At 36.6% G+C, this 234,094-nt stretch overlaps 4 protein-coding genes across 8 annotated transcripts; 2 read left to right on the top strand and 2 right to left on the bottom strand.

The window, feature by feature from the left end:
• Window positions 1-6,990: 6,990 nt before the first annotated feature.
• TXNDC16 (thioredoxin domain containing 16) lies at window positions 6,991-119,159 on the bottom strand. 3 transcript variants are annotated; one of them, XM_061182558.1, is made up of 21 exons: window positions 119,092-119,159; window positions 112,254-112,372; window positions 111,348-111,646; window positions 110,269-110,351; window positions 105,241-105,314; window positions 104,341-104,415; window positions 88,007-88,128; window positions 82,640-82,730; window positions 78,700-78,850; window positions 61,836-62,002; window positions 61,387-61,447; window positions 56,602-56,725; window positions 52,323-52,466; window positions 51,389-51,448; window positions 41,308-41,476; window positions 40,833-40,969; window positions 21,647-21,731; window positions 19,887-20,025; window positions 14,830-14,990; window positions 11,636-11,826; window positions 6,991-7,259 (listed from the first exon to the last, which is right to left on the bottom strand). In XM_061182558.1, exons 3-21 carry the CDS (start codon window positions 111,523-111,525, stop codon window positions 6,991-6,993), a joined length of 2,481 nt encoding a protein of 826 aa, XP_061038541.1. In that variant the 5' UTR covers window positions 111,526-111,646; window positions 112,254-112,372; window positions 119,092-119,159. The 3 variants fall into 3 exon arrangements, with proteins under 3 accessions (XP_061038541.1, XP_061038542.1, XP_061038543.1); XM_061182559.1 differs by having other exon boundaries at window positions 118,957-119,128; XM_061182560.1 differs by lacking the exons at window positions 104,341-104,415; window positions 105,241-105,314; window positions 110,269-110,351; ... (1 more) ...; window positions 112,254-112,372; window positions 119,092-119,159 and adding an exon at window positions 96,781-96,828.
• On the top strand, window positions 59,307-60,425 carry LOC133085477 (adiponectin receptor protein 1-like). The gene is given in 1 exon segment (XM_061182557.1): window positions 59,307-60,425. A coding segment is annotated over 1 exon segment (1,119 nt).
• A 632-nt stretch (window positions 119,160-119,791) lies between the features above and the next one.
• Window positions 119,792-172,033, top strand: GPR137C (G protein-coupled receptor 137C). 2 transcript variants are annotated; one of them, XM_061182562.1, is made up of 10 exons: window positions 119,792-120,190; window positions 150,344-150,387; window positions 151,928-152,160; window positions 165,523-165,541; window positions 167,417-167,437; window positions 168,326-168,329; window positions 169,038-169,187; window positions 170,425-170,550; window positions 170,720-170,838; window positions 171,856-172,033. In XM_061182562.1, the coding sequence occupies exons 1-10, from the start codon at window positions 119,792-119,794 to the stop codon at window positions 172,031-172,033; spliced, it is 1,293 nt and encodes a 430-aa protein (XP_061038545.1). The 2 variants fall into 2 exon arrangements, with proteins under 2 accessions (XP_061038545.1, XP_061038546.1); XM_061182563.1 differs by lacking the exons at window positions 165,523-165,541; window positions 167,417-167,437; window positions 168,326-168,329 and having other exon boundaries at window positions 151,928-152,156.
• Window positions 172,034-184,789: 12,756 nt separating this feature from the next.
• On the bottom strand, window positions 184,790-226,366 carry ERO1A (endoplasmic reticulum oxidoreductase 1 alpha). 2 transcript variants are annotated; one of them, XM_061180845.1, is made up of 16 exons: window positions 225,810-226,366; window positions 217,151-217,270; window positions 216,247-216,330; window positions 214,613-214,651; window positions 205,442-205,518; window positions 205,274-205,347; window positions 201,386-201,506; window positions 199,336-199,382; window positions 197,083-197,094; window positions 193,818-193,844; window positions 193,602-193,694; window positions 192,501-192,747; window positions 191,922-191,991; window positions 187,941-188,027; window positions 187,724-187,857; window positions 184,790-186,262 (listed from the first exon to the last, which is right to left on the bottom strand). In XM_061180845.1, exons 1-16 carry the CDS (start codon window positions 225,921-225,923, stop codon window positions 186,202-186,204), a joined length of 1,407 nt encoding a protein of 468 aa, XP_061036828.1. In that variant the 5' UTR covers window positions 225,924-226,366; the 3' UTR covers window positions 184,790-186,201. The 2 variants fall into 2 exon arrangements, with proteins under 2 accessions (XP_061036828.1, XP_061036827.1); XM_061180844.1 differs by lacking the exons at window positions 193,602-193,694; window positions 193,818-193,844; window positions 197,083-197,094 and having other exon boundaries at window positions 192,501-192,624.
• Window positions 226,367-234,094: the final 7,728 nt, after the last annotated feature.

Raw genomic sequence — 234,094 nt, forward strand, 5'->3', positions numbered from 1 at the left:
AGGTCCTGGATCATCTTCACTATCATTATTCTGAGTTCTTTTTCTGGAAGGTTGCCTATCTCCACTTCATTTAGTTGTTTTTCTGGGGTTTTATCTTGTTCCTTCATCTGGGACATAGTCCTCTGCCTTTTCATTTTGTCTATCTTTCTGTGATTGTGGTTTTTGTTCTGCAAGCTGCAGGATTGTAGTTCTTCTTGCTTCCGCTGTTTGCCCTTTGGTGGATTGGGCCAAAGGTTTTTGCATTTACCTCTCCCTCAGAGGCAGTGTATCTTTGCCTGGGACCTGAAGGCAGGAAGGTATGCTCTCTCTCCAGCAGTGGTTAATGTTTTTTTTACTCATACAAGAGAAAGGTCTGAGGAAGTGGGCAGTGTTTCATGTCTGTCACCCAAGATTATTAGATCAACCACTACCTGCATGCCTGTGTCACTGAGGGATGTCTTCTCACCAGGCTCCTGTCCCAATCGTTCTCATTAGCACCTAGTGGAGGCTGGTGGAAAGGAGCTCCCAGGTGAATGTGAACTACTGTCATGTCAAGGCTCCTACTTCCTCTAAGCTAATACTTTAGTCCATACTTGGCCCTTAAAGAATTCTTTAAAATTTTAGCTGATTTCTGTTGGGAAACACTTCTTCATGGGTCTCTCATGTTTGTGCATGATCTGTGAAGAGGCACTGACTGCCTTTGTTCTGTCTGGACTACCTTCTCAGCCTGGGAAAACAGAGATAGCATTTCCCTCTGGAAGAGAGACACTTTTGATTACTGTCTACTGTAATGAAGATGTCTCCCTCCAGAGCCAAGGGGAGGCAATGCTTAATACCCATTATAAAATATTTAGGTTCCTTGAGCTCAGGGTACCTTCCTGAAATGTAACCCACTGCATGTATAGGTGTTACCTGGCCTCTACTCAGTGCCCTGTAGGATTGGGGATCAGGGAACTAGCACAGATACTGAAACTCTGATTGATACTGTTTGGGCAAGTAATAAAGTCCCTTGTCTCTGATATAAGAAACTGTGGCAAGCTAACTTATAACTTGCAGATAGCGTGAAATCTTAGAACTTTCCAAGTTTCTTCTTTACTGGCAGCCTCCTATTCTCTGCCAAAGGTGAAACAGTCCATGTATTCTGTCTCAGGGGCTTGTCACTCTGAAATTCAGTTCCTTTGGCTGCCCTCTCTGATGTGTAATAGAAAAGTTATGATTTTTTTTTTCTTCTTAGGATGGGAGGAACATTCTCTTGCAGCTTTCTGTATCTTAAATGGAAGCACAACTCCCAAGGTGTACCTATTTGATTACTTTCTATTACCAAAGATAGACACTTATTGATCTTTGAATTTAATGTTCTGCTTATACATGCTTAGTTTTTAAAAGAAGCATAAGCTTGGGTAATGAACTCTAGGAATTCTGAAAAATGGCTCATGGAATGTTTCATCACAAGGGCTGGAAACAATGGACCACGGATGTTTACGTTCCAGCATAGGTGAGTCAGGAGGGGGTAAAAGAATCTGATTCATGATGAATGAGACGTTATACAGAATGTACATATGCACTGGCCACCAACTCTTATAGAGAATCATGGAGATATATAGGAAAATTACAACCACTTAGGGGTAGAGAGAGGGCTTTTGAAGCTCTTAAAAATGGACAGGAGGATGTGGTAGAAACACCTGAAAAGGATACAAAGGCTAGGTAGAAGAACAGAAAGTGGAGTCTTGAGGATTCATAGATTTTCTATTTCTTTGTTGTTTTTTTCCCTCTCTACATTCACTCTCCCTTTTCCTAATAAACAGAATCTAGATTTCTCTTGTGAGGTTCGCCTCTTCTGTATTGTGGAAGTCTGGTTAGGGCTGCCATTTAAAGTGCCTCGTGTTCACCTAGCCAACATTCCCAGGACTCCCTGAGTCATGAAAGACAGAAAAACAGCTGGAACTGATCCATTACTGAGCTGTTAGTTCCTGCTACATAGATCCCAAAACAGCTTTGGTTCCTAGCTTTTCAAAGCATAGCTTAACTCTGTGAATTACCCAATATTCTCATTTTGCTTAAGTTAACCAAAGTTGAATTTCTGTTGCTTGCAACCAAAGAACTTCAACTGATACAGGGAAAGTGGTCCAATAGAGGGCATGACAGAGGCCAAAAGAAGCTTTTAAAGGTAGCCTGAAATCCAGATACTTTATTTAAAATTATTAAAAGAACACGTATTAACTGTCAAAATTGCTGGCTATGGTACAATGACTAATTGATTTCATGTTTCTACATGCTTGTAGTTAATGGTTAGGCTGATGATGTTTTATTACTAAAAACTATATTTAGAGTTCACTCTCATATCTCCCAAGTAAGAAATAAAAACAAATGAGAATGAACTGAAATAATACACATTACATGCTCTAAGAAAAACATCTAGGAAGGGGTGCTGGGAGGAGCAATGATCTATGTTACAATGAAATATACAGTCGACCCTTGAACAATGCGGGGTTTAGGGGAGCCAACCCCTGAACAAACAACTTTACAATTAGCCCTCCATAACCACAGTTCCACATCTACAGATTCAACCAACCACAGATCCTGCAGTACTGTAGAACGTAGTGAAAGAAATCTACATATAAGTAGAACCACACAGTTCAACCCTGTGTTTTCAAGGGGCAACTATACATATATATAATTATATATATAATTATATATAAGGGAATCATTATATAACATATATAACAGAATATATATTTTATATATATATATATCTTACTCTGCATCCTTTTTAGGGTTATTTCATTACTTTTTGAAAATATTATAAAAGTAAATTTACCATTTTGCCACGGACTAGTTTAACACAGGGTTATTCAACCTTGGCACTATTGATATTTGGGCAGGATAATTCTTTGTTGGGGGGGCAGGGGAGCTGTCCAATGCATTGTAGGGAGTTTAGTAGCACCCCTGGCCTCTACTAGCCCCACTATATGCCAGTAACACCCCTATAATGCCAATCAAAAATGTCTCTTGAGAATGGACTTGAGGACCCGGGGAGGGGGAAGGGTAAGCTGGGACGAAGTGAGGGAGTGGAATGGACATATACACACTACCAAATGTAAAATAGATAGCTAGTGGGAAGCAATCGCATAGCACAGGGAGATCAGCTTAGTGCTTTGTGTCACCTAGAGGGGTGGGATAGGGAGGGTGGGAGGGAGATGCAAGAGGGAGGAGATATGGGGATATATGTATATGTATAGCTGATTCACTTTGTTATACAGCAGAAACTAACACACCATTGTACAGCAGTTATACTCCAATAAAGATGTTAAAATAAATAAAATAAATAAAAAATGTCTCTTGACATTGCCAAATGTCCTCTGGGGGGGAGAGGAGGGGGCAAAATTTTTCCCTGATTAAGAAACACTGGTTTTAACATCATGACCACAATAAGACAAATACAACTGCCAGCTCTATGATTCCATTGTGGAATCAACTGTGATTAAACTAGAGTTACATTCAGCTTTTAGTTTAAAATGTATTGTGGCTAGAACTAAGTTAATTATGCCAGTTATTGTTTAGAGCTGAGCTGTCTAATACCGTAGTCACCAGCCACATGTGGCTAACAAGCACTTGAAATGTAGCTACTCCGAAGTGAGATGTGTAGTAAGTGTAAAATATGCACTGGATTTTGAAGACTTGATATGAAAAAAAGAATGTAAAATAACTTATTTTTATGTTAACTGAACAAGTTTGGATATACTTACTGGGTGAAATATATTAAAATTAATTTCACCTGCTCAGTTCTACTTTTTTAATGGGGCTACAGAAAATTCTAAATTACATGAAATGGCGCATTATATTTCTATTGGACCTCACTGGTCTAGAAACTTGAAATGATTTAGTATTACTTGTTTTTTTAAAAAAATTATTTAATTATTAACAAACTTTATTTTTTAGAGCAGGTTTAGATTTCCAGCAAAACTGAGCAGAAAGTACAGAGTTCCCATATAATCCTTGCCTTCCACATGTCCAGTCTCTGACACTGAGTTTTTAATCATGAATTGGTGCTGAATTTTGTGAAATATTTTTCCTGCATCTATTCACGTTCATATGATTTTTTCTCTTTTAGATGGTTGATGTGATGTGTTACATTAATTGATTTTCAAATGTTGATGCATCCTTGCCTACCAAGGATAAATCCCACTTGGTCATGGTACATAATTTTTTTTGTACACTGTCAGATTCAATTTGTTGACTATTTTTGCATCTATGTTCATGGTCCATTGTTGGTCTATAGTTTTCTTGTACTATCTTTGACTGGTTTTGATATTAGAGTAATGCTGGCCTCATAGAATGAGTTTAGAAGTATTTTATTGGCTTCTATCTTTTGGAATAAATTGCAAAGAATTGGTATAATTTGTTCTTTAAATGTTGGAAAAAATCCCCCAGTGAACACATCTGGGCATGGTGCTTTCTGTTTTAAAAGGTTATTAATGATTGATTCAACTTCTTCAATAGCTGTAGGCCTATTCAGATGGTCTACTTCTTCTTGGGTGAGTTTTGGCAGATTGTCTTTAAAGGAATTCATCCATTTCATCTAGGTTATCAAATTTGTGGACATAGAGCTGTTCATATTGTTCCTTTAATATACTATTATAATCCATGGGATCTGTAGTGATGTTTCCTCTTTCATTTTTGATATTAGTAATTTGTATCTTCTTTCTTTTTTTTTTAAACTTCTTTATTGGAGTATAATTGCTTTACAATGGTGTGTTAGTTTCTGCTTAATAACAAAGTGAATCAGTTATACATATACATATACCCCCGTATCTCTTCCCTCTTGTGTCTCCCTCCCTCCCACCCTCCCCATCCCACCCATCTAGGTGGTCACAAAGCACCGAGCTGATCTCCCTGTGCTATGCGGCTGCTTCCCACTAGCTACCTATTTTACATTTGGTAGTATATATATGTCCATGCCACTCTCTCACTTTGGCCCAGCTTACCCTTCCCCCTTCCCGTATCCTCAAGTCCATTCTCTAGTAGGTCTGTGTCTTTATTCCCATCTTGCCACTAGGTTCTTCATGACCTTTTTTTTTTCTTTTTAGATTCCATATATATGTGTTAGCATACGGTATTTGTTTTTCTCTTTCTGACTTACTTCACTCTGTATAACAGACTCTAGGTCCATCCACCTCACTACAAATAACTCAATTTCGTTTCTTTTTATGGCTGAGTAATATTCCATTGTATATGTGTCACATCTTCTTTATCCATTCATCTGTCGATGGACACTTAGGTTGCTTCCATGTCCTGGCTATTGTAAATAGAGCTGCAATGAACATTTTGGTACATGACTCTTTTTGAATTATGGTTTTCTCAGGGTATATGCCCAGTAGTGGGATTCCTGGGTCGTATGGTAGTTCTATTTTTAGTTTTCTAAGGAACCTCCATACTGTTCTCCATTGTGGCTGTTATCAATTTACATTCCCACCAACAGTGCAAGAGTGTTCCCTTTTCTCCACACCCTCTCCAGCATTTATTGTTTGTAGATTTTTTGATGATGGCCATTCTGACCGGTGTGAGATGATATCTCATTGTAGTTTTGATTTGCATTTCTCTAATGATTAATGATGTTGAGCATTCTTTCATGTGTTTGCTGGCAATCTGTATATCTTCTTTGGAGAAATGTCTATTTAGGTCTTCTGCCCACTTTGGGATTGGGTTGGTTTTTTGATATTGAGCTGCTTGTAAATTTTGGAGATTAATCCTTTGTCAGTTGCTTCATTTGCAACTATTTTCTCCCATTCTGAAGGCTGTCTTTTCGTCTTGTTTATGGTTTCCTTTGCTGTGCAAAAGCTTTTAAGTTTCATTAGGTCCCATTTGTTTATTTTTGCTTTTATTTCCATTTCTCTAGGAAGTGGGTCAAAAGGGATCGTGCTGTGATTTATGTCATAGAGTGTTCTGCCTATGTTTTCCTCTAAGAGTTTGATAGTGTCTGGCCTTACATTTAGGTCTTTAATCCATTTTGAGTTTATTTTTGTGTATGGTGTTAGGGAGTGTTCTAATGTCATTCTTTTACATGTAGCTGTCCAGTTTTCCCAGCACCACTTATTGAAGAGGCTGTCTTTTCTCCATTGTATATTCATGCCTTCTTTATCAAAAATAAGGTAACCATATGTGTGTGGGTTTATCTCTGGGCTTTCTATCAGTTCCATTAATCTATATTTCTGTTTTTGTGCCAGTACCATACTGTCTTGATCACTGTAGCTTTGTAGTATAGTCTGCAGTCAGGGAGCCTGATTCCTCCAGCTCCGTTTTTCTTTCTCAAGATTGCTTTGGTTATTCGGGGTCTTTTGTGTTTCCATACAAATTGTGAAATTTTTTGTTCTAGTTCTGTGAAAAATGCCAGTGGTAGTTTGATAGGGATTGCATTGAATCTGTAGATTGCTTTGGGTAGTATAGTCATTTTCACAATGTTGATTCTTCCAATCCAAGAACATGGTATATCTCTCCATCTATTTGTATCATCTTTAATTTCTTTCATCAGTGTCTTATAATTTTCTGCATACAAGTCTTTTACCTCCTTAGGTAGGTTTATTCCTAGGTATTTTATTCTTTTTGTTGCAATGGTAAATGGGAGTGTTTTCTTAATTTCACTTTCAGATTTTTCATCATTAGTGTATAGGAATGCAAGAGATTTCTGTGCATTAATTTTGTATCCTGCTACTTTACTTTACCAAATTCGTTGATTAGCTCTAGTAGTTTTCTGGTAGCATCTTTAGGATTCTCTATGTATAGTATCATGTCATCTGCAAACAGTGACAGCTTTATTTCTTCTTTTCTGATTTGGATCCCTTTTATTTCTTTTTCTTCTCTGATTGCTGTGGCTAAAAATTCCAAAACTATGTTGAATAATAGTGGTGAGATAGTATTACTTCTTAATGAAATAAATTCTTAAGTCTATCAAATAAGCCAAAAAGACTTCAGAAAGCTTTCCACAGCCCTATGAAATTAGCTCACTTTTGAGCATCATAATTCTTTATTATCATGCCTGAATTGTTTTTTGGCTTCTTCAAACCAATTACTTCTATTCCAATGCTTTGTTCTCAGTGTTCCAGTAGGTTCATTTCTGATTGCTGATTTATCTTCAGGCTGTTCTTTATCATTTTCCTGCACATCAGTTTCTTTTATACACTCAGGAACTTTCCTAGTAGGATGCTGAGATGTTGCAGCATCCATCATACTTAGAAAATCATAAGCAGGCAGAGGAGGTTTCCATTCCTGAGCAGGTAAAATTTCTGGAAGAAAGACAGAATCAAGCATTAAAGATGAACAGATATAAAATCTCATCACATGAATATACTAGAAAATGTTTTATTTTGCAAAATATATTTGTAGGAGTGAAGGCCTTATCAGTTTTCCTTATCTGAGCAAAGCTATATTTTATTATCATCATTGTCTAAGAAGCTTGATACATTTGTCATTATTAGACATTTTTCATATATTACATTTACAAGCTATTCTATTTTAAATGCTAGTCTATTTTAAATAAAGATAAGTATTAATAGGCAAAACACAAAAGGTCCATAATCTCACTGCCTGTTAACCCTTGTTGAGGTTTTAAAAAATAGCAATATGTGTAATGAGATTACATATAGCCAGGGACAAGTTAAAATGAAGAAGTCTCTTGCTTCCCTCCCTATCCCTGTCTTTATCCCAAAGAACTATAACTATGAAATATTCCAGAAAGAAATTTTGGAACTTACATAGAGATTTATTATTTAGACAAGTATTTCCTTACATTTTAAAGCATTTTCTGTTTTGGAAGATTTGATTAACATCCTTTGCACATACTTGATGAAAAAAAAGTACATTTTATAAAAATAATTATAGGCAAGAAATCATTAAAAATTGCTATGGAATCAACTGTACTGTAAACAGACAGTGATTGGAATCATGGCAGTGAATCTTAACATTATTTTAAAACATTGGTCATTAAAAAAAGAAAATGAATTTACGCTGATAACATATATATATGAGATAAACTAGCTTTTCTCCATTTAGTAAACAGATTTCACACAATTTCAGAGTTTAATTGCCTATTTAAGATACTATTTGAGAAATAAACTATATATAAGGAAATGTGCAAAGTAAACATTTAAAAAATGAATTCCAGTGAAAGGATCTATACACTGGTACATGAAAAGAAAGTAATGCTCAAAAATAAAAACTTTAGCATCTCTCATAAATCAAATAAAAGCTTAGGACATTCTAGGAAACTTTAATTTTCTAGAGTAGATTAAAGCACAAATGAAAATCTGCATCAATATATATGTATATCTATACTCTACTTATTGATATATGATTTCTTCACTCAGACTCAATTATATGAAATCCATGGTACATCAGCAGGGTATTACATTTAGGCTACCCTTGTAATTGATGTTTCAAATTACAGTGTTGCCAGGTTAGCAGACTCAAAAGTGACAAACGGATAAAATAGTTTCTTGAGTATAATGACTAGGTAAGAAGTAAGAATAACTATACTTTGCAATATGCAGATAAAGTATCTTTAAGAAAAGTCCAATTTAAAGCACAGCAAAGATTTAGCAGTATTTATTTTTTAAGGTAAACACTGCAGCCTAGTGGTCTGAGATGATGACAAAATGCCTGAAACTGGACATCCTAATTCTGCTAATTATTTCCTGAAGGAACTCTATAAAGATCTTAATGGTTTTCAGTTACAAATAAAACTGTACTCTCATCACATATGGGCAATAAAGACATTATTATCAAATTAGTAATGATAATAATAATTGCCAACATTGATTGAGGCTTTACTATATATCAGGCATTATGTACTTAATCCTTACAACCCTATGAGGAAAGCACAATTATTATCCCAATTTTATAGGTGAGAAAACCAAGGCCTAGAAAGGTCAGAGAACTTGACCAAAATTAAGTGTAAATCTCAAGTAAGAATAGCCAGTGGTGACAATTTCACAGAAATTAAGATGTGCAGCAAGCAAAGTGAGGCAGGGACTGGTGGCACCATGTTACAGATTCAGGCTATTCTAAGAGTAGCTGCAACATCCCTGTCTCAGATCTGTCTCCCAAGGTGTGGTGAGAGCAGGTCCTGGCAGCACAGAAGACAAGCCCCAATACAGAAAAGTCCTGCTTGGACCTTTGCTTCTTCTCTATTCCCAGAGGCTGCAGGAATAACTTAAGATCAGGAGCCGTGATACAAAGAAGTAATGGAAACCAGAGGTATTAACATAATTGCAATGGAAGAAATACCAGTCTCTCAGGAAACTCAGAAGAATAATTCTGATTCTTTCCTCTAGTAATGGCTTGAGTTGAGGAATCAAAGCCCCCAAGGATGCTCCTTGTAGGAAAGGATCTTTACATGAAGAAGAATAACACTTTAGGTTTTACACTTTAAAATGTATGCCTTTGTATACTTAATTTTGATTTTTAAAATAACTGTGACGTAGTCAGAGTAGGAACTATTAATCTCCTTTTATAGCTGTAAAGGAGGGAACAAAGAAAAAACTTGCCTAAAACCACAGTTAGTAATCAAGGAGGCTGGGTCAGAAGCTCAGGTTTCTGTGTCTTTGAACATCACACGACCTTTTTTAAAGCAATTCAGTTGGAGAGGTACTCTGGCCCGACTTACATATAATCCTATCTGACTTAGAGTCCCCGAGGCCTCTGTGTCACAGCAATTGCAAAATGACAACACTCAACTGCTTCTATAAAATAGCAATGCAGATAGAGAAAAGAACGCAGACTATCTGAAGAGTTCAAGAGCTACGACCGAAAGGACCCCTATGTTGTGTGGCTAGAATGAAGAAGCCAGCATTGAGTGATAACAACCATAGAAAGGCTTCTTTCAGATTATGGAAGACAAAATAGTCAATTTAATTACTTTTTTACATATCCTAGGAAAATGTTAAAACTAATAAATTATCTCAGAAAATTAAGACTTAAAAATATATACATCTAAAAGGACCCAGAAAAGCCAAAATAATCCTGCACATGAAGAACAGAGTTGGAGGATGTAAATTTCCCAATTTAAAACCTGTTACAAAGATGCTGTATTCAAGAGAGTGGGTCAACTGCCATAATGCTATCTGTGTACGTGATAGAAAAACATGTACATGAATGTTCATAGCAGCATTATTCATAGTAGCAAAAAGTGGAGACAATGCAAATATCCATCAACTGCTGAATGGAGAAACAAAATGGGGTATATCCATCCAATAGAATATTATTCATCCACAGAAAGGAATGAACTACTGATTCATGCTATAACATGGATGATCCTTGAAAGCCTATGCTAAGGGTAAGAAGCCAGACCCAAAAGGCCTCATGTTGTATGATTCCATTTATACGAAATGTCCAGATTAGGCAAATCCATAAAGACGGAAGGTACATGAGTGGTTGTCAGGGAATGAAGGGAGGGGAGAATGGGGTGTGAGTGCTAATGGGTATAGGGTTTCTTTTTGCGGTGATGAAAATGTTTTAAAATTCAGTAGTGTTAATGGTTGCACAGCCTCGTGAATATACCAAAAAAACATCAAATTGTATACTTTAAAAGGGTGCATTTTACGGTATGTCAATTACATTTCAATATACAAATACCTTTTATAGACTACTTAAACACAATAATTTAGTTAAAACTGTGTAACTTAACAGAAATGAAGTAGATAGACCTCCTGGGAAGAACAGGTGTGCTGCAATGATTGGCACTTAAAACAAATAAATTCAAGAATCTGATTAAATATACATAATGACAGACTCACACAATGCATGCTGGCTGAGAGACAGTGTAACACTGAATTGGAGTTTATATACCAGAACTGTGTGTGTATATACATACATATTCACAGTGTGTATACATATATATTCACACACACACCCTTATTTCAGAACTCGGTCATGAAGTGTCAAAATGTTATTATAATATAGTTCATTTGGTTTCCAATAACAAAATCCTCAGAAGTACCTTAGGAAACTTTTCATTACATCAAATTTCACACTATTTCCTCAACAGACTAATGATCTAGATTATTACATGTTAACTAATTTAAATTATATCAACAGGCTTGTTGTTGTCACAATTGTATATAAACTAACATACACATCTATACCACAGGTATAAATCCACATAGGTTTTAGAAAAATAGGGACTATGGCATGTCATAAGCCAGCATTATAAATTCTGGGTCAAGATCTATTTTCTTGTGGTTCAAAATTCCGGCTCTGGAGTACAACAGAGCCATGTTGAAATCCAAGCTTCCTCATTTACTGGTTAATTATATGACTTTGAACTAGTTACTTAACTCTTCTACAGGTAATGATAATTCCTATGACTCTTAAGAGAATAAATGAGATAATGCATGTGAATCACGTAGCTTTGAGCCAGACACCTACTGAGCATTCAAAAAATGTTAGCTATTATTATTAAATTTCATACGACACATTTTCTGTGGGTAATAATACCTACCATATAGGAGACTGTCCCATGGACAATGCTATCAGCGTATTAATATTTAGAATACTTACAAACATTACAATTCAACTCATTCTAGCATCCATGAACGATAATTCAAGTTTAAAAAAATCCATGTAACAAAATATAGAATTGTGCACATTAAAACAGGAAACTTACTGATATGACTTTCTAGTCCTGCTTCTAATTTTTTCAGCCAGAATAAAAGGTTCTGTTCAGTGATAGCCTGGTCTGAAGGAAATGCAAATACTTGGCCGCCTGAATGCAGATTTACCACAGCAAGAAGAGGAAGGGGAGGCAGGGTATCAAAATATGCCTGCAAGATTCCTCTCCCCACAGGAGTATTCTTCCTATAAAAGGGAGCAACTGAACACGTTAATTAATATTTCTTTCTATAACAAAATAACAAGAACAACAGTTCGTAAAACATACTAACCTTTAAATATAGTATCATGCCAGGAAGTTTATTTTACGAAAATATGTCTTAAAAATCAAGAGGTCGGGCTTCCCTCATGGCGCAGTGGTTGGGAGTCTGCCTGCTAATGCAGGGGACACGGGTTCGCGCCCTGGTCTGGGAAGATCCCACATGCCGCGGAGCAACTAGGCCCGTGAGCCACAACTACTGAGCCTGCGCGTCTGGAGCCTGTGCTCCGCAACAAGAGAGGCCACGATAGTGAGAGGCCCGCGCACCGCGATGAAGAGTGGCCCCCGCTTGCCGCAACCACAGAAAGCCCTAGCACAGAAACGAAGACCCAACATAGCAATCAATCAATCAATCAATCAATAAATAGATCTAAAAAAAAAAAAAAAAAAGTTCATGGCTAAGTGCTCTTTGTGTATAAAAAAAAAAAAAAAAAAAAAATCAAGAGGTCTGTAACTATGTTATTAGTAATCAGAGTCATAAAAAGTTTCTTTTAACATAGGGTACTTACTGTATTTCTCTTAGGAGAAAAAAGGCAACCAATGAGTTTTAATGAAAAACATAGTCCAAAGGCTTGTCAATTTTGTCTCAATACAATCAATAGGTTCCTTCCAAAGTTTAGTCAAGTATCTGATCACGTCAGCTCAAAAATTAAATGGCTACAAAACTATAAAGTAACAAGATACTCATAATAAATACCTCTTTTCCAAATAAAATTGTCTCTTTTCTCAGGATTAATTTCAAATTAAAAAGATTTTTTAAAGTATTCATACAAGGAAACCACAAGTTTAAGACACCTATTTTTCCTAATACAGCACATTCCACATTATGGAAAGGACTATTTCACTCTGAGATAGCTACAAGGATAATTACCTGGGAAAATTTTGTTTCAAGTAGTAGGCTGTACTGTTAGTGAACTCTTCACAACAAAAGTGTACACTGCCCCATTTTTGTAATTTTTCCAATGAGTTAAAAATGAAATGTCTTTCATCTGATGACTTTGAACAATGGATAGTGTATCTATATATGTGAACTGTGTTCAGAGACATTAAATGTAATAACACAAACCACACATCTAGAAAATATACCAGGAAATATTGTTGTTAAATGCACCGATAATTTTCTGTAAAGTTTTAGGCTGAATTTTTAAAATACAGAAATACAGAAAAAGGAATTAAAGAAAAATGCCAAAATAACAAAATGTTTATTTTTCTGTATTTGCCAAATTTCCCTCAATGAACATCCATTACTTTTAAAATCAGAAAAATTATTATCTTTAAAAATTTATTGTATGACACCAAAAACAAAGGCAACAAAAGCAAAAATAAGCAAGTGGGACTACATCAAACTAAAAAACTTCTGCACAGCAAAGGAAACCAACAAAATGAAAAGGCAACCTTCAGAAGGGGAGAAAATATTTGCAAATCATATATTTGATAGGGGATTAATATCTAAAATACCTAAAGAACTCACACAACTCAATCACAAAACAACAATTCAATTAAATAATGGACATAACTGAATAAACATTTTTGCAAAGAAAACATACAAATGACCAAAAGGTACATAAAAAGATGCTTAACATCACTAATCATCAGGGAAATGCAAATCAAAACCACAATGAGATATCACCTTACACCTGTCAGAATGGCTATCAACAAAAGACCACAAATAACAAGCACTAGGGAGGATGTGGAAAAACTGGAACCCTTGTGCACTGTTGGTGCGAATGTAAATTGGTACAGCCAGTATGGAGAAAAGTATGGAGGTTCCTTAAGAAACTAAAAATAGAGCTACTATATGATCCAGCAATCCCACTCCTGGGCATATTATATCTGGAGAAAAACATGGTTCAAAAAGATACATGCACTCCCAATGTTCACTGCAGCACAGTTTACAATAGCCAAGACATTGAAGCAACCTAAATGTCCATCAACAGAGGAGTGGATAAAGAAGATGTGGCATATATATACAATGGAATATTACTCAGCCATTAAAAAAATGAAATAATGCCATTTGCAGCAACTTGTATGGACCTGGAGATTATCAAAGTAAGGGAAGAAGTCAGAGAAAGACAAATATCATATCCTATGATGTCACTTACATGTGGAATCTAAAAAAAATGATACAAATGAACTTATTTATAAAACAGAAACAGACTTAGAGAATGGAATATTATTCAGCCATGAGAAAGAAGGAAATCCTGCTGTTTGCTACAACATGGATGGAATTTGAGGGCATTATACTAAGTGAAATAAGCCAGACAGAGAAAGACAAATACTACATAGTAGTATCACTTATATGTGGAATCTTAAAAAAAAGTCAAATTCATAAAAACAGAGTAGACAAGTTGTCAGGGACTGCAGGGTGGGGGAAATAAGGAGAGATTGGTAAAAGAATACAGACTTTTCAGTTGCAAGATGAGTAAGGTCTGAGGATTTAATGTATAACATGATGACTATAGTTGATAATACTGTACTGTATCATTGAAATTTGCTAAGAGAGTAGAACTTAAATGTTCTCACCGCCCCCCAAAGTTTATAAATATAAAACAAATATGTGAGGTGATGGATGTGTTAATTAACTAGATGGAAGAATCTTTTCACAATGTATACATATATCAAATTATTACAATGTATATTTTAAATATCTTACAATTTTATTTGTCATTTATACCTCAATAAAGCTGGAAAAAAAAAATCACACAGCAAAAAAAAAAAAAAAGAATTTACTGTAAAACAGAATTCAATCTAAAACAATGTCATCTTAGACAATCTGAGGGAGTTTAGTTACTAAAATATCATGATAACATACACATTGGTTCCATAATATATAACTCCACAGGTAGAGTTTCATTCCCTAATGAAAATTTAATAATAATTATACTTTCTTTACCTTTTATGTATTAAAAAATAAAAAAATATATACTTACAGATTTAACCAGCAAGGGGTAAGTGAATCCAAGTGTTTCTCTTTTACCAGCGTCAATATTGCTTTTTTATGCTGAGGATTTATGCTGCCATCACTGAATAAAATGAGTAATGGTTTCTGAAGTCTTAAATAAGTGGGAAGATTTTCCACAGTGATTTCTGGCTGTTTAAAACAAAAAACAAGCCAAGAAAAACGGGGAATTATAGTGTATAAAGTAGAAAATAATGTTCAAATCACTCTTGCAATTTTAGTTTGTAACATGGATTTCAAACATTTTCATTTAAATGGAGATTTTGCTATACTGATTAATAACTATGAATCGCAAGAGTTTTTTTAATTTAAACCCATTTTGTCTTAAGAATGAGTTATTTTCAAAATAAAACTACTAATAGAATTTGAAAATAAATTAAAGGAGCTCCCTGTTTTACAAGGATGTAGCACTTCTAATAATTTCTTATGCTAAAATCTGGATCAGACTAGCCAACATACACATGACAAATAAAATTCTTGTTATATCTTTATAAAATTTTTGAAAAAAAACATAAGCTGAGCTTTAAAGATATAATCTTTTAACATCTATGATTACTTAAGAATTAATAAAATCTTACTTTGTTTCAAAATTATGAGTTTTTAGCATAACTAAAGTAATCCAATAATATGCTAAAACAAATTTTAAAAGTCTCTTATTTCTTTGGGGTTTAAAATAACAATGAAAAAATTTAGTAAGAAATAAGAAATTTTACCCTTTTATTCTTTTTATTAATTAAAAAAGAACGTTTTTTATATATTTGTAGAAGACAACTTGTCTAGGCTGTTATTAACAAGAATTGAAAAGAGTAACAAACAAAGTTAACATATTCAGGATTAAAAATAGCAGTGACACTATATATAAAATAGATAACTAATAAGGACCTACTGTATAGCACAGGGAACTCTACTCAATACTCTGTAATGGCCTATATGGGAAAAGAATCTAAAAAAGTGTGGATATATGTATATGTATAACTGATTCACTTTGCTGTATACCTGAAACTAACACAACATTGTAAATTAACTATACTCCAATAAAAATTTAAAAAAGAAAATAGCAGTGACTTAGAATATTAAAGGCTTCTACTATTTTCCATTTTTAGTACTACATCTATTAATTCATCTTCTGGATGTACTTATGAGCTGGATTAAATCTTCCTATATCATAAAACTAATCCCCTGCTGACAGACAAGGAAACCAAAGACGAGAAGCTGACTTGCTGAAGTCACACAGCTAAGTAGGAGGATGAGTTAAATGAAACTAGCACTCAGGCATCCTGTTCACCAGCTTCCCATTTCATTGGATCACACTAGAAATACAAATGAACAATTTTTTTCATGGTGCCAACCACCTCCGATTCATCCCCAAACACCAAACTCTGGCACATACTTTTCCGTACTTAGTTCTCAAAACCACTTTCCTCTGCCAATTCTCATTTTTCTTTAACTTCTTTCTCTTTCACACTCAAAATCCTCTTTTCACACCTTCCTCTTTCATGATTTAAATCTTAGATCCCTTCTTCTCCAAACTCCTCTGTGTTGTATTCTTGTATTAACTATCACCTTTTCTCTTCTACATGAGTTATGTCCCCTTCCTAAAATTGACAGATCTCATCAAGCCAGCAGAACGGATTTGACGAATCTGGTGCAATGGAGCCATCACTGCTCAATTCAAAAATTTATTGAGAACTTCAAGATCTTATGCTGGGTATTGAATCAAAAAGAAGTAAGATGGGGCTTCCCTGGTGGCGCAGTGGTTGAGAGTCTGCCTGCCAGTGCAGGGGACACGGGTTCGATCCCTGGTCTGGGAGGACCCCGCATGCCGCAGAGCGGCTGGGCCCGTGAGCCACGGTTGCTGAGCCTGCGCGTCTGGAGCCTGTGCTCCGCAACGGGAGAGGCCGTGATGGTGAGAGGCCCGTGCACCGCGATGAGGAGTGGCCCCCAATTGCCACAACTAGAGAGAAGGCCCTCGCAGGGAGGCGAAGACCCAACACAGCCATAAATAAATAAATAAATAAATAATTAAAAAAAAAAAAAAGAAGATGCTTACCCTGCCCTCAAAGAGTTCATAGTTTAGAGAAGGAAAGAAGTATACAAACTGCTGTGATCCAAGAAAAAACTTAATGTGTGACACTAAAGAAACCTATTGGCTCTAAATTAAAACTAAAAAACAAGTTAGGGGAGCTCATGGGTGATTTTAGGAAGTGGTATTTGATCTGGGCCTTGCATAAGGAATAAGACCTTGATAGATAGAGGTGTGTGCTAGAGTGGGGATTCCAGATACAGGGAGCATCATGAGGGTGCAGACAGGTGTTAAGGCATGCAGAGTATCTGGGGAACAGTGAGAGTGAAGCGTACCAGACTCAGGCAGGCAAGAGGCAAATGTGGCTGTCAAACCAGATGGGAAAATGACTCCATAGGCTTTCTAGCTCTCAGGAATACTGAGATTTTGTATCAAATGAATGACATGGTTAGGCCTGTTTTAGATGACTAACTGGAATATGAATTTGTGGAAAGACAGGCTAGTGACAGGCACTGCTCTTTCCTATGTCAGGAAAGAAAGAGTAAGAGTTGTGTGAGTTTAGAAGTTAAGATTAGAAACAGTTAGGAATCATCAGCTGGTATGACAGTAGAAGTTATGGGTATAGATAAAGTCTCCCAAAGAAAAACATAGCAAAAAAAGAAAAAAGGGTTGAAGATGTAATTCTAGAGTGGCCAGAGGGTTGAAAGTGTACCTAGAGAGGATTGAATTGCAAAAGCCAAAGGAAGAGAGAATTTTAAGAAGGAAAAGCACAATCAAGAGTTTTGATTGTTATTCAGAGGTTAAGGAGAAACAGAAAAGGTCATCAAATGTGGTTGCTGGAAGGTGACCTTTGGCTATTTGCGTATGTAAGAGACTATAATTGTGTGGGTTCTGATATTCTTAACTTATTCATAATAAGAACATAAAAAGGAACTCCATGTATCTGAGAAAAGTGCTAAACATATTACCTAACAAATAGTTCTAAGTGTGACAGCCTTGGATATATCATTGCTTACTTATGATATTTACATAGTAAATTATCATGTATTTCAGATTTGGGCACTATTTACCTGGACTAATTTGTCATCAGGTTCATTAAAATACAAGTTCGATGTTATATAAAAAATGTTTACCATCCGGCCATCCACTCCTCTTTCCTATCCAGAGGAAGGATCCAAAGTCCTTCTGGTAACTAGGTGTAGGCCAGGAGACAGATTACTGCTAGCTGGCTACTGTACACAGTCACTGATTATCTAGACTTAAAGCTCCAACACAAAGCAGCATTGAGAAATTTAATAACCACTTGAAGGTTTTAGAATTTATGAAAAGATCGTAACTAAAAGCAAAATAAATTTTATTACAGCTGTTCATTATTTAGTTGAACACTGCAAACCAAAACGTTGTAAATTTGCCTTAACTATAAACATTGATAGTTGTTAAGCTTGCCCACAGTTTCTCAGCCTTAAAGAATATAATCTTAAAGAAAAAAATTAGATACCTATTTTTATCTAGCAGTTAGGCAAAGATTAAAGAGTAAAATGATACAAATCTTCTGTTGGGCGAAACAGGAATAAATGTCAGAAGCCTTCAAAATGTGCCTACCCTTTGGACTAGCAATTCAAATTCTATGAACTTACCATACGTATATAGTCGTAGCAACACCGAAAGATTATCTATAAGGATGGTCCCGGAATAAAACAAAACAAAACAAACTAAAGACATCTTAAATATTAACCAACAGGAAATTAGATAAATTGTGGTTTATTAGTACAACAGAATATTATGCCAATATTTAAAAACTAATATGCAAATCTTTATTTCTTGGTGGAAATATCCCTTAATATAAAAAGATAAACGCATATATACACATGGAATTTTTTTTTTAAGTTCGGGAAAATATATCCCCAAATTTAAACTTGGTTAAAGAAGTTATGGTTTATTCTGATTTTCTTCTTTATAGTTTCCTGTATTATCTTGGAAAAAAAAGCTAAAGTCTTATAATAATTCCAAAAATATTACACTATGTATATGCTAAAGAGAGTCATTTAATAATGTCATTAAAGACAAAAATGTTACTTTATAAATAATTTAGAAAACCACATCCTGAAAATAGTAATGATTTGATTAATTATAAACTGTAACTTTAATTGGGGGAGGGGAGGCAATAGAACTGAGGTCACAAAAAACTTAAAGAATACATTCATTTCTTTGAGCCTAAAATGTAATATCATTTAGATCAGCATGACAAAAAAACAGTAACAGGAGGATATTCATTCAGTATTTATAGTTGATAATAGTGCCCCTATGGCACTTTAGAAAGGTAGAAAAGGATAAATTTATAATATTCTAGCTACAATTAATATTAATGCAAAACAACCAAAATCAAGAAATGCAGGTTACATCTGCTGGGCCCCTGAATCCATTATTACACAAAGTAAGCATCAGAAAAGGACTTTCGTAAGACAGTATTTTGCTCTAAAATGGTATAAGTAATAATACCAGGTAACATTTGTTGAGTGTTTACCAGGGGCCAAACACTGTACACAGAGCACTGAACACCTATCTCATTTAGTCCTTACAATAACGCTCTGCAGCAGGGGCTACTATCACCTACATTTTACACATGTGGGAACTGAGGCACAGAGATGCTTACATACAGCCAGTAGGAAGACAAGCAAGGATCTGAAGCCCAGAAGTCTGCTCTCTGGAATCTATGTGCTTTATGCCAAGTTTCAGCCTAGATTGAGTACTTCAACTGGCCATCAGCCACAAGCATCTCAGCAATAAAAATAATCCAAAGACACGTAAACTTTTGGCAGTGGACTAAAGAAGCTGTATGTATAACAGGTGAATAATCAAACAGAGCAACCCAATGAATCTTGACATCACAACACATCATGCCCTGTGCCAACAAAAGCTGGAAAATCACATATTAAAACACACTGTCTTTAACTGGTCTAGATTTTCTTATTTCAAATAATATCCTTATTATAAAATATACTCACAAATGTTTCCAGTGATGCATTTGTTATTATTTGAACTATTTCTTGAGCATGGACATTAGCTAATGAAATGCTCTCGATTTTGCCTTCTTTGTGTCTGGCAAGCAGCAGGGCTGGAAGAGTTACAGCATATTTATTTGACCTATGGAGAAATGTAGTATTAAAATTTCCAACCAAAATATAGCAAATCATCAAAAATATGAACAGTTAGGCCAAGAAGTCACAATGGAGGCAGCAAATGGGAAGCCCTACTAAGGAAAAAAGAACTCGATTTCCAGACAAACTTATCTTCTATGTGAGGCTATCTGAGCAAGTTCAAGAACCTTGATAATCTAGATTAGAAGAAAGCAACAGATAGTAATCTAGCCAGATTTGTTTTTCTAGACAACTTATTCATCAAGAAAATGTCCAAATAGGATTAGGAACACACTGAATGGTTCTCCACTTTTTGGGCTGCTCACCAAACTGCTGAGCCAAGGAGACAGGCATTTACGAGAATGGGCCTGTTATTTGCCAGGCACTATACCAGGTGCTTCTAGTTAAGTCTTTATTTAACCGTCAGAACAGCCCTATAACCCTCTGTTTACTGATGATGAAAGAGCGGTAAACAGCAGAGACAGAATTCACACTGAGGTATTCCAGATACAGAGTCTGTGCTCTCTCCACTGAAACAGAGCCCAAATCTGCTCCCTCCTACCACTACTTTTGCTAACTAAACTTAAAAGAAAATCACTAAATAGGAAAAAAATGCCTTGTATGAAACTACCAGTGATGTAGTCACATTTATATCATGTAAAAACTTAATTCATGCTAAAACAAAAGTATAGACATTATAATATTATAAGCATTAGTAGAAAGCCCAGCCTTCAGATTACCTGTTGGTAATATAACCAGTTGGTTATAAACGAAACATACTCTGAAAACTACTGGTCTAGAAGAGAGTGGGTGACTGTCCATGTGTCAGGTGAACATGTCTCATATTCCCTAAAGATCTGGAGTTCTGTATTCACTTTTAAAAAATCACTGATTTCATGGAGCTCGATCATCAAAAGCATGTGTCACCAGTATTCAGGATGAAAGATTTAAGCTCAGAAATGACAATGAGGAATAATATAGTCAGAGGGTAATAAACACAAACTGGGGCTTATTAACTCCACGTGCATCTGAAGATGAGTCATAAGTGTAGAACGTAATATGTATTCATAATTTCCAAATTTTCAGTTCAGTCCTTCATTCCGCAGCAACTGAAATATTTGATAGTTCACAGGAGCCCCGAATTCTACAAATAAAGCAACTTAAGTGGCTAAAAAAAGCACTGCTTAAGTGTATGTCTGCAATAACAAAATTAAGTAGAACTATCAGTTCGTCACCTAAAACTCTGCGAGAAATATAGAAAAACTGATTTTTATGTAGACCTTGGTGGCAAATCAAAACCCAGACACTCAAGAAATAAAATTCTTCAAAAAACTCTGACAACTGAAAAGAATTTATCGCAGGTAATAGAATCCAAAGAGGAAAACTTTTATAGGAAGATGAAGTAGTATGAATCCAATGTTGCCCCATGAGGGCCTCTAGCCTAAAGAAGAATTTTGAATATCTAAAAATTCTAAATAGCCAGGTAGTACTTCCCAGATCTGCCCAGAAGGAAACTAAAAATTTAGTTATGCTGCTGCCCTATTTTCCTTCATCAACTGTGTAAAGACAAACAATATATTATTTTGCAAACTTCTTCCTCCCTAAAATTAGAAGACCAACAGACTTACAGTGTCAAAACATCTTCTTCAGAATAAATTCCTGTGATAACACATCCTTTTAGGTAGTTTCCTGCTTCCGTGAACTCTTCTTTTGCTATAAATACACAAGTTAAAAATCTGAAACCTTTCAAGTTATGTATGCCATCCAACTGACGAACATGTTTACAGATGATAGTGCTTAATTATTAATTAATTATAAAGATGTTTAAGTTCAGACCTTACATACCTTATTGGTTCTAAAATATATCTGTGTTCTTTTTATAACATTTGATTACTACAGAAATGTACATTGATGTAATACAATTCTGGTCCTGTAAATAAACGTACTCCAAATGTACAGTTGACCCTTGAACAACACGCGTTTGACCTGCATGGGTCCACTTTATACATGAATTTTTTTCAATAAATATAGTACCTGTATTTTCATTTAACAGACCTTTAAACTAAGTGTGGGGAAAAGTATGTGTTCAACTGTGTTCAAGAGATCACAATATGCGGAATCAAAAGACGTAGAGTTTGAGTCCTAATTCTATCCAAACTGAGCTTCCTGCCCTTGGGTGGGTCATTTATCAATTCCTTTATTTTTGAGGCAGAGACAGCAGTCTGGGGATTTTCAACTGTGCAGGGGGTCAGCACCCCTAACCCCCTCATTTTCAAGGGTCAACTGTAATTTATAAGATTTATAGGATTCTAATCATACAGATTTAGTAAATAAATATTGGTTGCTTTTTAATCTACTCCTAAGGCAAGGTAAATGGAGACAGCTGTCCTATATGTAGCCTGGAAAGAAAAGCAGGTATGTGAAATGATATACACATTATAACCACAAAATCTAAAAGTGCTCATATGCATAGAAAAAATAGAAGACTGGAAATTCTAGTCCTCTAACAGTGTCTGTGTTAGGGTTCTATAATTATGAGGGATTTGTTATCTTCTTCTTTTATTTCCTGTATTTTCTGTAATGTGTTTTTGTTACTTTTAAACTTTGATTAATTTGTGTATCAGTCTTTTCCCATTTGTTATGATATACATATTCAAAATAAGAACTATTATCTCTGTAGGTTTCTGAATACATTTTCATAAATAATAGCATATTCTGGACCTTATAACCAAGAAGCAAGTCTGAATTAAACAGTTGTAGACTAATGAGAAAAGAGGAAAGGTAGACTGATATAAATGATGTATTCTTGACAACTGAAGGCCAGATGATAGCTCAGCTCGCTGCACAAAAGGTTCATAGCAGTTGAAATAGAAAAATTATGATGGAAGAATTGAATCATAAAGCACCTAGAGGTCTGGGTATGCTGAACCCAAAAGATCTTTACCTTAGTAGTCGGCACTATATTCGTGATGTGAGCGTCAACAGTGTTAACACTGGGTAACCACAAGATTGTTTTCTTTAAAAACGATGCATACTTTCCACAAGACTGAGAAACACTGTAGGAAAGCCAGCTTACTAGAGTGGCAAAATCCACCAGCAGACAGCACTGAGAGCTCATTTCTAATCATAAATTTCATGAGAAATGAGTAACCCATGAAAATATTTTCTTTAGCCTGTGCTATACCAAAGTAGAAAAGATTCATAAGAAAACTAGGCAACTAGAAAGAACTGAGTGCTGTACTTTCATTTCTAAGACAAATTTCTCTAAATTCTGATCAATAATTGATGATTGTTATCTATAGCAATGACATAATGGAATCTGTTTTAGCTTCTTCTTTTTTGATAACAAAATTACACAAATATTCCCATATAATTTCCTCATGAAGAAGACTCTAAACTCATGAATATGTTTCTTGCAAGGCTCTGCATGAAACCACTTGTACATAAATCCTAAGTTCCTTGGGGAATGGGAGCATTTAAGACTGTAGACGTCAATTGCATATCCATTCCCACTAAATCAAAGTGTAAATTCTCCTTTGAATATCTGAAACCAGGCACATTCTCCTCCTTGGTGAAAACTGCATATATGTCAGAATATATGGCAAACCAAATATAAGGAAATAATCAGTTATCTAAATAAAGTTTTTTTAACCACTGTAAATACACTTGAGGTGTAATATTAACGATGACTTACAATATTTAGTTGTTTTAACTTTAAACATATTTTAATTGCATAAAATAAATACATTAGGAGCTTCAAGATGGCGCAAGAGCAAGACGCGGAGATCACCTTCCTCCCCACAAATACATCAGAAATACATCTACATATAGAACAACCCCTACAGAACACGTACTGAATGCTGGCAGAAGACCTCAGACGTCCCAAAAGGCAAGAAACTCCCCACGTACCTGGGTAGGGCAAAAGAAAAAAGAAAAAACAGAGACAAAAGAATAGGGACAGAACCTGCACCTCTGGGAGGGAGCTGTGAAGGAGGAAAGGTTTCCACACACTAGGAAGTCCCTTCGCAAGCTGAGACTGCGGGTGGCGGAGGGGGGAAGCTTCGGAGCCACGGAGGAGAGAGCAGCCACAGGGGTGCGGAGGGCAAAGCGGAGAGATTCTCGCACAGAGGATCGGCGCCGAGCAGCACTCACCAGCCCGAGAGGCTTCTCTGCTCACCCGCCGGGGCGGGCGGGGGCTGGGAGCTGAGGCTCGGGCTTCGGTTGGATCCCAGGGAAAGGACTGGGGTTGGCGGCGTGAACACAGCCTGAAGGGGGCTGGTGTGCCACAGCTAGCCGGGAGGGAGTCCGGGAAAAAGTCTGGTGCTGCCGAAGAGGCAAGAGACTTTTTCTTGCCTCTTTGTTTCATGGTGCGCGAGGAGAGGGGATTCAGAGCGCCGCCTAAACGAGCACCAGAGACGGGCGCGAGCCGCGGCGATCAGCGCGGACCCCAGAGACGGGCATGAGACGCTAAGGCTGCCGCTGCAGCCACCAAGAAGCCTGTGTGCCAGCCCAGGTCACTCTCCACACCTCCCCTCCCGGGAGCCTGTGCAGCCCGCCACTGCCAGGGTCCCGTGATCTAGGGACAACTTCCCCAGGAGAACACACGGCGCGCCTCAGGCTGGTGCAACATCACGCCGGCCTCTGCCGCCGCAGGCTCGCCCCACATCCGTACCCCTCCCTCTCCCAGGCCTGAGTGAGCCAGAGCCCCCTAATCAGCTGCTCCTTTAACCCCGGCCTGTCTGAGCGAAGAACAGATGCCCTCAGGCGACCTACACGCAGTGGCGGGGCCAAATCCAAAGCTGAACCCCGGGAGCTGTGAGAACAAAGAAGAGAAAGAGAAATATTCCCAGCAGCCTCAGAAGCAGCGGATTAAAGCTCCACAAACAACTTGATGTACCCTGCATCTGTGGAATACCTGAATAGACAACGAATCATCCCAAACTGAGGAGATGGACTTTGGGAGCAACGATATATATATATTTTTTTTCCCTTTTTCTCTTTTTCGGGTGGATGACAGGGTCTTGGTGCTCCAACCGGACGTCAGGCCTGTGCCTCCGAGGTGGGGAAGCCGAGTTGAGGACACTGGTCCACCAGAGACCTTCCAGCTCCACATAATATCAAACAGTGAAAATCTCCCAGAGATCTCCATATCAACGCCAAGACCCAGCTCCACTCAATGACCAGCAAGCTCCAGTGCGGAACACCCTATGCCAAACAACTAGCAAGACAGAAACACAACCCCACCCATTAGCAGAGAGGCTGCCTAAAATCAGAATAAGGTCACGGACACCCCAAAACACACCACCAGACACGGACCTGCCCACCAGAAAGACAAGATCCAGCCTCATCCACCAGAACAAAGGCACTAGTCCCCTCCACCAGGAAGCCTACACAACCCACTGAACCAACCTTAGTCACTGGGGGCAGACACCAAAAACAACAGGATCTACGAAGCTGCAGTCTGCAAAAAGTAGACCCCAAACACAGTAAGTTAAGCAAAATGAGAAGACAGAGAAACACACAGCAGATGAAGGAGCAAGGTAAAAACCCACCAGACCAAACAAATGAAGAGGAAATAGGCACTCTACCTGAAAAAGAATGCAGAATAATGATAGTAAAGATGATCCAAAATCTTGGAAACAGAATGGAGAAAATACAAGAAACGTTTAACAAGGACCTAGAAGAACTAAAGAGCAAACAAGCAATGATGAACAATACAATAAATGAAATTAAAAATTCTCTAGACGGAATCAATAGCAGAATAACTGAGGCAGAAGAACGCATAAGTGACCTGGAAGATAAAATAGTGGAAATAACTACTGCAGAGCACAATAAAGAATGAAAAGAATTGAGGACAGTCTCAGAGACTTCTGGGACAACATTAAATGCACCAAGAGTCGAATTATAGGGGTGCCAGAAGGAGAAGAGAAAAAGAAAGGGACTGAGAAAATATTTGAAGAGATTATAGTTGAAAACTTCCCTAATATGGGAAAGGAAATAGTTAATCAAGTCCAGGAAGCGCAGAGAGTCCCATACAAGATAAATCCAAGGAGAAACACGCCAAGACACATATCAATCAAATTGTCAAAAACTAAATACAAAGAAAAAATATTAAAAGCAGCAAGGGAAAAACAACAATTAACATACAAGGGAATCCCCACAAGGCTAATAGCTAATCCTTCAGCAGAAACTCTGCAAGCCAGAAGGGAATGGCAGGACATATTCAAAGTGAAGAAAGGGAAAAACCTACAACCAAGATTACTCTACCCAGAAAGGATCTCATTCACATTCGATGGAGAAATTAAAACCTTTACAGACGAGCAAAAGCTAAGAGAATTCAGCACCACCAAACCAGCTTTACAACAAATGCTAAAGGAACTTCTCTAGGCAGGAAACACAAGAGAAGGAAAAGACCTACAATAACAAACCCAAAACAATGAAGAAAATGGTAATAGGAACATACATATCAATAATTACCTTAAGTGTAAATGGATTAAATGCTCCAACCAAAAGACATAGACTGGCTGAATGGATACGAAAACAAGATCCGTATATATGCTGTCTACAAGAGACCCACTTCAGACCTAGGGACACATACAGACTGAAACTGAGGGGATGGAAAAAGATATTCCATGCAAATGGAAATCAAAGAAAGCTGGAGTAGCAATTCTCATATCAGACAAAATAGACTTTAAAACAAAGACTATTACAAGAGACAAAGAAGGACACTACATAATGATCAAGGGATCAATCCAAGAAGAAGATATAACAATTGTAAATATTTATGCACCCAACATAGGAGCACCTCAATACATAAGGCAAATGTTAACAGCCGTAAAAGGGGAAAGCGACATTAACACAATCATCGTAGGGGACTTTAACACCCCACTTTCACCAATGGACAGATCATCCATAATGAAAATAAATAAGGAAACACAAGCTTTAAATGATACATTAAACAAGATGGACTTAATTGATATTTATAGGACATTCCAACCAAAAACAACATAATACACTTTCTTCTCAAGCGCTCATGGAACATTCTCCAAGATAGATCATATCTTGGGTCACAGATGAAGCCTTGGTAAATTTAAGAAAATTGAAATTGTATCAAGTATCTTTTCCGACCACAACGCTATGAGACTAGATATCAATTACAGGAAAAATATGTAAAAAATACAAACACATGGAGGCTAAACAATACACTACTAAATAACCAAGAGATCACTGAAGAAATCAAAGAGGAAATCAAAAAAATACCTAGAAACAAATGACAATGAAAACACGATGACCCAAAACCTATGGGTTGCAGCAAAAGCAGTTCTAAGAGGGAAGTTTATAGCTATACAAGCCTACCTCAAGAAACAAGAAAAATCTCAAAGAAACACTCTAACCTTACACCTAAAGGAACTAGAGAAAAAGAACAAACAAAACCCAAAGTTAGCAGAAGGAAAGAAATCATAAAGATTAGAGCAGAAATAAATGAAACAAAAACAAAGAAAACAATAGCAAAGATCAATAAAATTAAAAGCTGGTTCTTTGAGAAGATAAACAAAATTGATAAACCATTAGCCAGACTCATCAAGAAAAAGAGAGAGAAGACTCAAATCAATACAATTAGAAATGAAAAAGGAGAAGTAACAACTGACACTGCAGAAATACAAAGAATCATGAGAGGTTAGTACAAGCAACTATATGCCAATAAAACAGACAACCTGGAAGAAATGGACAAATATTTAGAAAAGCACAACCTTCCAAGAATGAACCAGTAAGAAACAGAAAATATAAACAGACCAATCACAAGCACTGAACTTGAAACTGTGATTAAAAATCTTCCAACAAACAAAAGCCCAGGACCAGATGGCTTCACAGGCGAATTCTATCAAACATTTAGAGAAGAGCTAACACCTATCCTTCTCAAACTCTTCCAAAATATAGCAGAAGGAGGAACACTCCCAAACTCATTCTACGAGGCCACCATCACCCTGATACCAAAACCAGACAAGGATGTCACAATGAAAGAAAACTACAGGCCAATATCACTGATGAACATAGATGCAAAAATCCTCAGCAAAATACTAGGAAACAGAATCCAGCAGCACATTAAAAGGATCATACACCATGATCACATGGGGTTTATCCCAGGAATGAAAGGATTCTTCAATATACGCAAATCAATCAATGTGATACACCATATTAACAAATTGAAAAATAAAAACCATATGATCATCTCAATAGATGCAGAAAAAGCTTTCAACAAAATTCAACACCCATTTATGATAAAAACCCTCCAGAAAGTAGGCATAGAGGGAACTTTCCTCAACATAATAAAGGCCATATATGACAAACCCACAGCCAACATCATCCTCAATGGTGAAAAACTGAAACCATTTCCTCTAAGATCAGGAACAACACAAGGTTACCCACTCTCACCACTATTATTCAACATTGTTTTGGAAGTTTTAGCCACAGCAATCAGAGAAGAAAAAGAAATAAAATGAATCCAAATCAGAAAAGAAGAAGTAACGCTGTCACTGTTTGCAGATGACATGATACCACACATAGAGAATCCTGAAGATGCTACCAGAAAACGACTAGAGCTAATCAATGAATTTGCTAAAGTAGCAGGATACAAAATTAATGCACAGAAATCTCTTGCATTCCTATACACTAATGATGAAAAATCTGAAAGTGAAATTAAGGAAACACTCCCATTTACCATTGCAACAGAAAGAATAAAATACCTAGGAATAAACCTACCTAAGGAGACAAAAGACCTGTAGGCGGAAAACTATAAGACACTATGAAAGACATTAAAGATGATACAAACAGATGGAGAGATATACCATGTTCTTGGATTGGAAGAATCAACATTGTGAAAATGACTATACTACCCAACGCAATCTACAGATTCAATGCAATCCCTATCAAACTACCACTGGCATTTTTCACAGAACTAGAACAAAAAATTTCACAATTTGTATGGAAACACAAAAGACCCCAAATAGCCAAAGCGATACTGAGAAAGAAAACAGAGACGGAGGAATCAGGCTCCCTGACTGCAGACTATACTAGAAAGCTACAGTAATCAAGACAGTATAGTACTGGCACAAAAATAGAAATATAGATTAATGGAACTGATAGAAAGCCCAGAGATAAACCCACACACATATGGTTACCTTATTTTTGATAAAGAAGGCAAGAATATACAATGGAGAAAAGACAGCCTCTTCAATAAGTGGTGCTGGGAAAACTGGACAGCTACATGTAAAAGAAAGAAATTAGAACACTCCCTAACACCATACACAAAAATAAACTCAAAATGGATTAAAGACCTAAATGTAAGGCCAGACACTATAAAACTCTTAGAGGAAAACAGGCAGAACACTCTATGACATAAATCACAGCAAGATCCTTTTTGACTCACCTCCTAGAGAAATGGAAATAAAAACAGAAATAAACAAATGGGATGTAATGAAAATTAAAAGCTTTTGCACAGCAAAGGAAACCATAAACAAGACCAAAAGAAAACCCTCAGAATGGGAGAAAATATTTGCAAATGAAGCAACTGACAAAGGATTAATCTCCAAAATTTACAAGCAGCTCATGCAGCTCAATAACAAAAAAACAAACAACCCAATCCAAAAATGGGCAGAAGACCTAAATAGACATTTCTCCAAAGAAGATACACAGATTGCCAATAAACACATGAAAGAATGTTCAACATCATTAATCATTAGAGAAATGCAAATCAAAACTACAATGAGATATCATCTCACACCGGTCAGAATGGCCATCATCAAAAAATCTAGAAACAATAAATGCTGGAGAGGGTGTGGAGAAAAGGGAACCCTCTTGCACTGTTGGTGGGGATGTAAATTGATACAGCCACTATGGAGAACAGTATGGAAGTTCCTTAAAAAACTAAAAATAGAACTACCATACAACCCAGCAATCCCACTACTGGGCATATACCCTGAGAAAACCATAATTCAAAAAGAGTCATGTACCAAAATGTTCATTGCAGTTCTATTTACAATAGCCAGGATGTGGAAGCAACCTAAGTGTCCATCGACAGATGAATGGATAAAGAAGACGTGGCACATATATACAATGGAATATTACTCAGCCATAAAAAGAAACGAAATTGAGTTATTTGTAGTGAGGTGGATGGACCTAGAGTCTGTCATATAGAGTGAAGTAAGTCAGAAAAACAAATACCGTATGCTAACACATATATATGGCATCTAAAAAAAAAAAAAAGGTCATGAAGAACCTAGGGGCAAGATGGGAATAAAGACGCAGACCTACTAGAGAATGGACTTGAGGACACGGGGAGGGGGAAGGATAACCTGGGACCGAGTGAGAGAGTGGCATGGAGATATATACACTACCAAATGTAAAACTGATAGCTGGTGGGAAGCAGCCGCATAGCACAGGGAGATCAGCTCGGTGCTGTGTGTCCACCTAGAGAGGTGGGATGGGGAGGGTGGGAGGGAGGGAGACACAAGAGGGAGGAGATATGGGGATATATGTATATGTATAGCTGATTCACTTTGTTATAAAGCAGAAACTAACACACCATTGTAAAGCAATTATACTCCAATAAAGATGTTAAAAATAAATAATTAATTTAGCAATACTGCTTTTTTCCACTGTCACATTTTATTACAGTTATATTTATACACATACAGATACATCTATATTTTAGCTCTGTCAGCAAAAGAGTCGAGAGGCAAGAACACCCCCATTACTAAAATATTCCTAACCCCTAGATCTTGGTTTGTAAATTCAATGTCCCACTAAAAGGAAATTGGACTCCTTGGAGAATTGTCTGATTCTAGGAATGGGGCTAGGAACATCTTGTGACAAAAGGACATTTTCAAAAAATAATGGAGACATGTCAAAAGGTCATAGGTACCCAGGACGGAAAAGAAAAAAAAAAAAAAAAGGACATAATAGTCAGAGTGAAAGGCTCCCACTGACCAAATCTATCTAGGATAACCTGAGCAATCTAATGATAGTAACTGATTATAATCCACTGAATAAAATAAGAACTCAGCCATCCATACTGATAAACAAACAAATGAGTAGTATGCCAACTAATAAAGGTAGAAGGAATAATGGAGTTAGAAATCTCCCACTTGGCAACTATCATAGTAATACCTCTTGCAGGCAGTGAATTGTAAAACTGCTGTGCAAAAGTAAAATGAGAAACAGGACATTTACAGAGTTTTAAACTATATCCCTATAAGATATTTATTAACTACAAAGCAAAAAGTAGTAACTTTCTAGTAGAGGGGCCTGAAAGATACACCAGTAGATAAAAGAGACATTTCTCCCCTCATGGAACTCACATTATTCTTCAAGCCATTAGAATCTATATGAACAACAAATTAATAAGTGATCAGCACATGTTAGTAGTTAGCGTTTATGAATAAAATCCAAATGTAAATAAAAATGTTAATGGATTATAAGAGCCTTTTATTGTTATATGTTTTCTCATTCAATACATGTTGAAAATCCAGCAACTATCATGATTGTCTGCAAAAAACAAAAACAAAAAGGAAGAGGAGCTAATACCTGACTTAAAAGGCTTAGAAGCAATCAATCCAGTAAAATAATTAAAAAGCATCATATCCAGATTACATCATTCTGGCACACCAGACCACCTTTATATACTTTAACATTATGCTTTTGACTTCTGTTGAGAGATAACTACATGTAAATTTTATCATCATTTGTACAGAAATATGATCAAGTACACTGTTCCTTATGTTGATCTCTAAATAAAATATACATGTATATATACATATGTGAAAAATTCCTCTCAGCATGTACAATCAGAGAAATAGTTTCTCTACGGGTGACTCAGCACCGTAACTTGTATTGTGCCATTTATTGTATAATGATAATAAATTGGCAAAAATTTCATCTTTCTGTTTCTATTTGCTACCAGATTGCTCAGGGTTAAGTTTTATGATCAACCGCAGTGTTTCTAGGTATTCTACATAATTATCCCCTACTTTTATTGCTTAACTCTTATCCTTATTTTAATGATTTTATTGTATTTGTGCTTTTTATTATCTGAAGACTAATTCTGTTTGGAAGGAGGCCCAGTGTAAATAATAAATGAGAACTTCAGGACGCCAGGCACTTGAGGTACGTAGAAAACAAAGTCAACTGTGGGTGCAAAAACATGAGAAAGGGAAAGACGGAGTAAAACACAGAGTCATTTACTTCATGATTTTTCATAGAGAGAATACAAATTAAAAAGTTATGCCATCTGGATTTTGCCCTCTAAGATGGTAAGCCACATTGCACACATTAACATTCCTTTTATTTCTTTCTAGTGAGTTCTTTTGGCTTTTATTTTTAAAAATTTTGAAGACAAAGTAGAAGGGGAAAATTACTAGACAGCAATTTGTAGAAAGCAAAATTTAATAAGTACTTAATAGTATCTACTAAATACAATTATAATGCTAGACTTTGGGGATCTTCCCATATAAATATCCTTAAGATATTTCATTCAGAATTTGAAATTCATCTTAAATAAAAGAAAAATAAAAAGGAGGGAAGTTTGCTACATAAATGGAAAGAGTAAGCATGAGATTGCCAACTAAAAATTGTTACTTGCCATCTACCTCTGCAAGGATGAGGTCACTAGCCACTGCAGTCACCAACCTTCAACACACCCTGAAAGGAGTTCAGGGTGAGATCAGTAATGAAGCACTCTGTGCTCTGGGAAAAACTGGCAGAACAGGCCTTCAGATAGCCAGCTATTTTCAGGAGATTTTATGGGCCCAGTTTCTTGCATCTTCTCATATCTAGAAAAGCAGCACTAAAATCATTAACAGAGACATCTGCTCCTCGTGACTAGCAACAACCTTCTTGTGACTAGCAGCAATCTTCTGCCAAAATATGTGCTTGACTGCATGTATCCCCTTCACCACAGTTACGTATATACTGACTACCCCCTACCTCTTTGGAGCAGTTCCTCAGAGCTATCTGAGATGCTGTCTCCCAGGCTATAGTCCTCATTTTGCCTCAAATAAAGCTTAACTCACAACTCTCATGTTATGCAGTTTTTTTCAGTCGACATGATGAGGAAAACACTAAGGGTTTTGCTACCCAGGTTTTGGAGAGGCCATCCATCTCCAAAGCAAAGAGAATAACATTCCAAGTAATACCACTGGTCAGAAAAAATGCCCTGTGTACTGTTTCTTTAAAACTTACTGAAAGACAGTCCTATGAAGGACAGAAAAAAAAAAAAATAAAGAATAGGAGTTTAAGAATAGAGAAGTTGTAATATTAAAAGAACACTATAGCCAATGATACTATGTAAAAAAAAAAAGTAAAACTAATTGCTGTAAGCACTGTATCAAAGCTGAAAGCAAAAACATTAATTTGAAATTAAATATAAGATGAATTCATTTTCTTAGTTCAGTCACCCAAGGCAATGGAAATGAAAGCAAAAATAAACAAGTGGGACCTAATCAAACTTACAAGCTTCTATACAGCAAAGGAAACCACAAACAAAACAAAAAGACAACCTACAGACTGGGAGAAAATATTTGCAAATGATGTGACCGACAAGGGCTCAATTTCAAAAATATATAAACAGCTCACACAACTCAATAACAAAAAAAGCAAAAAACCCAATCAAAAAATGGGCAGAACACCTAAATAGACCCTTCTCCAAAGAAGACATACAGATGGCCAATAGGGACATGAAAAGATGCTCATCATCGCTAATTATTAGAGAAATGCAAATCAAAACTACAATGAGGTACCACCACACACCAGTCAGAATGGCCATCATTAAAAAGTCTAAAAATAATAAATGTTGGAGAGGGTGTTGAGAAAAGGGAACCCTCTTAGACTGTTGGTGGGAATGTAAATTGGTGCAGCCATTATGGAAAACAGTATGGAGGTTGCTCAAGAAACTAAAAATAGAGTTGCAATATGATCCAGCAATCCTACTCCTGGGCATATACCCAGACATAACTATAATTTGAAAAGATACAAGCACCCCTATGTTCATAGCAGTACTATTCACAATAGCCAAGACATGGAAATAACCTAAATGTCCATTGAAGGATGAATGGAGGAAGAAGGAGTGAGATAGATAGATATACACACACACACACACACACACACACACACACACAATGGAATACTACTCAGCCATAAAAAAGAATGAAAAATGCATTTGTAGCAACATGGATGGACCTAGAGATTATCATACTAAGCAAAGTCAGTCAGAAGGTAAAAGACAAATATCATATGATATCACTTATATGTGGAATCTAAAATACAACACAAATGAACAGATCTACGAAACAGAAACAGACTCACAGACATGGAGAACAGACTTGTGGTTGCCAAGTGGGGGAGGAGTGTGTGGGAGGGAAGGATTGGGAGTTTGGGATTAACAGATACAAACTATTATATATAGGATGGATAAACAATAATGTCCTACTGTATAGCACAAGGAACTATATTCAATATCCTGTGATAAACCATAATGGAAAAGAATATGAAAAAGAATATATATGTATTACTGAGTCACTTTGCTGTACAGCTGAAATTAACACAACATTGTAAATCAACTATACTTCAATAAAATAATTTTTAACATCTTTATTGGAGTATAATTGCTTTACAATGTTGTGTTGGTTTCTGCTGTATAACAAAGTGAATCAGCTATATGCATATGTATATCCCCATATTGCTTCACTCTTGCATCTCCCTCCCACCATCCTTATCCCACCCCTCTAGGTGGTCACAAAGCACCGAGCTGATCTCCCTGTGCAATGCAGCTGCTTCCCACTAGTTATCTATTTTACATTTGGTAGTGTATGTAGTCAATGCTACTCTCTTAACTTCATCCCAGTTTACACTTCCCCCTCCCCGTGTCCTCAAAACCATTCTCTACAGCTGTGTCTTTATTCCTGTCCTGCCCCTAGGTTCATCAGAACCATTTTTTTTTCTTAGATTCCATATATATGTGTTACCATACAGTATTTGTTTCACTCTTTCTGACTTACTTCACTCTGTATGACAGACTCTAGGACCATCCACCTCACTACAAATAACTCAATTTCGTTTCTGTTTATGGCTGAGTAATATTCCATTGTATATATGTGCCACATCTTCTTTATCCATTCATCTGTCGATAGACACTTAGGTTGCTTCCACGTCCTGGCTATTGTAAATAGTGCTGCAATGAACACTGTGGTACATGACTCTTTTTGAATTATGGTTTTCTCAGGGTGTATGCCAAGTAGTGGGATTGCTGGGTCATATGGTAGTTCTATTTTTAGTTTTTTAAGGAACCTCCATACTGTTCTCCATAGTGGCTGTATCAATTTACATTCCCACCAACAGTGCAAGAGGGTTCCCTTTTCTCCACACCCTCTCCAGCATTTATTGTTTGTAGATTTTTTGATGATGGCCATTCTGACCGGTGTGAGATGATATCTCATTGTAGTTTTGATTTGCATTTCTCTAATGATTAATGATGTTGAGCATTCTTTCATGTGTTTATTGGCAATCTGTATATCTTCTTTGGAGAAATATCTATTTAGGTCTTCTGCCCATTTTTGGATTGGGTTGTTTGTTTTTTTGTTATTGAGCTGCATGAGCTGCTTGTAAATTTTGGAGATTAATCCTTTGTCAGTTGCTTCATTTGCAAATATTTTCTCCCATTCTGAGGGTTTTCTTTTGGTCTTGTTTATGGTTTCCTTTGCTGTGCAAAAGCTTTTAATTTTCATTACATCCCATTTGTTTATTTCTGTTTTTATTTCCATTTCTCTAGGAGGTGGGTCAAAAAGGATTCTGCTGTGATTTATGTCATAGAGTGTTCTGCCTATGTCTTCCTCTAAGAGTTTTATAGTGTCTGGCCTTACATTTAGGACTTTAATCCATTTTGAGTTTATTTTTGTGTATGGTGTTAGGGAGTGTTCTAATTTCATTTTTTACAGGTAGCTGTCCAGTTTTCCCAGCACTACTTATTGAAGAGGCTGTCTTTTCTCCATTGTACACTCTTGCCTCCTTTATCAAAGATAAGATGACCATATGTGCATGCGTTTATCTCAGGGCTTTCTATCCTGTTCCATTGATCTATATTTCTGTTTTTGTGCCAAGACCATACTGTCTCGATTACTGTAGCTTTGTAGTATAGTTTGAAGTCAGAGAGCCTGATTCCTCCAGCTCCATTTTTCTTTCTCAAGATTGTTTTGGGAGAGACTTTCAAGATGGCAGAGGAGTAAGATGTGGAGATCAACTTCCTCCCCACAAATACATCACAAATACATCTACATGTGGAACAACTCCTACAGAACACATACTGAACGCTGGTAGAAGACCTCAGACTTCCCATAAGGCAAGAAACTCCCCATGTACCTGGGTAGGTCAAAAGAAAAAAGAAAACACAGAGACAAAAGAATAGGGACAGGACTTGCATCTCTGGGAGGGAGCTGTGAAGAAGGAAAAGTTTCCACACACTAGAAAGCCCCTTCACAGGCAGAGACGAGTGGTGGGCTGGGGGGAAGCTTCCGGGCCATGGAGGAGAGCGCAGCAATACGGGTGCAGAGGGCAAAGCGGAGAGACTTCCACACAGAGGATCGGTGCCTACCAGCACTCACCAGCCTGGAAGGCTTGTCTGCTCATCCGCCGAGGTGGGTGGGGGCTAGGAGCTGAGGCTCGGGCTTCGGAATTCAGATCCCAGGAGGAGGACTGGGGTTGGCTTCATGAACACAGCCTGAAGGGGGCTAGTGCACCACAGCTAACCCGAAGGGAGTCTGGGGAAAAGTCTCGAACTGCCTAAGAGGCAAGAGACCATTGTTCCATCAGATACCCCCTGGCTCCACGTAATATCAAATGGCAAAAGCTCTCCCAGAGATCTCCATCTCAATGCTAACACGCAGCTCCACTCAACGACCAGCAAGCTCCAGTGCTGGACACCCTATGCCAAACAACTAGCAAGACAGGAACACGATCCCACCCATTAGCAGAGAGGCTGCCTAAAATCATAATAAGGTCACAGACACCCCAAAACACACCACTGGACGTGGTCCTGCCCACCAGAAAGACAAGATCCAGCCTCATCCACCAAAACATATGCACTAGTCCCCTGCACCAGGAAGCCTACACAACCCACTGAACCAACCTTAGCCACTGGGGGTAGACACCAAAAACAACGGGATCTACAAATCTGCAGCCTGCGAAAAGGAGACCCCAAACACAGTAAGTTAAGCAAAATGAGAAGACAGAGAAACACACAGCAGATGAAGGAGCAAGGTAAAAACCCACCAGGGCAAACAAATGAAGAGGAAATAGGCAGTCTACCTGAAAAAGAATTCAGAATAATGATAGTAAAGATGATCCAAAATCTTGGAAATAGAATGGAAAAAATACAAGAAATGTTTAACAAGGACCTAGAAGAACTAAAGAGCAAACAAACAATGATGAACAACACAATAAATGAAATTAAAAATTCTCTAGAAGGAATCAATAGCAGAATAACTGAGGCAGAAGAACGCATAAGTGACCTGGAAGATAAAATAGTGTAAATAACTACTGCAGAGCAGAATAAAGAATGAAAAGAACTGAGGACAGTCTCAGAGACCTCTGGGACAACATTAAATGCACCAAGAGTCGAATTATAGGGGTCCCAGAAGAAGAAGAGAAAAAGAAAGGGACTGAGAAAATATTTGAAGAGATTGTAGTTGAAAACTTCCTTAATATGGGAAAGGAAATAGTCAGTCAAGTCCAGGAAGCACAGAGAGTCCCATACAGGATAAATCCAAGGAGAAACATGCCAAGACACATATTAATCAAACTATCAAAAATTAAAGACAAAGAAAAAATATTAAAAGCAGCAAGGGAAAAACAAAAATTAACATACAGGGAATCCCTATAAGGTTAACAGCTGATCTTTCAGCAGAAACTTTGCAAGCCAGAACGGAGTGGCAGGACATATTTAAAGTGATGAAAGGGAAAAACTTACAACCATGATTACTCTACCCAGAAAGGATCTCATTCACATTCGATGGAGAAATTAAAACCTTAACAGACAAGCAAAAGCTAAGAGAATTCAGCACCACCAAACCAGCTTTACAACAAATGCTAAAGGAACTTCTCTAGGCAGGAAACACAAGAGAAGGAAAAGACCTACAATAACAAACCCAAAACAATGAAGAAAATGGTAATAGGAACATACATATCAATAATTACCTTAAGTGTAAATGGATTAAATGCTCCAACCAAAAGACATAGACTGGCTGAATGGATACGAAAACAAGATCCGTATATATGCTGTCTACAAGAGACCCACTTCAGACCTAGGGACACATACAGACTGAAACTGAGGGGATGGAAAAAGATATTCCATGCAAATGGATACCAAAGGAAAGCTGGAGTAGCAATTCTCATATCAGACAAAATAGACTTTAAAATAAAGACTATTACAAGAAACAAAGAAGGACACTACATAATGATCAAGGGATCAATCCAAGAAGAAGATATAACAATTGTAAATATTTATGCACCCAACATAGGAGCACCTCAATACATAAGGCAAATGTTAACAGCCATAAAAGGGGAAATTGACAGTAACACAGTCATACTAGGGGACTTTAACAGCCCACTTTCACCAATGGACAGATCATCCAAAATGAAAATAAATAAGGAAACACAAGCTTTAAGTGATACATTAAACAAGATGGACTTAATTGATATATATAGGACCTTCCATCCAAAAACAACAGAATTCACTTTCTTCTCAAGTGCTCATGGAACATTCTCCAGGATAGATCATATCTTGGGTCGCAAATCAAGCCTTGGTAAATTTAAGAAAACTGAAATCGTATCAGGTATCTTTTCCAACCACAACGCTATGAGACTAGATATCAATTACAGGAAAAAAATCTGTAAACATTACAAACACATGGAGGCTAAACAATACACTAAATAACCAAGAGATCACTGAATAAATCAAAGAGGAAATCAAAAAATACCTAGAAACAAATGACAGTGAAAAAATGACGACCCAAAACCTAAGCGATGCAGCAAAATCAGTTCTAAGAGGGAAGTATATAGCAATACAGTCCTACCTCAAGAAACAAGAAACATCTCAAATAAAGACACTAACCTTATACCTATAGCAATTAGAGAAAGAAGAACAAAAAAACCTCAAAGTTAGCAGAAGGAAAGAAATCATAAAGATCAGATCAGAAATAAATGAAAAAGAAATGAAGGAAACAATAGCAAAGATCAATAAAACTAAAAGCTGGTTCTTTGAGAAGATAAACAAAATTGATAAACCATTAGCAAGACTCATGAAGAAAAAATGGGAGAAGACTCAAATTAATAGAATTAGAAGTGAAAATGCAGAAGTAACAACTGACACTGCAGAAATACAAAAGGATCATGAGAGATTACTACAAGCAACTATATGCCAATAAAATGGACAATATGGAAGAAATGAACACATTCTTAGAAAAGCACAACCTTCCGAGACTGAACCAGGAAGAAATAGAAAATATAAACAGACCAATCACAAGCACTGAAATTGAGACTGTGATTAAAAATCTTCCAACAAACAAAAGCCCAGGACCAGATGTCTTCACAGGCGAATTCTATCAAACATTTAGAGATGAGCTAACACCTATCCTTCTCAAACTCTTCCAAAATATAGCAGAAGGAGGAACACTCCCAAACTCATTCTATGAGGCCACCATCACCACCAAACCAGACAAAGATGTCACAAAGAAAGAAAACTACAGGCCAATACCACTGATGAACACAGATGCAAAAATCCTCAATAAAATACTAGCAAACAGAATCCAATAGCACATTAAAAGGATCATATACCATGATCAAGTGGGGTTAATCCCAGGAATGCAAGGATTCTTCAATATATGCAAATCAATCAATGTGATAAACCATATTAACAAATTGAAAAAGAAAAACCATATGATCATCTCAATAGATGCAGAATAAGCTTTCGAGAAAATTCTACACCCATTTATGATAAAAACCCTCCAGAAAGTAGGCATAGAGGGAACTTACCTCAACATAATAAAGGCCATATATGACAAACCCACAGCCAACATCGTTCTCAATGGTGAGAAACTGAAACCATTTCCTCTTAAGATCAGGAACAAGACAAGGTTGTCCACTCTCACCACTATTATTCAACATAGTTTTGGAAGTTTTAGCCACAGCAATCAGGGAAGAAAAAGAAATAAAAGGAATCCAAATCGGAAAAGAAGAAGTAAAGCTGTCACTGTTTGCAGATGACATGATACTGTATATAGAGAATCGTAAAATCTACACAAAGACTCATAAATAAAAATATTCTTTACATATAGCAAAAAGAAAAAAGGGAAACAAAAATATTATTTGTTGGCAAATAGTTAAATAAATTATGGTATATTCATCCAATCAAATATCATACAGCCATGATGTTTTTGAAGAATATTAATCACATGAAAAAAGGTACCCACTTAATGTTAAATAAAAACAGCAGATACTAACCTAAATACATAGTACTAGCCCAATTACAGTAAAATGTACATAAATATGCAATACATAGGTACACAGAAAAACAGGGAAGGAATTACATTAAAGTTCAACAACTCTAAATAATTACAGATTTTTATTTTTTTCTTCAAACTTCTCTGTATTTTCAAAATTCTCTAATTGAATTCTCTATAATTTAAAAAGATATTAATTCTTTCAAAAAAAAACCTAGTAAACGAGTCTTTAGCTATATATTACATAATTTAAATGTTCAATTCCACTTACCTGTTGTCATAGTTGGACTAAACAGCCCCAGTACTGACACGCTAGAATAGGAGATCAGGTCTTTATGTAATTTCCCACTTAAATATTCTTCTGCTTCTTGGACAGATGTAATGTTCACTGGGCATGAAATCCTGTTGCTGGATGAATATTTAACTATATTCAAAATTAATTTTTAAAGATACTTTTCAGCTTGTAAAAAAAATAAAATATACTGAACGTAGCATATTCCACAGGATAAGCATCTGACAAAATAAAGACAAATACTATTCTAAACAAAAAATCAGCCTCATTAAACAAAATTTCTATCTCCCTAAAAGTGATGGAATGTAGTAGATAGGCTCTGCTCATTAATGTTTCCCCTGTGATCTCAATTCATACCTCCTTAACCTATCCAAAGTGTGTCAACAAAGTATGGGATTTAGAAGTTTTATAGACCTAACATTTTAAAAATCTTAGGGTGAAGCTGAATACTTACAGCTGGATAAATTTTAGGAGATCTTCAGTTCCTAGCATACCAGCGTAAGATACTGGGTTCTCGCCTTCCTTGTACATCTTTACAACAGGAAATTCAGTAACATTTTGCTTGGCACATACATGAGACCAATCTGCACAGTTTACTCTAGTAAGCAGCATAGTAGAGGTGCCTAAATAAAAGGAAAATGCACATTTTATAAATGTTAATGTAGAAAACTCATTTGTTGAGAATTGTCAATATTTTTTATATCCCATTCTTTTTTTTTAATCTTTATTGGAGTATAATGGCTTCACACTACTGTGTCAGTTTCTGTTGCACAACAAAGCCAATCAGCCATATGCATACACATGTCCCCATATCTCCTCCCTCTTGAGCCTCCCTCCCACCCCTCTAGGTCATCGCAAAGCACCAAGCTGATCTCCCAGTGCTATGCTGCTGCTCCCCACCCGCCAACTATTTCACATTCAGTAGTGTGTATATGTCGATGTTACTCTCACTTCGCCCCAGCTTCGCCCTCCCACCCCATGTCCACAAGTCCATTTTCTATGTCTACCACTTTATTCCTGCCCTGCAACTAGGTTCATCAGTACCATTTTTTTGGGGGGAGGGATTCCATATATATGCATTAGCATATGGTATTTTTCTCTTTCTTACTTCACTCTGTATGACAGACTCTAGGTCCATCCACCTCACTACAAATAACTCAATTTTGTTCCTTTTATGGCTGAGTAATATTCCATTCTATATATGTGTCACATCTTCTTTATCCATTCATCTGTCGACGGACACTTAGGTTGCTTCCATGTCCTGGCTATTGTAAATAGAGCTGCAATGAACACTGTGGTACATGACTCTTTTTGAATTATGGTTTTCTCAGGGTATATGCCCAGTAGTGGGATTGCTGGGTCGTATGGTAGTTCTATGTTTAGTTTTTTAAGGAACCCCCATACTGTTTTCCATAGTGGTTGTATCAATTTACATTCCCACCAACAGTGCAGAAGGGTTCCCTTTTCACCACGCCCTTTCCAGCATTTATTGTTTCTAGATTTTTTGATAATAACCATTCTGACCGGCATGAGGTGATACCTCTTTGTAGTTCTGATTTGCATTTCACTACTAATTAGTGATGTTGAGCATCTTTTCATGTGCCTCTTGGCCATCTGTATGCCTTCCTTGGTGAAATGTCAATTTAGGTCTTCTGCCCATTTTTTTTTTTTTAATTTATTTATTTATGGCTGTGTTGGGTCTTCATTTCTGTGTGAGGGCTTTCTCTAGTTGTGGCAAGTGGGGGCCACTCTTCATCGCGGTGCGCAGGCCTCTCACTATCGTGGCCTCTCTTGTTGCGGAGCACAGGCTCCAGACGCGCAGGCTCAGTAATTGTGGCTCACGGGCCCAGTTGCTCCGCAGCATGTGGGATCTTCCCAGACCAGGGCTCGAACCCGTGTCCCCTGCATTGGCAGGCAGATTCTCAACCACTGCGCCACCAGGGAAGCCCCCTTCTGCCCATTTTTTTAACTGGATTTTTTTTTTGATATTGAGCTCCATGAGCTGTTTGTATATTTTGGAGATGAATCCTTTGTCTGTTGTTTCATTTGCAAATATTTTCTCCCATTCTGAGGGTGGTCTTTTTTGTCTTGTTTATGGTTTCCTTGGCTGTGCAAAAGCTTTTAAGTTTAATTAAGTCCTATTTGTTTATTTTTGTTTTTATTTCTGTTACTCTAGGAGGTGGGTCAAAAAAGATCTTATGTCAAAGAGTGTTTTTCCTCTAAGAGTTTTACAGTGTCTGGTCTTACATTTGAGTCTTTAATCCATTTGGAGTTTATTTTTGTGTATGGTGTTAAGTAGTGTTCTAATTTCATTCTTTTAAGTGTAGCTGTCCAGTTTTCCCAGCACTTATTGAAGAGGTTGTCTTTTCTCCATTGTATGTTCTTGCCTCCTTTGTCATAAATTAAGTGCCCATATGTGCATGGGTTTATCTCTGGGCATTCTATCCTGTATCATTGATCTATATTTCTGTTTTTGTGTCAGGGAGCCTGATTCCTCCAATTCCGTTTTTCTTTCTCAAGATTGCTTTGGCTATTGGGGATCTTTTGTGTTTCCATATGAATTGTAAAATTTTTTCTTCTAATTCTGTGAAGGATTCCATTGGTAGTTTGATAGGGATTTCATTGAATTTGTAGATTGCTTTGAGTAGTATAGTCATTTTCACAATATTGAATCTTCTAATCCAAGAACATGGTATATTTCTCCATCTGTTTATGTCATCTTTGATTTCTTTCAGCATTGTTTTATAGTTTCTGAGTAGAAGTCTTTCGTCTCCTTAGGCAGGTTTATTCCTAGGTATTTTATTCTTTTTGTTGCAGTGGTAAATGGGAGTGTTTCCTTAATTTCTCTTTCTGATTTTTTGTTGTTGGTGTATAGGAATGCCAGAGATTCCTGTGCATTAATTTTGTATCCTGCAACCTTACCAAGTTCATTGATTAGTTCTAGTAGTTTTCTGGTGGCATCTTTAGGATCTTCTATGAATAGTATCATGTCATTGGCAAACAGTGACAGTTTTATTTCTTCTTTTCCAATTTGTATTCCTTTTATTTCTTTTTCTTCTCTGATTGCTGTGGCTAGGACTTCCAAAACTATGTTGAATAAGAGTGGCAAGAGTGGACATCCTTGTCTTGTTCCTGATCTTAGTGGAAATGCTTTCAGTTTTTTACCATTGAGTATGATGCTTGCTGGGGGTTTGTCATATATGGCCTTTATTATGTTGAGGTAGGTTCCTCTCTATGCCCATTTACTGGAGAGTTTTATCATAAATCGATGTTGAATTTTGTCAAAAGCTTTTCCTGCATCTATTGAGATGATCATATGGTTTTTATTCCTGAATTTGTTAATGTGGTGTATCACATTGATTGATTTGCATATATTGAAGAATCCTTGCATCCCTGGGATAAATCCCACTTGATCATGGTGTATGATCCTTTTAATGTGCTGTTGGATTCTGTTTGCTAGTATTTTGTTCAGGATTTTTGCATCTATGTTCATCAGTGATATTGGTCTATAATTTTCATTTTTTTGTGATATCTTTTTCTGGTTTTGGTATCAGGGTGATGTGGTTTTGTAGAATGAATTTGGGAGTGTTTCTTCCTCTGCAATTTTTTGGAAGAGTTTGAAAGGGATCAGCATTAGCTCTTCTCTAAATGTTTGATAGAATTCGCCTGTGAAGCCATCTGGTCCTGGACTTCTGTTTCTTGGAAAATTTTAAATTCTGGTTTCAATTTCATTACTTGTGATAGGTCTGTTTATACTTTTAATTCTTCCTGGTTCCATCTTGGAAAGTTCTGTCCATTTGTCCAAGAATTTGTCCATTTCTTCATGGTTGTCCATTTTATTGGCGTATAGTTGTTTGTAGTAGTCTCTTATAATCCTTTGTATTTCTGCAATGTCAGTTGTGATTTCTCCTTTTACATTTCTAATTTTATTGATTTGAGTCCTCTCCCTTTTTCTCTTGATGAGTCTGGCTTAGGGTTTATCAATATTGTTATCTTCTCAAAGAACCAGCTTTTAGTTTTATTGATCTTTGCTATTGTTGTCTTTGTTTCTACTTCATTTATTTCTGCTTTTACTGTATCCCATAGGTTTGGGGTCATTGTGATTTCATCGTCATTTGTTTCTATGTATTTTTTTATTTCTTCTTTGATTTCTTCAGTGATCTCTTGGTTATTTAGTAGTGCACTATTTAGCCTCCATGTATTTGTGTTTTTTACAGGTTTTTTTCCTGTAATTGATTTCCAATCTCATAGCGTTGTAGTCAGAAAAGTTGCATAATACAATTTCAATTTTCTTAAATTTTCCAAGGCTTGATTTGTGACCCAAGATGTGATCTATCCTGGAGAATGTTCCATGTGCACTTGAGAAGAAAGTGTATTCTGCCACTTTTGGGTGAAATGTTCTATAAATATCAATTAGATCTATCTGGTCTATTGTGTCATTTAAAGTTTGTGTTTCATTATTTATTTTCTGTCTGGATGATCTATCCATTGGTGTAAGTGGGGTGTTAAAGTCCCCTACTATTATTGTGTTACTGTCGATTTCTCCTTTCATGGTTGTTAGCATTTTCCTTATGTATTGAGGTGCTCCTATGTTGGGTACATAAATATTTATAATTGTTATATCTTCTTCTTGGATTGATCCTTTGATCATTATGTAGTGTCCCTCCTTATCTCTTGTAACAGACTTCATTTTAAAGTCTATTTTATCTGATATGAGTATTGCTACTACAGCTTTCTTTTGATTTCCATTTGCATGGAATATCTTTTTCCATCCCTTCACTTTCAGTCTGTATGTGTCTCTAGGTCTGAAGTGGGTCTCTTGTAGACAGCATATATATGGGTCTTGTTTTTGTATCCATTCAGCCAGTCTGTGTCTTTTGGTTGGGGCAGTTAATCCATTTACATTCAAGGTTATTATCGATATGTATGTTCCTATTACCATTTTCTTAATTGTTTTGGGTTTGTTTTTGTGGGTCTTTTTCTTCTCTTGTATTTCCCACTCAGAGAAGTTTCTTTAGCATTTATTGTAAAGCTGGTTTGGTGGTGCTGAACTCTCTTAGCTTTTGCTTATCTGAAAAGCTTTTGACTTCTCCATCGAATCTGAATGAGATCCTTGCTGGGTAGAGTAATCTTGGTTGTAGGTTTTTCTCTTTCATCACTTTAAGTATATCCTGCCATTCCCTTCTGGCCTGCAGTTTCCGCTGAAAAATCAGCTGATAACCTTATGGGGATTCCTTTGTATGTTATTTTTTGTTTTTCCCTTGATGCTTTTATTATTTTTTCTTTGAATTTAATTTTTCTTGATTTAATATATGTCTTGGTGTGTTTTTCCTAGAGTTTATCCTGTATGGGACTCTCTGTGCTTCCTGGACTTGACTATTTCCTTTCCCATGTTAGGGAAGTTTTCAACTATAATCTCTTCAAATATTTTCTCAGACCCTTTCTTTTTCTCTTCTTCTTCTGGGGCCCCAGTAATTCGAATGTTGGTGCATTTTGTGTTGTCCCAGGGGTCTCTGAGATTGTCTTCTTTTCATTCTTTTTTCTTTTTTCTGCTCCTCAGCAGTTTTCACCATGTTGTCTTCCAGCTCACTTATTCGTTCTTCTGCATCCGTTATTCTGTTATTGACTCCTTCTAGTGTATTTTTCATTTCCGTTATTGTGTTGTTCATCTCTGTTGTTTGTTCTTTACTTCTTCTAGATCTTTGTTAAACATTTCGTGTATTTTCTCAATCCATGCCTCCATTCTATTTCCGAGATTCTGGATCATCTTTATTATCATTAATATAAATTCTTTTTCAGGTAGATTGCTTATTTCCTCTTCATTTATTTGCTCTTGTAGGTTTTTACCTTGATTCTTCATCTGTGACATATTTTTTTGCCATCTCATTGTTTTTTGTTTTTTTTTATGAGGGGGATTGTGTTCCTGTCTTACTGGTTCTTTGGCCCGAGGCTTCCAACACTGGAGTTTGTAGGCTATTGGGTAGAGCTGGGTGTTGGTGCTGAGATGAGGACCTCCTTGAGACCTCACTCTGATGAATATTCCCTGGGATCTGAGGTTCTCTGTTAGTCCAGTGGTTTGGACTCGGAGCTCCCACTGCAGGAGCTTTGGCCAGACCCCGGGCTTGTGAACCAGGATCCTGCAAGTTGCCGGTTCACTTTGTGGTTCCTCCCATCTCCTTGGGGATCAGAGTCCCCCACCAGCAGCTGGCAGGCGTCCTAGTTGTGGGGAGATGCTAACTCTGCATCTTCCCACCCAGCCTTCTTGACCCTGCCTCTATATCCCATTCTTATTACAACTTCTCAGCAGCATGAAATACTCCAGCTGAAACACTCTCTTCCCTTGATTTTCTGCAGCACCTTCCTTTATTGGCTCCCACCCCCACCCCCACCCCCGACTCTCTAGCTGTTCCTTTTTGGTCCCTTTTGCAGGCTCTTCTGCCAGTGGAGTCAGGAGTTCCCCCAAGGCTCAGTTTAAGCTGCTTTCTCTTCTTGTTCTACCCTCTCTTCTAGACAATCTCAATAATCATCGACAATCTAATGAATCCTAAATTTATAGCTTTGGCCCAGGCTCATCCTTTAAAGTTCCAGACCAATGTATTCTTACTGCCTTCTCTAATTCCCTTTGAATGGAAACATCCTCAAACTCAAGATGTCTAAAACAAATATGGTTTCTTTCCTCTGAATAGTGGTGAATATTGCCATCTTTGTATAACTCGGAAAACAAAGTATCATCTCTTGCACCTCCCCATTCCTAAACTCCACAGGTCTAATCACATCAATCAGCATGCCCTTCAATTTTACCACCTGAATTTTAAATACCTCTTATATCTGTCCCTTTCTCTTCACTGCCACTATTTATCATTTCTCCTAATTTATCTCCCTGAATTCGATATGTCTCTACACTGAAGCTAGAGATACCTTTTCAAAACTCAAATCTACTTTGCTACCAGCCCACACCCACCAGTTTCTGCAGTCAGGTCTTTTCACCCTTTCAGATCTCTGCACGTGTGACCACTTCAAGGAAGCCTCCTCTGACACCCTGATCTGCATCAGATTCCTATGCTCTTAGAGGACCAAGCTCTTTTCCCTATCTCATCATGTAATTATGTACTCATCTGTGTTGTTGTATGATTACAGCTCCCTGAGAGTAGGGACTGTGTCTGTTTTCCTTGTCACTGGTTTTCCAGCCCCTAGAGTGGTCCTTGAACATGAAACACCTTAAATATGTGTGTGAATAAACTAAACACATGGAATTCATCTAGGGCTTCACATACTCATCCTAAGTATTATAATTATTTATTTATTTAAAATATTATAATTTCTTCTCAGCCTAAGAAAACACATCATAGTGGAATCCCAAAGAGAAATTTCTACTTGTTCTATACTAATACAGTTGACCCTTGAATAACACAGGTTTCAACTGTGCAGGTCCACTTATATGTGGATTTTTTTCAATAGTAAATACTACAGTACTACACTTTCCAAGGTTGGATGAATCCATGGATGTGGAACCTCAGATATGGAGCAACCATGTATACAGAGGGCCAAATCTGTTATTCTCGGATTTTCTACTGCACGGAGGGTCAACACCCCTAATCCTTGTGTTGTTTAAGTCAACTGTATATGCAAGGCCCTCCAAAATGTGTAACTAATTAGGTGAAGAGATATCAAAAAACAAATGACAAAGCACCACACAACTCAGCTAATGAAAGGAAGGAATAAATTCTAATAAAAGGAAACTTTAATGTAATATTAGATCAAAGAAGGAATCTTTGTCTATCAATATAGGTTATATCCTACTTTAAGATGTTATCTACCCATATGATTAAAATTGTGAAATGCAGTATTTTAATATTTTATTGCCAAAAGTTTTAATACTGAAAATTCTTTCTTACATTTTAAATGATCCTAGATTATATCTCATAGATGCAATAACTTACCATCTTAGATTTAGTGTTAGCAATCTGTTTGATAATATAGGCAGGGTCTAGTCTGTCTTATTCACCACTATAAACCTGATGCCTAGTACAATGTCTGTTACATATTATGTGCCCCCAAAAAATTTGTGAAACGTGCCCTGATATGTCTTCGTGAACAAATTTTCAATGTTTACACTAAAGTATATTAATACCTGAATATTATATGAGCATATAAACAAAAATAAATCCTTATTCCTTGTAAAGTTGGATCTACTCTATAAAGTTCTCTAATCCTTTATTTTAATCATTTAGTCAATAAATATCTAGTGGTGCTTGTACTGGTGCTTGTTCAGACAATATCATATTATGTACTGCCACCCAAGGATAGAACAAGGTGTTATTACAAATGTAGTTCTTTCCCTTAAATAAGCATCCTCAATGGGTCTACTGCTAAAAATGTTATTATTCCTTTGTCCAAGTTGAAAACTTTGATGTTATCTTTAAAACTGGAAAAAGAATATTGATATATATCATTAAAAGTTATAAGCCTACTTATATTGAAGTTATCACATTTTTATTTTCTTTCCTGTAAAATGGTTTCAATACTTAATCATGTTTCAAATGGAAATAGTCTAATATTCTAAGATGACTGTAGTATTACATTCCACATACTTTATCAATGCAGCAATTCCAAACAGGGGTCTTAATTTAAAAGAAAAAACAAAACAGACTCTCTTAGCTACAGATACTATGTAATTATAAAAACTTGACATTTGCTGCCACCTTGTGACTGAGTATAAAATATTCTCCATCCTCTTGTACTAAGAGATAAAAAGTGGCTTTTTCCCAAGTCAACATGAGAGATTACAGGACTAAAGGACCAAACTATTACAATATTTTCCCAATTTACAAAATTACAGTATAGGCTTCACCATAGACACAAAACACTATTGTTACATATAGTATGCATTTCTATATTAAGCCTCATGAACTTCCAAAATAATCCATTTATCTGATATCTAATTAGTAACAGAATTGTTATTCATAAAGAACATACTAATCAAAAAAGGAAATCAAGCCCTAGGGTTGGTTATCTGCTTTTTTATTCTACAAACACATACAACTAAGAGTCCTTGCATTGAGGGGTCACATCTTTATTTGGTCATTAACAGAGAAGAAAGTTAGAGAATCTTTTTCCATTTTCATTTGGTATCTAACCAAATGGGCTGGGGAGGGGGGAATAATTCTATTATTCAGGGACATTATCCAATTACTATTTCATTGTGGTCTATATTTTCCGCTTTTTTCTTTCTTCTAATTATTTACCAATAAGGCTGGAAAACCTAAGAGAAGAAACTTAAATCTGTCTATAAATTGCAACCATAAAGGAGAATCTAAAAGAGAATGACAAGATTGCTTTAAAAAAAAAAAGTTAGGGATCACAGTATCTATAGACTTAATCATCTCTTCACTTGGGGAATGAAATAATCAAAAGTTGGATCAAATGTGGTTGGGAAATGAATGGAAGAGAAATGGTTCAAAAATGATTTTTTATACCTCTGATGTTTTTATTACTATACAACATGTTGCATTTAGGATTGACTTTCTGGAATCAATTTCTTGAGTTCACAAAAGTCCCCAATATAAATATATAAGTTGTATACCAGTACACATTTTCCACGAAATAAAACAAAATTTATGAAACTCTACTACATTTGCTTAATCATTTACTCAACAATTATTAAACACCAGATATTCTGTAATGTAATGCAATGCACCAAGTCCAGTGAACCGAGTATAAGCCACACTCTCCACCCATAAGGAACTTACTAAATAATGAAAGAGCCTGTAAGCTAGTGCCTCAAAACTAAATGGTGGATGCATTCCTGGAGTAGCCAAGAAAAAGCCTATTTAGCCATAATAGCTTTTATTAACAAGAAAAACAGAGTAGGAGGAAATCATATTAAAGATACAAAGCATGATATATTCTGTCATATTCAAATGATTACAAAACATTATACTTACCTAAGCCAACACTATCTCTCTCTTACTAATGCTAAGAGGCCTCCCTACTCCTCCTTTTTTCTTTGCTGGGATGGTGGCATAGACATTTTGAGTCCATTCCTTGGATTCTTATTTGTCTACCACTGAATCAGGTTTATAGAATAGTTAAAATAAAAAGATCCTGGCTATTAAAAAATATCCTAACTGTATAGCTTCAAGAACACTGGTATCTTAGTTCCTTCATTAGGATGTGGTCTTCTCTATCAAAATTTTATTTAATAGTATTTAGTATATATAGTGTTTAGTATATATTTAATAATATTTAACAGTAACTGGCACAGAGTAGGCACTCAATAAATGTTTGCTGAATGACTGAATTCAGCCAAAAAGGTTACTGGATTAACTATGTAGCTACAAGACAGTTTTATGAAGACAATCAAAGTGAATGCTTCTGAGAATGCTGAAACTCATGGTTCATTAACTTATTAACCTTGGAGACACAAACATAATAACCTGAAATTTTACATGGGTTTCTACATCTTTAGCATGACACAGTTATACAAATAGCTATGGCTCAAAATCAGGAAAATAAGCATGCATACCACAGTATACCTTTCAACTTAATTGCCACATCGATATAGGACTGCAGAAATGCCATGGATACTGCTTGCCCTACATTAAAATAAAAAATTAAACAGATATTACAATGTACATATCTCTAAAGCAGTGGTCCCCAACCTTTTTGGCACCAGGGACCGGTTTCGTGGAAGACAATTTTTCCACGGACTGGAGGGTGAGGGGATGGTTTCGGGATGATTCAAGCACATTTGTTGTGCACTTTATTTCCCTTATTATTACATTGTAATATATAATGAAATAATTATATGACTCACCATAATGCTGACAGGAGGCAGAGCTCAGGCAGTAATGCGAGCAATGGGGAGTGGCTATAAATACAGATGAAGCTTCGCTCGCTTGCCTGCTGCTCACCTCCTGCTGTGTGGCCCGGTTCCTAACAGGCCACAGACCAGAACCAGTCCGTGGCCCGGGGGTTGGGGACCCCTGCTCTAAAGCATCCATACTTATATATAACAAACATATAGATTTATGGGGTTTCCCCAAATTGTTATTTATTAGTAAGAAATATCCTAGTATGCAGTAGTCAGTATTGTCCAAACATTTAAGAGGGTTTCTACGTTCATACTGCAAGGAGTATACTCGAACAGCTATTGTTTGAGGATAAAAGCAATATAGTGCCTATAAATCTATAATAACTGTTAATCAGTCATTAGCTTGAATAACAATAATTTTTCTAAATTAGTAAGCTTAACATCTAGTTTAATTATTAACCTTCAATTTGTAAGTCAGATATATATAATCAGTTTTACAACCCCAGAATCAGCTAGAAGTAAATATTTCAAAGTGTGGAACATATGAAAATTATGTCACTTTACAATGTGCAATAACAGAATGCAAAAATAAAATCTGCCTACTTTAAATGCCCTAATATGCAATATAGTAGTCACCTCTAAAGGCTCATACTCACAACCAGCATAGAAAAGCACTATGCTGTCAGAAGCTGTTACTGTCTCATTGAATGTCTCTTCTGTTAGTTCCACTGTGAGTTCCAAAGGTAACTGTCTCTTCCTGTCTCTGTAAACAGTTTCTGCCACTTCATCATCTTGAATATCTAAAATGTTTGAAGAGGAATTAATATAAATATATAATTTAAAAAATTTAAGCTCTTCTCCCAGGCAAGCATGTGAAAATTTGGTATTTTATAAAAACTTTTGAATTCATACAATCTTAATATTTAAAATGCATGATATTTAGAAAACTTTCCAGTTGTCTGGCTTCCTATCTTAAATGACTCTCAGATGCTTCCTGACCCAGAAACTGTCAAGTTTTAGTCAATTCCAAAAGGCGTTAAACTTGTCGAGAAATAATACAAATATTGCTCTTTTATTTCTAATCAACATATTAATTTATAAGCCAAAAAAGTCTTACCATACATGTTTGACAGTGTTTCCTTAGCTTCTACTACATGCCAAGCACTGTGACAGACACTAAGGAAAGTGGTAAACAAAGCAGACATAGTCCCTGACCACATAGAGCCTCTATCTATGGAAAAGTCAGTCAATAAACTGATCACTAAATAAGTATATAACTATAAATGTGATCAGTTTAAGAGGAAAGGTAAAATACACAGTGAGATTTTAACAGGGAGATTTAGATTGGGAGATCCAAAGTCCACCAGATAGAGAATCAATAAAAGGATGTTTTAGGCAAAGGGAAAACACATGCAAAACTCTGAGAAATAAGAGCTAAGCATATTCTAGGTACTGAGGGAAGGCAAATTTGACTAAAACAAGATGGCTGGAAGAAATAACATGAGAAAACTCTAGGCTAGACAGCAGCTGGATTGTAAGAGGCCATATAAGCCAAGAATTTTGGATTTTATTCTAAGTGTATTGAGTTAAGGGTGGATTCTGAATATGTAAAAAACTTTCATTAACCACAATATATAGAAATATTGAATCATTATGGTGTACAACTAAAACTAACATGTTACATGTCAATTAAATCTTAAAAAAAACCAAAAATCTTTTCATTAAAATAGACAGATAGACCCATCCACCCACCCATTCATCCATCCATCCATCCATCCAAGTATGTGGTAAAAAAATAAAAAATAAAAAACACATTATGAATTCACAAATATCCTATTGGAATTTATATAGATTGTATGGTAACACTGGAGGGACATCTAACTTGATAAGAGAGACAAGCTTCCTAGAAGAGTTGACACGAGCTGAACATTAAAAGAAAAATAAAACTTAGGCAGGCAGTAGAGGCATATGGAGTAAAAGGAACAGCATGTACAAAGCAACAGTGGCATGAAAAATCATGATGAAGTTGAAATCTGAACACTGACTCTCTGATATTAAGAATTATTGTTAACTCTGTAGATGTAGTAATAGCATTAATTATGTTAATTTTAAAAGGAGAATCCTTACATTTCTGAAATACACAGGGAAACATTTATGGATGAATTTGTATGTTTGGAATTTGCTGCAAAATAATAAAGGGAGGGCAGTGATTGGAATAGGATTAGCCATAAACTGATGGTGGCTGGGCGAGGCCAGGTAATGGGTACCTGGAGATTTGTTCTATTATGCCGTCTACTTTATGGTTAAGTTTATAATTCTCTGTAACAACATATTAAAAAGAAAGGAAGGGAGGAAGTGAGAAAGGCAATGCATTCAGAAAACTAAATTATTATTTTCCATATGATTGCTAATACTATAAAATAAAATACTAGGTCTGGATTTCAGTACCATATTGGCAATTTTTAGCTGTGTAACTCTAGTCAGTTATATAACTCTGTGTCTCAATATTCAAACCTGTGAAACATAAGAGTTCGACTATTAATTTTAAGGTACTTTTAAATACCACATTCTATGACACTAAAAGTTATGCCCTCAATACCAAAATTAATAAAGGCCAATTTTCTCATTTACTGTATTTTTTTCTTATTATTCATGTATTTTCATTTTCCTGCCAGTCCATTCTTATTTCCCAATCCACCCTTTCTTCTCATATCTTGTCCTAACACCTCCTTCTTGCTTCCCCATTCTCTTAATAAGCCACCCTCATTTATAAATTTATATTTATAATTTATAAATTTATTTATTCCTCAGCTCAAACTTTCATCAATTCATATATATATATATAGTGTGTATATATATACACACACACTCTCTTTTTAGCCACACATGTTTGTTATTTTTTTTCATACTCTCCTTTTGGAGACCTCAGTCCATTTAATTCTGATTCATCTTGTGCCCATTTCCTTTGAAGGACATTTTTCTTTATATTCCGCTCCTACATGGTAACAAACTCTTTCCAAACCCTCATCCATGTCTCATATAAATGGGAATGAAATGAAAATGAGAGGGAAACTGTGTATATGGGCACGACATCAAACTATATTATGGGTCAATATGGATTACAAACATAGGAAGTTAAGACCAAAAAAAAAAAAACCCCAAAAAACAAAACAAAACAAAAAATTCCACTACAAAGCAAAAAAAGAAAGCTGTAAAAGAAACACGAGAACTGGGCTGAGGAGAGAAGATAGGGGAGAGTTAGAAAAAAAGAGAAGGCAGCACCAGAGGGCAAACTAAAGCCAGAGAATCAGGAAGTAAAACAGGGGACATGGCAACAATGAAATTTTGAAACAGGCAACTACCACTGAGTACAGGAATCTTATTAAATTGGTGGATGATTCCTCTCACTCTGAAGAATATATGAGCCATGATAGGAATAAAGCAGGGAGCAAAAGAGCAGAACACAGATCTGCCTATACAATGACGATGCTATGGAGAAGATCTCTGGCTTAAATCACGAGCAATTCTAACCTCTGTATATCAGAAAAAAACTAGAGCAGTGCTCAAACCAAGAAGCTGGTCACTGGTAACAGTTAAAGCTCAGAGCCCTTATTAAATTTATAATATAGATGTTGATCCTCATAATAAATGGACCTCATGAAAACAATATGTAAATTACTTCCATCTTGGGACTCATGATAATAGGACTATATAAAAACTATTTACGGGACTTCCCTGGTGGCGCAGTGGTTAAGAATCCACCTGCCAATGCAGGGGACACGGGTTCAATCCCTGGTCCAGGAAGATCCCACATGCCGCGGAGCAACTAAGCCCGTGTGCCACAACTGCTGAGCCTGTGCTCTAGAGCCTGTGAGCCACAACTACTGAGCCTGCACACCTAGAACCCATGGTCCACAACAAGAGAAGCCACCACAATGAGAAACCCACGCACTGCAACGAAGAGTAGCTCCCGCTCGCCGCAACTAGAGAAAGCCCGTGCACAGCAACAAAGACCCAACGCAGCCAAAAATAAATAAATAAATTAATTAATTAATTTAAAAAAAATTATTTACTAAATGGGACTCATGATAATAGTACTATATAAAAATTCAAGTATTTGCTAAATGGGATACAAGAATGCACAAGACATAATCCCTGCCTTAGAAATTTTATAGACCAATAGAGAAGAGAGAAAAGTAAATAAGCAATTTCAGAATAGGACTGATGTTATAAAAGAAGTACTAGGAATGATAATGATCATAAGTAAGATTTCAAGTCAGAATGCTCCACATGCCATTTGTGTGACATTGGGCAGATCACTTAACTGAGCTAAAACACAGATTTTTTCCTCTACAAAACGAAGGTGACCTCAGCTAACTCAGACGACAGCTCTCAAAGTAAATAATGTGTGGGAAATAGCCTTGAAAACTATAGAATACTTCAAAAATGTAAGCAATAAGAGCAATAAAAAGAAAAAGAGAAATAACATGTTAAAAAGAATTATTAAAATGTTATCAAAATTTACTCCCTATACTGTTAATAATCAGATTCATTTACAACTACAAATACAACCATATTTATCAGAATTTCATATCCTAATAGGAATAATAAAAATAAAATATCATACTGTGGCTCCTGGGTCCTTTTTAAACATGGAGTAGACCAGTAGGGCTGAAAGAACTGATGTGGAGGATAAAGGCACACTTGTGGAAAGCTAGAAGGCTGACATGTAACAAGGAAAGGTATCGCACTAAACAACATAGAGCATCCTTATATCTTTACACCTCATCAACTTGCTAAAATGCGATTCAAAATTAATTTCTTCAGGTCTCTTCACATTCTTGAATGTGACAGTTAATTCACTGAAATTTCACTGACCTTAAGGATGCTGGGCATAAATGGGAGGGGAGCATGATCATCAAAAAAACATATTACCAATATCTGGACCTTCAATGTCATTGTCTTCATCTTCGTGCGTTTCCTCAATGTGCATATTACTTTCCACACGGGATACGATTAAATCAATATTATTTAACACCAAAAATTCCACTGGCACTCCCTAGAAATACATTAATTTTAAAAGATATGACTAAAATATAACAAAGCATTTTAATATAAAAATGTTTTACTTGTTTGACACTAAAATGAAATGAAACTAAACCTCTGAACTTCAATTTTATAAAAAAGGTAAATTAACTCCACGATCACTATTAAAAGCATCCAAAGTATACGTTATAGAAAGATAGTGTGCGCTACTGAACAAGAGGGCAAAAAAGAACTGAAAGTCTCGCTTGCTTCTTGTCACAATTACATTATACTGACATCTGAAGCATTTTACATATAACAGTAAGTCCTACCTCAATACAATTGAGGTATAAAAATATATACAACTTTATTGCAAACAGAGACAAAATTATTTTGTATTCTACAGAAATATTCAAAATAATACTTCATCTAAAAAAATTCCACTAAAAAGTTTAATTGCCTGTTTAGCCATAAACATAAGAATACTATCTGCCCCTAGGTATTTTAAGAATACCAAATTCTATTCCATTGAAATTATTCCATTAAAATTTCTTTCACTAAGCCTCAACCAAAACATTTTTTTTTTTTAATATAGTCTCTAAAGGCATTTATTTATTTATTTATTTATTTATTTATTTATGGCTGTGTTGGGTCTTCGTTTCTGTGCGAGGGCTTTCTCCAGTTGTGGCAAGTGGGGGCCACTCTTCATCGCGGTGCGCGGGCCTCTCACTATCGCGGCCTCTCTCGTTGCGGAGCACAGGCTCCAGACGCGCAGGCTCAGCAATTGTGGCTCACGGGCCCAGTCGCTCCGCGGCATGTGGGATCCTCCCAGACCAGGGCTCGAACCCGTGTCCCCCGCACTGGCAGGCAGACTCTCAACCACTGCGCCACCAGGGAAGCCCCAAAACATTTTTAAAACATGAAATTTTAGGCCACTGGATTATTTTAGTAAATTATCCCTGCTGCAACCTCATGATAAAACTTGAAGGGATGAGGAGTTGCTTCTTATGGATGAGCAAAGAAAGTGGTTTCTTGAGATGGAATCCAGTCCTGGTGAAGATGCTGTGAAGACTGTTGAAACGACAACGAAGGATTAAGAATATTACAAAAACTAAGTTGATAAAGCAGCAGCAGGGTCTGAGAGGATTGATTCCAATTGTGAAAGACGTTCTACTCTGGGTAAAATTCTACCAAGCAGCATTGCTCTGTAGCATACTACAGAGAAATCATTCGTGAAAGGAAGAGTCAATCAACGGGGCAAACTTCACTGTCGTCTGATCTTAAGAAACTGCCGCAGCCACTGCCCTGGTCGGTCAGCAGCCACGTCAACATCAAGGCAGGACCCTCCACAAGCAAAAAGATTACAACTCACTGAAGGCTCAGATGATGGTTAGCATATTTTAGCAATAAGGAATTTTTTAATTAAGGCATATACATTGTTTTTTTAGACATAATGCTATGGCACACTTACTAGACTACAGTATAGTGTATATATAACTTTTATATGCACTGGGACAATAGCATAAACTTTAATTCTTCTATAAAACCTATTTCCTGATAACAAATGAAGTAATTTCCTACTTAGGGGTCTTTACCTAATAGTAAAAAAAATAGCTTCAGAAAGTATTCTTTCCATTACCTGGTCAAAAAGCAAAGCATACTAGCCCCACAGTGTACACATTTGAACAATACTACAGTTCTCAAAGTATTTTCCTATTTGGTCTTATAAAATTTCTTGTAAGTTAGAAGGGGAGGTTTTATGACTATTTCACAAATGAGAAATCTGAGCTTGAAGAAGTTAATTCAGTTATCTGGACCCAGAACTAGCAGAAACAGAATCCAAGTCTTCTGACTCTTTAACCCAGTATTCCTATCATAGACTTATGCAAGAGAATTTAAGTTTAAACTGTCTAGCAGTTCATAAACATATCAGTAATTTTTTAGCATATGTATATAATATTTACAAGATGTTCAGAACTAAAGAGTTCTTAATTACGAAAAATTTAAGGAAAAAGGGACATTAACAGAAATTTACAGAGGAAATACAAATGACCTAACTAGTCAAAGTTATCAAAGACATGCAAATTAATACTGAAACTTTTTTTGTGTATAGAAATGATTTTTTTTTTAAGATTACTGGTCAGTACTGGCAAAGATGTTTGAGAAACAAGAAATTCCAAACCCTGCTGGTAAAAGCATAACCCTTCTGGAGGGAAATTTGACAATGTATTTTAAAAGTCTTAAAAATTCCCATTTCCTTTAATAAAACTTACTTCCAGAAATTTAGCAAAAGGAAAGAATCACTGGTGTCCAAAACAGTGTACAAAGGCAGGCATCACAGCACAATAGCAAGTAATGAAATATAACTGTACATGAAAAGCAGGATATACAGCATGATCCTAAATTTCTTTACAATATATATATATAGGCAGAAGATTTGTGCCGCTCGGCCACAGGCCGCCTCTAGTGCCATGGGATGTAGCGCGGGGTCCGCGGCCCCGAGCAGAGCCCGCTGCCCGCCTGTTTTCCATCACAGGGAACTCTCTGCTCCCTGGGCCCGAGAGACCCCACCGTTTCCCCAAGCTGAAGCCATAGGGCATTGAGGTACTAGTCAGATGTCTTCTCACAAAGGACCTGTGGTGGCCCAAGGCAGTGGGACTCCTGCCGGGAACAGGGAGGCTGACACAGTGGAGCTGTCTGAGCTGGGCCCCCTGCTACAGGAGCTAGGCAAGCAGGGCGTCGCCAGCCCAACCAAAGCTGAAGAAGAGCAGGCATGCCCAGGGCCTCAGGAAGAGGCGGAGGAGGGGCGGGTGCTGACACTTCCCCTGCAAGGCCACCATGCCATGGAGAAGATGGAGGAGTTTGTGTATAAGGTCTGGGAGGGGCGCTGCAGGGTCATCCCGTACGACGTGCTTCCCGAGTGGCTGAAGGACAAAGACTACCTGTTGCATGGCCACAGGCCGCCCATGCCCTCCTTCCGGGCCTGCTTCAAGAGCATCTTCCGCATCCACACGGAGACCGGCAACATCTGGACCCACCTGCTTGGTTTTTTGCTGTTTCTCTTTCTGGGAATCCTGACCATGCTCAGACCAAACATGTACTTCATGGCCCCCCTTCAGGAGAAGGTGGTGTTCGGGATGTTCTTCCTGGGTGCGGTGCTCTGCCTCAGCTTCTCCTGGCTCTTTCACACTGTCTATTGTCACTCAGAGAAGGTCTCTCGGACCTTTTCCAAACTGGATTATTCAGGGATTGCCCTGCTGATTATGGGGAGCTTTGTCCCCTGGCTCTATTACTCCTTCTACTGCTCCCCACAGCCACGGCTCATCTACCTCTCCATCGTGGGCATCTGTGCCATCATTGTGGTGCAGTGGGACCGGTTTGCCACTCCTAAGCACCGGCAGACAAGAGCAGGGGTGTTCCTGGGGCTTGGCTTGATCGGCATCGTACCCACCACGCACTTTACAATCGTGGAGGGCTTCATCAAGGCCACCACGGTGGGCCAGATAGGCTGGTTCTTCCTCATGGCTGCGATGTACATCACCAGAACTGGCCTTTATGCCGCATGGATTCTTGAGCGCTTCTTCCCTGGAAGATTCGACATATGGTTCTAGTCTCATCAGATCTTCCACGTCCTGGTGGTGGCAGCCGCCTTCGCCCACTTCTACGGGGTCTCCAACTTTCATGAGTTCCGATATGGCCTGGAAGGGGGCTGTACTGATGACTCCCTCCTCTGAGCCGCCCAGCAGGGGCACAGGAGGAACTTCCCAAGTGCTTTTAAAATAACTTCTTTGCTGAAGTGAGAGGAAGAGTCTGAGTTGTCTGTTTCAAGAAGAAACCTCTTAGAGAATTCAGTACCAACCGAGCTTCAGCCCACTTCACACTCACTGGGCAATAAACTCTCCATTCCCTCGCTGAGAACAGTGGGGGTGGGCAGACGTGGCCGCCCCACCGCTCAGCCGCGCCCTCCTCAGTAAGGCAACTACTGTCCCCTCACAGAGATGGGGCTTTGAAACTCATGTTGAGATTTTACCCCCCCTCCAACCATTCTGGAGAAAAATGATGGACTGGGACTCTTCAGAAATTCTGTTTCTAGAAGAAACTGTCCCTCCCTTACCCCCGTCTTGACTTTGTAACCTGGCTTATAACAGTCCATCCGATGTTTTTGTAGCACACTTTTGAAAAACAATGATAACCTCGTCCACCTTTCTAGGGCCTGGACCTGCTCACACAGCAGGAAGAACAAAGCCACCAACTTTTACACAGCCCGGCTAATCATGGAAGTGCGTCCAGGCTTCAGATAACTTGAGTTTTAATTTTTTTCTTGGCAGAGTAATGTAAAATTAAAGTGGGGAAAGATATTTAATATTTAATACTAAGCTTTAAAAAGAAACATGCTATCATTGCTATGTATCTTGATGCAAAGACTATGATGATAATAAAAGAGTACAGAAGACACTTGGCATTCAAAAAAATTAATAAAATAAAGAATATATATATATTTAAATAAACACACACACACACACACACACACGGAGAGACAGAGTAACAGATGAAAAAAGACACACCAAAATGTTAACAGCAATTATCTTTGAATAGTGGCAATTCACAGAATTTTCCTATAATAAGTGTATGTTACTTTAGGACCGCGTGTATTAAATAAGCAGACACTGTAGACCAATATATAAAATGACTAACCTCTTCTGCTCTTTTGAAGACCACATTAGCATTCTGAGGAATGTCCACTTCCAAAGAGTCCCTTTTTCAAAAGGGAAATAAATGTTTTATGTTGTTAATCTCAAGAATAATAGTCATCCAGGATGTCAATCTAAAATAGAGCTGTAAGTTCTTATACTAAAAAATGTTTATGAAGAAAGATTACAATTTAGTGAGTCTGAGAAATTTTACACATAAATACAGATCAGATTTTCTACCCTCTGTCTTAATCTACAGCTTCATTTAGCAAAGTTTAAAGGTCTAAATATTAATCAAGCTGATAATTAAAGACTTTAGCTCAGCAACTGGTTTTAACTATATTAGAGTCCATTTGAGATCTGATTTTATTTACAAGTGAACAGATTGCCATATAAGAAAAATATTAGTGTTCTGCTAAATACAGTATAGTGACTACTTTATGTTTAAAATACCTTAACAAGAGCAGAACTCCTGCTTTTCCCAGAAGACGCCAAGCAACCCATTCTGCAGTTGTTCTATCAGCTTCATATGTGGCTTGTTGACTAACAATAAAAACCAGTGGTAATCCTAGTTGGAGATGAACAGTTGAAACTTGTTGAGGATCTTCAGCAACTTCAGTCTTCATTTAGAAAAAGAACAAAACGTCTTTACTATGTGATAATAATGTTCCAACATTTGGATTTAAACCCTGCTAATTCTTATCAATAAAGACGAGTGAAAAAACAAGTCTGTGAAATAAATCCATTAACATTAACAGAAATGGTCTCATGATTTTCTAAGTTTAATGCTCCCAGTGTACCTATATAGTTTAAGCATTATGAAACTAACAAATTTTACAAGGAGTTAAACAGAAATTTACAACCATAAAGAATAAGGATATTATAAAGAAACAAACAAAAAAAAACAATAAAAAACTGTGGTACTGATAAATAAAGAGATAGATATTTGAAACAAAACAGAACAGATAACTAAGGAACAAATTCTTCCACATAAGAATTTAACATATAATGACATATTACAGAACAATGAGGAACATCTGAGTTGACATCAGCTTGAATATACACATCTAATTTCACCCCCTCCAGAAATCCCAGCACAACTACAGCAGTAGGATTTTTCAAAAGAGATAAACATACATATGTGAAGAAAGGAAAAGAGAAAAGGCAGCAAAATTTTGGAAGCTGGAGAACAAAACCCTAAAGCCATGAGAGAGGAAAAGCTAAGAGACAATTTCACTTTAACTGCAGAATCCTAAAATTGCTCAGGAACTGTCACTGCCTGGCGTCTCTGGAACTGGGAGAGAAATATTGGAAGGGGAATGGCAGGAAGGCTCCAAAATAAGGAGGAATAGGTAAAACCTTTGGGGAAGCATTAGATCCCTAGATTCCCCTCCCCAACTCCATGAACTTAGGTCCCTCCCTCACACCAGAAGAAATCTGGCCGGACTGCAGGAACAGCTGAGAGTGGGAATACCATACCCAAAGCAGGGGGGATTGAGTACCCAAATGCTGAGACTCCTTTTAGCCCTTCCCCACTCAGTTTCCAGTATGCTAGCAGCCAGACTTCTGTACACCAGCAGAATACTGGAAGTTTCTTTTCTGGGGATCTTGAGTAACCACAAGAAAAAGTCTAAAGCTACTGACATTGAGGTTCACCAGAAAGCAGCCCAGATCCAATCACCCTATGGAGCTCAGAGTTAACAAGTCCGATCTACAGCCTCAGAATTTCCAATCAGCTTTTTTAGGTTCATATTCTAAATCATGAACAAGATGCTTGTTACAAGCATCTGAGGAAAGCCTGTAACATGAAAGACAGAGACCAGAACAAACAGAAAAACAAGTAACGTGGAGGAAACATACTATTCAGAAGAAGGTTCAGAAAACCACCACTGATAAGCTCAAAAAGGTGGGAAGATAGAGTATCCATAAAGAAATGAAAAATAAAGTTGAATAAATCTGCCAGAAAGTATAGCAAAAGACAGATGGATAATAGAAGAGATAAAATTGAGGGACTAGTTTAAGAGGTCCAACATTCAAATAGGAGTCCCAGAAAGAGAGAAGGGAGAAAACAGAAGGGAAGAAATCATCGCTGAAATACACACAAAAGTTTCCCACAACTGAAGAAGCATGAGCTGCCAGATTGAAAGAGCCCACTGAGTAACCAGCATAGTGGATAAAAGCAGATACACGGGAAGAGGCATTCTTGTAAATTTTCTAATTATTGAGGATTTTTTTTAATCTTAAAAGTTTTCACAGAGAAATCTATATTTACCTATGGTAAGCAGAATTCTAAGATGGTCCCCAAGATTCCTGGTGTACACATTTTGTATAATCCTAATTCCTTGAGTGTGGGTGATACTTATAGCATAGTCATTCCCTTGATTAGGTCACACCATGTAAGACTGTCATAGCACAATGGAGTGAGATTGTCTGCTGGCTTTGAGGGAGAAAACTGCAATTTTTTGAGGGGCCACATGGTCAGGATCTGAGAACAGCCTGTAGGAGCTAAAAGCAACACCAGCCAACAGCCAGCAAGAAGGTGGGAACCTCAGTGCTACAACAACACAGAGCTGAATTATGCCAAAACCTGAATGGGTATAACAGCCTGAAGGAGTAGAAAAGCCTGGTTTCTTCTTTGTGTATTTGGAGAACTATAAGAAATTTAGTATTAAAAAGTAAAAAGGGGGAACAGACAGTAAGGCTGGAGATCTGGCAAGGGGCCAAATCATTAAAAACTATATATATCCTCCTAAGAAGGTAGGGCTTTATTCTGTAAATAATTGGAAGCCAGTTAGGAACTGCAAAAATTATTGTAACAAGATCATATATGTGTATTTAAAATATATCACTCTGTTTAAAAAAAAAAGAAAAAAGGGACTTCCCTGGTAGTCCAGTGGTTAAGACTATGGGGAACTAAGATCCCATATGCCATGTGGCCAAAAAAAACCAAAGAACAGAAACAAAAAGACATATACTAAAAACCAATGAATCCTACAATTTCAATGGGTGAATTAAATGATATGTGAACTATATCTCAATAAAGATGTTTTATAAATAAATAAATAAATAAAACATATCACTTTGCAAGCAACAGAGAGCATAAACTTAAAGAGAGTGAAGTACAAGAATACAACATAGACCAGATCAGTTGCTATTGCTAAAATAGTACACAAGAGAGAGGGAGAACCTGGATTAAAGCACTGGCTGTTAGAATGAAGAATTCAAAAGATATTTAAGATCTAAAATTAGATGCAGGAGCTTCCCTGGTGGCGCAGTGGTTGAGAGTCTGCCTGCTAATGCAGGGGACACGGGTTCGAGCCCTGGTCTGGGAAGATCCCACATGCCGCGGAGCAGCTAAGCCCGTGCGCCACAACTACTGAGCCTGTGCGTCTGGAGCCTGTGCTCCGCAACAAGAGAGGCCGCGATAGTGAGAGGCCCGCGCACCGCGATGAAGAGTGGCCCCCGCTTGCCGCAACTAGAGAAAGCCCTCGCACAGAAACAAAGACCCAACATAGCAATCAATCAATCAATCAATCAATAAATCTTAAAGTAAAATTAGATGCAGAGAGATGTAGGAATTGAGAATGGTTTTCCAGGTTTCTGCCATGAATGACTGGACAATAAATTAACCAAGATAATGGAGAAAGAACAGGTGGTAAAGGATAACACATTAATGTCGGACATGTAGAGCTTAGGAGAAAGACATCTAGTTAGTAGTTAAATATATGGGACAGGAACTCTGAAGAAACATCTGACCTGAAAATTCAAATCTGAGAATCAGTGTAGTTAATGCCATAGAAACAGATGAGGGTGTGTTCCAAGCATCTATCACTGTGTATGTAGCAAAGCACGCCAACACCTGATGGATTAAAATAACAAGAATCATTTCTTTTGTCCATATGTCTGCAAGCTCATCTCTGGTCCACATTGCATTAGTGGGGCATTTCGACTGGAGGGTGAAGGTTCCACTTTAAAGATGGCTCATTCACTGGTTAGCAAGCTGTTGCTGACTATTATGAGCTCAGCCAGAACTGTGGGCTGCGGACCTCAATTCCTCTTCACATGACTTCTCCTCAGGCTTAATTTCACAGCAAAGTAGCTGGGTTTCAAGAATGAGCAATCAAAGAGAGCAAGGCAGAAGCACATGGCATTTTATGACATATAGCCTCAGAAGCCACATATCATCATTTCAGCCTTATTCTACTGGTCAAGGCAGTCACAAAGGGTCAATCATGTTCAAGGAGAGAAGACATAGACTCTATCACTGGACAGGCATATTGATAATGTCACATGATAAGAAGAGTTTATGAGATGGGAGAGTTGTTACTGCCATCTTTGGAAAATTTAATCAAAGTCTGATAGGATGAGGCTTTGGGGGGCTTGGAGAGAGAAGTGAGTATATTTTGCAAGTGGGACAGATGTGAATTGTTGTAGTCAATGGTCTACTCTCTGGCTACAATTTCCACCCCTATCACATGCAAACCACACTTCTCTCCAAGATTTCCAAGCCTCATCCCATCAGACTTTGAGACCAATGCAAAATCTAAGATCTCATCATCTACATTCAGGTCTAGTGTGGTCTCTTGGATATAGCTCCTTCAGAACTGTTCCTCTCAATTTGAAGAAATGATTGAATTATTTTTCCCCATTCTCAACAGACAATGATGGAACAGGCAAAAGATAACCACTATATATATTACTGTTTGAAAGGGGAGAAAGCAGAAGCATAAAATGGTCACTAGTGTGTAGGGATTCTGAAGCCCATCCAGGCATATGGGCCAGTTCCTTGATTAGGGCTCAGTCCTACTCCCTAAGGCTTTGTTCTCTGAGGCTCTGGGTTACATATTTGGGCTCTTGACCTGCCCTCCAACTCATCCTTTCTTGTTTACAAAAAAAGGAGCCTGTGTTTGCAGCTCAGCAGATTTCTCAGTCATTTCCTGTCCATAGAATACGGGGAGTCTAAAGACTTCTTTTCATTTCGTGCTGTTTCTGTCCCTTTCCATACAAGCTGGTATACTTCTTCTAAAACCCCGTGGTTCCTTAATTATAAAGTTATAATCCATTCCATTAGACAAAAGACAAAATTACAAATGTCCTTGATAGGTAGAAAAAGTAATAGAATAGTACCAAGAAGATTGCTAATAGTACCATAAAAATTACTAATAATTTTATATATCTATAAAAATATGTATATATTTTTAAAATTATAAATTAGTATAAAATATACAAAAGTGACAGAAGCACTCTCGCACTAGGGGTGAGATTACAACTTAGAAATTTTCAAAAAACGATATAAGAAAATGAAGAATTATAAGACATTGCTATGAACAATTATACACCAACAAATTAGATGAACTAGAAGAAACTGATAAACTCCTAGACATATACACCTACCAAGACTGAATCAAGGACTTCCCTGGTGGTGCAGTGGTTAAGACTCCATGCTCCCACTGCAGGGGGCACAGATTTGACCCCTGGTTGGGGAACTAAGATCCCATATGCCACACAGCATGGCCAAAAAAAAAAAAAGACTGAATCAAGAAGAAACAGAAACTCTGAACATATAACTAGTAAGGAGAGATTGAATCAGCAATCAAAAATCTCCTAACATAGTAAAGTGCAGGCAGAGATGACTTCACTGGAGAATTCTATCACACATTTCAAAAGAATTAATGCCAATCCTTCTCAAACTCTTCAAAAAAATGAAGAGGAGGGAACACTTCCAAACTTATTGTATTAGGCCAACATTACTCTCATACCAAAACCAGACAAAGATACTATAAGAAAAGAAGACTACAGACCAATATCCCTGATGAAAACTGATGCAAATATCCTCAATAAAATACTAATAAAATGAATTCAACAGCACTTTAAAAGGATTAAACACCATGACCAAGAGGGACTGATTCCTGGGATGCAGGGATGGTTCAACATAGGAAAATCAGGATTGTTTCAAGATGGCGGAGTAGAAGGACGTGCTCTCACCCTCTCTTGCAAGAACACCAGAATCACAACTAACTGCTGAACAATCATCGACAGGAAGACACTGGAACTCACCAGAAAAGATACCCCACACCCAAAGACAAAGGAGAAGCCACAATGAGACGGCCGGAGGGGCGCAAACATAATAAAATCAAATCCATAACTGCTGCGTGGGTGACTCACAAACTGGAGAACACTTATACCACAGAAGTCCACCCAATGGAGTGAAGGTTTTGAGCCCCATGTCAGGCTTCCCAATCTGGGGGTCCAGCAATGAGAGGAGGAATTCCTAGAGAATCAGACTTTGAAGGCTAGGGGGATTTGATTGCAGGACTTCGACAGGACTGGGGGAAACAGAGATTCCACTCTTGGTGGGCACACACAAAGTAGTGTGCGCTTCGGGACCCAGGGGAAGGAGCAGTGACCCCATAGGGGACTGAATCAGATCGACCTGCTAGTGTTGGAGGGTCTCCTGCAGAGGCGGGGGGTGGCTGTGTCTCAGCGTGAGGACAAGGACACTGGCAGCAGAAGTTCTGGGAAGTACTCCTTACCATGAGCCCTCCGAGGGTCCGCCATTAGCCCCCCCAAAGAGCCCAGGTACGCTCCAGCGTTGGGTCGCCTCAGGCCAAACAATCAACAAGGAGGGAACCCAGCCCCACCCATCAGCAGACAAGTGGATTAAGTTTTACTAAGTTCTGCCAACCAAAGCAACAGCCAGCTTTACCCACCACCAGTCCCTCCCATCAGGAAACTTGCACAAGCCTCTTAGATAGCCTCATCCACCAGAGGGCAGACAGCAGAATAAAGAGGAACTACAATCCTGCAGCCTGTGGAACAAAAACCACAATCACAGAAAGATAGACAAGATGAAAAGGCAGAGGGCTATGTACCAGATGAAGGAACAAGATAAAACCCCAGAAAAACAACTAAATGAAGTGGAGACAGTCAACCTTCCAGAAAATGAATTCAGAATGATAGTGAAGATGATCCAGGACCTCGGAAAAAGAATGGAGGCAAAGATCGAGAAGATGCAAGAAATGTTTAACAAAGACCTAGAAGAATTAAAGAACAAACAAACAGAGATGAACAACACAATAACTGAAATGAAAAATACACTAGAAGGAATCAATAGCAGAATAACTGAGGCAGAAGAATGGATAAGTGAACTGGAAGACAGAATGGTGGAATTCACTGCTGCGGAACTGAATAAAAAAAAAGAATGAAAAGAATTGAACACAGCCTAAGAGACTTCTGAGACAACATTAAACACAACAACATTCGCATTATAGGGGTCCCAGAAGGAGAAGAGAGAGAGAAAGGACCTGAGAAAATATTTGAAGGGATTACAGTCAAAAACTTCCCTAACATGGGAAAGGAAATAGCTACCCAAGTCCAGGAAGTGCAGAGAGTCCCATACAGGATAAACCAAAGGAGAAACATGCCGTGACACATAGTAATCAAATTGGCAAAAATTAAAGACAAAGAAAAATTACTGAAAGCAGCAAGGGAAAAATGACAAATAACATACAAGGGAACTCCCATAAGGTTAACAACTGATTTCTCAGCAGAAACTCTACAAGCCAGAAGGGAGTGGCATGATATACTTAAAGTGATGAAAGGGAAGAACCTACAACCAAGATTACTCTACCCAGCAAGGATCTCATTCAGATTCGACAGAGAAATCAAAAGCTTTATGGACAAGCAAAACCTAAGAAAATTCAGCACCACCAAACCAGCTCTACAACAAATGCTAAAGGAACTTCTCTAAGTGGGAAACACAAGAGAAGAAAAGGACCTACAAAAACAAACCCAAAACAATTAAGAAAATGGTCATAGGAACATACATATCAATAATTACCTTAAACGTGAATGGATTAAATGCTCTAACCAAAAGACACAGGCTTGCTGAATGGATACAAAAACAAGACCCATATATATGCTGTCTACAAGAGACCCACTTCAGACCTAGGGACACATACAAACCGAAAGTGAGGGGATGGAAAAAGATATTCCAGGCAAATGGAAATCAAAAGAAAGCTGGAGTAGCAATACTCATATCATAAAAAATAGACTTTAAAATTAAGACTGTTACAAGAGACAAAGAAGGACACTACATAATGATCAAGGGATCAATCCAAGACGAAGATATAACAATTGTAAATATATATGCACCCAACATAGGATCACCTCAATACATAATGCAACTGCTAACAGCTATAAAACAGGAAATCGACAGTAACACAATAATAGTGGGGGATTTAACACCTCACTTACACCAATGGACAGATCATCTAAACAGAAAATTAATAAGGAAACACAAGCTTTAAATGACACAATAGACCGGATAGATTTAATTGATATTTATAGGACATTCCATCCAAAAACAGCAGATTACACTTTCTCCTCAAGTGTGCATGGAACATTCTCCAGGATAGATCACATCTTGGGTCACAAATCAAGCCTCAGTAAATTTAAGAAAACTGAAATCATATCAAGCATCTTTTCTGACCACAACACTATGAGATTAGAAATCAATTACAGGGAAAAAAACGGAAAAAGCACAAACACACGGAGGTTAAACAATACGTTACTAAATAACCAACAGATCACTGAAGAAATCAAAGAGGAAATCAAAAACTACCTACAGACAAATGATAATGAAAACGCGACAATCCAAAACCTATGGGATGCAGCAAAAGCAGTTCTAAGAGGGAAGTTTATAGCTATACAAGCCTACCTCAAGGAACAAGAAAAATCTCAAATAAACAATCTAACCTTACACCTAAAGGAACTAAAGAAAGAAGAACAAACAAAACCCAAAGTTAGCAGAAGGAAGGATATCATAAAGATGAGAGCAGAAATAAATGAAATAGAAACAAAGAAAACAATAGCAAAGATCAATAAAACTAAAAGCTAGTTCTTTGAGAAGATAAACAAAATTGAGAAACCATTAGCCAGACTCATCAAGAAAAAGAGGGAGGGGCTTTCCTGGTGGCGCAGTGGTTGAGAATCTGCCTGCCAATGCAGGGGACACGGGTTCGAGCTCTGGTCCGGGAAGATCCCACATGCCGCGAAGCAACTACGCCCATGAGCCACAATTACTGAGCCTGCGCGTCTGGAGCCTGTTCTCCACAACAAGAGAGGCCGCAATAGTCAGAGGCCCGTGCACCGTGATGAAGAGTGGCCCACGCTTGCCGCAACTAGAGAAAGCTCTCGCACAGAAACGAAGACCCAACACAACCAAAATAAATAAATAAATAAAAGGAAAAAAGAAAAAGAAAGAGGGAGACGACTCAAATCAATAAAATCAGAAATGAAAAAGGAGAAGTTACAACAGACACTGCAGAAATACAAGCATCCTAAGAGACTACTACAAGCAACTCTATGCCAATAAAATGCACAACCTGGAAGAAATGGACAAATTCTTAGAAAGGTATAACCTTCCAAGACTGAACCAGGAAGAAATAGAAAATATGAACAGACCAATCACAAGTAATGAAATTGATACTGTGATTAAAAATCTTCCAACAAACAAAAGTTCAGGACCAGATGGCTTCACAGGTGAATTCTATCAAACATTTAGAGAAGAGCTAACACCCATCCTTCTCAAACTCTTCCAAAAAATTGCAGAGCAAGGAACACTCCCAAACTCATTCTATGAGGCCACCATCACCCTGATACCAAAACCAAAGATACTACAAAAAAAGAAAATTACAGACCAATATCACTGATGAATATAGATGCAAAAATCCTCAACAAAATACTAGCAAACAGAATCCAACAACACATTAAAAGGATCATACACCATGATCAAGTGGGATTTATCCCAGGGATGCAAGGATTCTTCAGTATATGCAAATCAATCAATGTGATACACCATGTTAACAAACTGAAGAATAAAAACCATATGATCATCTCAATACATGCAGAAAAAGCTTTTGACAAAATTCAACAATCATTTATGATAAAAACTCTCCAGAAAGTGGGCATAGAGGGAACGTACCAACATAATGAAGGCCATATACGACAAACCCACAGCAATCATCATTCTCAATGGTGAAAAACTGAAAGCATTTCCTCTAAGATCAGGAACGAGACAAGGATGTCCACTCTCGCCACTATTATTCAACATAGTTTTGGAAGTCCTAGCCACAGCAATCAGAGAAGAAAAGAAATAAAAGGAATACAAATTGGAAAAGAAGAAATAAAACTCTCACTGTTTGCAGATGACATGATACTATACATAGAGAATTCTAAAGATGCCACCAGAAAACTACTAGAGCTAATCAGTGAATTTGGTAAAGTTGCAGGATACAAAATTAATGCACAGAAATCTCTTGCATTCCTATACACTAATGATGAAAAATCTGAAACAGGAATTAAGGAAACACTCCCGTTTACTATTGCAACAAAAAGAATAAAGTGCCTAGGAATAAACCTATCTAGGGAGACAAAAGACCTGTATGTAGAAAACTATAATACACTGTTGAAAGAAATTAAAGATGATACCAACAGATGGAGAGATATACCATGTTCTTGGATTGGAAGAATCAATATTGTGAAAATGACTATACTACCCAAAGCAATCTACAGATTCAATGCAATCCCTATCAAATTACCAATGGCATTTTTTTACAGAACTGGAACAAACAATCTTAAAATTTGTATGGAGACACAAAAGACCCCGAATAGCCAAAGCAGCCTTGAGGGAACAAAACGGAGCTGGAGGAATCAGACTCCCTGACTTCAGACTATACTACAAAGCTACAGTAATCAAGACAACATGGTACTGGCACAAAAACAGAAATATAGATCAATGGAGCAGGATAGAAAGCCCAAAGATAAACCCACGCACCTATGGTCAACTAATCCATGACAAAGGAGGCAAGGATATACAATGGAGAAAAGACAGTCTCTTCAATAAGTGGTGCTAGGAAAACTGGACAGCTACATGTAAAAGAATGAAATTAGAACACTCCCTAACACCATACAGAAAAATAAACTCAAAATGGATTAGAGATGTAAATGTAAGACCGGACACTATAAAACTCTTAGAGGAAAACATAGGAGGAACACTCTTTGACATAAATCACAGCAAGATCTTTTTTGATCTACCTCCTAGAGTAATGGAAATAAAAACAAAAATAAACAAATGGGACTTAATGAAACTCAAAAGCTTTTGCAAAGCAAAGGAAACTACAAACAAGACGAAAAGACAACCCTCAGAATGGGAAAAAATATTTGCAAGTGAATCAACGGACAAAAGATTAATCTCCAAAATATATAAACAGCTCATGCAGCTCAATATTAAAAAAACAAACAACCCAATCCAAAAATGGGCAGAAGACCTAAGTAGACATTTCTCCAAAGAGGACATACAGATGGCCAAGAAGCACATGAAAAGCTGCTCAACGTCACTAATTATTAGAGAAATGCAAATCAAAACTACAATGAGGTATCGCCTCACACCAGTTAGAATAGGCATCATCAGAAAATCTAGAAACAACAAATGCTGGAGAGGGTGTGGAGAAAAGGGAACCCTCTTGCACTGTTGGTGGGAATGTAAATTGATACAGCCACTATGGAGAACAGTATGGAGGTTCCTTAAAAAACGAAAAATAGAATTACCATATAACCCAGCAATCCCACTACTGGGCTTATACCCAGAGAAAACCATAATTCAAAAAGACACATGCACCCCAATGTTCACTGCAGCACTATTTACAATAGCCAGGTCATGGAAGCAACCTAAATGTCGATCGATAGACAAATGGATAAAGAAGATGTGGTACATATATACAATGGAATATTACTCAGCCATAAAAAGGAATGAAATTGGGTCATTTGTAGAGACGTGGATAGACCTACAGACTGTCGTACAGAGTGAAGTAAGTCAGAAAGAGAAAAACAAATATCGTATATTAACACATATATGTGGAACCTAGACAAATGGTACAGATGCACCGGTTTGCAAGGCAGAAATAGAGATACGGATGTAGAGAACAAACGTATGGACACCAAGGGGGGAAAGCGGTGGGGGGGTGGGGTGGGGGATGGTGGTGTGATGAATTGGGAGATTGGGATTGACATGTATACACCGATGTGTATAAAATGGATGACTAATAAGAACCTGCTGTATAAAAAAATAAATAAAAGAAAATTCAAAAAAAAAAGAAACCTCTTAAAGAAACTGAAAATAGAGGAAAAAAACTAAATTTTAGTTTTGATTGTTATTAAAATGTAAACATTTTCCATCAGTAGCTAATTTTCTATGTGGGTGTATATAGTATCTTTGCCCTATTTTGATATTATATTCTTACTACAGTAAAATAATTATGTACACATGTAATAAAAAAATATGAAAATCAATAACTGTAATACACCTCATTAACATAACAACGGTCAAAAATCACATAATAATCTCAATTGATGCAGAAAAAGCACTTGACAAAATTCAACACTCCTTCATGATAAAAACATTAAAAAACTAGGAAGAGAAGGAAATTACCTCAATATAATAAATGTCACATATGAAAAGCCTACAGCTAACATACTCAATGGTGAAAAACTGAATGCTTTTCCTCTAAGATCAGGAGCAAGGCAAGGATGTCCACTCTTGCCACTTCTATTCAACATAGTACTGGAAGTCCTAGCCAGAGCAACTAGGCAAGAAAAAGAAATAAACATTCGAATTGGAAAGGTAGAAATAAAATTATCTCTGTTCACAGATGACATGGTCTTATATGTAGAAAACCCTAAAGATTCCACAAAAATACTATTAGAACTAATGAATAAATTCAGCAAAGTTGCAGGATACAAAATCAACCCTCAAAAATCAGTTGTGTTTCTTACACTAACAATGAACAATATGAAAAGAAAACTAAGAAAATAATCCCATTTATAAGAGCATCAGGGCTTCCCTGGTGGCACAGTGGTTGGGAGTCTGCCTGCCAGTGCGGGGGACACGGGTTCGTGCCCCGGTCCGGGAAGATCCCACATGCCGCGGAGCGGCTGGGCCCGTGAGCCACAACTACTGAGCCTGCGCGTCCGGAGCCTGTGCTCCGCAACAAGAGAGGCCGCGACAGTGAGAGGCCCGCGCACGGCGATGAAGAGTGGCCCCCGCTTGCCGCAACTAGAGAAAGCCCTCGCACAGAAACGAAGACCCAACACAGCCAAAAATAAATAAATAAATATAAGAGCATCAAAAAGAATTAAATACTTAGGAATAAGCTTAACCAAGGAAGTGAAAGACTTGTACATTGAAAACTACAAAACATTGCTGAAAGAAAGAAAAGAAGACAAAAATAAATGGAAAGACATCCCATTCATGTTCATGTTCTTGGATTAGATATAACATTATTAAAATACTACCCATACTACCCAGTCATCTAGAGATTCAGTGCAATCCCTCTCAAAATCCCAATGGCATTTTTTGCAGAAATAGAAAAACCATCCTAAAATACATATGGAATCTCAAGGGACCCTAAATAGCCAAAACAATCTTGAGAAAGAAGAACAAAGCTGGGGCCTCACACTTCCTGATTTCAAAACATATTATAAAGCTACAGTAATCAAAACAGTGTAGTACTGGCATAAAGACAGACATATAGACTAATGGAACAAAACAGAGAGCCCAGAAATAAACCCTTGCATATATGGTCAACTGATCTTTGACAAGGGCACTAAGGCTGTATAATGGGGAAAGGATAGTCTCTTCAACAAATGGTGTTGGGAAAACTAGATATCCACATGCAAAAGAATCAAGAGGAAGCCTCATCTTACACCACATACAAAAATTAACTCAAAATGAATTAGAGACCTAAATGTAGAGCATGAAACTATAAAACTCCTGGAAGAAAAAATAGGGGGAAATCTTCATGACATTGGAATGGAAATGATTTCCTGAAAATGACACCACAAGCACAGGCAACAAAAGCAAAACTAAACAAATGGAACTACATCAAACTTAAAAATGTCTGCACAGCAAAGGGAACAATAAACAGAGTGGAAAAGTAACCTATGAAATGGGAGAAAATATTGCAAATCATGTATCAGATAAGGGGTTAATATCCAGAATATTTAAAGAGCTCGTACAACTTAACAACAGTAATAAAAATAACCAATTAAAAAATGGGCAAAGGACTTACACAGATATTTCTCCAAAGAAGATATATAAATGGCCAACAAGCATATGAAAAGATGCTCCATATCACTAATCATCAATGAAACACAAATCAAAACAACAATGAAATATCACCTCACAATCATTAGGATGGCTAGTATTAAAAAAACAATAACAAAAACAACAGAAAACAACAAGTATGAGCAAGGATGTGGAGAAAAATGGAACTCTTGCACACTGCTGGCAGCAATGTAACATGGTGTAGCTACTATGGAAAACAGTACAGAGATTCCTCAAAAAATCAAAACTAGAACTACCATATGATCCAGCAATCCTATTTCTGGGTATATATCCAAAAGAAAACAGGATCTCAAAGAGATATTTGCACACCCATGTTCATTGTAGCATTATTCACAATAGTCAAGATGTATAAGCAACTTAAACATCCATCAACGGATGAATGGATCAGTAAAATGTGATATTGATACATATACGTCTGTACACACACACACACACACACACACACACACACACACAATGGAATATTATTTGGTCTTAAAAAAGATGGAAATCCTAACATGTTACAACATGGATGAACCTTGAGGACATCATGCTAAGTGAAATAAGCTAATTATAAAAAGACATACTGCATGATTCTATTTATAAGAGGTCTCTAAAGTAACCAAACTCACAGAAGCAGAAAGTAGAATGGTGGTTGCCAGGGCTGAGGAGAGGAGAATAGGGGAGTTGTTTTTGAATGGATACTGAGTTTCAGTCATTCAAGATGGAAAAGTTATAGAGATCTGTTGTACAACAACGTGCATATAGTGAACAATACTGTAGTGTATATTTGTAAAAATTGTGAAGAGGGTAAATTGCATTTTTTGCCACAATAAAAAAAAAAGATATGAGACAATAATGTCAGGAGCCAACACCTTTCTATATAATATTGTACACTGCCACATGAGCCTGCAAGAAATAATAGAAGCTAACTGAATAAACCATAATAGCATCCTTCTAATTACCTATATAAGAATAGGCTTAAATTAAGTCAAGTGTTTTGGATCTGTCTGAGACAGAGAGCTATCTCAGATGCACAAACAAAAAATAAATAAAAATTTACAGGAAAATGATTATATAATAATTTATCTATTTTAAAATATTTTATCAGGTATTTGCACTTGAAGATTCTTCCTAGTATTCAGATAAAAATTTTCTATCTATCAGAATAAACTGATCATAGAGAAGATCATCAGCATTCCAAAATGTCCTTGGTATTATCCAACAGCACAATAATTGTACCATTTTCCCATCTGTTTTCATGGCTGGGAATCTTAAGAAGGCATCTAGGGTAACTCCATGCCTGCCAGAATCTCACTTAATTGACTTAAGATTGAAATCACTTAAAGTTCCTATGCTTAAGATTTGTTTTCAGTTTGTCAAGACTTAAAATGACATGCCCCTATCATGATTATAAGACGCAGTTGTGCTTTTATATCTACAATAATTAAACACCCAAGTACCCTATCTACTTAAAATAGATACAAATACACACACACAAATGCACACACAAAAACTTCAACCTGCATCTATTTTCACATGCTTAGAAGTAAAATAATGCATATAATTGCAGTGATCATGCATCCAGAATTTACCAAAAGTCTGAATCCCAGTTTCCATTTTTTATTAATGTTTATAGATAATGTCTACTGGTGAATAGATAAAATCCTGAGAATTCTTAATATCTCAACATTGGAAGAAAAGGAAATGAGGAGGGAGAGAAATGGTGAAGAACTGTACAAGGAACTGACCTGGGCTTTGTGGTGAAATGGAAGATCAAACCAAATTCAGAGGATATTCTCCCCATGGAAATAAGATAAATGTCCCCTCTTGTCCCCCAGTGAAAGGAAAGGAAAAAAGATCTACATACTGCTTCTTTTTTTTAGTTGTTTGAAGCCAAAATCTAACCAAATAAAAACTGACCAAAATAAAGAACTCAGGAATGAAGCCAGTAAAATTGGGACTGGTGAGCTCTGAATCTATTTAAATGTGGAAGAAAGGCTTTTTTTTAAAGTGGGAATTATGGTTATAGAACACAGTATAAATATTATAACCTTTACAATGTAAAATAACACAAAACTAAAATCTGGAGGGTAAGAGGAGCTGAGATGGAAATAAATGTAAGAAGTTAGTATTCTCATCTTTCACAGCAAAGAGTAAATCAATATTAGCTAAAATAGAAATATGTAGTTTTTTAAATAATGATTTTCATTTCTTAATGTTGTTCATAATCACTTCAACACTTAAGACAATATTTCCTAAAAAGCCCTCTAATGAAGAAACAATATCTCAAAAGTTCCATAATTCCTCTAGTTTCACATCAGTTTCTTTTTCTTCTCTTAAATTCAAATAAGATTAAATATAATGTTTCTTACTATAAAGTAACTCATGCAATATATGTCCATTAATCCATTCATCCCTCTATCTGTATGTATCTATATGGATGCAGAGATGACTGGTGTGCATCTAACAGTTCATTTCTGAATGATGGGAACTGGTGGCTTTTAAATTTTTTATTCTTTATACTTTGCTGCACGTTTGGATTATTTATGGCACATATGCACAATTTTTATTTAAAAAGGACATAGTGAGTGAGAAGGCCTACTGAAGGTTTTACATATGCTCAGGACAACCCTTCGAACTTTCAGAGAGAAAAGTCTGCTGATCACCTACTGAGTCTCTCTAAAATTCTTCCAGGCTGACAGTAAGGAAAGTGGGGCACCAGAAATGCTATAGTTCCAATATTTAGGAACTTTTAAAACAGGGATCAAAACATTCACAAAAGAGGTCTTTTCTTAACCCATGATGTAATCTTTGTGATCTTAGAATGGTCACAGTTCTTTATAACTACCGCAGAATATTTCCACAGTTCATTACAACTACCATTATAATTACAGTGCTATATTGGATTTCAAAACAACAGCACTTCAAGGCATTTTCAAAACAACATTTCAAGGCATTAAAATATCATTTTATGAATACAGTCTATCTTCTATTCTACCTTTAATAAGGTACTACTCCTAAATCTACCTAAATGAAATAAATATGTCCAAGGGGGAAAGATATAGCTCATCTAAGTAAAATGCATATCTGTGAATCAAAACAATAAATCTTATATATGAATTATCTAATATATTTAAATAAGACACATACCAGCAGAGGTGCTTCCATTGTCTTAATAAAACGATGAATGTTCAGTGTAGTCAATGACTGTTCCATTAGTGTCCTCCTACATTGCTGGGTCAAGTCCAAGACTGGTTTACAATGAAAAAAATAGAGATGTGCGTATTCTATATCTTCAGAGCTGTAAATTAAAAATTAGGGACAGACCCACTTGAAGTTCAACGTGTGATCCTTCTACCATGCAGAAAGATATAACAAATCTCTTTGTCCATGCTTTTGAATTACTGTTTTGGTAAAATCCTAAAACAATATAACAAAATAAAATGGACCTAAGCAAAAAAGAGGATATAAGAAATTTCTGAGTTGTATAAACAGTTTTTTCCTGAACTCTTTCATATGGTAGCTTCTAAATTAGAGACAGGTCTACATAATCTTTTTTTTTAGATAAAAGACTGTCACCTTGAGGACAATGAGATTATCTTAAAATATAGTAGCTTTTCTATAGCTGTGCTAAGTAAATAAAGCTTTGTAACACAAATTTTCTAGGTTTAATTTAAACCCAAATCTGTTTTGAATAAAATTCAGCCAAAACATGCCTTAAGATAGAAACCATGTGACACTTTGTGGGAGTTAGTGAGTTTGTATCTGAAATATTACAAAGCTCAGCAAATATGGCTTATAATTTGAGTTTTGGCATTCCCTTCATGAGAATTCAAAGATAAACTTAGAGTGACTAAGTAAGGTTTGCCAAAATTAAAATAGCATTTTATAAATCTCCATATGGCATTAGTAGAGTTTGGCAAAATACTGCAAGTTTTTATTTTTACAATATTATTTTAATTCTTGATACATGCTTCAACTGAGCTCCAAGATTCACTGATTTCAAATTTAATTGCAAAGTAATTTCTAATAGATTCAGTGATTAAAGAAATGATCATTCAAAGATTACTTAATGCCTACACTGTTAGGCCCTATGTTAAATATAAGAGAATAAGATGAATTAGATGATTCAAATCCTTGAGGGGCTTAGGCTAAAGGACATATATTTAGCAAAAAAATGAAAATGTGATTCATAAGTGCTAGAATATACAAAGTGCTATAAGAAACAAAGAAATATTTCATTCTGCCTCAAGTCAGGAAAGAGAAGAAAGGGAAGGGAAGGGAAGGGAAGGGAGATCATCATAGAGACTGAAAACAGTAAGAGAGAATGACTTCTCCAAGAAGATAAGACTAATGGGTATTTCAGACAAAAGGAACTATAGAGCCAAGACCCAATCAAAGTGTATAACTTTTTGAGAGGAACCATAAATAGTCACATATTGCTGAAAGGAAAGTGTTGAGAGCAAGAGGACCCAGCTGAGGTTGGACTACCTATCATAACCTCTGAAATAATAAAATAATGTCGGAAAGTTATTTAATCAGGGATCATTTGGTTGTAGGTAACAGACACCAAAAAGGTGGGAGTGAGGGGGATTTACTGGTAGTTTAGAAGAGCATCTCACAGAATACAAGGAAAATTCAAGTAACTGGATCACAAAATAAACGTATAGATCTGAACAGCAAGAGTTCAGGGACATTTGGCCATCAACACTTTTTACCTCCCCACTCTCTCTGCTTTACTTCTACATGGGCAAAACATTCCTGCGGGCAAGAGAGCCAAAATGCTGTATAGTCCAGCTTTTCCATGCCCAATTCCAAGTTCCTGGAAAAAGGCATCCTATCTGCTCAGGTAAGTCCATGGATTGGATGACTCTAGGTCAGGTGGCCACCTCCAACTTAATTGACTGTGATATGTATGAGGTAGGGGTAACACCCTTCTTGGCCTATACACAGATTCTTTAAGAAGGGAATGTGGGGAGGTAGCAGAAAGTACTGGTGTCTCTATAGCATGCTACCTCTTGTACTACCTATCACATATACCCTTTTTTTATTTTTTTACCATTTAAAAAAAATTTATTGGAGTATAGTTGATTTACAATGTTGTATTAGTTTCAGGTGTACAGCAAAGTGAATCAGATATCTATCTATCTATCTATCTATCTATCTATCTATCTATCTCCACTCTTTTTTAGATTCTTTTCCCATATAGGCCATTACAGAGCATATATACCCTTCTTAACTGACATTTCAAACATACTCAGGCCCAACATAATATAACAATTAATATACTAGATTATGCAATGTTATCGCCCCAGCAACTAGAATAGTGCCTAGAACATAGAAGGCATTCAATAAATATTTGTTGAATGAAAGAATGAACAAAGGAAAGAAAAAAATAAAAAGAACAAATGAAAGAAAAGATACATTCACCTCTTCCCCATTAGGAGACAACTCGAAGTCATCACTAACTACTTCACTCAGAAGTGATGTCCCAGGACTACATTATTCTGAATCCACAGTCCTCTGCTATCACATCAGGTCCATATATGACTCCTCACCATTTTGTAGCCATGAATAAATGAGAATGCAAACTTCTCCAATATGTCATGTACTCAAACGTTTATGAAAAACAGAATAACTGTACATTTTTAAATTCTCATTTTTAAAATGGGGGAAAGCATAAATCCTTCCAGGACATTACCATGTTTAGTCATAGATCAATATATAGTCTGTCTTGCTGAACAGTATTTGTAAAATAAATGAGAGGACTTATACCTTGCCAATAAATAACCAAACCTCTGTGTTTTAAGCATGTCACTGTTACTTGCAATTATTCATTAACAGAAAAATGAAGAAGCTAGTAATGCAAGAGAAAATACAAACAACCCTCAGAGAAAGTGTGGGGCTAGCACAGAATCATAATGGGACTGAGAATCTCAAGGTTCCCCCATTCCAAGATGGGAAACTGGTAGTCTACATTGGGAGTAGCAAAGTAGCTGGCTATACTACTGCTCACTGTAAGTATCTTGAGACTCAGTGACTACTTACTGTAAAGTTTTAGGGTACTGTCAGCATGATTCTCAAATTGTTAAAAACATTAATTCTTATACAAATAGCAAACATGCATCAAAGTTTTATTTAACTCACTGAGGGAACCAGCAGAATGGCAGTTCAATAAGAAGATAGAAAAAGGAATGCTGGTTAATGTCGTACAGAGCAATAAAAACATAACTTTTCTTTGCAAGCACTTCACTCTCTGCCTATCCACTCCCCGCAAAAAAAAAAAAAAAAAAAAATTGTTTCACTTTATCAGTTTTCTGTGTACTAACCTCCATGTTTACAAAGTTGTAAAATGTCTGGGATTTAATTAATTGTGTGTGGTATATCAAATAGTCACTATTTTCTGAGAGGTGAGCAGGAGGGCTTGTTAAAAACTCTTGCATGGTTTAAAAAGGTCACACAATCACCATTTTGCCCTGCTTTGGATTCATTTTCCTGAAGAGCATTTTGAAGCCAAACTTAGAAGTCTTCAAATGTACTGGTTATTCCTTGTGTCCCCATGTACTAAACAGAAGAAAAACTTTAACCCTAGGTTGCCCAGCCAAAAGCAGTCCAAAGAAGGTCTCTACCTAAAATTGTAAGCTAGAAACTAGACAAGAAAATTAAACATTTAAAACATTCTGTTCAAAACTGTACTCAAATATATTTAAGATTTTTCTGGTATAGTAACTTACGGAACTCTCAGGAAGAATCTCTGGAGCTTAGTTATGAAAGCTGTTATTTTATTACCTATCTGATCACTGTGGCAGATCTATTCATAAAATACACGTGGCCACCCAAGGGATCACATCTTGTGGCTTATCCATACTGCCTTCGTTCACCTTAGTTTAACATCCCTTCTGTATATTTAAGTTCATTTTAGTACAGCAGATAATAGTAATGAAGAGGATTTCAGGTTTCATTTATATATTCACATCTGGTTACGATTCCTTTCAGATAAGTCCACACTGTGGGAGTATAATGGAAATGCTGAATAAGTAATGTGAAATAAGTGAACTTAAAATTGTTAACTTATGCTTCTTATACATACCCAATACTTTCCAAAAGGGCAATTTCTGTGGTTAAGACAAATTGGTACGTGGTCCCATACACAAAAGCAGCTTCCATGACAGCTCTGTGCTCTGGAGAAGAGAGAAAGAAGTTGAGAGAGAGGAGGAGTTATTCTATTCAGAATACTTTCCTACACCCTTTTATGCTCTATTATGTTTAAAGAAAAAGCCTTTGTAGGGATCCCAGTTGGGAAAATGCAGGCAGTTAAAGAAGTTATAAAAAGTCTGTTCTAGTCAAGGTAAGAGAAGAACTAAGAGGGAATAGAAAATGAGCTATACTTGAGAATATATGACAAATCTGTAATAGTTTCTTCCCAGTAGTAGGGAAGACAATATGAGTTCATCATACAACTTTCATATGTTATATTTTATATACAAATATGTGTACACTATTTCTGGCTTATTTTTTTTTAATCAAACTTATTCTTATATATAGTTTAAAGAGACAATTCTACAAGGTGTTATTAAGAAAATGAACAGTTCCTCTACCCTCAACCACCATTTCCAACTCCCAAGGGACAGCTACTTTCAACTCTTTTACTCTTCCTTTTGGTATTTACCTTCAAGTCTCTAAATGACCTTCTTATACTCTTATTTCCTGATTTTTTTTTTTTTTAAGTGTTAGTATTTTCTATTGACTTCCCACTATGGAAGATGATAAATTAGCTCTCCTTTCCAAAACCCCACTCCACAAATACACACAATTCTATCCCCTCAACACGCTCAATATAGTCCTAATTTTTATTAGATCAATAGTCAGGATTTACACTGTTGGGACTCAGTAAATACTATTTCCTTTTGAAATTTTTTTCACTACAGTTATAGGTATCTTTTAAAATTTTTGTTTAGATTTCTTGCTAATTTATTCCTAAATTCTTCCACAATTGTCTAACACTCTGAATACTTCAAATACATCAGTTATATTATCAATTCCCTCTTGTTGCAGACATTTTTTCAGAGCCTTCTAATTTGTTCCAATGTGGACTCTGCTGCTTGACCCGCCGCACAGCTTTCATCCTGGGGACTCACTTCATTGTCACCCTGGGGTGCTCTGATTCTCACTCTTACGTTGGGTCCTTGGCCTGTTACCCACATCTTCTTGACTAATTTGTTCCCTTGCTCCCATTCTCTAGCTCCTTCCTGGGAGAGGATATATGGAATACACATTTTTTGCAACCTTACACTTCTCAAAATGTCTTTATTCTACTTTCATAACTAACTATAGTTGTCGGCATGTAGCATTCTAGCATTTCCTCTGAGAATTTTGAAAGCATTGCTCCCCTGTCTTCAGTTCCCAGGACTGCATCTGAGAAGTCCAAAGCCATTCTGATTCTTTTTTTTTTAATTAATTAATTTATTAATTTATTATTTATTTTTGGCTGCGTTGGGTCTTCATTGCTGCGCACGGGCTTTCTCTAGTTGCGGCGAGCAGGGGCTACTCTTCCTTGTGGTGCACAGGCTTCTCATTGCAGTGGCTTCTCTTGTTGCGGAGCATGGGCTCTAGGCACGCGGGCTTCAGTAGTTGTGGCACATGGGCTCTGTAGTTGTGGCTCGCGGGCTCTAGAGCGCAGACTCAGTAGTTGTGGCACACGGGCTTAGTTCCTCCGCGGCATGTGGGATCTTCCCGGACCAGGGCTTGAACCCATGTCCCCTGCATTGGCAGGCGGATTCTTAACCACTGCGCCACCAGGGAAGTCCCGCCTTCTGATTCTTGATCCTTTAACTGCAATATTTTTTCCTTTCTTGAAGATTTTAGAATAGCGTTTGTTCCCAATATTCTGAAAATTCAATATGAGATGCTCTGGTGTGGCTCTACATTTAAACACTCTGCGGGGATTCAGTGGGCCCTTTCAATTTGGAAGCTCAAAATGTTTCAGTTCTGGGAAATTTTCCTAAAGTATGTCTTTGAAGATTCCTTCCTTTTCATATCTTATTTTCCCTTTTCTCCTCACTGCCATTTCTAGGTAGTTATCTTCCCCTCCCCGACCTAATCTTCTACCACTTGAATCACATATCATCAGATTATTCCACTCACCACTCTGCCTTGTTGGAGTCATCTACAACCCGAGCCAGGGTTAATCCCCCTCAGTCTATGAAAAATTTCGCTTCTGTCACACTGTCACACTCTCCGATACTACTCCTATCATAACCTTGGTGATATTACTATCCCCATAGATGATCCTCGCAAAATCCTAGCCTTTCAGTCCTTGGTCTTCTCTGGAGACTCCAGTGATCTCTCTTCAGCCCTGCCTTACCCACTCACTGCCATGGTCCCACTCCAGGCTTTGTAATCACCAATCACTGCAAATCCCTCCAAAATGTCCAGCACTCCTCCCAACACACACACCCACACACACACACCCTTCCATCTCCAGGTCACTCTGTCTAGTACATAACTTTAACCTTCCCGGACGTACAATCCTACCATTTTCACTGTCCTTTATCCACCTCGGGTCCTCTCTTCCCTCCTAACCCAGCTTAAATTCCATGGTCAGTCTTTATAATCACTCCCTTGCCTGTCTAGCTAAAACACAGTCCAAGTTAAATCAAATAATCTGCCTATTCTGTACTTACATCCATGAAAGTGAATATGGTTGGGGGAAAAAAAAAAAAAAAAAGGAAAGAAAACAAGAACCTGCTAGCATCACCATGTCAATGGTTTCACTTTAGATTACTGGCATCAACTATTACTGCTGCCTAGCAACCATTCTTTATTTTCAGGCCTTCTAAAACAACTATTTCATCTCTTTTTTCCTCAAACTATCTGATCACTTTATTTCTATTTCATTGAGAAAATGAACCAATTAAGAAAAACCCAAAAAAGCTCCCAGCACCATATCTATCTGCCCCCTTAACTAAATTGAATATACTAAATCCATATTCTGTCTTCCCTTCTAATACCATAGGTGAATTTTCTGTGCTCCCAGTAAAGAACCAGCCCTCCCCCTGTTCACTAGATTCCATCTCCTCTAGTCTATTCAAAGAGGTTGCTCCAGTAATTCTGCCCTCTTTTTCCTCCACGATGCATTTTCCTTTTGCTACAAGAACTTTCTTCTCAACATACAAATATGCTTCTTAAAAAATTCTTGAGGACTTCCCTGGTGGTGCAGTGGTTAAGAATCTGCCTGCCAATGCAGGGGACATGGGTTTGAGCCCTGGTCCAGGAAGATCCCACATGCTGCGGAGCAACTAAGCCCGTGCACCACAACTACTGAGCCTGTGGCTCTAGAGCCTGCAAGCCACAACTACTGAGCCCGCGAGCCACAACTATTGAAGCCCACACACCCTAGAGCCCATGTGCCGCAACTACTGAGCCCATGTGCTGCAACTACTGAAGCCTGTGCACCTAGAGCCCGTGCTCCACAACAAGAGAAGCCATGAGAAACCCACGCACCGCCATGAGAAACCCACGCACCACAAGGAAGAGTAGCCCCCGCTCGCTGCCACTAGAGAAAGCCCGCGCGCAGCAACGAAGACCCAATGCAGCCAAAAATAAATTAAAGAAGAAAATTTTTTAAAAAAATTCTTCACTTGACCCCACATACTCTTCCAGCCACTGCCCCATATTTCTCCTTCCCTTAAAAGGAAAACTTCTCAGATGAGTCTCTATAGTCACAGTCTCCAGTTGCTCTCTACCTATTCTCTTACACCCCTGTCAGGCATTTACCCCAACCACTCTACAAAAATTGTGTGCATCAAGGGCATGGGTAACTTCCATACTGCTAAGCATAATGGTCAACTGGTAGTTCTTATCCTAATTAACCTTTCAGTATCCTTTGATACAATTGCTCCCATCTCGTCACTAAAGTCCTATCATCACTTTGCTTACACACAGGCCGTTCTTTCTGCCTCCTTTACCGACCTGTGGAAGATGAAGTATCTAATGAGTTCAGTCTTCTTCTCTTTTCCATCCAGCCTCACTCCCTTCGTGGTCTCCTCTGGCCTCACAACTTTATGTCACAAATTTATATCCCTAGTCTGTATCCCCACTATCAAATGCAGACTAGTAAAATCCCATTACCTTGTTGATATCTGTACTTGGCTGTCTAATGGGTACTGCACAAGTATAATGTTCAAAAGTGGATTCTAGAGCTTCCTCTCCAAACTATTTCCACTCTTCCCCACCTTAGTTATCAGCAATTTCACCTTTCACGTAGCTCAGGCCAAAATCCCAGAGCCACCCTGGTCTCTGCTATTCCTCTCTCGTTCTACAACCAGTATATCAGAAAACTCAGTTAGTCTTACATCCAAACTACTGCTAAAGTTCAAATGTATTGCCACCACCATTGCTAACATCCTGGTCCAAGCCACCTACCACCATCTCTCTTGCCTGCATTATTGCAATCACTTCCTGATTTTCTCCCTTATTCTACTATTGCTCCTTCTAGTCTATTCCAAACCCAGAAGTCAGACTGACCCTGTTAAAATATAAATCAGGGATTTCTGGTTCCCTGTATAGCTCACTCCTCTCGTTAATTACAATTACAAACTATGGCCAAAATACAATAACCTGAGGGGCCCTGAAAAGTAAACAATAAACAGGCTGATTTTGGAGCATTATTTTACAAGTACATAAAGTTCAAGGGCATACTGTGTAGCCATCAAGCTTTAGGTGTATAAAAATTGAAATTTCCAATAAATGATTTTATTTCATAGAGTACATATAATTTTTTAAATGTCTTTAACAACATTTTATATTAACATGTTCAAGTTATAACCATTAACAAGTAAAAATCCTGAAAGCATAACTATAATTTGTTCATGAAACATTTATAAACTTCTTTATGACAAAATTACCTATGAATGCGCAAGGTGATGCTGTCAAAATTAGATTTTTTAAAAATCAAGAAAAATATGTCATAAACAGCAAATACCAAGGTAAAAAAGGAAGCCAAGCCAGTCAACAACATTTATCAAATACTATAAACTACTATATCAGGTACCACGAGGACTGTAAGGAAATAAAAACAGTCATAGCTGACACAGAGCACCAGGAAACTTTTTAGTTATTCAAATTCACTTGGTCCTCACAATAACACTAAGAGGTAGGCACAATTATTTTCACCACCTTAGTGACCAGGAAACAGGCTAAATAAGTAAGTTGTCCAAGGTCATACTGTAAGTAGTTGGTGGAACAGGGAGTCTGACCTAGGCGTCTGGCTCCAGAGTTCTCGTTCAAGCACTATACTATGCTGCCTGTTTGAAGAAAGAAAATATAATAGTAAAAGACGCTTTAAATTTATTTTAAAATATTAAGATTGTGGTCAAAATACACTATGTTAAGTCCTTCAACATAAACACACGTGTATAGAGGCATGACGAAGATTAATGTAAAAGTTGATAAATACCTGGTGTTCCAATGGCTCTGACATATGAGAATGCAATGTTTGCTTTTCCTTTCAGAGCATTTTCTGTGTTCTGAAGGTCTTCCAGAGTGGTAATATATTTTACTTCATTAAAAAGAAGAGCACTGAAATAAATAAAGATGTAGTTGGTAGAAAAATCTGACACGTACTTAGTTATTTAATACATATTTTGAGTAGGTTAAAGAACCTAATCAAAAAAGAAATTTAATCTTTTGAACAAACTCTCAATAGTAAGAACCTAAGCATTTCAAGTCTGAGTTAAAATCACCCTCTAAATCATTAGTCTTGTCACTGAGAACATTAACCAGGGACAGTTGTGAGAAATAGTGTGCGTATCCTCCATCACAACCACCTCAATACATTTAAACTGTATTTACTAGCATCCTATTCTGGACAAATAATCCCTTACAAATCTCTCAGCCATGGACACATTTCAGCCCTTCACACATCTATACTGAAACCATCTTTCCATGTCCTATAAGGCCCTGAATGGGAAGCCTTGCTTACTTCTCCAACATCATTTTGTACTATCATTCTTCATGTCTACCCTACTTTAGGCAACACCTCAGGGCATTTGCACACACCATTCTCTTTGTTGAAAGCTGTTCTCTCTGCTCCTTCTCATATATCTGGTCTCAGCTTAAACATCATTGACTTAAGAGAAGCCTCCTTTGTTGGTCCTATATAAGTAGGTCTGTAGCATTTTCCTCTTGAAATTCACACTATTTAATCCTTTGTAGGATCAAATTTATAATTATTCACATATATATTTTTACTTGTTTATCCCTGCCTCTCTCATTAAACTGTTACCTTCTTGTGACAGGGACCTTGCATATTTTATCACTATATCCATAATAACTTAGAATAGAACCTGGTACATTGTAAGTATTCAATAAGTATTTGTTGAATGAATGACAGAAAACATAGGGCAGGAATTATTTATTGCCATTCTTCATTTGAAGAAATAGAAGATCAAATCAAAACACTGAAGAGCTTACTTACTCGAAAACACATATACTGAACTGAGGAGCCAGGAACAGAACATAAAACAGGTCTTCTCACTCCTAATTTAGTGATCTTTCCACTTGACCATAATTCTTCCAAATCATCTTTTTTTTAATATAATCTCTATTTATTTATGTTTATTTATTTGGCTGCGCCAGGTCTTAGTTGCGGCACACGGGATCTTCGTTGTGGCATGTGAGATCTAGTTCCCTGACCAGGGATCAAACTCGGACCCCCTGCACTGGGAGCATGGCGTCTTAACCACTGGACCATCAGGGAAGTCTCCCAAATCATCTTTTTAATGTATAGATCAGAATAACTGATCATATTTCTTCAACCAAAAGAATTTCATTTAAAAATTTTCTACTTCTATATAAATTCTCTAACAACTAATTTCACTAAATCTCCACATGCACATCTCTCTCTGTGTGTGTGTGTGTGTGTGTGTGTGTGTGTGTGTGCATATTTTTGTTAAGCTAAACTTTAAGAATTTTTGAAAGCTGTTCCAACTCCAGATACTTAAGCAAGCAAAAGTTCATTCCAATAAATTAGTCAATCATAGTTTCCTCTTACGGAAAACATAGCACTTTCCACTAATACAGCAATTCTCTAACTTTTTGGTCTCAGGATCCCTTTATACCCTTAAAAATTATTGAGCTCTTCAAAGGGCTTTTTTTAATGTAGGTTACATTTATCAATAGTTTCCAAAATAGAAATTAAAATAGCAATTAAAAATATTTATTAATCCCTTAAAAAATAAAAATAAACGCCATTGCATATTAACATAACACTTTTTTTATTAAAAATAACTAAATTTCCAAAAGGAAAGAAAAATCTAATGAAAAGAGTGGCCTTGTTTTACATTTTTGCAAGTCTCTTTAATATTGGACTAAATAGAAGACAGGTGGATTCTCTTATCTGTTTCTTCGTTCACTCTGTTGTGACATCACACACACAACACATCATGTAGCCTCTAGAAACTGCACTCATAGAAGAATGAAAGTGAAAAAGGCAAACATCTTAGTATTATTATAAAAATATTGTCACTTTGGGAGCACCCTGAAATGGCTGCCCTAAATTACACTGCTTAAATATTTACCTATATATTACAGATTCCAACTTTTTAAAAGAAATGTAAAACTTGAATTTCTATACCTCCCAGGGCTCTTGTTTTGTTTTTAAAAGAAATATTTACTGGGCAGTACTCACTATTTGCTAGATACTTTCACATGTTTTCATTTAAATCCTCAAAGATATTCTTGAGAAATTCTTTATTACACACACACACACACACACACACAGAGGAAAGAACCTCAGGGATTAAGTAACCTGCTCCAGGTCATACCAGTAGTCACTGATAGAGCTGAGATTCTAATACAGGTCTTCTGACACTTTGCCCGTAACTTTCTAAACTATGTCATTACTGACCACTCATACATGGTAAACCAGGTAAAAAGGGAGGCAACTAATGAATAGCCAGAGAGTCACAGTGGCGATCTGTGGCTACTTATAGCTACTATACTTATCTGTGGCTACTGGCTACTTATACGTTTTGGCTAGCAAGACCAGAATTACCCTTGAGTTACTTCAAAACTGCTGGGAGACACCATCTAGCGAAGTAATTGGACTGCCATGTAAATTCTCGGCTTGGGAATGACATCCATCCGTTTACCTTTTCTTCTCTAGCAGCTCTAATCCATTTGCTTCAAAAATCTAACCTAGGAGTAGAAGTATCCCTAACCTTTTTTCTCAATAAAGACTGGCTAATATAAATTGATAAAAGCCAATGTTTGGGGGGACACTTCCCACATGTCAGGCATAGTACTAAGTACTATATAAGTAGTGGCAGATTATCAGTTTTGGGACTGCCTGACTCTTCTGCTTTGGGAATTCCCAGTTTTCTAAGTCTTCATGGTGGGCAGAGCCCAAGTCCCCACATACAAGCTACTAATACTGTAAATTGCTTTTCCAGGCTCCCTGCTGCTAGGCTATATGACCCAGAATCACTTATCTGACATGCCAGACTGGGAGCTAGTGATGTAAAGAATCAGGAACAGTGCAGAATTATTTCCAGAAGCAGCAGCAGCAGCAACAGTCAGCTTTGAAGGCAAGAATGACAAGAGTGCTAATGACAGCTGTAGTGTTAGCAATGCAAGTTGTGGCATCCAATGCCCAGAAGTAATGCAGCAGTCCCCAGGAGACTAGCTCCGTGCCATGGTTATGAGCCAAATAATTCAGAGCCAAATAAACCTGAGTCCAGTTCTCCAACCCTTCTAGTGAGCCTGAGATTTCCTACATCTGCTCTAAATCCTTTTCTGCTTAAGCCAGTCAGACCCAGATTCTGGGGCTTATAACTAAGAACACCCAACAATACACTCAGTCTTGCTTAATTTTCATGGCAACCAACTGAGATCAGTACTATCATTAACTCCATTTTACAGATAAGGTCATGGGCCTTAAAGAGGTTTCCTTGCCTAATGTCCCAAAGCTCATTAAAGAGTCATTATCCAAGAGGTAATAATACCAAAACTAATGACATTCATAATCTCATGATCTCTGTGATTGTTCCCAATGGCTTCGTAACTTTAATATATTTTTTAATGTTAATTTCCAGAATATGGGGACATCTAGGGATCTCTAGGATCCATTCCATGAGGTTGTGCTCCTTCACTCCAGTTCCAAAGTGGAGAAATGGGTTAAAGGAAAAGTCTGCCTTGCGATTTTATTGCTCTAAAGATGGGGCAAAACAGCCTGAGACTGTTCTGACCTGGGAGCTCTTCCTGCCCCAGAAAGGCCTTCCTTTTCCTTGGCATACTCTTCCTGAGACCCTCCTAACACAATCATTAGGTAGATAAGATATATGGCCAAGAACTGAATGGGTGTCAGGAAAAAAAAAAAAGGAACTCAGGAGTCTACCTGACCCTGCTTTTAGAGCAGCAGGTTGCTCAGCCTTTTTTCAGAAAAAAAAGACCACTTTTATATCATATTTCTGCCATTATTCAAATTCTAAAAAACCCAATAAAAACGAAGTTAGCTTCTATTTTGCCTTACAAAACTCCTAGGGAAAAAAAAAAAAAGCAAAGAGGGAGGGGGGGAAGAGGGAGAGATGAAGGAGAGAGACAGACAAATTACTTTTATCTAAATTAATTACAGTTGACCCTCAGTATCCATGGGTTCCACATGTGCAGGTTCAGCCAAATGCAGGTGGAAAATATTTGGAAAAAATAAATCCAAAAAAGTCTAAAAAACAAAACTTGAATTTGCCATATACTGACAACTATTTACACAGCATTTACATTGTATTAGGTATTATAAGTAATCTACAGATGATTTAAAGTATACGGGAGCTACTAGAGCTAATCAATGAATTTGGTAAAGTAGCAGGATACAAAATTAATGCACAGAAATCTTTGGCATTCCTATACACTAATGATGAAAAATCTGAAAGAGAAATTAAGGAAACACTCCCATTTACCACTGCAACAAAAAGAATAAAATACCTAGGAATAAACCTACCTAAGGAGACAAAAGACCTGTATGCAGAAAACTATAAGACACTGATGAAAGAAATTAAAGATGATACAAACAGCTGGAGAGATATACCATGTTCTTGGATTGGAAGAATCAACATTGTGACAATGACTATACTACCCAAAGCAATCTACAGATTCAATGCAATCCCTATCAAACTACCAATGGCATTTTTCACAGAACTACAACAAAAAATTTCACAATTTATATGGAAACACAAAAGACCCCGAATAGCCAAAGCAATCCTGAGAAAAACGGAGCTGGAGGAATCAGACTCCCTGACTTCAGACTATATTACAAAGCTACAGTAATCAAGACAATATGGTACTGGCACAAAATCAGAAAGACAGATCAATGGAACAAGATAGAAAGCCCAGAGATAAACCCACACACATATGGTCACCTTATTATTTATAAAGGAGGCAAGAATATACAATGGAGAAAAGACAGCCTCTTCAATAAGTGGTGCTGGGAAAACTGGACAGCTACACGTAAAAGAATGAAATTAGAACACTCCCTAACACCACACACAAAAATAAACTCAAAATGAATTAAAGACCTAAATGTAAGGCCAGACACTATAAAACTCTTAGAGGAAAACATAGAACACTCTGACATAAATCACACCAAGATCCTTTTTGACCCACCTCCTAGAGAACCGGAAATAAAAACACAAATAAACAAATGGGACCTAATGAAACTTAAAAGCTTTTGCACAGCAAAGGAAACCATAAATAAGACGAAAAGACAACCCTCAGAATGGGAGAAAATATTTGCAAACGAAGCAACTGACAAAGGATTAATCTCCAAAATTTACAAGCAGCTCATGCAGCTCAATATCAAAAAAACAAACAATCCAATCCAAAAATGGGCAAAAGACCTAAATAGACATTTCTCCAAAGAAGATATACAGATTGCCAACAAAAACATGAAAGAATGCTCATCATCACTAATTATTAGAGAAATGCATATCAAAACTACAATGAAGTATCACCTCACACCAGTCAGAATGGCTATCATCAAAAAATCTACAAACAATAAATGCTGGAGAGGGTGTGGAGAAAAGAGAACCCTCTTGCACTGTTGGTGGGAATGTAAATTGATACAGCCACTATGGAGAACAGTATGGAGATTCCTTAAAAAACTAAAAATAGAACTACCATACAACCCAGCAATCCCACTACTGGGCGTATACCCTGAGAAAACCATAATTCAAAAAGAGTCATGTACCACAATGTTCACTGCAGCTTTATTTACAATAGCCAGGACATGGAAGCAACCTAAGTGTCCATCGACAGATGAATGGATAAAGAAGATGTGGCACATATATACAATGGAATATTACTCAACCATAAAAAGAAACGAAATTGAGTTATTTGTAGTGAGGTGGATGGAACTAGAGTCTGTCATACAGAGTGAAGTCAGAAAGAGAAAAACAAATACCGTATGCTAACACATATATATGGAATCTTAAAAAAAAAAAAAAAAAAGGTTCTGAAGAACCTAGGGGCAGGAGAGGAATAAAGACGCAGACGTAGAGAATGGACTTGAGGACATGGGGAGGGGGAAGGGTAAGCTGGGATGAAGTCAGAGAGTGGCATGGACTTATATATACTACCGAATGTAAAATAGATAGCTAGTGGGAAGCAGCCGCATAGCACAGGGAGATCAGCTTGGTGCTTTGTGACCACCTAGAGGGGTGGGATAGGGAGGGTGGAAGGGAGACACAAGAGGGAGGAGATATGGGGATATATGTATATGTATAGTTGATTCACTTTGTTATAAAGCAGAAACTAACACACCATTGTAAAGCAATTATACTCCAATAAAGATGTTAAAAATAGAAACTAAAAATAAGTATACGGGAGGATGTGCATAGGTTATATGCTAATACTACACCATTTTATATAAGGGATTGAGCATCTGGGGATTCTGGTATCCACGGAGGGTGAGGAAGGTTGGAGGGGTGGGAGGTGCTGAAACCAATCCCCCTCGGATACTGAGGGATGACTGTATATTATTCTAGGCAGATCCATGTATAAAATGAAATATCCCAAAATGTTTCACTAGGCATTTTCTAAATTAATACAGTTAAAAAAACAAACAGAAGCCATCTCTAAAATTTGAATTGAGAGTACAAGTAATAACAAAGTTCAAAAACATCAAAGTCTTTCTGTCATACGCTGTGTATTTTCCTACTAGTTTACCACTTATAAAATTCTTAACACCAGAAACAATCTTATGGGCTTATAACATAAGAAGATTTATGCTCCTCCAATTTTTAACAACCAAAAAGTGAAGCTTCCCAATTCATTCATCCATCAATCCAATATTTTTCAACACCTAATACATGTCACACATGACGCTATGCAGTGGTAGAAGGACTTTGTATAAGAGGGCACAGTGGGGATATAACCATTACTACCAATTAACATAGAGCTGCGAGGAATTCAAATCCAAGGCAAGTAATTTTTTATTACAATTTCCCAGTATGTCACTATCAAACAGGAACCCACCTGATAATATTGTGTAGGAACAAATCTGATAGGGATAAGGGAAGGAGCAATAGCTCAAAACCTATTAGGAAGGGACCAGCTTGAGCACAGCTCAGGAGTTTTAAAGGAAGACACCTCCAAGAGGAGCTTTCCCCAGAAGTTTTACCCAAGCTCAAACCCAGGCTCTGCAATAATGTGTTAAAAATAAAATATTAGCAGAAATTATGATAGTTGAAAATAATTACCGTAATATTTGTAGTTCATATTATCGTCAGTAGTACATTAACTTAAAAGGAAAGAAATCTTCCACTTGACAAAATATTGTCACAGAATATCAATTAGCACATCTTAATAAAGAGTTATTGAGATTTCATTGTTTCTTACAGTACTGCACAGTCTTTCCTTTTTGTATCAATATCATTTGATGATTTCCAGGAGTCAACAATGACTAGGGGGAAAAATGGCCTTTCTTTGCAACTGCTGCCTCATGGCAAATATTCCCAGCAACTGTCACAGCACGGACTTGCATGAACTCACTTCTATTAGTACTGTGTGTGCAACAGAACGGCAGGTAGATATCTGAATTTGGATTGCTTTTTTTCTTAATTGCAAAATGAGATTTCCTGCATTTATATAGAAAAAAGCGACTAACATTTGTAGAGCGCTGGGTAAAACACAAAGCATATTTTCAGATGTATTACTTTATTTGATCTTCAAAAAAATCTAATGACAGTGCAATTTTTAACATTTAAGAGATGAGGAAAACTAGTAATCAGAAAAGATAAACTGCTATGATCACACAACGGATAAATCCTCCATAAACCCTGACTTCTTCATATATTATTCCAAAGCTCATTTGAGATTATAGTGCCTCAATCTCCTATACCTCTATCTGACTTGCCTCAGACTGGTTACATACGGTATTCTCAATCAACAAATAAAGAATAATTGTTACTTTACTTTCTTTTTCTAAATATTACCCTTCTTAACCCAATCTAGAAGCTGGGAAGTGAACTTTTCCTCACAGTTACCAAACCACACAATTCCATCGGTTTTGACTATGTATATTTTAGAAAATAGCTGAGAATTTGTAGACTATAAATCTATAATCTTACCTTTATTTTCAATTTTATTTATTTTGCAAATTTTAACTCTTTCGTAGGACTCATAACACAAAAAGTATCCAAAAAGTTGAAGAGTGAAAAGTCCACCTCCAACTCCTTCCCCCATCCCAGCTTCCGCATTCCATTCCCGTAAACCAATAATCAGGTTCTTGTGAAACTTTGAAATATTTATACCAAATACATATATGCCATAAATAAATATTTATATATGTCTCTGTTAGAAAACTATCCCTCCTAGATTTCTCAGTGTTCCTATACAGTCCATGTCTCCTGAAGATGAAAATCGGCAGTACACAAAGATGGAAAACGTCTCCTCTTCACATTCTAATCTTGTTTCCTTTTCTCTGGAGCCACCTGGTCCCATTCAAAGGTAATAAAACCTTCCTTATCTTCCCTGGAGCTAAATGCTTATATTTAGGCGTAGAGACCTTTTTCTACTGCCCCAAGCAATTTGTTTAAATTCCAGAGAAAAAGATAAGCACTCTATCTCCAGAAGGAAAAAGCAGATTTGCCAGCTCCTATATAAACTCAGAGATTCATAATTTAAGTTCTCCTTCTCCAAACCTTGCTGTAAGTACAGATGTAAGCATATGGCTCTCACCTTGTAGCTCTGTGGAGAACTGGGTACGGCAAATCCAGTACTACCATGTTACTGTGATTGCTGTTACTGCTGTGTCTGATTTCTGATTCAGAGGCTTGGTGTTTCTGCAAGTATATATGCAAGGAGGGTAACATCGAAGACCCTTCAGAGTTTTAGACTTAACACTCCCTTTCTTACACACATAGAACTATGCTATGCTCTAAACACTTGGTTTATTTCATTAATATATCCTGAAAAATCAATGTGTTAAAAATGTTAGTAGACCATTTAGTCAGAATATTTTTAATCAATGATGTTTTAGGAATACTTTAAATGTCCTCCAAAAATACACTACTTAATTGGCCATAATGGTTCAAAAATATACAATTCTGTAAATATTTAGTATAGGGTTACCCTAAGTTTACACTTGTTATTCTAGTCTTAGATTTTACTAACTTAATTCTTCCCCAATTGCAATTTTTCTATATTCTGAGACTAAGCAATTGTCTAAAACCTTGATCTTTTCTGTTTACAAAGAAGCAAAGTTCAAGTATAGCTGTGGATCACTGATCATATAAAAATTTATCAGTGTGTATGTATTAGAAAATAATGGAAGAAAAGAACCCATTTACAATAGAAACAAAAGATATAAAATACCCAGTAATAAATTTCAGTGTCCAAGCATATATGAAGAAAGCATTAAAACACTACTAGAGAACACAAAAGAAAACTTGAATAAATGGAAAGACATCTGGTTCTGGGATGGGAAGATTCATTCTAAAGATGTCAAGTGTCCCCAAAATAACTTATAAATTTAATGCCAGTAGGATTTAGTCAGGGAGAGGAAGAAACCGGACAAGCTAATTTTAAATGTCACATGTAAACAGAACAAAAATGCAATTCTAGAAACAGAAACATGAAGGGGCCTGGACCTTTCAGATATTACAATATATTATAAAGCCTCAGTAATTAAAGCAACAGTACTAGTAAAAAAAAAAAAAAAAAAGGACAGATTAATGAAACAAAGTCCAAAGTAGACCCAAATATATATGAGCGTTTAGTATAAAAAATCGCACCTTGAAAACTGAGATTAATTTCAGTTGTGTTGGGACAATTATTTAGCCACCTGACTAATATATTGCTCATACTATTCACCTAGTTAAATGCCAAACAAAGCAAAGATTTAAATGTTAAATTGAACAGCTAAAACATTAAGAGAAGAAATACACCCACATAAATAGAGTCTGATCTTTGACAAAAGAGCAAAAGCAGTTTAATGGAGAAAGGCTCCTCTTTTCAATAAAGGGGCTAAAACAACTGGACATTCACATGCAAATAAGCGAATCGAGACACTGACTTTACACCTTTCATAAAAATTAACTCAAAATGGATCACAGACCTAAATGTAAAACATAGAAGAAAATCTTGGTGACCTTGGATTTGGCAATGAATTTTTAGATACACCACCAAAAGCATGATCCATGAAAGGAAAAAAATTGTAAAGTTGGATTTTATTATTATTAAAAACTTCTGCTCTGCAAAAGACACTGTTAAGAGAATGAAGAAACAAGCCACAGACTGGGAGAAAATATTTGCAAAACTTATATCTGATAAAGGAATTGTATCCAAAGTATATAAAAGAACTCTTAAACTCAACAATGAGAAAAAAAAAAAAAAAACATTTAAAATATGGGCAAAAGATCTGAGCGCATACCCCACCAAAGAAAATATACAGACAGCAAATAAGCATACTAAAAGATGCTCAATATCATTTGTCCTTAGGAAGTTGTAAATTAAAACAATGAGGTACCACTACACATGTATTAGAATAGCTACAGTTAAAAAAAAAAAATTAACAATACCAAATGTTGGTAAGAATGTAGAGCAACAGGAACTCATTCAGTGTAGGTGGTAATGCAAAATGATACAGCCACTTTGGAAGACAGTTTAGCAGTTTCTTACAAAGCTAAACATAGTCTTACCATATGATCCAGAAATCACACCCCTAAGCATTTGCCCAAATGAGTTGAAAAACTACATCAATACAAAAAAACCTACGCATGAACTTTATAGTAACTTTAATCATAATTGCCAAAACTTGGAAGCAACCAAGATGTCCTTCAACAGGTGAATAGATAAACAGTGATACATCCATACAATGGAATATTATTCAGCAATAAAAAGAAATGAGCTATCAAACCATGAAAAGACATGGAGGAACCTTAAAAACATATTGCTAATTAGAAGCAGCAGCCAATCTGAAAAGGCTACATACTATATGATTCTGAAAACGAGCCCCCACTAAAAGCAAGTCCCCCTGCCAAGTTGATGATTAAGCTCTCTCTCCAAAACTTTATTCCCTTTCTTGTCCCCTCTGACCTCAATCCTGTGCTAACTGAACAGTAATCAACCAGAGTCAGATGACTAAAACTGCTGTTGTCGACAACATTTAGTGCATTAATGTAGTAAAATTGCTGTGGTTGATAACTCATTGTTAATGTACAGACACAAGTTGCTTCTCCAGGGCAGGATGAGCTAACAGACCCCCCCAGGGTCATGGACCACCAGACCAGATGCTAGTAAACCATAGGTATCCTGACTCCTGAAACTACAATTAGGAAATGTCACAGAAATGTCACTACACAATGATTAATCCCAGCTCCTTTGTTCTTTCCCTTTAAAAACCCCTTAACTCAAAGACCAAGTTGGAGTGGATCTGCGGCTTGTCACCCACTCCCTTGCTTGGCGCCCTGCAGTAAACCCTTACTTTGCTGCAAACACCTGCTGTCAGAGTTTGGCTTTCTGTGAAACTGACACACAAGCCCTTTTTCTGGGTTACAATTCCAACTATATGACACTCAAAAAGGCAAAACTAGAGACAGTGAAAAGATCAGTGGTTGGGGAGTGGAAGGGAAGGATGATTAGGTGGAGCACAGGGTATTTTCAGGGCAGTGAAACTATTCTGTTTGATACTATAATGGTGGATACACGTCATTATACATTTGCCAAAACGCATAGAACTGTACAGCACAGAGTGAACCCTAACATGAACTATGCACTTCGGTTAATAATAATGTGTCAGTATTGATTCATCAATTGTAACAAATGTACCACACCAGTGCAAAATGTTAACAGAGGAAACGGTACAGAGGAGAAAGGAGGAATTCTCTGTACTAGCTGTTCAATTTTCTGTAATCCTAAAACTGCTCTATAAAACAGTCTATTAATTTCTTTAAGTGAATTCCTTTGTAACAAGGGCATAAGGGAGACCTTGGTACAACTTAAAATCCAGAAGTCAAAAGAGAAAAGATAAATTTGACCTGATGATATTTAAAATAACAAAACAGGGAAATTCAAAAGATAAATGACAAACAGGAAAATGTACAATTTGTGTCTCCTTTATGTAAGGAGAGCACCTAGAAATTAATAAGAATAAAAGTTCAAAACATGATAGAGGACTTCCCTGGTGGCACAGTGGTTAAGAATCTGCCTGCCCATGCAGGGGACATGGGTTTGAGCCCTGGTCCAGGAAGATCTCACATGCTGCGGAGCAACTAAGCCCGTGCACCACAACTACTGAGCCTGTGCTCTGGAGCCTGCGAGCCACAACTACTGAAGCCCGTGTGCCTAGAGTTTGTGCTCTGCAACAAGAGAAGCCACCGCAATGAGAAGCCCCCGCTCGCCAAAACTAGAGAGAGCCCGCACACAGCAACGAAGACCCAACACAGCCATAAATAAATAAATAAATAAATAAATAAATAAATAAATAAATAAATAAATAAAAGAAATAACCAGCTCTAGGACAAAATCACCCTTTAAAAAAAAAAATGATAGAAAAGTGGGCAAAAGATATCAAGCAACAGTTCAGTTCCATTTCTAGGAATAGTATACAACCGAAAAGAGTACAAGGGAGGAACTGCTTGCCAGGAACTGGGTATTTCAAACTGATGCTTTTAGCACAAAGAAGTAGGGTGATGGCTTGAGAGGCATTTTTTTCCTCATGGCAATTTGCAAGGTACAGCTATGACACGGCATACTATTTAGCACAGTTCTTCAAGATTCAAAATATCATTACTGAAAATTTTTGTAAAATACTGTATTCCACAAGTCAGTCTTCTTACATTTTAAACAAAAATGAGGGCATTGCCTCTTTGGAATTCTACCTCCTTGACATTTGTGATTTCCTGCTCAGTTTCTTCTTCCTTTATATGTTGGTGTTATCCTAGGATGCTCCCTAGATGACCTACATGTTGACAACACTCCCCAGGGGCGCAAATTCCTACAGCTGCCTACTCAAGACTCAGGTAAGATGGGCATCCGACTTGTTAAAGTAGATGCATTTTCTCCTGCAAATTTGCTCTTCATCCTTGCCTACTTCAGATGGTGATCAGATCAGATCTGGGGTAGAGTGAGATGGGAAGGAAGGAAAAGAAGAGATCAGGGATTAATCAAATTAGTCGTTACCAAGCCCGGTTAATTTCACCTCCTAAGCATTAAAATGAAAACCCCCTCTTTGCTATCTTTACTTCCTTAGATTGCACAATGGCCACACAATGGTGTCTACACGTGCTTGGATCCCACAAATTTGTCTCTCACCCGCCAGAAAGAGCCCTCAAGTGCTAATCTGATCACATCACTTATCTGCCTACAACCCTCCGTTGAGCAATCAGGTGTTGAGGTGGTCACTTCGGACAGAGAGCCAAACTAAAAGTAACAACCAAGCCTTTATTCACTTACTGCGACAGTGCAAGCAAGAGGCAAAAGGAAAGGCACAGGCTCCACAATGTTCCATTCCCATCGCCCACCACTGAACAGCTCCAGGCCAGGGCCAGTGGGCGTGGGAATCATGTCATTCCAAGGAGCTGCAAAGAGAAGGCTCCTGCCTCTTTATGGACCCGTGGAATGGTGGGGGGACTGAGCAGGGGAAGGGCGAGGAGAAGAAAGTACAGAGTTAAAGCAGAGAAAGTGTTTAGCCAAAGACCTGTGATAAGGAGGTCTTGGCAAAGCACCTGGAAGGTGCCTCAGGCCGTGTCCCTGATAATGAGGCTCCAAATGGAGACACCTGGGGCTAAAGGCCAGTCTGGCCAGAAGGATGGGAGAGGGAGGGGTCCGAGGGATTGGGAAGGGGAGGGGTCTGAGTCCTGGACCTCAATTTTCTCTAGAAAACTGCAATGCTCTGGCTGTGCACCAGTCTGGTGTGGGAGAGCACCTTCCCCCTATGACGCCTGCCGGGCAAAGCTTGTAACTGCCTGTGGTTGGGTCTGAAAGATCACACAAGGATTCTGGCCCAGAGCTGGCCTCCTCACCCTTCAGGGGCTACCCAAAAGTCTAAACTTCTTCACATGGTAAACAAAGATCCCTTCCTCTGACCCCATGCCAACTTCTCTGCTCTCACCTCCTGCTTCACATTTCAGACTCCAGTAAAAACTACCCTCTCCAACCTGTCCTAACCTCCCTGCCAGGGCTCACAGTTTCCCCTGCTTCTTTCACCTTCCATTTCTTCACCAGGCAAACCCCCGCTTATCCTTCAAGACTCATCCCAAGTGCCACCTCCTTCAGGAAGGCTTCTTAACAAACATCCACCCTCATTCTAGACACAAGGAACTATTCACTACCCTGTGGACATATGCAGGCATACTTCTACTATTTTACTTCCTACATATTTTCTGTTTACATATCTGTCTCTGCAACAAAACATTAAATTCTTAGAGAGCAGAGCCACATCTTATGCTGTCTTGCATCTCCAGTGCCTTACAAGTATCTGGCACATAGCAGGAACGTGGGGAATACTCTATTTGTGGAATTAGTGTTCTATAAATCAGCATTAGTACAGCACAAGGAACAGGACACCATGGCAGGATTGAATGACACAAGCCCCACAGGCTACCCAGTTCAGGTAACACGGTCCTCTCCACATCTAAGGCCCAGTTGTTTCGAAACCACCTTGTCATCAGGTTGCCCAGCGTGGCCCTGCCGCTCCAGGATTTGCTGTCAGACTTGTCAAAGACAACCTTAGTATCCCCTCCCCCATCCCTTAAAGAATCTTCTTTCTCTGATTCTTCACCCTTGTTTCTGGGTCAAAGACAGTCATCAGGTATCCACTGTAAAAAGCATAAACGAGTAAGCTTCCTGAGAACAAATATATCTATGACTTGGACTTTTTGCTAAGCTTTTCATGACCCCCACTCTCAAGATAGCCACCCCTTCTCTATCCCAGGAAAGGGCTTCCAAGGCAGCCCAACAGGTCTTTGGAATTCCTTCTTCGAAAGGCCATCTTTCGGGCTTCCCTGGTGGCGCAGTGGTTGAGAATCTGCCTGCCGATGCAGGGGACACGGGTTCGAGCCCTGCTCTGGGAAGATCCCACATGCCGCGGAGCAACTGGGCCCGTGAGCCACAATTACTGAGCCTGCGCGTCTGGAGCCTGTGCTCCGCAACAAGAGAGGCTGAGATAGTGAGAGGCCCGCGCACCGCGATGAAGAGTGGCCCCCGCTTGCCACAACTAGAGAAAGCCCTCGCACAGAAACGAAGACCCAACACAGCCATAAATAAATAAAAAATTAATTAATTAATTAAAAATAAAATAAAATAAAATAAAATAAAATAAAATAAAATAAAAAGAAGAAGGAAGGGAGGGAGGGAGGAAGGAAGGGTGGGAAGAAGAAAAGGAAAAAAAAAAAAAAAAAAAAAGGCCATCTTTCATCCCTTACAACTGGCTGCTCAGTCCACAGGCCTCAGGGTCCATGGTTGGCCGGGATTTCTAAAGACTGTTCATTAATATATTATTAGTACTGGAACATGTGATAACCACAACTTTTCACCTATAAAGTTTAGAGTTTCCTGTAACTTAACTTTCACACCATTTTTGCGAGAATCAGGTAGAAGAAGAGGAGGAAGACGGGAGCCACACAGAAAACAGAGATAGTCAAGGTCAGCAAAGGTCTCAGCAAATGTTAAATTGGAAAAGTCCCTGTAAACTCGTGTCCTGAAAAAGTCGTAGCTTCTAGCTCTGTTACCAAAGATACTACTACCTCATTTGAGGAGAGACTGCAGGAGTGGACCCCAGGTAGGGCTGAATCCCAGGCCTAAAGATTCCATGCCAGGCAAGTTAAATTAGATTCACTCTCTCTCAATAAACATTCAGTACGTGCTGGGAACATCTGAAATGTTTCTGCATGTACTGAGCAGGCACGGAGCTACAGACTCCGGAAAAAAAAAAATCAGGCTGGGGTGAAAAGGAGGCTAGACACTTCAAAAACCCTAGTGAGAATAGCAAAGATGAGCTTCTGTCCTGGTAACATCCTCACTCCACGGACAGAATCAAAGGCAAGAGCAATAGTATGAGCCAGGTGGCCGTGTTATGCCACCTCCTACTTTTATACAGAATATCTCCATGTTTCTGTATCCTCTGCCATTCAAGACATTTTAGATCCTTTATGTGGGAAGATAGACCAGCAATATGTGTGAAACTGATGCTTACAAATATAATGCTAAGACCCTAAAATATTGTAATGGATTGTGGTTGTCTAAAATGAAATCAATAGATAAATAACGAGTAAGTAAATGGGTATCCCCTGTACTTACAAGAGAACATGAGCAACGATGGCATCCACATCGAACAAGGTATCGGTTGGGAATTCTCTGAGTAATATGTGACCCCTGCAAAAAGTTTTAAAAAGCATTACAGAAATATTTCCTTAGCATTCAATTCACTTGTCTCTCTAACACACTACGCTGGAAGTTCTGGCAGTTCTTGGAGCCTGTGTCTTATCCGCTAGCCGATACACCTACCAGACTGCTGGCCATGATACACACTCAAATATTTACTGAACACACAGGCATAGATACACTGACTTTGAAAAGCTTAGGCCCTGGGCCTGGCAAAAAGACTGGGAAGCAACAGGAGTCCCAACAAGGCTTCCTCCCAGCACACACGGATTCCCCAAATGGGCTGGGAAGGAGACAAGCAGGAGAGAGAAAGAAGGGTCCTCAGCAGTAGGTCCCTGAGGAGACAGGATCTCTCCCCACTTCCTAGGCCAAATCCCAAGAGTGTGAGGAAAGGATTTGTGAGAAAACTCAGATTAGCAGACCCAAGTAACGGAGGAATCCGTAACCTGGACATCTGCAGATCCCTCAAAAATAAAGTACATTTATTTCCCACCCGAATATGGACCTGACGTACCTACTTAGAACACTAAATTTGCTAAGTGCTTACTTGACCAGGCATTTGCCGTCAGAGCTTACATAAGATTCTCATATAATATCCAAAACAATCCTGTGAGGTAAGTATTAATCTCCTCAATTTACAGATTAGGAAGCAAAGTGGAGGTAACAAATCTATTAGTTGGACTTCTTGCTAAGCTTCATATGACCCCTACTACATACACCTTTATTCTGGCCTAGTGATATTTTGTATACTTGAATATTCTAGAAGTATAGCTTTATGTTTGTCCATCTGAGCCAAAAAAACTAAAAATAGTTTACCTGAATAAATATGCTTTCATCAAATCCTTTTCGCTTCCACAGTATCTCGATGTTTCTTCTGTGACGCAATTAACCTTTAAAAGATTATATTTAACGTTTAGAGTACATATCAAAAGGTCAAGTTTCTTGGTTAGGGAAACAGAAAGGAAAATTAAACATTACAGTTTGTCTCCAGATCAAATTTCTTTTTTACTTTTCTTTCTGATTTGTATGCTATAATTGCTCACTTATTCAAGTGCTTGAGGTAACCCAGAGAAAGGAACTGTTCCTACACCTAAGAGTTATATTTAATTATACCTAAGATTTAATTCAATCTGATGAAGGAAGTAGAAGGTAACGAGGTAGGAAAGGAAGGAAACAATTAAGGCAGGACAAGAAAATCATGTGCAAAAGCCGGGAAGCACAGAAGTGAGTGTTAAGTTGGGACCACGAAAGCATCTCAGTAGCTGGAACACAGGTATGGCAGATATTGCTGGTTCCTAACCCCAAATCCATCCTACCCTTTTGCGTCACTAACAGAATTTCATTAAAAGCAAGTGCCCCATTAAAAGACTGTTCCAGACTCCCTCAACAGCTAAGGCTGGCTAGATGATGTTAGGAGAAGTCACTACTGGTTTGGGATGCGTAGAAGGATCTTAAAAGGGGGTTGACTGATACTCTTGCTCTTCCCACTTCTTCCTGACAAGATAGGTAGGCACCAGCAGTCATCATGGACCATAAGGCATCTTTAAAGAAGAAACCTTTGCTAACGATGGTGCAACAGAAAGAATGAACCTGAGTCCCTGATGATGTTAGAGAAGCCACAACAGCCCTTGATAGCTTATAATCAGGACTCTATGTGAAAAACATAAGGCCAATCCTGGCAGCAACATGAAGATACAATGGAAGGCATGAAAGCACAAAGGCAAGGAAGCCGGTTAATAGAGTATCCCATCAGTACAGGTCAGGGATGACTGGGACCTGTAGTAAAGCAGAAAAGGACAGAAGAGATTCAAGAGACTTTTCACAAATACAGTAAGTAAAACTAGGGAGAAGACTGAGCGTGTAATATGCCACATGGGATAGATGGGGAAAGGCAAGAGATAAAGAGGATGAAGAGGTTTTTAGATGGGGCGAGTGGGTAGCCACCGACATAACTTACCAAAACTAAGTCTGGAAGAAGAACAGTTAGTATTTTGTTTTGGATTTTGTTAAGTTAGGGTTTTTTGGGTTTTTTTTAGATGAGGCTTTTTTGTTTTTGCTGTTCAAGTTAATTTTAATGGAGTTTGAGGAAGCAGAGTGACAAGTGGGAAAGCTACATTTGTTTTATAGAAAAAAGCTACTAAAAGAGAACTGATACTCAGAAAAGATATGAGGAATAGAGAATTCGAATTAAAAGAGTACGGTCATAACCAAAAACAGTGAATTTTAGTGTATGTAGTTTTTATTTTAATTTTTAAAAGTCAGAGCATAGGGGATGGTTGGTATTATGACGACAGATTTATCCATTCATCCATTCAACACACATTTGAACACCTACCATATGTTAGTCACTGTTCTTAGCACTGGGAGTACAGTTAAGTTCCAAATTAAAATCTTTATCTTTAGAACTTACATTCTAAAAGTAGAGACGGACCATTAAACAAAAAACCAACTAATTAGTATGTCATGTTAAGGGCTATAAAGAAAAAAACACTATTAAGGGGATAGTATGTGACAGAACATTTTAGATAAGTCATCAAAGAAGACCTCTCTGAGGAGGTGACGTTTGCACAAAGAACCAAAGTAATGGAGTGATGATGCATACAAATATACAAATATGTGGAAGAGATGAGTTCTAAGCAGAGGGGAAAATACCTGCAAAGGCCTTACGGAAATACACACCTAGAAAGTCCAAGTAAGGGAAAGATGACTAGCATGTGTCAGGAACAAGCTGAGCAAGGTGGAGGAACAGAAAATGAGATTAGAGGAATTAAGTGTCCAAAGAGGAGTTTCCATGTTAGCATAACTATAATGGGAAGCCTTTCTGAGAGAGCAGCAATGTGATCTGACACATCTGACTTACATGTGGAGAAGGGTTCAGTGAGACGAGAGTGAAAGGAGAAAGGCCAAATAGGAGGCTTGTGGTTTCCCAGAGGAGAAGTAAGGACGGTTTAGACAAGGGCAGGGGGGTAAAAGTGAAGGTACAGGAAGTGGTCAGATGTGCAAAGTTTTGATAGCAGAACTTGAAGGACTTAATGATGGATTGGTTATGACAGAAAGGATGACAAAGGTTTTTTGTTTTAAAATCTACATTGATACAATAATATAGTCATACCAGCTTTCTTTTGGTTATTATTTGCACGATATATATTTTTTCCTTCATTTGCTTTAAGGATTTCTAAAGCCTTTATTTTAAGATGCATTTCTAAATAGCTTACAATTAGGTTTGGTTATTGTTCCCAGCCTGACAATCTTTTTCTTAACTGGAACACTTAGTCCATTTATATTTTAGTGTTTTCTTCATCTACATCTGCCTCCTGAAATCTTAACTTTTGAAGACAATCTCAAAATGCTACTTTTTGTGAAGTCTTTCCCAATACCATAATATGACCTTCCACCTTGATGATCATGTAAGATTTCTTTCTTTTAAACCTCTACAGCATTTTATTTGTATCTCTTATTATAATGACCAAGTTCTGCTAGTTATTAAAATGGTCTGTGGGAATTCCCTGGCGGTCCGGTGGTTGGGACTCCTCACTTTCACTGCCAAGGGCCCAGGTTCAACCCTTGGTTGGGGAACTAAGATTCTTACAACCTGAGCAGCACGGCCAAAAAAAAAAAAAAGTCTGTGAATGTGTTTTATCACCCCATTTTGGATATATACTCTCCAAAGAAAGAGACTGGGGTCTTAGCCATTTTGCTATCCAATAAAAGACTAAATATAGCAAGCTCGTTTCAATCTCATAAACAGTACTGAGTATCTACTATGCACCAGGGAGGGAGCTAGGTACTCAATATAGGTCTATCTCTTTCACCCAGTCTCCTTTCCACATAGCTTAGAGTCCTCAACTGTAAAAGCTTTACAAACTGTTAGTTCATAAAGGTAACCCGTGGGCATGAACCTTAATATTCTACTCTAGTTACTAGACACACAGTTACTAGTTACTGGTTTATTAGTTACTAGATAACAGCATGATTATCCTTTTTGAGTATCGTACCAACCTAGCATTTTGTTTCTAAATTTCAATTTCGATTTTTATTCAAAGCTCCTTAAAGATGAGTGCCATTATCATTCCAGAGTATAAACAGTGGTTCAAAGTTAACTGAGACCTCTATACAAAACAGAATTGACATTAAAAAAGAGGTTTTTGAGGTATATAACCATGGTATAATAAGAAATATATATTTGGTCTTTGCCCCTTGTTCCTAACACAGAGCTCCTAAAACCCTGTAATTTCCTGCATGATGGAGTGCCAGGAGTACCTTTTCTTCTAATATTTGGTCTTTAACCCGAAATATAAGAGCTTCTGAAACCCTTGGAATCTCTGGGAGTGATGAGAGTGTCTGTTTGCATGCTAATGAGATGACTGGTGGCTGGGGGCCCCTAGACAGCTTCAGGATGGGGGCTGGTTGCCAGCAAGACAAGGGAAAGATCAGAGGGTGGGAACTTTCAGCCCCACCTCCCCACCTTAGGGCTGGAGATGGAGTTCATCACCAATGGCCAATGATTTGACCAATCATGCCTACGTAACAGAACCTCCATAAAAACCCTAAACTACAGGGTGTGGAAAGCTTCCAGTGAACACACCCAAGTACAGGAGGATGACACACCCCAAACCACACGGGGATAGAAGCTCCTGCACTTGAGACTCTTCCAGATGTGGCCCCGCACATCTCTTCCATTTGGCTGTTCCTGACATATCCTTTATAAGAAGTCAGTAATAGTAAGTAAAGTCTTTCCCTGAGTTCTGTGAGACATTATGGGCAATTATGGAACCTGAGGAGGGGGTTGTGAGAACCGCCATTTGTAGCCAAGTCCTACAGAAGTCGTAGGGAGCCTGGGGACCCACTCACTCCCTGTGACTGGCATCTGAAGTGAGGGGCAATCTCATAGGACTGGGCCCTTAACCTGTGGGGTCTGTGCTAACTCTGGGTTGTTAGTGTCAGAAGTGCTTCGTATGAAAAACTCACACATCTGGTGTCAGAAGTGTTCTGTGGTGAGAGTGAACAGTTTCCCTTTAAAAGTCACAGTTAACTTTTCTATGCTTCCTGCCCTGGGAACTCCAGCTGCAGGGACCAAGAGGGACAGTAGCCATCTCTCAAAGGAGGAAGGCTAATGAACTAAGAAAGAATAAATGTACACAGAAAGTCAGGGAGACACTAATCTGAAAGAATTTAATAAACACTGGGTTACTAATCATTCCGTTTTCTGAGGTACAAATTCTAAGTTTAAACTAAATGAAAGGCTCCTGTAGCTATCTAAACCATGATGCATGTGGAAATTTTCCATGATACTCCATGGCAAGTTCAAACACTTTTTGAGAAAAAAATTAAGTATGTAATTTCAAATTAGGTTGTTTTAACTTTTTTCTAAAAATAAATATGAGAACCCACCACATAAGCAATTATAAAGACTTAGAAGACTAGGAAAGAAAAAAAAACACTTGAATTACTTCAATTTTGGTACCTCAGTTTGTGTTAACAGAAAAAATTTAATAGCTAAATTATGGACATCTATTATATTTGTCAGGCAAAAAAAAAAAAAAAAAACTTAAACAGAAAATTGAAAAATTAAGTGACACCATAGCCCCAATAGAATGGTTTACAAAATAAAGTTCTAAGCTCCAGAAGTTTAAGTAGCTTTTTTTCCCCTGTATTTATAATTTATACAATAATCTGGAATTATCTATACTTCTGTTTATTCTTATGAAAAAAAAGGTAGAAAAAATATTTTTCCAGTTTGGAAAAAGATGTTTAACAATGTAGTATTTTTAGATACTCGGTCTTAGGTCACATGGTTGTAAAATGTTTGTCATTAGTAATTTATTAACATAAATATCTTTCTACCTTTGTGACTGAAATTCCATAGTCCTGGAGAGGTTTATCCGCCTCATTCAGTTCTTCAAGAAATATAGAGGTACTTGGAGAATCTAAAATAAGAAATGTTTTATGACTGTTTTATGACTTGCCCCTTAGGAAAGATGAATTTTAAAATTAAAGCCCAAAGCTGCAAACTGAAAAAGAAATATATTAGTTTGCGCAACTAGTATGCAACAACAAATAATCAAGTAACTAAACGAACCTAGTTACATATTTTTGTACCCTTATTTCCTATTGCCTCATTACTCTAATTTCTAATATTTTTATCATGACATAGTTTTACTTTGTAAGTGACCTTAAAAGCTTTCTAAACATAAATTGGATAAATAAATGTTTAATTTAAATGGCACATTTGGCATTACTTTTCCAAGTTTAATACTATATACACAACACACATGTACAAAATTTTCAAAATGATTTTAAAATACCATTTTCAAATCACAATTATAATAAGGGAGCCAACAAAAATATGAATTCACTTCATTTACTAATTCCAAGAATAGTATTTTTTAAGGCACAAAAAAACTTAAATGGAACCATGATAATGATAAGTTATGTTCAATAGTTATATTAATTAATTCAGTATAATTAATGGTACAGCTAAAGCAGAGTATTAAACTAAGGCATTACTAATACTATATTTAAAGTTTGAAAACACTTTAAAAATATTTACATGCTAAAAATATCAAAAAGTTTACTTTCAGAAATGATGAAATTCAGATATTATTAACAGCTAATTCTTATCTAGTATTTACTATGGACTAAGCACATGACTAAAGTCACTTAATCCTCACAATAAATTTATAAAGCACACACTATTTCCTCATTATGGATGACAAAAAAGATACGTGGAGAGGCTAAGTGACTCAACCAAGGTCACACAGCAGGTCAAGTGGCAAAGTCAGGATTTAAACCCAGGCAGGCATATTATAGTAGCAGCGTTAAAGCACATATTATTAATCCTGATAATAAGTTCTCCCTAGCACATTGATTAAACAGCAATAGAAACATCACAAAAATCATATTAGAATATAAAAAATACTTACCAGCTTGACAAAAATAAGCTAAGGTAGCTTTTCCTGGTTGCAATGTACTGAAGAATTTCTGAGGACTCAGCTCTGGTAGAGAGTCTACTGCTGACATATAAAAAATGCACATCATGACAAAAGAGATGCCAACTCTAAGTACACTGAAACTGGAAGACATCATCAGCTGCGGCTGCATATGGGCAGGAGAGTCAATTTTGTTCACCGCTGTGTTGTTGCCCAGGACAATACCTGGCAAGAGTAGGTGTTCAACAGAGTTTTTCTGAATGAATTCATTAAATAAATGAATGAAGTAAAATCTGCAAAAAGAATAATATAAGGCATTACTTCCATGTTTGATTTTGCTAATACTTTACTATTTCCTTCTAGTAAAAACATGAGCGGGGATGATATATAATGACATTGATTTAATAATACTATGAATTTTTGATACTTGCAAAAGATATCAAAGATATCTGGAAAATGCAATACCAAGTATGTTAAGTTTAACAGATATTTATTGGTGTATGCTAAGCTAATTGTCATTTTTAAGGATTCTAAAATTAATTTTCAAACATTATCCAATCCATTTTTTTTAAACTGGTTATTTTATCTTTCTCTACCTAGAGTAGATGTACAATTAATACTCAAATAGCAATTAAAACCACTAACGTGGGAATGAGAGCCAAAATATATGTCTACTACGTTTACATTCTTTTTACTTTAAATCCCCTAGAAGATATCTATTAAAACTATTTAAGAACATTCCTTCTTAATATACATTTAGTAATTCCTAAGACTTAGATTTATTTAAACAGTTTAGAAATTCAAATATCTTTTTCAACTCATATTTTAATTCAATTCTATTTTCTGAACTCAGATTTGCTCTAGATATCATCCTCTCATGTTCTTTCATGCTGTACTTACTCCCATGCTGTCCTCTGTAACTGCTGTCAATTATCTTTGTCTTAAACTTTTGCTACTTTCAAATTTCTTTTGAACAATTTCTTCTTTCAGGAAGCTTTTCTACTGATGATATATATTATCTACATTTAAAAGAAGATAGTTAAGGAAAATTAGTTTTTATATTAAACATCGTACTTCTAGAAGGTAGATACACCCACAGGTATAGGTGAGAATTTTGTTTTAATTTTAATTTCAAATAGAACCCTTATCTTTTAAACAAAAATCACTATGTCAAAACAGGAGACAGGAGAAAATAGCAAGAATTACTCATAAGGATAGGAGTGGAACTTTTCAGTAAAGAATGAAATGATTAAAGAATAAAAAATGTAGGAAAAAATCATACTAAATTAGACACCTACCATTTCAGTGGTGATGAAAGACCATTAACTCTTCAATTTAGCATTTCAGGGGTAATGAAAAAAAATTTACTCTTCAATTTATTGTACAACAGAATTGATAAACTGAAACTCCATATACTGTGGTCTTTCGATATTATCAATAAGCATATAATAACTCTCCGTAAGGAACAGGTATTCCTAAAACAGGAGCTAATTACTCATTGATTACTTCCTAATAATTCTTTTCACTAGAACTAGTTTATATCAAGCAGTGAACAAATTTGCCATCAACTTTTAATAATGAGCCAAGAGTTCAAAAACTCAAGGAGAATGAGGAGTGAGGACTGAGAGAGGTACATAAAAAGTAATTTCAATAATATAATTAAGAGGTATCCTTGACATTAAAATATTATACATTAAAGCCATTTTAAACCAGCATATTTTAAAGCCACTTTATATTAATGAAAATGGTATAAAATGAGTCATCCAATATTTTCCTTATATTCTGAGGGAGGGATGCATGCATCCTGAGGCTGAAAGAATATCACATTTGTTACTCTATGAAATAACTCCAACCTAATTAAAAGGTTAAACATTTAAGTAAAAGCACAAATGAGAGATCCAAGTATAAATATCTTTTTTCCTGGCCCTGTGGTTACAATTCAGTCATTTAAACACTAAATTGGATACTAAAGTTAACACACTCTTTTCACCTAGAATGTATCTGGTAGAACCAAAGGTCTAACCACACACATTCAATGCTTGAATACTTCCCCACACCCACCTCATTGGACAGATTAGATTATCCATATGAACGTACTATGCATTTCGCCAATTAGAGATGTGGGTGATTATTCAGAGATAGGTACTCAGTAGTAACCTTTGCAGTTTGCTCCATCTTTTGGTAAGTTTGATTATTTAAAAAATTACTTAAAGCAGAGAATACTGCGTGGGTCAGCTAGAAACACAGCTTACATGGTCGTAAGATACACACTGAATAATGATTTAACCAGATCCATAACAACCAGAGTTGAGTGGATGGGGAGACAGAAAGTAAGGGAGCATACAGTCAGGGTGGGAAAAGGGATGAAAGAGAGCTAAATCTTCATTTTTCACGAGACCAAAAGCCAAGTTTATTGGAAATGGAAAGATCAACACCAAAAGAAACTGAGCGATTCAAAGTAATTGCCTCTAAGGAACAAGAAATTGGAGGGGGTAAGATACCAAGGGGAATTTTGAAGCCTTCTAGAACTGACTCTTTTAAACTGACTCTTTTCACTTTGACTTAAGAAGAAAAATTATTACTTGTATGTAATCAAATCTTCCATAGCTACTACTCATATTAATCCAATCTACCCCTGTGGTGTCACAAAAAAGTGTTCATTTCACATGCATGGTAATTGAAACGCTTTTTCCCAGAGACGTGGTCTCCTCATAAAAATAACTTTAAACAAAGAGAAGGCAAGTGTGGATGGGAAATAGTGAAGAAAGAGAACACCTAGCAAGAACAGAGTTAAAAACAAAGCTACAGAGGGTACTTGGTGACTTTTTTCTCTGGTAGTTAGAAAATGGGATAGAAAACAACACTTAATGCTTCCAAATTTAAGTATCAGCACGAAGTGCTGAGTTCCTTGGGAGGAATGTGGCCTTGTTACCTTGGTGTGATGGTTCGTCAGTATGGGGTAAACAGTTCCAGTTCTCCTGTCAGGTATACCTAGGATCACACTTAGCTTTCTGCACTTCCCACCACTACTGAAGTTTGAGGCCACCACGTGACTTACCCTGGCCAATAAAATGGGAGTCAAAGTGGCCTGTCTCAGGCAACAGTTTAACAGCTACTGTGTGATATGCCTGGCTTTCTTTTCTTCTGTCATAGTCACTGAAAACACTCAGATGGTGGCTGTTTGTCAGCATGGGTCCCAGATTAAGCACAGCCCAGAGAACCCGCAGCTGGTATGCAATGAGCATATGATATAGGAAGAAATAAACTTTGTTGTCTTAAGCCACTGAGATTGGGAGGTTTTTATTGTAGCATAATCTAGTTTATCTTCACTGGTATACAAACTAGAAGTGAGGTGCTGCCTTAACAAGAACCCCACATACTGGCTCAGGCGCCAAGCAGCAGGAAAGCTGTTCTGGGAGTACTCAAGGAAACTCTCTTCAAAGAAACATAGAGACAAGACCTCAACAAATGATCCATGTTAAGGAGTAACAAAACATTTGATGAAACTGTCGCTACAGTAAGTTGGAGGTGACAAGTACCTAATGAATTTATGAGCATGTACCTAGGTTCATGTAGCTAAAGAACTTATTTATGGCCCTAAGAGAAGAGGCTGGAAGACAGAAATGAGTACTGTGTGATAGTTGCTGTTGATTGTGTTTAACGAGGTATTAAAAGAAAGGTACTCAAAGAAGCACCACCATCCAAAAGACTAGCTGTTCAAAACTTAAAACAATCCTTAAGCCCCCATGCTTGTAGGGTCCGGAAACAAGCTGACAAAACTGCTCAGCCATGGAAAGAAGCCATATTCTCCAAAGCCAACTTCAGGTGGGGACAAAGATAATAAAAATGGAAGGATCTCTTGCAGGGCAAAGCCAAGGACCATAGAGAACTATGCTCCAGGGCATGTGCTAGAATATGAACTGTATGTCACTGGTCCACAATAATGAGATAAACACAGAAATTGTATATAAATGTTTAGAAGCTTTTATAGCAATTGCACACAGTAATTTTGTGTCTGTTGCATCTAATTATTTTTAAATTGGGCTAGTCATTTGATGTGATTTTTCATTTCATTTTTCTTATAATTTAGAGCCCTAGCAATATCTGCCCAGCAAGATTCCAAAATTGCTACAGTCCAGAGTCTGGTATATGTCTTCCATTCTTCTCTCCAAATGGGAACACTTATTATAGTTATCTGTCCCTACACTACTCTACGTATTCAACAGGGTGACGGAGAGAGATAATTTATAAAGATAGAGGCTACCAGAGATTATGGCTACTGGGCATTACTCAGAGATCCCAGACTTTGAGCTTGACACAGTGAGTGGATGGGATTTAGGGGTTATCTCCACTGGGAAGAACCAATGATGAAGTACATGTAGGAAGGAGAATATCTATTGACAAATAGGGCAGACTGTCCAAATGTTTCTAGTTCTCTACACATGTTAAAATTCTACTCCCCACTTCCTTGAGTTAGGTGTGGCCATGACTTGATTTGGCCAATGAAATGTGCAAAGTGACATATGTAACTTCTGGAAGCTTTTAAGAGTTAACATATATGTATCATGAAGCATGACACACTTTTTTCTCTGCTATGATGATTGAAAACACTCAAACCGAGGTCTTCTCTGTTAAACCAAGTCTCAGAAAGAGGACAACATGGGGCAAGGTTCCCAGCCTACTCAGTGTTAACATAAAATAAACGTTACTTTAAATCTCTGAAGATTTAGGGTTGTTATTACAGTATAACCCAACCTAGCCCTATTTGTTTTAGTTAACAGCTAAGAGGAGAGTGACTTGAACATAAATACATATCCTAGATTTTTAAAGCAGTATATTTCAAAGAATTCACAAGAAATTGACCCAATTTCACTTTAGAAAGATTCTAAAAGGGAAGATGACTCTTTAAAATACAACTGTTACCACAACCAGTGCCAGTACGAAAAGAAAATGGAAGTCATAGGCAAATGTTTGCCTCTCCTACACACAGACACCTCCCAACTAAGTGCAGACTCTTAACCTTTGGGGCTGGAAGGAGCCCTCAGTTCTTCAGTATAATGCTCCTGGTGGAACTAATCAGAGTTAGTAGGCAAGATGTAACTTTTGCCTGATCCCTAAACTCTAAACAAGTATGCATGCACAGGTCATTTAAAAGTTGGAAAAAATGTGTGACATTTAACTAAGGACAAATACAGGAGGATGACAAGCACTGTAAGAATGGATGAGTAAGGCTATAGTACAAAAAGGGCTAAAGCTTGCAAATAAAATGTTAAAGGCAACAAAAGTTTGTTTTGCTCAGCACCACAATTCTGAGAAAACCCCCAAGGGCAATGATGAGGAAGTACTTCAAGAGAAAAACACTGATCCTCTTGCTAGTGAGAGGAGGGGACAAAGATTTGCCTTCTGCACAGGTGGGGCAACTGGTGGCCCTCTTCAGCTAGAGCAATCACACTTTGGGATTGGGTCCTATATATAATAACACTTGGCAAATGGTTCTGCTTTTAAATGTTTGAAAGACCACTGTGCTAGAGTAATCTGCTCTCTCAAAACAACAATATTCAACCATTGTGCATTTGGACATATTTCCAATTTTAGGTTACCCAGGAGCAAGCTTTTCTAGAAGACCCTTGGTTAGTTTCCCCTTTAAAGGCTTAAAGTTCCGTTACGATTAAACATAAAACTAATGGTTTCCCCTCTCAAGAAAGAGAGGAAATTAACAACTGTAAACATTAAACAAATTACACCAAGATCTACAGGCATCATTCTCTGGGAAAAGCCACATTTCATATTCTGCAACAAATGGGGTATATAATGCTTACAAAGTTCCTGTAGGAACATTCTGTCAAAAATTAGCTTGCTTACAGTTTAATGCTGGTTTTAGAGAACAGAACCTGCTCACTGAACCAGCCTCAAATAAAATGTTGATTAGATCTCAACACAGTTTACCACTTAAGACCCAAAGGAGGCAATAAAAGGAGTCAACATCTCTCCACTTAAGAGTTCCCTCAAGGGAGTAGGGCAAAATCTTCTACCTGCACCCCCCATATATATGCCCCCAAAAAAGGAAGGAAAAAAAAGCGGCTATTCTGATTTGCTATGACACTGGAATAAAAAGTCTCACAAGCAAAGATGTAAAACTAGTATGGGTGCTATCCAAATGTTGTGTCCTCTCACTTTGAGTAGAGAATACAGGAAAAAAAGAAAAACCCCTTCATGGTGAAAATCTATTCGTGACCTGATTCATTGATTATAGAAGATACAAAAATAGGCCATGCCAGAGAATAAGAGGCTTTCCTGATTTTGACAAGTGCCTAAAAGCACATAACTCTGAGTTCATGCTTAATTTATGGGCTTAAGCACATAACTGCAATCAGTTACCTCACTGGGGCCAGGAGCACTCTGTCCCCTTTCAAATAGAACTGTGTACTGCCCTAACCACATTCCCTATGAATCCATGAGGCAAATGTCTTCAATTCCAATAAAGCTGAGATCCTTCTTTAGAGCGCTGATGTTGGATTAGGACTGTTAACTTCTTACAGCAAGTTGTACCCTACTGTAGGCTGCACAGCACAACCTGCTCAGCTGAATTTCATCAGAGGGATCTCCACATAACAGTGCCAGGCCTAAACATCTATCACAGTTTGTCAGCACACCTATAAAGAATCCAAAACACACCAGCATCTGGTGCCTGGGTAAACTACTGTCCCACAGTCTGGAGCACAAGAGACTTTTACCTTCCCTGTGGATCACTTAGCTAGGAAAGAAAGTAGCAACACTCTTCTTAGAATGGTGAGTTACGAAAGGCCGAGTCTTAGCTGCACCAGTAAATGTAGCACTGACTTTCACAGGGATACTTATTTAGCGATATGCCACCCATCCTAAAGGGAACACAAATTATTCCCTCACCATTTTGCACTACTTTGCTCATTTTATTACCAAACACCCCCCCAAAAAGTCAACAAATATTATCAGTCCAATATACGTGGGAAGATCTATTTATTCCTCATTTATTTACAGCAGTAACATAATATAGCATGTGTTTTGTATATCTCTGAGCCCTAGAAATAGCGCCACAATCCACCACACAGGGGACTAAGGCTTGAAGGAATACATGCGGAATTTAAGAAGCACAGACTATTCTACCTTTTCCTCTCTAGACATTCATCAAAGACTTAAAATTCTGATTCTGCCGTTTTGCCTAAACTTATGCCCGCAGCATCTTTCCAAATTCTAAGTTTCAAAGACCCACCTTCCCCCCACTCTGAGACGGCTTCCATATCCATCCCATTCTAATTCCACTCTTCCTTCTGGGACATATCCCGAGGGAGGGAGGTTCTTTTACTTAGAGCTCCGTTCAGCCTTCGCCTCATTCTTTGCCCTCTCCCCACAGAAGGGCTCCCGTTTTACTAGCCGCTCACGCTAGGGAAAAAGAAGAAAGCAAAACGTGCCTTAGAAGGATCCAGGTGAGGCCCCTTCTAAGCCAAACTCCAGAGCTGGTCAGTGCTGTCCTTAATGAGGGAGAGCAGCCAGGTCTGAATCCCTGCAGGCATCCCTGCCGTCAGAAACCGCAGCCCTCGCCTGCAGGACCCGCGCTGCCACCTACCTATCGAGACCTGAGGACAAGACCTGCGGGCTGGGACCCGGACGGCTGACCGACAGTTCCCGCCACAAGAAGGATGAGAGGCAGAAGGCGGGCCCATGCCTCGCTTCCCGGGCATCCGCGAACCGCTCCCCCTACCTGCGGGTTCGCAGCGCTCCCAACCCTCCGCGTCAGTAGCCTCCACCGCTCGGTGGAGTCAGCCTGCTGGGCAAAAAACAACCACGAGGCTCCTCCCGGTCCTCGTGGGTCTTACGTGCGGCCTTTCCAGCCAATGGGAAGCGCAGGGGGCGGAGCGACAGCCGCCCCGGTGACAGGCGACAACCGAGCCCGCCCGCAGGCGCGAGCTGGCAGTGCAGTTGCTGGGCCAATCGGCAGCATGGGTGGGGAGTGAAGGGGAGGAGCAAGAGGGGAAAGCGGGCACCCAATCAGAGCTTGGCGTCCTGGAGCGACAGGTCCAGCGGCCTGTGGCCTTCCGAGCGCGGCGCGCAGGGGGCGAGCCCTCTTGGGCCAATCGGCGGGAGCCCACGGTGCGGAGCGAGCGCCTCAAATGCTCGGGTTTCTCAGCTGATTGTCTCCAGCCGAGAGTTGTTTTTTGCAGCTACCGAGCCGAGCCGCAGCAGGAGGAGCCGAGACCCCACGGGCGGGGGGCGGGGAGAGGAGGCGGGGTCCCAGGAGCCGCGGCTGCTCTCCGCGGGGCTCCGGGTCCTGTCACGGCGCTTCCTGGGGTTGGAGGTTGGGGTGGGTGGGGGGTCAGGGAGACATCCTTCTCCCCCTCGACGGCGGCTCCGAGTCCGGCCCCTTGCTTCCCGCGCTCTTTCGCCCGCCCCCTAGCCCCCTCATGAGGGCGTCCGTGCCGGGTCCGGCGGCCGGCCGCGAGCCCTCCACGCCCGGCGGGGGCGGCGGAGGCGCCGCGGTGCCGGGCTCCGTGCAGTTGGCGCTGAGCATCCTGCACGCCCTGCTCTACGCCGCGCTCTTCGCCTTTGCCTACCTGCAGCTGTGGCGGCTGCTCCTGTACCGTGAGCGGCGGCTGAGTTACCAGAGCCTCTGCCTCTTCCTCTGTCTCCTGTGGGCAGCGCTCAGGACCACCCTCTTCTCCGCCGCCTTCTCGCTCAGCGGCTCCCTGCCCCTGCTCCGGCCGCCCGCTCACCTGCACTTCTTCCCCCACTGGCTGCTCTACTGCTTCCCCTCCTGTCTCCAGTTCTCCACGCTCTGTCTCCTCAACCTCTACCTAGCGGAGGTAAGGCGGGAGGACCGGCACGCGGGGCCGGGCGGGAGAGCGGGGCCGCCGAGTTCAACTCGGGCTGAGGACCGGTGGGGGGGTGGGTGCGAACCGCGAGAGGCGGACCCGAGAGCAGCCCGGAGGAAACCGAGGCACGTATGGTGTGTGCGCCAGGGTTCTCGTCCTAAACTTAAGCAGCCGATCGGCTCGGCGACTGAGGGGCTTGCGGGGGGTGAGCGAGAGTGTGTGTTCCGACAACTTGAAACAGCAGGACCAGCCTTTGTTCAGCGTCCTGGCCCTCTAAGGGAAGGTGTCGGTGCCACCGACAAAGTGGCATCGCAAAAAGTAGCAGCCCCGGTAGCTCTGCCGAAGCTGGACTGTGTTGAGAGAGGTTGGATGCTGAGGTAGCAGCAGCTCTGCTGAAGCTGGACTGCTGCCAGCCATTACGTCACCAGGCAGAGCTGTTCCTCTGCTATTGTTGCTGCGTTTCTTTTATTAGAAGCTTTATTCTCTCCTGCATCTCCTTTCCCCGGGCTCGATAAGCCTCACACAGATTCCGTTCGATAGTTCTCCGGCGGGGTTAATAAGCAATAACCAATGTCGAGGATCAGTATAAAGACCTCCGTAAAGCCCCGAGTGTGTTTGCCCCAGTTGCTTCATGTTTTGTTTTGGCTATTTATCCTACCTCTTATAGCCTAGTCTTTTTTTTTTTTTTTTTGAGCTAATTAAGAGAGAAAATACTAGCTTAACCTGCGCCTCTTGCAGAAACAAACCACCAAACTGTTTTTGCAATAACTTGCTTAATAGCTGGAACCTAATCACACCCCCTTTCTCTTTTATGAGGAATTGCTGGTTGGTTTGCATTGTTCTGCAGCACTTAGGTATTTAACCCATTTCAAACAGGTTTGGGAGTGTAAGGTTGTCAAGCATGTGTGCCAGCTAGTGGTATTTAAGCCACAGAATTTTGAGAATTGCCAAAAAAAAAAAAAAAAATTCCCCTGCCCTCCCCGCAAAAAAAAAAAAAAAAATCTTGAGGAGGAGAGGAAACAAGGTGACATCATATGCTTAATACTGACTAATATAGAACAATATTGGTCTATGCAGCTAATCCTCTCAAAGGCTTTTGGAGGTGATGAGAATTAACATAGTTCTGAGCAAAAGTAAAAAAAAACATTTGAGGCAGATTAAGTGTTTATATTCCCTGCGTAAACCAACTCTTTTCTCCCATAATAGCTAGGAAGCAGAATGCATAATTTTAAAAGCACAGTCATAACTTCAGCTTTTTACCACACTAAAAACAACAGTTCAGAGTAGGCAACAAAACTAATTTAGCTTTAAATCCCCATCATTTGGAAGTCCAAGCAATACAATGACAAAAACCCAAACAGTAAGAAGCAGAAGTAAAAAGCATGGGTAATCATAAATCAAATAAACATGCCATAGTCATGTCACTTATTTGAAGATGTTCTGATCTTCTAGTTGTTGTTTAAACTGTTATAACACTTCAATCCTTCATAGTTAAGCTGATACACTGTAATTCCTGACACAATTTCTGATACACTACCAGCAACATCTCATCACTAAAGCTTTGTTTAAACTGTTATAACACTTCAATCCTTCATAGTTAAGCTGATACACTGTAATTCCTGACACAATTTCTGATACACTACCAGCAACATCTCATCACTAAAGCTTTGCTCTAGCTTCAGATATAGTTAATTTACCTCAGAGTGACTAGCAGTCCTTGGGCCATGAGTATCAGATAATTTGTTTTTCCCCTATGCATTTTTGACTAACAAAGTCATATTAATGACTCATCATAAAATAATTGGTGGGCATTTCATAAGGTAGCTAAATACTCTTTTTACTTTTTTCTTGAAGTATAACATATAACATAAAGTACATAAAGCTTAAGTATACAGCTAGGTGAAATTTTACATACACTCATGTCACCACCACCAGATTAAAATATACAGCATTTTCAGTGCCCCAGAAGGTCCCCTTGTGCCCTCTCCCAGTCATACCTGTCGCCCTGAGGTAAACACCATGTGACTAAACATTATCACAATAGAAAGAAAGCATCTATATTTAAGCTCAAAATTCTAAAAGTATACTTCTACGGCATAAACTACACAATATCCAGATTGGGTTTTCAGTCTTTTGATTGCTGTTATTCCAAGCTAGTGACGGAGAATTTAAACGTCTAAAAGTCTTCCTGTTAAATGGATCTCTTGTTTGTGTCATGTACTTTTTAAAAAGCAGTAAGATTCTATTACCCTAGAAAACATAATTTGGAAACAAGCTGGACTAAAGTTTTTTTCATTTTGTAGTGTCTCCTAGAAAGAGTGTAGGTTATTTGTCTATCCTTTTTTTAAATAAAATTAACAATTTTAAGACACATAACTATAACTTGAACAAATTTTCAACCTGTTTAAAAAGAGATATTTTAACCAGAAATCATTTCCATATTAACTAGAAAAAATCCAAAGGAATCTATATTTAAAATAGTATTTGAATTCAAATTTTTATATCAATTTCAAGTAACTGGAAGCACACTTCTTATTGATCATTCTGAATGAATAAAGCTTTCCCAATGAGTTCTTTGTTTTTTCTTTTTTTTTTTTTTATAAATTTATTTATTTTTGGCTGCATTGGGCCTTCGTTGCTGCGCCCGGGCTTTCTCTGGTTGCGGCGAGCGGGGACTACTCTTCGTTGCGGTGCGCAGGCTTCTCCTTGCAGTGGCTTCTCTTGTTGTGGAGCACGGGTTCTAGGTACGCGGGCTTCAGTAGTTGTGGCACGCAGGCTCAGTAGTTGTGGCTTGCGGGCTCTAGAGCACAGGCTCGGTAGTTGTGGCGCACGGACTGACTTGCTCCGCGGCATGTGGGATCTTCCTGGACCAGGGCTCGAACCCCTGTCCCCTGCATTGGCAGGTGGATTCTTAACCACTGCGCCACCAGAGAAGCCCCCCAGTGAGCTCTTTGTATTATAGCAAAGCGGTAGGGAAAGTCTACATGGTGACAAAAACAAAACTTAACTAAAATTTGACTTTTTTTTTAAACAAAAGGCCCTTATATCTGTTTTAAATAGCTGTGCTTCTTGATTACCAAATCACTCTGTCTTTACTGTCATATTAAATGCCAATTTCATTTTACTTTTGACCTCTTTAAAGTATTTGTTGTGTCCATTTCTCACTAATTAAAAACATCCTAACTTTAAGGACTTAGTTACAAAGAACCATAGAGCAGTGTAAAAATAAAGTTAGTAAAACAACCATTACTACTTTGAATACATTTTGCTAGTTCTTCTAAAAATAAGTTTTCAAAAAGTGAAGACCAGGCTTCCCTGGTGGCACAGTGGTTAAGAATCCACCTGCCAATGCAGGGGACACAGGTTCGAGCCCTGGTCCGGGAAGATCCCACATGCTGCGGAGCAACTAAGCCCGTGCGCCACAACTACTGAGCCTGCACTCTAGAGCCAGTGAGCCACAACTACTGAGCCCGCGTGCCTAGAGCCCATGCTTCACAACAAAAGAAGCCACTGCAGTGAGAAGCCCGTGCACTGCAAAGAAGAGCAGCCGCCCCTCGCCGCAATTAGAGAAAGCCCGCGCACAGTAACGAAGACCCAACGCAGCCAAAAATAAATAAAATAAAAAATAAATTTATATTAAAAAGAAAGTTAAGACTGCCTAAACCACTCTTTCTTTTGTTGACTACACTTGAATGGAATTCAGATGAGGGGGAGTAACCCTTTCTGAAATAATTAGATTTACCATACTTAACCTCCTGGAAGCAGATAGTTGAAAAAAAAAAAAAAAAAGCAAAAACCTGTACACTAAGTTAAAAACACCTAGTGAACTTTTTCCGGCATGATTAATAGAACATGTACTTTACCAGAGAATGGTTCACACTCCTGTATGTTTAACAGAAAAGGTTTCAGTCTTTAAAACAAATTATGTGATAAAACATGCTACCTACCATTGGAACAAGTAAAAGGACTAAAAATGAGTGTTGATAGTATACTATCTTTGGAGTATTGTTGATGCGTGCCAAAATCAATGAGTTCATCTCCAAGACCCACAGTGACATTTTTTCTTGCAATTTTGTAAAATGAGTGCCAGTTGCTTAATCGGGATAAAATGCAGTGACTAAATCACAATGCCAAAACAGCTAGGAAAATTAAATTCAGAATCTTAACTCTTACATTCATGGATGCTATCATTGTCCCTTACATTGGATATATTCTTCCAAATATTGATGGAATGTCAGATAACATGGAGTGCAACTTAACAGGTACTTTGGTTTTGTTATAATGTTCTGTGATATCTCACAAAAGTATTTCTACCACCTAAAATAGAAACTCCTTAAGGATAAGAAGTTATTTTATCATACTTTAATCTCATAGAACAATGGTGAATATATTTTTGAATGAAAATCTTGAAAAGGCTAAAATCTTGAAAATATTTAGCTATCTAAAATTTAAGAGTTAATTTTGATGAATATATGAGGTAAATTATTTGTGTACTTTCTGGGATCTTTATATTTTCTGCTTAAAAGATTGCTTATGATATGAATGCTAAGATTCTCTTAGATTTTCTTGGTTTAGTTAGTTACTTCTGATTACTACAGGTAAAATCTTACTAATGAAGCCACTTTAATATATTAGAGTTTTGCTTAGCAAAACTATTCTTATATCATGGCAAATGGCCCATGATAATTAGGGCTTTGCTAATTTGATTTCAACAAATTCTATTAAACAGAAAAGTCTGCAGAACAAGCAAGTCTCACATCATGAGTCAGTTACTATTCACTGGAAATCGTGGTTTTGTCAATGTTGGGTTTTTATCCATAACTGTGATTATGCACTGTTTTTATCCAAATCTTCTAAACTCTTCTATCCATTAACTTGATTCTGTTTTTCCTGAGATCATCTGTGAAGCAAGAGTTTGAGATACAATTCCATGGCAAAGACCTGATTACAGTGCCTTACATTCTATGTGATTTAATATTTTCAAAGCACTTCATAACAGTTGTCTTCATAACCCCTGTGAAATAGGTAGATATAAACAAGGTGTGATTTGTCCAAGGTTTTATGGCTAATATAATATGTATCAGAAATGAGACTACTGCATAGCCCACAGGCTATAAAGTCTTGTCAAGTGATCGCTCCCTATGAACTTTTCTGAATACCATTAACACTGTTTATTATTTAGTGCTCACTATTTAACTTGCTTTCCCATTTTCCACCATTTCAAACCTTTTCCACTCTCCAGAAAACTTTTTTCCTCCTTCATACTCAGCATATGACCCTCGCCTCCTAGTTTATAGAAATAGAAACCAGGGCCATCTGGCTGAACAGAGATTCAGAGAAATGCCTTAAAATGCTACAGAGAGCATTTAATCCCTTTCAATGAATGATTGAGCTGGTAAGTGAGGAAGTTCCTCAGAGACAAGAAACCACAAAAAAAGTGAATATGAAATTATAAAGTACCACACAGATGTTTGTCTTGGGTTTGGGGGTAGTTGCTAGCTGCTTCCTGCTAACCTAAAGCCTGGATTTAAATGTGCTGGGGTTCTGAAGAGGTGACATAGGAGGCAATACCTTGTGGCGAGGTCTAATCAAAGAATTCATCCCCTCCAACTTAATGCCAGGACTCTCGGAACACACATCTTCAGTGGATGAATTATGGGAAAAATAAGCAGGTCCTCAGAGGTTGGTGGTGGGATTTATGCTTGTCTCTGCCTTGGCTCTGGGTGAAGGAGGTACAAATTGAGGAAAGAAATGTCTTCTCTGAAAATGCATAACAAGCTTATTCTCACACAAGTTTGAAGCCTGAAATCACACTTCTGTGATTTTAGAGGGGGAAAAATCCTGGCTTGGTGGTAACCTCAAGGACCTGGAAGGAGCAAATGCAAATAATCTGTCATGGAGTGTACTATACTCCCAGAATCCTGACAAATAAAATTTGAAGGAACATGAGCTCAAAATGAAAAATCACTCTAGGGACTCTTCCCTGCAAAGATTGAAGATGTCAGAATTATCAGATAGATTGTATAAAATATTCACTTATCTGATTTAAGTAAGTAAACACTGGTGATGTATGATAAAGAAATAATCAAAATTGACTAGGCACATTTGGAAAAAAATCATTTTTTAAATGAAAAATACAATTAAATTTAGAAACTGAAATGAACTGAACAGATTAAATAGCTAAAAAGAAATCATTAAGCTCAAAGATCTGAGGAAAAAAATCACCCAGAATATAGCCCAGAGAAATAAAAGATGGAAATAAGAACAAGAGATTAAGAGAGAATGAAGATATAATGAGCAGGTCCAGTGTATATCTACACTGGACCTTAGAATTTCAGAGAAATTACTTAAAAGGATAATGACTTAGAGTTTTCCCAAATTTATGAAAGATGCCAAATTTCAAATTCAGAGAGACCAAAAAACCCAAGACAGGTTAAAAGAAAATGAACAAAGAGTAAAACCTCAAAATACCAAAGACAAAATGTTTTTAAAACAATTAGACAGAGATAATATTACCAACAAAGGAATGAAAGTTAGTTTTTGTTGGCATTTCATTAACAACTAAGGAATCCAGAAGATGGTGAAACATCCTGAAAATGCTGAGAGAAAATAACCAGCAAAATTCTACCCACAATAAAACTATCAATAATAAGGGTGAAATAAAAGCCAAGTTGGGAGTGACATCAGCAAGATGGTGATGGACCCTCCATCCCCCTGAAAACATACTGATCAGCAACAAGTCAGAAATTCCCTTTGTGAGAAATCCAGAAACGAATTGAAAGGCTCCTGCACTGCAGGTGAACACAAAACAAGAATCACCAAAACCAGTAGGGAGATTTGGGACAGACTCTCATCAGAGTCCCTGACCCCAGCACAGTGCCATAAAATTGGGAAGAGACCTCCTAGGTCTCAGCTTCTCCCAGAGGAAGGAAGGGGTTAGTTCACATGTCCATCACCCCAGCTTTTCTTAGGGGGCTCCCCAGAGATCAGGCTTCTGTCTTGCCAGTCTTAGAACTCTGATGGGTTCAGTACAGTTTAGACACCTGGAGGCGAATGGAGACAGCAATTTGAACTGGCAGACAACATAGCTCCCCTGCTTCCTCAGCACAGAACGAGCAAACCAGAACTACAGCTTCCTGCTACTCCCTGAGGAGGGAAAGAGTTGGTAGAGGCCCCCAAAGTCTCTGGACAAGTTGATTGGTGACAGTGTTCTACTGTCCAAGGCCAGTCCATGAAGATTGGGAGAGGTACCTATTTTGTCTAATGCACAGACAGTAATGCAGAGAGTTGAGAAAAATGAAGAATCAGGCAGAGATGTTTCAAACAAAGCAAGATAAATCTCCAAAAACCCTAATGAAACAGAGGTATATAATTTACCTGACAGAGAATTCAAAATAACTGTCATAAAGATGCTAACTACAGGCAAGAGAACAAAGCATGAGAAATTTCAACAGAGATAGAAAATGTTAAGGGAATTCCCTGGTGGTCCGGTGGTTAGGACTTCACTCTTCCACTGCAGGAGGCATGGGTTCAAACCCTGGTAGGGAAACTAAGATCCCACAAGCCACACAGCACAGCCAAAAAAAAAAAAAAGTACAAAACAGAAATCATGGAGCTGAAGAACATGAAAACTGAAGTGAAAAATTCACTTGAGCAGTTCATCAACAGACTAGATATCAAACAGGATCAGTGAACTTGAAGACAAGTCATTGGAAATAATTTAGTCAGAAAAGAAAAAGGAATGAAAAAGAATGAACAAAACTAAAGGGACTTACGGTACACCATCAAACAGATCAATATACACATTGAATCCCAGATAGAGAAGAAAGTACCAGAAAGCTTATTCGATGATGATGATAATGATGACTGAAAAATTCCCAAAACTGGAGTAGAAAATGGACATCCAGATCCAGGAAGTCAAAAGAATACAAAGAAATCCACACCAAGACACATTATAATCAAATTATCAGAAGTCAAAGGCCTTTGAATTTTGAAAGCAGAGAAGGAAGAGACTTGTCACATACAGGGAAACCCCTACAAGACTATAAGAAATTTTTCAGCAGAAATTTTGCAGGCCAGATAAAGAGCAGGATAATCTTATTAAAGTGCTAAGAGAAAACAACAACAACAACAAAATGCCAAGTAAGAATAACATACTCTGCAAAACTAGCTTTCAAAAAATAGAGAGATTATGACCTTCCCAGATAAACAAAAGCTGAAGGTCCCACTAGACCTGTCTTATAAGAAATGCTAAAGAGAGTTCTTCAGGTTGAAACAAAATGATGCTAAAAAGTAACACAGTAGCATAAGTATGAAACTCATTGATAAAGACGAATATATAGACAAATACAGAATATTGTATTACTATAATGGTGGTGGGTAAATCACTTTTAATTCTAGTATAAAAGTTAAGAATAAATATTAAAATAACTATAAAGATATAAAAAGATACACAAAATAAACAGATGTAAATTATGACAATAAAATGTTGGAGGGTGGGTGGAAGAAGTTTAAGTGTAGAGTTTTTGTATGCAGTTGAATTTATCAGCTTTAAACAGACTGTTTCATAAGATATTTTTTGTAAGCCTTAAGGTAACCACGCACACGGACATACACCACACACACACTATAGAAGTTACACAAAATTAAAATGGAAAATAATCAAAGTATATCAATATGAAAAAAAATTAACAAAACAGGAAGACAGCAAGAGAGGAAATAACAGACCAAAGAACTACAAAGCTAATAGAAAAACATCAACAAAATAGCAATATAAATTGTTTCTTTCCAGTAAGTACTTTAAATGTAAATTGATTAAACTCCCCAATCAAATGACATGAGTTGCTGAATGGACTAAAAATATAAAAGACCCAACTGTATGCTGTCTACAAGAAACTCACTTTCGATTTAAGGGTACACATAGACTGAAAGTAAAAGGATGGAAAAAGATACTATGCAAATAGTAACCAAAAGGATGCAGGGGTTGCTTTAGTTAGACAAAATAGACTTTAAGTCAAAAACTGTCATAAGAGGCAAAGAAGGACATTATATTATTATATTATGAAAGGTCAATCCACCAGGAAGATGTAACAATTATAAATATGCATCCAACATCAGAGTACCTAAACATATAAAACAAATATTGACAGAACTGAAGGGAGAAATAAGACAGTAACACCATAACAGTAAGAGACTTCAATGCCCCACTTTCAATAACGGATAGAACATCCAGACAGAAGATCAATAAAGAAACCAAGCACTTGAGCAACATTATGGACCAAATGGCACTGACAGACATATATAGAACATTTCACACAACAGCAGCAAAATACACATTCTTCTCAAGCACACATGGATCTTGCTCCAGGGTAGATTGCATGTTAGGTCACAAAATAAGTCTTGGCACATTTAAGAAGATTAAGATCATACAAAGTATCTTTTCTGATTACAGTGGAATGAAACTAAAACTCAATAGCAGAAGTAAAACTGGAAAATTTACAACTATGTGGAAATTAACACACTGTTGAACAACTATCGGGTCAAAGAAGAAATCAAAAAGGAAATTAGAAAATATGTCTTGACAAAAGAAAACACAACATTCCCCAAATTATGAGTTCCAGCAAAAGCAGTACTAAGAGAGATTTCCATAGTGATAAGCACCTACATTTAAAAAGAAGAAAGATCTCAGATGAACAGCCTAATTTTACACCTCAAGGAGCTGGAGAAAAGAACAAACTAAGCCCAAAATTAGCAGAAGGAAGGAGAAAACAAAGATCAGAGCAGAAATAAACAAAATAGAGAATTAAAAAACAATAGAAAAAAATTGATGAAGCTAAGTTAGTTTTTTGAAAAGCTAAATAAAATTGACAAACTCTTAGCTAGACAATTAAGAAAAAAAGACAAAATAAGTAAAAGCAGAAATGAAAGAAGAGACATTACAACTGATGCCACAGAAAGAAAAAGGATCATAAAAGACTACTATAAGCAGTTATATACCAACAAGCTGAATAACCGAGAAGAAATGGATAAATTCCCATAAACATACAACCTACCAAGACTGAATCATGAAGAAACAAAGTATGAACAGATCTATAACTAGTATGGAGATTGAATCAATAATCAAAAAGCTCCCAATAAAGAAAAGTCCAGACCCAGATGGCTTCACTGGAGAATTCTACCAAATATTTAAAGAGTTAATGTCAGTTATTCTCAAACATTTCCAAACAAATTGAAGAGGAGAGAAGACTTCCTAACTAGTTCAATGAGGCCAGCATCACCTTGATACTAAAGCCGAAGATACCACCTGAAAAGAAAACTACAGGCCAGTATTCCTGATGAATATAGATGCAAAAGTCCTCAACAAAATACTAGCAAACTGAATCCAACAGCACATTAAAAGTATTATACACCATGACCAAGTGGGAATTACCCCTGAGATATATGGATGGTTCAAGAAAATCAATTAATGTAATATACCACATTAACAGAACAAAAGATAAGTCACATCTTTACAATAGATGCAGAAAAGGCATTTGACAAAATTTAACACCCTTTCATGATAAAAGCTCAGCAAGCTAAGACTAGAAAAAAATTACTTCAGTGTAACAAAAAAAAAAGCTACAGCTAACATCATTTTTTTTAATGTCTTGAGATATTTTCTAATTTCCCTTTTGCTTTCTTCTTTGACCCAATGGTTCTTCAAGAATGTGTTGTTTACTTTTCTAGTTTTACTTATGCTCTTAGAAAATATAAAGAATATAAAAAATATGCAAGGAAATAACAAAAAATGCCAGTCATTGAGTATAATTTCTTTTTATTTCATGGAACACTTTCAGAAATTGACAACATACTAGAGCATGAAAGCAACACTTAACAAATTAGAGGCAGTGAGACACAGTGACTGAGAGTACATCTCAACCACTTACTGGCTCTGCCTATGTCCCATTTCCAAAAATGGATAATAATAATGCATACTCCATAGGGTTAGTGTGAGGACTAACTGATATTAAAATCAGAAAAAATAATTATAAAAATAACTGCAGGGAACTATAGTCAATATCCTGTCATAAACCATAATGGAAAAGGATATGAAAAAGAATATAATGTATAACTGAATCACTTTGCTATACAGCAGAAATTAACACAACATTGTAAATCAACTATACTTCAAAATTTAAAAAAAAAAAAAATTGCAAATATCTCTCACGAACATAGATTCAAAAATCCTTGACAAATCAAATCCAAATATATAGATAAAGGATAACATATCATGACCAAATATGTTTTATCCCAAGAATACAACATTGGTTTAACATTCAAAAATCAATGTAATAAACCGTATTTGCAGTGTATTGGAGAAAATCATATCATCTCAATAGATACAGAAAAAGAATTTGACAAAATTCAACAACCATTCATGATTTTTTAAAAAAATCAACTTTTAGCAAACTAAGAACAGAAATTCCTCAATCTACTAAAGAGCATCTACAAAAATACCTATAGCCAACATAATACTTAATGATGAAAGACTGAAAGATTACTCCCTAGGCAAGAGGGAGGTACTTCACTTCTTGTCCTAGCCATTGTGCTGGAGGTTCAGCCATTGCAACAAGGTAAGGAAAAAAAGACAAACATTAGAAAGAAAGAAGTAAAATTGTCTTTATTTGTAGGTGACATGATTGAGGCAAAAATTTTAATGAACCTACAAAAATCAACTAGAGCTAATAAGTGAATTTAAGAAGTTTGCAGGATAAAACTATTTCATATACTAGCAGAAAACAATTGAAAAAAGAAATATAAAAACAATTCCATTTATGATAGTGCCCCACCCCAAATTAAAATATTTATGAATAAATGTAGTAATATATGTGCAAGATCTTTACAATGAAAACTACAAAACTACTGAGAGAAATTAAAGAAGGCCTAAGTAAATGGCAAAAATACCCTGGAAGACCCATTATTTTTAAGATGTCACTTCTCCCCTAAATTGATATATACATTCAATGCAATCCCAATTAAAATATTAGCAGGATTTTTTGGTAGCAGTTGCCAAGATTATTTTTAAATGTATGTGGAAATACAAAGCATTTAGAATAGCGGAAACAATTTTGAAAAAGAAAACCAAAGTTGGATGATCACACTACCTGATTTCAAGACTTCCTGTAAAGCTATAGTAATTGAGACATTGTAATACTAGAGAAAAGATAGACATATAGATCAATGGAGAAGAAATGAGAATGCAGAATTAGACCCACACATATATAGTCAATAGACTTTTTACAAAGGTGCCCAGGTAATTGAGTGAGGAAACGAACATTTTTTTCAATAAGTGGTTCTGAAATAATTGGGTATCCATATGGGGAAGAATGAATACTGATTCTTACGTCACACCATACTTAGAAATCTACTTGCTATGGATCATAGACCTAAATGTAAAAGCTAAAACTCGTAGAAGAAAATCTTCATTACTTTGTAGGAGCCAAACATTTCTTAGGAAACAAAAAGCATGAACCAAAATTGACAAACAAGACTTTATCAAAATAAAAGCTTGTTTTTTGCAAAACAGATATGATTTGCAGCACATGTATCTGGCAAAGTGCTTGTATCCAGAATATATGAAGAACTCTTACAACTCAACAGTAAGAAAGTCCAATAAATATGGGCAAAATATTTTAACAGATACTTCACAAAAGAAGACGTATGCGTGGCCAAGAAGCACACGAAAAGATGCTCATCATCATTAGTCATCAGGAAAATGAGAATTACAACGGTGAGATACCATTAAATATTGACTAGAAAGACTAAAATTAAAAAGATTATACCAAGTATTGACAAAGATGTGTATTAATAAGAAAATATACCCTGATGATAGGAATATAAAGTTTTACAACCACTTTGGAAAGCAGTTGGACAGTTTTTGAAAAGTGAAACGTCATAAAACAGCTGTTGAAGTCCTAGAGGCCCAAGAGAAACAAAAGCATATGTCCATACAAAAACTTGAATGTGAATGTTCGTAGTAGCTTTATTCACAATGGCCCAAAACTGAAATTAACCCAAATATCCATAAAAAGCAAAGGGATAAACAAAATATGGTATATCCATACAAACGGGTATACTTTGCAGTAAGAAAGGAACGTGCTAGTGATAAACACAACAACGTGGATGTATCTAAAAAATCAGTATGTAGAATGAAAGAAGCCAGACAAAAATGAGCTCACGCTATGAGCTCACTATTAACATTTATATTAAATTTTAGAAAACGCAGGCTAACCTATAGTCACAAAAAGTGGATTACCTATTGCTTGGGGCCTGGGGCAGGATGAAATTTAGTGGGTGTGGAAAGATTCTGTATTTGATTGCAATGGTGGTTTCACAGGTTGCAAAAGTATGACAAAACTCATCAAATTGTACACCCACATACATATATTATACCTCAATGAAATTGATTCCCCCTGCAAAAACAAAAACAAACAAAAAGAGTGCAGAGGTTTGAAATATAATCTGAGAATAAAACCTAAAGTGAGGAAGAATGTAAAAAGTGTAGCCCCGTCACTTAGCAGCTCTGTGTAACTTCATAAAGTTATGTGGGTAAATGACATAACCTCTCTATGCCTATTTCCTCATTTATAAAAATGAGAATAATAATAGTACTTACCTCATAGAATCATTGTGAGGAGTGAAGTACATAATTCATATAAAATCTTTAGAGTGGTACCTGCCAAATGGTGTTGATTGTTAGCTATTAATATTAAATTTCAAGGGCTTCCCCGGTGGCGCAGTGGTTGAGAATCCATCTGCTAATGCAGGGCACACGGGTTCGAGCCCTGGTCCGGGAAGATCCCACATGCCGCGGAGCAACTAAGCCCGTGTGCCACAACTACTGAGCCTGCGCCTCTGGAGCCTGTGCTCCGCAACAAGAGAGGCCGCGATAGTGAGAGGCCCGCGCACCGTGATGAAGAGTGGCCCCCGCTTGCCACAATTAGAGAAAGCCCTCGCACAGAAACAAAGACCCAACACAGCCAAAAATTAATTAATTAATTAATTTTAAAAAAATTTAAATTTCAAAAAATTGGGATTTCTTAGACTATGTTCTCTCACCCCCAAATAACTCTTTGAATTCAGTAACAGAAATAAGGTGTGAAAGTTTATTTAGAAGAATTTTAAACACTTATGAACACATGGGTAAAGGATGTAATCACAATGAAATTTAGAAAATACTTAGAATATGATAATAAAAATACTACATATCAGAACTTTATATGAAGCAGCTAAACTGGCACACAGAAGTAAATCTGGAACTTTAAATGTTTACATTAGAAAAGAAGAGCCTGAAATTTAGCAAGTTAAGTAAGCATCCAATTTTATGTTAAAAAAAAAAAGATAAACCCAAAGGAAACAAGCAGAAGGAAATTAATGTAGAGATTAATAGAAAACATAATAATAAAGAGACTTAACAAAACCAAGAGCTACCTCATACTTTTTTTTCATGGTCAAATTTCTTCAGGGGTGACCATGTACGTACTCACCATCTTCTCACTTCCCCAGCCACTCTAATCTCCTTTGCCCCATCACTCTACCAAAAGAGCTGTTGCCTAAGGCTCACAGTGACCTTCCTATCAACAAGTTCATTAGACACTTTTCAATCCTCACCCAGGTTCATCTCTCAGCAGCAATTGACTCCATATTTTTCTCTATAACACTTCCACTGGCTAGCACACTGTCCTGGATTTTTTTTTTTTTTTTTTTTAACTACCTTGCTTGCTTCTCCTCATGCTCATCTGCCTCTGCCTTGCCCTCAGAGGTTGAAGTTTCTCAAGACCTAAGCCTAAGTCCCTTGCTCCTGCCAAGTGATTGCATCCACATTCTTGGTATCGTACCACTTAAAAGCAGATGACTCACATACACATATCTATGATCCTAACACAGACTCTGAGCTCTCGCTTTCTATATTCTACACCTATTTGACATCTCTTCAAGGATATCTGAAGCCCTCAGATTCAGCATATCCATATCCAACATATTCAACTGAGCTCAGGATCTTTCCTCCTCCCTCCCCCACTCTACACCTATTTTCCCCAAAACCTCACCTTCCTCTTTTCTTCCCCATTTCAGTGACTGGCATTGCTATCCATGTATTTACGTAGTTCAGAAACCTATGAGTCATTGATGCTGCCTTCTTTCTCATATCTCACATTCACCCCATTACCAAATCCTGTCTGTTACCTCCTAACATCTCTTAAGTCCATTCACTTCTTCCCATCCACAATGCCTGGTGCATGCTACCATCTATCTATTGCCTAGTCTATGGCAGTTAGCCTCCTAATTGCTGTGTCTATATCCTCTGGGTCTCACTCAAAAAGAGTGCTTCCTTTAAAACAGGGGTCCCAAACTCAAAGGCCTAGAGGGCCCTGGATATTACCATCTGAGAGATAATAGGGAATGGTGGTGACTATGGTGTACTAGAGAGCATATATCTAAAGAGGGCACTACATTAATTCAGTTCCAGCTGTGAGATGACATTGACAAATCATCTGATTTTTCAAGAGAAATCAGAAATTTGGATTTTTTTAATAGGAAATCTACTTTTTAAATAATGGAATTGAAGTATTGTTTAAAAAAAAAAATACCATAGGCTAACACTGGTTAAGCCAAACAAAACATTTTGTGGATCAGATCCAACCCATAGGCTACTAATTTGTATTTCCTTCTCCTCCCCCTTTTGTTTTTTCTGTATTATCTTCCTTAGAGGAATAAAACAAATCAACACCATATTTTCTTTATAATGTCCGTATAACAAAGCTAAATTACATTTAATACCCATCAGCATTAGTTAAAATGAACTCTGAGTAATTTACACCTTAACTTATGGGAAGTTTATGTTGTTCTAAGTTTGACCAAATATAAAGAAAGTACCATACATCCCGTTGTGATATACCATCAATGTCTGCCTCGCTCTACTATACTATATACATTGCTTTAGGTCAGCCATTATTGTACATTTGTTTTGAAGGAAATTTTGCATGCTCTTCAGTACCTAATACTGTTATATGTGTGATCAGTGCTTAATGACTTGGATGGTTGAGCAAATTCATGGTAAAGTAAAGGAGTTTAAAAGAAATGTTTCCTTCTCTTCCTCCACACAAATAAAATCAGAATCTCTAACTTAGCGAAGTAGAACTTTGCATCTAACTTGTTTTAAATAAAGACAAACTTCTATAAATTAGGTGTCGTTGTTATCTTTTTATTTTAACTTTGTTGAGGGGTCTGTTTAAGTAGTATAATTTCATCAATAGTCCTGAACTAGAATTCTGAGAATATGAGTTCTGGTCCAAATCCTATTCTACTTGGCTAATTGATATTTGTCAAATCACTACTTTTCTGGGCCAGTTGTTTAATTTGTAAAGTGGTTAGTCTCAGTGATATCTAAGACACCTATAGTTCTCATAGTCTGACACTGATAAAGCATCTAGAATTTGAGGGTTTCTTTAAAAAATCTCTTCTTACTTTATGACCTAGTTCTGAAATCTAATACAGTGTCTGTGAATGCTACCTCTGAGATATGAATGCCAATTTTTAAATTACACATATGTTAAAACCAATCAAAGTTTAGTTGTTTAGGACATAAATATTTAAATATTTAGAATCATCTGCTTTCTAAAATAAGGTATAGCTGTATATTTCAAATCTGTATGTTCTAACTTTTAACAAAAATTCAATTACAGCTGCCATTTTTCATTAGCACGTTGATCACATACTACAATTTTTTTTCAGCTTTAATCTCTCAGTATAAAAATGCTTAAGTAATATTTTCTTAAACTTTTGTGCTCTTTCCTCACCTATTGTGTAGGACTTTGTCCAGTTGCTGATCAAGCCACCTAGGCTGGTTTGAGGTGATACTGTGTACTCTAGGGAACTTTTCTGTCATACCATGGAATTAGCAGGTTTTAAGCTAATGTGAATGATCATCATCACTGATTATGTTCAAACTGTTACTATCCTTAAGAAATCTAGATGGAAAGAAAGTAAGCAGTGTTCCTTCTGCTTTTTTCTCCCTTGGGATATTCTATTACTTCTTCTGATACATTCTGCCCTTTTTTTCCCCACCATTATCTGTCAGAAGGATATTCTCCAATGACTCTGGCTCTGTCTTTATCTTTACAAAAAGCAATTCTGCTATCTTCCTAGTTTGAAAAGCATGAAAGGTTTTATGAAAATCAGTAATATACAATGGGGGATTTTTTGTTGGAAAAACTTTTTAAAGGATAGCACAGTTTCAGCCCAAATACAATTTAGATTAGTTTCCTAACAATTCTAAATCCATAATGTATGAGACTCTTAGTTCAGAAATAAATTCTTTATATTCCTTAATATAAGATATGTTAAATTTTCTTCAGAGCTGTGCATAGTAAACTAATGAGCAATCCATAGTAACCTGTTATATTTCAGGGTGATTTTCAATAATGAAAGCTCACAAATTTTCCTCCTTACTTATAAAATTAATACTTCATTCCTGAAAAAATAGTTATTTATGCTTTTTTTAAAAAAGTATATATTTTTAAAAATATACTTCTAGTTAAGTAAAGGGTATGGTAAAAGTACTTGATAGTCTGCAAAACAACACAAAATGAAGGTGTTAAACTGCTTCTAGATCATTATATTTTACTAAACTGATCATTTGGTTTCTGAATATATTTTTCTTGGGCATGTTAATTCTGCAAATCTTGAACAACTAACAAATAGTTGCAGTAACATATATATGACACTACTATTAATAAAGAAGTATTTGTCACCCTAAAAAGGAAGGAATTAACTTGAACTATGTACCATCAAAGATCTAAATGTACAAATGTATCAAAGAAAATCAGGATCCCTATGAGCCTTGAATTAGGAGTCAGGACACCTGGGTTTTAATCCTTTCAATTTCCTGTGTATTCCTAGACAATCCACTTAATCTCTAAAGCACAGCTTTATTTATAAAATTAAGTTATTGAATTAAATCTCTAAGGTTTCTCTTAGTCCAGGAGAAACCGGGACAAGTTTCCAGTTGTCCTATCCCAGCAGAGTCTTACGGAAAGTGCTTATTCTCCTAGCAACAATATGTGACAACACCTATGAAGTATTGCCAACCAGGAGAGCTCACCTAAGACATGCTGTCCAGGTTTTTTACTGGGGATCAGTCAGATAGGCATGGAGCATCTCCCTGGCAGACTTTAATTACTCAGTCTCCAACCTCTTCAAAGGTCAAAATGATACCAAATGGCCTAGGTCACATTAATCACATGTTAGCATAAATTATGGTGGACACATGGCCACCATAAATCACATTGTTAGCATAAATTATTTGGTATGGCCCAAGGCCCCAGGTAAACAAAGACATTCTTATCAGGCAAGATATTCCAAGGATTCAGAAATATCTTCCAAGAGCTAGGCAAGAGCCAGATCTTTCTGTGGAATGTGCAGGGTTTAGACAACTCAGGCCTGCTGAGTTAATCCTTTGCTGCATACTTTTCAGTGAAGTAATCCTCTAGAGCCTTCTTGAGAAAGGGTGCTTGGTGAGCAATTTTGGGGGCTTTTCATGTCAAATATTTTTTGCTCTACTGTCATATTTGATTGATAGTTTATAGAATTTTAGGTTGGAGATAATTTTCCCTGAGGATTTTTAAGGTGTTGCTCCACTTCCAGTGTTGTTATTGAAGCTTGAAAGCCATTCTGATTCTTGATCCTTTCTATGTGAATTGTTTTTTTCTTTACTGAAAACTATTAGATTTTTCTTTGACCCTAGTGTTCTGAAATGATGTCTCTTCACGTGGGTCTGTTTTCTATCCATTTTGCTGGGCATTGAACATGCCCTTTTAATTTAGTCACATGTATCCTTTAGTTTGGGGAAACATTCTTGAATTTTTCATTGATTTTCTCCCCTCCTTTGTTTCTGTTCTCTCCTTCTGGAACTCCTAACATTTGGATGTTGGACATCCAAACAGACCTTTTTCTTACCTCTTCTGTCCTATTTTTCATCTGTCTTTTGTCTCTACTTTTTGTAGGGAGATTCCCCCAACTTCTAGCCCTTCTCTTGACATTTTAATTTCTACTAGCTTGTTTAATTTCTATAAGCTCTTTTTTTTCCTCTGAACTTCTTTTTATTAACAGCATCTTGTTTTTGTTTCATGAGTGCAATATTTTATCTCTCTGATTCTATTAATGATAGCATTGTTTGTTTAGATTTTTCTTTATAGTTTTCTTTTTTCTATTAGTTTGCTGTGATTTCTATCTTTCATTGAAAACTTTTGAGCTATCTCGTTATCCTTGGCTGTCTGTTCATAATTAAGAGTGGAAGCTGTAAGCATGTGGGTGAGGCATGTACACACAAGGTGATCTGGCTGGACGATTTGTTAGGGAACCTATGATGCTGGTATACTTAGGTCTTTCCTCTTGGGCCACTCAGATTTCTCTGGGGGAAAAGTAGTCTAATCCTTCAGAGAATAAAGGTGTAGTTTACAACACTTTGAGAACCTAGTCAGGGAAGAGGGTTTGGGCATGGGAGAATCCCTTTACTTGGTGTTCATTACTAATCTCCCTGTTTTTTGGAATGGTGCCAAACTATCAACTGTGCCTGCCATCTAACTCTTACTCCAGGCCAGAATAGCCTCTTCAGAGAATAAACACCCAGATATATGGCAGAATGAATAAGTGGCATTTCAGGGCATGGACTAGGGAAAGAGATTTAGGGATCTAACTGCTCTTAAACAGCTTTTATCTACCCCTGTTTTAGCCTCTTCCACCTCTCGGTTCCAGTGATACTTGGTTCTCTTGGTTCCTGAACCTTTTGAAGATTCTGAAATATTTATCAGGTTGGTTCTCAGTCCTCCTCACTACTGGCTTGGGATTCATCACATTTTGTTGATGATCCCTAAGACCACCCTCAGCCTCAGTGATTTGCTAGAAGTACTTACAGTTGTTATACTCATGGTTACAGTTTGTTACAGTTCATGGATAGGGTAAAATCAGCAAAGGGAAAAGACACATGGAGTGAGGTCCAGAGGAAACCAGGAACAAGCTTCCAAGAGTCCTCTCCCAGTAGGGCCACAGGATATGCTTAATTCCTTCCATAATGAGTTGTGACAACACGTGAAATGTTACTTACCAAGGAAGCTCGCTAGAAACTCAGTGCCAAAGTTTTTTATTGGGGCTTAGTCATGTAAGCACTCTTTGCCCAACACCAAAATTCCAGACTTCCATAAGGAAAGCGGGTGTTGTGTATAAACCATATTGTTTGCACAAAAAGCTTAGGCACAATGAAATACATTTATCATTTAGGGAATGGTGAGAATCTTCCCAAAAATCCCAGTTCCCAAATGCCAGCCAAGTACCAGCCTTACAAGCAGGCTTTTCTAAGGATAGCAGTCTCAGGCATACTATATTAACTCTTTTCTGCACACATATCCATCTGCTTTCTAGCTTCCAACACTTTGTTATTGTATCCTTTCCCATTCTACTCACATTTATGGGTTTATATGTTTTAAGAAAATCCCTTTGCTATTGTTTTAGTGGAGTTTCAGGTGAGGACAATTAGACATGTATCTTCAGTATTAACCTGGAATTTTATTAAATTGTAAATCAAAACACCCCACTTTAATTGTGTAAAATCATTTTTAAGCAACTTGAGAGAAAACAGACTAAGCAAAGAGAAGAAACTTTAAATTTAAAAAAAGATGTTAGTATCCTTAGGGAGTGACAAAAAGAGATTGTATCCTCTGTATCCTAGAAAGAAGAGGCTGCTGTAAAGAAAAAATATTTAGAAGATTTAAAAAAAGGAGTTTTTAAAAAATGAAATATAGGCTAGGCATTGAAAGAGAACATCTGAGAAAAGTCTGGCTACTCACCTTATAGCTAAGGCATATAAAAGCTTCATTTTTTAAATATGCAGCACTAGCAATGACAAGCTTGGGAATGGTGCACTGCTCTCCATAGGAACTTAAATTGAGATGGAAACTAAGGAAAATTCTTCTGTGAAAGAAATCTACATAGTTGGAAATATATGCCTATCTATTCAGAATGGGGAAGAGACTTTGTTCACCCCAATTTATTTTTGCATCAATTCCAAAGGTTATATAGATATGTTCTCCAATAAAGTTTCTATTTCAAATCAACAAACATGGGAAAATTGACTTGACAAAAAGAAATTGTATAGAAAAGCACCCATTCTATAGGTATTTCATTATCTACTGTCTCCAAGCAGCATGGTTCTGAATGCCATGGGGGACAGTAAATGATATATAGCTCCATGGTGACTCTTCCTCAAATCTTGGGATACCTGTATTAACTAAACTTATATTAGATAACATTCAGAAATAAAATATATTTATCATACTCTCATCTTTCTTCCCTTTACTTGAAGAACTAAATAGGGAGACAAAAGATGAGAGTCTGAATTATAAAATAACAAAATCATTTCAGATCACTCATAAATAGGTTAAATATTTTAAAATAAAATAAGTTTGCTAGTGATAACAGTGTTTTAAATCTTCATTAATTCAAAAATTATAAACTGATACTTTCTAAATTAGGGACTACTAGTTTGTAGGTAGGGAAAAAGGTAGGTTATATGATGAAAAACATTTGATATCCATCAACCCATATAATTGTTCATAATTTTAGAATAAAGAATAATATCCTTCTAAAATAGCCCATTTAAATTCTAAAATTTGTGTGGAAATGCAAAAGAGCCCAAATAACCAAAGTAATCTTGAGAAAGAAGAACAGAGCTGGAGATATGCTCCTGACTTCAGACTATACTACAAAGCTAAGTCATCAAAACAGTCTATCACTGGCACAACAACAGACTCATAGATGAATGGAACAGAATAAAGAGCCCAGAAATAAACCCATGCACTTATGGTCAATTAATCTAGGACAAAAGAGGCAAGAATATACAATGGGGAAAAGACAAGTCTCTTCAATAAGTGGTGTGGGAAAAATGAACAGCTACATGTAAAAGAATGAAATTAGAACATATTCTCACACCATATACAAAAATAAACTCAAAATGGATTAAAGACCAGAAGCCATAAAACTCCTAGAAGAAAACATAGGCAGAACACTCTTTAACCTGAATCATAGCCATATTTTTTTGGATCTAAGGCAAAGAAAACAAACACAAAAATAAACAAATGGGACCCAATCAAACATAAAAGCTTTTGTATAGCAAAGGAAACCATCAACAAAACAAAAAGACAACCTACTGAATGGGAGAAAATATTTGCAGATATGACCAATAAGGGGTTAATATCCAAAACATAGAAACAGCTCATTCAACTCAACATCAATAAAAACAAACAACCTGATTAAAATATGGGCAGAAGACCTAAACAGACATTTTTCCATAGAAGACATATAGATGGCCAACAGGCACTAGTCATCAGAGAAATGCAAATCAAAACCACATTGAAATATCACCTCACACTTGTCAGAATGGCTATCATCAAAAAGACCACAAATAAATGTTGGTGAGGATGTGGAGAAAAAGGAACCCTCATACACTGTTGGTGGGAGTGTAAATTGGTGCAACCACTACGGAAAACAGTATGGAGTTTCCTCAAAAACTAAAGATAAAGCTACCATATGATCAAGCAATTCCACTCTTGGGTTTATATCTGAAGAAAGTGAAAACACTAATTCAAAAAGATACATGCACCCCAATGTTCATAGCAGCATCATTTACAATAGCCAAAATATGGAAACAACCTAAGTGTCCATCAACAGATAAATGGATAAAGAAGATGTGGTATACACATACAGTGAAGTACTACTCAGCCATAAAAATAGGATGAAATTTTACCATTTGCAACAACATGGATGTACTTGGAGGGTATTATGCTCAGTAAAATAAGTCAGACAGAGAAAGACAAATACCGTATGTTATCATTTGTATGTGGAATCTAAAAAATAAATGAATGAATATAACAAAACAGAAACAGACTCACGGATATAGAGAACAAACTAGTGGTTACCGGGGAGAGAGGGTAGAGGGGGTATTAAGATAGGGGTATTAAGAAGTACAGACTCCTATATACACAGTACATAAACTGCAAGGATATATTATACAACACAGGGAATATGGCCAATATTTTATAATAACTTTAAATGGAGTATAATTTACTAAAAATTTTGAATCACTATGTTGTACACCTGAAACTAATATAATCAAATATACTTCAGTTTTTTAAAATGTTTAATTAAAAAATAAAATAAAATGGCCCATTTATTCATTTTTTCTGATACTAAGAAAGACCTGGAAATATATGGCCCCTCTGACATAAATTGGCATCAGCAAATCATTTACATGTATGCTATTTACCATTCTAAACTTCTGGAAATCTACATAAAGTACATGTTTACTGTGCTTCATGAACTATCATTCACTGTCTTAACATCTTAACAAATGATAATTGCTTGACATTTTTTATATTAATTTTGTTTACCTAGTATCATGTCCTGTTAGCTATATTCTACAAAATACTTGGAATCTACTAATATCAGGTCATCATTTTTAACCTTATTATAATCTCAATGTGATTGGAGCACCTGGTTGTGTTTATTTGATGCATTGTAACATTCTGCAAATCTGGGATGACTGCTGACCTTTAATTCTTTCCTTGTTCAGCTCAACTCCCTCTCACACTCATTATTTATCCCATCCCATGACCTTTTAGATTACACTTTCTACCCTGTCCCCATTCTCTTCTTCATTTGAACCTTTTAAATGCCTTCACTGAAATCTAGCTTTTTCCAGACAACCCTTCGTAAACACCCCATCTCAATTTGTGGGAAGAACAGTCAGCCTGTTTTGTGTTTCCCAGTACTCCTTCTGATGTTATACCATCATCATCTCTCTTAAACCCATGCCATCTGATTAGGTCATCACTGGCTATAATAATAACTTCCACTTTCCTGGATGAATCATCACTTTCTTTCTCCTGGCCCTGTCTCTTGAACATCTATAGATGTTCTTCAAAGCCCGTATTGATAATGCATCCAATGTCTCTCAATTCAGTGGCTTCTCAGAGCTCTAAACCCCTCCATTTCTATTTGAGCTACTCAACAGCATGACCACACCTTGGATCAACTCTTGAAAATGAAGCAATTCTTTCCAACCAGTTTCTTCTCTTTCCCCTTATACATCTGGAATTCATCCCTTTAAATGTTTTTTACCCTCATCCTAACCTTTACTCACTTTGCCCCTTTTGTTTCCCCACTCCATTAGCTTCTTTTTGATGTCATTTGCATTTAGAACCTATGGTCCGTCTAGTATTCCTCATCCCTTGACTTTGCTGTGCCGATGTGGTTCACTCACCCACTTTTTCTTTCTCTACAATAGTTCCACGTGTCTAAATAGTTCTAAATTTTTGCTTGAAAAATGCAGTGTAGTTATTTGAACTTTTTATAATGGCATCTTTTTTTTCTGTTAGAATGTTTCAATTTTCAAATTAGGTACCCTTACTGACCACATATACTGTCAACTGCCTTAACTTTAACTGGACCTCTCTGCTTCTCAATATAATCTTTAATAGCCCTTCTATTCATGTGTTCCAAATGTTTTCCATATTCCAAGGGCTTAAATCTAACATCCCTTCTGAGGATATGACCTTGCCTCCTACTTTACTAGAAAAGAATAGAATCCATCTGCCAAATTCTCTCATCCATCTTCTTTACATCAAAATGTTGTGTCTATGCTACATCCCCATTTCTTTTTTTTTTTTTTTAATGAATTAGTTCCATCCTTTTCTCCCCTTTCATTTTTTTTAAATTTTTATTTATTTATTTTTGGCTGTGTTGGGTCTTCGTTTCTGTGCGTGGGCTTCCTCTAGTTGCGGCGAGCGGGGGCCACTCTTCATCGCGGTGCCCAGGCCTCTCACTATCGTGGCCTCTCTTTTTGCGGAGCACAGGCTCCAGACGCGCAGGCTCAGTAGTTGTGGCTCACGGGCCCAGTTGCTCCGCAGCATGTGGGATCTTCCCAGAGCAGGGCTCGAACCCGTGTCCCCTGCATTGGCAGGCAGATTCTCAACCACTGCACCACCAGGGAAGCCCCCCATTTCTTATTCTAGCAAAGAGAGGTTTGTAGATTATTTTAAATTTTCTGTGCAGACCTCCAAGTTTTTCTTCAACTATCTTTTCTACCCTCTTGACTCAATAGTATGTGTTTTCCTTGTCAGGGCTGACCTGCCTCACCTAGAGCCTTCTTTAACAATTGAACTCTCCTTTCCTCACTCCCACTCTCCTCCATTTACCATTTCACTCCCTCTAGTTCATTTTCGATCAGCAGATTATTAAATCAGAAACTGTGAAAGTCTGGGATTTTACCCTACTTGAAAGCTGACAGGTTAGCCTACCACAGTTTTATAATACATATACCAACAGAAAACAGAAGACCCATGGGTCAGAGAAAAAGACCATTTATTACTCATGGCAAAAAAACAAAAAGCAACCAAAGCAATGTTTTGAATCAAGCGCCCAAGCCCAATTCCTGTAAGGCAACACAGTGAGAGCCAGATGTTACCTGTGTATGCAGCAAGGTGTGTTACAGGAGAGAAACCCCAAAATGAGGAAGACAGACAGACCTTATCTTTACTCTGGAATGTAAGCAAATCTCCACCAAGGAGAGAGAGGAAGACTTTACTCCCCTGGAATATCTCCAGGGAGGGAAATGTTCTCTATATTATACCAGTCAGGAGACAGATCTTCCCTCTGACCCTAAGGTAGACACTATCTCTAATTTTCAAGGATGTTTGCTGTGCAAACCCCTTGCATAGTAGAAAACCTGGCATGCAGAAACCTGTAATATTGCAATACATGATTTCCAATACAAATTTTCCTTTTCTTATCTCCTATCTTCAAATATATCTCATATAGTCTGTGCTTACTGCCTTTGTCATCTTACTTCCTTGCATTTTTTCCTGTCATTCCCCTGAAAACTATTCTCTTCAAGATACCTCAATCAAATGGTTGTTTCTTAATTATTCTTGACTTTTTGCAGAATTTAACAAAGGCTGAACTTTCTTCCTTTCACCTCTAAACTACTCCACTGCTGTGACTAGTCTGATTCTTAAGTCTGTGTCCTTTGCTCATCTCTCTTTTCTTCACTTTTTGGGCTTTTTCATTTTAACTATTAAATGTGAACATATCACAGGTTGATTTCTCATTCTACATTTGTTCCCCCAAATATATTCTACTTTGAGTTGCAGCTGTCACCTCTGTAGGTGATTGTGATTTACTTCTTATATTCCAAAACTCACCTGCCATCTCTATTTCTGCCTATATCTAATAAATTTTAAAACTAAGAATCAATTCTATGACCTGACTTTTTAAAATTGTTGTCAGTGGGACTTTCATTCTATCAGTTCTTTAGATTCAAAACCTGAGAATGAGATTGCGTGGACTCACTCAAATGCAACAGTCTTTTAACTGGAATTCTTTATGCCATTCTAATCCATTGTCTACACTGTCACCTAAGAAATCACTTGAGCATAAAATCATATTACAGAGTTTGTGGGAGTTAAGGTCTAATCCTTTGACATTTTTATACAAGGTCTCCGTGATTGGACGGCTGCTTTCCCCCTTCAGTTTCTGCCTGTGCTGTATTTCCCATACTCGCCCACACCACAACAACATGCCAAAGTACTTGCTTTGACCTAAATTCACTGCTCATTTATTCAAACATTTTCTGAACCTACTGTGAACCAGGTATCATGCTGGGCACTGGGGCTATACATATGAGTAAGTTACAGTCTCTCTTAAGAGGGGAATAAAAATGTAAATAAATGCCATAAAGTATGATTTGTAATGCAGGGATACAGAGTGGTTTCCCTCTTCCTAAGGCACTTAAGGTGACAACATAAAAAATGACATAGAATAAGGTGTTGAAGGATGAGTTTGAATTTGCTCTATGACCATGAAATCATATTTGAGGTAAAGTAAAAGCATGTACAGAGGCACGGAGATGTGAAATTAAACCCCTTATTTGGAAGTTGTAAGTAATTCATAATGAGCAGACCATAAGATTGAAGACGGGGATAAAAGGATATAATGATGGGAAGGTGGAACTAGGTGATAAAAGACCTTTTCTGTATCAAAGGAGTATGGGCTTTTTCCCGGAATAGTATGATCAGATTTACTTTTTTAAAAGAAGGTGTTCCATCATAATAATAATTTATTCAGGCAAGAATGATTGATAGATGCTAAAACTAGCGCATGGAAGTTTGACGAATAAAAGATATTTACTAGTCTCTGAATACCTCTCCACATGATACTCATTACAGTGGGAAAAACAGTAACAACCGTGGAGAAACCTGGTAGATACCATCTTAACCAATGGTCAAAGTTAACGTCACAGTACTGGGACAAATCAACATCAGGAACCTCATGATATAATGCACTGAGAAGAATGCAGCACCATCATTTCTGTGGTATTCCTACCAAAACGCAAATTCTGAATCTAATCATGAGGAAACATCTGATAAACCCAGTGAGAAGCATTCTACAAAATCACTGGTCTGAACTCTTTAAAACTGAATATCATGAAAGACAAAGGGGAAAAATGACAATTAAGGGATTAAGTATACATGAAATCTATGTGTAATGTATAATCTTGGATTTTTCCCTCCCGTAAATGGCATTTTGGGGACCAAATGGCAAAATCTGAGTAAGGTCTGCAGATTAGATAATGGTGTTTTATCAGCATCCAATTTTATGATTTTTATAATCATACTGATTATATAAGAGAATTTCTTTTTTAAGGAAGTATACATTGAAATATTTAGAGGTAAAGGGGCATCACATATGCAACTTACTCTCAGATGATTTTTTAAATCATATATAGAACATGTTCATGTATAGGACATGTTTATAGCAGCATTATTCACAGTATCCAAAAGGTAGAAGCTACTCAGGTGATCATCAGTGGATGAATGTTTAAACAAAATATGATATGTACATAAAGTGGAATATTATTCAGCCTTAAAAGGAAGGAAATTCTGACACATCTACATGTGTGATGTCATGGATGAACCTTGAAGACATTATGCTGAGTGAAATAAGCCAGTCACAAAAGGACAAATATTGTATAATTTCCCTTATATGAGGTACCTAGAGTAGCCAAATTCATAGAGACAGAAATTAGAATGGTGGTTGCCAGAGGCTGGAGGGGAGAGGAATAAGGAGTTATTGTTAGATGGATACAGAGTTTCAATTTGGGAGGATGAAAAAGTTTTGGAGATGGTTGATGGTGATGGTTGCACAACAATGTGAATGTACTCAGTGCAACGAAACTGTACACTTAAAAACGGGTTAAATTGTAGTTTTATGTCATATATATTTTAGTACAATTTTTAGGTAAAAAAAAACATATAGAGAGGCGAGAGTAAAGGAAAAATAGCAAAATGAATAGTTATCTTCTAAAGATACAGATGGAGTTAAGAATGGAAGCAGAGAGACCAATTAAAAGGCTATATAGTAGTAAAGACAAAGAAAACAGATGTATCTGAGGATGATTTAAGTGGTACAATTTGAGATTAATAGGGTAGTATTTTAGAATCCTCTATCACATCTAGCTTGTTAACCAAAATACAATAGATATGAGTAGACGCACAGGCTGCTATCTTTGCCTGAGCCTTTACCTGTCTAACACTCATTTATCCTTCATAACTTGACTCAAATGTGACTCCTCTAAGTCCTGCCTGCCTGACCCTTTACACAGTCTCTCCTCTTTCCCCTTACCTCTCACCATTTCCTGCAATGAATTAGTCTATCTCCCTTCTTAGCTGTTATGGTAGCATCTTTTGCATTGATGACATAATGTTTCAAAATAGTTGGTTTATCTCTTTCTTCCATATACTGAGCTCCTTGAGGGCAGAAACAGTTACTGTATGTATGAATCCATGGTACCCTTCATAGTGTGTGCTCAGTAACTGTTTGAATGAAATCAGTCAGTTATTGAGTACTTACACTGTTTTCCTTTATAATGTTCTGTACTTGCCTCTTTCTTTCCAGGCCCCCCCACACCCCACTCAAAGTTCATACTCTATTTCAGTAGTCTTGTAATTAGTCTTTCTACTTCTAGTCTGAAGTTTCTCTGCAGTTGCCTTACGTTGATGCCAGATTAATGAAATTCTGTGATTTGGAGTGCTTACATAAAAACCCTCCATATCTTCCCATTATCTAAATAATAAAGTCCATATTCACCAGTTAGGAATTGAGACCTTCCACAGTATGTTTTCAGAAGTTACCATGTTTATTTCAAATTCTACTTAACCTACCTGCTTAACTTTATTCATCAAATATTTGAGGACCTGCCTTTTGCAAGGCTTTATGAAGAAAGTAAGTTTACTAAATATGATCTCATCTTTGTGTTCATTTTTTGTTCCCTTCTTTCTTTTTACTATTTTATTTCATCTTAGGGGTAAATAATATTGGGCGAACACTCACCCATATTCATATTTAAGTAAGTTGTTCCATTTTAAGACAAAACATGAGTGATATAATGAAGTTTAGAATAGGTGGCAAGCCATCCTGCCCATTGTCTGGCTTATTTGCAAAACAGAAACAGACTCACAGACTTAGAGAACGAACTTATGGTTACCAAGGGGAAGGGTAGCAGGGAGGGATAGTTAGGGAGTTTGGGATTGACATGTACACACTGCTATATTTAAAATGGATAACCAACAAGGACCTACTGTATAGCACAGGGAACTCTGATTGATATTCTGTAATAATCTAAATGGGAAAAGAATTTGAAAAAGAATAGATGCATATATATGTATAACTGAATCACTTTGCTGTACACCTGAAACTAACACAACATTGTTAATCAACTATACTCCAATGTAAAAAATAAGTTCAATAAATGTTTAAACTGAATTAATTCTGTTTAAAAATATAGAAATTTAAGATTATACCATAGAAAGTTATTAATTTATTGTATTAAACCTTTGGAAATCTGACTATTTTTTCTTCAGCGTAGTTCAACTGTTAACTTTTGAGTTTTACTTGCTATCTATTATTTGTTGTATCACTTTGAAACACAAAATCAAAACAAATTTAAGAATACTATATTACACGTGTTTTCAAAACTTTCTTTCTGTACTCTCTTTATAGGTTATATGTAAAGTCAGATGTGCAACTGAACTTGACAAACACAAGTAAGTTTCATGAGTAGCAAGATCTATATTTTTTTTCACAGTACACTTCTCAAGGTAGAAGGGCTTTGTAGTTGAGGGTGCCTTAGCAGTTTTATAGAAGATCAAGTAGTTAGATTAGTTCATAGGAAGTGAATTGAGTAATCTGGTCTTTCCCCTTCAGCAGTATTGCTGCCAAACACCTTTTTTTGCTGCTCTGTCACTGGCCCACTTCAGATGTCAGATGTTTTAGTACTGTTTCATAGGGTCCACAAATACTCAAGATAGATTATGCTGTTTAGAGTAAGAATATATAGTACAGTTCCATGAAATAAGTAATATTTCAGTACTGATTCACCTCAAAAATGAGATTGCTAAACCTGGGAATCAGAAGCCTTGGGTTTCAGACCAATTCTCCCACAAACTTGCCAGCTATGCAACTCATCTAACCTCTTGGTGCTTTGTTTCCTAAACTACTATAATCCCCTGGATGCATGGATAATTTCAAGGTCCATTTTGGGTTTCAAAGTATATAATTTTTGTTTTTATTATTTAATCTGAGAGAATATTAAGATCTAAACTTGTCAAACTGAAATCTTTGTACCTTGCATGTATACTTAATAAAGATTGCTTGTTACAGATTACACATTACCTTCAATTTTTCCTTGTATAAATTACTCCCAAAGGCAAACAACATTTTATGATTCCCACTATTGAAAGTGACCAAAATGGAAGATATTAGAATGGCAAATAAATTTCTAGATCATGTTAATTTGGGGTATAAATGTATTTGAACTAGGATTACTTTCATACAGGAAGCTGTTCCAGCTACTTGATACAGACAGCCACACCTTACCTGAAGAGTTTAAAAATTAGAGGTGGTCCAATTTTTCTCAGGGGAAAGTGGTTAAGCATTTTACTTTGGGAGTAGTTCTGTATGCATAGTAAATATGCAACTTTATAAGAAGATGAGGTATTGATGAGTGTGTGAAACTCTACATATATTGTCCCTATGTTCCTCTTCAGTCTTGTTTGAAAGAAATGTTTGCTATAGATAATCAGATGTTCATAAAACTGAACATTGTTTAAAACACATTTCCCTTACCTCTTAAAGTTAATATTAGTGGTCAATTTAAATTTATATACTGTATATTAATTTTCCAAGCAAATTATAAAAACCTGATAATTCTTAGAATGGAAAGGTCAATGAAAATGTGCTCAGCAGTTACAAAAATGAAAAATTCAGGATTACTTGAATTAATGTTAAAATAGTCCAATATTATTCTTCCTGGTGGAGACAACTGAATTCAAGTCCACATGAGATTATTTTTAAATTAGTGCTTTAGAATCTCATGCCATTTTTAAATGGCTTAGATACTAATTTCATAATGGCAAAAATATCCCAAGTAACTCCGAGTAATTATTAAATTTGTATTTAATGAAATTACAAGCAGTTTAAACTGAAGGAATTATTGTACTTAAAGTAAGTACACACTAATTCAGTATTAAGTTTAATTTCTCATTAGTTTTATAAACAGCTAATAAACTCATTTTTTTCTTTCAGAATTCTGTTGCATTTGGGCTTTATGTTGGCAAGCCTTCTCTTTTTAGTGGTGAACTTGACTTGTGCCATGCTAGTCCACGGAGATGTCCCAGAAAATCAGTTGAAATGGACTGTGTTTGTTCGAGCATTAATTAACGATAGCCTGTTTATTCTTTGTGCCATCTCTTTAGTTAGTTACATATGCAAAATTACAAAAATGTCATCAGCAAATGTCTACCTCGAATCAAAGGTAAGTATAGTTCTTAAATTTATACTTGAAAATCTAACTTCAAATCTTCATCCTATGAACCATATTTTAATGGAAATTTTATAATTCTTTAAACAGCATTTGAATGTCAGGTACATTTTTGAGCGTGAAAGAATGATCACAAGAAATTAAAAGGTATTCAAAACTTAGCCCTTACAAAACAATGTTTTTTTTAAAAAAGAAGCTCATCATGAGCATATTGTATTTTCTATGACTTATATCCTCTACACTGGAGGCAAATTAAATGATATAAACCAGAATTTATACGAATGTATCACAAATAGTCTAATATACAAAGCCATACTAACAACTTAAGATTTCATCAGTAAGGGTGACAGTATTGCCATTAAACAAATTTACCTCATCATGTCTATTCGTATTTGGGTTAGCAATGTTAAGATGTCATATTGGTAAAGGGGTGTTTATTTGTATAAAGGTTTAGAAAATGTTACTTCACCCCATAATATGAAGTCCCTATGACATTTGAAACAGCTAGTCATGTAACTAAATTTATAAATGCCTTGCTTCTCCCTTTCCTTATACTTTAGGTCAGTAAACAAAAGCCAGTGTTAACCTATTAACAGAAAACCATGAATGTTTCTACTGTTGTTGATTGACAGTGTGGTTGAGTGATGAATCAGTGTCCCAGTGTATGTATGGCATTGGATGTGGGGTATAGATGTATGGATATTGGCTCGTAGCCCATCGCAGGCTGAGTTCCTCATCTATGCTTCCAGAGTGGCGTTGGGCTCGTTGGGCTTATGCATACATACAAGCTTGCTTTAATGTGGCCTCATTGCCTATTCACTGAAGATAAACAAGATAGTGTCTTAAAACAGAACAGTCTTCTGAAATATTTTTAGACTTCTGTATTGTTATTATCCTTAATATAGTCCTACTAAAGTTAATTAAATGCATGGTAATTAACTTGTCCTTTAAGTTTACGTGGAGATGTTACCTTTATTTTTTAAACATATATCAGTAGAAATATAAATATAGAAATAAAAATAGAAATAGAGGAGAGAGAGAGAGACAGATAGACAGACAGACTTACTTTCAACCCATTAATCTCACCCGGAAAATTATTTTATTCAACTTCTAAACTTTTACTTCCTAAAAGTTAAATATTTTAGCTCACTCTGGCTTCAGTTTCAGTGTTAAGAATAATGCACTTACTGTTGTTGTGGTGCATAACCTTTTGGTGTTATGAGGTAACACCAAAGCAACAGCACCTTTTCATAGTGTGATAACATCACCATAGAATCCATACCTCTTGTTGTCTAGTGGTAAAGCATACATAGATGTGGTTGAATTTAAAGAGCTTCTTTTCTGAATACCTAGCAACTTTCTAAGTTTGGTTTTACTCACTCTGATATAGAAAATTCTCTGAATAGAGTTAAGTTGCCATTCTCAGGAGGGAAGTTCATCTGATAACTCCTCCAGAATTATTTCAGATACCTTCCCCTCGCTATCATATGAAAGGTATTAAATCTAAAAGGTACATGGATTCAGAATTCTCTAGGAACGCTACAGAGAAACATGTTCAAATACATACCTATAAAGGTAAATAAAATATGAGATATTAGATTATTTGTATTATATGTTCTGTAGTTCTTGGTCTTCCTAATTAGGTTATAAACTTCTTTATTCAAATAGTACGTCATCTTGCTTTCACATTCTCTTTGTAAAATCACTAGGCTCATTTTTGTGTTTTGACTTCTATAACAACATATAGTCATGGCCATTTCTTTTATTCAATCAACAAATGCCTGTTGAGCATTTACATCCTCCACTTTCAAACTGACCTTGTTTCTTGCTATCTCTCAGAGAGTTTCCGTAAAGTTCAGACTTCAGTCTGTTTTTCTCTTTATTCTTCCTTCCTTCTTCTACATATTTGGTGATAATGAGATCCTCCATGATTTGTCTCAACCTGTCTTACCTACCTTATTTCTAAATGGCACACAGTATGCTTCCCTGTCTGTATATCCTTAGGCCGTTTCATCTTCCAGGAATGTTTTTCCCTCCCAGTGCTCTATTCCTGTTTGTCCTTATCTTACCCAACTTTAAAGGCATAACTCTAATGTTACCCCTTTTTATGACCTCAATTTGGTCCCTTCTCCTCCATCTCCAGAATAAAATTTAGAAATAACTCTCTATCTGAATTCTCTTAAATTTAATTTTATTCTTTTAGCAACTAGAACAGTGCTGTGATTTGATTCTTTTTCAAAGTAGCAACTCTAACTTGCGTTTTAAATATTAGTTATTGTCAATTTGAATAGTTTATTTCTGCTCTTTCATTTTTTAATTTTTGTTACTTTGTTCCATATCTGTGTTCTTATATAGATACTTAATTTATTATTTTGTAAACTAATAAAGGTATTAAGAGCAATATGTTTTCTCAAGTACTGCCTTGGCAGCTTTCCATAATATCGTTATATTATAGCAACATTCTTATTTAACAAAAACAAAGAAAATTTTCCATTTGGATTCCAGCCATGTCTCAAATACTACATATTTACACATCAGTGCGAATTAGACATTATCTCTACATATAGATAGATACTATCTCTACACTCCCTTTGGTGGAAAGTCTAAAATTCAGATATCTGTCCTCTTCAGGCCCCTTAACCTCCATAAGAAATTATCAGTTTTACCCTCTGCTTGATTGTCCATGCATACGAATGTGGCCTACTAAACAATGTAGAATTTCTGTACTCCAGGTTCTTGTTAGAAAAAATTTACTATCAACTGTTAAATTCAAAGGCTTAATTGCTGGAAAAATTACCTGAAGGATGTACAGTCTGTCCATTTCCCTATTCCATATCTTCTCCTCTGCCCAATCCACTTCATTACAGAGTTGTATTCTGAGACTCCATTGTACCCTGGATAGAATTGTCTTTCTCAACATATACTGTGACATTCTGCTTTGGCCTACGTCAAGAAATATGTACGAAATTCTTGTAAGAAACATTTATTTTAAAGTCTCTATTATGTTGTTAAGGATATTGTCCATACAATCAATGTTCCCTAGAAAAGATCTTTTCCTCCAATTCAGTACTAGGTAAAACATTATTGATTAAATTCTTCTTTTCCCTGGCTACTATGTTGTTCAGAGGCAAATATGTGACTCACCTTTATATCAATCGTAGATGACCTTATGATACTCATTTTTGGTTCTGGGTCTACCTCTAGTTTCATCTCACTTTCTTACCCCACCTCCACACATTCCTATGTTTATTTTTTATTCTGTGTGTATCTCTGTAACTACTTCAAACTCTCTTTTGCAATGAGGGTGATATAAATAAAAAATGGGATTGGATGTACTTTGGGATATGTTTATATCTCTTTTTCAGGTATATTGATTTTTTAATTAATATGAAAAGACCTTAGTGAGAGACAGTATTATCATAGTGATTAAGAGCTGGAAACCTGGGGTCAGAGAGATAAGGATCTAAATAAATCCCATCTCTCCTGCTCATTGGCTGTATGACATTGCACAAGTAACAGTACATCTAAGCGTCACTCTCCTGATCTGTAAAATGGAAATAATGACAGTATTGATCTCGTAGATTGTTTGAGGGTAAAAGTAGTACCTACCTTATAAAGGTGTTATAAGAATGAAATTAAAATGCATATAAAGTGTTTAGTATAATACCTCGCACTTGGGAATGTGCTAACTTATAAATGTTAGCCATTATTATCCTAATGTGTACTAAGGGATGGTAATGTAGCTTCAGGAAGTTCTTGAATACCTGAAATTGTTGGCAAATTGTTTCTGGAGACAGATCCTATATATGTAATCAAATTCTCAAAAGGAATAGTGTAAAAGAATAAGGATTACTGAAGAACAGGATCTCTCTTTTAAATAATTTATTGTAATTTTATTTGACTCTATTTATATCCCATCCCACACAGATTTTGTAAGGGTTGAAGTCTCTGATAGATTACATTTCATTGTTTAACTCATTTTTCTTAGAAATTTTTGGAACATGTATTGTTGAAATTATGTAATGGCCTTTTTATTTGTTTTTTTTTCTTTTCTTGATATTAGCTTTTAAGTTTTTGTCTATTGCTGACATTTCAAGTGTGTCTCATTAACTTTAAACAAAATATTATAGAGTTTCTTTTTTTACAAACTCTTTATAGGATAAACAAATAGTCTATATTTATTGATACGATTGTTTGTTGGTATTGGTCCTTTTCTCCCATTAAGGTTTTTTTATTGCTGTTTGCTTTGCCTTTATTTGTATGATTTCTGTGGTATATTTGAATTTATTTACTTTTATCAGAATTATAATATAACTTTTAACATTAAAATGCATACAATAAAATTATTTTTATTCTAATATTCCTTTCCATTTTAGAAAAAAATAAGCATATTTATAAAAATATAGGAGACATATCATTTTTAATGGAAAAAATAACCGATTGGCACAAAAAGGTGTAAACCTATGGTAGATGCTTAGTCCCTATAATGGCAAGTTGGAATTAAGGTGGGGTGGGAATAAAAGTTAAGCTTTCAGCCTTACATCTCTGGTCAAGGACACATACAATTTTATAGCTGGATAAGCGTGTAAAAGGCATCATTATCTGACTCAAGGTCAGCTTATCTCCCAGTTAGCCATTTACAAATAATGCATTTTCTCTCTCTCTCCCGAATGTCTAACAGTTTTAATTACTATGTAAACCTTTCTGTCCCATGTTCACTCAATCCTTGAGCCATATTAATTAATGTATTAGGATGGGAGGCATCATTAGCATCTTGCAGAGACACAATAACATTCAGCTAAACTACATTTCTGATCTTTCATGCAGACCAGCTGATCCTATAAGACTAAAGAAGGAGTGTATGGTAATTTAGGCCATAATTAAAGAAATAGGCTAAAATGCCATTAGTGTCTCACTTCCACCACCCTGAAATATGACTTAACCAGAATTTGATGAGGATGGTGGTAAAAAAAAATAGAGGCTGCATCATCCTCTGTAATAGGAATGATTGCCACCTTCCCAATATTCTGTTATAATTTCTCTCCTGAGTCACTGGGATTTTCTTTATCTATCTTAAGCTGTGGTACTTCTTTAATTTACTGCTTTCATTACTCCAGTTCTTATACCCCAAGCCTTATTTCCTATTCTGTTCTATTCTGTTGCTGAGCCAACCCTCCACGCACTTGTCCCATTTGAAAAATCCCTGCTTACAACCCTGGGTTTATATCTTTTATCTACTCCTAAGCTCAAGTAGCTTTCCCTTCTAGACTCTCTTACTAGACCAGCCAGCATTTTCGGAATTTTTTATTTTTCCATGATCATAAGGTCCATCCACTAAAAGCCATCTATTCTGTAATGGTAGGGTCATAGGAGCCAGAGATCTAATTTCATTGTGTCTTAGCACCGTGAAACTCTTTTTGAGACTGTTTTAGGCCTTATAATTATCAAAATACATTTAAAAATTTACTAATTGAGACTACCTTATTTTCTTATTTTTGATGCTTAGTTTGGCATTCTAATTTCAAAATGGAAATAGCATTTGTGAGATGAATTCAAAAACTATGTGCAGGGTTCTACTTCTGGTATTAGCTGAGTAGCTTCCATTGGACCCAACCTTCTACAGAAAGCAAAGATAAATTCTGGACAAAATATAAAAAGCACTGAAGGCACTGGAGAGCAACCCCTTAGAAGAAGGAACTGACACTGTGTGAGTTTCCTATTTTTTACAGCTTCTAGCCTGAGGGAAAGTCCCATCCATGGGGCAGCCAAAACTTGAAGAGAAACCCGCTATTTTACTTGCTTGAAGAATCGTAGGACAAAATTCAAGAAACTATTCCAGATGGAAAGTGAGTGGGAAATCTCGGGAAGAAGATAGCCAGATAGAGGAAGCTCCAAATTCTGATTATAAACTCTGCCAAATTTTTATCTGATACCTGAACTAAACATGTGCAGGACATACTCCAGGCAGCAGCACAGTTAAGGATAAAGAAATTGAACTGAGATTTCAGCTGCTATCCATGCATGGGAGATAGTTTGGGATTTGAGTCTAGCCAGGTTATTTATTTGCTAAAAATAAAAAAAAAAAAATTTAAGGGAAAAAAAGAAAAATCAATACTTTTCAGAGGACTATAACAGCATCCAGACTCTAAAACATAGCACTCACAATGTCCAAAACACAATCCAAGGTCTCTAGATATATGAAGAAACAGGAAAAATGTAACTCATACTCAAGAACAAAAATCAAAACTCAAAAAGCAATCATTGGTGGCAGTCCTCCACAGATGACCCAGATGTTGGATTTATCAGACAAAGATTTTATAATATGCTCAAGGATGTGAAGGAAAATATACTTGAATGAATGAATAAATGAGAAATCTCAGAGAAATAGAAGCTATTTTTAAGAACTACCAGAAATTTTAGAATTAAAAAATACAATATTTAAATAGTCACTAGTTGTGCTTAGCAGCAGATTGGAGATGAAAGAAGAGTCAATGAACTTAAATCAACAGAAATTATCCAGTCTGAAGAACAGAGGATATTGGGGGTAAAGATGATAATAAAATGAACAGAGCCTCAGGGCCAAATTATGTATAATTGGAATTCCCAAAGGAAAAGAGGGAGAAAATGAGATTGGAAAAAAATATTTGAAGAAATATGACCTAAATTTTCCAGTTTTGATGAAAGACATAAATTTATAGTTTCTTGAAGCTCAACTAAGCCCAATCAGGATAAATATATAGAAATCTTACCTAAGTTCATTGTACTCAAAGTGCTTAAAACCAAAAAGAAAAAGAAAATTTTGAGAGCAAAGAAAAATGACATATACATAAGGGAACATTGATTCAAATGATCACTCACTTCTCATCAGATATAATGGAGCCAGAAAACTTGGAAACAATATCTTTGAAATGCTGAAAGAAAAATGCTGTCAACTCTGAAATCTACATCAAGTAAAAATATAAAGAATGATGAAGAAATAAAAAACATATTCTATAAAAGAAAACTAAAAGGGTTCATTACCAACAGACCTATACTACAAGAAATGCTAAGAAAATTCTACAGACTGATGGGAAATAAAATCGGCTTGGATTTTAGCTCTTCAGGAAGGAATGAAGAACACAAGAAATAATAAATATGTAGGTAAATATAATTTCTTAATTTCTTTAAATGTGACTGTGCAAAGCAAAAATTATAACATAATGTGAGGCTTACATATGTAGATATAATACATAATTCTCTATATAGTATATATAACAACTATAGCACTATAGCATCAAGGACAGGGCCTATATGGTTGCAATTCTTACATTTTACATCAAGTGGTATATTAACTATTGCTTAGACTGTGAAAAGTTAAGGACATATATTATAATCCCTAGAGCAGTGATTCTCAAACTTTTTTGTCTCAAGATCCCATTACACTCCTAAGAATTATTGAGGACCCCAAAGAGCTTTTGTTTATGTAGATTATATCTACCTATATATACATTTTAGAAAAAAAATTGAGAAATTTAAAAAATATTCATTTATTAATTCATTTAAAATACCAATAATAAATCCATTATCTGTTAACATGAATAACATATTTTATGCTAAATAATTATATTTTCCAAAACAAAAATAAATAGTGAGAAGATTGACATTGTTATACATTTTGTAAATCTCTTTAATGTCTGACATAATAGAAGACAGCTGGATTTTCATGTCTGCTTCTGCATTCAATCTGTTGTGATATGTTGTTTAGGTTGAAGTATATGAAGAAAATCCATCCTCACAAATATATGTAGTTGGAAAATGGAGGAGAATTTTAATAGCCTTTTCAGATAATTGTGGATATTCTTCTTTAATACTACACCAAAACTCTGAAGTGGAGGTTTCTTAAAGGTTAGTTGCCGTGTGGAATCTAAAATGATATTAGTGAACTTTCTGTACTCTCCATTGGTCTATCTTGCACTTTGAATGAGTTTGTAACATCATGCACTGATCATTAGAAAAGAGTGGTCACAGATCTTCAAAATGTTGATACATTTCATTAGACAATAACCTAAATCACATTTGTTAATATCACCAGCAATCTCATCAGAAAAGTATTTAAGTTTTTTGGAAGCTGCCAGTCTTACAGTGGATACAAATGCTTACAAGTTTTCAAAAATTCTGATTTTCACTTGAAAGTTCATATTTCATCATTGGCAACAAATACTGTCAGATGTTTTCTTTGACATGACAGGCTCATTTCATTTATTTTTCAAAAAATGTATGCCCATTAACCAAGTCTGAATAACCATTGTTTGTCTGCCATAGTTGTCTGTTAAGTAGAAAATGGAATTTCATGAAAACAGTGGTTAGTTCAGCTCACAAGTCAAGTAATCACATAAGTGCTTCTCCTCAAGACAACTACTATGCTTCAGGATGCAGCAGAATTTCTTTAAGTGCGTGTCTTATTTCATCACACAAAATATTAAATAGATACGTACTCTAGGGTCAATATTTAATAAATATTTTCCCTGCTTCATCAATGATATTCTTTTTTTCTTTTTTTTTTTTTTTGTCTGCATTGGGTCTTCACTGCTGCACGTGGGCTTTCTCTAGCTGCAGAGAGCAGGGGCTACTCTTTGTTGCGGTGCACAGGCTTCTCATTGCAGTGGCTTCTCTTGTTGCGGTGCATGGGATCTAGGCGCGCAGGCTTCAGTAGTTGCAGCACTCAGGCTCAGTAGTTGCGGCGCACGGGCTCTAGGGTGAGCGGGCTTCAGTAGTTGTGGCTCACAGGCCTAGTTGTTCTGCGGCATGTGGGATCTTCCTGGAACAGGGATTGAACCCGTGTCCCCTGCATTGGCAGGTGGATTCTTAACTGCTGTACCACCAGGGAAGTCCCTTCATCAAGGAGATTCTTAAGTGAAGCTTTCTTTTTTAACTGGGAGTGCATAGTAGTGAAGAATACAATACAGTTTGGTGATACTGCATTGATTTGTGCTAAGACCGAAAGTTTTACCCACCGTTGCTTTTGTACCATTAGTGAGATTATCAGTACAATTGTCCCAGGATAAACAATCAGAAGAATTTTCAACACTTTGAATATTTCAGTACTACTTGTGTTTCTTCTCAGGCATTGACATAAAAGAATGCCCTCTTGGATGATTAGTTGGTACTGAATGAATATAAACAAAATGATGAATGAATTTTGAATATAAAAAAAATTATGAATATAATTGATGAATATAAACAAAATTAGTCCTTCTATATCAGATTAATATATTTGTAAGGCAAAAATACAAGTCTCTTGACAAGACATTAAATCACTATGTTTTCAGCTAAATCTTTGAATCAGTGAATTTCTATCTTGGAAAATGACAATGCCATAATTTCTTTTATGGACTTTTCATCCAGCAGGCATTCAGCAATATTAACTGTACAAGGCTTTACTAGTCTCTCAGCTACTATGAGTGCTTTGCCAGCCAATGTAATATAGTAATTTAGCCTGTAAAATGCCTGAGTGGCTTTTTAATTTCTAGTTTGGAAAGTAATAAAAACAATTTGTGGTGTTTAAAGTGCTCACCACACCTGTGTTTAAAATTTCAATTCCTTTTGCTTTAAACTCTGAAAGATTGGTCTCAAAATGATGCTTGCAGCTTAACTTGGACATAATGTTCTGTCACAGCAGACACAATAAGGTAAATTATTAACGTTTATAAAACCTATTGAAAGTTAGTTTTCATTGCACTTCATCTGATAAAACAAAACAAGAAATCAGTTTCACCCAATTACTTTGATGTAGATTTCTTTCTTCATTGAACCAGAGAATTCTAACACTTTCATCTTTCTCAGCATCTTAGAGGTAAACAAAGAAGCTGTATGAAGAGAAAAATATTTTTTATTGTGACAAAATATACGTAACATAAAATTTACCATTTTAAACATTTTTAAATGTACAGTTCAGTGGCATTAAGTACATTCACACTGTTGTGCAACCATCACCACTATCCATATCCAGAACATCTTCATCATCCCATACTGAAACTTTGTACCAATGAAACAGTAAGTCCCCAATCCTTAGCCAATAATCCATTCCTAAATATGAAAAAAATTATAAATTTTTCATCTTAGAGTAAAATGATTAATTTCTAAAGTAGTTTAATATTAAATTAAAAAAATTTTAAGTGTTTGAAAAAAACTCTTAAATATTATAAAACAAATCTGTAAATTGTACCTATTCTTGTTGTGCTGCCATGTAGATACAAGGACAATTTTAGGATTTCAAAATAACTACTTGTTTGATAATAATGAGGTTTTATCAGATATAGCAGGTATAACCAAAGAAAACTAACAAGAACCCAGTAAAGGTACAGAGAACAAGCTGAGTTAATCTCTGAAAATGCATATATTTATACCCTAATTCTATTATATCAGGAATCTAGAAAACACAAGAACACACATGTACACAAAGCGTTGACACCATCACATATCACAGAGCCACTGGGAAACTCTGCTGTATATACAAAAGAGAATGAAAATATAATAGGCAAATAACATCTTAGTACTCTTTTTTTTAATCATTTTGATTTTGATCTTTAAGGTCCCTGGACCACACTTTAAGAACTGTTGCCCTAGAACAACCACTTAAGGCAAAAAGCAAAACAAAACAAAACAAAGAAATAGAAAAGTATAGTTAAAAGTTCAATAGATAAATTAAAATAGAGTTCTAAAAAATATTCAATTAACTCACAAGAATGCAGAAAATGATGGATAGAGGAACAACAAATAAACAATGTCAACAATATAGCACAAGAAGGGCAAACAGAAAGCAAATAGTAAAACATAAGACCTAAATCTAAACATATCACTAATTATATTAAATGTTAATGTAGTAAACACTCCTGTTAAAATGTAGAGACTGTCAAAATGAATTTCTAAAAAAACAAGACCCATCTATACTCTGGCTTCCGGAATGCATTTTAAATAAATATAAAGACAGATATAAGTTAAAAATAATTAGATGGAAACTAATATACTATTCATTCAGTAAGTGTAAGAAGGCACTTTAATATCAGATAAAAGAGACTTCAAGACAAAGGGTATTACCAGATATAAAAAGGTAAGCAAAGAATATTACCAAATATAAAGAGGTACATTTCATCAGAAAGACATAAAAATCATAAATGTGTACATGAAGCCAAATAGTAGGAATAAAGAGGGGAAAAAAGACTTACCAAATAGTAAGAAAAAAAGGGGAAAAAATCTCTACAATCATAGTTGGAGATTTTAATGCCCCATACTCAGAAGTTGATAAAACAAAAAATCAGTAGACATAGAAAATCTGAACAACACTGTCAACACCCCTGAGCCAACTGACTCCCAATAACTGGAGAATATATATTCCTTTCAATTGATCATGGAAATGGTCATCAAAATAAACCATACAGTGGACCATAAGACAGGTATCAATCAAAGAATGAAAAGGACTGGAATCAAAGAATGTAGTCTGGCCACAATGCAATTAAGTTTCAATAACAACATGATATCTTCTTAAAAATCCAAATATTTAGAAATTATGCAACATAATTACAAATAACCCATGGGAAAAAAAGAAATCACAAGGGAAGTTAGAAAATATTTCAAACTGAAGAACAGTGAAAAACAATATACCAATATTTGTGGGTTGCAGCTAAAATAATGCTTGAAGAGAAAAATACAGCTTTAAATGCTATATTAGAAAAGGAGAAAGATATAAAATCAGTGACCTAAGGTTTCACCTTAGAAACAACTGGGGGAAACTATGAAAAAGTTTTTTGTTTTTTGTTTTTAAGTAAGCCCAAAGTAAGTAGAAGGACTGAAATAATAAAGATAAAAATAGAAATCAATGAAACAGAAACTATAGAGAAATTAAAGCCAAAAGTTAATTCTTCTAATAGATCAACAAATTTGATGTACCAAAAAAGGCAGAGTGAAAATACAAATTGCCAATACCATGAATAAAAGAGGGACAATCACAATAGATCTTATAGACATTCAAAGAAAAATGAGGGAATATTATGAGCAACTCCTTGTGGATAAATTTGACAACTTAGAGGAAATGGACAAATTAAAAAAAAAATACAACGTAACAAAATTAATTAAAGATAAAATACCAAATATAAATAGCCCCATATTTATTAAAGAAATTGAATTTGTTATCAGAAATTTCCCTCATATCTCCAAAGCTAGATGGTTTCACTGGTTAATTTTATCAAATATTTAAAGAAGAAATAACACCAATAGTAAACAAACTCTTTTGAAAATAGAGGAGAAAGGAACACTTCCTAACATGTTTTATGAGAACAGCATTACTCTGATACCAAAACTTGACAAAGACATTATTAAACAAATAAAAATTATACACTAGTATTCCTTATACTTAGAGATACAGAATCTAAGCAACATATAAAAAAGGATAATACATCATGACTAAAAAGAGTTTATCCCAGGAATGCAACATTGGTTTAACATTTGAAAATCAGTCACTGTAATTCACTATATTGAGAGAACAAAGGAGAAAAACCAAATAATTATTTGAATAGATATAGAAAAAACATTTGACAAAATTCAACACCGTGAATTTTAAATTCATGATTTAAAATAACATGATTATTAAAAATTTAATAACATGAATAAAATTTATGATTTAAAAATAACAACAATGAAATGTTCAGCCAATAGGGAATAGAAGGAATGTTCCTCAATCTGATAAAGGAGGTCTATAAAAAACCTGCAATCAGTGTCATACTTAAAGTATTGAATGTTTTGCCCCTAAAGTTGGGAACAAAGCAAGGATGTCCACTCTCACCATTTCTATTCAATATTCTAATAAAACAAGAAAAACAAAAAGGTATAAAATTGGAAATTAAGAAGTAAAACTGTCTCTAATTGCAGATAACATGATTGTTTATGTAAAGCATCCTAAGGAATCTACTAAACAGCTACTAGCAAATTCTCAGGATACAAGGTCAAAATACAAAATTACATTGTATTTTCATATATACCAGGAGCAATCAGTTAGAAAATGAAATTCAGAGAGCAATTCTATAACATTAATAGCATAAAAAAACAAAATACTTAGGAATAAATTTTGCAAAAAATAAGCAATACCTTTATACTAAAAACTATAAAATAATGCTGAGAGAAATTAAAAAGACATAAATCAATGAAGACCATTGTTCATGGATTGGAAGATGCAGTATTTTTAAGATGGCAATTCTCCCCAAAATGATCTATAGATTCAATGCAATTCCAATCATAATACTACCTTGAGGTTTTAAAAATAGAAATTGACAAGTTTATTCTAAAATTTATATGGAAATACAAAGGACCCAAATTACTTAAAAAGTAGCACTTTCCAACAACTTTCTGCGATGATGAAAATATTCTATATCTGCACTATTCAGAATGTGACTGCTGAGCACTCGAAAGAGGGCTAGTCCGAAAGAAACCGATCTTTTAATTTAATTTAGTTTAAATGTAAATATGTAATACTCACATGTGGCTAATGGCTATTATATTGAACAGTGCAGAAGGTAACTCTGAAAAAGAAGAGGACTTAGACTACATGACTTTGAAACTTAGTATAAAGCTACAGTAATTAAGACAGTGTGTTACTGGCATAAAACAGATCAATGAAACAGAATAGAGAGCCTGGAAACAATCCACACTTACATAGTCTTTGATTTTTGACAAAGAAGCTAAAGCAATTCAAAGGGAAAGGAAATCTTTTTAGCTAGTAGTGCTGGAACAACTGGTTATCCACATGAAATAAAATGAAAGTTTAGCTCCATCTCATATTATACACACACACACAAATTCAAAATGGATCACAAACTTAAATATAACTGAAAAAAATGCTAAAGCTTTTAAAACCGAACACGGGAGACTATCTTTACAATTTGGGTATAGGCAAAAATCTCTTAGGCAGGTCATTGAAAGTAATCACAAAAGAATAAATTCATAAACTAGACTTAATTAAAATTTAAAATTTCCCATCAAAAAAATCAAAAATTTCCCATCAAAATGCAAAGGCAAGCCACAGACTTCAAAAAAATATTTGCAATACATACAACTGATAAGGAACTCATTTCCAGCATACATAGAGACCGCCTACAACTCAATAATTTTCAAAAAGACAACCCAATTTAAAAATGGTCAAAGATATGATCAGACTTTTCACAAAGAAGATATACAAATGGCCAATAAGCACAATATCATTAGTCATCCGGGGAAATGCAAATTAAAACCAAAACATCTACCAGCATGGCTAAAATGAAAAAGATTGACAACCCCAAATGTTGTCTAGGAATTGGAACAACTGGAACTCTCATACTTTGTTGGAAGTACATCCATTTTGGAAAAAGATCTGGCAGTTTCTTATACAGCTGAACTTATACCTACCGTATGACCCAGCAATTCCACTGTTAGGTATTTACCTAAAAGAAGTGAAAGCAGCGTATGTCCAGAAAAAGATTTGAATAAGAACGTTCACAGAAACAGTCCATCAACAGAAAAAATGGATAAACAAATTCTCATGTAAACAAATTCATGTAATTATACAGTGGAATTAGTATGACTAACTGTCCTGGTTTGCCCGGAACTGAGAAGTCTTGGGGGACGTGGGACTTTCAGTCTAAAACTAGGAAACTTTTTTTTTTAAATAGGAAACTTATGAGCAAACCAGGAGTTGGTCACCCTAATTGTCCACCTCAGCAATACAAATACCTAACTACTGGTACATCCAACAACATGGCTGAATCTCAAAACATTATGCTAAGTGAATGATACCTACACAAGGAGTTCATATCCTATGATTCCATTTATGTGAAGTTCTAGAGTAGGCAGAACTAAGTTGTGGTAAAAGACAAAAGCAGGAGAGTATTTGTGCTGGGGAGTTGGCTGTTGGGGAAGGGATGTGAGGGAACGTTCGGGAGTGATGGTAATGTTCTTTATTTGTATACACATTTGTCAAAACTCAATGAATGGTAAGTTGAGGTTTCTGCATATCTGCATCTAAAGATACCTGTAAACAAATACTGAACTCTAGTTAATGATATGCATGCTGGAGTGAGGTCTAACTCTTCTTTACATGTCAAGTGTGGAATTTCTAAAAATGTGGTATGTAGATGTCAGAGGTGGAGGAAGGGAGAATCATTCCTTGAGGATTGCTCCTGAGTGGAATTGTTTGTCATGACTTTTCAGTTTAGGAAGATTTTCTTTAACTTTTCGACAGCACTATCCAGGTGGCTGAATCCTTATCTTTTGTTTTATAATCCTGTATTTTGTGGGAAGGATCTTATTTTGTTTTCTAAATTGGTGGGCTTCTTTCTCTGTCATATGTATGTAATTTGACTGCAATTTTATTAATTGCTTTGATATTATTCTTTGCTCTTTTCTCATACTTTTGTAGTTTTTATGGTATTTACAAGTATAAGCAGAGTATCTCCATATTATAAGATGTATTTTTAGCAGTCACTTTATTTCTCAAAGCAGTGGCTGTAAATTTACTTATGGTTATATTTAAGGACAGTAACGCTTACAGCATTCTAACTTTTCTTGCTACCTAACTTTTCTTTAATAATATAGTACTTTTAAAATGGAAACTGGATTGCTTTTAGATTAGCTTTTTATTAACATTTTTGGGGGGATTCACAAAAATAAAAATGCACATTGTAGAAAATTTTAGCCTTGATTAAAAAATTTAATCTTGCTAGAATTTTATTTATTTTCACACATCCTTTTTGCTATGGTGGTAGGTCAGCTCAGAGAAGGTACTCTTTTGCTATCTCAACATCTTTCAAGATATATTTCATCTTTTAGTTTGCTTACTTCTCATATACCTCTAAAATGTGTTGTTCTTGTAAGGAAATCAGCTATAATAATGGTTCTCAATCCTACCAAACCCAGTGACCCCTTCTAATAACACTTTAATAACCTATTTCTATCCTGAAATTAATAGATTATTTAACATACCTACACACATAACTTCAAATGTTCAGTGCAATTGCCCTAACTGTAATATAAAGAGGAAATAAAAAGAAAGTAATTAATAAATATTTCAGTATGTAAATTTGGGGCGATGTAGTAGTCAGATGCTTGTTTCTATACATAGAAATTGTGACTGAGACAGCTATAAATGCACACTGTTACAGGTGTGTTGCTTTGGTGCTTTACATACCACAAGCAGTATTGCTGTCAGTTTCATGCCTTTCTGAAATAGTTGACCATTCTTGATAAAGTTCTGAACAAAAAACAAAGGACAAATTTCCCTCAATTTACAGTATTTGGGAAATGGTGAAAGCCTTAGTAATAAAATATTTTGGATTTGAAAGTGCATTTGGGTGCCTGCATCATTTTGTTATCAACATAACAGCATCAACAGAGGAATAACATCAACTAACAGAATCTAATAGAACAAAGCAAATAGCACAAGAGTTGTATTTCTATTTTAATTTTTCATCTTACTGGAAATTAAGTGTATCAAATGGACTAATGCTTTTATTTCCCATTCTTTTCTCATTATGACAAAACTATCTCTCTGATTAACGTCAATTAAAGCTCAGATCTTTTGCCAAGTTGTTTATTCCTATACTACTTAAGGTAACCTTGGCAGAACAAAACCTTCCTCCAGCTGCCACTGGGCAAGTTGGCAAAGAACTTATTTGTATTAACAGGGTAGTTTAAACACAAGTGGTTCTAAAAATAGGAATTGTAAAGCAAGATAATCAAGAGTTTATTTCAACTGGTGCTCACTCAGTGTTTTCTAGGAGTGCATTGCAAGAGGTGACTATATTGTATATGGATGAATGGCTTGTCATGACAAATGTGCGGGGTTTCATGATGATGAATTTTTTTTTCTTTTAGGGTATGTCTCTGTGCCAGACTGTTGTCGTAGGCTCTGTAGTCATTCTTCTCTACTCTTCAAGAGCATGTTATAATTTGGTGGTGATCACCATATCTCAGGATACATTAGAAAGTCCATTTAATTATGGCTGGGATAATCTTTCAGATAAGGTAAGTACCTAGCATGTATTGCCAATCTAAGTGTATGATAATGAAGTTAGCCTGACTAGGAGAACGTTTTAAGTGTTTGACTTGCAAACACTTTTATGGAATCTCTAGCTACTATCAGTAATCATACTTAAAAGTTCTATGTTTAAAAATCCTCATTTATATGTGGCACTTGAAATCATTCTTCAGAGAGAACTTCTCCCAAAGTAGTATTTTCTTTTCTTTTTGTTAATAATACTAACAGTGCCTTAAATCTATTGGTCATAAACCTATTTTACTAGTTTTTAAAGGATGGTGTTTAAATATCTCTAGATAAATTGGTTGCCTGTCATTAGCTAGTGAATATAGTTATGTCTTTAATTTGTTAGGATGAAATTAATTCTCTCTTACCCAAGAGCTACATATAACCTAAATATTTGGTTCAGTTTTAGATGTATGACTTTTATGAAAATCTGGCATTATCAGTCTTGATAATGGGAGAGCATTCGTAGTTCTTTGGGTGTCCAGGTGTTTTCTGTAGTGATTCCTGGTGCCCTAGCTATGCATATTTGACTTCCCAGCATTCACCATCCTTTTCCTAGAAGTACATTTTGACATGGGTACATGTCATATCTTTATTTATATTAATTTAACTTTGTACTGAATTTAAGGCATTGTGGGATACTATTTTATCTGAATTTCAGTTATCTTTCTAAGAAGGAATTTTCACATGTGGTTCCATGTAGCAGAGTCCCTTCACTCCTTTTCCCATTTCTCTCTTCCCACATCTATTAGAATAGAAACAAATCCAACATGGAGTTTAAGCCCAAAAGCATGTTTTTAAGTAGCAACAGAGCTGAGCGACTTGCATGTTACATTTCTCTACAGGTATAACTCAGGGTAAGTGTAATTATTTTGCCTTTGGAGCAGCTGGAACCAGTAGTCTCTTTTATAATTCTCCTTAGACTATGGGGCCTAAACCGTCTACCCCATTACCCATGTATTTAAAATATTTTCATAAATTGATGCATTGAAAAAGTTAGTACCTCTTTATTCTACCTAATAGCAAAGCATTTTTATGACCTTTAAAGGATAAATATCATTACATGAGAAACCATAAAATATAGAAAATTAATTTAGAGTTTTATGTGCTTGTAAGTTGATGTTTTAACTTACCCTACCTGAAGCAAGTTGATTGTGGAGGGTGATTTCTTACACATAAAACAGATTTTAAAATTGCTCTGCCATATTCTATTTACAGGCTCATGTAAAAGACATAAGTGGAGAAGAGTATATAGTATTTGGAATGGTCCTCTTTCTGTGGGAACATGTGCCAGCATGGTCGGTGGTACTGTTTTTCCGGGCACAGAGATTAAACCAGAACTTGGTATGATGTCATAATATTACCTAATGTCTGTTCTCCTTATTTTAAAAAATAATGGAACATTTATATTGATTTTCTATTTTTGGCAAAGACTAAAAAGCATTATAGATCCCGGCCTCCTTTCTTAGTTGAAAAGTAGATCTTCATATGCTATCTAATACTTTGTTCACAGGCACCTGCTGGCATGATAAATAGTCACAGTTACAGTTCCAGAGCATACTTCTTTGACAATCCAAGACGATATGATAGTGATGATGACTTGCCAAGACTGGGAAGTTCCAGAGAAGGAAGGTAGATGTACTGAATTAGTACTGACATAGATTCAAAAGAACAAATCTAAGCTTTAACCCAAATATGAAAAGGGTGATTTGCTGATATATGTCAATAAATAAGATCATTTAACATTGGAGCTTAGAACAGTAGATGTTAAACCCATGATGGGACCTGTACTATAAAGAATTATCATCTGATTCTAAGCCCATATATTACCTTTATTTGAGAAATGCCTTTGGGGGTAAAATGGTACCATTTTATTGCAGGATTCCTTGTTAGTTCAGAGCTGATGGGGGTTGGTGAGCAGGGAAGAAATACTATTATAGTGATTTTATATGTTTCCGTATCTAGTCTGCTGTTCGAACTCCACAGAGAAACCCTAGATAAAACTCTTGCGAAGCTTAGGTGCCATAGAAAATCTTCGTGTGCCCTACTTGTTCCAAAATCTTTGCAAGTCCATACCATTAGCTATGTGTCAGTGCAAAGAGAAAGCCTTAATGCACACCTACATAATGCTTTGAGTTTGATGTAGCATTTTCTATAATCCTCACTTCATCTGGACAAGTTACTTAACCTCAGTTTTTTTAGTCTGTTTTCATCTGTAAGATAGGGGTGGTAATAGAACCTATCTGATAGGATTGTTGTAAAGATTAAATGAGTGTATGTGTGTGTAAACATACTGTACATATGTATGTATATACACATATACATATATATACACACACACAAACATGTCTTAGAGTAGAACCGACTACATAATAAGCACTATATTGTTATTATTATTATCTGATAATCAAGTTCTACTAGTTTTGAGTGGTATTAATTCATTATTTTCTAATATGTGATATAGAATCAAGGATATTAGATAAAAGTCATTGAATTTTGTAGAGAGCCATTATGTTATTTGGCAAAGAACATATTTCAATATATTTGATACTAACTGTATTATAAAATTCATTGAAAACTAAAAATGCCAACATGACTTATTACATCCTGATCACAGTCCTTTGGCTTTTTTGCCCTTTTTTGTTGCAGTTTATCAAATTCACAAGGTTTGGGCTGGTATGGCACCATGACTGGGTGTGGCAGCAACAGTTACACAGTCTCTCCCCACCTGAATGGACCTATGACAGATACTGCTCCTTTGCTCTTTACTTGTAGTAATTTAGATATGAACAATCACCATAGCTTATATGTAACACCACAAAACTGACGGCATTACCAAGTCGTGATTCTTCAGTCGTTTTCCATGAATGTGTATATCCAGTGTGTTTAAATTACATCTACATAAACATTCCATTATCTGTTGCAACAGAAAACAAAGCCTGGAAATGTGGCCGTGTCCAGTGGGGGACACGGCTGTTACTTTTGACCTCGTCCTGGTAAAATGAAGTGCAGTGGAAAGTTTGGAGTGGGAGAAAAGAGGGATTAGATCTTAAGGCACTTGATGGCCTCCAAACATCCTGACTTTGGAACATCAAATGCATAGTTGCATATTTGCACTTTTACCTTTGTCCTGAAAGAGTACACTGCAGTCCCCAAAGTCATACCCAGTGTTCACATTGGGATATTATGTTGTACACCAAATTAGGAGGCAATTTCCCTACAAAAATCAAAGCCTGTATATTCAGCAGTATACTCCATGTGGAATTCTTACCCAGTAAAGTTTATAGTGTGAACAGTGCACAGAATGAAGGCATACAAATGTACCATTCTTTTGAAAGATCTACTAAAAAGTATGTACTCATTGAAGATAGTTCTTTGAAGCATGATTGTACAGTACCAACTGAAATTATTCAAATAATCATTTTAAACAAATGACGGTAGTAATCCTTTACAGTGAGGACCAGCAGTGTTCTTTGGAAAGCCACAGTCATTTCTTCAAGAGGAAAGTATACCAGTCAAAATTATGTGGCTACTTTGAGTAGACTTGGTCAAGTGATTATTTTGTATGATTAAGATATATGTAGTAGTTTAAGCATGATTCTTCAAGAAAGCAAGAGTAATTTTTGCATAGGGAGATTTCGGTAGAAACTTCTTGGGACTAAACAAGTTTACAGATGCATTTAAGAACTATTCATAAAATGTATAACTCTGAGTTAAAACATGAATACATTTTCAAAGGCATTCAATTTAGCTGAAACAAAATATAGGTAATCTTACTTATTCCTATTGAATCAGGATTATCCTCAGGTAAATTAAATCATGATATGTTATTGCAGTGAACTAAAGTGCAATACTTTGTAAGACATGTAATTCCTCCTTTAGTTTTCACATTTTTATATCTTGTATATGGGTAAAGCCAAATTAAATTTAATTCAAATTAATTCCAGCAGTAGACTAAATGAACAACTTATGTAAATGTACTAACTAGGTAAGTATAAAACCAGTGGTTCACAATATTGGAATACTTTTAGAATTACATTAAAACTGTCTTGAACGTCCTATCTTGGACCTAAAAAATAATACATGGTAGGCTAAGGTAATAGAGAATTTTAAAATGCACTTTCTACCAGTGTCTATATGGAAAGAAGTAGATGCTGAATACCTCAAGATGCCAAGGTAACGGGCACACTGGGAAGCTGTCACAACATGCTTAAAGACGACTAACTATATATACAATTGTTTGCTGATCTATTTCTTCAGAACTGGAACTAATACAACTATCCTTTTCTGTCTTTACTTTGGTTAGAAAGTTATGTTTTATTTCTACTCTTACATAAAATACCTTTCAACTTTTTGATTAATTGATTCAGTAACTTCATAAAAGTATAACAATAAGTGAAACCCCAAGAAAAAAATGAAATTTATAATGCTTTTGATCTTTTGGAAGGCTGGTACACAGCCAAAGAAATTTCACCTTTTTATCATACAAAATGATTCTGAATTCAGTCAAAAGCATAAACTTATAAATGTTACTTTGGGTTTATTTATAATAAATTCTCTCAATGCAACCAAATTATTTAAAAATTTACAGTATAGAAGTTAACCTTGGTAGTAACAGAACAACATAACATGCACTTACCTGAGTATATTTTGATTGCGACTTCAGTTATTGGGTTTCTTTTCAGAATGCCAACTATTTATTTTCCTAATAATGTTAGATATCTAATTATCTAGAACTATCTGAGAAGATCTGTGTTGCCTTTGTTAGTCCTCGGGGTTCAAAGTGATAAAGTAAATTTTTTCTAGTAAAGCTTCCCTAGACTTCCCTAGATAATGCTCCTATTTGACCAGATAAGCAAAGGTTACTTTTTAAAAATATTTCAGATAAAATAACTTCGTTCTTTCAGCTGCATTAGTTGATTCTTCCAAATCTGAGATTTGTAAATTTCTTACCCCTGACCAGGGTACCTGAATTCTTGCATTTGTCTCCTTATACACATCTCCCACAATATATCACCAAAGACAAAAAAGATAAACTTCTGGCCCAGTTTTTGCTTAAAAATTCCAAAGCACTAGGAGCACTTTAAGCCTGGTCTCGAAAGAAGGAGTTGTTTTAAAATCAAAGGGCTATCGATTCCCTGTTCATCCTGCACTGAAGCACATGATGACAATTTCAAACCTTCTTTTTGGTTCATTAATTAGAACAGAGAATTTCATTGCTTAAGTGTGTAATTTTACAGTGGTTAGCAGTACTTGTTTTTATCGTTTCATTTGGGTGGTCATTAATTTTGAAACTCTTGCCACTCATTATAGCTGGTAGTAGTTTTATGAAAAATGTAATTTATAGCTAAAGTGGCTTTTTTATGCATAGCTGCCTTTTTTATTGTTTAATGGTGTTTCTCAGCTATATAATCAGTTTCAAACTGGTTGTAAAAGTATAGCTGTGGCCAATGAATGTATTTATTTGTTGTTTCACTAAATTGTAACAAAACACTACTGTTAAAAATAAAAGTGTTTGTGCTTTTATCTGGAGGTCTGGTTTTCTTAATCTCTCTTAACAGACTACACCGATTGAGTTTCTATCATGTAAGGATAAGAAGCCTTGTGCTACCATAGAAAAGAGAAAAATACCAGGAGTTACAAATGACCGTTTGCTTTTAGTGAGCTTATAATTACAGATCTTCCTTGGCTTATCGTAAGTGAAAATGCATCTAATACACCTGGCCTACTGAACATCACAGCTTAACCTAGGCTACCTTAAACATGCTCAGAACACTTACATTAAACTACAGTGGGGCAAAACCATCTAACACAAAGCCTATTTTATAAGAGTGTTGAATATCTTGTATAATTTATTGAATATGTACTGAAAGTAAAAAACAAAATGGTCCTATGGGTCCAGAATGGTTGTGTGTGGTTTGTTTACCCTTCTGATTGCATGGCTGCCTGGGGGCTGCAGTGCTGCTGCTGCCCCAGGTAACGAAAGAGGGTCATACTGCCTACGGCTAGCCTGGGAGAAACAAAATTCAAAAGTGGAAGTACAGTTTCTGCTGAATGTGTGTCGCTTTTGCACCATTGTAAAGTTGAAAAATCTTAAGTTGAACTATCATTAAGTGGATAACTGTATGTACTTCACATCTAGAGGTGATATACACTAATCAGTATTATACACGAATTTGATATGAAATGCCATAATTTAAAATACCAATACGCTATTAGATAGTACATGTTTATTCACACATTAAGCTAAGAAAAATTCTTGCATGAAATAACTTACAACACCTCTCACCTTCCCCTTAGATTCTTTTTTTTTAACATATTTATTGTAGTATAATTGCTTCAAAATGGTGTGTTAGTTTCTGTTTTATAACAAAGTAAATCAGCTATACATATACATATATCCGCATATCTCCTCCCTCTTGCATCTCCCTCCCACCCTCCCTATCCCACGCCCCTAGGTGGTCACAAAGCACCCAGCTGATCTCCCTGTGCTATGCGGCTGCTTCCCACTAGCTAGCTATTTTACATTTGGTAGTATATATAAGTCCATGCCACTCTCTCACTTTGTCCCAGCTTACCCTTCCCCCTCCCCGTGTCCTCAAGTCCATTCTCTACGTCTGTGTCTTTATTCCAGTCCTGCCTCTAGGTTCTTCATGACCATTTTTTTTGTTTGTTCTTTTTAGATTCCATATATATGTGTTAGCATACGGTACTTGTTTTTCTCTTTCGACTTATTTCACTCTGTATGACAGACTCTAGGTCCATCCACCTCAGCACAAGTAACTCAATTTCGTTTCTTTTTATGGCTGAGTAATATACCATTGTATATATGTGCCACATCTTCTTTATCCATTCACCTGTCAATGAACACTTAGGTCGCTTCCATATCCTGGCTGTTGTAAATAGAGCTGCAATGAACATTGTGGTACATGACTCTTTTTGAATTATGGTTTTCTCAGGGTATATGCCCAGTAGTGGGATTGCTGGGTCGCATGATAGTTCTATGTTTAGTTTTTTAAGCAACCTCCATACTGTTCTCCATAGTGGCTCTATCAATTTACATTCCCACCAACAGTGCAACAGGGTTCCCTTTTCTCCACACCCTCTCCAACATTTATTGTTTGTAGATTTTTTGATGATGGCCATTCTGACTGGTGTGAGGTGATACCTCATTGTAGTTTTGATTTGCATTTCTCTAATGATTAGTGATGTTGAGCATTCTTTCATGTGTTTGTTGGCAATCTGTATATCTTCTTTGGAGAAATGTCTATTTAGGTCTTCTGCCCATTTTTGGATTGGATTGTTTGTTTTTTTGATATTGAGCTGCATGAGCTGCTTGTAAATTTTGGAGATTAATCCTTTGTCAGTTGCTTCGTTTGCAAATATTTTCTCCCATTCTGAAGGTTGTCTTTTCATCTTGTTTATGGTTTCCTTTGCTGTGCAAAAGCTTTTAAGTTTCATTAGGTCCCATTTGTTTATTTTTGTTTTTATTTCTGTTTCTCTAGGAGGTGAGGTGGGTCAAAAAGGATCTTCCTGTGATTTATGTCATAGAGTGTTCTGCCTATGTTTTCCTCTAAGAGTTTTATAGTGTCCTGCCTTACATTTAGGTCTTTAATCCATTTTGAGTTTATTTTTGTGTATGGTGTTAGGGAGTATTCTAATTTCATTCCTTTACATGTAGCTGTCCAATTTTCCCAGCACCACTTACTGAAGAGGCTGTCTTTTCTCCATTGTATATTCTTGCCTCTTTTATCAAAGATAAGGAGACCATATGTGCATGGGTTTATCTCTGGGCTTTCTATCCTGTTCCATTGATCTATCTTTCTATTTTTGTGCCAGTACCATACTGTCTTGATTACTGTAGCTTTGTAGTATAGTCTGAAGTCTGGGAACCTGATTCCTCCAGCTCCGTTTTTCTTTCTCAAGATTGCTTTGGCTATTCGGGGTCTTTTGTGTTTCCATACAAATTGTGAAATTTTTTGTTCTAGTTCTGTGAAAAATGCCAGTGGTACTTTGATAGGGATTGCATTGAATCTGTAGATTGCTTTGAGTAGTATAGTCATTTTCACAATATCTTACAATCCAAGAACATGGTATATCTCTCCATCTGTTGGTATCATCTTTAACTTCTTTCATCAGTGTCTTATAGTTTTCTGCCTACAGGTCTTTTGTCTCCTTAGGTAGGTTTATTCCTAGATATTTTATTCTTTTTGTTGCAGTGGTAAATGGGAGTGTTTCCTTAATTTCTCTTTCAGATTTTTCATCATTAGTGTATAGGAATGCCAGAGATTTATGTGCATTAATTTTGTATCCTGCTACTTTACCAATTCGTTGATTAGCTCTAGTAGTTTTCTGGTAGCATCTTTAGGATTCTCTATGTATAGTATCATGTCATCTGCAAACAGTGACAGCTTTACCTCTTCTTTTCTGATTTGGATTCCTTTTATTTCTTTTTCTTCTCTGATTGCTGTGGCTAAAAATTCCAAAACTATGTTGAATAATAGTGGTGAGAGTGGACAACCTTGTCTTGTTCCTGATCTTACTGTAAATGGTTTCAGTTTTTAACCCTTGAGAAGGATGTTGGTTGTGGGTTTTTCATATATATGGCCTTTATTATGTTGAGGTAAGTTCCCTCTATCCCTACTTTCTGGAGGGTTTTTATCATAAGTGGGTGTTGAATTTTGTCGAAAGCTTTTTCTGCACCTATTGAGATGATCATATGGTTTTTCTCCTTCAATTTGTTAATATGGTTTATCACATTGATTTGCGTATATTGAAGAATCCTTGCATTCCTGGATAAACCCCACTTGATCATGGTGTATGATCCTTTTAATGTGCTGTTGGATTCTGTTTGCTAGTACTTTGTTGAGGATTTTTGCATCTATGTTCATCAGTGATATTGGCCTGTAGTTTTCATTTTTGGGACATCCTTGTGTGGTTTTGGTATCAGGGTGATGGTGGCCTCATAGAATGAGTTTGGGAGTGTTCCTCCCTCTGCTATATTTTGGAAGAGTTTGAGAAGGATAGGTGTTAGCTCTTCTCTAAATGTTTGATAGAATTCGCCTGTGAAGCCATCTGGTCCTGGGCTTTTGTTTGTTGGAAGATTTTTAATCACAGTCTCAATTTCAGTGCTTGTGATTGGTCTGTTTATATTTTCTGTTTCTTCCTGGTTCAGTCTCAGAAAGTTGTGATTTTCTAAGAATTTGTCCATTTCTTCCAGGTGGTCCATTTTATTGGCATATAGTTGCTTGTAGTAATCTCTCATAATCCTTTGTATTTCTGCAGTGTCAGTTGTTACTTCTCCTTTTTCATTTCTAATTCTATTGATTTGAGTCTTCTCCCTTTTCTTCTTGATGAGTCTGGCTAATGGTTTATCAGTTTTGTTTATCTTCTCAAAGAACCAACTTTTAGTTATATTGATCTTTGCTATTGTTTCCTTCATTTCTTTTTCATTTATTTCTGATCTGACCTTTATGATTTCTTTCCTTCTGCTAACTTTGGGGTTTTTTTGTTCTTCTTTCTCTAATTGCTTTAGATGTAAGATTAGGTTGTTTATTTGAGATGTTTCTTGTTTCTTGAGGTAGGATTGTATTGCCATAAACTTCCCTCTTAGAACAGCTTTTGCTGCATCCCATTGGTTTTGGGTCGTCGTGTTTTCATTGTCATTTGTTTCTAGGTATTTTTTGATTTCTCTTTGATTTCTTCAGTGATCTCTTGGTTATTTAGTAGTGTATTGTTTAGCCTCCATGTGTTTGTATTTTTTACAGATTTTTTCCTGTAATTGATATCTAGTCTCATAGCGTTTTGGTTGGAAAAGATACTTGATATGATTTCAATTTTCTTAAATTTACCAAGGCTTGATTTGTGACCCAAGATATGATCTATCCTGGAGAATGTTCCATGAGCACTTGAGAAGAAAGTGAATTCTGTTGTTTTTGGATGGAAGGTCCTATATATATCAATTAAGTCCATCTTGTTTAATGTATCATTTAAAGCTTGTGTTTCCTTATTTATTTTCATTTTGGATGATATGTCCATTGGTGAAAGTGGGGTGTTAAAGTCCCCTACTATGATTGTGTTACTGTCGATTTCCCCTTTTATGGCTGTTAGCATTTGCCTTATGTATTGAGGTGCTCCTATGTTGGGTGCATAAATATTTACAATTGTTACATCTTCTTCTTGGATTGATCCCTTGATCAGTATGTAGTGTCCTTCTTTGTTTCTTCTAATAATCTTTATTTTAAAGTCTATTTTGTCTTATATGAGAATTGCTACTCCTGCTTTCTTTTGACTTCCATTTGCATGGAATATCTTTTTCCATCCCCTCAGTTTCAGTCTGTATGTGTCCCTAGGTCTGAAGTGGGTCTCTTGTAGATAGCATACATACGGGTCTTGTTTTTGTATCCATTGAGCCAGTCTATGTCTTTTGGTTGGAGCATTTAATCCATTTACACTTAAGGTAATTATTGATATGTATGTTCCTATTACCATTTTCTTAATTGTTTTGGGTTTGTTTTTTTTAGGTCTTTTCCTTCTCTTGTGTTTCCTGCCTAGAGTAGTTCCTTTAGCATTTGTTGTAAAGCTGGTTTGGTGGTGCTGAATTCTCTTGGCTTTTGCTTCTCTGTAAAGGTTTTAATTTCTCCATCGAATGTGAATGAGTTCCTTGCTGGGTAGAGTAATCTTGGTTGTAGTTTTTTCCCTTTCATCACTTTAAATATGTCCTGCCACTCCCTTCTGGCTTGCAGAGTTTCTGCTGAAAGATCAGCTGTTAACCTTATGGGGATTCCCTTGTATATTATTTGTTGTTTTTTCCCTTGCTGCTTTTAATGTTTTTTCTTTGTGTTTAATTTTTGATAGCTTGATTATTATGTGTCTTGGCATGTTTCTCCTTGGATTTATCCTGTATGGGACTCTGTGCTTCCTGGACTTGATTGACTATTTCCTTTTGCCATATAAGGGAAGTTTTCAACTATAATCTCTTCAGTATTTTCTCAGTCCCTTTCTTTTTCTCTTCTTCTTCTGGGACCCCTATAATTCGAATGTTGGTGCGTTTAATGTTGTCCCAGAGGTCTCTCAGACTGTCCTCAGTTCTTTTCATTCTTTTTTCTTTATTCTGCTCTGCAGTAGTTATTCCCACTATTTTATCTTCCAGGTCACTTATCCGTTCTTCTGCCTCATTTATTCTGCTGTTGATCCCTTCTAGAGAATTTTTAATTTCATTTATTGTGTTGTTCATCACTGTTTCTTTGCTCTTTAGTTCTTCTAGGTCCTTGTTAAACGTTTCTTGTATTTTGTCCATTCTATTTCCAACATTTTGGATCATCTTTACTATCATTGCTCTGAATTCTTTTTCAGGTAGACTGCCTATTTCCTCTTCATTTGTTTGGTCTGGTGGGTTTTTACCTTGCTCCTTCATCTGCTGTGTGTTTCTTTGTCTTCTCATTTTGCTTAACTTACTGTGTTTGGGGTCTCTTTTTCACAGGCTGCAGGTTCGTAGTTGCTGTTGTTTTTGGTGTCTGCCCCCAGTGGCTAAGGTTGGTTCAGTGGGTTGTGTAGGCTTCCTGGTGCAGGGGACTAGTGCCTGTGTTCCGGTGGATGAGGCTGGATCTTGTCTTTCCGGTGGGCAGGACCACGTCCAGTGGTGTGGTTTCGGGTGTCTGTGACCTTATTATGATTTTAGGCAGCCTCTCTGCTAATGGGTGGGGTTATGTTCCTGTCTTGCTAGTTGTTTGGCATAGGGTGTCCAGCACTGTAGCTTGCTGGTCGTTGAGTGGAGCTGGGTCTTAGCGTTGAGATGGAGATCTCTGGGAGAGCTTTTGCCGTTTGACATTACATGGAGCCAGGAGCTCTCTGGTGGACCAATGTCCTGAACTCGGCTCTCCCACCTCAGAGGCAAATGCCTGACACCCGGCCAGAGCACCAAGACCCTGTCAATCCCATGACTCAGAAGAAAAGGAAGAAAAAAAGAAAGAAAGAAAGAAAATAAAATAAAGCTATTAAAATAAAAAATAAATATTAAAATAAAAAAAATTTTAAAGTAGTCAAAAAAAAAAGGAGGAAAAAAGAAAAGAGAGAAAGAAAGAAGAGAGCAACCAAATCAAAAAAACAATTCCACCAGTGATAACAAGCGCTAAAAAGTATACTAAAAAAAAAAAAAAAAAAAAAAGGACAGACAGAACCCTAGGACAAATGGTAAAAGTAAAGCTATACAGACAAAATCACAAAAAGAAACATACAGACTCACAAAAAGAGAGAAAGGAAAAAAATATATATATCTATATATTAAAAAAAAAAGGAGGAAGAGAACAACCAAATTAATAAACAAATCTACCAATGATAATAAACTCTAAATACTAAGGTAAACATAAAACCAGGAACAAATTAGATGCAGAAAGCAAACCCCAAGTCTACAGTTGCTCCCAAAGTCCACCTCCTCAATTTGGGATGATTTGTTGTCTATTCAGGTATTCCACAGATGCAGGGTACATAAGTTGACTGTGAAGATTTAATCCGCTGCTCCTGAGGCTGCTGGGAGAGATTTCCCTTTCTCTTCTTTGTTCGCACAGCTCCTGGGGTTCAGCTTTGGAATTGGCCCCGCCTCTGCGTGTAGGTCGCCTGAGGGCGTCTGTTCTTCGCTCAGATAGGACGGGGTTAAAGGAGCAGCTGATTAGGGGGCTCTGGCTCACTCAGGCCGGGGGGAGGGAGGGGTACGGATGCAGGGCGAGCCTGCGGTGGCAGAGGCCAGCGTGACATTGCACCAGCCTGAGGCGCGCCGTGTGTTCTCCCGGGGAAGTTGTCCCTGGATCATGGGACCCTGGCAGTGGCGGGCTGCACAGGCTCCCGGGAGCGGAGGTGTGGAGAGTGACCTGTGCTTGCACACAGGCTTCTTGGTGGCTGCAGTGGCAGCCTTAGCGTCTCATGCCCGTCTCTGGGGTCCGCGCTGATAGCCGCAGCTCGCGCCCGTCTCTGGAGCTCGTTTAGGTGGCGCTCTTAATCCACTCTCCTCGCGCACCCAGAAACAATGGTTTCTTGCCTCTTCGGCAGCTCCAGACCTTTTCCCGGACTCCCTCCCGGCTAGCTGTGGTGCACTCGCCCCTTCAGGCTGTGTTCACGCAGCCAACCCCAGTCCTCTCCCTGGGATCCGACCGAAGCCGGAGCCTCAGCTCCCAGCCCCCGCCCGCCCCGGCGGGTGAGCAGACAAGCCTCTCGGGCTGGTGAGTGCTGGTCAGCACCGATCCTCCGTGTGGGAATCTCTCCGCTTTGCCCTCCGCACCCCTGTGGCTGCGCTCTCCTCCGTGGCTCCGAAGCTTCCCCCCTCCGCCACCCACCGTCTCCACCTGCGAAGGGGCTTCCTAGTGTGTGGAAACCTTCCCTCCTTCACAGCTCCCTCCCAGAGGTGCAGGTCCTGTCCCTATTCTTTTGTCTCTGTTTTTCCTTTTTTCTTTTGCCCTACCCAGGTACGTGGGGAGTTTCTTGCCTTTTGGGAGGTCTGAGGTCTTCTGCCAGCGTTCAGTAGGTGTTCTGTAGGAGCTGTTCCACATGTAGATGTATTTCTGATGTATCTGTGGGGAGGAAGGTGATCTCCGCGTCTTACTCCTCCGCCATCTTGAAGGTCTCTCTCCCCCTTAGGTTCTTAAAAAGGTATAAATTTATCTAGCCCATAATTCTGGGCAGCTCTTCTTTATTTAAGAAATTCTTCAGTGATGTTTTCCCCTGAAAGAAGAGTTCTTACCATTTTTCCATAATAGGCCCCTTACATAACTTGCCAAAACCACACAAAATTTTGAATACAGTTTGAGTTTTATTGACCCCCCCCCTAAAATCCACAAATCCTTGGGCGTCTACTGACTCTTACTGTAAAGAATATTTGGAGTGAAGGTATGACCATTAACATAATGAATGTCACTTTAAAAGCAATTTATTCAACAAACATTTATTAAGTGTTCATATGCCAAAAACTATGCTGTGGAGATGCAGAAATGGATAAAGTTCCTTTTCCTGCCCTTAAGGAGCTCACATTCTAGTAAAGGAGACTTTAAAAAATAAAAACAATACAGTACAATAAGTGACACAATAGAGGTAGGTTGTAATTACAGTGATGACACAAAAGAGGAAGTTAGATGATCCTCCTTGGATGGAGCAAGGGCAGTTTCACAGAGGTGTTGCTTGATGCTGGGCCTGCAAGGATACACAGACATTTTCGAGGTGGGTAAGGACGGCTAGGGCACTTGATAGAAAGAGAATAGCAGGTACCAAGGTGTGGAGGCCTGACTATGCTGCATCTGAAGAACTGTGTGTTTTTAGCAGAACATGGGGTCGGGGGAGCAGAAAGACCCATATCAGAGAAGTTTGTACATCAAGGAAAGGGGTTTGGCTTCCTCCTAAAGCCTCATGAAATCTCTGAGGTGTGTTAAGCAGGGAATAACGTTGTTAGAGTGCTTTTAGAAAGCCCACTTTGGTAGCATTGTGGGGCGAAAGAAAGGAGAAAGGAAACAGGCTTGGGACAAGGAGAAAGGTTCATATTTAGGGAAGAGCAGTGAAAATGGAAAAGACAGCGATATATCAGAAACATGGAGATAAAATCCTTAGAGATTAGACATCCGCTGTACAGGGGAGAAGTGGAGGAGAGAAGTGAGCCTAGAGAATTTAAATGATGATGGTTCTAAAATTAACCAAAGGAAGAAACACAGGCATAAGAGTAGGTTTGGGGGAGAATGACTTTTTAAGACACACACAGGTGTCTATGGGACGACCAATTGAAGATGTGTAGAAGGCAGATGGACTGAGAAGTCTGGGGTAAAGATAAGGATTTAGAGGTCATTGAATTGGAAGGACTCAAAAGTGAGAAGTGGTGGTGGTGAAGAGAGCAGGAATGAAAGCCTGAGGAATAACTTTTAAAGAATAAATGAAAGAGGCACCCAGGAGTGAGTGAAATATAAGGAACCCAGGGGAAAAAAGCTTTTTAAAGAAGGGGCTATCAACAGTGTCTAATGCAGAAAAAAAGGTCAAGTAAGAACTGGCTTTTGAACGAAACCATGGATTTAGAATGGGGATTTTAGACTTCAAAGGACAATATTGTTAAGAACGACTGAGCCAAAAGCCAAATTTCAGTTAAGGAGCAAGTGGAGGGTGACAAAGTGAAGATAGGAATATTCTTTCAAAAAGATTAGCTGTTTAAGAAAAAAAAAAAAAAGGGCAGGGACATAAGATGAGAGTTAGAGAGGTATACAGGCGAAATAACCATTTAAACCCATCTACCATATTTTCAGAGTACTACAAATGTCCTTATACTTTTATATTTGGCGCTCACTTCACAGTCCTTTGAGTCTCCAAGAATAATGACTTAATAGTAGGTTAGTATCTTTCTTCTCCTGCCCTATTCAAATGAGGGGGAAAAGGAAAATAGGTCATATATTGTGAAACTTAGTTCTGTGATTATTAATTTAAATATACTGACTACATTTTCATACATTCATTCAATGAATATTTACTGGACACCTACTATGTGTTTGACACTGTACCAGGCCTTACGGACATAGAGAAGAAAAAGTATACAGTAGTATAAAGTGGCATTTCTAAGCCATTATACAAATAAACCCTGCTTTATTAATAATGTTACATCTCAACATGATATACCTGCTAAGACATACAGAGAGGGCCCATGACTTTGAGGTATACAGTTTCATTTTTCCCTACAATTACCATGTGATATAAATTCCTAAACCCCTTCATATATTTTTTATCACTGAAGGTCTTTCCTTAATGAAAACCACTAAAAATTACAGTTTAGTTTTCAGGAGAAAAAAGAAATGAACACCATGTACAAAAACCAAAAATTATATGCCTTATGACTATACAGATCGAGCATTAAAAGGGTAACAAAACTCAAAAAGAATTTTAGATTGGAACTCAAAATGATTCCTGATTCTAAGGCTTATAGTATTATATAGTTCCAGATTTTTTTTCCTGAAAAAAATCATTAAAAAATTATTCACACTGAAGTGTTCATGGTTCAAAGGGCACAATGCCTGTAACTGACTTTCAAATGATTGAGGAAAAATAGTATACGTGTGTATGTATACAGAGAAAGCATAAGAGATAAAGCAAATATGAACAATTAAGGAATCTGGTAAAAGAGTTCTTTGTACTATCCTGGAAACATTTATGTAATTTGAAATTATATAAAAATAAAAAGTTTCCCCAAAATTTTATTCAGAATTAGGGAAAGTATTATGAGAATAAATATATAAATCTATTCAACTTTTCACACTGTTTAGAAATCCCCTATGCCTTTGAGTTATCATTGTATCTTTCTACACACCAAAATAAGCCAATCAATCAAACTAGCAATATAATTCTAAAACTGGTTTCATACCAATGTATTGTAGGGTTGCCAGGTAAAACACAGGACTCCCAGTTAAATTTGAATTTTAAAGGAGGAATAATTTTTTGGTGTAAGTTTGTCCCAAATATTGCATGGAACATACTTGTATTAAAAAACTATTTGTTGTTTATCTGAAATTCAAATTTAACTAGGCATTCTGTATTTTTATTTACTAAATCTGGTCACCCTAAATGTTGAAAAGTTTTAGGCTGTTAATAACGGGTCATCATGAGCCTGCTTAGCATTTTCCTATAAATGCTTGTCACATTGGCCATAGTTTTATTTATATTACATCTTCTTACACAAAATTATTAAAACGTCATTTACTTAGGGTTACCATATATGAATTTGATAATCCTGATTTTACTTAATATTAAACTTTAAAAGTTGTACCACATTATCAAAGTTTTACTTTTACTCACAATAATATTATACATAGACTTAACACAATTTTAAAAATTGTTTACTTAAAACAATATAATTCCCTTTTACAAAAGCAGCTTTATGTAAAATGTTTGGCTTAAGACTGTCATTGCTATTAATGCCTTTGAACGAAATTCCATTCTTTGGCCTCCGTTGTCCCAAAACAGGCACATTTCAACTTGTTTTCTTTAATGAATATTTTGTAACAAGTTCCTGAAGTTTTCTAATTCTTTCACACTTGTTGAAATTCTGTAACCAAAAACAATTTCACTTAGAAACTATTTTAGATAACTTTTCTCTATAAGTTATTCACTTTGCATTTTCAGAACACAGAAAAAAATTTAAGTAATTTATTTCAGCAAATGTAAAGGTGCATAAACCATTTAATCTATTTTGATGCACTTCAGTTCCTTTTTTCTTTTAACATCTTTATTGGAGTATAATTGCTTTACAATGGTGTGTTAGTTTCTGCTTTATAACAAAGTGAATCAGCTATACATATACATATATGCCCATATCTTCTCCCTCTTGCATCTCCTTCCCACTCTCCCTATCCCACCCCTCTAGGTGGTCACAAAGCACCGAGCTGATCTCCCTGTGCTATGTGGCTGCTTCCCACTAGCTATCTATTTTACATTTGGTGATGCACTTCAGTTCTTAATTTGACATGTCAAAACTAAGATTATATTGCCCAGAAATTAGTTATTTTTAATTATTCATAACTTAGTATTAAAGTTTCAAAATGCAAAATTATAAATTATGTAAGTATTAAAATATTAGGATATTTTAAGAATTCAGAAGTATATTCATATGCTTAGTATATAAAGTACATAGGTATAAAGTATATAAGCACTAAAATATGTATTTTAAATATGCATAAGTATATGAACACTTAAACTAATCAATATACCATATTTAGTAAATATACAAAGAATCAAAGCCTTTGGACTATAAAGAGTGAGAAGAGTAATTGTGTGATCAAATTGTTTTCACTAACTTTTATAAAAAAGTAAAGTTTGTTATTTTAAGTGTACTTTAGCTCTGTTCTCCACCATGAAAAAAGTTGCAAAGTACTCAAATATAACTGTCAAGCTTCTGTATACTAGAGAATAATTTTGAAGGTCAATTAAATCAAACCCAAAATATTAGTCATAATTTTTTTAAAGTGAAGTAATGTAGTCCTTAGAAAATGTTTTTTTAATAAATCTCTGCATTCTTTAGATATAATAGGCTAGAAGAAATGTATCTATACTTAAATTTTATAATGTAAGTTCCTTATTTCAAGCTTATTTTCTAATCATTTTGATGCAAATTATTTTTAAAAGAACTATTAACCTTTTTACACAATGGTGAATTCACATGGAAATTTTATGTGTACACCTACATTACACAACATGATTTTTCCAGGACCTTCAAAAAACATTTGGGCAGCACAAATACTTTTAAATAATTAGAAAAAATATACAATTTCAGCAAGATGAATATTGAAGTCCACTCAGTGAATTAATCATGATTATAAAAGTCAACAGATGAAAATAAAGAATATTATCTAATGATTGTGTGTATCTACAAAGTTATTTCATAAGATCACAGAATTCTGTAGTGAGATAATTTCACTAAAAAGGGTATTTCTTACCCAGTTTTATCTGAAAGTATACATGTTGCATTAGACTTACTTGGCTAGCAGAAACAATTTTGGTAGAAACTAACCTTCCAAATGCATTAAATAATGATACTATTTCTTGTCTGGTTAGATGGAACTCATAACTGGGCCCACTTTCTGGCATATTTGCAATAAGTTTCTCAGAAAACAAGATCTTCAGAGCAGTGCCCAAACCCTGAGTCTATAATAAAAACAAGAAAAAAAGAAAAATCAGAAAATTCTTTGTGCACAGAATGAAAATAGGATTGAGCTTGATATGCTTACCTGAAGCTTTCCCCACAGTCGACATTTCAAACAACCAACACAATCCATGATTCTTGAAATATTTCTAAAATGCAGTCGAAAGTCCTCCTAAAAATAATTTAAAATTTTATTAAAATGTAGTATATAGTCAAATACTAAGTATTTCTGAGTGCCTTCTGTGTGCCTCACAGTATGCAAGGCACTGGAGGGCACCAAAGTGGGGAACAGAACTGAAGTCAACATCCACGGAGTACCTCCTACACACCAGAATCTTTACATATACAATTTCATTTCATCTTCACCACAAATCCAAAAGTAGATATCATTATAGACTACACCTAATGAATTAAAAAAACAAGGTTCAGAGAGGTTATGTAACTTGCCTAAATTGCCATATCTAGTAAACAGCAAATCTAGACCCCAGCCTGCCTGCCTCCCTCCAAAACTAGACTATTTATAAATATATACAAAGGTAACTGAGTTGAGATGTTCTGTTGTATGTGATTATTAACCATATGCCAATATCAGGGGAGGGGGGTGGGGGTTGTATGACATCATTTACCAAAAAATGAAGGAGGAAAAAAACAAAGGAGGGAGGGAGGAATAAAAACCTTTGGCTTCATAATAGTTAAATTAAAACCCTTCTCTCTGGTATTAATTAGGTAAATCAACCAGACCTTTGATTATTATTGACATTATTATCACACAAAAATGTATAGAATATAGTGAAATCCATGTACCCTCCACCAAGTTTCAGAAAGAAACCATTACAATGAAGCCTCCTATGTATCCCTTCAAAGTCCCATATCCCACCTTCTATAACTATTCTGAATTTGGTGTTTATCATTCCTTTTTTATCTTTATACTTTTAATAGAGATATATATATATCCATGAACACTAGGGTATTATATTGTTTATAAAAGGGCAACATGCATTAAACTCATCCAAAAGTAGTATATGTCTTTAAGGAATAAAGAAGAAAGAAGGGAAGCCAAGAACATATCCTTCTTTTACTACAGTGGAAATTATTAATTAATCCTCCAAGTGACTCCCTCTGTCCTGAATTTATAGTGGAATCCCAAGCTTACGGTACTTGAAACAGGAAATTTGACATAGAGTTCAGATGGAACATTCATTATACCAAATGGCCTATAACTTTGGAAGCATATAATGTTTCGTTTGTTTTTCTTATGTGATAAACCACACACTGGGCTCAATCAAAAGAGAACAAGACCAAAGATCTAAAAATGGGAATAAATCAGTAAAGATTGGAACCTACTATTCAAAGCAGACCTCAATTCATACTCTGGGGACAGTCTTTCCCCAGATGCTTCATTCAGCCTGAGACTTTGAAACAGCCATTACATGTATTAATAAAAGATTTACAATAGGATCCCAGATCTTAAATCTTATTGATTTAATACAAAGCCCAAATAATTAATATTAAATGTCACCATATGTTAGCAATATTCTATATCTTGTGTTTCTGTACCTTTTGGACTGAGTTCAGTAAGAGGTCATTCTAATTTTAAACTTACTTAGAAAAAATATTTACCCAGCAATATTTCCCTAAGTAGATTTTTGGTGATTTGAGGTTTCCTTTAAACTTGTGTTTCAACCTTGAATTAAAGGAAATTCACACTTTTAACATTAATAACAGAGCACTAAAATTAAAGTAGATGTTCTCATCCAATGAGGGGCTGACCTCTGGAGGATTTAATAGTTGGTATAAGAGTCTACAAAATCCCTGTGTAGACAAGCATTTGTTTATAGACAGAACAAATAGCTCACATGTATGCACTATAAATTTCCAAATGGATATAAATTTTATGATTAATAAAACACAACTTTTACTTTAAAAGTGTTACTAAATGCATAGTGGATTTTTGGCAGTTATATTTTCACAATCAATAGATGCTAAAAACACTACTGTCATGGGGAGAGGCCTTGAAAGTTCTTGACTTAGACTCATAAAGGTTGGAAGCCTCTATTCAAAATGATTGTGCTTCCTTTTGTACACATTGTCTAACCTTGGTATTTGAATCTATGTTCACTAATTCAAACACTTGAACATGGCAGCTCTTGAGTAAATCCCTATGTGGCATATACAGAGAATAAACGTGGTTGCCTACAAGAGCCAAAATAACATCGCAAAATTAAAACCAAGCACAAATGCTTAAATGTACTTAATATGCTAGAACCAAATTAATAAGCTAGAAATTTACTAGATCAGAACAAGGAGAAAATCCTTGTGACTTCCACAAATGACAATCAATGTCCAATAACCTGAGTATATTCTAAAGTTAACCCAGATTAGAAAAATGTATGATCATTAAAATAACCAGAACCTAAATCATTTACAAATTCTCCTTGTTAATTTACACAGTTTTGGGGTCAATACTTAAAATTATAGTCAGTGGGTAGAATAATCAAACATTCTGTGGTTAAACATTGTGATCTATATTCAATGAAACCAACTGACCAAAAAACAATTCTCACCCAATTCTCAGATGTTTTATAAGCCTTCAGGTGAGATCCTATTCTATTGTGAATTGAACACTAAACAATTGTCTTTCATACAAGTCCTCTCTTTCTAACCATATACTGATAGAGTATAAAGGAGACAAGATGAGATTTTCAAATGAACTTATGTGACTGTTCAAATCCATGATATTCACCATAAACTGCTATTTAAAAAAAAAAAATCTGATATCAACAAGTTTCCTTGGTGTTTTACTCCTTTCTTGTAAAAGGACTCAGAAAAATTATCTGTTAAATTTCACAGGATATGAAAGCTGAGTGTTTCAGAGTTTCGATAAAATTAAAACGATGTGAGAAATATTTCTAATCTGCACAGTATAAAATGAGTAGATGCCAAAACACTCTCCATAAACCAGCAAGTGTATTAAAAATAAGAAAGATATCAAAAATAGTAGGGAATAAAGTCTTATTACAGCATCTTCCCCCTCACTTCTAAGTTCCTGGAAACTGTTTGGGAGGTTATATAAGCACTGAGATATATATTTCTAGCAAGAATGCTTTAAGTAGGAGGTAGATGGGAGGTCAAAAATAACTATTATCTAACAGCAAAAAAATTGAGTGCAAAAAGTATTTTGTTTGCAAGCTGCAAAAAAATCAGGTTCTTTCATTATCGAAAGAAACAAAGAATTAGAAACAAAGGAAGATTGTTTGTTATAAATATTCTGATGAAATCAGATCCAGCCCAGTCCTACTGAGGGCCACCTGCTTTACTTACCTATACCTTTATAACTGAGAACAGTAATATAATTTTACTCAAGTCCTCAAAAAGACTTAGAAATCCCCTGAGGGTAGAAGCATCTCTCCCTTTAGTGACAAAAATCATGCTCTACACCCAGTGAGCGTTTAATAAATTTTCCCAGTGAGATTTTTTATTTGTAGTATTTTGAGGCAAATATGCACAAAGATGGTCTTGCCTGGGGTCATACCTCTATTAAGAGGTAAGGCAAAGACCAGAGCCCATCTTGTGTGATCTCAGGTCTTCTGTTCCTCCGAGAACTGCATCCTGGTGTAACTAAATTTCTTTAATTCCCAGTGAATGAGATGAATTGACAAAACAATACTGTAACCTCTCCCCCTACAGAGCATCCTGTAATTTAGCCAAAACTATTTTCAGAATTCTCTCCAGCGGAAGACAGACTAATTCTGCCCCTTGTGCTCTAGATCCCTTTCCTTTCATTCATAAGTTCTATTTACTACATGAGAGCATCAATGTGAAATGAAAGCCTTCTGTAAAGAGTACACATTTCTGTTGTTATTTTGAAAACAACACAAACTAGATCTTAAGGTGGACCTGCTTTTGGACTTCCTTTTTTCTTGATGAAAAGAAAGATTATGACTCTGACTTTTCTTATAATTTCAGGATGTACATCAAGATTTATTGTTAAGAATAAACACACGGCCTTTATTCATACCTGCATGAGTTTGTATTTAAAAATTAAGTTAGAGTATAAAATTATTACCTTTAGTTTGTTTGCTTCTTTTTTGTCCCCAGCAAAAAATGAATTCTCATCAAAATGCAAAGGAAATGACCTACATTAAATAAAACATAAATAAAATATATTCTCTGCATAGAACAGAAAATATTTTCATGTATTATAAAACATTAAAAGTCCTGCTGATACCACATTTTGCTGGTCAGTGATGAATAATATAAGTAAAATAGAGTAGAATAGATAGTAAAATCAAAATTCTGATGCCCCCAAACAAATTCTTATCCTCAAATATAAAAGCTAACTGTATAATATAGTAGAAGTTATGCCCCAAACCCAACCTCTTCAACTAAATATGAAAATAATGCAAGTATCAAATACCAAAAGAATGGCTCTTAAAACTAAAAATATGTGCCTTTTAGTACATAAGTCAAAATGAAAACAAAACCAAAACTCAATTCTAAAAGATCTATGAGCAAAATCAGCTTTTAATTATTTTTTAGATAGTTTTCCTTTCTCTAAGTTGAATATTTAAGAATTTAATTTTGGATACCACTTGTCACTCTTCTATTAATGTATAAGTTGTATAAGTTGTAATACACAATTTACTTGATTTCATGAAGTATTTCCAGAAGTAACATTTTGTTTTCTGCATCCTGAACTTTATTTCCAGTGAAGAGTTGAAAATCCTGGCGCTCAAAGAATGGTACCACTTTAGATAAAGCCCTTAATTCTATTAAGTAGAGAAAATACAAGTTCTTAAGCCTTCGTGGACCTTCTCCTTCAGTTAAAATTCCATCAAATCGCTGCTGAAATTCTGTAATGTTATGTCCCCATTTTTTTTCCAACCAGGTATCTGAGAAGAAAGAAGAATTAAGTATTAAAAACTGCATTTTAAAATTAAGTAAGTTTCATTTTACTTATATTAGGTTATTGGTGCCTGCAGAAGCTAATTTGATTTTATATTTTAAAATATATAATCAATACAACCATGAAAACTGTTTTACATAATTTAGCCTTTAATAGTTCCATATTAATATTTTATCTCCTGGAAGCCATCCTTAAAAGGAAAATAAACTCAATATTTTACTGAGAAACCAGGACTAATAAAATCAAATTTCTGAATACAAACATATTCATAAAACCAAGGTACAGAAGTCAAAAATGACTATCTGACATTACTAATGAGTTTGAAGCCCTAATTAAAGTTACTATGAGTTTGTTTCTAAGAAGTAAAAGATACTTTAATTCTAGAAGAAATATGTTATTGACGAAACTCCAACATGGTCTAATTTTTCAACAGCCTTCGTAAAGCATGAAGAGCAGCAGAAAAAATGCTTTTACCTGTTAAACTCCAGGTCTGAAGCTGGCACACAAGTATAAGGATTCTGACACAATAATATCTAATGAAAAACAAACTATGCTCTTGAGAGCTTTCTTAATTCCCACAACAAAAGAACATTTCCAAAGTGACATGTATGATTTTGAGCAGCTTCTTAAAAGAAGGTGAAGAAAGCTAAGAACAGGCTGAACTTTTCCTTATAAGGTCCATGGTTCCCACATTCCTGATTACTACCATTCAAGAATAAATCTTTTACTGCCTAATATTCAGTAGGGTCAATCCTTTCTCATCCAGGTAAATACCAAGAAAATTTTAAGAATACCTGAAAATAAGTGTGGTAAAGTGAATAAAAGTGCAATGTCACATACCTTGTAGAAGATACCGTGCACTCAAATGCACATTAATGCTTGCATGGAGGCCAGAAATAAGTCTGTAGAATGCTCTTTTTTCTACACAGAGGCCTACAAAAAGTAATTCGGAAATAGAAATTTCATATGTGAAATTTGTAAGACAGAAAATTAATTTTATGTGCATTTAAAAATGAAAAAAATGTTATTTAAATTTGCTTTAAAATGTTCAATTACCTTCTAGCCAACTGTAAAAAGTGTTCTCTGAAATAAAAAGAAAAATAAGTCACAAGATTGTAAAAATGCCAAAATATAAGTTTTTCAAAAGTTTTAAAATACTATAGCAAATTTTTGACAAACAGTGATTCAAAGGTCCAAATTTTGTTTGTAAAGGAAAGAGAGAGGTTCTTGGTATGGATTCACTTTAAGTTCCACTTGGCTGCTCGGTCTTTAGAAGGCTTTAGCATTGCCTTAGGTGGCCCCAGCCTCATAACTTTCTGGATAAAATGTTTTATATGAGGTCAAAACACAGAATTTAAATAGTAAATCAATACATGGAAAAATACTTAGCCTTAGTAACAATTCATGCTATAAAAATTAAGAACTCATTATATACTTTTTAAAATGAGAAAAGTTAAATAAAAATTATAAAATAGTATTGGAGGTATATTATTTGTCTATAGCTGGTAGTATTATATGCCATTCAATATTTCAAAAGAGCAATTCAAGGAAATGTTACAAAAACCAAACATCGTTTATATTTTATGACCTAATAAGATCACTGTTCATATACTTAGACTTGACAATTCTGCTTTTAGAATTATGGTCTTAAGAAATAACTCAAAATGGAGGTGGGGGGGTGGATAATCTGCAGAAAGATCATTATGTTATATATAATTTTTAAAACCTGAAATAATCAAAATATACAAGGCCTAAGCTGACATGATAGAATACTATATACTAGTTAACATGGTTGAATAATATAAAACTATTAAAATGAGAAGAATGTGGAACACGACAATGCATGAAAATGTTTATTTGAAATAATATATAAAAAGGCATAAGAAATAATTATTATAACTGTGTGAACATTCTATGTATACATTTACTAGCGATGACAAACATTGTACTATATAGTTCTTTTTACAAAGTTGTTTATAGTAATATTAATAATGAACCAAACAAGCATAAAAGTAATGGAAGAAATGACAAAGGGAATAAACAATAAATTTATATATTTATAGACTACATTAAAACATAAAACATCTGTGTGTCAGAGAACTTTATAAACAAAAGCAAAATGCAAACAACAAACTGGGTAAAATGCAAATACAACAAAGGATAATATCCTAAGTATATAAAAAGCTCACAAACTGAATAAAAATTCTAAAGTGCCCATTAAAAATGGGCAAAAAATATGAATAGAGAATTCATAAAGGGAAAATATAAATGGTAGTAACAGATAAAAATTGTTTAGCCTCACTAACAATAAAATGCAAATTAAGCATATATTGTACAACACAGGGAATGTAGCCGATATTTTAAAATAACTATAAATGGAATATAACCTTTAAAAATTGTGAATCACTATGTTGTACACCTGAAACTTATATAATATTGTACATCAACTATACCTCAATAAAAAAATAAATAAAAATTCAAATTAAAACTATGAAGATACAACTTTAAAGAGTAAAGGTAAAAATATAATAATGCAGATGAGGGTCAGGTAAAACTAGCAGGCACAATGACTGGAAGGGGTGTAAATTAGCACACCCTTCCAATGACAAAAAGCAATCTGGTCATATGTATCAAGAGCCTAAAACGTCCTTATCCTTTGATCCAGTAGATCCATTTCTAGAAATCTAGGTTGTTATGGGTGAATGTTTGTGTCCCCCCTAAAATTCATATGTTGAAGCCCTAAACCCTCCCCCTAATCCCCACTGCTCCCCATGTGATGGTATTTGGAGGTGGGGTCTTTGGGAGGTAATTAGACCAAAGTAAGGTCATGAGGGTGGGGCCACCATGATGGAATTAGTGTCTTTATAGGTAGAAGAAGAGACCAGAGCTCTTTCTTTCTCTATCATGTGAGGATACAGTAAGAAGGCCAGCTGTCTGTAAGCCAGGAAGAGGGCCCTCACCATGAACCAGATCTGCTGGCACCTTGATCATGGACTTCCCAGCCTCCAGAACTATGAGAAAATAAATGTCTTTTGTTTTAGCCATCTAGTCTATGGTATTTTGTTAGAGCACCCTGAGCTGATGAGGACATAGGCTAAGGAAGCAAGTAGACATGGTAATGATAATATATAAAACTATAAATATATCTATTATAAAAATATAAACATGTAAATAATAATAATTATCAAAATGTTAGCAGAGAAGCAGTATGAGATAGTAACTAAAGCACAGACCCTGGAACCAAACTGCCTGATTTGAATCCTGACTCTGCTACTTACAAATCATAAGATTTTAGCTGAGTTGCTAAACCTTTCTGGGACTCATTTTCTGCCTCTATAAAATGGAGATAAAAATAATACCTCCTAGGATTGTTGGAAGGATTAAATAAACTCATATTTGTAAATTGCTTTGAAAAGTACTAGCATGTCTTCTTAGCCATTGTCATTATCAATTATTTTGGGGTTGTGGGATTACAAGTGATTTGTTTCCTTATTGGGAACCTCTAGGTTTTGGGGGTTTTTTTTCAAGTTTTGGACCATGAATTGGGGGGAGCAGGAGTGTGACATTGCTTGGGACCTAGCCTTCTAAAGAAATTTTCAGTTCAGTTTTATAATCCTGAAGTAGATATTCTCTGAATGTGATCCAGTTAGATAATCACCTAATATATCAGCTTTCATATTTGACTAAAATGAATACTTATAAGTATACTCATAAATAAGATATTTTCTCTAAGGACAGCCTCTACAGGTTAACAATCTTTTCTCTGATAATGAGAGACAGGTTGAGATCTTCAAATAGTAACAAAAATCATTTCAATCTCACTCATAAAGCAAAAACATTCTAAAAAAGACAGAGTAAACCTAAAATATGTTAAAACTTTTAGCTTTACAAGTAACTTAAAGAGCTGGCAATGATACCTACACCCAAGAGTCACCACAAGCTTGGAAGACAGTAGCTCAACACTCTGATCATGTCTAGAACCTTCCTATATGAGACCTAGCAGATACTAGAGTTCAACCAGTAAAGGAGAAGTTTTCCCTGACAGAGGCTGGGGAAATGCCTAGCTTTCACATGCAATAGGTAAAATGTACCAGTGAATTATCAGAGGCTGAGGCAGGCTGTCTCTACTGCCTGATCCCAGGCACAAAGGGTCACATTTCCCTTAACCTATGCTGTCACCTCTAGAATATCAGGTAAAGAAATAAAAATTAACTTTTTCTTCGTCTCACGTGTGGGAAGAAAAAAACAAGTTTGCCCAACAAACATCTGAATGTATAAGCAAATTCATATATGTGATGTATGATAAAGACATTATACTTACCTTCACTTTTCCCTGAAAAAAGAAAACAAAATGCTTATTATTAAAAACTCCTTCCAGATGCTCCTTTTAAACTGCTACACTTCCACAAAAATAAGACTTAGTAGAGGTTACTTTTAGTTCACCAGTGCACCCACATAAATAAAATCTGAGAGTGAGATGTGCCTGTGACTGCAACTCTTTCTGGTGATGAAAGGAATTATGCCTGATTTGACTAAACGGTTTCATCTCCAAGAGCCTGGATAAAGAGTATTTTCAGCTTGTCCAAGATTTAATATGGGCTGACAGGAAAGTAAAATCTAATCTATCATCTGAGAGTACTCTTAAATATCTGAAGGGCTCACAGTTATTTGGCTGTCAGAGTCTTTTTACTTATTTATTTGTTCTACAGCTATAACACAGTTTCTGCTAAAGATGTGTGTTATTGCTTCGAAACTCCCGGGACTGACATTATAAAATTTTACCTTATTCAGGAATATTTTTAAAGACTATTTGTAAGATTCAAATTATGCACAATTCAGCAGTTTGTATGCAGCTGCTCAATAACTATTGAAAAACTGTCTTCATTTTGCCACTTTTATTTAATGCCATTGTTTATTAAAGTACCATACGCTCATTGCAAATATATGTTAAAAAAAAGAAGACAAAGATAAAATAAAAAATATCATCCATAACTCCCTCTACCCAAAGATAAATACCATTTACATTTTGGTAAATGTCTTTTTTCTTTGTGTACAGGATATTTAGATATTATTTCAATTATGTTTTTATAAAAAATATATTATACATACTGTTTGATACCTGCTTCTTCTCCTAAATGTGCTATTGATCACCACTGATATAAATGAATATAAATTTTCAGTAACATTTAGAATGGCTATATTCTACTATATGAATATACCATAATTCATTTAACCAGTTCCCTAACGATAAACATTGAAATTGTTCCCATTTATCTTTAAAATAAGTGAGGGTGGTTAATTAACTTAGCAGATCATAATGTGAGTTCATAGTGAAGATCATCTCTTGCCTGGGAATTTGCATTTCATCTGATAGTAAATCAACAGTTTCCACTGAGTACCATATGTGACTCCATATAAATCCAAAAGCCTTGTTTAAAGATGCTCTTTCATTTCTAAGAATGACTAGTCTGCCAACATTTAGGGAATGTTGCAATCTCACTGCCTTCCAGGAGGAAATTCATGTTTATTGACTCTATGAGATCAGCAGCTTTTCAAATAAATTAAAAAAATGAAAACCATTCCACATTTGCTAAAAGTACATCAAAGATTTCATCAGTAAGTGCATATTCAGAGAACAGGAATATATATTTCCTAAGGAAAAAGCCTGAAATCATACACTTGAAATGGTTTATTCAACAAACTGTTCTGTCTATTACAGACTGGGCAGGGTTTGTAAGTTTCAATTTTACATCCCCTCTGCACCTATACAGTGCCTAGCACATAGTAAATGGTGGATAATCATTTGTTGGAGGAACAAGTGATTTTCACTACTGTAGACAAGACCATTAAATGAGGAGGGTGAATTTCATTGATCATTTATCTAACAAACTATTCCATCTATTATGTTCCAGACTCTGTATTAAGGGATGAAATCAATAAATGCTGCCCATATGTCCAAAGTGCCAGGGTAGATCAATAGATATATAAATAATAGTAAAATAATGCTAGCAAGTGGAAAGAGCTGTAAGAGGAACAAAACAATACATAAGATCACTTTATGAGGAGAGAGAGATTACTTCCAGTTAAGAGGATCAGGGAAATTTGGGCGGGGAAGGCAGCATTTAAGCCAAACCCTGAGTGTAAGTAGAAAATGAAAAATGTTAATGAGATATAAAGTCATGTGAATTTGAAATCAGACTCCCAATATATACAAAAATTTCAAGTTTTAGGAAAGATGTGAGGCAGAAGTTTTTTGGATATTCATTCAACTAAAAGATGAGTACAAATAGTAGAAAGCCTGAACACACACATTCTGCAAAAATGCATAAAAGAATAAATGTATAACTTAAACTTAATCCTATGATAGTCTAACACAATGAACTTCATTACAAAAATACTCCTTACTGAAGTGTAAATATTTTCAACACCAATTTCTCTGCAAGAGTGAGACATAACTTCAGTGAAAACAAGAATATATGATCTCAACTGCTCTTGCCAACCCTTATCTTGCCTTCTCCTTCCTTCTAACCAAAGTTCACTGGCTGAAAAATAACAGTGCAAATAAATAACTCACCGTGACCAGAAGCCAAAGGATTTAAAGGTCTTTTAATTGTCTGTGGCCTACAAACAAAAGAATTAAAGTATAAAGTATAAAATATAAATATGTTACCCATCATGTTATAATTATATAAGTAAAAGTGAAATTATCTCAGCAAGTTTTTTAATGACTATATCCAAAATAAAATTGTTTTACTGGCCTTATAAAATATTTATTTTCTCTAAATGCTTTAAGGGAGGGTGGTTATTTGTTTTAGTGATAATAGTTTCTGATCTTTTCCCATTGTAGCAGCCAGAAAGTCATTTCCTAATCACTTTTTCAAACAAAGGAAGAAAAAAATACCAGTCAAGCTCTTCTCCTAGAGTTACTAATATGTTTTTATATATATCATATATGTGTGTGTGTGTGTCACAAAGTACACTCCTACTTGAAAGACAAGCAAAAAATGTAAATACCCAACACAAGCACTAAAATAAAAAAGGGAAAAAACAGTGTGGGTAGATTATTTTCCACTTTGGTAATTTTAAGTACATCAGTTTGCCCTGAGGCCATCAAGTTTGTTATGATTTCAATAATAGGTAGTTTTAACAAGAAAAAAAAGAGAGAGTTAGTATGTCACTAAAGTGTTTTTAAATCTCAAAATAAATATTCATTAGTATCTTTAGTAGAGTGCAGGGATTGTTTTAATGTCCTTTTATCTATTTTACAAATTTGCACAGCTTGAGACATTTTGGGAACAGAACATGTAAGCTGTATTTTAACATCCTCAATTTAGTGCCTCATACATTGTTTATATTTTAGAAATATTATGGGGACCATGATATAAACTAGTTAGGAAATAACTACAAAACTTATACAAAATCTAACAAATGCTTTAGTTGGACTTTTAGTTCACATCAAAAAAAAATTAAGGAAAAAAACCTTTAAAGTAAGTCAATAAACTCAGTAAACCAAACATTCCTAATAATAGTCAAGAGAATTTAAATGAAACACATGGCAGAAATGAGTAAATAATGAAAACTCTCCACTTCCCAAACTGTAGAAATTCTGCAAGTCAAAAAAAGAAATTGCTGATCTCTTATGCTTATATTTGACATAAAAAGTGAAATGTATTTTTGCCACATTTGGGAACTCCAGAAATCTTCCCAGAACTATCCCCATCTCTGAGATAGCATAACGCTTGTGTGCACACAGGCACGCACAAACACATGCATCCCTTCCAAAAACCAATATGTACATTGTTTACAGCCTAGAGGCTTACAAGTGGGCAAACTTGAAGCATGTCTCAGTCTCTCAATGATCAAATTGACAGCTTCCATTGCAGTGGGTAACAGTACAAATGGGGTTCTTCCACTTGCTAGATCTTTGACACTAGGCAAATCACTTAACCTTTCCAACTCTCAGTTTCTCCATCTATAACCAGTGATGACTACAACACAGGGTTATTACAAGGACTAAAGGAGAAAATGTATGTAACATACTTAGCACAATACCTGGCACACCGTGAGCGCTCAAATGTTACTAATTATAATTATTCTCTGAAAAGAATTTAACTTTAAAGCAGGTAAAATAACTATAGCCACAAAAAGAGGAGTATAGAGCACCAAAAAGAGAATTAGGAATTATACATCTTAATCTATTCCCTGCCACTAACTATATGATCTCTCTGGCTCTAGGTTACCTCATCTATAAAATGAGATTCTAGTACAGCAGAAACTAACAGAACATTGTAAAGTAACTATACTCCAATAAAAATTAATTTAAAAAATTAGATTCTATAATTCACTTAAGGAACATTTGTGAAATGCCTACAGTACTCCCATAAAAGTCTAACTAGCACTGTTCTAAGTCTTTTAGAGAACAAAGAATTATTTGTTGAAACGCACGTCCACATGTTTCCCCAGAGGGGAACTGGATTAATGAACAAGTACGTTTCCATGTCCAAATACATCCTTTAATAAGGTGAATTTGATTTGTTCTTTTAAATCATTGTGATTTTGTTTATTTGTTTATAAAGAGAAATGAACACATCTTTCAGGAATTTCGAAATGAAAATGACACGTACTTAAAACAGTTTTCTTCATAGATGACATTCCATATCTTCCAAGCATCTGGTCCCTTGTAACCCGTGTAGCGCTCAGGATTAAGGAGCAAATCGACATATTCAGCATCAGGAGACTGTATGTCTGTAAAATAAAATGTTTTAATAATCTTTCTTGTTTTCAGTAACCCTAAAAAGCTAATATGACAGACTGTACTCCATCGATTCTAAGGCACCACAAATGTAACAATGCATCTAGGATTTAAAAACACCTTTTTAGGAGAAATCCTAAAAAGAAGGGAAAAGAAGGAACAAACACAGCCACATTAAATTACACACTGTTTACAAAAGCATCTTGGTTTTAGAAATGGTAAAAAAAAAAATAGGAACATGTGAATTTTAGAATTGAAGGAACATAGTAATTCAATTCTTATAAGCTATCCAGGCAAAGAATATACCATACATTCCTCATCACATTAACCACAAGCAGTTCATCAGTAACTAAGGTAAATGAAGACATATTAGTACCATACAGTTTGTTACCAAATACTTCCTTCTTACATGACCACCATCAGGATCCACTACAAAGCTGTCCCAAAGGTATAATCCTAAATATTCAAAAAGTTATAAGCAGGATGATATTTGTATCAGCATTATTTATAAAAGGGAAAATCAGAAGCAACCTAAATGTCCAAGAGAGCAGAGCACGGTCTCTGGAGCACGAGTGCCTGGGTTAAAATCCAGGCCCCACTACTTATTCACTTCGGAACCCTGGTCAAGTTATGTAAATTCTCTATGCCTTGGTGCCCTCATTTGTAAAATGGAGATAATACTCATAGCATTACTGTGAGGCATAAAGAACTTTATATGTGCAGAGTGCTTAGAACAACAGTAAGAGTATAATAAATATTAACTATGGCACTGGTATTATGATATATCTTAATAGACCATTTTACAGTCAACAGAACTGTTAAGTACAAAGGCTGTCTAATAAAATGAAAAGATAAGCATTACAGAAAAGTTAATTACAGAGATATATGGAAAACATACCAAAATTGGTGGGATTTTGGTTTCTCATACGTTCTATAAATTTGTATAATGTGTTATAACTTTAAAATAAAACCAAAAAAATATGGCCACTGGTCCTCAGTGGCTTTGGGGAATTAGTTAATAACACAGTAATACCGGACTCATCGATAAAGCTTAACAGTATGAACCAACAAAGAATGAGGAAGTGAGTGAAAATGGCCTCAAAGCAACCAAAGTAGATGACAAAAATCTGAGCAGAAAGATGCTTACACGAGACTCCATCAAACTCTCTAGAGTACCTACCTCTCATTTAAAAAACAAAGATAAAACTATGCTTGGTTATTTTTATCCCAATTCACAGCTCATTAGAGTCATAAATTAGGGGAAAATTTGCTTCTAGAAACAGCCCAGTGACAGCACCTAGAAATAACTGAGAGTCCAAGGCAGAAGTAGCAATTAAAATAACTAGAAGAAGTAAAAATAAAAATTTAAAAAACAAATCTGCATGTAATCACCTAGTTCAGGAACAGATATCTCTGTTCATCTCAATTAATACTATAGGTATTACCTCAGTATAGCAAATTATAATAAATTCATAAAAAATAACTCTGACTCTTAAAATATATATATAAATAACACTCAGCATCTAGTACTTTAAGACAGAAAACTAATCACCAAGGAATGATTAAATTTTTAATATCCTGCCTCATTAGAGATAAACATTAGTTGACATAATTTTACTTACAACAAATACTTCCTCTCTCCCAACTTTACTAAAAAAAAGGTTACTATAACCTTATTTTGCCAGATAACAAAAGCTCAAATTTCTGATTAGGATTTACAAAATACCTTCTATCCTCTACCTACCATTTACATACATTATTTATTCCTTATAAAGCTGTCCTTTTTTTTTTTTTTTTAATATTTACCCTCCTTTAACAGAAGAAACAAATACAAATGGACAAGTTATTCACCTAAGATAACAGAACTCCACCATATAAGGAGTGACTTATTGATTTGTGACACAAATGTAAGCATGTAGTCTTCAAAGGATACTTTGGTTAAAGTATTACCATTCTTTCTCTAACACTGCAGGCCTAAAAAAATTATGCTGCATGTTATAAGTTGAATTTTATCTCACATAGCAATGTTTAAGCCGAAGAATCCTTGCAGAAAAGATGGCAAAGTTAGGGTTGGGAGAGCATTTTATCCCCCTTTCTTTACTGGCCTAAAGCTAGATATAAGTCTACAGTTCTTTACCCAACACCCTTGCGGCCAGATGTATTTTGGAAATCAGAACTTTTCAGATTTTAGAAAGGTAATACAGGACATGCAACATATGTTCAATATTATTCTAGCAGGGACTGGGACAGCAACCTTTAATCAAACACATAAAAACATGAATATAAACATGCAGTAAAAACATGAATATTCACACTGAATGAATATGTACTAAATTTAAGGAGAAAAATGTTCATTTTTCAAAGTTTTCAGATTTGGGAATTAGGAATAAAGGATTATAGATATGTATCTGCCAAAATATGGTCATAGTTTTTATTAAGGAAAGCATATGTATCTTTTTTTCCAAAATGAAGCCACGAATTAAAAACAAGTACTTTCCCTTTTTTCTTCCCTCTTTTTTTTGGGGGGAAGGGGTGTTGCAAGATTCATCTTTTGCTTATAATTAAAATGATCTATATCATTCTTTTCACTGATTTTTTAGAAGATCATTAATCTGTTCCAAAAGAACCAAAGAAGGATACAAAAACTCAATTTGGTTTAATTTTGTTTAGCCAATTAAAAGGCTAACAAACTTACAAAAAAGGAGATACTAAAAAAAAGGAAGACTAGGAGAATCTATAAGTCTAAATAAATAAATCCATAAATCAAATGGTTCTAATGGGTTCTAGGGCTCCTAGATTTTAATCATATCAGAGCTCTGGCTTAGTTTTAGATGTCACAGACATAACTCATGGTTCGTTTTTCTCTTTTCCAAAAATAACACAGACCATCATTAAGGAAAATATTTAACAATCCAAGGCCAATATATCAAAAGCAGGTTTTTGCAATCTCTACCTTTTATCTATTTATGCAAAATACCTGTATATATCACAAAAATTATATATATTACTAAGTACACAGAACTGCAAAACTCAGGAGGTAAATTTTTCTTTTCCAGAAACTGGGTTTTCTTTTTAAATTGTTTTACTGTGGTAAAATATATATAACATGAAATTTGCCATTTTAACCATGTTTAAGAGCACAATTCAATGGCATTAATTTTATACATTCACAATGTTATGCAACCATCATTGCTGTTTCCAAACTTTTCTATGACCTCAAACAGAAACTCTGTAACCATTAAGCAATAACTCCCCATTCTCCCCTCCCCCTAACTCCTGGTCACCTCAAATCTACTTACTGCCTCTATCAATTTGCCTACTCTATATATATCATATAAGTGGAATCATACAATATTTGTCCTTTTGTGTCTGGCCTATTTCATTTATCTTAATGTTTTCAATGTTTATCCATATTGCAGCATGTATCAGAACTTCACTTCTTTTTATGGCTGAATAGTATTCCATTGTATGTGTATACCACACTTTGTTTATACATTCATCTGCTGATGGATACTTGGGTTGTTTCCACCTTTTGGCTGTTGTGAATAATGCTGCTGTGAACATGGGTGTACAAGTATTTGCTTCCCTGTCTTCAATATTTTTGGGTATATGCTGAGGAGTTGAACTGTTAAGTCATATGGTAATTCTGTGTTTAGCTTTTTGAGGAACTGCCAAACTGTTAGAAATAATTTTTAAAATTATTTTAAAAGAATTTCTTTTCCTTAGGCACAATCTTAATATGCATAAAAAAATGTTATACCATCAGCTTCACAGAAGTTGTCTGAGGAATCATCATGCTTGGTCCACTGAAGAACAGCCTTCTGTGTTTCTTCACTTTAAACAAAGAAAAGAAATAGAGTTATTCTTTTTCTTAAGTTAACATTTCACATGAAAAAGCATAAAATACTACTGCAAAAAAACCCCAAACCTTAGAGATTCATCCACAGCTCCAAGTCGTTCGGCTTGCTCACATTCATCAATGAGATTATTGGCTTCTTCAGAATACTAAAACAAAAGGGAAATAAATAGAATTCAACTGATTGCATTTTTAAAACTTTTAAAAAAGAATTTCAAAGGAATTTGGGGTTCTTTTATACATAGCACCATCCCCCTGACTTCAAAACTTAAAAAAAAAAAAATTAGCCCCACATTCCTCCTGAAGCTAAAAAATAAAAGTCTTTGCCCTTTGTTTTGTTGACGAACACGATTTACTATTATGTTGACAAAATAAAGAATAGTTTATAGTCTGATAACTCATTATCAAAATGTCCATTAAGAAAATCTTTGAGGTTAAAGAAATCACTTGGCAAGGAGTCATGGAGCAATGTCGCACTTTCCTAATGACCTAACTGTGAGCATCAGTTTTCTCTTCCATAAAATAAGTGGTTGGGCTAGATCTTGTGTGTCTACGATCCATTTCAGCTCTAAATGCCATGATTCTAAAAATGCCCTGGAGTCTACCAAATCTTATAAAAAGTATTCCAATATCTTTAGGTGCTTAAAATATATTCTTTAACAACCATATTTCTTCTCAATGTCTAAGTCACTATATATATTCTGCTAGCTGTGTACATGGCACAGGGGAAGTGAGTGTGGATCATGAGATTTCACAACACACCAGTCATCACCACCATACAGCTAAAAGACAACATTGGAAGCAGGAGGCCACAAATTCAATCACTCAACAAATATTAACTGAGTGCCTATTATGTCCTTATTGTTAGGATGACCACACAAATGACTGTCCAGACTAGGACTCTTTTGAGGATAAAAGGGAACACTAAAATAACTGAAATGATACAATTTTTTGAAACACTTATGTACTGAATTACAACGTTGTTTCATTACATTGGTCGACCTAAAGACAGTTCAATTCAAAAACTACTTTCAAAAATGAAATTCTTTTATACATAATTAAGTATTAATGCATAAAGGGATATGCTGTATTCAGCCTACTCTCAAATGGTTCAGAAAACAATAAGAATATGTATATAGAAAAAGCATGCTAAAACAAATGAGGCAAAATATTAAAAATTAGTGAATGTTTATAAAAAGTGTACAAAATGCCTTTATATTAATATTGCTACTTTTCTATAAGTTAGACATTATTTCAAAATAAAAAGTTAAAAATACTTATCAAAAAGTAAACAAAATTGTTCAAAAGATAACATATACCTATGTATTTTAATATACCTATGTATATTTAAAATAAAAATTTTTTAACTTTATTATTATAATTACCTGAATATTAAAACATAAGTTAAACAAAATAACTTTTCTTAGTTCCTACTTAATAATTTAATCAGCTTTGTAAGTCACATCTGTCTCAAAACTATGTCATTGGCATTTTTTCTGAAGAAAAATAATTTTTCCAATACGCTTATTATTTTCAATGTTTCATAAAATTGCCCACAATCGTCTTCAAAGTTAATTTTAAGGTTAATTTGAAATCATCCATACCTTCAACTGACTCTTCCCTGCAGATATAATTTTTAATTGAGAAAATATTATCTCCACAGGTAAATATATGAAAATATTTTAGCCCACATATTTTCGCAGTTCTATTCTTTGCCTCTAAAGTAAATTTCTTCAGTAAATATTCTAAGATAAAACTCATCAAATAAGTTGTCTTTATTTTTTAAATTATTTTAAATGTTTTGCCAAACAGAGATTCTATGAAATTGTAAGCCTTCTTAATTTCATTCCATTTCAGGTCAGAATAGAAATTTATCCAGCTAAAAGCAAGAGTTCACCAAGAGGAGACTCTTCCCACAGGGGAGATTCTCCAAAATACAATTATAAAATTTCAGAATTTAATCTGGTACACCATTTGAGCTTTCCTCACTTAATGTGTACAATTCCTCCCTAGTTTTCATAGGAATAAATACTCAAGGTCTTTGTTTACAAGCTTTGTTATAATAAGTGCAACTTGCTAAACCTTTAAAAGCTGAAATTTGTTTTGTTCTTTTCTTTAAGCATTCCACTAATTCATACTTTGAATAATGATTTTCTACTGATTTTGAAAATGCAACCAACATTTAGAGGGCTCATTTATTAAAAATCAATCAACACCAATGAAGGACTCCTGGGTTGTTTTACAAAATAGTTCTTCAAAGGCTCAAACATTTATAAAATTGGATTGATGATGGACAGCAAAGAAAGTCCTGCCATGCTAAAGCAATATTTTCTTCAGCATCATCTTCATTTCAAAACTTTATAGTCATTACTTAGTACATAACATAAAAACAAAAACCTACATATTTTGACAATTACCACTTCTATCTTAAGTGGTAAGATATCACAGCATGTTTGGATGCAGTTATGAATTATGTATGTACCTCAACCAATTACAAATTCATTTCTGCTCCACAGATTTCTTGATTTAGTAAGGACATTGTTTTTACCAGGACATTGTTTTTACCAAAATCTGTATGTGTATTATCACCACAAAACAAACCCTTTGTCTTCAATTTTGAACTTTAAATGAATTTATACTAACATTCAGTGACAAATGTTTTCCTTCAACAGAATGAACTTCCAAAAGTTTTACTCTGAGTCCATCAACTGAATGGAAAAATCAAACAATTTTTGGAATTAAATGATTTTCTATTGGAAACAGCTGATAATGGCATCATCTAATAATGTGCAAAGCTCTGCACTGGAGCCAACACATTAATAGCTATGACTTCACTCTGTGTATGAATAAGAAAATGTAGAATCAAAAATGAGCAAAATTAGTTTAGATCTAGGGTGGAAAAAGTGCAGAACAGTGGTCTCCTCTAGGGAAGGAGTATGGATTGACTGGGACAGAGTATGAAGCAACTTTCTAGGGTAACAGTAACGTTCTATATTGAAACAGAAGCCTAAGTTACACAGGTGTATGCATTTAACAAATGCACACTTAAGACTTGTGCACTTCATTGTATATTAATTTTATGAAATATACACGTAAGCAAATATTGGACTCTACTTAATGATATACTTCCAGTTATGTATATATCCAGTTAATGACATATAGTGATGGCAATGTGTACTGATGCTCACAATTTATTTGAAATGAATAAAAAAAATAAGATGGTTTAATGGATGGCTAGAAGGATTGACAGATGGACAGATATGTGGTAAAGTGAGTTTATGAAAATGTTAATGGAAGAATCTAGGTGATTAGTATAAGAGTATTCTCAGGAAAATTCCTTCAACTTTGCTGTATGCATGAAAATTTTCATAATAAAATATCAGAAAAATTTAATTTAGAACAGTTATTTAGTCTAAATGAAAAATCACATATCCCAGAATGATATGTAAATGCACTGTCTCCAGCTACACGTGTCAAATTGTTGTCTTAAACACAGTCTTCTTAAAACAAACACTAACTTACAAAGTAGATGCTAAGGCTGTGTCAGCAGATCTGTGTGTTTGGATTTTCATATGATCAGTGATACTTCCATGGCCCTTATGGATAGTAAACGATGACCTTTGTGCAAGTTATATGTCATCATCAACTGTTCTAAGAAGTGGAAATTCAGTACTTCATTTTTCATTAAACATGTACTTCCTTTTTCCTCTTTTAGTTATTTCAGGCAAAAGGATTCATTGTAAAATTTTAAAAGTACTAAATAGTAATAAGTGGTTGATTTGCACTATGCAATAAAGGATAAAGCCACTATAAAGGACTACTCTCTGTATGCAGGATTGTTCATCCTCTGTTTCCCATACATATTTCTCATAAGCCTAACCTATAATTTCCCAGGTTTTTCACTGACCAGTCAAATGGCAGCTTGGCAGCTTAAGATATATCACAGGTATGACACATACCACAGTACAAATGGCTGCTAACTCCAAAAGACCAGCAGCACAGCAGTGGCCAATGCTTCTCCCCCCACTTGCCAAGACTGTAAGGACACAGGGAGGGGGAAGGGTAAGCTGGGACGAAGTGAGAGAGTGGCATGGACAGATACACTACCAAATGTAAAACAGATAGCTAGTGGGAAGCAGGTGCATAGCACAGGGAGATCAGCTCAGTGGTTTGTGACCACCTAGAGGGGTGGGATAGGGAGAGTGGGAGGGAGACGCAAGAGGGAGGGCACATGGGGGTATATGTATACATATAGCTGACTCACTTTGTTATACAGCAGAAACACACCATTGTAAAGCAATTATACTCCAATAAAGATGTAAAAAAAAAAAAAGACTGTAAGGAGTTAGCTGTCCCCAGCCATTTGTGACTGACTGAAATTATTTTATCAGTAGTCACCTAGGATGTTGTCTTTGAAAGAAAGGTTTAGTTTCTTTACATCTAGAAAAGGTCAGGAGAAGAAGGACAAGTTATTATTGGTCATCTTTGTGTTGAAGTAAGAAGTCTTCAGTGTACATACATCTGAAATATTATATAAGAGAGAAGACAACAGAGGAAGCTAGAAATACAAAGCATTTGGTCAACCAAATCTATCCTAACTTATTTTAATGCAACTGTTAATATTTTATTTAAAAAATTTAAAACTCAAGACAAATAATAAATCAGACAGGATGCCAGAACAACAAGCATAAACTGGTTCTGTCCCAGGCAAACCTTGGCAGATGGTCACTTTATTTGTTCTTGTTACTAAATAAGGGCTTTGGATTTTACTGCAAGAGAGACGGGACACTTTAAACAGAGGAGAGATACAATCTGATTTCTTTGTTTAAAAAAAAAAATCACTCTGGGGCTTCCCTGGTGGCACAGTGGTTAAGAATCCACCTGCCAATGCAGGGGACAAGGGTTCGAGCCCTGGTCTGGGAAGATCCCACATGCTGCAGAGCAGCTAAGCCCGTGTGCCACAACTACTGAGCCTGCGCTCTAGAGCCCACTAGCCACAACTACTGAAGCCCGCGCACCCTAGAGCCCGTGCTCCGCAACAAGAGAAGCCACCGCAATGAGAAGCCCGTGCACCACAATGAAGAGTAGCCCCCGCTCGCTGCAATCAGAGAAAGCCCAAGGGCGGCAAAGAAGAACCAACACAGCCAAAAATAAATAAATAAATAAATTTATTGAAAAAAAAATCACTCTGGCTGCTGTCTTTAGAACAGACTAATATAGAGAGCATGGCTAGAAGTAGGCAGACCATTTAAGAGGCTACTGCCATAATCCAGACAAAAAGTGATAATGACTTGAAATACAGCAGTAGCAATAAAGATTGTAAGATTCTGGGTGTATTTTAAAACCCTGTAATCAAAAATTGAATTTGTTCACCAAAAAGGCCTCGAAACAATGACAACCCAGTAAGAATTAGCACCGCAATGGCTCAGGTTATGATCACTAAACACCATTTCTCACTAAAAGAGCTAAGCGTTCCTTAGAAAAGTGGTTAATTCCAAGACTGAAGCACGAAAGGTACAAACTAAGCCTAGGACATCTTTTCATAATGGAAAGCAAAAAATCTATGAAGACTACTAGGATCATCTCAAAAGGCAACAATTCCTAACTTGAAGGAGCTTCTCATGGCCAAAGATGGAACTCAAGCATTGAAACAAATAATGACTAAATGAATAGAGAAGATTCCAATATATTAAATATGTCAAAACTTAAGTTCATATTAATACTTAAAAATAAAAACCTTATTGGGAAACTTTGGAGGGTGCTGGGGCATCAACTCATAATTATTCTGAAAACTGGTAAACAAAGGAAAAGAATGAAGCATTTATTCTATGTGTTCTACATAAACTGTATTTCAAGGCATCCAAAGAGTTGACAAGAAAAGGTCTTTATACAATAATAACGGATAGTTAGTATAGAAAAAATGATAAAATTAGAATATCAGTATTTTCAAACCCCTAATGAAATAACGCAACTAGGTAATAATCATCAAGGCTGCTAAAACCTTCAGGTAAAAAGCTAGTAGGGAACATTATAATGGACATATAATGACCCAAAAGATCAATCTTAACATCATGAAAAAAAAGAGGAAACCAGACATTATGTGATGCAACTGTAAGTACACAGCAACTCTAATGAATATGTATCAAAAAATTAATCTGAATCTGATAAGCCTTAATATCTAACTACAGGGCACCACATGCAAAAGAATGAAACTAACCCCTTTTTTACCCCATGTGCAAAAATCAACTCAACATGGATTAAAGGCTTAAACTTAAGACCTGAACCCATAAGAAAACATAGAGGGTAAGCTCCTTGGTACCAGACTTAGCAAAGGTATTTTGGATTTGACACCAAAAGCAAAGGCAACAAAAGCAAAAATAAACAAATTGGGACTACATCAAACTAAAAACCTTCCGCACGGCAAAGGAAACCAATAACAAAATGAAAGGGCAGCCTACAGAATGGGAGAAAAATATGCAGATCAGTTATCTGGTAAGAGGTTAATATCCAAAATATATTAAAGAACTCACACAACTTAATGGCAAAAAATCAAACAATTCAATTAAAAACCGGGCAGAGGAACTGAAAAGACATTTTTACAAAGAAGACATACAAATGAGGTACCTGAAAAGGTGCTCAGCATCACTAATCATTAGGGAAATGCAAATCAAAACCATGAGACATCACCTCACACCTGTTAGAATGGCCATCACCAAAAAGACAAGAGATAACCAGCACTGGCAGGGATGAAGAGAAAAGGGAACTATTGTGCACTGTTGGTGGGAATGTAAATTGGTGCAACCACTATGGAAAACAGTATAGAGGTTTCTCAAAAAATTAAAAATGGAACTACCAAATGCCCAAGCAATCCCATTTCTGGGTATATATCCCCAGGAAATGAAAACAGGATATCAAAGAGATATCTGCACTCCCATGTCCATTGCAGCATTATTCACAATAGTCAAGATATGTAAACAATCTGTCTGTCAATGGTTGAATGTAAAAAGAAGATGTGAGGTATATATATGATGAAATATTATTCGGCCATGAGAAGGAAGGAAATCCTGCCATTTGCTACAACATGGATGGGCCTTGAGGGCACTGTGCTAAATGAAATAAGCCAGACAGAGAAAGACAAATACTGCATGGTATCACTTATATGTAGAAACAAGAAAAAAGGTCAAACTCACAGAAACAGAGAGTAGAAAAGTGGTTGCCAGGGGCAAGGAGGTGGGGAAAGCAGGGAGAGGTTGGTAAAAGGGTACAGACTTTCAGCTATAAGATGAATAAGGTCTGAGGATCTAATGTGTAACATGGTGACCACAGTTGATGTATCATTGTTGTTGTATTGTATCATTTATATTTGCTGAGAGTAGAACTTAAATGATCTCACCAAAAAAAAAAAAGATAAATATGTGAGATGACGGATGAGTTAATTAACTAAATGAGAGGAATCCTTTCAAAATGTATGCATGTATCAAATCATCACAATGTACACTATAAACATCTTACAATTTTATTAGTCAACTGTACCTCAATAAAGCAGAAAATAAGTAATTTTAAAGGGGAATCTGACTCTGATAAGCTATAATTCTTAACTACCAGTTTACGGAAAATGAAGAGAGTGATATGTTAAATGACATGACAGGGATACAATCACTAAATACATAATGTGGGAAATTCTATAGGATATTGATTCATTTCCCTCAACACATAAGTGGCAAAGAAAGAAAAAAGGGCGGTGGGGTGGGGAATGAATCTAGATTAAAAGAGACTTAAGAGCAGGAAATGTTCAAGTAGAACCAGAAAATAAAGAAGTGCTAACAAAAGGGAAAAAAAACCAGTGATGGGGGTACGTGAAAGGGACACAGGAGCCAAGTGAAACAGCCCCCAACTGCGAAAACTGAAACGATATGAACAACAAAATAAAGGAGTACTAGGTTATCATCCACGATAGAAAATAAATACCCACAAGACAAAGAAATGATTGCACAAATAAGGAAATGGAGGGAAAAGATAACAAATCTCTCACATTGAAGAATTCCAAACAATTTATATCCTCAAGGAGATGAAGCACTCCTAAAATGTGGGCGGGGCCTAGTAACTTCCTTCCAAAGAATACAGTATGGAAAGGGCAAAAAAAGAATAAACCTGCAGTGGAGAAACCTGACAAAAAATACCTCAGCCAGGTGATCAAGGTTAACATTAACAGTGATAAGTCATGTTGATAGTATGTACCCTTGATATAGGATGTGATGAAATGGCACTTTTTTTTTTTTAACCTCTCTGGTCTTCTTTCCAAAAATACATAACCCCAGTCTAATCATGAGAAAAATATCCGACAAATCCCAATTGAGGGACACTCCACAAAACACCTGACCAGTACTCCTCTGAAACACCTTATCGAAAACAAGGAAAGTCTGAGAAACTGTCACAGCCAAGAGGAGCCTAAGGAGACATGACAACTAAATATAATGTGGTTTCCAGGATGGGATCCTGGAACAGAAAAAGGACATTAGGTAGAAAACTAAGGAAATCTGAATGAACTATGGACTTTAGTTAGTGATAACATATCAAAATTGGTTCATTAATTGTAACAAATGTACCATACTAATGTAAGATGTTAATTACAGAGGAAACTGGGTATGGAGTATACAGAAAATCTGTACTATCTCTGCAATTTTTCTGTAAATCTAAAACTATTATAAATTTTTTAATTTATTTAAAAAGAGAGAGAGAGAGACATAGAGACATCAACTAAGTGCAATGTGTGGAATATGTTTGAATCCTGTTTCAAATCAACTATTAAGGCACATATGAAACAACTAGAGAAACTGGAACCCTGACTTTGGTGATGTGGGGCTTTTTTAGTGTTTTTTGTCTTAGAGATGTATATGAAGTATTTGTAAACAAAATGAGTTATCTCAGATTGGCTTTGAAATAACTGGGAGAATGGAATGGGAGGTACAGATGAAACAAGATTGACCACTTATTGGTAATTGCTAAAGCTGCATGATGGGTACACATGTTTTATTTTGTTTTTTCCCCTCTACTTTTACCTTTCAAGTTTTCTTTAACAAAGAGTTAAAGAAAAGAAACAAAAGAATTACAGCCACTGAGTACAAATACCTTTCAAGGGGTTTCACTGCAAAGGGGAGCAGAGAAGTGGGGTAGTAGCTGGCAGGGGAAGTTAATTTTTTAGTTTTTGCTCAATACTAGACATTAATAAGTATACGTACATACCTTGTAGCTTGCAGATTTAATTCCATCAGGAACTTCATCCTGAAAAAAATTTTTAAATGCTTTTAGATGACATTTATTCTATCTTCTGAAAAAATATTTTAAAGCTCTACGATTTATAAGAAAAATTCACAGAACAAATTACTGAAGTTAACAGGTTATTTTTTAACTGAGAATAGTTAGGCAGTCTTTATGTTATTTCTTAAAAGCAAACAAAAAATCCAACAAGTTATGCTATGGATTATACACATATTATATTACAGCACGGAAATGTAAAAATAGTCACTTAGCCATTATTCCTTTTAATGCTCAAATTGTCCCACATTTGGCCACTAGAAGACCCACTAAGTGCTGACCTGTGTCTTTTTTATCTGACCTGTGTCTTTATCTGCACCTGTGTCTTATTTATATTACCCCAGTAATCTTTAACAGCACTTTTTGTTTTCTGTTATGACAAGATACTCCAGGTTCATCTTATATATTTCTTGTTCCAGTCTTGGAATCAACCATTTTTTAAGGCGCTTTCCGCTTTCAGAGGAAAATGGTACTAGTTTTTAGTTGTGTGTTGGCCACTTAATAACACAGGACCTATCTGCCTATCCTCAAAGTGATGCTGTGAGTAGAGATAATGATGTATGTGGGAGAGCTCTGTAAATTGCAGGGTCCTATTCTAATGCTAAGCATATTCAGTACATTCCTGAAATAGATTACACCTGCCCAAAGGGAGGGACCTACACAGAGACTATCACTTTATTGTGTACTCTTCTACACTCTGAACTAGGTCAATGTATAGTCTTTTCCTATGACCAGATATTTAGATGGTTTCTAATTTTTTCATATAATAAACTATGCCAAATTTATAGACTGATTTCAGCCGAACTGACATCTTTACAATATTCAGTATTGCTTTATGGCCATCTTTGGACATCTATCTAATTATTTTAGTAAGTGAAATTCTTAGCAGAATTGCTAGGTCAAAGGATATGTACCTTTTTTATTGTTTGGATACATTTGCTGAATTGATCTCCAAAAAGACTTAGCCACCAGGGTGCTCATTTCTTATTCCCAGACTAACACTGGATATTGTTTTTCTTTTTCACATTGGCCAATTAATAATGGAAGTGAAAGAACATTGTTCTGATTCATTATAAAGGGAATAAATAACTGGCCTTTCGACTGACAGAGTCCAGCCTCTATGGGCAGACAATCTGAGAATTCCTAAGTAAAGCCAGTGGTTTTGTCCAGACCCTCCCCAAGGAAGAAAATTAATACATCCACAAAAAAAGGGAGGGATTGTATTTGTACCTCAATTAATTTCATTTTTTTTTAATACTACAAACATAACTTTGGGTAAGACATAAGAAGAAAAACAAATATCAAGCCAAAAGAACTATTAATCTCAGTAATAAATCAAAGGATTATATTAACCACAAAATTTAAATTCTATTATTATGAAGACAGAATAATTCAAAATAGGTTTTATATTTGTAAGTTTAGGTTTTTAATATGTTAATTTTAAACAACATTATATTTAACCTAAGGATTGAAATATTATTTCAGTTATATTGGCCCCTTTCAAAAGTCACAATTATTCAAAACAACATGTGACAGTTCTTAAATGTATACACTGTTCTTACCGATTGACAAAGCTTGACAGCACAATCCCTTCTTCCACACTGGCTGATCTCATTCCAGAAAGGACACGGCCTTTTCAGGTTTACCTGTAAAATAATATTAGAAAAAAGTTATAAAAGTAAGAATTTTGAGATTATAACGGACAGATGTGGAATTATGATACTATAACCTGGTCATGTTATCGGCTACAATCATTCTATTTCTTCCACTAACCAGCTGTCAAGTTTCAGTGGTGGTATAAGTGTGTAGCTGGTATAAATAAATTGGTAGACTTGGTTAAAAAGACAAACTCTGCTACTAAACAGACTCTGAACAGATGGCAACTGGGAGCCAAAGTAGCTCATGTCATCACTGCTCAACTCACAGTCTTCTTTTTTTTTTTTTTTTTTTCAACTCACAGTCTTTTAATGAAAGTAACAGCTAACAGACAATTGTGAACTCAGATTGTAACTACACACTCCAATGATGAGGTTTTCTAAACACTTTCAGTAGATATCTCAAGACAAAATGTCACAAGTGACTTGTTAAAACAATACAGGTCAGAACAAAGTCATGCTTCTTCTCAAAAATATTTCTCTTTTTAAATTACTTGGAGTAAATCTGATGTTTTAGAATGTTATGAACCACTCATGACTTTGATAACGATATAATAGTTTCTGTTCTGACTTCAATTTAACCAACTAGGTTCTAACTCTAGTGTTCAAAACTCAGTTACTGAAATTAAAAGTACCCAATGGGTCATTTTAGAACCATATGGTCCATTCTTGTGAACTGCATTTTCCTAATATAGCCTTGCTCAATTTTAAATAATAAGCACAATTTTGAAGCTTAGTGATTCCTAAGAAAATGTAATTACCCATTTAAATGTTAAGTGTTCCTATACCAAAAAAAAATTGTTTTAAATACCTTGTAATATCTAAAGTAGTCGCTTTCCAGGAGTTTTTGAAGTCTTGGGAAAAGCCTGTAGTTATTAAATTTATCAATGGTTTCAACATCACAGGTACAATCATCCAAGTAACCACTAACCTGTTACAAAGAAAATGGAATATTATATCAAAATGTCATAGACGCAACAGGGTTTTTTCCTCACATGGTTATGATAAAAGAGCCCTTTACTCAACCAACCCCTAGCTTCCCTCCTCCCCATAATTTTCTGAGATGGGACATGACTATAATCTAGTGATGCTATTGTTCTTACTATATACCTATAGGAACGCAGTGGATACCTTTTGTAGGGTGGGTGTACTGAGCTCATAATGACACACATACCCCCAAAGAGTTGGTCCCCTGCAGCCACTCTATAACCCTGCTCCCCAAGACTGACCGGGGGTGGGCATCTAAGCCAAAACAAGTCATGGTCCCCTCTCCAGGAATCAGGAATTGAGGCTAAGAAGGAGCAATGTCTCCCTCTGTCACTAAACCAGTGAACAAGTAAACTCAGACCATATTCCATCACATGAACTGAGGAGCACGTGAGCCAGTTGGCAGAGAGAGGAAAGATTTTTAAAGACACAGAGAAGCAGAGATAGGAGATGGAGAACATATGCTAGCTGGATTCCCTAGGGTTTGCCTGTTCCCACTTCCACCATCTTTCCTGAAGCCCAGTGGCATTCCCATCCTTGGTTTTTCTGAGACTCTATATTCTTATAATTCAGTTGTCTCTGTCTTTCTTTTATTTTAGTTTCCTACAGGATGTGTAGGTCACAGACAAGCTTGGTGAATGCATAAAAAGAAGTGATATTGAATTTATAAGAGAAACAATAATTCATTATAAGGATCTAACAACCCTCAAATATTGGCCATGACAATTTTTATAGATTTGAAATGGTACTTAGAAATTACTTATCCTTAGCAACACTGAGATAGCAAATTAACCACAAAGCCAATCCTGATCTTCAAATGCTTAAAACCAATGTCTTAACTGTATTTACTAAATCAAACTATTAAATCATGTTATAATTAGAAGCAATGGGAAATCATATTATAATCAGACATTGTTAACAGTTGTGAAGCTAAAATTCTGAGATGTTTATTTGGGACTAGGCAAACACCTAACAGAATTAATTAAGCAGTGCTTTAAGTAAGTAAAAAATATATTATGATTTTTTTAAACTAAAATTTTTATTTTTTTAATATACAGCATGCTGCAGAAAAGAGATCCTTATACTTTGGTCTGAATATTTACATTATAAACCACTTTGGATTATATTTTAGGGAGAGTTATTGACAATAAAAAAATAATTTAAAAATCTGTTGGTAAGGAAGCAAATTAAGAATACTTCATTGAAATACTGAATTTAGGTGTTTTCCTTTTGGAATATGTAAAATCCTACACTATCTTTTAATTTTAGAACATCACAAAACAGTAATGGAAATTTTTCACCTAAGAGAGAAGAATACTTAGGATGATGACGGCAATATTCAAGAGCTAAGTTTTTTGTTTGTTTGTTTGTTTGTTTAGCCAATTTGCCTAGTCTTATTTGTTTTGGACTAAAGAATTCAGTTTCTAGAAATCTGATCTACATATTTTGTCACTGTAATAACTATTTTCATTTCATGTGCAAATGTGCCCTTGTTTCCTGTAAAAATTATCTGCGTACACAAGAATCTTAGAGTCCTAATTTTGGGTACCAACAAAACAAAAGTGCTTCTAACCCAGATGATTTGATTGTTCACACCTCTTTCTTTTGAGCCTTCAAAGCAAAACTTCTAAGAACATAAAATAAGCTACTGTTTCTCCCCTTGGATACAAATTATTATACAAAGAACAACAGGCACAAAGGCTGCAAAGGCCAAAGAGACACATGCCAGATAGAGATATTAAATCACAAAAGAAAAAAACACAAAAATCTTAAGAGGAAGGGTTTGAGGCAATCCATTTCTCCGCCCCGAGGAATTCATTTTTAAGGTAAAAATCTATCCTCCCCTCTTTTGGAAAGCTGCCCCTCAGGTACCACTCACCCCCTGCTCAGTTAACTGTCTCTCCTATGTGTTCCCATGACACTCCACATACTCCTACACAAGAATTACCTCACTGTATTGAATGTATCTATTTCACTCCCACCCACTAGAGTTAAGACCCTTGAGAGCAAACTCATGTTTGTTCATTTTTGTAATCCCGGTACTGAGCACTGTACTTCTAGAAAACACACAGTAGATGCTCAATAATTATTTGTGGAATGGGTTGGTGAATGAATTAATGAATGCTGTCCATTGTCACTCTCATTCACTGGAGCCCAGCACCGCACTGCCTAATTATAACTATGTACTTCCATGTCACCTATGGTGGTGCTCAGTGCCAGACCATGCCAACTCAAGGGGCAGGAACGCACTCACAGAGCAAGGAAAGCAAGCAGCAAAGGCAAACAACCTTTTGTGTCCAACATTCTACTGATCTATATCCTAATTACAAAGGGAATGATAAGAAGCCCCAAATCAGAAAGAAATGCAAGATGCCTCCAGAGCAGAGGTGGCTTATAACCTAGAGGCCACAGAGGAAGAGAAGGCAGGACAATGGTAGATTTAAAAATCTTCTGCCCCTTACCTTAGAAATAGAGTAGGAGGTATTACCAACTACAATGACAGGCCACAGGGCAGCTAAGGAGGTACAGCGGGGGGTGAAAGGAGTTTCACTGGATGGAAAGAGTCCAGCAAAGAAGAGGCAGGAAGATACTTGGAAATCCAAGCCATCTGACTGTTCAGATAAGCTTGTCAACAGGCAGCAGCACCTGATCCCTGGAAGGAAGTCTGGCAGGTATGATACCAGGCCCAGTTCTAGAAATTAGAGAACCAGGCATGTTACCAGAATAGAGTCTCAGGAAAAGTCTAAGGCAGAACTCCAGTTAATGGACCCAGGGCAGAACCTTGGAAAGAAAGCAAAGTCCTATTACCTAAACTAAGACCAAAAGACAGGTGCTGATCTATAAGAAGAATGGCTTGATGCTGTACTTCAAAATGTGCTATGGCTGCATAAGTAACCACTACACTATCTCCCAAAGTGAAATAGAACTCTGGCCCTGGGGCTTCCCTGGTGGCGCAGTGGTTGGGAATCCGCCTGACAGTGCAGGGGACACGGGTTCGAGCCCTGGTCAGGGAGGATCCCACGTGCCGCGGAGCAGCTAGGCCCGTGCGCCACAACTACTGAAGCCCGCGTGCCACAACTGCTGAAGCCCGTGCGCTTAGAGCCCGCGCTCCACAACGGGAGAGGCCACCGCGATGAGAAGACCACGCACCGGAATGAGGAGTGGTCCCCGCTCGCCGCAGCTAGAGAAGGCCCGCGTGCAGCAACGAAGACCCAACGCGGCATGCATGCATGCATGCATAAATAGATAAATAAATAAATAAATAGATAAATAAATAAATAGATAAATAAATAAATAAATAAGAACTCTGGCCCTACCGTAGGAATCCAAATCTTTTAAAAATGCACCCGCTTCCCCGCCCCTGCAACATACACACAAAGTGCTTGATGAATGCTAAAATTTGAAGCTCGCTGCTCTAGGCTTCAGGTGATAATCAGCTTTGGCTTTGTGGAGGCCCAAACTAATAGGAAGCAACGGAAAGGCCCTTGTTGAGGGTGGTAGATATAAGGACCAAGGTAGGCCTAACACACAATATCACCCAGTTTAAAGTCCTGGTCTCTTAAGAGTTGGAAAGCTTTTGAAGGCCTTCTTTTGCTATCTTCCAAGCAACCCAGAAATCCCTTCCCTCACACACCCTCAAGGGGAGGTAGTGTATAACAATGGCTAGCAGGCAGGCTCTGGAGTCAGGCCTTCTAGGGTTGAATCCCATCTCTGCTACTTATTAGTTGTTGACATTGCCCCTGCTTTTTAACTTCTCTAGGCCTCAATTTCCTATCTGAGTACAAAAATAGAAGTAACAGTAGTTCCCATCTCAAAGAGTTGATATCAAGATAAAACGACCCAGAGTAAATGCCCAGTAAATGTTGATCATTACTATTACCCTACCACTGCTTAAATGCTTCCAGTGACAGGGATCTTGCTATTCCCCAAAGCAAAAGGCCAGGTTTGCAGTTAAAATTCTCCAAAAACTTTACATCTGAAGCTCCAGTGCAACACACAACTAGATAACCAAATGTTAGCTCCATTATTTCTCCATTGACTCTGATTGGTTTGGACCAAATACCAAAATACAAAAGGCAAGGGAAAAGAAAATACACTGGCCTGCTTGTTCTCTAGTTTTTGGATAGAGGTATCCTCTACTTTGCAATGAAAGACAAAACAAAAAACACTTTCTAAATAGTCTTCCTGTGTCCCAACAACTTCCAGTCCTACCACAGATTTTTTTTTTCCAAAGCACTGTAAGAATATATTCCTCATACTTGTATGAAATACCTTTCAAAAGTGCACAAAATGCGCTTTATTTGGCAAAGAACTGCAGTTGTGCTAAATTTTATTGAGTTTTATGACCATTAAAAAAAAAAAAAGAACATGAAAAACATTCATTCACTGACAGAGCAGACTGGGACAACTGTTAAAGAAAGAATAGAAACACCAAAAGATTCTATCCTGGCTAGTAGTAGGCACCATTGTAAGAACATGGAATGCCATGAGCTATTTCTTCTTTAAAGCCTTGGTCTTGCTAGAACTTTAAATTGTTGCTAAATGACCCAAAGTATGGCAACCAACGTTAAATACACTTTGGTCCACGTGCTTTGTTCAGAAAAGCCTGGAATGTTGGAAGCATTCACAGTCAATGGACACCTCTCCAGTATAACCTGTTTCAAAGATCCCTCTGACTAAGTATCAATCCTGGACTTATTTCCACCCACCACTTAGCGTATTATCAAGTGTCTCTTCCATGGCCCAGCCACTCTGACTAACAAAAACTCTTTTTTTTAAATTGACCTAAACAAGACACCCAGACAAGTAAGTCTGCTAAAATACATGAATGCAGAGTGTATCTACAACGCACTCCAAAGGAAAAATAATCCACCTTTGAAGTAGCTATTATGGATTACCTGAACTACTCCCCTTTCATTAACCTGAGGGAGATTTACTGCATTCAAGCAAGTGGATCTGAGGGTTACCAGCATTAGCTATATTAAGAGAGATAAAACATTCTGAGTATAGAAGTTTACAAACTCATTTCTAATTAATTTAAAAAAGATGAAAAAGATGTCCATACTGCCTCCGTATCTGGGCTTCAATATCTCTTCTGAGGTGATTTATTTAAAATGCATCCTGGGATTCCATGAATTGGGACTACAGTTCTGTTACATTCGTTCTATCTAATGGTGCATAACGAGGAAATAATTGTCACAAAGGAATAAACTCTGAAAAATCTTCATTTACTTCAAGCCCATACCTACTACAATACTATTTTGATTTAAAGAAAGGGTGAGTCCTGATTTATGGGGTTTTTACACAAAACTGTACATGTGTTAGACTTCATAAACTTGTATACCAACAGGGGGAAAAAAGCCAATTTTCTGTGTAAAAAAATTTTTTTTAACATTTTTTAACAGAATGATACAGGGATTGGGGGGAGGGAATGTATATAAGGAAGATTTATAAGTTCCAGACAATTGATCACTTATTTTGAGCAACTAAGCTGAAGCACTGTTCTCAAAAGAACTTACAACATACAGTGAAAATGGTTTAAATAGGATGTGATGTCAATAACAGACATATGCAATAACTCAGGGGTCCCCAACCCCGGGGCCAAGGACCTCTACCGGTCCGTGGCCTGTTAGGAACCGGGCCGCACAGCAGGAGGTGAGAGGAGGGTCAGCCAGTGAAGTTTCATCTGCTGCCCCCATCGCTCTGCATTACCGCCTGAGCCATCCTCCCACCCCCGCACCCTGCCCCGGTCCGTGGAAAAACTGTCTTCCACGAAACCAGTCCCTGGGTCCAAAAAGGTTGGGGATGGCTGCAGTAACTGACTAAGTTTAAATATTCATTGGAAGCTGTCAACCCATCTTTAATTAAGAATATACTTCAGCTCCTGTAGTGTTCACATCTTGTATTATAATTTCCCTAACACTTGCTGAGCACCAATTATTTACCAGTCTCCGTACTCTGGAGTGTCAAGAATTGGGACTAAACTGTAATTTTTTAATTTATTTTTTGATCTCTCAAAACTTGTTCATAGTAGGCCTCAATAAATGCTTATTGAATTTAGTCTGATTATTTGTAGAGCTTTGTACATTTTACTTCAATGACTTTCTAAGGTCGAATAACTAACTACATGCTGCTCTGGCTCAAATCAGAACCCCTATGAACAAGCCAGGCACCCATGCAACAGTGTGGTGAGGGGTGATGGTGTGGTAACTCAAGGCAGAAGTGGTAAAAGGCACAGGCAACAGGAAGGAAGAAAGGGATATGACTATAAACAAAAAAAAGAGTCAACAGGACTTTGTGGCCAGTTGGAAACTGCAAATAGAACCAGACAAGATTTGCACTTGTATTTCCAAATCTCAGGTGAAAATTTAGTTTTTAATTTAGTTTCTAGCAATATTTACTAACTTTTTAAATTTTTTAAAAATACCTAGGATCCCCACCTCTTCCCAAGCCCCAAAGAACATGATTTGCTGAACTATAAGCTCTTCAGGGCAGGGATTATGCCATAGTTATTTCTGTATTCCAAACTCTCAGATCAATGTACATAGTGTTTATAAATGTTTTTTGAACGAATAATTTGTTCCTCCCCTTATCTTTTCTGTCTCCATTTTTTTCTTTTATCTGTCTCTCTCTCTGTTTCGGTGTGCATGTCGATATGTTTGTCTCCAATTTTCTCTTCATGTCTATTCATCACAGTCCCCTCCCTCCTCTCCTCCCCTTTCCTCCATCCCTTCCATTACTGAACATAATAGAACTAAGGTATACTTGTTTCATTTATTGAATTGGAACTGATGGTCTCTGTTTTTAAGTTTATTTAACTAAATCATTTTAAATTTCCCTTAAATTTGTTTTTTACTCATTTTATTATTTTTTAATTTGGCTCTGGAAGGAAAAACAGTCACTCTTGTTCTAAAAGGAAAAAAAAGAGGTCTAACAGATTTTTGTGTATTTTAATCTTGAAAATATTGTGAAAGAGTAAAAAAGCCTAACACTAATCAGAAGAAAAAGTAAATGAATATAAAAAACCAAAAGCTCCCGAATTTTAATCAGATATCTAAAATGGTTATGGGGGAGGGGAGTGAACGTTTAAAAGTTCAACATGTACTTTTATTCCATTATCCAAATCTCTAGAATGTAGTTGAAAATGTTACAATGGACATCTTTCTGCACTGAATACCTTATTTTTAAGTCCACTTATTTCTAATTTACTTATTTTTAAATGTTTAAACTTTGTGATATGTTGTATTTGTAAGCAGAAGAAAAATTACCCTTTTTCCTTTTAAGTACTTGATTGTGTACTGTTTGTAATCACTGAAGGTAAAGGAGCTTTTCAATCTCTTAGTTATAAAGCAGCAATTTTCTTTCAACTTCTCTTACACCTTCCCAGCTATCACTCACCCCAACTTCCAAATCACTCAGCAAAAAATAAAATCCAAGAATTTAAAGCAGTGAAAGAGATGACACCTCTTCTCATAATATTTAAATTCTTCTTTCCTCTGTGAAATAGTATTACACCCCCTACACACATAAAATGTTATTTCTGATAAGTTAATAGTAACATCTACTTAAAAGGAACAATTTGGATACCCATATCTCAATTTTGTATAAATGTAATTTTTATCAACAGAAGCCAACCAAAAGGTGACTTTAAGAATAATGATATTAAAATACCAGATATTGTGGGCACCAAAAACCTGTAACTTTCTTTGAATTTTTTTCTCAAGGAACCCACATCTCTTACTAACATAAGGAAATAACCATAATAAGCTTGTAATTAAACTTGTGCACTGAGGACCGTTCTCCCAATTCAGACCAGCAATATGGATGTCACGGTAAAAGAGTCTCACTACATTCAAGAAAAACAAAGGACACATAGGGCGAGTAGTCACAGGGCAACCGCGGCCCCCAAGACACCAGGCAGTTAGGCTTAGACACAGAAAAGCCACACGAAGCCATCCTCCTGCCTGACAGGGAGATCTGAGGGCAGCCCCCCTGCAAAAGCCTGTCCTGGCCAGAAAGGCTGGAGAAGACATCCAGCACAGGCACAGCCCACACTGTTCCAAGTCAAATTAGAAGTTAGGAAGACCCAGGTTCTGCGAAAATAAAAATACTGTGTGTGTGTGTGTGCACCCGTGCGCACCTTCCCCGGGCAGGGAAGACCAAAAAAGATGCACAAACCAACTAGGTAGAAACAGCGGTGCACCCACACCTCTCGTCCCACGCCTGATCGGAAGCGCGGGAGGGCGAGCCGACGTCGGTTCAGGCTGTTTGGGGGGGGTGGGGGGGAACCGGTCCACACCAACCCAGGCGAGCTGCAGAGGATTCAGCCCCTGCCAGGGAGCAGAAGCACAGAGGGCTCCTTCCGGAAGGGTGGAGATGCAGAGACGCACCCCCAGCGCCCCACCTGCCCGGGCGCACGGGACAGAGCGCACGGCGGAGGCAGGGGTCCCGGGACCCGCAGCGCCGCCACGCACACCCCTCACCTGGCAGAAGCACCTCTGCGCCGCCGTCTCCGGGGTCTGCTGCCCGCCGTGGCCCGAGCCCAGCAGCCCCACGGCGCCCAGGAAGCCGATCAGGAAGCCCCAGCGGTGGTCCATAGCCGCTCCGGCCGCTCGTCGCGCCGCGCCTCGGAATCCCCAGCGATCGGGAGCAGGCCGTGAGTCCGCAGATGAAGCCCGCGCGGGCCTGCCCCCGGCCGCGCCTCACCTCCCGGCCGCCTCCGAGGCCCGCCCTCGGCTCTCCCGCCTCTCAGAAGCCGCCACCTCCCGGTGCAGCCTGCGGACGTGCCGGGGACCCCGCGCTGGCAGTCCGGGGCCTGAGGCCCTCTTCCTTCCCCACGCGTGAGGCTGACGCACCAAACCGCTTCCCGGCTCGGCCCCTCCCGGCGCGCCGCGCCCGCCCCCGGCTCCGGCCCCTTTAACGCCCGGGGCCCGGAGACTGGAGCGGGCTGTCTGCCCCCAGCCCCGCGTGGGAGTCGGGGTCCTTCCCGCTCCGAGAGCCGAGCCGGAGCGAAAGCTGGAGGGGTCTGTGTCTTCCGGCAGAGTCCCGCCCCAGCCTGCTCACTCCCAGCCAATCCTTCCGTATCTCAGTGCGAGGAAATCAAACTGTGAATTACGTGTCCACAGTGGCCCTGGCTGAGTCCTAAGGCTGAAAAGGATATTCGTGATCATCTAGACCAGGGCTGCATATCTAATCTAGATTTTCTAGTAGTCACATCAAAAGAGCAAAAAGAAACAGGTGAAGTTAATTTTAATAGTAGATTTTATTGAAACCATTATGTGCAAAATATTTCAAAATATACTCAATAGTAGATGATTCATAAAATATTTTACATTTTTTATTTTTAGCTTTGAAATCTGATGTGTATTTTTTACGAACTAGCCACATTTCATAGTCAAATGTGGCCAGTGGCTACTGTGGACAGAGGGGGAGATTACTGTTTATTTTATAGGAGGAAACAGGCCCAGAGAGGTGAGGCGATGTGAGCTAGGAATGGGAGCTGGGCAGTGAGAGAGCCAGGTCCTCTGATCCCAGCTGTGGGACTGGTCCATCAGCTTTTTTTTTTTTTTTTAAGGATAAATTTTCAAGGTGAAACTGGAAAACATTCCAACATCTTACACATTACATTAAAAGTTAAAATATTTCTATTTATTCTTTTGGTAAACCTTTTCCTGTTTGTTTCTGCTTTTGTTTTTTCTTAAAAAGCCATCACTTATTGATGTAACTCTAGGATATGGTAGGCCTCAAATAGATATTATACTCCTATTTTCTAGCTGAGAAGAATAGGCATAGAATTTATATACGTTATTTAAAATCACTTGGTATGGTAGGGGTGAGACTCAAACCCTATGCTCTGTCCATCACTGCCAAGTGAATTGACATGTAATTAAAAAGTCACCAATCATCTGACATCCTGGTGGGCCAGGGAAGCTCTGATCTTAATATCTACAAAATGCAATGTGTGCATATTAATACAATCTCTCGCTTTACCCCGAAAGTTACTTTTTCACTATACTGTGTATGGGTTCTACTTATCCTTCTAGGGCCAGACCCAGCTCACTCAATCCCTCATCATGAGTCTTCCTGGTTTCCTCTTCACCCAGTTCCACTGGGTGGAACTTACACTCTGCCAGACTGAGCTTGGCATTAGAGATATAAAGACGTATAAAACCCAGTCCCTGCATGTGGATGGACACCCCATGGAATTTAGTATGTAATCTTTTATGACAGTTCTACTTTATGTTTCTACCACTGAACTGTAATTTCTTTTAACTCCTTAAGCAGGGATTATGTCTCAAACATGCCTGTGACTCCCAGAAATCTTTGCACATGTTTGTAAAATGAATGAATATATTCCATATGGCCACAGTATTGATATCTGAAGATTAAGCTATCAAAAATGAGAGACACAGTATGAAAAGGGGGAAACTAAATGAATAAAGACTAAAATTGCAGAAAGAAGCAATCTGAACATCATCAGCTCTGGATTTCACTCTGATGCAATAGCCCGTAATTTGGGAGAATTTTAAAACATCAGTATTCCCAGGATGAAGGCTCTAGTCCATAAGATTCAAATTCTTGCCCAGAATAAATTTCTAGCAAACTTAAAATCAGAAACAATCAACATATAAGACAATTTTTAAAAAATTTATTGTCTTTTTTTCCCCAGCCTTATTGAAGTATAACTGACAAATAAAATTGTCAGATATTTAAAGTGTATATCTAACTGATTTGACATACATATACATTGTGAAAGGATTCTCCCCATCAAGTTAACCCATCTATCAATCATCTTACATATTTACCCTTTTCCCCTCCCTTGGTGAGAACATTTAAGTTCAACTCTCTCAGAAAATATCAATGATACAATACAGTGTTATCAACTATGGTCACCATGTTACACACTAGATTCTCAGAACTTATTCATCTTATAGCTGAAAGTCTGTACCCTTTTACCAACCTCTCCCTGCTTTCCCAACCCCCTTGCCCCTGGCAACCATTTATCTACTCTCTGTTTCTATGAGTTTGATTTTTTTATTATTATTCCACATATAAGTGATGCCATGCAGTATTTGTCTTGTCTGACTTATTTCACTTAGCATAGTGCCCTCAAGCCCCATCCATGTTGTAGCAAATGGCAGGATTTCCTTTCTCATGCTGAATAATAGTCTATTGTATATGTATACGACATCTTCATTATCCATTTATCTGCTGACAGACACTTAGGTTGTTTCTATGCTTTGGCAATTGCGAATAATGCTGGATGGACGTGGAAGTACAGATATCCGGGTATATACCCAGAAGTGAGATTGCTGGATCTTACTTTATTGTCTTGAAAATTATAATTTTTCCTATTAGATTTGTAAGTGATTTTAGAATGTGTAAAATACAGTTTTATACATATTGTATAAATATTACTGACATTTCCCTGAGAACCCTTTGAGTTGGTCCTTTGTGTGAGTTCATTTCTTCAACTCTGCGTCCTCTGGCACCATCTTGCCTATGTTAAGGCCATGAAATAACTGATTAGTTATCAAATAACTATTTAAGGAGCATCCACAGGGTACATAGTTCAACCTTGGATTTCTGAAACTACAGCCTCCCATATATTGTAACTTTGCTAAACAATAGTAAATTTTTTAGAGATGAACAAGGCCACCGTCTTGTTAATCTAATACTAGTGATCATAACAATAACATGACTTAGATTTAATGTACACAGCATTTCTTGATGGAATTCTGTTTACTCTGCAAATAACAGCTATTATTATTTTTTTAATGACCAAAGCAGGAAATGGCTTGAGTCCAATTTCTCAAAATGGGATTTCTGTGGGAAACTTCTCAGTACATGAACATTTGCTGACGTTGAATTGACTAGAAGGAAATGATTAAGGAAAAAATGTGATCAAGGAAAAGGATTATTATGACACACAAGAGGAAGAAAGGCTAAGTAAAAACCTAAAGGTCTGGTTCTGATATTTGATTAGATCTATGTAATATTTACTGAATGTAAGTGTGCACATGCTGTATTGCTAGACTTTTCTTTTGAGCTGCTTGAGATCATCTGAGTTGGGGAGACCTGCCACCTAAGTTCTGTCATCACCTTCTTCACCTCAGGTTCCTGAAAGAATGAACTATAAATAGTAACTGACTTCACTTCCTAACTTCGGGTTCATACCTTAGCCCAATGTGCAGTCTGGTTGCCAACTCCACTCTCTTACTCTTCTTTACCTGACCTTCTTATTGCCAAATCTAATTGCCATTTTTCATTGAAATCATAACATCTCTGCTGCATTTTGACAAAGCAGATTCCTTCTTTCTTTGATTCAATTTCCTATGCACTGAACATTCCAGATCCTCCTCATAGTTCTCTGATATTATTTAACTGTCTCCTTCATGGGCTTTCCCTGAGCCCTCCTCTAAGATGTGAGTGTTCCCCAGTATTCTATCCTTTCTTCAGTGCTTTTCCTCATCTGTACTCTCCCCTGGAGAAACGTGCCCAATCTCATGATTTTAAATATTTCCTTTATGCTAATGACTCCCAAATCTATTTTTCCAGTTCAGATCTCTCCCTTGAGCTTCAAAATCCAACTGCCTATTGGACACAGCCATCTGGTTTTCTCAGCAATGTTTGATCACATTACCATACATATCTAGACAGCTAGAAATCAGAAAACCATCCTCAGTTTCCCCCTCTCTTTCACCTTCCATAACCTATTCTGTCCTGCCAGTTCTGTCATCAATTTATTTCCTCCTCTCCATCTTTATGACCAAGGACTAGTTTCAGCCCTGATTGTTGCTCACCTGATTTATTACCATATTTCCTTAACTGATTACCCAACTTCTAGGCCTGTACCCCTCAAAAAACAGTCTTCCCTGCTAGCCTGGTTTCTCAAAAATGTAAATCACACTTCTGTCTAAAATCTGTGATGCTCCTGATCTGATGCTTCTGAATAATTAAATTCAAGATTCTCAGCACGACATTCAAGGTCCCCATCTATTTCTCCAACTTCACTTCCAACACCTCTCTTCCTTATAGTTAGTGAACTGCTAACTATTCCTCCATAGAGACCTTGTTTCCAGCTTCCACTGTTAGAAGTACTGATGAAATCTTCTAGATAGTGAAATAAAAAGACAAAAAGGCAGAAACAGATGAGAAGAGATAGAAAAAAAAATAGAGGATTAATTCAAGGAGAACAGTCTGACTAATAAGAGTACCACTTAGAGAGGACATGCAAACATAGGAAATAATCTTAGAAGTAATTCAAGAAAATAGCCAAAATGGAGGGATGGCTATCTAGATTCACTGGGCATACTAAATGCCCAGTCTGTGGATGGAAAATGCCCCTAACAGAGATAAAAATTTCAAAAAGAAGAAAGAAATCTCGGTTCCTGACAAAGAATTGAGAATCAGAAGGGCACTACAGAAGCACTGGAAGCTACAGGACAATGGAGCAAGGCCTTCAAAATTCTGAGAATTCTATAGCCAGCCAAACTATTAATCAAGTATGAGAGTAGAATTAAGATATTGTTAGATACAAAGAATAATGCACATCTTTAAATCCTTTCTAGGAAAAGTCACTGAAAGGATATGATCCAACCAAACAAAGGAGTAAAACAAAAAAGAGGAGACCTGGGTATCAGGAAAGAGAAGATAGTACACAAGAGAGGAGCTAGGGAAGTTCTAGAAGGGAGTTATGCAGCATCCCTACAGAACTCAGATTAGAGGAAGAAGATGGAGGCCTCCAGTAGGGGTGTCTCTATTTAAAATTGGGACTGGAGGGATACCTGATGTGACTTTCTGAAAAACACTATTCAGAGGAATTTTACAATTGTGTTGTAAATTTGGGAAGAAAAAGTGATTTTAAAAAAATAGCTAAGCAGGGCTTCCCTGGTGGCACAGTGGCTGAGAATCCGCCTGCCAATGCAGGGGACACGGGTTCGAGCCCTGCTCTGGGAAGATCCCACATGCCGCGGAGCAACTGGGCCCGTGAGCCACAACTACTGAGCCTGCGCGTCTGGAGCCTGTGCTCCGCAACAAAAGAGGCCGCGATAGTGAGAGGCCCGCGCACCGCGATGAAGAGTGGCCCCCGCTTGCCGCAACTAGAGAAAGCCCTCGCACAGAAACGAAGACCCAACACAGCCATAAATAAATAAATAAATAAATAAAACCAAAGAGCAATAATTAAAGTCATCATTATATACTAGGTATAAGACAATGCACTGTTTAAAAAAAAAAAATAGCTAAGCATATTTTTTAAATGAGGCAGCTTTTAATTATAGGAAGTTCAAAACAGCTTTACAATAAAGCAAATGTAACTATAGTATGTTGCTTGCCTTGCATAGCCCCACAATAAGACAAATGCTGGAAAGTGATTTAACCAAAACTTGTATATATTGTATATGGGGGGGGTGGAGGTAGGGAAAGTGGGAATCTGGAATAATATAAAGGTGCTGAATCTTTATCTTTCTTATTAGGAAGTCAAAAGATAAATCCTAAAATTGATCTAACAAGAAATAGCAGCATAAGCATATTAGTTAGAAATGTGGAGGTAAATACAAAAAAAAACGAGTTAAAGAATTGGAGGGGCTTCCCTGGTGGCTCAGTGGTTAAGAATCCGCCTGCCAATGCAGGGGACACGGGTTTGAACCCTGGCCAGGGAAGATCCCACATGCTGCAGAGCAACTAAGCCCGTGCGCCACAACTACTGAGCCTGTGCTCTAGAGCCCGCGAGCCACAACTACTGAGCCCATGTGCCGCAATTACTGAAGCCCACGCACCTAGAGCCCTGCACCGCAACAAGAGAAGCCACCGCAATGAGAAGCCCGCGCACCGCAACAAAGAGTAGCCCCCACTCACCACAACTAGAGAAAGCCCGTGCACAGCAACGAAGACCCAACGCAGCCAAACATTAAAATTTTAAAAAAAATTAATAAAAAAAAAATTGGATAGTGGGTCTCAGGGATAGAATAGGGTGGGGCAGTAGACTCCTCTTTTTCAATCTAAGCCTTGTAGTACTAAAAAAAAAATCTTTATGTATTACTTTGATTAAAGAAGAGTATTTCCCAGAAGCTAGGAATTCTAACTTCTATTCCTACATCAACATCTTGCTGCTCAGCCATAGACACATTCAATTAAGTGCATTCTGATAAGTATTTGGGGGTAGATATTTGGAATGACAAATTTCTAAAAACTCCAGTGTTATAGCTGATGTGTAAGCAAAAGTAGTTGCTACTTGCCTATCTGGTACTGTTTCCCAATTCTCTCTAGAAAAATATCAGTTCCTGTTGTATTAGTTATCCGTCACCATGTAACAAATGACCACAAACTTAGTGGCTTAAAACAACAAACATTTTTTTTTTAATCTATCTCCTTTTTTTAAACTTGTTCAATATGCTTTTTTTTTTTTTAATTTATTTATTTTATTTATTTTTGGCTGTGTTGGGTCTTCGTTTCTGTGCGAGGGCTTTCTCTAGTTGCGGCGAGCGGGGGCCACTCTTCATCGCGGTGCGCGGGCCTCTCACTGTCGCGGCCTCTCTTGTTGCGGAGCACAGGCTCCAGACGCACAGACTCAGTAGTTGTGGCTCACGGGCCTAGCTGCTCCGCCGCATGTGGGATCTTCCCAGAGCAGGGCTCGAACCCGTGTCCCCTGCATTGGCAGGCAGATTCTCAACCACTGTGCCACCAGGGAAGCCCAACAAACATTTATTATCTCAAGTTTTTGTGGGCCAGCAGTTCAGGAACAGCTGAACTGGGTTGCGTGACTCAGTCTCTCATGATGTTGCAATTAAGACTAGAGCTTCAGTTATCTGAAGGCTTGCCTAGGGTTGGAGGCTCTGCTTCGAAAATGGCTCACTCACGTGGCTGTTGGCAGGAGGCCTCAGTTCCTTGCTGGCTGTTCCTTTCTGTGTGGGTCTCTCCACAGATCTGTCGATGTGTCCTCTTGGCATGACAACTGGCTTGCCCCAGAGGGAGTGATCCAAGGGAGAGTAAGGAGGAAACCCCAATGTCTTTCACGACCTAGGCTCAATGGTCGTCTACTGTCACTTCCACTTTATTCTATTTGTCCAGAACAAGTCGCTAGATCCAGGGGAGGGAAATTAGGCTCCACTTCTTGAAATGGGAAGTATCATAGAATTTGTGTACATATTTTAAAACCACAACACCCATCAATGCTACATTATACGTTAGTAGGTTAGGAGACTATACTTAAAAATGATTTTTTGAAGATCTAAATACATCTCATCACTGTTTGTTATGACATCACTTTTAATGACCCCTCCTTCCAAAACTAAGATATACCCTACCTTGTCACCTCACTTCTTCTCTATTCTACAATATTTTAAGTTCCTTGAGAACTGATGACATTTCTTAGTCTTTTTGTATCTCTGCTTACCTATCATAGGGTCTAACATATTCACAAATTCATCCAATAGTATATATATATATCCATGTTCTAGGGATACAATACTGAGAAAGAAATATAGTCCTTGTTTTCCTGGAGCTTATAGTCTACTGGGGGAAAAGACACATTTAATTGCATTTAAACATTTAAGAACACTTATGAATGTATAATTACAAATTAAGCTACATTTTCTGATGGACAGGGATACAGTCTTAGAGGTGCATATAAAAAGGAACAGGACTGTTCTGTTGCAGGCATACCGAAGACAGACAGGAGGGTCAACTGAAGTTGGAATTTTGCCAGATGGGTGACAGAAGACGAATAAGAGTCAAGGGAGTTTAAAATATTGGTGTGTTATGTTGA

Source organism: Eubalaena glacialis, chromosome 2 (assembly GCF_028564815.1).
Source record: "Eubalaena glacialis isolate mEubGla1 chromosome 2, mEubGla1.1.hap2.+ XY, whole genome shotgun sequence".
NCBI classification, from domain to species: domain Eukaryota; kingdom Metazoa; phylum Chordata; class Mammalia; order Artiodactyla; family Balaenidae; genus Eubalaena; species Eubalaena glacialis.

Coding starts and splice junctions, on each gene's coding strand:
- TXNDC16 (XM_061182558.1), bottom strand. CDS start 111,525: ATGCAGCCGCAGCTGATGATGTCTTCCAGTTTCAGTGTACTTAGAGTT. Junction 41,477..51,388: donor TGTGGCAATTAAGTTGAAAG/GTATACTGTGGT, acceptor CCTTTTATTTAG/GCACCTCTACTATGCTGCTT. Junction 40,970..41,307: donor CTCCTAAAATTTATCCAGCT/GTAAGTATTCAG, acceptor ATATTCATCCAG/CAACAGGATTTCATGCCCAG.
- ERO1A (XM_061180845.1), bottom strand. CDS start 225,923: ATGGACCACCGCTGGGGCTTCCTGATCGGCTTCCTGGGCGCCGTGGGG. Junction 216,331..217,150: donor ACTACTTTAGATATTACAAG/GTATTTAAAACA, acceptor ATTATTTTACAG/GTAAACCTGAAAAGGCCGTG. Junction 201,507..205,273: donor CAACTTCTGTGAAGCTGATG/GTATAACATTTT, acceptor TTTATTTTACAG/ACATACAGTCTCCTGATGCT.
- GPR137C (XM_061182562.1), top strand. CDS start 119,792: ATGAGGGCGTCCGTGCCGGGTCCGGCGGCCGGCCGCGAGCCCTCCACG. Junction 120,191..150,343: donor TCAACCTCTACCTAGCGGAG/GTAAGGCGGGAG, acceptor CTCTCTTTATAG/GTTATATGTAAAGTCAGATG. Junction 170,839..171,855: donor GGAAGTTCCAGAGAAGGAAG/GTAGATGTACTG, acceptor TTTTTGTTGCAG/TTTATCAAATTCACAAGGTT.